This window comes from Ciconia boyciana, chromosome 5 (assembly GCF_034638445.1).
Source record: "Ciconia boyciana chromosome 5, ASM3463844v1, whole genome shotgun sequence".
Classification (NCBI taxonomy): domain Eukaryota; kingdom Metazoa; phylum Chordata; class Aves; order Ciconiiformes; family Ciconiidae; genus Ciconia; species Ciconia boyciana.
The window spans coordinates 73,904,999-74,193,356 of record NC_132938.1 but is presented as its reverse complement, the minus strand read 5'-3'; the positions used below and the strand labels follow the sequence as shown (position 1 = coordinate 74,193,356).

The following is a 288,358-nucleotide window of genomic DNA, read 5'->3' as shown; positions in this document are numbered from 1 at the left end:
TAATTCTCTGACAGGTTATTACTTTTTGTTTGTTTGTTGTTGGGTTTTTTGCCTTTTTTTTTTTTTAATTGAATCCTTTAGTTCAGCATTTAGATAAAATTGGAAGCCTACTTCAGACAGCTGTTTGACTAGTTTCAGCATTTAGGTTACTGTTACAGACGGGCAGAATACTTTCGAAATTTCATAAGGCTTCTTTCATCTACCCTTCTTTAGCTGATGTAGTCAGGATCAAAATGAAATTAAATTCTGCATCACACAGGAAACACATGCATATATGACTAGGTATACTACTATTTGTCTTGGTGGTTTCAGTGGAAATTTAATAGTTCTCTGCCACAGTGAATCTCATACCCAGGGAAGAGGGCCTTCCCTGGGTAGTGGGTGAGAGATAGATACAAAAGCTGCCACTCGGGCTTTCCCTTCTACCTCTCATGAGAGCAGCAAGCAGGGAAACTGGACTGATCGTTAGAGGACTGTCAATGGCTTTGAGCATGTAGACTTCGTAGAAAATAAATAACTGTTCTGTAAGTGCAAATAATTAAATATTTGCCAATGACCAGTTTTCATTTTTTTTTTCTGGAAGTTTAACTTAACATTTGCAATGATCAAATAAGTCTTATGCTAAAATTAATTTTAGTGAATACTTTAGAAAACATTTGAGTTGAATAGGAGAGTAATTCCTCCACCATCCTTCTTGGAACATTATGCAGACTGGCATTCTGTGTGTTACATAAGAACTAGCCAAGCAAAAGTGTTTCCAGGCCAGCTTGAAATCTAAAAAAAGCCCCAAAACAAACCAGACAAAAAAACCCCTGAACCACCTGTAACATTGTAACATGAATAAAAATGATCATTTTACAGGCTGTGTGCATGTTGACTCCTTACAGAATTGGAGACACAATGCATATTGCGTGGATACCGAGTTGTAGATTAAGAATGCAGAAGGGCTGAGGGCTGCTTGCTCTTTCCTTCAATCAATCATTAACAAGGCTGACTAAGAGAAAGACCTGATTGTCTTTCCATTGTGTCTAACCAGTTGCTATACCAGCTCTAACCAAGGATCTTTCTACCCTGTTGCCTCAGAGCTTGCATCATTCACCAAGGAGAGCGCGAGGAGCTGCAAAGTATGCATTGCATGGGCTTTACACTGCTATACTTGACCAGCATCTAGCCATCTGGAAGTTATGTCTGGGCAGTCATGTTGTAATGGTCAGACTAACTCTCTGCAAATAGATCAAATCTCAGATTTGCAGTTCTTTGGCAGTGACTTCCAAAATTTTGATGAAAATTTGTATGAAAAGCAGAATTACTTTTAACTTCATGTTAAATCTCCTCAATAATGACTCTACTGGGGCCTACCTAGTTCTTTCCCCCTGCCCTGCTGTAGAAGAGAGTAATCTCCTTTTCAGTTTCTTTATACAATGCATAATTTTGTAGACTACTGCTCTATCTCTCCCCTAGTTTTCTCTTCAGATGGCAAACTAATCTACTTAATCCCTTTCTAAAGAAGATTTTCCCATACCTTTGATTATCCTCGCAACATTCTGCATCTTTTCTACTTTTTTGATCTCTTTTTTTGAAATGGGATTAATAGAACTGTGTGCAGTATGAATTCATAAATGTGTGTGCGGTCTTTTGGAGGGATATCACGATGCTTTCTGGTTTACTGTTCCTTTCCTAATAATTTCAAACCTTCTATTTTTCTGCTTCTGAATAGTGAGTTAATTCTAGTATCTTTCCTGAGTGGTAACTCCCTCCTTAAGTGTTTGTGAGAGGCAGAGACCGATTTCTTTTTTTTCTCTCCATGTACATCTTTGCATTCATCTTTGTCTTCACTCATCTGCTTAAGTTACTCTCCAGCCTGTCACAGTAATCCTCAGCTCTTAAACTGTAAACTCTATACCCTAGTCTCCTTTCTCTTTATGCGTCATCTTCCTCTCTGCCCTGTCTTGATCACTTGAGTGCATTGAACAGTGCAGAACCATATGTATGTATTTCAAGGACTGTCTTAGCAACTCCTTTGAAAGGACAGTTTACTTTTTCGTTAATTAATAAGTGATCAAAGGATAGGAAATGAAGGGTAGGATCTTCTCTCATCTAATTACTGTTCAGTTTCTTTAGGAGCCTTTAATGAGGATTTGTGACAAAAGCTTCTAGGAAACACGAGTATACTTTATTGACAAGATTATCCATGTGTTCCCTGACCCCTTCAAAAGGCTTCAGCTTGAGCTGAGAAGTGATTTCTTATCCTAACCAAATCACTCCTCTTTCCCTGGTTTGTGTTCATGTCTGCTAATTTTCCTCATTTTATGGGTTCTACTTTTTGTTTTGCACACAAGTGATGGATTAAAATTTACTGTTCTCTTGAAACCATTTTTAAAGATTGTTATGTGGCAAATAGACACAATTCCTCTTCCATATGTGCTCATGCAGGTGACAAGTTATAGGATGCAGTTATTCAGCATCTTTGTATTCAGATTCCCTTAGGACCATTTGGATGAACAGCTGAGTGACTGTCCCAGTCACTTGTGTTTTATGTTCATTTCATGAATTTGTTCTAAGATGTTTTCTACTGATAACTGCGTCAGGTATTCAGATTCAGCCATTAAATAATAGCATTGGCCATGTAGTGAAAATGTGAGTGAATGGCTCTGAGGACCGTGCTGCAATAGCCTGGTTGCTGGTTGTTGTGGGTTAACATAATCTCTTCCTGTGTGTATCTTAAAATACAGAGGAATTTAGTAAAGCTTTGGCTGGATTTAAATGAGGACTGGCACTTCCAGCAAATGATTGAGGTCTCATACACAAGGCAGGGCTTTCTCCTCCTTCTGACTGAAGTGTTTTGTTTGGCTGGACTGTCTCTGGCTGCATTGACCTTGTGAAGTGGTGTGAGCCAACAGGGGTGGATGTGTAGTGTGAGCTGGGAGGAGCTGAGGACTCCACGTGCACAGTTAAAGCATATCAATGCACCTTTTTGTCTTCTTTTTTTACTTTGGATTAATTTTAATCTGATTCCATGGGCTGAGTATCCGTTTGACTAGAGTACAGGGGGTACTGTGATATAGCTTCATCAAAAAGGAACCCAGTGTCCACCTCGCTGTGCAAAATGAAGCATGGTAAATGTGTATGTTCCAAAGCTTCTTAAAAAGTGCACTTCCAATCTGCTAATCCCTAAATGTTGAAGCACCTGGTGTTCTCAAGGATACTGTTGTGAAATCTGCCTCAGTTCTTGGCAAGGCAGAATAGACTGTAAAGGAGCTTTGAGGAAGAGTTCAATAACTGTATTTCCTCTTGGATCTGTTCTTCTGGCGTGTGAAGGGATGGCCCCAGACTCTCTGCTTTCCCATGTCATGGGCAGGTTTGCTGTGTGCAGTCACCTGTGCACCCAAAGTGGGGTGAGGATCTGTCTCAAAGCTGTAACTGAAGTCTTGTTATGGACCTTACCTAAAGGCCGTTAAAAACTGTGGCTCACCATAAGACAACTTGTCCATTACAAGGCTTCTATTAACATGGAGTGATCATAGACTTAATCTTGCAACTGTCTAGGCTGAAATTAAAGGTGGTTTTGCCAGAGTAAGAGGTGCCATACTAGACCTTTATATGTTTTTATTTATAAATTGTGTTGAATGATGTATTCTTTTGATTCTACATACTCATTGCTATTATTTTGGAATATAGTCTGTGTGAGGCCTTTTTTAAGAAGCTTTGGAAATGGAGATTTTGGAGACTCCTTTTACTCTTAGACATTAAAAAATATGGAGAGATTCAACTGATCATATCAGTTCTTTGTTATTAGGCTTTTTTGCTTGGTTAGAAAAGCAATAAGGTTATGAGCTTCTCATCTAATAATGAAAAGGTCTGGAATGATTTACATCAACTGTTCTTCAAAATTAGGAAAGGGGAGATGATCTAAATTGAGGACTGTAATGCCAGGCTTCACATTGATGGAAATCAACTTTGATAAGTCTTTAATTGCTACAAAGCAGGATTTATAATGGAAACATGAATAGACATTTGACTATATAGCATGTTTTTGAGGTGCCACTCATACATATTGTATTATCTTTAAGTGTTACTTGTTTAAATATGACTTCTTTTATAGTTTTAGCCCAATTCTTACCTTTAGTAGTCTTTATGCTTTCTTAATCTCTGTTCTGTATTATCTGTATTTATTTATGGCATAGTATAAATAAAACATTGCTAAACAGCTATGTCTAGTCCATAAAATTGGCTTGACCTCTTTGTAACTATCAAGTCTAGCACAAAAAGGTAGTTAGTGTTTTTAAGTTGATGGTGACTTTTTCTGGAGTGGCAAGCAAAATGAATGGGGTGCATTCTAAAATGCTGAAGTAGAAGATTACATGAAATAAAAGGAACAAAAAAACCCCAAAGGAATGCATGCTGATCTTTGCATATTAAAACCTTGCATAAGTCAGTGTGTGAAAAGTTTTTATAGAATAAAATATTCTGTATTTCATGACTTGTAGAGCTCTGTGCAGCACTTTAAACAGCAGAACTGCAAGCACAGAACCCTTTTTTCTTTAAGATTAAAAAAAGCCTTCTAGTATCTGATGGTCAAAAAGGCCTCTACTGGCATAACCAGGACACCCCTGGAACAAGTGGTTGAGTTCGTTGTGTTACCCGTGTGTTCTGAAAGCACTTTAGAAACCTCAGAACAGGACATGCCATTGCTTACGCAGGTGCAATGTACTTATAGATCCTTAACTAGATATGTGGATGTGAATGCTTACTAATTAGCTGCTATGTTATGTCAGGTAAGGAAGTTATTTTGGAAAACAGCAATTTTGACTGTAAAGGATTGACATAGTACTTGTAATAGTATGCAATGTTTTCCACCCCCTACCACCTATGGTACCTCAAAATTGGATTTAAGCACCTCATCAAAAAGGAGCTTTCTCTAATTATGTTTTTGTGCCACTAGCTTAAGTCACATGCAAAGATTCAAAAAGAGCTTGCTTTAGTAGAAATCTGACAGTGCTGGTCTTACGGATATTTTATTAACGTTGGTCTGAATTAGGAGTGTCTTTAAATAAAACGTCTGCATCTTAATGAACGTTGAGCTGATTTATGCCCTTTATCTATCCTTTGACCTTAATCCTTCTAACTCATCTGCGTGTCCAATTCAGATATTCACATTAAGTCACTTATTCTGTCTTTCCCTTTTCTTTGGAGGTTGAGTGAGGGTAAATAATATATGATACCATTTTTCCTGTGTAGACAGTTCCTCCCCTCTTCCCCTAACTTCCCCAATCATCATTATCAGTTTAACACTTTATTAATAAAAGACACTCTAGTCTTTCTAAAAGAAAAGATATTATGGAGAATAATTGAAAAGTAAGGTAATTGAAACTGTTCCTATTACATCTGGTGGAAATTACATTAATTATGTTGGACTTTGCAGGAGCAAGTAATAGTTGTTTTCATGAAACTTAGTTTGAGTAAAATTATTTTTTAATAAAGGCCATCAAATCTATTACTAAGTTTAACTCTTGAATTGTCACTATTTGCAAAATAGCAGGTGGAATTTATGTTAAAGTGACTTCTAACAAAGAAGCATAATTGTTTATTAAACTGCTTGGAAAAAAAGATTCCCTAAATGTTTTAATTGATAGTTGCGAGGATAAGCTCGACTCAAACATTTTTCTGCACACCGAGAGATACATGAAATACTGCAGAAGAGATCATCAGCTGCCTTGTGACAGCAGTTGCTTCATTAAGGTGTTATCTGGCTGCTGAATCAAGTACCCCCATGAAGTGAAGTACTTCACTCAATGCTGTTATATCTTACGGTGTTTGCTTATTGTCAGATTCTATCTATGAAAGATGTAAGCAATTTGCAAGAGCAAAACTTAATTTAAAATTCTCCCTTGCACAAGGGCTCCGTAAGAGAGACTTTGTGCTTTGAATTCTGACTGCTGTTCCTACCTGAAGATACTGTAGGCCTAAAACCTGCCAGGTCCTGATGTGCACAGCTGTGATGACTGGAAAAAGCTCCATAGAAGAGCAAGTGCATAAATAACTTTGTCAGCCTCCATTGCTGGATCCGTATGTCTGTGAGGATCTCTCTGCAGGAATCTGATTCTGACACTTGAAGCTTGCTTTGCACTTCAAGTGGGGGTGTCAAATGGGAAAGGCAGCCAATGTATTTAACAGTATGATACTACATCTCAGTTGGCGGGCACCTCTTCATGAGCTCGCAGAAGTGATTTAGAAATGGTAAGAGTGATTTGGTGGTTAATTCTAAAAGCATTAATCAAGACCAGTTTTAGTTCTAAAGTTGAAGCCAGCCATTCACAGTCTTGCAAGCTTTTAAAATTTTACCAAAAAAAAAAAAAGACCAAACCCAACTACAAACCCAAAGCAGGGGGACACGAGGGACTGTAATTCCTGAATCTTGAATTTTGTCAATGGCTGCATAGTTTTTATGCTTGAACAAGAACAATTACCAGTAACTTACTATCACGCTTCTCATGTCTTCAAATATTCCCTTAGTTCATAGAAGGAAAGAATGCAGCTGCAGTGTAATCTGAACAAGACAGACGTGTAGCATGCTTTTGCAGAAATTAAATGAAATTCTGAGTCACAAGGAGTAAACCCAAGGTCAGATACATTCCCTTGTAAGTTCTACTTTATGTATCACTCATCCACAACCAGTGCCAATGTTCCTGAAAGGTTAACTCTTTGGTTTTGGAAACTGCACACAGGCAGTCCGTGAAGAAGCTGGAAATGTCTTTTGCTAAGATATCATTAGCTTTTTCTGCATCTCTGAGATCATCTTATAAGACAACAGGAACAGCCTGTATGGTATCTTTTATCTGGCATGGCTGGGTTTTGCCTATGATTTCACAAGCAGGCAGAAACAATTTGTAGTAGGATTTCAAAGGGTTTCCCTCCAGTTCATTGAAACTGATGATAACTCAGTGGTAGGGTGGTAAAATTTCCTGAGAAGAATTTGAATTGAGAGTAGTAGGTTTTTTCCCTTCTCACTCCCCCTTGCTGATCTTGCTTGTCACCTACAAAAGCTATTTCCAGGTCGGTGGAGCCGCACTAGTAAATTCTTTTATTTTTCCAAATCTAATTGTTCCTTTGCTCAGCTGAGCGAAGAGCCTGAGGAGACTCAGGCCATTTAATCTCTATGGTAAATGTGAAGTATAATGCAACATGAAGGTGATCAGAGTAGAGACAGTATATCACCGTAGCATGATACTGCACCTGAATTCATAGGGCCCATGTGTTAGTATGGCTAGGCTGTATCTATGTCTAGTGGTTAAGTCTACCAGATTGCACAGACTTGGCTCTGTTGTAGATAAAACCTAGGAGGGCTTGGATGCCACGTTTCCTAGGCAGATTCCCTTGTGGCAAATGCAAGACCCAGGTATTTTGAATCCTTGGAGAAAAGAAGCCATATGCAGCTGAATTCGAGTTTGGCTGCATAAAATACTTGGATCAAACGCTGGACTGACAGTTTGTACTTCAGCTTCCTCCAGGGATGAGCAGGATAGCATATTGATACCAGAAATTTCCATAAATATTTTTTTTAGTCACTCAAATCCTAGAATCATAGAACCATAGAATCATTTAGGTTGGAAAATACCTTTAAGATCATCAAGTCTAACTGTAAACCTAACACTGCCAAGTCCACCACTAAACCATGTCCCTAAGCACCATGTCTACACATCTTTTCAATACCTCCAGGGATGGTGACTCAACCACTTCCCTGGGCAGCCTGTTCCAATGCTTGGCAACCCTTTCAGTGAGGAAATTTTTCCTGTTATCCAATCTAAACCTCCCCTGGCACAACTTGAGGCTGTTTCCTCTTCTCCTGTCACTTGTTACTTGGGAGAAGAGACTGATACCCACCTCGCTACAACATCCTTTCAGGTAGTTGTAGAGAGCGATAAGGTCTCCCCTCAGCCTCCTTTTCTCCAGGCTAAACAACCCCAGTTCCCTCAGCTGCTCCTCATCAGACTTGTGTTCCAGACCCTTCACCAGCTTCGTTGCCCTTCTCTGGACACGCTCCAGCACCTCAATGTCTCTCTTGTAGTGAAGGGCCCAAAACTGAACACAGGATTCGAGGTGCGGCCTCACTAGTGCCGAGTACAGGGGCACGATCACTCCCCTAGTCCTGCTGGCCACGCTATTTTTGATACAAGCCAGGATGCCATTGGCTTTCTTGGCCACCTGGCCACGCTGCTGGCTCATATTCAGGCAGCTGTCAACCAACACTCCCAGGTCCTTTTCTGCCTGGCAGCTTTCCAGCCACTCTTCCCCAAGCCTGTAGTGCTGCATGGGGTTGTTGTGGCCCAAGTGCAGGACTTGACACTTAGCCTTATTGAACCTCATACAATTGACCTCAGCCCATCGATCCAGCCTGTCCAGGTCCCTCTGCAGAGCCTTCCTGCCCTCAAGCAGATCAACACTCCCGCACAACTTGGTGTCATCTGCAAACTTACTGAGGGTGCACTCAATCCCCTCGTCCAGATCATTGATAATGATATTAAACAGGACTGACCCCAATACTGAGCCCTGGGGAACACCACTTGTGACCGGCCACCAACTGGAGTAAACTGCATTCAGCCCGGCCATCCAGCCCGTTCTTTACCCAGCGAAGAGCACGCCCATCCAAGCCATGAGCAGCCAGTTTCTCCAGAAGAATGCTGTGGGAAACGGTGTCAAAGGCTTTACTAAAGTCTAGGTAGACAACATCCACAGCCTTCCCCTCATGCACTAAGCGGGTCACCTTGTTGTAAAAGGAGATCAGGTTGGTCAAGCAAGACCTGCCTTTCAAAAACCCCTGCTGTGCTGACTGGGCCTGATCACCTGGTTGTCCTGTACATGCCACATGATGGCACTCAAGATGATCTGTTCCATAGCGTTCCCCAGCACCGAGGTCAGACTGACAGGCCTGTAGTTCCCTGGATCCTCCTTCTGGCCCTTCTTGTAGATGGGCATCACATTTGCTAACTTCCAGTCAACTGGGACCTTCCCAGTCAGCCAGGACTCCTGAGAAAGGATTGAGAGTGGCTTGGTGAGCACTTCTTCCAGCTCCCTCGATACCCTTGGGTGGATCCCATCTGGCCCTATAGACTCGTGTGTGTCTAAGTGGCGTAGCAGGTCACTAACCATTTCCCCTTGGATTATGGGGCTTCATTCTGCTCCCCGTCCCTGTCTTCCAGCTCAGGGGGCTGGGTACCTGGAGAACAACGGGTCTTACTATTAAAGACTGAGGGAAAGAAGGCATTAAGTACCTCAGCCTTTTCCTTATCCTTTGCCACTGTATTTCCCCCAGCAACCGATTAAAGGACGGAGATTCTCCTTAGCCCTCCTGTTGTTCCTAATGTATTTATAGGAACATTTTCTATTGTCTTTTACAGCAGCAGCCAGATTAAGTTGTAGTTGGGCTTTGGCCCTTCTCATTTTCTCCCTGCATAACCTCACAACATCCTTGTAGTCCTCCTGAGTTGCCTGCCCCTTCTTCCAAAGGTCATAAACTCTCCTTTTTTTCCTGAGTTCCAGCCAAAGCTCTATGTGCAGCCAGGCCGGTCTTCTTCCCCACCGCTCATCTTTCAGCACATGGGGACAGCCTGCTCCTGGGCCTTTTAGGTTTAGTTCTTGAAGACTGTCCAGGCTTCCTGGACTCCTTTGCCCTTCAGGACTGCCTCCCAAGGGACTCTGTCAACCAGTCCCCTAAACAGGCCAAAGTCTGCCCTCTGGAAGTCCAAGGCAGCAGTTCTGCTGACCCCCTGCCTTACTTCTCCAAGAATCAAAACTCTGCCATTTTGTGATCGCTGATGCCCAAGATGGCCTCCAACCATCACATCACCCACAAGTCCTTCTCTGTTCCCAGACAAGAGGTCCAGCAGGGCACCTTCCCTAGTTGGCTCGCTCACCAGCTGTGTCAGGAAGTGATCTGCCACACACTCCAGGAACCTCCTAGCCTGTTTCCTCTCTGCTGTATTGTATTTCCAGCAGACATTTGGTCAGTTGAAGTCCCCCATGAGAACAAGGCCTAGGGACTGTGAGACTTCTCCCAGTTGCTTACAGAATATTTCGTCTGCCTCTTCATCCTGGTTGGGTGGTCTGACTCCCACCATGTTTTGGTTTGCCATGATCTGGGAAGGGTAGAGAAAATATCCCTTGCTTAAGTTAAGAAGGACATCAAGAGAAGGGAGATGATTTTACCAGCTTGAAAAGTGTCCTTACCAAAGCCTTTCCTGTGTTTCCTTTATAGTCAGCTTTTGGAGTCCAGCTGCACTCAGGTCTCTGGAGATGTGGCTTGCTTTTTTGCATGCCCAACCTTGTTCTTGTTTTGGTTTTTTTGTTTGTTTTGTTTTTTTTTTTTTAAATTTTAAATTAAAACAAAATCAAACCTGACTATTAAAATCCCCCATTAATCACAATAATCTTTCTCCTTTTGGCTGCAATAAGTACTTCTGACTATGGTTGCTAACTGGTGAGCCCTGGAGAATCCTGCTGGAGTGGTTAACATTCGCCTCCCCACTTGATTCCTTTTGTTGATCTACTTTCCAGGGCATAATGAAGAGAAATAATGTATATGCTTCATTACAAAGGATGGAGTATTATATTAAATTATCAATTACGCTGGCTTAATGCGAGGAAGCTGGAGTCTGGAGTGAAGCGTTTCAGTTGTTCTCTTTGGTAGATCGGCAACAGGGGAGTGTGTGGGAATTCAGGTTTGGCAACTGTAAACCACTGGAGTAAGGTTTACCAGAGCTTGTCAGTAAGCACCCTGTTATGTTACAGGATGGCTGCTGAATGCTTCAGCACATGAAATGTTTATTCGCCTGATTAAGCTAACTACTTGGGTGATAATCAGCGAACTTGTGAGTGGCTGTGTGAACTTCTGTAAGAAGGAGTATTTGAATGAATGAGGTTCAGACCTGGGCACAAAGCACTCGTACATGGCAAGAACTCAAAAACTCAGGGTTTTTAAGTGATTGTGCACTGCTGCATGTAAAAGCATGCTTATTTGATGTAATACTAACTTCTGTACGGTAAGATGGCCATAAGTGTCATGAAGGTGTTAAAATTGTCGTCTGTTTAAAAGCTATCTTAGGATTTATTGAAACTTTCTGAGTTAATTTTCCACATCAAACATTTTTGCAGAATCCCAAACAAAACTCGTATTAAACAAGTGAAAAGCCCAGTTAGTGTGTGGGGTTTTTCCACACTCGCCTACCTTAGCATGATTAGAGATATAATCAGAAACATTCAGTGGTCAGAACTGGACAAGCGTGTGGGCAAAAGCTTTTATCTCACCTGTCTTCTCAGTGTATTGCCTCTGATGATGATTTGTTCCCCCCTTCCATTTATGTGGTCAGAGAGGAAAAATGAGATGATTGTGGGCAGGTTTTTTTTGTATGAATAAATACAAGAATTATCTTACATTTCTACGAAGATATCTATTTGTATGTTTGTAGAAATGACTTAATTTCTGGATTATTTGGAGCAAACCCATTTGCATTTATATAGACTTTCCATAGAGCTTTTCAGCTTCCACTAAATGCTGCACCAACCGCTCATATAATGGCTTCGAAAAAAGAGGAGACTAAAAAAGAAAAGTTTATATTGATTATAGCAAAAAGAAAGACCTTACATTTTCACATATTTGCATGTATATATGACGTTAGAGGACTAACTTCCTGAGTAAAGTTCGGGGAATTGCTCAGACAAGTAGCTGCATAAAAGATCTTGTCCTGCAAATTCACGAGTGTGAGTGCCCTGATACTGGAGTTGAGTGCAATGCTAGGCACACATAAGGAACTGTATGCATAGAAGATACCAAACATTTATAGCCTTAGAAATAAGCTAACAATTAAGAAATATGAATACTTGATAAAATAAAGTTTTGAGATAACTGCTCTATTTTTTTCTTCTTGCTTTCCCCAAATGTTTGTCTCCCATGGGACATGTTTTGTCATTGTGGGAATATTTCTTGTGGATATCAAGAAGGCAGGCAGGTATCAGGGCAGATATAGGTGAAGGATCTCAAGTTCTGAATTTAAAGCTTCATTTTTGGTACAGCGGCAGCCCATGTGCAGTATGATGTTGTTCTTGAAAAGCTGGGTCGGTGGGATACAGCAGTGCCCTCCCGACTGGATCAGTAGTTGTGAGGCTGTGTGTTGTTTTTGTATTGGTTGTCACAATCTTGCAACATATTACCCATTACCAAAGGAACTTGAAAAAATAAACAAATAGCTGAGGCAGGGTTTTTATGGGTCATGAAAGGCTTAAATACATCTAAACTCTTATCTCATCCTAACCTATATCTGAGCATGAATGAGCACTGGATACCATCAGGTTTTTGGGACCTGATATTACAGTTTCTCACCCCTCCCCCCTCCATGTGTGCAGGTGGAAAAGACAAACTCTGATTGCATTGCTAACAACTTATTTTGAAACTAGCTTTATTTTGTGGCTCTCCAAATACTGATGTGAGTATTGTGTGGAAAACATCTAAGAAACAAATGCAAATGATTAATTCTTTGCACTATGGAGGTGTCCTTGTTTGATGTCTAATATACCATAAATAGAGAATGCTAAAAGATGGAGCAGTAACTGTATGGGCTCTCCGGTCTTCCAGAAAGCTTGTTTGAGTGGTATAAAAGAGCACTCCTCCTTCACAGACAGTTTCCTAAAGATTTATTTTAAAGTACCTTTGTAGTTCTACAACAGCATAACTCAAGCCCTTTAAAGTCAGGGAATTTCTTATGCATTAACAATACTCTGGGTATTTTTTGTATTCTGTAAGACTGGAACAGGCCATCGGGTCATTTATGAAATGAGTATTTTCAAATTTGAGTTACCTTGTTGTTGTATGATATTTTCTTTTCTAACCCTTAGACTGACGTTATGTCTTCTGATGATGGAAGGGATGGTTAGGTAGAATAAATAACTTGCTGAAAGGTAGACAGTTTCCGGCAATATCTTCTTCAGCCTTGCTAAGCATGTTCCAGAGCCCTAATCTTATCCACCTGAGACTGCTTCAGTCTCTGAAAGACAAAAGCATAACGTCGATTAAACCTAAACCTGGATACAATTCAGTATTAGGTGTTTGGTTATACTGGAAATAGTTTTGTGTGTAGATCTTCATGGCAAATCTTACATGCTTTATTCTTCAGTTGCCACTATACCAAGGTAAGTGCTTGCACTGATTACTCTATATTTGCAGCAGGATTTCTAATAACAATATTTAATGAAATCAAACAAGATTTTAGAGTGACAACAGTTTTGAGAACATAACAGTGGAAAATACTTCTGTACAGAGCAGAACTACAGTGTTTTGTGATGTATGGCATGCCTCTCAAGGGAGTGAAAGTCATGTCACGCTTTGGGTTATTTTTTGGGTTTTTTTGTTTTCTTTTCTACTAAGAGACCTAGGCTAAGGCATGTTGCAGCCAAAGAGCTAGCTTGTGATATGTCTTTCAGCTCGCTGAAAGGCATGCCACGTACCATGAATTGTTGCAGCCTGAACTGCAAAATGCTGCCATCATGTCAGGGGCAGTATATAGAGCAATATTGTGTATAATTTGTGAGTGCAGTTGTCTGGAAGAGACTGTGAAAGAGGAGAGATGGGAACAGGTTTTGGTCAGTTGTCCGGTGTATTTATGAGCTAGACTTCAGAGGGTTTTTAGTTACTCTTTGAGTTATTCACACCAGAGGCTGTGTGCATTGGATCACAGAAAGGGATTTGAGAACAGAAGAAACAATTAATCCTTGTGTGTACTAAACTCTTTCACAAAACAGATAGGACTCAGTGTAAATGTCAAGAGTCAGATCTAGAGAGGGGACATAGATGTTGTGACAAGGTATATTGCAAAGCCTGTGTTTAAATAACTGAGATCCGGTCAGCGCCTGGGAGTGAGGGACCTGAATATCTCATAGTGCTGATGGAGAAGCCTGGTGAAGGGTTTTTAACTGAGCCAATGGGTTGCAATGCAACTCAGTCCTCTAAATTGCAAGGCACTAAGTTAGCTATAGGGAAATACTTCTTCCATGCAAATAAAATCTTTAAGGGGAAGAACTGAATTTTTTAATAACTTTTTGTATATTGTAAAATATAGCTGTAGCAGCCTGTAGTCATAGCTGCAGCAGTTCCTTCTTACTCAGTAACTGATTTGTTAAAGCACATAGTGGAGCTGTGGGGAACACTGGGCTCAGTTCTCTTCACCTGAGGCTAGTCAAGCCATCTCTCAGGAGAATTTTGCCTGTGAGTACTCCGAGGCTCATGCTTCGGAGCTGTTGTGCTCCAAATGAAATCTGGATTCATCTGGGACAGGGGAGGTGAGAATGGTTTGGGGGTTCTCCTGGAGTGTTACTGGACACATCCTATAGCACTTCTCAGTGTGAGACCATTCTGTCTGTAGATGGGGGATTTGACTGTTAAACTAGAAAGTCTTTCTTTATTCCACAGAACAATGTTTAGAAAGGGAAGAGGGGAGTTTGAGATTTAAATTTGGTATTTTCTCTTTTGTATATGGCTTGGTACGTGTGCACGTAGCAGTCTTTTACTATCAATAACAGTTACTATTTGATTTAAGTCCCGTAATTAATGACACTATTTTAGCAAATCTTTTTAATTAAAACTGCTTTCCACTTGGTGTAACAAAACACAAAAGACCTGTTACTATGTTGCAAGGTTTCTACTGACTTTATTATGTGCTCTTTTGTGGATAGATCACAGGCAGCACACAAAATACCACTGGAAAGACATGATCTTGAACAGATGTGTCGTTAATAGAATTCCCTCGAGAGGTGCTTGGCAAGGCTTTGTGATGTGTCCTGTTGTCCAAAAGGGTGCATGAATGTGCCTCAATGGGCAAATATATGTTTATTACGATTTTATGTCTGTACTGACGTAGCAGTTCCAGCTATAATGGGTAACAGAGTGCCTCTGAGGCTATGTCTTAGTGATGTTCCTTCAGTTTTTAGACACATGAGGATTTTTGTTGGTCCTGTTTTGAGGGAACTTAAGGGCCAGTGATGTGTGGGAGTTACTTTATTTTTCTATTTCTTTTCAGAAGATGTAGTTTTAAATTGGACAGCTGAAGTCAAAGGCACTTGAAATTGCTCCCTCAATTTAACAATAACTTTATTCAGTGATTCTTCTAACCAGCACGCTTGGTTTAGATCCTGGCAAAGCTTGGCTATATTTGCTTTTTTGAGGTATAGTGCAATGTAGAAATAACCAAACTAGCTTTTAAACATGCTGTACTTAAAATAGTTTAGTAGTGGAAAAAGGTCCGTGCAGGCTGTTATCATGTTTTATAGGTTTAAAAGAAAAACTGGTCCACTTTTACTACCTGCTTGTAGAAATATGATGATTGTTAATTTGGGAAGTCTAACAACATAAAAATATGCTTTTATTATTTTTATCTTGGATTCAAGGCAAAATTAGGTAGATAGACGCTGTACGTGTACACTTTTAGCACAAATCCAAGTGAGTGTTTACATGGGTTAAAGCCTAACTCTGTAAAGAATGATCTTGGCACCCAAGTGCAGATTTGCCTTTGGTGCCAGATGAGGGGGAGGGAGGAATGAATAATCACCAAAGAGAAGCTGATAGAAGTTCAGCCATTCCTGTCAGGTACGGGCAGTGGCTGATATTTTTGGTCCTGTTGGTTTTAAAAGGGCAGTGTATGAGAAGGGAGGCAAGGAAGCTTTCTATTACTCTAAAAGGTATATTCTGTGAAAGAAACTACAAATGATAACTTAAGGTGGAATGCAAATTTGCAATGTAGATTTTTAGAAATATTTTTCATGACCTAGTACAGAAGAATCATTGCTTTAACATATTTTAATATAATTGTTTATCTGGAAAATGTTTTTAATGCTCTTAAAGGATAATTTACCTGTCAATTTTGCTACGCTTTGGTGTGCTAATTAGTGGCTGTAAGGAAAATATTGAAGTGCAGAAGCAGCGGGGGTATTAGAAAGAGGTATGTGAGCTCCAGAAGTGTAGGAATATGTTGTTTCTGAAAAATTATACTTCAGAAGTCACATATTTTCCTTGTTTGCTTCAGTTTATTAGAGAACTGAATGCAATCAATTCCAAGGATCTCTCTATAAATCTCTAGCCAATACAACTGTGTCAAAGTGCAATTCCTCAGTGTGGGTAGTTGATCAAGGTGGATCTACATGAGAAAGTTGCCTTAGTTCAGCAGAAGTTAGGACTTTTTACAGTGCTGGTTTGTTTGTTTGTTTGTTTAAATACATCAGGTTTTTTTAAATACATCAAATACAATTTAAATACTATAAATTCCTGTGTTTGCATGCTTCATGTAAGACTGTCTTGAATGCTTTAATAGCATTTTAGTGTTACAGTTGCCTAAGACCTTTTTCTGTTAGTCAAAAAGGTCCAGAGTGAGGCATCTGATGTGCTGGTTTGTTCTTCCAAGAGACTGAAGAGTAACCAAGCTCAGATGAACTTGTATTACAGTGGTGATTCAGCTACTTGTCTCCTTGAAGTGATGTCTCAGTTTGTCACTCTGCGTTTGGGCAGAGATTGTTTTGTAAGAAGAGCTAGGAAATGTGGGAATTTTTTTAAAATTTCTCTCTTCCTTCTTTGGCGTCAGTACAACAAGATGCTTGAGCTTAATAAGAGAAAACTGTTGAAAAAGAATTTTTTTTTCTGAGGTTTGGAAGCTTCTTCTTCTTTCAAGCATCCTGATTTTTGTTGTTCTTCAGAGCACATCAGACACCTGCAAGAGGGCTTCAGAAGAGAACTTGGATTTGTTTTCATTTGTCCTGATTGCCCACCAATGTTGGATCCTTGTGTCCTCCTCTTGCTTTGTAAGCTTGGCTATATAAATAACATACTGCTGACCTGATCCTAAAGCCCCTACTTTTTTCATTTGTTATGAGATAGAGGGAAGATTAATTATTGTATTTTTACTTAATATCAGATCATCTTTCATATGCAAATTTATGCTTTGGTTTGTTTTGCTGCTTAAAAACTCACTTTCATTTCACATGCACGTTCTCATTAAAGGATTGTTGGGAAAAATGTAAAACTAGCCCTTGGAAGAGGCTTGAGCCTCCAGTGACTTAGAGAATGTTGCTTCCTCTTGGTTAGCTTTTCTTCTGCTGATATGTGAGTATCTTGCAATATGGTTTCTTTCTGCAATATGGCTCAGCTTCAACAAAAGGAGTATGAAATGTTTAAGCTAGCATATAGCTTATGCATTAGGGGTCCGTCCTTGAATAGGGAGCTCTCACAGGAAACACATCTCAGTGTGGGCCTGCAACCCAAGAGCTGTGCCAAACAACACTCACAAGGCTTAGCTGTACTGGTGTAATGTGCTGTCAGTCCCCACTGTCTACCCTGAATTAAATGTATTCTTGTGCCTCAGTTGCTGTGAATTCCAGTCCAGCCTCCTAGTTCCAGCTACTCGTGACTGGGGGTTTGTGATGAGCTGGATGGTGAGGCATATTGGTTAAGGTACTGATCATACCATGGGGTATGGTATGATCCCCATGGTATGGGGATACCATATGGGGAACCACTGGCAGAGTGGTGTGGCACACTAGTGGGTGAGGTTGAACAAACTCGTAGGTCAGCATTATAGTTTGGTTTGTTGCCTTTGAATCTGGGCCTTAGCACCCCTATTTCATGGCTAACAGCTCTCCTGCTATAGATGCATAGTGCAATCATCTCCTTATCCTACACATTTTTAATTGAAAGCTTTTGAATACTGTGTAATAGAGGGTTTCACTTTTAGCATCAACGTGTTAGGCATAACCTGGCCATGCCTAATTACTTGGACTTCAAAGACTGAAGTAGAGTTAACCATATCTTCTACTCTTGAATCAAAATGAAGTTTAGATAAGAGCTAAAAATCCAGATGTTGCTTGCAGTGTTCCTGAGTGTATGCAAATACACATAGGGGATAAGTACATTGGAATCTCTGGCTATGTCTGTTGGACTGCAACATCTCCTGCCTAGCACTTGCTAATACTAGAGATGTTGCTGACTTACTTTCTGAGATTCAGTTTTACTGAGACTCTTACTTTCTGAGACTCAGATGTGATGTGGGCTAAATGATGCCAAAATCTGCTTTTTGAACCTATCCTTCTAGTGCATCTTCTTTCTAGTAGAGCTGCAAATTTTTCTTGTAACAATGTAATTTATCTTATCTTATATGATAGCTTCCTCGGAATCTTTTAATCATCTCTTCTACCTGGGATTTGGTGATCATTCCTGAAAATGTCCTACTAGACTTAAAGTGTCTTGATCTGTATGTATTTTTATTTTTTTCATCTCCTTTTTCTGGGTGATCAGTGATCCAAAATCAAACTCTACTTTCTTTAAGGTTGAGCTTCGCAAAGCAACTGTCCCACTCCTTATTTTCCTTTTGTCCCCTCAATTCTTCTCCAGCTAGCTATTATCAAGGAATTCAACACTGTTGTCATATGACTTACCTCACCAACAGTGCCAATTATGTCAAATGTATATTATTTCAAACTCTGACAAATACAATGCCTCTTCCTTGACACTCAATGTCTGGCCATAGTGTGGAAAGCTTTTAGGAAAAACTTATTTTCTTACTGAATTTGAACTTAACCAAGACTTAATGACTATACTCATCCTTTACCTTTACACCTTTACCAGTGCTCAACTACTTGCTTTCGTCTTTTTCCTGATCTATTTCTCTCATGGGTGAAGAGTCTTCTCAAAGAAACTCTTTTCCCATTTGAAATAAAAGTGAAGTCAAAATAAGGATCTCCAAATTCTTCTGTCATCTGTGAAGGTTTGTGTGATGTCATCATATATCAACACCAGATACTTGCCAGCTTACTCTGGCAACCACATTTCCATTTTTCTTATTCCAGCAGACTAAACACCATTCTGTTGCCTTTGGCCTTTTGCTGAATATCTTTTAGTCTTCGAATTGAAGTGCAGATAACAGTTGTTTATCTGAAGAAGCTCTAGGATAATATCCTGGTTTGTCCCACAGGGATGCCCCCCAGGTATGCCTTCTGTAGCTTTTCATTTTCTTTTATAGACATACCATTTCCTAAATGCTTAAACAGTTGATATAATAATTAAAATATAATTCTGAGTGTCTTTATATGCCTCTTAATTTATGTCTTCATTTTAAATTTAATTATAAATCATTTGTTTGTTTCTCAGTTTCTGTTTCTTGCATCCCACCTCTTTACAACATCTGCAGACAAGAAAAGGAACAATGTTAAATTCACTGATTTCCCAATGCTTTTTATTTTCTTGGATGCTACTTGATGTTGAAATGTTACTTGGCAGTATTCATATTTTCCCTTTCAAGTCTGCATTTCATGCGCCAAAAAACCCCACCCAACCCACCCACTATTTTACTAGAAAATAAAATCTACTGCTTCCACAGCAGAAATGGGTGACGAGTAAATCATCTCCAAAGATAAAGCCAAAGGATCCATGGTTGTACTCAGCCTTACATCTGCTCCATGTGTTTGTCTGCTCAGCAACCTTGCTTTGCAAATGGCTTTGAGGCAGTAAAGTACTTCGGATGCTCTGAGAGGAAAAGACTAGCAAGTGAAAATCAAAATCCTGGGTCTGAATAGAGACCTAAATTCTCATGCTTAATTCTTTAGAGATGAGCACATCCAACTCCCTCACCTGGGCTTTCAAGAGACTAAAATTCCTGCCATGTGTTTGAGATGGAAACTAACTGACCTTGCTAAGACTCTCTCTACCTCTAAACACAGCATCCTCAGTTTTGCCTTCTGTTGTCATCAGGAGATGATTCTCTTTTCTGTTCTGTTCTGTTCTAATTTTTGTAAGCCTGGTGTATTTTTTTCCTCATCACTGAATATTGTATGAATAGAAATTTGAGTCATATTCTTAGCTGTACTCAAAGTTGGAAACAACTTCTAATTTTATTGATGAAATTCAACTAACCCATGGTAGTGAAAATAATGTACATTGTGTATGGTCTGCGTGCATGATGCTCCTTCATTGCCTATTGCCTGGTGTTGGTAAGTATCTGATAATTTATATTCCTTGTGTTCTGACCCTGGGGACCTCTCTTTCCTCTCTGTGGAACAACTAATGTTTAGACAGTTTAGCAGAAATGCATCCTGTTGTTGGCATTAAGACATCACTGGTACTTGTCAGTGGAACAATTATACAGTACCACAGAGAAATGTGGCAACAGAGATAATCAGACTATCAAGGTTATAATCTGTTCCTTGTATTCATGGTTACAAGTCAGAGTGGCAGGGGCGAACATTAGGGCTAATGTATAGGGCACCTGCAGTTACAAACACACGAAGATACAAAAACACTTCAACATCATTTAGTAAATGGAAAGTGCTGCTATTTCATCAAGTTCATATCTAATTGTTTTAGCCTTTGGCATGAGTAGCCATGTTGCTGAATCAGCGGTAGCAGAGCTGGATCCAGCCTGGCTGAGACTGTTTTAGGGGAAATATTACACAAAATGCATGTGTACCTTTTTAATTAAAGACAAGTGAGTATATGCAAAAAGAACTTCTGCCCAAATATGTTCAATACTTAGCAGAGAACCCTGAGAAGCAATACAACTCTGTTTTACTACTGATGTTTAAAACATGGGTAAATAATTTAAAGGAGGCATATGCCTGTTAGAAGTATTTTGAGAAATACGTGTTTGTGTGAGGGAAGGACAGGAAGATTTTTCTTCTGTTCATAGGCTGGCTATTTAATTTAATGCTGAGTTAAAAATCATGATTCTTTAGAGCTTCTCCTGAGAGCCCTAAAGAATCATGGCTGATATTCAGCTTTCTAAATATGAATGGCTGATACTCAGTTTTCTCTAAAGAATCATGGCTGATATTCAGTTTTCATTAAAAAGTCATCTCTTTATGTGTGTTCTAGCTCTTACAAACAAGTCAATTTGGCAACATTTTTAACAAAATTTCATGGTAGTTCTCATTGTTCACTATGAATAAAATACAAAGTTTACCTTTCATATACAGTAAAGATTTTTTTTCATTTGGTAGGCATATCCTGTAGTTGTCCTAAATGACAATGTATATTTGAAATAAATTAAGAAAGCATAGTTAGGTTCCCTGGGAATGGCATTCCTAAAGCCCTAATACATTATTTGTATTAAAAAGCAGGGAAAAAAAACCCAACTCTTCTTCTCTTTTTGCAACTACTATCAGCTTTAGGGTCTTCTGAGTTTATGCACAACACTATAAATGCGGTTGCACTGAAATTTGCTTTCTCATATTTCATAAGCAGTACGATAAGAAATGGTATTTCTCAATAGGACACGGCAGGTATCCCATTGCTTCATTGTACAAATGAAATCAGAGGACAGGCCAATGTGCAGCCCATAGGGCAAATTAGTAACACCTTTCAGAAGTGAGTAAAGTTTGACTTTTGGTTGAGGTCCAATCGTAAGTGCACTAAGAAGCACAGACCTTGGGTTTTTTTTCAAGCCTATGCAGTCAAATTGTAGAGAAAATGTTAATGTAACAAAACAGTGATTTTTAATATAAAACTTACTTGGAACAAAAGCAAATATTTTACCGCCCCCAGGCTCTTTTGTTTTTAATACATTCAGCTATTTGCATGCATGGATTTAATGATAAAAATGTGGGGTGAATTCTGTGCTCTCCATTTGTGGGTGCTGTTTTCAACTTTTTGCTCTAAATCTAATAGTTGTAAGCTAAGTACAGGCATCCTCATTAGCAACACCACCAGCAGTTCTGTACAAAATGTGATTATCGTGTACCCGTGAAGAAAACGGGGAGTGCTGGGTGTTACCATGCTGAGTGAGAGGCATTATAGGATCTGAACGATTTGTTTGTTCTTGCATTAGGGTGACTGCACACCCACCTGAAGTGGTGATAGTATGAATCCCCATCTGTGCCATTAGATGAAATGGCATTATTTTAACACTTTGGCATTAGTTAACTTCATATGTTGCCCGATCAGTGCATCGATGTCCAAGTATCTCTGAGATGCTTCAGCATGCTCGTTTTTTGTGAAGACCATCTGCATGAATATTTCAGTCTCTATGTAGACAAATGCCAAAAGTGCTAGAGTGTTCTAGTTAGTCATACAAGACTCTTCAAGAGATTTAAAATTGCTGTATGCACACTGATGTCACTTTACTCTGTCAGCAGGCTTGACAAGGCTTGCTGACTGGTAACGCTTTCTGGAAGTTGTAAAGAGTGAAGATCTTTGTGTGCCAAACACTTGCAAAAGGATCATATAGAGCCAGTCCAACTGCTTATTTTTTAAATTGGGTGTGGCTTGAACTTCTAACAGGCTGGGGTTACTACTGTGCATGTTGCTAATGTGTTTTGCCATGTTCTAGATGCTGCGTGCGAATAGTGATTTTCGGAGAATGAAAAAAAAAAAAGAATAAAGTCTTCTTCTGTACTGTACAAATAATATCAGCAACATTTGAATGATATTTTATTGGGCTGTCTTACTTGCATGGGTGTCAGTTTCTCCAGACTTTCCATTTTGGTGATCTCCTATATTTCTTCCTTAAGGAAAGGACAGTGTAACTGCAGGTGGTGATATGATTGCCTTACATGGTTCTGAAATGGGCCAGTTTTAATATGGTAGGCACATACATATGTTGTTGTTACTCCACTGGGCTCTGCATGTGCCGAAATACCCTTTCAAGTGAGGGCTGGTATTGCTCAGTGTTTACAGCATTGAACTGTTTCTCTGATGGATTATAATTCTTGTCTTTTACTCACTTCATCTAACTGTTGCTAATGATGTCTTGAAACAGGGGAGGATAAACTGGCTAGTGTTTGATGTCCTTTCTAGTCTTTTCTACCCTTGTAGAATTGGAGGGAACATGCAACATTTCCAGGGTGAAGAAGAAATTCAGCAGTCTGTCATGTAAGCTCTTTTTTTAGAGGCTGGGCTCAGATTCCTCTGAAGCGTCAGTAACGTTTGCTTGCATCGAAGCACCCAGTTCTGCCCCTCTCAGCTTTGGAGGTCCTCCTGCTGCTATTTAAGTGCTTGTGTTGGCTGGAGTGCTTGGCTGGAGATTGACCAATCTGAAGGAACAGGTCTTTACAAATGCACAAGGAATCTTCATAAGCTGTTGCTGCTTTTTTGTTGCTGTCCTTTTGGCCATGGGTTGAATGTTCAATTCTAATTTGTCCCCATGGGGAAAGTTGACAGTTGCTATTTGTATTTAATAGAACTCATCTGAATTTATCCTGCTGTAGGAATCTGAGAAGATTTGAAAACTAACTATGGTCTCCTCATCCTAAATAACAGAAGGATTCTCTTGAGTATTTATTTGATTAAGACGAGGGACAATGAGTAAACACGTGATTTTGCAAAATCAGAATTTTTGTACACTATAAATGGGGGGGGGGGAATTTCTAAAGTATTTAAGTTAAAGGTTACCATAGTAAGGTAGGTAGAAGTAGAAAGAGAAATCAGTCTGCTAGATTAGATAATGATGGAGTCTAGCTGTTGGACTTCTGTCAGTCTTAATGTCATAGCAGGTGTTTTGGTAACGAAATATTGTTCAACAGCTCTTTGTTCAACAGGACACATACTGTGAAGTAAGAACAAACATGTTGCTGATAATTACCAGTCCCTGCTGGGGAAGGGGAACAGAGCGGGGGAACCTACCAAATCTATGTTGAAAGGACCTGGGGCATTCCCTGCACGGTGATGTTTTATTTAGGTCAGTAGATAATAGAAGAAGAGTTTTTTTCAGTATTGACAAGTACAAAATAATACAGTGCTAGATGCTTGGGGAAAATATTTGGTCTCACAATAAGTAATTCTGTAGGAGTGTTGCTGAATTTCCCAAAGCAAAGATTAGCAAGAGGTGCATGGCACTCCATTAGCCTGAAGGGTAGTGCTGTGGAGAGAGGCCGTTTTGTACTGATCCTGGTGGCTGTTCCTGATCCTTATCTCGTGGCAGTTAGTTCTGCTCCTTCTTAAAATTAAAACCTAATTTAGCCTGACACGAGTCACTGAACAGTCCATTAAAAAAATTCTGTTTTGCTAAGCATTTCTTTGTATAGCGTGCCAAATAAAGGGCCAGTTTCAGTAATGTGCTGTCTGTATGAGACTGGGATAACTCTGTGACTTTTATGGGGATTTTGAAGTACTCTGCACCACAGCTGAGCTGATCCAATGATACTGACCTTTCCAGTCCATATTTGGACTTATATATGTATGTCCAACATGGAAATAGAATTTTGGATAATTAGAATATTAGGAACCTCATTAAAGTCTGGAATGGACTATTTCCCATGAAGTCCTGCCCACAAACGTGCTTTCCCACACCTGCATTCCTAAGGTGTCACTAACGCCTGTATAATTGCCCAGTGATCTAGATAAGGTACTGATACAGTTGAAAACAATTCTGTCCAAAAAAAGCAAGTGGACAGCCTCTGTCACTCAGAAACCAAGCTAAACCAATTCGACCCTCTGATGAAACTGCACTTGAAGACTTAACCAACAAATGATAGTACCAATGCTGCTTAAAAACCAAACCAAAACCAGCAAATCTAGAACTACTAATTACTTTTCTACACATTCTTTGTTTACACTCATGCAGTGCATGTCCTCTAAGAGTGAAATCTGGACCTCGTTGAAATCTGTGGTACTTCTGCCATTAAATTCCACAGGAATTTACCTTTATATGGTTGACACAAGTGCAGTAAATGCTAGTGGGTCTGTAACCTGGTTCCACAGATGCAACAATGTGCAATTGAGAATCCAGAGTTTGTAATAGCATCTTGCAATTCTTGCTAACACATCAAATGATGTAGAAAGAGCCGAAAGAACTAACCCAAAATAACAGATTTTGTTGCTGCTCTCGGCCCTCATTTCCCATTTCTTTCCCATCCACCATCTAAATTGAGACTGCTAGTGAGAAGTTAAGGATAAAACAATGCTTAAAAGTAAGTAGCTTTTGGAAGAGCACTTGTTATGGGGGACTGGGTTGGGAGGCTGGGAGAGCAGAACTGCACCACTTGGTGATTGTCTAACATGACAAATATTTACTGAGCAGGACAGGTACAGTGGATGGATAGTGATTTGTCTCCAGTCCAGTTCAGACTGACACCACAGACCTGGGAGAACAGGACACTTGCTCTGGCAGCTTGATGTTTTAGAGCTGGTGGCTGGTGGCTGTGCCCCAATGTGTAGCAGTTCCACCTAGGGCCCTGCTCTCTGAAGGGTGTCAGAAGTCAGGCTGTGGTGTTACCCCAGGAGGAACTGTTGTTTTAACTACTTACGGCTTTCTAGATTACATTGCTGGCATAAGCTGCCAGTGGCCTTGATGACTGAGTAGCCCCCAGGCTAATCCCGCTGACTATCTCTGTATGTAAGGCCAGTTAGTGGTTGTTCTGGGGTTTCTATTCCCTTCTTGATTCCCATCCCAAGTGTGTTGCGGAAATGTGAAGTTAGCAGCAGTTACTAACAAAGTTGTCTATTCCTCCTTTGTTTTTCCAGCTCATAATGGGTTAATCTAGTCACTTGGAGCCAGGCAGATAGGGTCAAGATCTCATTTATCTGAGCAGTGCTTTTGGCTGGCCTTCAGCCTGTGACAAACCTATACCACTACAAGGTGTATATTTAAATAATGAGAGCATTATGTTATTAGCAGCATACATAAAAACTAGAAGTAAATATTTATTTAGACAAATATTTAACCTTAATCTTGGCCTCTTATTAATGGCACTATTCATTTGGTTGAGACAAGAATGCCTGCTAAACTTAATTTGCTAGTTTTAAATTATACCCGCTATGTCCCTGTTTCTCAAAGAAAACACCACAAAAGAAGAGTCATGTTGGTGTGCAGATAGCTGGTGAATAGGAATCTTGATATAAACAGAGTTTGTTTTGGGATATTTTCTTGCTGTCATCAGGATCTCAATCAGTCTGTACTACAAGCTAGCACTTTTCCTTGAGAAACATGTTCTGAAAAGCAAACAAAATACTTTTCTGTATTAAAGTGTTAGTCAGCATATAGCTCTGAAAAAGGCTGCCATAAAGAGTCATATTGGTTGAGTTTAATAGTTCATGCATTGTAAACGCTGAAATTGGATATGTCACTGAAAGCTGCTCTTGGGCAGTTTTAGCTTGCATGACCGGCATTTACTCAGCAGATCACTATAGGTCCTGCTGATCTTCCCCTGGCAGCACTTAAGCAACATTTTTATAATGGATACATTTTTTTTCTTATTTTTCTTACTATTCCTCCCCCCACCACATATTAGGCATTAACATGCTTTCCTTGGAAACTGGAGCGTGCATTTCATCTCCTACTGCCTATTTCCTTCCTCAGCAAATTTATTTTAGTGACACTGCAAGGGAATGCTATCTTGTGCTGCTCAGTGGTGTAATAGTCCAATGGGTAATACGCTTGAAGTTGCCATATTGTGCATTGGCAAAAACAGCAAAGGATATAAAGGATCTTATGTTTTTGAGAGAGAATTCTGCCTTCAAGGCACTCTGTATTCTGTAGCTGCCCTGGTCTGTCAGGGGGAGCTTAGCAGCACAATGTAATGTTAAAACTCAGATGCCACCAGAGAAGGCAGCAGCTTTCTGATTTTTTAGAACTGGCATATTCTGGGGTGCAGCTCAGGCAGACCGTGCTGGGCAGCTCTTCCTTTGCTTGCCGCTAACACATGCTGTTCAGTTCCAGCCTCTTCCGTGCAGCTGGAAGGGGGTCTCTAGTGATGATGGCATGAAAAGTATGTGCGTGGGCTGTTGTCTGTGTCATAATATGGACTCTTCAGGCGTATGCTTACATTTTAAATTTGCTTTCAAATCATCCAGTACCCCAGTCATACTTAAAAGATTCATTTGTGAAACAGTTTGGCTTGAGAGAGTTTGTTTTTGTTTTTGTTTTTAATGTACCATGAGGTAAGAACAGACTGGTGTTAGAAAAGTGACACCACAACTAATTTATAGGGTCAAGAAAAGAAGAAAACAGTGTGAGGAAGCTTTTTGCTATAGGATTACTCAACAGTGCTAGCACTTAACTGTTTTGAGCACAGTGAAAGCCGTTACGGGCTTTAGATATTACCAGCTTGCTCTTGGCCTTTAATGCCAGTAGCCCTGCTATGATATGCAGTATAGTAGTCAAAAAGCCACAATAGAGCCTTAGTTTTCCTCCTGGTACGACTAACTATGGACATCGTAAGTTTGCTTTACTATTATTTCACAGTGTCTACTGTAGTCTGTCCAATTTAGTTATTAGTGTTAGTGAAATGTTATTTGAGAGAGCATTCTGAGAGCAGCTAGAATTAGAGGTCAAAACCCAAGAAGGATGACCACTGATGAGTTGGTGTCCGATTTGGACAAGTAGTTCTGAAGCTGGATCTCTCCAGAGGGATCACAGCTTGGATTTTTGGGCCTCAGCTTTTTAGGAAACTGTCTATAGTAGTATGTGTTGGGGGGTGGAGGGGACTGCTGCTGTGGTAAAGATACCTTTCTGTAGTTTCAGGCTCATGTGGAAAAGGGAACAGTTTTAGATCATGAGAGGTTTGTTTCCCATCCAGTGTTGTAAACAAGATGCCAATGCATGTATGCCCATGCAAATCAAAGTTTAAGTATTTGTGCTGGGGCTGGAACAGATGATGTTGAAGATGAGACAAAAGAGTCATTCTTTCCCTTTCATATCCTGAAAAAAACAATGCCAAAACATTGTATACGCAAAAAGCCAGACTTGTTGGTTTTCTTCCATAAATTTTAAATGTTCATCAGGTTCTACCAGGTAATATGAATAAAAGTCAGAATTTATCTCATAACTGCATTTGTACAAGCATTATTCTCGTTTAATTTTGTGTTCAGAAAACCTTTATAACTTAATACATAGCAGACTTGATCTTTACACTGTCAGATGTGTTCATGCTTGTGCTTAACCAGCGTCCATTATACTGTGAAGTATTCATCACTAACAGGGGTCTTCTCTAACTTTTCTTTTTTAGGATAAGTAATTGTACTGCCTGAAACATGGCTCTTCCCAGTCAGATCATTATCCTGTCTCTAAAATAGGGGGCTAAATTTTGACATTGGTCACATAATTGCAGATTATGCTACCTGTATGGGCTCATGGTTTGTAGATTGACGTAGCTCTCAAGTGTCAGAATTTTATTTCAACCGTGTCACTTTTGATATGAAAGATGATAGGGGATGCTGAGCTCTGAGCTAGCAACACAGCAAAGCTTTCAATAAGCTATTGGCACGGATCTTCAGCCTTTTTGTAATAACCCCTTCTCTGCCAGCAGTAGGAGATTGATCTCTCAGTTTTAATAGTGAAATGTATATTACATATGGAATATTTTACTCAGAAATATTGCTTTTGAACATTGGGTCCTTCTGTTTAGGTTCTTTCTAGGCTCTGTTTAGACACACTGAACTTGGAAGGATGACATGATTAACCTATTACTGCTACTATTATGGTAGAGATGTCACGTAGCTCTGTCCTCAAAAGCCAAATCTTTGCTACTGGTTAAATATTCAAAGATGTTGCAACAGTTCGTAAAGCCATAAAACAAATTATGTTAAAGAATGTTTATAACTAACATGCAGAAAAAGATCCAGTAACTTGGACTGTTTAAATAAATCATTAGAGAAAGGAAAATGCAATACTGGAAACTTCTTTAACCTTCTCACATTTTAAGTGGAAGTATGATCCTACAAAGCTTCTTGATTTGGAAACAACTTTACAGAAGTAATTGGCATATATGTGCATATAAATAGTAATAAATACATTTAAATTGCTATCTTCCAGCCTATATTTAGCAGCGGAGCAAGCACAGAATACTCTTCCTCTATCCTTTATTGCCTTTGAAATAGTGCTTTGCATGACAAGTTCCTCTCCGTAGATTGTTCTGTTAACTTCCTCCCATCTGTATCTCCCTTTAGCCCTAGGCTGTTGAAAATGAGACAGTTTTTGAATGAATAATGCTTATGTGATTACTTTTTTATATGATTAAAGAAAGTGTGGGATGATATTTTGGTACCCTTCTTTTTATTCCCCTCCACTAATGATGATATATAGACTGTAAGAGTTTCTGGGGAAGAAAGAAGGAATAATACAATTCCTGTTTGACCCTGTTCATTGGTAGGAATCAATTCCTGGTTTGCCTTTGTGCATTTGGGCCCAAGCTTTCTCTTCTTAAGACGATAACTGATACCTGCCTTAATATTGATTCAATCTGAGGAAAAACTACCTGTCCTTCTGCTATATTAAAAGTATCCTATAGCTTCAGCATGTGGGAAGAAATGGAGCAAATGTGGTTAACATAAAAATCTTAAATTTTTAAGAGCTTAATATCCCTTAATTTAGGATCAGATTATGATTAATGGCAGTGCTATTTTGCTGCTGAACTCAAATCTACTATTAATACTGTATGCACATTTTACAGAAGCTATGTTTCAGTAATATAGGCTGTGAAGATCTCTGTTGACAGGGTTTGTGGGTGTCATTTAACATGAAGAAATTAGAAGTTTTTTCAAAACTACCTATAGCTCATATTATGTTTGCCCTTTCAGCTATTCAAGCAACTAATGATATGAAAGTTAGTTGTTTAATGGAACAGGTTTTCTAGGGTTTTAATTATTCAAAGAATAATAAAGGAAAGCATCAGAAAATGTAATGTTAAACAATGGATCAACTTCATACCACTGAAACTCTATGGAGCTATTTTGAAGTTAATGAACTTACTCGGTTGTTTCACCCTTATCTGCCTAAAAGAAAAGTAAACAGGAAAAACCATGAACTTCCCTCAAAGAAATGCTTCCATTGACTCTAATGGAGCTATTGGCATGAGTAAAGCTAATTGTGTGAATTAAAGAATTAACAGTTTGTCCTCTCAATTTGTGTGCTATCCATTTAAATGTTGAGAAAGGGATAGGCACATAGGCAGCCAAAGCTTTAGATTAGTGAATTAAATATTTTGAAGTAGTTGGAAGCATTAGGTGTTTTTAACTTAGAAACAAACAGACAAACAAAACCAACAACAAAAAACCAAACAAAAGAAAAGCCAGAAGATTGCTCTGTTCCCATCTGGGGTGTTCTGTGACTGGGAAATGAATCCTACTGTTTTGTTTAATGAAAGTCCTTATTTGCATTTGATAGATGCAAGGGAGTACAGAATGTAATTTAAGGTATTGATCAAGGCTTAATAAACTAAATCCTAAATGGGAGAAACAAGCTAAGGCTTCAAAATCCTTTAGCTATTGTGATGAAATTCTAGTATTTGTTTCCCCCCTGTGTGAACTACTGGGTTTGAGTTGCAGAAATAAGAGACTCTTCCTGCATCTGGATACCGTGCTGGTTGACAAAGCAGTTGGACAAAGCAGAATAGATGGAGTGCAGTGTGATCTTCACCTTCACTTCAGCAAACCAAAGCAAAACAGATAATTTTATTATTACGCTGGTGACATATCTCAGTGATTGGTCTGAAATTCCTTTGGTAACAGTTGAAATATGTGTGTGTGTGTATAGCTGTTCATCAAGAAGATCCCAAAGTGCCTGCAGACAGCCTGTGCAGTGATGGGATCTGTTGCCAGCAGCTGACCCCGGCCCTGTGCAGTGGCAGGGGAGTACGGCGAGTGCGCTGTGTCACGGGCGCTTTGCACAGTGGGCTTTTTTACAGGAGAGCTCTGGTGACTAAAGCAGCAGCGAAATAAAGTTTGTAACCAAATTAGAATTTATCCAGTGCACTGAGAGAGACTTGGACTTAATTTAGGGACTGAAAAGCAATGGTAAAGAGTCATTAAATTTTTAATGAGCAAAAATGATCAGGCACATCACTTTGTTAATCAGATTTGTGTCTAGTCTTTTTTTATACCTACTTCTTTCCCATTCTTTGTTTAAGATTTGTAGGCATACAAAGACCTTTACAATTATGGCTCCGCTGTGAAATTATTTTCTTACAGCTGTGCTAGGTAACTGGTAAGGTCAGAGAACAGATAGTGAGATACAGCGACTTCAGCCTTTTAAGGAAACTCATTTACAGTGATCTTTAAAAACAAACAGTTTTGTTTGTGTGAAATGAGTAGGTCTTGGTTCAGTTGCTGGTAACGAAATGTAAACATTACATATCAAACAATGTAGTTGGGGTTTTTCACATAAACACAGAGACCGTGAACTAACTTGGGCATTTAACAGAATAGTAAGTGGGATTAGTTTTATTTATTTATTCATTCTCTAAAGACATTTCGTTCACAGTAGGTACAGGTATACTGACAGGGTATCATGAAAAAGCTTTGGTGATATGTCAGCAAAGTTCAGATGTGATTTGCTATATGTATTGGACTTCCTATACTAGAAAAGTCTTGGAGCAAAGTCTCCTTTAGCTATATATTTCTCTTGAGACCTATGGAATACATTTGATGATTGCTGAGAGTAACTGAAGTTTTTAACTCTTTCTCTAACATCTTGTGGTGAAATAATTCAGTGCAAATCCTGAGGGGGAGAGAAATTCTTGCAAAACAAAGTAACAAATGGTGTTAGTTACAGAAGGACTGAAGGATAGCAAGAACAGAAAATAACTTTGATACATCGATAATAAAGTGAATTTCTCTTGCCATGCTTATCAACTTTAGATACAACCTCATAGAAGAGAGTTTTTGATACACTGTGATTAAAAAAAACCCAGGTTTTGATTTTATGCTGTTTTGAAAGAATGTGGGCGTAGGGTCCTGTGCACTCGTACATTAACTGTTTGCTTAGAAATAGCACAAGAGAATAATGAATGCCCGTTAGTTGTGATAGCTTTGTATTTTAAAACCAACTAAGGAATAAGTCGATATTTGTATAAGTGTGTATATAGTCCTGTATTTGTCTCGTGTTATCTGACAATTGATGCAGTTGCAATGTGTACTGTTGGACCTTTTTGCAGCATGTAAAGCAAGCTATTAAAATGCACTTCAGTTTATAAATATCTTGGTTATTATGTTTCTGATTTCCTACTTTTGTGAAATACAATAGGTTAAGACTTTCTTTTTTAAAATATTACACCACATAGTATTATTTGGAAATGAAAGTTGTGATTGAAACAGTATTCTCAATGTCTTTCAATCTGTACTGCATAGCCTTCTTTTATAACTCCCAACTTTCATCTGGCGCATAAATACTGAGCCCATTCTGGGCTTCTCAACGCATTTCCCACTGGTCCTCCACTGCACCTGCTGTGCTGCCATCAGCCATTAATGTTCAGATGAAGCCAACAGCTTGTTAGGATATGCCTGAGACATTCAGTAGTGCAGATGGTGTGTTCTGTCTGCCTCTACCTGTAACATCTGGCAGCAGTCAGATGTGAGAAAGCCCAAATGAGAAGGAGGGAGAGATTTTTTTTTAAGTTGAATTGAACAAATAATTTTCTTGGACAAATTATTGCAGATTGCTTGAGATCATAAAGAAAAAAACATGTGAACTGGGGGCAGAATTAGTTTGCTTGATTGAATTAATTGAATGAATGCATATATTGTGTGGACTTACAGAATTTCTCAAAAATTGAATTGGAAGTTGGTTTAGAGCTTAACGGATTGATGCTGTAGTATCTAGGGAGTTTTCTCCTTAACCATCTCCAAGAATCTATCAAACTACATATCAGGCAGATGGTTGTGCACTTGCTTTTCTACACTGTTATGAGTTTTGCCATTGGTCTTGATGCAATTGTAAATACAGTTTCTAATTGTATTTGGGGTTGTGCAGATAAGATTAGAGTGTCATTTTTTCCTTCTAAATAGCCTTGTTTTTGTTATGAAGAGCCTGACGAAAGGATGACTGACTTTGCCATCTGAACACACCGCCAAGAACAGTCAAACTTCCTTCTTTCTGAATCAAATGCTTTCTTCATACCTTACCTTTTAAAATTCCCTAGTGTGGTAAAATGTGATGTAGTATCCTTCACAAAGTTTGTGCTGTGTAATAACCAGAGCATGGTAAACAATAAGCATTCATATGCCTCAGAGAACCAATAACCTGCATCATTCTGGATCATCTGGGTTTTGACTGGAAACAATTTTGCATTCTTGATTTTTGTCAATTAATTGTTACTATTAGCAATGCAAATGGCTGAACACTGAAGAAAACCCAAAACAAAACAAAAACCAAACCAAAAAACTAGGGTAGAGGAAGAAGGTGAGGGGTTTGGCTTCCAAGGTGGCTGTTGCTCCAAGACTGGCTGGGTGGTGGTGGGAGGTGGTGAGTGATTGCTTTTGTATCGCTTGTTTGCCTTTCCCCCCACCTCTTGCCTTCAGTTATTAAACTGTCTTTATCTCGACCCATGAGTTTTCTTGCTTTTGCTCTTCCTGTTCTCCCCCTGCTTCCCACTGGGAGGAATGGGAGGGGGCAGGGAGCTGCAAGCATGGCGTTGGATGGGGTGGAATGTCCCTTTGGCCAGTTCGGGTCACCTGTCCTAGCTGTGTCCTCTCCCAGCTTCTTTCTCACCCCCAGCCTACTTGCTGGTGGGGGGGGGGGGGGGCGGTGAGAGTGGGAAAAACAGAAAGCCTTGGTGCTGTGTGAGCACCATTCAGCATAGCCACAACACTGTTGTGTTATCAACACTGTTTTAGTCACAAACCCAAAACACAGCACCATATGGGCTCCTGTGAAGAAAGTTAACTCCATTCTAGCCAGATCCAGTATAGATAGGAAAGTCTATCCAAGTTAATTATAAATCTATACAAGATTTGTTTATTTAACAAGCTTTTTTCCTCTTATATGGACAAAATATGCTAGAAAGTGCTGAATCGTGGAGGAGAGATGAATAAGATTACAGTACAATGGAGACGATAAAGCTGTAAAAAATGAATTTTATAAAGCACAAGAGAATTTAATAGATTTGGAAGATGGATCAGTCAATCTTAAGACTTGCTGGCATCCCAAAGGAGGAGGAGCAGAATAATATGGCTTCTCACCTACAACTATTTCTGACAGTGCTAATGAGTGTGAAACAAAAAGTGAGAAGGACTCTCTGATTTCTGCTATCAAAACCAGCTCCTGGGCAAAGACCTCATCTTGTCACTTGCAAAGGCCCTTTGCTTTCAGAATAAATAATACGCACTTTTAAAATCTCATTTTTGTCAGGATCTGTGCAGAAGGATCTTGACAACACTAACATGAATTGTAGCAGCATTAATCACCTTTAAGCTTCGAAGAGCTGTTAGTAGAAAGGCATATTTTGTGTTAGCGTTTATATTATCAAGTTAGGACAAAAACTGCTTGAAACTCCAATGTCTGGTTTTTTTCATGTTTGCAGTTGAGCTGCTAAGACTGTTTCTGAGGATGAAAAGTCAACAGGTAGTTCTTCAGCCCTGTGGTATGAGAGGTACATTTTTAATTAAAGCTTCAGTAATAAAAATGCATCCATATTCTGTGCCTTTTGCATCCTCAAAATTGTTGTTCATTCTCATTTGAGTTGTGAGTTACTGCCTTTTACATGTCCTATTTACTCTAGAGTAAGAACCAGACTACTTTAGAAACAATGGCAGGCTAACACCTAAAGCAAAGCATGCAGATAACTTGAGTTTTGAACCACTGACCTGTTTAGGGGCCTCATTTTTCCTCTGCTCTCTCACTGACAAGCTCTAAAAATGCCTGTTATAACCTTATAGCTGCTAAAAAGGGAAAATGAAAGTATGTAAGGTAGGATACCAAACCTCTTTCCGTCTGTATAGCTGAATAGATTCAACTATTGTCAGTTAAGTAGATGCTAGTGCTATTAAACTCACAAACCTGATGTTCCTCATCAAAGTTGAGTGTTTGCCATTTCTCTGAGTGGAAAAGTTTGACAGACACCAATTCAAACTGATGGAAAGAGTAAGACACCAAGCAGGTTCTCAGAAGGGAGGAACCAAGAAAAAACAAAGAAATGTTCATGGTGGTGATTTTAGTTATTTGTTTGTTTCTATTTCATAAGCCATAAACTCGCTAAGCCTTGAGCAGTGCAGTAACCGAGAAGTGATCCCTTCTGTGTAACAAATCCTTTCCCTGTGTCTTCAGTGCTCTCATAGTAACTGGGATGGGGGTTAGGAGGAAAGGGCACTTGCCCAGATGTGCTGACTGGGTTCAAGCGCCTGCTCATGCTATTTATTGCTTACTGTCATAAAGGCAAGTTGTAGCAAAAGGAATGAAGTCTTGGCATGTCTGCTCAGCAGAGGACAACCTGTAAATGGTTTGTAACAGCACAGGAGGAGAAGGTTAGACGCTACCCCCCAGCAGTTGGGGTATCTGTGTGCTGGAGCAAGTTGGTTGACCTCTCCAGGCAGTCACTGTCCATGGAGGTTTGTCAGGACAGGTCAGTAAGACAAACAGTTCTCAGGACTGGGTTAGGGGTACTTGGTGCTGCTGGGGTGTGACTTTCCAGACCTGATTTGAGTAATCATAGCCAAGTATAGATATCCTCATTGGACTGCAGTCTGATAATGCTTTACCATTTTGTAAGTTTGAGATGCGTTGTTTCAGAATGGCAGCTATAGCCCCTTCAAAGATGAGTCTTCTAGAAATGGCTATCATGTAAAATGTGCATATCTGCCACATGCAGACAAAATGATTAAGTAAAAATCTGCAAGCTTCTTGCAGTTCCCTTCTATATTAGATTTAAAACCAAAGATTTCCTCACTCAGTTCATTTTTTTTCCCCCCATGAACTGTAGTGATTTTTTTTTTTTAAATCAGAAACAGCAATATAATTTGGTTGTGCAGAAAAATACAATGTCTGCCAAATGATTGATCACTTTTGGCCTCTGAATCCTCTGGCAAGTATTTTGCAGTGCATTTAGGAGTATTTTTGAAGATATAAATAGATCATCACAATCTGTGGTAATTAGCAGATAAGAAAAAAAATAACAATCAGCTCTATATACTGGATATGTAGTAAAGCTGGATTTTAAAACCAAAGGGAACACAAGATCTCCCTTTGCAGCACATGATTCAGTCCCACTGTGATGGGACACAGGCAACAGTGAGGCTGATTTAGGGGCTACAGTTTAATGATAACAGAATCACAGAATCACAGAATCTTATAGGTTGGAAAAGACCTTTAAGATCATCGAGTCCGACCATAAACCTAACACTACCAAGACCACCACTACACCATGTCCCTAAGCACCTCATCCAAACGTCTTTTAAATACCTCCAGGGATGGTGACTCAACCACTTCCCTGGGCAGCCCGTTCCAATACTTGATAACCCTTTCAGTGAAGTAAAATTTACCAATATCCAGTCTAAACGCAACTTGGTGCAACTTGAGGCCATTTCTTCTCATCCTATCACTAGTAACCTGGGAGAAGAGACCGACCCCCACCTTGCTACAGCCTCCTTTCAGGTAGTTGTAGAGAGCAATAAGGTCTCTCCTCAGCCTCCTTTTCTCCAGACTAAACAACCCCAGTTCCCTCAGCCGCTCCTCATAAGACTTGTTCTCCAGACCCTTCACCAGCTTCATTGCCCTTCTTTGGACACGCTCCAGCACCTCAACGTCTCTCTTGTAGTGAGGGGCCCTGATACAAGCCAGGATGCCATTGGCTTTCTTGGCCACCTGGGCACACTGCTGGCTCATGTTCAGCCGGCTGTCAACCAACACGCCCAGGTCCTTCTCTGCTGGGCAGCTTTCCAGCCACTCTTCCTCAAGCCTGTAGCGTTGCATGGGGTTGCTGTGGCCCAAGTGCAGGACCTTGCACTTGGCCTTGTTGAACCTCATACAATTGGCCCCAGCCCATCGATCCAGCCTGTCCAGGTCCCTCTGCAGAGCCTTCCTACCCTCAAGCAGATCAACACTCCCGCACAACTTGGTGTCATCTGCAAACTTACTGAGGGTGCACTCGATCCCTTTGTCCAGATCATTGATAAAGATATTAAACAGGACTGGCCCCAACACAGAGCCCTGGGGAACACCACTTGTGACTGGCCACCAACTGAAGTAAACTCCATTCACCACCACTCTTTGAGCCTGGCCATCCAGACAGTTCTTTACCCAGCAAAGAGTACACCCATCCAAGCCATAAGCAGCCAGTTTCTCCAGGAGAATGCTGTGGGAAACCGTGTCAAAGGCTTTACTGAAGTCTAGGTAGACAACATCCACAGCCTTCCCCTCATCCACTAGGCGGGTCACCTTGTCATAGAAGGAGATCAGGTTGGTCAGACAGGACCTGCCTTTTCTAAACCCATGCTGGCTGGGCTTGATCCCTTGATTATCGTCTACATGCCATGTGATGGCACTCAAGATGATCTGCTCCATAATTTTCCCTGGCACTGAGGGCAGGCTGACAGGCCTGTAGTTCCCCAGGTCCTCCTTCCAGCCCTTCTTGTAGATGGGTGTCACATTTGCTAATCTCCAGTCAACTGGGACCTCCCCAGTTAGCCAGGACTGCTGGTATATGATTGAAAGTGGCTTGGTGAGCACTTCTGCCAGTTCCTTCAGTACTCTCAGGTGGATCTCATCAGGCCCCATAGACTTGTGAGTGTCTAAGTGGTGCAGCAGGTCACTAACCATTTCCCCCTGGATTATGGGGGCTCCATTCTGGTCTCCGTCCCTGTCTTCCGAGTTGGGGGGCCGGGTACCCAGAGAACAATTGGCCCTACTATTAAAGACTGAGGCAAAGAAGGCATTAAGTACGTCAGCCTTTTCCTCATCCTTGGTCACTGTGTTCCCTCCCCCATCTACTAGGGGCTGGAGATTCTCCTTAGCTCTCCCTTTGCTGCTAATGTATTTGAAGAAGTATTTTTAGTTGTCTTTTACAGCAGTAGGCAGATTGAGCTCTAGCTCGGCTTTGGCCTGTCTAATTTTCTCCCTGCACAACCTCGCTACACCTTTGTAGTCCTCCGGAGTTGCCTGCCCCTTCTTCCAGAGGTCGTAGACTCTCCTCTTTTTCCTGAGTTCTAGCCAGAGCTCTCTATTCAGCCAGGCTGGTCTTCCTCCCTGCCGGCTCGTCTTTCGGCACCTGGGGACAGCCTGCTCTTGTACCTTTAGGACTTCCTCCTTAAAGAATGTCCAGCCTTCCTGGACTCCTTTGCCCTTCAGGACTGCCTCCCAGGGACTCTGTCGTCCAGTCTCCTAAACAGGCCAAAGTCTGCCCTCTGGAAGTATAAGGTGGCAGTTTTGCTGACCCCCCTCGTCACTTCTCCACGTATCAAAAACTCTATCATTTCATGATCGCTGTGCCCAAGACGGCCTCCAACCATCACATCACCCACAAGTCCTTCTCTGTTCGTGAACAAGAGGTCCAGCAGGGCACCTTCCCTAGTTGGCTCCCTCACCAGCTGTGTCAGGAAGTGATCTGCCACACACTCCAGGAACCTCCTAGCCTGTTTCCTCTCTGCTGTATTGTATTTCCAGCAGACATCCGGTAGGTTGAAGTCCTCCACAAGAAAAAGAGCTAGTGATCGTGAGGCTTCTCCCAGCTGCTTATATGCTGCTTATGATGCAGCATAAGATGTCGACTTCCCCATGGTTATTTATTATGTGAAGAAATGACTTGCTCTAAAGGGAGGGCATAGCTTATTCTTTGTGTTATTATGAAATTGATGTCAATATGGTGCTTTAAAAAAAGCATACTGTTTCTAATAGAGGACCGATTATTGTTTTATGTTTGATCTTGTTTGGTTTACAATGCCACCTGCTGAAGTGAAGGGCTAGGGACATTTATTCACATGCTCTCATTTAAGGACTGTTCTCCCAGAAAAGGACTGCTCTCAGTGAGAGAAGTCTGGGAGTTATGTATACCAGACCCATGCAAGCCTTTCTTCAGGTCTAGAGTAGAAACAGTAACTTCAGCCTCCTGTTTCTGGAGATGAACTTGATTGCCTTTCCTTATCAGGCTCTTTCAGTCTTAGACCCAAAGAAGGGCTTCTGTGCTTGAAGGCCTGTTTATTGAGCTACATTAGCTGATTCTGCTCAATTTTCTCTAAACCTTGCCTTGCTTAGACAATCATGACTCAGTAGAAACAGCATATTTCCCTGCATGTCTCTCTCTTGATTAAAAAGCTTGATTGTATTATAGCTTTTTCTTTACTGTTTTAATCTAGGAAATATATATTTTTATGTATATCAAATGTTTGTATGGTAGAACAGAAGTCTGTTATCCACCTACCTATCTATCTATCTATCTATATTTCGCTTGTATGCATACATAGGAGATAAGTATTTTTGGTAAGGAAGCTTTCCTATAAATGGCTGTCCTGCTGAAGGAAATTTTTGTAGCATGTAGTAAGGTTGCCAATTTCATCTTTTGTAATAATGTGCCCTTCCACAAAGTTGCAAAAAGCAACATCATAAGTCACGAACTGATGACTTAATCATGTGGTACTCTGTTACAGCATCTTATGGGCAAATATCTGGAGGAAAAATACGCCCCATTTAAGGAGTTTCTGGTAGAATATGGTAAAATGCAAGACTGTTTCAGGCAGAGGCTTTCTCCTTGGCGGTAGAGCTATAGCATGCTGGGAATTCAAGAATCGGGTCTGTGCTTCTGCCCAGAGGCTTTGTGAGTGAAAGGGTGGGGTGTGCACGTGTCCTGTGTCCTTTCTTACCACTCTTGTTTTCTTGAGGCGTCACGAGTTTCAGTGTGTAGTTGACGAAGGGTGCACGTCACCTCTGGCACTGGGGAACCGTTGGGCTGTTTGCTACATGAATATCACTGACTTTGTTCTTTTACTTAGAGTATTTTTGTGCAATTTTTAGCAAGTCTTATTTCCTAAATGTGGTAGTGTTCTGAAGTGACATAAGCCAGTACCTTACTTTATCCCAAATTCATCATTCTAATGTGATCATGCAGTGAGAAGAAGATGCAGCAGAATTCAAGCTTTGAGCTTACTGCTTTTTTTCCCCAGTAATGAAATTTGTAATTAGCATGTTCAAGATGCTAAAGAGAATGTGAGCACGTTAACAACTCTCCAAATGTCAAAATGATTTTGCAGTTGTCACTGGTTGTTCACATTAGGGAAGTAAAGATGCTTTTTACTACTCAGTAAGTTTCTTACTGTCACAAAGTAGAGCAGAGAAATATTGATGAAGGACATCATTCAAATCTGCAAACCAGAAGGGGTTTATGCTAAAGGCCATAGCTGTCTACAGCTGTTAAAAGCATAAACTCATGACAGTCAGTGCAAATACTGCTTGCTCCCAAGAAGTTTATCTATAAAAAGTGTCTTAAGCTATGTATTAGAAGATAATAAAATAAGCTTTAAAAGAAACCTCTTAATAGTGTTACTACTTTTCTGAAAGAGGACATACAAAATAGTATAAGTAATTTTACACAAGGAGTATAAATCCTAATTATATTACTGGACTTTCCTTAAAGCAAGAAAATCAAGTATTCAGGATGAGCTCAAGGTAGTTCACATGCTTGACCAAAGTCTTACCAAGCCCTAAAAGTTGTCTTGATCCAGAGAAATGTAATTAGGAAAAACTAAGTCTAAAAAGTTTGTTTCATAGAGGTGAACTTCATTTCTCTGAAGTGTTGTCACGACAAAATGCATCAAACTTTCAAATTCCCCTACTAGTTTTAAGTGGTCCTTGTTCCTAAGGACAAGAGTAATTTTCTATTATTGAACTTTTAATCAATTCCATACAATGTTCGTAAACATGAGTAATTATGACAGTGCTTATAGGTAGATCAGGGAAGGATTTTGTGTAAGAGATTTTATCTATTTCAGTGGAAGCTGGAAATAACCCTCAATTTTTCTACATTGATTTTTACCTGGCTTCTTGAGCCTTATTCAGGGGATGAATCAATGGGATGGCGGTGGCCTGACTTACTGTATTGCAGTGCGTGATGTTGGAAGTTCATAGCTGCCACTTGATATACCCTAATACTTGGGCAGCATAAGATTGATCTGAGGACTAGCTCTGTGTTATCTATTTGCTTGAAGCCAATTTTCAATTGGTTGTCAAAGGTTTGACTGGGCATGTTGCAGCTAGCGGTATGAAGGTAGAAACTGCTGTAAGTAGGACTAGATGAGCCCAATATTCTTTTCATTAAAGGAAGCTGAAATAAACTCCTTTAGAAACAAAGAGAAAAACCCAACCCCTAAACCAACCAACCAAACTACCAAAACACTGCAAGGTCTTCTACCCTGACAATAGGCAAAAAGAGCTCCTGGATGTCCAGGATGCTGCATGTGAGAAGTGCATGCTGTTATTTAATCCCTGATAGCTGAATATCTTATCCTTTGGTGAGCAATTAGATTTTCACTTGGAAATGACCTTTAATTCGAAGTAGATTAGATTAAAATACAAACAAAATTATTTGCAGCATCCAGAATAGATAACATGAGTATTAATGTTTTTAGACTTTAGTGAAGAAATAAGGGAAGCATTTCTACACAGAATTAAAATCGGAAAGATTGCTCTTCCTGTACCTGCATTCCTCTGACCTCCTGAGCAGCTTCCCTGACCCTCTCCCCTGAGGTCTGGAGTGCTGGGGTGCATCTCCCAGAGGCAGCTCCTGTCTGTAAAACCTCCAGGGCTGCTTCAGGAACTCACTTGAAGTCTTCCTTGGGTTCAGCTTACACTCTGTCTTCCTCAGAGGCTTACTGATTTTATGGAAGTGAGAGATGCTTGAAACCCCTGATAAACGAAGGACTAGCGTACTTCTTTGGAGATGCAAATACTGCTATACCAGACCAGAGGCTATGAACAGCAGTCTGATCAGTGAAGCATACCTTTTGGCCTCTCCACCCCCACTTACCACTTAAGTAAATGTCTGTATCCATATTTACATTGATGAACATACAGGAATGACGCAAAGAGTTAGATGACATTAACAAAATGGGATTGTTACTATCTCTTGGCTGAGACCTGATGTAGCTGTGGTCAGTAATCTTGAGGATACCAGGTTTGGAAGGAGGAGAGTCGATCTCCGAGGGACAACACAACTTTCCCCACATAATGTCAACAGCAAGGCAGTTTTGCCTAAGACTTCATTCAAAAACAAGTGAAAGATGTTTGACACTGAGTGTCAATGCTGCAGTGTTAATAACTTTAAAAGGTTGTAGAAGAAAGTCATGCAACGTAGTCTACCTTGCTTGTAATTTAATCAGTGAGTTTTGATAAGGCTTTTTTTCGGTGGGTTAAGAATGTCTCCTAACAAGACTAAATAGAAAAATTGCTAATATCAACAAAGCTGTTCTTTTCTATCACGTCAAAGATAAATTTCCAGTACTTCCTGGCAAGGACATGAAAGCAAGCAATTATCTATATGAACCATGTGTTTCGGAATACAGGTGCTATACTGGAAACACTTTAAAAAAATATTGTTTTCTGTTATAACTGTACCGATTCTAGCAATTGCTAGTAACCTTGTGAGAAATGTCCTTGATCCTCCAGTCCTTAAACAATGCACTTTTCTATCTTAAGTAGAAGTATATGTTGGAAAAGAATAGGGATGCGGAAGAATTTGGAGGAACAAGTAATTTAATGCTAGCATGGAGGCAAGCCAGGGATTAGCAAAGTAGCAACGCTTTGGCTTTGCATTCTATTTTTACTATACATTTCCTTTAATGTAAAGAAGTCTGCAAAAAAGTAAACTGTTCAAAAATTGTTTTAAGATGGAGATGTACATCATATGAACTACTTGCAAATAAACTTGAGCTTAATTTATTCTTCAGTATATTAATTCAGTTCTAATCACCAAATTCCACATGGGTGAGTTCAAAAGAAGATCATGCACCCCTGCTCCTTCCCTAATTTTTAATTTCTTCAAAAACTGAACTGCTTAGAAATACTCTACTTGACCTTTAAAACTACAGTGTCAGGGGAATCATGATAATTAGATGAAGCTATAAAATTATTTGTCTAAAATGTCTGTATAAACATTGGAAGCCACATATGAGCAGTTTGTGAGAATGCTGTATCTTCACAGGCATGGGATGCTTGTAAGCTGCATCTTCATTCATGAATTAATAGTGCTGTCACTGAAGATGTTTGCTGAATATCAATCCCCGTTTTTAGTGGAATTTAATTCTACTTTTACTAATGAAGTCTGAAAATAATTAGCTTTTCTTAGTTGGCTATGCCCTATATTGCTTCTGTATAGTTCAGGAATAAACCTCTACCCAATAACATTTGTTCCAAGTACACGTGGTCAGTTCCTCTTTCCCTCCTCCTTAATATCTAGGAAATATTAGGTGAAAGGTGAGACCATAGTTTTCCTTAATGATACACCACTTCTCAAAGAAGGACCAATGTTCATCATTTGCTGAACAATGTCTTCTGTAAAGATAAATACATTGCATGTTTTATACAGGAGAGCTACACCTACAGAACAATTTCAAATAGCAGCTGTGCTGCATTGTATTTGGCACATAATAGCTACGTTGCAGCCCTCTGAAATGCCAGTAGAAAATAGCAGCTAACCAACAGACTATGTTAATACTTTGGAGCTGGCAGAAAAGTATTAGTGTAGGCTGGCATACTTACTGCGACAACACTATAGTAACTTCTGTAAAGAGCAAAGAACAGTTTTCTTTCTGTCAGTATAGAAGTAAACCAATAGAGAAAAATTAGTGTGCCTAATCCATTAATGCTATGGAAGCCATTTGCTAAGGCTTTTAGAATTTTCTACATATTTGCTAAATCTCAAATGTGTAACTAGAGGGACCTAGGAGGATGACAGGAGCTAAAGAAAATACAGAAGACTGGAAAAAAAAGCTTAAAAACTAAAAGCAGAATAATTAATGACTTAGATAAAATACACGTCAGTGCTCAGCACAGTAGTTCAGTTTAAATACATCAACAGTTTTGTGCATCTCTTCAGATTAAGTGTAAAATGTGTTCCAGGAAGGATTGTCTTCTCCTCCAGTCTTAACCTAATGACTTCTGCTGCTTTGAAGGGGTTACCACAGAAGATATAATATATTGCTGGGCTGCAGTGATAATATTGATTTTGCTTTAAAGAATTTTAACTTTGATAAATTGTACCCTGCAGAATAATTTAAATGAGTAACAAAACAACAAAATATATTGTCTTAAATTGTCAGAGTTGACCAGTAAATTTATGCTTTAGTGTTTGCAGAGCTTCTTCAGATCACTTTCAAGGAAAGAATTCTTCCTTGGGTTGATTCATTTTAAATTGTCTCAAATTAGTTTAAAAAATAGGACCTCTCCAAATCACTAGTCAGCATCAAAAATTTATATCTTCCAGCTACAAAGCTTCCTAATGAGGGACTAGGGAGCAGTCAGTACTTACGGGCTTATTGACAAAGTCTTCAAGTACAGAAAATCCTAACAAGGATGTGTATGGTTCTTTTGGTCTATCAATAGGCAGCTGGATATCTTACTCTAAATTTTTCATTGCATGGATGGAAGAGCCATGGACCCTCTTACCATAAATGTGTGTAGGGAAGGTTGTGGAACAGTGATAAATACTTGTCCTAGAGAGACCTTGGCCTTTGAACACGAATGTGGATGTGAAGGATAGAAATGAGCCAAAAACAGCTTCTGTAACCTTTTGATAATTCACTAGCTACCCACCCTCATTAAAACATTTAGGAAATGTGTATAGATGGACCTGGTTATAATTCTGAGTTGAAACAAGAAGGAAAGACAGAAGAAAATGCAGAAAATGTAGTCTCCTGAACGTGTAATTTAAAAACTGAAGAGTAGTGAGCTACGTTCACCCACATTATACTGCCCAATGAAAGACCTGCTAATCAACTAGTTTCATTGTTGAAGGCAAAGATCCTCTGGAGAAGGCTCAAAAATCTGCTCTCTGGTAGTAATGAAGAGTGGGTAGGGATACAGGAGAACAATTTATACTGGACCGTGTGTGCCAGGAGAGATGCTGTCACTTTTGTGTTCTCTTAGTAACTGAAAAAAACAACAATTCAAGTCTAGGAATGTTATGCACTAGATCTAGGAAAGAGTGGAAATCTTTCCTTCTGTGTTAGTAAAGTTGAATTAAGGAAATTAGTAAAACAGTTTCATCATTTCCCGTGAATTTCTGAGCATACCTTCATGCTAGTCAAGCTCTTAAAAATACTTTATTTAACAGTCTTCCTGAGTCTGAATATTTTATAAAGGAGGGCAGTTGAAACAGGGAAAGCCAAGCAGTGAGTTAAACTAGACATGATGTAAAGACTGTTGCAGAAATAGAGAGTAAAATGAAAGAAATGGCATGTTCTTGTGTGGTTCAGAAATAATTTCTTCTGTCCTCAGTCTACTCAGCTTTAGTTTCATTGCTACGCTATCTGTTGCAGAACATAAATTCTTGGTGTGTTATTCGTGTTAGAAGGGATTTTCCTATCAGTAGAAACAGACCACTGTGTTGAAGGGGAGTCATGGGACAGCTGTTGTCCTGCCGCTCCTCTGGAGATCTTTCCTCCCACCCCCAGAGGGGATGGCAGCTGTTTGCAGAATAAACCTCCACAGAAGGTAACAGAGTCCAATTGTGGCAGTAATTTTGAGATAGTAAAAGTCATTAAATTTCTTTTTAGATCAAATTGTTTAGAAAGAAAATGCTAGCTGCCTTTCTTAGGTAGGTTGCCTTTCACATTTATGGCCTCTTTCCTTATTATGAGCAGCAGGTGGCTTATCAAACATATCCTCCCTGAAATATGAACTGTGTTTGGAGTAGGATTTTGATTGCTTGAGGAAGAACCCTGCCAAACATTCCAGCATTGATCTTTGGGCTAATGTGAAGTTTGCTTGAGCCTGCTTGCCCTTTTTGGTTGAATAGGTGGGGGGAGCACACACAACCTCTCCTACGCTGGGGTTACAGTCTGTGACTTTTGTACAAATAATTACCAATTACTGACAGAAAACAATTAAGCAAAGCAGAAAAAAAAAACCAAACCCAAAAAACGTTATAGCTTCAGAATTATTTAGACTACAGCGTAAGTCATCTTTGACTCATTGCATGACAAATACGATATTGAGACTGCCAAACTGTACAAAGAGTTTTCCCAAGACCGCTTTCAACATTAGCAAGACAGATTGGGGGGACAGTATGAAATCAGTTAGGGATGCATGACTAAGATTTGGTTTTGTAGGGTATGTGAGCAGCATATTGAAGAATGTCAGAAGTTCAAGACTTGCATGTGGTAATTAACTAAATCTTCCTTATTTGAATTACATAAACTGAGGCTTTAGAGTTTTCTCCAAACAAAATTTCGACAGAATAGTTTTTCATAGCTTTTTCACTGTGCTATTCAAAGGCTGTATTTTGAAGTCCTTTACTCAGGTAAATCACTTTCTGTTCACAGATCTGTGTTCGGTAGAATGTGAAACCAGTCCTTACAAAACCAAATCTCCCCTCCCATGCTCATTTATTTAGACTTACTAAAATCTGAATTAAAAGTTCTGTATTTGGCAATTAGATGAAAATGTTCCGATTACAAAAGACATATCATTTTTTATGCATGATATGAGCATTTTTCTTCTGTATGAGTCAGGGGAAAAAAATGTGTTAGATGCTATAAGTGTTGAGAAAATCTGGTTTTAAATATTTAGAAATGAAATATAAATAGATATAATTGAGAGCAAAATGTGCTTATGATTGGGTTCATGTTAATGAATCATCAAATAGCAAAATGTACTGGATCAGGTGTAGCTATATATGTGTGTGTTTATATATATACATACACATTCACACTTTAGTGCATATTTCTAGAACTCATGCTATATATATGAAGCCCAGAAAGACCTCTGAAGTATTAAAATATTCTGTAAGTGGTAGACTTTCCCTTTCTGAAAAAGCCGATTTTAAGTGTAACCTCACAATAACAGAGAGGTCACCACAGTCTGTAAACTCTGTATTGCAATTCCTGAAGACCATGAGTTACTAAGCTGCACTCAGAAAAAGTTACCTTCTGCTGTTCTACACAAGGCCACCAGCAGCAGAACCAGGGTTGTGAAGACACAGCACTACCTACGTGATGAATGCTGCTGGTCTTCTGGCCTGAGCATGCTGCCTGAAGGACTCGGAGAGCTTCCAAGAAGCTGTAAAAAACTATTTGCCACCTCTTCCACAGGGTGCTGACTAGGAGATGAGAAGCCAGCTCATCAAGTGCAAGATGGGTGGAAGGAGCATAGAAGTAGGGTATGAAATCAGTTTGTAACTGCTAGTGGTGTTTTAACCCCAGCTGGCAACCAAGCACCACACAACCTCTTGCTCACCCTTCCCTCCCACCCACCCCCTGGTGGGATGAGGGAGAGAAGCAGAAAAAAAAAGTAAAACCTGTGGGTTGAGATAAAGACAGCTTAATAGGACAGCAGAGGAAAAGAAAATAATAATTATAAAAGAACATACAAAACAAGTGATGCACAATGCCATTGCTCACCACCCGCTGACCGATGCCCAGCCCGTCCCTGAGCAGCGATCGCTGCCCCCCGGCCAACTCCCCCAGTTTCTATACTGAGCATGACGCCATATGGTATGGAACAGCCCTTGGGCCAGTTGGGGTCAGCTGTCCTGGCTGTGCCCCCTCCCAGCTTCTCGTGCACCCGGCAGAGCAGGGGAAGCCGAAAAGTCCTTGACCAGTGCAAGCACTGCTTAGCAACAGCCAAAACATCAGGGTGGGATCCACATTATTCTCATCCTAAATCTAAAACACAGCACTACTCCAGCTACTAGGAAGAAAATTAACTCGATCCCAGCTGAAACCAGGACACTGCTTCATTGGGAGCCTTCAATGATAGTAGTATCGAGTTCAGCTGAGGTAGTCTGAGGCAGCTCTAGCTGGTATATTACCTTTTTAAAGGATACTAGATTCTGGTTGCAGCTTCCCTTTTTCTCAAAAGAGTATGCTGGTTTGCAGATCAGATTCTTCATTAGATCGTTATGGTGATGTTCAATTCATTTAGATTAAAGGCACCAGGTTAAACATTTGAATTAGAGAATTTAGGTGACAAATTAGAAATATTTGTGCCTAAGAGTTGTATTGTGATGTTAACTCTGAATACAGAAGGCTTAATACTATCTTATTCTAAGCATAGTTCCAGGGAAAAATTATTCAGACTTATTTCTGAATCATAATTCCTCTTCCCCCCTCCTCCATCTAATCTTAAAGGGCAAGATAAAACTGTAGCACTTGCAAAATGGATCTTTACAGGAACACTTCTTGCTTCCCCCCCCCCCCCCCTTTTTAAATATCAGAAGTGTTCCACTGAAAATACTTTTCATATTCACACTTGGTTACACAAACATTTTGCTAACTAGTTAACTCATGAAAGTATTTTCAGGTGTGGACAGATCTTGTTCTCATTTATGCCTATTTAGATGTGCTGCTCACCTGTAGCACCACAGTTCTCCTGCACTGATCAGCTGCCAAGAAAGGCCAAAGCACTGCACAGCTCTTGCTCTGTCAGGCTGTTTGGAAACACTGAGACTTTCTGCTCTTTTTATTCACCTAGGTGAGTCTTTATAAGCACAGTATGTCCTGCTTGAGCACTCTCTCTTTGATTCCCTATACCTGTTTCTTATCATCTATGCATGTTTTTTTTGTTTTCTCTAAGATTTGTATCTAGAATGAATCACTGAATGTGCAAGGTGTGTTTCATCTTCTTTGCCTCAGTAGCACCAGCTAAATCAGTCATATTCTGTATAATACTTCTGGATCACTGATGTTTCTCTTGTATGTGTAAAAATAACACAAAGTGATCTTAGAAATGTGACTGTTCTCTCTTCCCTGTCAATTTGTCAGTGCCTGTTAGAAAACACGTTGTTGTTTTGTTTTTTATTATTATTCTGCTTATAAAGTAAAGAGGAAGAAAGAAATGAAAATTATTTTCACCAGAAGCACGTAGACCTTTGAGCTGTTCTGAATGAAGGTTTTTATGCAGTAATGTGTTCTCACTCCTGGGGTGTACAGGCCTCTACATTTACTAAATTTAAGCAGATAGTGTCCAAAATCATGAGAAATCTGACTTGTTAATCCTGTAGTTCCTTTCAGAAGAGCTCTGTGCTGTGCAGGGAAATCGGCGCTACTGCTGCGTCCTGTGTCGGGGCTTTCCAACTGCTGCTTTTAAATGGTCCTCTTCCTTCCAGGGGTGTCAAAAGACTTTCTGCTACGAGCTCATCTCTCTGTGCCTGTTCAAAGGGCAAGGCTGATGTGTTTTAGAAATCCATGGACTTCTTGAAGAGTTCAATCCCTGAGCATCTTCTGAATGAACACGGCACTGTGTGTGCTACCCTAAGCATGTATATTTATTTGACTTTTGTCATTTTGAGAATTTCTAAAATGCTTAGGATTTCCTATGCTTTATAAATAAAACGTGTGATTCTGCATCGGCAAGCTGTACTGGGTATGTCAGTGGTGTGCTTTTGGGAGTACAGTATGGTTTCTGCTTCTGCAATTCAAATATCTCATAAAGGCAAAGGGATGGAGCAGGGAGAAGGGAAACAATACTGGCATTAGCAACCCTTCAAAAAAGGCTAGATTTGTCTCCTGTGTTTAGAACTGTGTGTGAAGCAAATGTATATCAATTTCTAAGCTCTTCTTTATTTCCAGCTCTGATTCCACTCTGTAGAAACTTGGGTATGTATAAGGATTGGGACAATCAACATCTTATTACAGCTAACATACAGTTTTTAGCAGTAGAAATCTCAAATTAAAAACTAACCTCTGCTTTGTGGCTTTCATTAATTTACTCTTGAGAGTAATGCTGCTGTTGTGATTTATTAATCAGAAAAGCATTTGCTTTCTACACATTTTGTTAATAAGTGCATGCTTCCTGCCTTTTATGCCCAGGGTTCACGTTTCAGGAGGATATATTACGGTAGAAAGGTTTTAAAGCAAGTGTTTAATATCTTTCTGATGTTTGTAATGAAACACTGAAGCTTGGTGGCTGAAAGTTGTACAGAAGGGATCAAATTCTCATAGAGGATTACATGACCCGTTGGACTGGCTGCTGAGTAAGGGCCTGACGTAGCCTGCCCCATGCCCCTCACTTGTACAGAACCACAGCTGGTCCTTAAGGCTTCATGCAAGGTGAGAGAATGGCAGTCCATCGAGTTTTGCTATTAGACATCTATATGACAATGCTTAAGTCATTTAATTTATTTCTCTGGCCATGCTATTTCAACATGACTTTTTTCAGGCTAGATGAAGTAGTCACAAAGTGTCTGGAGTGCAAAAGCAACAGGCCGCCTCATCCTCAGGCAGATGTGGCACTAGAGTGTGCTTCCCCGCAGGCTGCGGGAGCTCCAGGAAGGACAGCTAGGTGCCTGCATTCTGGGAGAGGCTGCTGTCCAGATTTTGAGATAAAACAGGAGTAAAGGGGAAAATCAACACTTCTGCCTGCTTGTCTCTCAAAATGAGAAGAGCAACAGCTGTTTTATTGGGGTGGGTAAGTTGGTTTTGTTGTGGTCCTCTGATTAGCCTAATTGCATAACCGCCCAGAAGCATTGCTGTTAACCTTACAAAGTTTGCTCAAATGCTTGAACAAGTACATCTGAAGTGCACTGCCAACTGGCTCCTCTGGGCAGAAATCCTCTGAAATCTTAGGCTAACTTTCACTGCAGTTGTGACAACTGATTCTGTGGACTTGGTCACATAAACTGCTTATCCCTAATCTCAGAAATGTGTATTCTGATGAATTATTTCTAACAGAAGGCAAAAGACAGGAAACAGGAGTGATACACTTGTCATGCAAAGTGTTTGAAAAAAGCAGGGAGACAAAAGAGCTGTCTTGCATTTATTTCACTCCACAGGTTCGCATTAGCGGAGACTTGGGAAAGTAGTTCAAGAAACGTGTTTGTGCAATGAAGACTGTTACCATAGCTGTTCTGGGGGGGACCCAGCTATTGCTGACTTGTTAAGCAGCTTTTACTCTTCAAAAGACAAAGCTGTGTGGAGCCTTTGAGAACAGAATCCTAATGAGGTTGCTACACTTGCGCTTTTTTTTCCTCCTGTCAATCCCAAACATTTGTAACATGTTGTGATCTATTGAGAGATTAATTTGAAATGTGAAAGATGGATGGGGCAAAGGCAGGGTTCTGGTTGCTCTCCCCAGCTCCCTCGTGGCCCTGTTGCACCAGTGGGTCAAGCAGAGGCGTTGCCTGGCCTTCAGCTCCTGTCCATCTCCACCGACTCCATTTCAGAAAAGGAGGTGTCTAGCTAGTGCTGTGCTGTACGTGTGAGGGATGCTGCTGGTGATTTATGGATATAGAAATTCTGGTATTGGTATGACACTGGCAATAAAAATTAATCTGCAAAATGCATCAAATTAGTCTAGAAAACATTGAATATGTACATTTATTGCTTGCAGAAATGAGAAATCCGTCATATTTTTGGCAATGTCAGTGTATCATTCTGATCGTAGAGTTGCTATGATTTTCTGAGTTGCAAATTGTAGTTACAGATTTCTATATGCTTCTCAAGGTAGTTGCGGTACTGTAAAGGCCCTAGTTTTTTGTACATCTGCTAATATCATCAGGATCTATAGTGGCTGCACAACTGAGAAGCATTGATAGTACAGGGAAGGATAGGAAGTAGGACACTTAAAGATGATCTTTTCTAGGGAAGCAGAGAAAGACTTTCTTAATTTCCTGTGTGTAGATTCTTTGCTCTGAAAGACATGAGAAAAATATCGGGCTGTCCTGGAATATGTATGGGCTATGGTATGACTTGCTGGATGGATGCTGTGTTAGAACTGGAAATCTAGGTCTGCCCATCAGCAAGTATCACCATAACTCACACTGCTTAGCTGCAGTGGCCTGCGTGTGGACTGGGGTAGATAACATTCATTTTGTTGACACAAGAATCAGGTAGCTGGTGCTGCAGGTGGTACGTATCCTCCTGCTATGTGAGGGAAATAGATTAATTCTTCCTATAGGTTCAAACACGATAGTTTTTCAAAACAGATTGAGAGATTCTGCAAAATATAAGCAGATGAAGTTTGGGATGGAGTAAACTGTCCAAGAGCTAATACCTGGAAAGACACTCAAGCAAATTGTAACACTAGCTTTCAATATAAGTAAGAAAATCTGATCGTGTTAGTGAAGGAATTTCAGCAATAGGTGTCAATAGCTCACACGCAAATGAAAGTGTTAGTTCTCATTGAAGCCTTATATGAGTAAGCTCATCAATTATTTCATTGCTCTATGGTTACAATAACTAAGGAAGCTTTGGTTTTATTTTGGAAGATCATCTAGTAAAGTATCACAGTTACATGCCAGCCAATATACAGAAACTGTACAGAGGAAAACAGATTGAACTGCTATCTTAAAAGCATTACGTAGACAATATTTTTTAGGTTTCTAGCTAGAGCCTCACATAACCCTACCTTTTATTTAAAAAAAAAAAAATCAATTTAAGAGGATTCCACTATATATCTGAAAAGTAGCCTGCATTGCAGAATTTAATAGGATTATACTATTGATTCCATCTTTACAATGCTAGCTAGTATTTGGTACTTGTGAACTGTAGACTATTACGTGACTGAACACAAGGGAAGAGGGATTAGTTTGTAAAGGAATAAGCAGCTTTCCCTTAAACTGCCCTGAACCAAACATATATACCTGTTTTGGTCTCTTAGTAAATGCCAACTAACAAAACACCAGTGGCAGCACCTTCTAAAACTGGGTATCTTCTTACAATCATGTGCTCAGTCTCCAAGTAGAAGGTAATCAAACTTCTTGTGAGCTGGTATCTGTTACTGTAATGAAGCCCTTTACAGTTTCTCCAGAAAATTCCACCTGTATGTCATTAACCAAACAAAAGCTACTAAAAAATTGTCTGGAAACCCATGTCATGTACTGATACTAATGGTTCTCCTGGCAATAGAAGGCACTTTCTGCTATTTTTAACTTAGTGGAGTAAATTCCCAATTGAAATATCGTTTCCATAAAAATTAAAGGTAACCTATGGAATAGCCCTTTGGCCAGTTGGGGTCAGCTGTCCCGGCTGTGCCCCCTCCCAGCTTCTTGTGCACCTGGCAGAGCATGAGAAGCTGAAAAGTCCTTGAGCACTGTAAGCACTGCTTAGCAACAGCCAAGACATCAGCGTGTTATCAATATTATCCTCATACTAAAATCCAAAATGCAGCACTATACCAGCTACTAGGAAGAAAATTAACTCTATCCCAGCTGAAACCAGGAAACTCTTCCAAACTGAGAAAATAGTTTTATTTGCTAAGTAATTTCCTTACATGCCAGCACTCTTTGTTTATTATTACTATATTAGTGACCGTAGTCACTCCTTCACGTTTGCAAAATCAATTGGCCTCTGAACTCTGGTACCCTTCATGATGACAACTATTTCTATAGAATGGGATTCATAAGATTTTGAGAAAATACATTGGTTTTTTGAAATGGGTTTTATATGTAGGAGTCATCTTTTTCTCCAGTTCCTCTTTTCTCTTTTCTCTACTGAAATCTCTTTATCTCTGTCTTTAGTAGTGAGAGCCTACCAAGCTGTAGCTTCCCTTTAGTTTTAGAAGGCTCTACTTCCAGAAAGCAGATAGCCAGCTGTGAAAACACCAGTGCAGCAGAGCTGCATAGAACTTGTTAAGGATGAGCACCAGCAAAATGCTGAGATCCCAGAAAACAGCGTTTGTCTCTGGGATAAACTTTAAATTTGCAGTCTACCCTGACTCAACAGGTTATGCTGAACTGTATCAGTGAATCTGTTATAACATCGTCTTTACCTCCCCTTACTGGGGCAGGTGGCAACAAGTTACTTTTCTGTGGAACAGTTCTCCTCTATTTGGCTCTTCTGTTTTTGTTAGTAAGTAGGTGAGGATGTGGAGAGAGAGAAACAGACCTTCAGTACCTTACACTTTAATCCTTTGTGCTCAATTGGCTTTACATTTCTGAAGGCTGCAGGTGATGGTGGGTTTTAAATCTCCAAGAAATGAAGAAATAAAGAAAGAAAAAGTTTAGTAAGAACATCAAGAGTACAATGAAATATGTGAAGAGCAAACACCTGTCCCACTAGCTTTGTCTGAATGGTTTTCCCCCTCCCAGCTGGTTCATGCTGTTGTCAGTAGTTAACTACTGTATTGCACGGAGCACAGCTCGCTGACAAGCCATGTGCATTCAACCTGGCTCAGTTTGAATCTAAACCAACTTAATACCAATAGAGATTTCTAGATCTGAGGCATAAAGGTTGTGATCTTTTGTTTAGTTCGGCTTTTTGGTTGAAGTCAAACAATATCAGTTTCTCTTTTTTTCTCTTTGGATCTATCATGTCCTCATGCAGAACAAAACATCGTAATACGAGGTGAAAGTAAAAGCAAGCCAGTGACCTTTGTTGTAGTTGGTAGGGATTAAAGCCATGTGGGATGTGAACGCTTCTGTAAATCTCACTGGATGGATCATTTCTTCTTTGAAATGAAATGAATGTAGATGAGAAATTCCTGTCTTTTGTGCTACTTTACTCAATTAGTATTTGAAATACTTTGAAAATTTGAGACTCTTCACTGAGTAACCCTAGCTGTGGCTGGCTTTTCAGTCCCATTTATTGAATATATGCATTAGAAGAATGCTAGAAAACTCCATCACTTTTGCACAGTAGCAGGGACAGCACTTCTACTATTGTGTTTTGTTTGGGGTTTGTTTTTTTTAAGAAAGAAGTCTATTTGCCCAATGATACATGTGCAATTAATGTTGATGATTGCTGCTAAAGCTAATGTGAATTGTAAGCATAAAGCCTCCTAGCTCTTTTGAGCGAGAGGGATGTAGTGCCAGGCAATGGCATTCAGTCAGTGTTCTCTGTCTCATCAGTCATGGGAGAGGGTAGGAGGGACAGTGTATCACTGCTAACTATAAAATATTTCTGGAAACAATATGCCTGAGTGCATGGGCTTGGGGAGGACACTGGAAAAACATCATGAAGTGTATCCTGTCCTTTATATGTTTCTGGTAATGCAAGTTGAATTTATTAGCAGTTTGTTGCTACAGTAAAAAGCATTCACAAGATTTACAGCTGAAACAATAGCTGTAGATGTTCAGTCCTGTCGTATTTATTGAAGGTTTTGTTGAGCTCATGGCATCCTTTGATTAATTGCCATCTGAGGCATATTTTGTAACAAGGACTGTGTCAGAGTTTTGTGTCCCTGTATTTCATAAAGTTCTACTGGGTCTTTAGGGAGAGGGAGTGCAAAAACATTAACTTAACAACGAATGTGTGGGCAAGTGGTAAAAGTAATAACTAATTGACTGCCAGTCAGGATTTACACATTTAGAGAGCACCTCCTCAAGTAATGATGGGTTTTACATTTTACTTTAACACAGAGTAGCCATTATCTTATTGCTGGGATGAGTTTCCAGAATGTGCATCGTAACAGCCCAGAACTTTCTCAACCATTTAAGAAGAAGGTGGAGGAGTATATTGTAGTCTGTAGTATTTTACTTTCCATTATGGCGGAGTGAAAAGGTAATAATATGTGCAAGTCATGGTAATAGAATAACATCGGGTTTAGCTCACAAGAATTCTTGCAGTATTTGAAGACATGCACATGCAAAATTAAGGATCTTAATGTTTAGATGAGCTCCATAGAACCGTATTGGAGGATTAAGGGTAACTTTGAGTGTATCAAATGTGATCTATTGATACGATTTTTTTTTTTAAAGGCTGCCAACTCCTCTTTTATGGTTTCAGAAACATAATTTAACCTAGAATCTAAAGATTAAGCTAGGTCCTTGCTTTGTGCAAGTTGTCTCCATAAATACCTTTTGTGAGGCCACAACAGTCTGACAGTAGATCAGTTTTATTGCTTTTGCACAAGTGTCATTGATTTTGTATTTAGCAGGGAATAAAAAGTAGAAAATTGATGTAATTTTACCACCAAATATTCGCATAACATGTATTATAGGAATATATTTGCTGTATGGCTAATTCCACAGCTCTTACTATTTCACAGGCACTGGACTTCTATCTTTTTTAATCAAAAAATATCAAATTCAAGTTGGTGGGTTTTTTTGGAGTGCACCCATTTCAAAGTGCTAGCCTTCTGACTTTTATGATTTTCCATGGAGTGAACATGACCCTTAGTGATTTGTATCTTATTAACTCATTTGAATTGTGTGCTTAGCTTCAAGCTCCTTTCCTTCGGTATCTCTAATGGTGTTTGCCTTTATATTCTCTTGATCTGAAAATGTGAATAGTAATCAGTTATCACTTCAGTGTAATATTTCAAAGCTTAAAATATATTGTTGGCTAATTCCCTGGTATTTTTGAGACAGTTAATTTCTGCTGTCATTGTGATAAAACAAATGTGGTAGAATAAATTAAGCCCAAAATGTAAGAAAGGAGGCTAAAATACTTGGTTTTAGTACTGTATATTTCAAGCTAGTTGAATGAATTAAAGCATACGCAGCACTGAATGCTTCAAACAGCAAAGCGGGACACATCTTTCCCCACACATTTGTAGCATCAAGGATTTGGTCGTGCATGACAAACGAAATTGAAACCAGAAGAATGAAACCTGAGACGGTACTGATTTGACTGTACATTTAAAGATGGTATGCCCTTTACAGAATCTAAAAGTTAATATTGGAAGTTAGGTGTTTTCTTCATCTTTGTCTGTTACTGGAGGATTAGATAGGCTTTTTAATAGATATTTCTGTTAATAGCAATAACTCACCCAGCTGAACCCCAGGGGAAAAAAAACCTCAACAGTTCTGGAGGATGTCTGTTCCTTTGGTGCTGCACCTCTCCTCTCCTTCTGTCTGTGATGTTTGTTTGTTTGTTTTAATCTAATGATGGTGGAAGAGAATTAGCACAAAACGAGAATACAAGATTGTTATTAAGAGGGGCTAGAGAATGAAAGGGCCCCAGACTGGGAAATTGCAACTGCTCTTGAGCCCAGTATTGGGTGCCGGTGCCCAGGCGCTGGCAGGGAGGCTGCAGGGCGGCCTCTGTGCAGAGCCGCTGGGGCTGTCCCATGCTGGACTGACCCGCCCCAGGGCACAGCTCAGCCCCTCAGGGGGAGGAGGCAGAAGATTCGGGAGTGAAGCTGAGCCTGGGAAGAAGGAGGGAAGGTGTCTTCAGTTTTGGTTTTGTTCCTTACTATCCGAGTCTGCTCTTAATTGACAATACATTAGTTTTCCCCAAGTCAAGCCTGTTTTGCCTGTGATGGTACCTGGTGAGTGATCTCCCTGTCCTTATCTACACCCTCGAGCTTTTTGCATCTTATTTTCTCCTCTGTCTTGCGGAGGAGGGGGAGTGAGGGAGCAGCTGGGTGGGTGGCTGGCAGGCAGCCAAGCCACGACAAGCCCATCTATAACCTGATTTTTAAAAAAACAGCACCAATTAAGCAAAAAACCCCAAAACGCACAACTCCAAACAAACAAAAAAAGCTACTCCTGCAAATGTAAAGAAATGTAACAAGAACGATGGCAATCATTTGTATTTCTTTTTCAGAGGGAAATGGAAATGGTGTTGTTTAGAATGTCAAATAAAATGCCTCCAGTGTTTTAAATAAGGCTTTAAAATATTACCTTTTTAAAATCAGGATTTTTCACCGGTTTCTTTTAAAAACAACAAAAAACCTCCCGAACAACCCCCCCAAACCAAAACCCACAACAATTATTATAAATAAAATATTAATGAGTAGCAATTTTTATTGCATTGCTTGCATTAGCAATGTAGTAATTTCTTTTGAAGAATGCCATTACGTCTGGTAAATATTTAGTCCCTATGCTTATGCAAATCCAAACTGACTTTATCTGGAATCATCTGGACAGCTAGAGTCAGTAAATTGTTGATGCAACTGATAAATGGCATGTAGTTGTTTAGACATCTTGTTACAAATCTATTTCTAAATAAAGCAAAGGGCTCTCAGTTATGTAGATGCTACAAATTGTCCGTCTCATTTTGGGGCTTGGTGCGAGATTCACAGGAGTCACTAACTTCCATTTTGGACACCAAATGGAGCATAGATACCCAAATGCAGGAGTTTGGTATCCTTCCAGCTGCTGTTAGAACAGAGACAGGACATGAGTAATGCTGTTAGCAGTAGTTTCCTGGTCCTCTTTCTTTCCCCTGTCTGCAGTAGAGTCATTTGCACAGCCCTCCTTGCTCCGCTTCTCACCTCAGGTCCCAGGAAAGCCATAAACACGTGGCTGCTCCTGAATGAGGGGTAGGTACCTGGGAGGCGGCATCCATGTAAGAGTGGGGTGTCTGCCATCCATGACTGTCAATGGACACCTGCCTCATGCTGGTACCTGTATAAGCTTTGCCAGTTAGGCATCCCTGTATTTAAACTGTGTGAAGGCCTCTGTTTATAAGTGCTTGTCCATTATGCAGATGAGTTAAATCATGGAAGAACAATTTAGGAAAGCAGCCAGGTAACCACAGCCCTGCTGATGCTGGTGTACCCTGCTCTTTGCTGAAAATAAATGGAAGGCCTTCCCCTGAGAGTAAAAGTCCTGGGAGTTGTTATTCTGGATAAAGATATATTTAAGTTTTCAACTTAAAAGGAAAAGGCAGAACAGAAAATACATTTCTAGTGCGGAGTAATGGAAGGGTAAGAGAGGACTCTTTCCACCTATGGAAAGGTGCAGACTGCCAGTGGTGGTAGAGGCAGCTTAAGCAGGAACGTGCATCTCTGTTGTAGGAGATGTGAATGTTGTCCCATGTCTGCGGGACCAGTTGTGTGAATCTCGTGGTTCAGTTTTAACTTGTGCCTCTATCTAGGGTCTCTGCTTTTCTATGTTTAAAGGGTCAGCTGAGTAGTTCCATTGTTGTGTTGCTTTTGAAAATGGGGGGACAAAAATTATCTATCTATTACTTTTGTGACAGTCTAAAATTGCTTATCTCAATAATTTCTTCCAGTCCTTTATTCATAATCAAAGCATTTTTAAGAGACGGTTACAAGTTGTCGTAGCCACATGAGTTAGATCTGGTTATGCTCTGCTGGTTTGGAGATTATGTTCAGAGTAGCTTTTGCATGCTTGTTTTTTCACTCTGCCATTCATGAGTGAATATTCATGGATAGTTTCCTTTCAAATATTTACTGGGTTGTCTGTTTTCATATGTGAAGTCTTCATATGAAATAAGGAAGATAATTTTTAGAAAATATTTTAATTAGAGCCTTAGAAGCTATAAATATTTCACTATAATAAAATAGTTCTGCAAGATGCAAATGATTAAATGGAACATGTTTTAGGTACTTTAAATTGTATAATTTAAAATTATGCATGCTTTCACACTTCCAGATGGGTAAAACCTTGATATATTGCAACCCATATTTTTTGTTTCTCGGTGACTGAAACTAATTTTTTTTTTTCCTTTTTTCTCCAGTATGATATTGTAGGAAATGGTCCTCCTTTGCTGAAAGCTAAAATAAAAGGATTAAACTTTTGGGAACAGAGGTAGGTAACTTGTTTTACATTTTTATCTTCAGCTTATGGACTACTGATTTAAAGAACGATGCAGTCTCTTTAAATATCTTAGAGGATCATAAAGAAATCATAAGTAATAAAGAAGCTGATAATATGAAGCATCAGGGTCAGGTAATATGATTTAGGAATATTGTGAATACAAGTCAAGTCTCATTGTACTTCCTCTTACTGAAAAGGTCAAGAGTGATTTTTGTTTAAAATTCGGACTGCTTTCCATTTGAATAATGCAAATGGGAAATGAAAAGTATATAAAAGAAATTTGGTTAATGCAAACCATTTAAAAATGTATGTTTTCCTTCAGTGATGTAAAAAGGTTTGTGTTGCAAGAACAATACTATTTTCAGAGTCTATTTACATCTGCATTCAATTTCTGGTGCTTTCCTTTCTGAACCACAAAGCTCAAGATGCATTACTACGCTGTGAGAATTTCATCAAAATTGAACGCAGCTATACATTTGCATTTTGGCAGTCTGGGAAGGAGGGTCACACGTTTACAGTAAGTACAAAGCGCTTTGATATTCTTCTTCGTCCCTGGGAAGAGGGCAGACTGCATGAATGGTTTTGATAGTTTTTTCATGAAAATCTTATGTGAAACCAAACTGCAGATCCTGCTTTGAAGCAAAGTCAGCAATGAAGGAACATAGATTTCCAGTTAAAAATGAGAAGATTAAATAAGTGACAATAGAAACAAAGGTAGAAGAAAAAAAATGTTGATTATGCAAAGCAGATAAATACAAAAGTAAGAATAATTTGTGACTTGGGATACTGAGCATTGCTTATGGCCTCCTTACGTTCTTGGGAATTTGATTTTACTTTCTGTCTATGCTACTGAAACAGGAGATCCATTGATATTAATTGATTAGTGGTTTTCTGTGGCACTCTTTCTGTTTTGGGATGGTTTTATTTTTTTCTTTTTAAATTTGATGGGCCATTTGCTTGCAAAAAACGCAAACTGAACCCTGATATTATGTTCCCTGCTGGAGGTTCTAAAATAACCTGAGACTATTTCCTCTTGGAATAGAAATGTATAAGTTGCAGTTATGTTTTGATTATACAACCGTACAGCTAATGTTCAGATGTTATTTGCTGCCCTTGCTGTCATCTTGCATACAAGATGACAAAGGGAAAAATTAAACAGTATGGATTCTTTGACATCACATGTGATTTCTCAAGTGGTGTTTTGACATTAACTTCTATAATTACTAGTGGATATTAATTAAGAAATGGCTTTACCACCAGGAATTGTGAAATAGATAATTTTGTCCACTATTCATAACACTAGCTGAGAGCCAACTAAAAAAAAAAAGTAAATTGAGTTTTCTTTTTAAAAGCAAAACAGCCTTTTGCTTAACTCATGTAGTTAATAACTATTAAATACTGTAGCAGTATGACGTTTAAAAATATTGTGAACATGGAAGAAAATGGCATATATATTCCTTGCTTAAATTGTACCTTAATAGACGTTGGCAGTTGGATAGTTGAACAGCAAAGAATAGACTTTTCTGTCGTAATCCACTACATTTGAGTCTGGGGAAAAAAATTGGTAGATTGAGTATTATAAAGAACAGCTGCTAAATACCTGCACTTCATCTCTGGGCAGCTCAGCGTTCTGAGAGAGAGGCAGACTAAATTACACACAGAAGTATAAGGTAATCGTAGGGATATTACAAAGGGAATCATAAGACAGATGGCAGCACTTACCTGCACCTGCCTTGGACAGATGAGCAGCCTTTCTTTTGAATGTTTCTATTTCTTTAGAGAAAGATGTCTGGAAGTTCAATTATGGTTGACTTTTTTTTTTTTAATGCTAGGTGTTGAGAGACACAGAAATTTTAGAATTCCAGTGAGGTCATCAGAACTGCATGCTTGCATCAGCTGAATATGATTTAAATATTTAAACTTCAGAAACTCTTGCTAATCTCTTTTGTAGGTTTTTAATTGCCCAACACATTGTAGTACTTAAACAAATTATTACAGTGCTATTTGGATATGTATAGTGGCATAGGTTTATATTGACTTGGAAGAATTATCAATTTATATTTCATAACCTTAACTCTGTTACGATGAATGGTCTCCAGCAGAAGGAGGAAGAGCCTAGAACAGATCAGAAAATCTTTGCCGTAATGGTAGGATAGATGAAAATAAATAAATAGGATAAAAAGGCAAATATAGGGCTGAAGTCATAATGAGTCATAATCATTCAAGTGAACAGATGCCCTGCAATCAATATAAGAAGAGACGGATATTTAATTAAAAAAATAAAATAAAATAGCTGCAGCTAAAAATAACATCTCTAAAATTTATTTTGTGATATCACAGCAGCAGGTTTTGTTTTGTGGTAGTAACTTAACTCTGTTTTGGTAAACTGTTTTGCAAAAGCCAGATTGTGACAGCACTACTTCAGCTGACAAGTGCCCTGCTCCAAAAGTGGTCCCATTAGCTTCACTTGAACTCACGGTATGTTTCCTGTGAATTCAAAGGGAATACTTGTTGCAGTACGAACTTCAGAAATCCAGTTGAGCATTAGATGTGCCAGCTAGAACTGACAAGACTGAGAGCTTGCAGGTCCTCAGGTATTTTTACTTTAAACGTGGTTATGACTGTCCCACAGAGTGGGTAGAGTGAACTTGAACCTCAAATGAAATGCATCTAACCTATTTTCAGTTTAGGAAAAATAAAACCAGTCAGATTTTCTTCTTAACAATAGTTCCTGTCACTTCAGATTATTCATGTGAAAATTTAAAAATGTAGCCTTTTGTCCCCTGATTAGAAACTTTGGTCCTTTGCTTGTGGGAATAGAATATATCCAAATGACAATGAAGGGCTTGATCTACCATGCTAATGATGTTGGACATACTTCTCTGAAGTCAGTATCCACATCATTGGAAGCTGTAGAAACTCAGTTGCGGTCAACCTTACTAGTGTGGTTTGTTTGCCTTGAGAAACCAGATGATGAAGAATTCTGTCCTTGATTTTTGAAAGAAGGAGAATACAAGTTTAATGAAGTCATTTCCTTCCCTAATCATGTACATGTGATTTCCTTTAAAGCTCTGTAACATTATTAGAAGAGACCATGGTGCATTTGGATTTCAGCTGATGTGAGGCAGATCATAAGCCTCTATTAAATGATGAGATGGTGAAGCATATTGGTAAACTAGTGGGACTGGCTAACAAATTGAGGAGTAGAGAAGTGAGGTGATAAAAGGAGCTTTGAGAGAACGTGTGGCTGTAGCAAACAGGTAAAGCTAGTGTTTTGCCACACTGTTTGCTCCAGAGGAGTTTAGGAATGCACTGAAGCAGGGTTTTGCCTTTTCCAGCAAGAAGCGCTCGGAACAGTCTTAAACTGCAGTACCAATAGGAGGAGTTTGGGACTAAAACAAGAAAATGAACTGTAACAAATCTAAGGTTAGCATAGTATTACCTAAGGGTCCTTGGGAAATTAAGAAATGAAGTGGCTGAGCGAATGGTTGTGTAGCATGACTTTGCACTAAGTCAGCCTTGATATCAGGGGAATAAAAGGTGGTAACTGCAAATACTAATTTTTGTTCTGATCCTACACAGGGTAAGGTTCCTGTTGAAATCTCACAGAGCGTATGCTGGAAACTGGCTGGCAATCTTGGTAAATAATCTGGGGAAAAAAGGGGTAAATAATAACATGACAGTTAAGTACACAGCTGTTCAGCTTTATATTTGACTTTCTGAAGAATGCTCATATGATGTGACTGAAAGGCATGCAGAACTACAGTATTCATAAATGCAAAGTAATGCACTTAAGGACAAGATAAAACAGCTGCATCAACATATATGCAATGTTGGGCTCTAATTTAGTTCTCAGCACTTAGGAAAGACAGCTTGGAATTATATTGAAAAACTAGAATAGGCCCAGAGTGGGAAAGAAGAGAGGTGTGGAAGAGGAGAGAGTCTTAAAAGAAAGATGAAACTAACTCTTCAAATGAGAAAAAAATGTACAGGAGAGGTGAAATATGATGGAGATTTATGAAATCATGAGAGTATAGAAAAGGTGAATAGGGAGTGATTGCTCACTGTTCCTGACAATGCCAGTTCTAAGAAGTGCCCAATGCCATTATTCAAGCAGCAGCTCTAAAGTATAAAATAATATCCCTCTTCCCCCTTTGAGAGCAGTTAGTAATTTAAACTTATGGCTTCTAGGGGTAGGGAGGCCAAGAGAATAAGAAAAAAAATTGGGGAATCCAGTGTCCATTAGTGGCTATAAAACATCTTCCCAAAAAAGTGATTGTCAGATGCTTGTATGGTATTGCAGAGAAAGGTCTTTCTCCTGACACATACTGCGTGTCACACTTCTTGCACTCTTTCCATGGACATGTGTGAAAAGCTTGCTGTTGGTCAGGTAACAGGGTAAGCAGACCTTTGCTCTGATGATATAGAAGGGTTTCTCCATTCATATTTTTTAACTCTCTTAAAATTTTGGCATCCTGAAGAACAAATTCAACAGAGCAATTTCTTACTTAATCATGGGAGCTTTCAGAGTTACAACTGACAGGAAGCTGTTGCTCGACTCCACTATTTGAAGGAAAGTAAGGCCTAGTCTTCAGCAGTAGGCATGGATCTGGTCTTTTTGGCTCTCTGCTGGTATCTTGCTCCATAAGTGCCTGAATTCCATTGATAACTGTATATGCAGTGGAACCTCTGGCACAAAGTGGAGCAGAGGCCGGAATTAAAGCTCTGCAAATTGTCTGGCACAGGTAGGGATCTTGTTTACTGCGTTTGAATGTTTAGACCTGGCAGCACTGAATATCTCCAATCCAGATGAGATTGACTGACAGTGAGCCTGAACCATGCTGCTTATGATAGAGCAACTCACTGGGATCAGCATGGAAGCACATTGGCTTTCAGAAGGTACTGCAGTGTTAGGTATAGGCACCAGCTGAACAAAAGTTTCCAGAACCATGAGAGTGCTCTGTCATCTAAATGGTGGTTCAGTGCCCAATGTCATTTGTGGCTTTATCCCTGTATGCTAAATAAAAATCTTTCTCTAATTCTCTAGCTTTAACCCTGAAAGAAAAATCTCTCAAGGCTATTACTTTTTTTTTCCTTGTCCTCAATGATAATTCAGAATACATGAACAATAATCAATTTGATTGCATCCAAGCCTTAAATTTATTTTCACTTACACTTATGTTATTTCTCTTGTCTGTAGGTGGCTTTCTTGGCTGGTTATAAAACTTCCCCATCCCCCAAAGCTCTCCCCAAATATTCCGTAAATGCTTAACATTGAAGCAATCAAATAGCTTTCAGAATTGTAGTACAGATATAGTAGGCAGACATAAGGCATACATAGGGCTAGGCTATATATAGATCTTTTTCTTCTGTATTGATGCATTTTCAGTGCTGGTGCTTGAGCCAGGTTTAACCTTTTTGTCCCCGGAATCAAGTTCTCCATGCCTGTGAGTTACTTTCCAAGTAAAACTGGAGATCCCTAAATGTGAGCCTGCCTCCGTGAACAGGGGCTTGAAAAGAGACTTGTGATATTTGTTTTGTCTTGGACCATGGTAAAAGTGTAAGAGCTGGGAAAGCTGATAGCTGGAAAAGTTTTTAAAAAATTACCTCTCTGCCACTTCTGTCTTCAGTAAAATGGCTTGTCAGCAAACTTCAAAATAAAAACTCTAAAACATCCAGTGTTCTCTGCTTGTCAAAGACCTGTTTGCATCTGTTGATATATGTCTGCTGTCATTCTCCCCTGCTGTATTTCTGAGAAATGGCTTTTCTGTAGTCTTCCATGCAGCTCTTCCCAAACATCTGTAACAATACTATGAATTCATCTGATGACTGTATTATTAGAGTGGGGAATTGCTTGGAGTAGTCAAAGATAACTTTTAGAATGAAATGGTGTTCTCAGTGTTAAACCAGTAGAAAACTGTAGTGACATCAGGGATATCAAGACTACTAATATAACCTGTATTTATGTTGGAATAAAAGAAAATCCACTTTTTGGTTCTAAAATTTCTTAACTCTGACTGTAAACACAGGAGTGTTTAACCATTTTATTACTTTTTGTAGACCGTTCTCTCTCGGTATACAATTCACATGTGTTTAGATATTGCTTATTGATTTTGTTTTTTAAAACAAGTTTATATTAATAGCCTTGGTTCAGGTAAATCAGAATTTTTTACACAATTTATGTAATATTCTCCTGAACCTTGTGGTTTACTGTTGTAACATTTACAAAGTCTATTTTTCTGACCTTATATGCTAACTCAGGCTTTTGTCTAGAGGCCTATAGAATAAATGTTAAGCACAGGTTTATGCTAATATGCACATTAGTTTGCAAGCTAAATGTTAAGGCAATACTTCAAAAGGAAAAAGTAGAATCAAAGGAAATACCATCATGATGGAAAAACTGAACAAATGTATATAGTGTAATACCTCAGTTTTCTTTTATTTTGCCTAATCATACTAAAGACACGTAACATTTAATATATAGACTCTACTATTCTCTGGCTTCAGTGAGAACGTTACTTTGTAGTATTCTTTCATTTACCAGTCTTCTGATAATAAGATGACTATACTTCTTTATACTTCAGAACTAGATAACTAAAGAATTTTTTCCTGTATACCTTCCATCCATTAAAAAATATTCTTTAAGTGATTGATCACATTATCTACTGATGAAAAGAAAGTAAAATAGTTCAAATACATTTTTTTTCTAAATAAGATTTGTTTTTGTATAATGTTTTTGAAACACATATTGCAAATTTGCTCTGTAAATGCAAACAAAATTTTGTCCTTGATACCCGTTTTATATTTTTTTAGATGTGAATGATTTTTTTTGAATGCTTATTAAATAGAACTTTCAGACAAACACATTTTATTCATGTTAGAAATATTTACATGCTCTTTACATTATTTTTGTCCTCAGGATAAGCAGTCTCATTAATTCTATAATAATATATAATATTACCTCTCATTCATCAGAAAAAATGGATTTAGATATTTTATTTCACTGTATTCACTAATTATGCTGTTTAGTATTGTTTTTATTCAGTTGAGGTGAAGTAACTTCAACAGACCATTTTGAAGCAAACTGTATACTAACTATTGTTTAGGTTTTATTTTTGAATATTTTATGCTTCCTTCTACCTATAGGAGCAGCAAAGCTGCTGTGCAGGAGCACCTAACAGATCAGCAAGTACAAAGCTGATGTAAAATTGCTTTACTTTGTCTTCCAATAGCTCTTTCCTTAGGAAAGAACTATGGAGACATACAGATCAAGCTACAGAGTAGAAGTTGTAGGAAGAAGGTTTTGATTCCTTATTTAGAAGGCTTTGAGTTATTAGTACTGCAGTACTATATAAACCTTAACCTGTCCCATGAAGAACTTTTTTTTTTTTTCTGTCTAAAGAATTTTTAGAAGCCAGGAGTCAATCAGAGAAGTAGCTGGTGGCCCTTGCAATTCAGTCTCACTGTTTGGGTTTTTTTGGAGCTTCCTCCTGTGCCATACGGAAGTCGTGTTCACCCATTCCCTCTGAAGTTAGGCACTTGTTAACACCTGGCCCCGCTTAATGCATCCTCATGTAGCAAAAGGACAAAGTTTGTGCACCCCTTCACTGTGGTCAGTGAAAAAATCAGTTTCCCACTTGTCACACAATGGTCTATAGCTATGATATATAGCTGAAAACATCAACACAGTAGCCAAAAAGGGATGTTTGTGTTCCCTGATGTCATTCTGGTCATTAACAGCAGATGCTAATGTGTGCATTTGCCCCCATGTCTCTTCATCCTTAGCTTGTCCTTTACCATGGCTGATAAAAGCTCCTCAGGGCTTCTCGGAGCCTGGAATACACCCAGCATCCCTGACCCTCAGGGAGAGATCTTCCCATAAGTATTTCATATGCGCTATATGAAGTGTCTGCCTAATGGTACATCCCAACGTATACTGAATTCAAATTTTGCCATTATGTGTTGGCCTGTCTCGTGAGGTATGCAGTAGTTCTCGGGGAAGTGAAGAAATACATCGTACTGTGTCCTTGATAGAAGCAATGTCATGTCTTTTGTGGTCCATATCCTGATGTGCCTGATCAGTGGAGTGATACTAGAAAATACTATGAAATCCTGTTGCCTTTCCTCATTTGTCATTTTCACACACAGGTGTAGTATCTATACAAATACTTATGCCCATGAAAAAGGCAAAGAGAAGGAAGATTATTATATCTGACCAAATTAAATCCACATTGAGGATTGTTCTGCTTTAAATAAAATACTTCTCACATTTGAGGTTGACCTTGGTTATAATCTAGAGTTGTTTGTCCATATGTTATCCTAAACCTGTTTTCTTTCAAGAACTTCTTACTGGTACATTGCTTTCATGGAAGGTATTCAGGCCTTTAATGGAGAGTATACATTTGTTTTCTTCTTTTACTAATGACATAAGAAAAAAATAGTAATATTATATATTTATTAATACGTGCTAAATCCTTGACTTATTTTAGGCCTAAACCTACAAAATGAATCATGTGGCAGATGCTGCTTTTCTGTTACGTGCAGTGGGAGTCAGGCTGAATGACTGGTAGAGGTAAGGAGGGTAGGCTTAAATACAGATTGTACATATCTTTCTTCCTACCCCCCAAGCTATTGTTTGTATGGTCATAGGCCTATAAATTTGTAATAGGATACTGTCCTCAGCTATAGTATTTAATAGAATATGATTACATTACAAGCTAAGAAGAAATTTTAAAAAAATAGAAGATTTAATCACATGTTGCTGAAAGGTATAACTGAAAACACAAGATATATTTGTATTTTGCATTTTAAAACAGGCTGGCCTGTTTATACTATGAGGAATCTTCAAATCAACTGAAATGTGAATATTCAGTGGAAATATAGTGAGAAATGTCAGTATGTTCAGTAACTTGTGAACTGTACCTACTTCTAGAATTCTAATTTCTTCTGAAGAAAGCATCTATTATACAAAAACTACTAAATAGACTTTATATACATTTATTCAAACTTTTTCGTCTTCAGTCTCCTATATATGTTGAACGATGATCATAATGCAGTTAACATAAGCAATGTATTTCTAAACAAACACAAAAATTATGCAAGTTTCAGAATTAGAACTGTTTAGGCAATGGATTTAAGCAAAAGTCTTTAAGCATGTACTTACCTTTTAAGATTGTATTTAGCCAGAGATTATTGCTAGCTGAAACTTTGCTCTGCATTGCATTCTTAAAGCCTGTCATTTCCTGCCTATGAAGTTAGTTGTTAAAATAAAATTCTAAGGTGTTCACAGACAGACTGAAGAGTCCATGAGAAATGTATTTGGTCTGTCAGGATAAATTATTTTCTTTTTTTAATTTTCTATCAAGTAGCTTTGAGGTAGTGTATATGTATAGTGTAGATGTATAGATATACATCTATAACGTAGGAGCTGAATACAACTTGTATGTGTTCTGTATATAGGGATTGTACCCTATACAAGCATATAGGGTAAATACAAGGTTAGTATTTTTATCAGTGCAGAAGTGAGTGTCTGCCATTTCATACAAGCAAATGAGATGTTTTGTGCAGTATGTGAAGCAAGTAATATGCTACAAACCTGAGTACTATTACTGATTGAAAGTAAAATAGTTAACAAAAAGAGAGGTTTAATTGCAATAATCAGTTCTCAGTATCTCAAACGCTTTAAATACAAGCAGCATTTTGCTGCTTAATGTTTGTCTGCCTTTAAGCTTCTTCACAGCTATGTGACTGGACATCTTGCTGATTCACCCAAGAATCTTGTTTTACTTTGATTCTTGGGTACAGTCAGTTATTATCCCAGGATGTTTTGATTTGCATCCAATCTGTGGAAGTCGTTTTACTCAAAAGAATAAAGCAGGTCTAAGAAAGGGGTTGTGCATCTACGAATATGTGAAACAAGTGGAGCTTCACTTCTGTACTGAGAGAACTTGCTGAAAGGAGGAAGGGGAGCCGAACCCTCTGTGTGTCAATGCTATGTACCAGCTAGCTGATGTAAATAAGCCAGAAGCAGAATTTATTCCCAGATAAAAAGGAAAGGTAAAAACATTAAATGAATACTTGCCTGGGACTTCAGGTTCATATTCTTCAGTGTGGTAAACTAAATTGCACATGAATGACAATTCTAAAATAAGAAAGGAAATGCTTTTTTATCTATGCTAAAATGAGATTTAGTTTTTGGTATATTTCCATATTCCAATTACATTTATAACATTCATCATATAATTAAATTTTACTAAATTTATTAAATTTTAGCAATAAATTTTTTACTGGCAAAACTTCTCAATTATTAATGACAACGGGCTTAGGATTATTCAGTGTTGCGTGTTATTTTTAGAAGCTGTTTTCATTCTGCTGATTAATACATTTTTTCATAAAGAGATTAGATTGTGCTTTATCTTGAAACCACGTCATTAGGAAGCATTTTAGTGAGGTCATGCTTGCTTTCTTTAAATGTTATTTATACAACAGTTTGCTTCAAGCTTCTGTTTCCTTCCTACTAGAACACGCGACCTCTCTGTTCTGCATTACGTATATATTGTAGACTTTTCCCATCTGCTCCTCTTACATAGCTTCCTTATTCCTTTCTTGCTAGGCATATTTAGAAACTGCAAGCATTGGAGTCTCATCCCAGGGTGCGCTGGCTGGTGACGTTCTCCTTTCCTTTAAACCTTGAGCTGGCCAGGTTTTGTTTATTTTTCTCCTCTGTCTTTGATTCCCCCAAGAGCTTCAGAGGTCGCACTCCTTGTTCCCTCATGCTAGGAGAGAGACAGGTATTTCTATTTCACAAAAGGAAGATGTATGTGTGAGGATTTTTTTGGAGGGTACTTCTCTTGTGCTAATTTCTATATTGAAACCTGGGGAGGGGAAAGCTAATTACAGATCCCCCTAATGGTTTCTTCTCTTGGAAAAAAAATGCATAGAGATACCGGTTGCCAATGTACATTGATGTTCCTAAGCAAAAATTAGTGGAGGGCAAATCACATCTCCTGCACTAGCCTACGTTAGGAATGTTTTTCAGTCAATGACCTAGCCAACTATTTTCTTACTTAAGTAATTTTGAAGTTTACAAGACAGATGAGACCGGAAAGACGGGCTATCATATTTAATAGAGTAGTTAGAAAGTCTATTTGCAAAGGGCATTACAAAGAGATAACTGTGAAGGCATCCTGCATTAGGCTTTTCCCACTCTTTCTGGGTCTTAAATGTGCTCATCCAGCTCATGACTGAAGTTGGCAATAATAAAACTATTTAGGTGGAATCCCAGTGAAATTAGGAAGAGGAAGGTCTTAGACTTGACCAGGTCAGTGAAATGTTTATAATTCTGTCTGTTGATAATATTACTGAATAAATCTCTGTAGGAAAAATGTAAATTTTCATCTTTTTCTACCTGTCGGGTTTTTTTTTTATTTTTTAAATTTTTTTTAAATCACTGACTTAACGGCTTAATCCTGAAGGAACTCTATGCCTTGTCATGCAATAACTGGTGAAATAAATACACATTAAAAGCATTTGGTGTAACGCTATGAACTGCAATATTTCTGGGGTTTCCATAGGGGTTCTTTTTCTCAGGTTCTTTTTCTCATATAATCCATAGTTGTTGTAGCCTACCTCCACATTCTCTACTGTTCTTATAACATAAAATTGCCGTAGGTTTATATTCTATAGTGGTTTTAATTCCATCTGGGACACCTGAAAAATGACTTGAAAATAATTTTATTCTAGAGTATTTGTTGGCAATTTGAAATGTTATGGCTGTGTAGAGCTTCTAAAGGTTTCTTTGAGCTTGTTTTTGAGTGTTAACATCAAATAAGGAGGAAAAAGTCCTGTGTTTTAGTGGTTATAATAGAGATCCATGATAAAATTAACTTGAATTTAGGAAAAGCATGGAGGAGTTCTTAGTTGTGCACCTGTAGAACACATTCTTTCTACTTTATATAGTATGTTTATACATACAGTAATGCTGTAATAACCCTATGTGAGAATCCCTCCTTTTCTTGATTTGTGTGGGAATGCTGAGGATTTTGTGTTATGAGGCTTCCTGAACATGGTAGTTAAAAGATGTCTTAACAAACAAAATGTTATTTCCAAACTGACTTGACATGCAAAGTACTATTGTAACTTCTGGGTTTTTTTAGAAATCTCTGAATATCCCACTTTTTTCTACTGGAAAGTGTCTAGTGTTTCCCCAGCTGTTCAGGATTTCTTTATCTGAAAGATGCAACTTTTCCAAAGCAGTTTCAATTATCAAATATGAGGTTTTTTTAAAATCTCGTTGGTTCTGAAATGAAAATTATTTTATTTGTCTTAAATGCATTAGTATTCTAGAGAAGATTGATAATTACATTTTTACACTTGTGGCAAATGCTGGGATGGCACAATCTGAAAAAAGGTTACAAAACTATATTCTCCGTGACCCAAATGCGATTATATTTATTTGCAAAAATGAAATCTATTGAATATTTACAAACAGAGAGAACAGAGACTGAAGAACAGCAAGGCAAATTTTTAAAGGATTTTGGTGGTTGATTCCAATTACAACTTCCTAATAAAAATCATACTTTGTATTGTCAATATATGTAAATTAATTGGGATCATTTGCGTAACTACAAATTATATGTCCTTTTTTATTTTGTGAACTGCTTTGGCTCCCTAAAATAAACTTTAATAAGTGTGTTTCTGCAAAATAGAGACATGTTAAAGCAAAACTGTCTTTTTGGATCCATAAATTGTTCTCCCGAGTGCTACCAGGCATACTAGAAAAAGAATACATTTTATTCACAAACAGATCATTAGGAAGGGTTGGCTTGCCTGACTTCCAGATTTAAGGAATGCCCTGTCTTATGTGCTGCATGAGACTGACTTCCCTTATAAGCGACCCTTCTGTGGTGGATCTGGTGAGTGAAAAGAACAAGTAACTTTTTGCTGAAACACTCAAGGATTAGGTACAGAAATAAACTGCATTACTGCAACACTGGGTTGTTGCTTCTCAGATAAAAATTGATGTGTTTGTTTTTTCCTCTAAAATAACATAGTTTTATTCTATCTAAAAGATTAGGGAAAATACCTCAGATTGGTGGAAGTGCCTGTATTTTACATGTTATTGAAGGAAGTTATTGTTCCAGTAATAGCCAAGTTAGAGTATCTCTGAATCAAAGGAGTTCCACAAGAAGCTTTGAGGGAAAAAGTAGAAAATCATGATGTGTGTGATTGAGGAAAATTTTTATGTGAAACGTAGTGAGAAAATAAGCTTTCTTCCCTGAGAATATTTCAGTACAAAAAGAAACGATAGATTTCCTAGAAGCCACTCAGTAAAACTCCCAATGCTTATCTTCAGATTATTTATTATATCCACTATTACTGCATCTTGTAAGTATGGTGAAACAAGTTAAATTTTGGCAGGAGGGATGAAAGAAGCAAGATATATCCAGATTCTGTCACTTTTATTGGTTTTGAGTATCGTGGGAGTCATGGCAATGCACTTAGTGTTGTGGTTAATGAAAAACACAAAATGGAGTGTTAAAAGGGTAATACTTTAAAAAAAAAAAAAGGTGTGATTCTCTAGTTCTCTTCACTTTAAGAGCAGTAACTCCAAGTGGGGAAAATAAACTCATCAAAATGTTCAAGCTGGGGGTGACAGGGGAAGAAGGTTTTGGGTGTGCTCTTCAGGTGAATGTGCTGGCAGCAGGTGGGTTAGCAGAAGCAGTGTGCTACCTGGCACTGCACCTGAATGCTCTACCACTCTTCGAATCTCCTATTTCAAATTCCAGAGAAATCCTTTGGTTTGATAAACATAAAAATAAGAGAGTATGGATTTATATTTCTCTTTGTTAAAATGCTCATAGTATGTTTAGTTTGTCTACAGGAGTGTGATAATATTTGCTAATATTTTCATGTTAAATATCCTACTGTTCATGTTTTTCCTGGGTGTTGCACGTAAGTTAGTTTCCTTCCATTGCTTCTTTCATCACATGAATAGATCGATTGGTACATGTTTTTGCCATTTGATCTGAAGTTGCTTGTCCAGTCAAATTTGAGGATAGTGAGGGTCTTGCTGGCTTAGCAGTGCTTTAGGTTGGTTCATTACAGTAATGATAGTTTAGTTTGTATTTTGCTTGGGGAAAAATAATTTGCAAATAATTAATGCTGAGCATATCTTCAGCTCCAGAAAGCGTGATATTTTCCAGTAATAGCACTGGCAGATAAAGGAATTCTTATGTGTATAGGATATTAGCTTAGGTAGAAGCTTGTTATTTTCACAGATGGTTACAATATTGCTGAAATTTTTCTGATAATTATTCATGCATAAATTTGTTAAGCATATGCCAGGGAGGATAGTTGGTTTTTTTAGTATCTGTATATTTGTCCTCCATTGTTAAGGACAACAGAGGATATATGGTTATGATAGGGAGGCATTTTGCAGTGGAAAAATTCAATTTGCTTGGTATATCTTTGCTTGGTATATACATTATGTGATTTATAACAAATTACATGACAAGTATAGCTACTGGCTTGACTGCTGTTTAAAAAAAAATACAGCTCATTAATCAATATTCATTTTTCATATAAAAGCATTATTATTTTTAGGCATCTAAAGGTCATGAATACCCAAGAGTCAACACATATTATTAAAACTGAGTATCACACTCATTCATTTGTTTCAGTTTAAAGGCTGACAAAAAACTTCCACTGGAATAACTGGATCAGAATTCAGCGTGCCTGTTTGCAACAACAGAACACCCTAATAATAAAGTGCAAGGCTATGTAATAGAAACGAATGAAGTGTAAAATAAAATAATAGAAGAACATGACAAGCTAAATGCTTTCTGCAATGCAGTACTCTTGGAAGTGAGTACATCATAAAAAAAAAGAAAAACCAACACCCTCATGTTTGCTAATTTCACATAGGAAATATTTCTGACTTCTCATCTACCTGTGTGAACAATACTTGGTTGTTTATCTGGTTTAGCAGATCTCTGGATCTAAAGTTCAGGGTTTAGTAGCCATGGTAGCTGCCATGGAATAGCTCTTACTTCAAATATGCAGTGGTTCAGGACTAAATATTTTGAGCTCTATCTTTTAATGTATTCGCTATATAATCTGCAGCGTATTTACAGTTTCAACAGAGAGGCAAAAAATCACTCTGAAATTGCAACTTGCCTGCTTATTTGAAGTACTCCAGAAGTGCAGCACATCTCTTCTACACTGTGCCACGTTCAGGGAGGAGCTCGAGTCTGAAGAGGTGAGACCACGAAAACACAGTAGGCTAAGAAATAATGAAGGAAATGCTATGTAAGTTGGAAACTATCTACAACCCCAGCTTTGCTTTACTAGTTTTGAGGTCACTATTCTCTCTGTATACCCAGTTAAATTCTGGTCAGCCTGCACAATTAGTCTACAATTAAGGAAATGAGGTGATCTTAATAAGCAAACAGAACACACGCCTTGAAGCTCTTCCCACCTCGTTTGTGCTGCTCCGTCCAGGTAAGGCAGTCGGCAGCGCCACTTCCCATTGAAAATTTTGTACTTGCAAACATTTGCAGTCCCAGAATGATGCAGAGCATAGCACACCTGACATTCACAGGGTCACGTTTACCTTTCTTGGCAGCACTGCACATCTGCCTGTTATAGACAGATTAGAGAACTGCCAAAGCAGCGGACTTGCAATCTGGAAGGTGCAGGGGGCAACCAGGAGATTTCAGAATTTTCCCATACTTTGCATTTAAGATCTTCTGTGAATGAACAATGGTTCAGATCAATTCTGATGAAAACTAAATTTCTTTGCCATCCATAGCAATTTTCTCATCCCTCTGCCCTGTCTCTTTGCCCTCTCTGAAATGATGGGCTGTTGGTTATGCAGCATTGTGCCTGGGCCTGAGATACTGGGGATTCCTTTCCTAATAGCCACAGGTGGTCATCTCATAAGCCTGAGATTTGATTGCCCATATCATTGGCTTAGCTTGCATAGCTGCAAATGCTATTAAAGGTAATAAAATTATCCAACCCTTACATCACTGTGCTGTGGGCAAAGGATATTGTTCTCAGCAATCACCATTTACATCTAACCATTTAACACTGGTGAAGCTATGCTAATGGCTTTCTATGACATTTTCAAAAGGACAGCCATTAGATCAAATGAGCAGATATCTACCTAGCAAAATGTAACATTCAAATATTTATGAAGAAATGGAATTACCAAGTTTGTCATCAATGACATTGGTAAACAAGGCTGTTCAGGGCTTAGGTGCAGAAACAGGTGCTCTTTCTTTTCCCAGCCTAATAACTTACTGCTGTGGACTGAAACTTGAGCTGATGTTGTGATTGGATATGAAGGGTGATATAGTTTGTAAGGCTTTACAGAGGTAGAAGACTGAAATGAAATTGCAAATAGGTAGACAAGATAGCGGCAAAATGCCTAACTTTTTTGCCTTTAATTACACAGAGTAGGAAGGAAGAAGAGGGATTTATGATCTGTGTTATGGACCACTCATATCGCCCTGGGATATGTGATAATTCTGCTAGGGGGCACATCACTGCCGGGGAAATGTACAGCAATGATCCTGTCATCTCATTGCCTGGAGTCATGCATTACCTTTTGCTCACTCCCTTTGAATAAAAATTGTTTTCTACAATTTTTTTTTAACTTCCAGAGGACACAATGTCCAAGCCATTACCTTTTAAGTGATACTTCTCCTCTTCCTCCCTACCTAAACAAGGTAAACACAATCTGTTAAATCATAATACTTATGTGAAGCACAGTCTTCATTCTGTTTATTCCATGCTCTCTGCAAAACCTAACATCCAGTGTATGCTTGTCAAATACTAAATAAGTCTTGTATATTACAGAATAATGGTTTAGCTCAACAAAGGTTTGCTATTGTATATTAGTACAAATAATTGAAATATTTAAGAGTAAATAAGTGGCATAAATAGCAATCTTTGACCTTACATAAAAATCTAATTTTACCTATATTAGGCAGTCAGGATAGCTGTTTGATTTGGAGTCTCATCCTACAAACTTTTATTCATTTGACTTCAACAACAAAAACAATAAAAACCTTTCAGTCCTTAATTAATCCTTAGCACTAGTAGTCCTGCTAGGGTCAGTGTGTATTCATAGAAACCAGAGTTAATGCTAGGAGTGAAAGTTTTCAGAAATTACTTTTTAAGTGTTAGTGAAGTAAGTGAGGAAAATAATTCTTTCCAAATCCATTTGTAACTTTTAAAATACTTAGAATATGTAAATATAAAGCCATAAAATATATATGCCTGTTAACACCATGACTTCTAAGTATATATGATAATGTAATTGGAAGGTCAAAGAGAAGATATAATCTTGTAAATACTTTCGTGAATAGTCTTTGCTCATGAATTATTCTTTTTAGGTGAGCAGGAATAGGCATTTCATTAAGTATTGCTCATGGGACTAAGCAATGCAGGATCAGACCTTCAGTGCTGTGTAATGAGTGGGAACTCCATAATGTCACTGTGATCATTTTTTTTTAAAATCTGTTTTTCTTGATGATCTGGTTAGTTCCCAAAACAACTGGGATGGAAATCAGCCCAATTCTAAAAGACAATGCAAATTTGCTTCAATTACAAGGTACATAGCATTAGTCTTGGTTGTAGTATCAAGTTGAACATTGCACACTGAAAAGCAACTGATTCATGATCCATGGGAAATGATTCCGCCCCACCAGCTGTTTTAATGTGGAACTTTACTGGCAATAAAATATAAATCTACTGCCTACAAGGCTGCTCGGTTTTATACCTATTTTTCTAACAATTTGAGTCTTCCTGTTGAGGATTTCATTCATTTCTAATGTTCAAATCTTGGCATTTTAATTTGAGCCTTCCATACACCCAAATGGCTGAAAGAACATGCTATCTCCTACTATTTTCAATCTATGAGTCTGACTTGTTCAGCAACTTTCATCATGTTTGAAGGCAACAAGAATAAGGAAAGTGTGAAGGGGGATTTTTTTTTTCTCCCCCCGAAATCTTGGGATTAAGGAAAAAGCAGAATTACTTGTTCAGTATCCAAATGATAGTTTTGCATTTGCTAAATCCTAATGAAAGGTATCAAAATTCATATGTTGCTCCAGCTGTATAATGCAAAAATAATTTGAAGATTTTGCAGGCTTTATCCTGAGGTAAGCTGTGAATCTGGATTTTGCTTTCACTTGTGTGGATACAGTATCGCAGAAACTCAGTCTAAATCTGCACTTGTAAAATGACTGTGAATGGTCAGATTTATTTTTTAGCTTTGTGGAACAATTAACTCTGGGATTCTTAGGAAAAGCAGTAATCAAACCTTCTCCCCTCAGCCTGGTCCCACCATCTTTATCTTGGCTGAGTTAAAATATTTGAGGGCTAATTATGTAGGTCACCTTCAAATGTGTAAAGGTCTGGTTTCACAGTTGTGCACGTAGTATTTCATTATTTGGTTAACATTTGTGCATAAATCTTTTAGGTTTTAATTACTGTGCTGAAGTTATATCTACATTCAGAGGGTAATGCTGTGTTTCACAGCTTTTATCAGGATGTATTTAGACAGTGCAGTTGCAACATCTGAAACTTTATGCTATCTGTTGACTACTCATATATACAAACAAAATAAATCTTCAGCGAGAACTGGAATTTTCTGTATACATGCACATACTAAACTTGTCCAATAATGTTTTATATATGGATTGCTTTATAGTTTGGTTTTGTTTCTTTCTGGATGACTGCGGCCACAGTAGAGTGGTTCCATTCATTGGTCTGTGATACAGCATTGATAACTTGACTAATAGCATGGTCCTTGCCTGCTGCGTACTGCATACAGCAACATGAGATGCAGTCATGGGCACTTGAATTCTGTGTGTAAAGATTACTGAATATATATAGCAGGTAATTATGATACAAAAAATACTTTTTCTACTTTTCAGCCAGTTTGGGCCTGTTCCCCATAATACCAATTATTTCCCCAGTTTTAATATAATTTAAAACACAATAGGAAAAAATTAGAGGTAATATATCACAGGCTAAGTGGAGTGCATATATATATATATGCATGCTACAAGCCAGTAACTTGTAGTATGCATATATATAACATACATTTGGGGGTGGGGGGAGGAGCTTATTCCAGTGCTGGCTTGTGCTGATTTCCTCTGAGTTGTCATGATGATGGCTCTCAATCCCTTGAGTTCATGTGCCGTAACTTATGGGAAGGTGCAATGACAGCACTCTCTAGATGTGAGAACAGAAGAACTTACAATATATCTCAAAACTGTGGAAAATGAAAATGTCTGGTTGGGATGACTTGTTTGGCATCACTTACTCATAACTTTGTCCATTACCAATATTGTGGCTATCAAAACTTCTAATGATGAAATCTCTCCCTCCTCCTGCAAATGAGATATGATGAGTGTTTTAGTTTCAAACGGTGCAAATGGCCAACTGACTGAATTAAACATTTTCATTGTAGTGATAGTCAACATTTCAGCATGTTTAACACCACTTTTTATTTCACTGATCAGCTGATTAATTAAAACTATGGCATTCTTTTAGCATCAGTCTCATGCGTGGCATTAAAGAGAGCATAATAATTAGACACAGCTCCCTGTACTAAATATGTGTCTATATCACATGCTGGCATCATCTGAGATTTAAAAGGTCACTAACTTTTGGTATGTGTTTCCATTACATATGAGCAGCACCATTCTTTCGTGCATAAATACAAGAGATAGTACATTTATATACCCCAACCCTAAGCTTGAAACGTATGATCTGTGCCAATTACTTAATCAACAGCATTTAACTCCTTCTTTACGTGTCTTGTCTTAATTTTGCTGAGAGAATAGATTGCCTTGGTGCCCTTCTCACTGAAGTGTGCTGAAAGTGTAACACAAGTTGCTTTCTATGGGAGGTAACAGCAGCAAAAACTTGTGTGGGGATGAAGGGAACATGCTTGCTTGTTTGGTTTTTTTTCTTTTTGTTTCCCAAATCTCTGAAAGTTATCTGTGGTTAATTTTTTTTCTTTTCCTAAAGTGTTTGAACGTATTGATTTGAGGCATCCAAGAAAACTCCCTTGTTGGTACTATTGGGATTTCATTTCCAGGCTGGTACTCACTGGGCCACCAAAGAGAAGACCTACTCAGAACAGGGAAGCTTTCTGAGTGCTGCAGCTGCTGGGGGTCTTAGATCAAGTGGGAAACTTGGAGTAAAAAAAAAATATTATAAAATTGGACAGAAGTGGTGTTCAAGAGGTTCAGGAATCACTGTACACGTTCCAGCAGGTCTAGGAAAAATATGGTCAGATATCAGCTTGGCTATAGATGAAACAGCAGGAAAGCTAGAAAGGATGACCTTTTTTCTTTTATTCTAGTGTAACTCATATTAGGAACTGCCTGAAATTACCTGGACAACATTCAAATATCATATATGTGATACATGAAAAGTGTTTAATGAAATTAAAGATATCATGGATTTCTTAAAACATTGCTCCCGGTTTCTTCGGAAGTCCTCCAAGTAGGAGTACTGTGCCAGAAACGAGAATTCAGAATACAGTGTTACTCTGTTTAAAACTGTGATGTGTTCAATAAGCATCTTTTTTAAAAGGCTCCATACTTCTAAGCTCTTAATGATTATTGAATCATTAGTCTAATGTATCCCAAGAGTCTTGTTGTAGAAAATTACAGATAAAATACCCACTTCCCACAACTTTAATAGCTCAGTAAGTAGTACCTTCCTTGCAAAAACTTCTGTAGATTTGTCCTAACTGCACTTGTTATGAATTGTTTCATTGTCAGAATTAATGGTATCCTAATGTAAAAGATGTCATGTAGGGGAAAGTAAAGACTATTAGTCAATTTGTGGCATTTCACTTAAACATCCCTCTAGAAAAATACTGAATTTAATTTCTTCTTTGCTCTGTGTTTAAATATTACCATTTCAAGCACAACTTTCCTTAACTCTTAAAGTAAATCTTAGCTATCTACAATCTTGCTACTTGTTTTAAAGAGTGGTTATTTGCAGATTGCATAGATCTAAATAATGTGAAGCTTCAAACAAGTCTGATGATCACAGTTAACTATATTGGCACTTGAGGGGATAATAATTTACGACGAGTTATTGGTCTTGAAATGAATGAGGCCCTTCACATTTTAAAGTTATTTCAGGTTCTTTGAATGTAGGCAAACAATTCTGCGCCAAACCGCATGTGCTTTCAAGGTTTGCATTTGCATAGAAAAGGAAAGAGGATTGAGGGAGTTGAACCGCATGTTTGCATATATATGGTGTCAGCAGAACAGCAAACTTCATTCCAAATTTTGTTTTCAGACTCTTCTTCTGTGAGGTCTTTAGAATCTTGGTTTTGATGTACTGAAGAAATAAGCATAGCTAAATTGTCAAAATGTGATAAAAAGTGTCTGGTAACCTGGAGAATGCTGAACTATACTTAAATCTGATGTGCAAATTATGGGTTTTTTTTCTATATGGTACAGTGGTTTGCACTTTGACAGTACCCTTTATACAATCCCATAGATACATACACTTTTATCATTACATTAAAAAGGGTTGTGAAGTTGAGTACTTAGATTTTAGGAAGTGCTAGAATTAAGGTGTGCCACTAAAACATATCAATTTTACATAAGTAAAGGCCTGCCACTATATATAATTACAAAGCCGTGTTTATGGAATCTTCCAATGAACAACAAAGAGAAACCAGAATATCAAATATCACTCTGTAGGTAGGTATCAATCTGTTTGGAAAAGTAAAAGTAAAAAAAAGCATTGTTAAAATAAAAGCATTATAGTCTGCCATACTGTTCTGGACAGTCACCCTACAGGAGAACTCTGTACTAAAAAGTGGATGTGATTTGTGCCTGTCTTTCTCTTCCAGAAATACTAGAAGGTTCCATCTTCAAATTAAAGAATTGCCCACAAATCTAGAAAGATATCAGGATATAAGGAAAGAAAAAAAAAAAAAAGACTTGAGTGAAAAAATGGACTGCACTAGGTCTCGATAACCTCCAATCGTTCTTTTCCAGGCATTGCTGTCTTTCCTTTGGGAGCAAAAACTTGCACATAAAAGGTCAGGTTCTTTATCTGTTGAGATCAATGGCAGGCTGTCCACTTATTTCAGTAAACAGTGAATCATGTCTCAGATTTCCACAGCCGAGAATGGCATAAAAATATAGCAACTCTTGAGCAACTCTTGTGGCTAGCTCTCCCAGACTGTGAGAAACAGGGAACACCTTGGTAAAAGCATCACTCTGTGGTGTAAAAAAAAAAAAACAAAAAAAAAAAAAACCCACCCCAAAATTAATTGGAGGAAAGCAGACCAGAAAAGAGGATGAGGTTTCTTGGGGAATAGTTACTATTTATCTTAGAGCAGAAATGAAGAAATCCGCAGTTAATTCTGGTTGGTCGATAACAGGAAAGAACAGCCTCGACATGAACAGTATAGTCTGTGCTCTACATACGAAGAACATGTTTCTTACCAGTCAGCTTGCTGATTATGCTGTTGCTGCTAATGAAACACAGGAGTGCTTTGTTACAGGAATATGCCACAATTTCTATTCTTTCCAGTTGCAGAGGAGAGGATAGTATTTCATATTGGGTCTTAATCCTGGGTCTGGTATGATATGAAGGACTGCAGGGAGGTACAGAACAGCTCTGAGGTAGGGAAACATCTACCCTGATTTAAAGCAAAATGGTATGTGTACGTGCAGACTTCCACCGAACACTGACATTCATATTCCTCAATATCGAGATTTATTTTTCACTCATATAAATATTGACCTACAGCTTAGCCACAGTCAATATTCACCTCTTGAATCAAGAATTTTTTAATGGCCAAAAAAGAAACTGATATTGCTTCTTAAAACACTAGTCAGGGCTGCATATCAAAATAGTATGGCACTGGTACTTGCCAAATTGTAATTTCCAATTAAAGTGCTTCTGATACAGGACTACATATATGCCAAGTAACCAAATTGCAATTTTGTTCTTCTGTCTTATCTTGACATATTTAATTTAACTTTTGTCTCTAATGAATCTGTGGATATTGTAGGAAGGATCCTTTTTTTACAGGGGAGGTATGCAATGTGATCTCAAAAAGGTTTTGGTTTTGTTGTTCCCTTAGCCTAAAAAGAATTCAGAATGAAAATATACAGTTCCTTTTCATAAATGCAAAAACATAACAATTACATACCCAATTATTTAGTAAAGATTAGGCTTTAAAAAAAATCTTTTGTCTTATAGTTTGTCAAAGAAGCTGTAAGATGAAATATGATCAAGAGCATTCATAATTTGAAACCTACTGAATGTTGAATGCTTTGATTTATAATTGATGCTTCAGATACATTATAAGTGTGAAAACTTCAGATAACTATGGTAGTTTACACACAGACATAAAGGACTCTGCACTAAAAGCTCTATTTTAATGGACCTGATCCTGTCAAAATATCAGCATGCAAGAAATATTACTTCTAAATATTGAGTTCTATTTCACCCTACTGATGAAATACTCTGAGGATAACACAGCTTCCTGAAAAAGTGATTTATTCTAAAGAAGGCTTGTTGTGTTTCATAATTAAACAATCAATGCCATACCTTCGAGATCTGCGATAAAGTAGATCCCATTTTGTCACTCAATATACCCCTGCGAACTTACTGACAGTAATTGTTCCATGGGCGTACGACAGAAAAATCTGGGGGGTGAGTATAGTTGGAGTTCTGGTGTTTGTGCTGGCATTTCACTTTTTCTTATATTTAGGGAATTAAAGCTGAAATATGCATATCCTCAAATGGAAGATGAACGATTCCTTTAGAGAGGTAGGTTAATAAATGAGAACAAAGGTCACAAAGAGAGAACGGAATCCTTGACAAAGCGAGGAGACGGGACCACTCATGCACCTATCGAGGGTCAGCTGGGAAGTGAGGCCTCCCAGTAGCAAGGTATTGAAAAGATCTAAGAAGCTGCACATAAAAATGCAGCAGATTCATCAGCACAATGTGTGTTTCGGAGAGGGAACTGCAGGCATAACTAAGGCAGTTCAAGAGGGCAGGCTGGTACTCATTGCTGAAAACTCCAAATTCAGTGCTGAGTACTAATTAGTACTAGGCATGGCTTGGCATTCTGCAGTCTATGTTTTTGAAGATTTCCTCAAAACTTATATTCAAAGGATGGAAAAGCTTCAATTAAAAAAAAAAAAAGCTTTTGATTTCTAGTTTAGTTTAAAACTCAGCCTTTTACAATGTTACTGAAAATGAAGAGCAGATTCTAATGAAGGAGCAAATTATTATTAAAATTCTGGTGTCAGCAGAACACTTCATCCTCACAGACAGAAATGAAATAGTAGTTCACAGATATTTATTCTAAGTTTCCAATAAGTACTTGGCAAAAATTCAATAATGTTCATTAAATACATAAATGGAAATACTAAAAATAAAGATTTTTCCCTTGTGATTTATTATATAGTGTTTTTGAAAAGCAAAGTTGAAGAAAGAAGTCGTTATCTGGCAAAAAAGGTACTACAGAAATGTTAATTAAATTGTATAGTCATAAGTAAGCCAGTGAACAAGAAAAAAAGCTTCCCTGCTTACAATTGGAAGCCATATTTATTCTGCCTGGATGCTTGAAGACATGAGAAGATTATCTTTAAATAAAGCATACGGAGCAATACAGTTAGATACTTTTCTTTTTGCATTATACTAAGTGAGCAAAAAGAATCTTTAGAAAACCCAATTAGGAGGCCTGTCATAATTAAGAAGCTGGAAACAAGCATAGGCAGGTGTTTGCAGACATGTCTGAAGCACAGATTATGTTACGGAGTAATTACAGAAAAGGCGAGGTTGCGCACAAGGCGCTGTTGTCCCTCTGCACTGATAGGAGGGAACACCTGCCAGAAACTCCCTGTGCTCTGCTTGAGTTGCTTTCCCCAGGTGCGGAAGCTTATTCTGTAAGGAATCAAGGAGGGACTGTGGCTGTGGGCATTGCAGCCAGCCCTCTGCTCTGCCTGCCAGCCTTGCGTTGGAAGAGCGTAGTCATGAGATATCGGGTGTTCATTGGGGAACATGTTCCTCAGTGCTTCGGATACATGAGGTTTCTGCACTCTGACCATCTATGGCTGGGCTTGAAGCCAGAATCTTTTGTTGTTTGTGCTTGAAAAATAGTTTAGCTATTTTATTTTGGTTTACATAGCCCTAGATTTTGAGGGCTGTACTTCTTATGTGAGTCTAACACCTTGAATATTAATTTGCATTGTTCAAAAGGGCATGTGGGCATTTTAGGTCTGCTAACAAAAACAAAAAACCCCAACCAAACAAAAAAAACCCCCACAGTTTTGATTTCTGTAGCTCAGGATTAAATTATGTACCTCTTTTAAAAGTGCATTCCATCAGTGTAATGAGTCTACTCTCTTTCTGAATACAACTGCAACACCCCCAGCCCCAAATTGCTTAATTCAGTGCAGTTTCTAAGTAGCACTAAGCTCTACTTTAGGAAAAAAAAAAAAAAAAAGCCTGCTTTATTCTGTACTCCAAAATAATTATTTACTTTTAAACTGTTATATTAAAAGGACCCCTCAGAAGGGTTTTCATGTGCTTCTGGACACCTGGTTAACATTAAGAACAGTTTACCAAAGAGTTTTGCGTAGGAATACAGAACTTACTGTGAGAATTTAGTCAAATATTTTACCAGCCTTGTGTGGATAGTTCAGCTGCACAGATTAATGTTCCTCAGCAGGATTATGGTTGTTCTCTCTAAGAAGGTACACAGCTTTCTTTTTTACATCACAAGGGTTTGTAGCACTTTTTAATAATAAAAATTCCTCTTCTCTGTTGAAAGTGCTGCTTCATACAGCTAGAGCTTTCAGATCAGCATCATTTATTGGCAGTGATTGCTAGTGCTGTGGCTTTAATAAAAACAGTATCAGAGGATTGTGTTCTGAAGCGTATTTTGTAAAGTAAAATTGTATAGGTATATTCTGCACAGGCTCTTGTTTTCTAAAACTTGACATTTGTAGAAGTGATTTGAATAGTTGGAATGAGCTTACTGATCCATTCACAAGGACTTCTTGTCTCCTCTAATGTGAGGGATATGTTTGATAAATCTAATATGAAATAACTTTCGACCTTAGGAAACTAATGCAGTTTTGTTCTTTCTGTGATGAACCGAGGGACTTTGTAACATTGTTCTTGCTCATTTTTGACCACCTGTTAGAAAAAAGATGAAGGGGTCAAATTCCTCCTTTTAGTTGTTTCTGCATAACAAAGTAGACAACATTAGCTTTTAATACATAGAATTGATGCCAATTTTGGCCATTATATTCCCAAAACTGGGGCCGTGGACAAAAAGGGAAATTAGCATCAGAGTATGCAATGGCATACTCCCCTCTGTGGTAGGGATAGCTTGTAAAAGGAAGTTTTGGGGGATATTTTGTTTGGCATTTTTTTGAAAAAATCTGAAAAATCTCAGCTCTTTGAACAACTTAAGAGTTACTTTAATTTGGGTGGTGGGGAGTGTCCTATCAACTGGCGCATACATTGCATGTGTTCTCTAGAATTTGTTTTCTCCTTTCTTCCCATCACACACACACACGTACTGAGGAATGTTTCTTACAAATAACAATTAATAAATAGTAATTTCTAAAGAAGGATGAGGGGGAGGAGAGGAGAGCAAGAGAAGTGTCTGTTTTGTAGGCATTCTGAATGTATTGTAAAGTTGGCTGGTTGGGATTGAACTGTACTATTGCTGTGAAAACTAAAGAAGGTTGTAGGTACTGAACTCAATTGCATGCAAATTCACAGACGTAGATGCATCCAACACTGTGACACAAAGTTGGCACTTAACTTTTTTTTTTATAAATACAAACCAAAATAGAGCTGATGAAGTGTCACAAATGATTCATAGAATGACATAAGAGTATAAAGGTATTTAAAAACAGCTGTAAAAGCCTTCAGAAATTTTCTGACATTTCAAATTCTACTTTGTTTTTTGTTTCTGTAGGTAAAGACAGTAAAATTGTACATGCTTTTAACTATCACTATATAATTAAAAACATAAAAAATGAACTGAACTACAGCTGATTTCTGTGTGGTTAGCTAAAATCAAAATATATACAGCCAAGGTAAATTTTAGATAAGGTGAGCTTGCCTTTCGTTATTTTCGTTTTCTAGTCTAGTTCGATGGCATTGCTGTACTACTTAAACTATTCTTGCTACCTTAAAAGGGCATCATTCTGCAAAACTTGCTCAAGGCTTGACTGTTTCTGATTATTCATGGCTTCCTCAAATATTCTCCATTTTTAAGAGATACTGCTAATGTTTGCTCCTTTACTTCCCAGGGAGTTGAAGGCATTTTCAAAAATTGTCTAGATAAAACCTAAATGTCAGCTTCTCCAAGGCAGTTAAGTACCAAGTTCAGTGGGAGTTAAGTGACATACAGAAGACAGAAACACCTTTGGAGATATGGGCTTAAGTGCCTTCTCATATCTCAAGGAAAAAGAGACAAAAGCTTTACATTATTTGTGTTTCATAAACACAGATGTTCTTTCAGTACGGTGATTACAAGTCTATAGAGCCTGTCAGAATTTTGTTTGCAGTTGTAGCACAAAACTAAATATATCTCTTCCGCAAATAATCATGGTCAAAAAGTCCCTGAATCACGCGTGCCGTACTTCAGGTGGTCTCCGTTGGGTTGCTGCGTTCTTTGCTCGTGTTTGTGGGTGTAGATGTGGTTAGGGGGGGAAGGAACTTTTTTCCCCTTCCTACCCTGCTGTGTTAGCTAGCTGTGATATAGCAGATCTTCTGGGGAAGTGTCCTGTAGCCCCAGAGGGGAAGGCTTGGTTCACTGGCAAATAGTCGTTTGCCTTGTCCCTTCCCCTGGCTACTTTTTGGGGACCTTGTACAGTCAAATACTCTGTCTCTGCCCACGACAAAAAGACCACAGATCCTTTATTCGTAATGAAAGCTTTTCTGGCCTGAGTCACCCCTCGGTTGTCACAGTGTCTAGCACAACAGGGTCTTGATCCTGAGTATGACATTAAGTATTCTCTCCTAAAGAAAGGTAGCAAAGTCTAATGTGGCACAATCCTGAACTATTTCTGCTCAGAGGGGCCTTACAGTTGCAGCACAACAAAGAAGAAATAGCATTTAGCACGGCTGTAGGCTGTCCTGCAGATTCCAGCGATACAGTATTTGGCTTTGACACCATTTTTCTAAATGGGTGAAGTGACAACAAACATCTTCAAAGCGGTTTGCTTTAGCTTCACTTTTTTCTGCTGAGTTTTAGGTGGGTGCCAGGAGGGGATGTAGCAACCTACCTCTTGGGATTACTATGTTATATCACATCTGTCTGCCTAATGCAGAGGAATCTCTGGTAATGTCAAGTGCCTGACACTTCAAAGGAAGCTAGAAATTACCAGCAGAGATATTTATAGAGCCCTTCTATAGGGAAGTGTCTTAATGTCTCCAGATCAGTAGCTTCCTTGGATCTGAAGCAGGACAAATCATTCTGTGTTTATTATCCTTTCCAGCACCTCATTCTTCTTCTTTTTTGGTTCTGATTGTTGGTCACATAAAACACGCAGGAAGGCACTCCTTGTAGGTAAGTTGACTCAAACGGTGTCACGTGTCAGTCACCGTAGAGAAAATCCGAGCGTAAGACAACAAGAGAGACAGATGAGCAGGGAAGAGCAAAGCAGGTACCCTGCAGGGCAGGAGCGAGATGCCTCTGCCTGGCCTCAGTACAGCGGGCCTTGAACTCCCGTCGTGTAATTGAACTGTGCCTGGGTGTCCAGGTCCAGCCCAGGCAGCGCGGAGCTCTCGGCACGCTGCTTTTCCGAAGGTCTCCAGGCGGGCACGGAGTCCTGCGTTGCCTGGAGCGCTGCCAGGCAGGGTTAAGTGAGGAGGGGTAGGAATAAACACGTTTAAAGGTTATGGTTCTCTGCTCCATGCTGGGGAAATGTTTTGGGAGCAGGAGGCATTCACGGGGGCCTGGTGGGTGCTGTCTTGTCAAACTGCCTCAGAGGACCGGGAGAGTGTGTAGAGTTCACGATGGAGAAAAGGCAAGGGATTATTTAAAGGTTTTCTGTTACTTGTGCTGCTCCGGGTGCAGCTGTGCCGTGCAGGGCTGTACCGGGGCGAAGAAGTGCGGGTTAGCGCCGAGGTCTCAAGGGCTGGAGCACTGTAGGTACAGTACTGTGATACTGGTCTCTTATACAGATTTTCTACAGGAGTTTAGTGAAATACGTTGGTCAAATAGCATTTCAGGGAGCTCTCCGCACTGCTGTGAGACCCGTGCAGCTGGCTCTGTACCACCCTCGCTGTTGTGTATGAGTTCCCCATTGAGGCTGGGCTGGAGGTATCCTTTCCAGGACCGGTTTCTCTGCTTAACTGCAGGCTTGCTCTGGGCTTCACGTAAGGCAACAGATAAGCAAGGTGGGAGTCGGTCCGGTTAGTCTGGGACCAAGCCCAATGTGAAGCACCAAACTAACATAACAGAGCAAAAGTGCCCTAAAATCTGTGGGTGAGTTTTACACAGAGGGTGCCTAGTGTTTCCCTCTTGCAGTGGTGCAGCAAGGCCCCTGTGCAGCTGCGAGAAGTCTGTAATTTGGAGCAGTGCCAGTCCTTCCACAGCACAGTCTTAGGGAATTAAAGTCCATGTGCATCCCTCTGTCCAGATGTTCTCTTGCTTTACTTACATCGAAAATGTAGAAGGTGCAGTATAAAATGAGTCTCTCTGCTGATGTAGATTTAGCACAATATAAAAATTTATTCTAGGATTTGAGTGCTTGGCAAGCATTTCTTAATTATTTTTGCAAAAAGACTATGATGCTGAGAATGCCATATCTTGAAAAACTGAGGATAATTCTGGATTTCTGTTTGTATCAATTCAGAATGAGGTCAGCTTCTACCACAGTTTTGCAGTGTGGTGCAGTTGTATGCAGTCTTTGAAAGTCTGCATGTGCCCATGTTACTGCTACAGATCTTCCTGCTTATTTTCTTCTGGATTTGCTGCAGAAGCTGGTATTGTGATAGTAGTAGTAATACTACCCTGTAACCAAAATACCTTGTGCTGCATGATTTTTTTCACTGGATTATGCTACTTTCACAGTGTACAATTTGTCCTTAGTCTAAAGGTTATTATCATCCACCTTTGAATTCCAGAGGAGTTTTTTATCTTGGATTTTTTTTTTAATCCAAGTAAAATAAAAGGCCATCTTAATGAGTTTTTTTCCTCTTTCATATGTAGATATAGTTTTATATATATTTTAGTTTTCTAACAAAAAGAAAACTTCTTATTTCATATTAATAATTCTCCAAAATTGCACTATACAATATTAGTCTTTATGTCTGGTTTTGCTAATGCAGAAAAGTTTGTTTTTTTCTTAGGTAAGACAAAATACAAACAGTTGCAACAAGTGAGTTTAGAACAAAACCAGAGTCTTCCTACTGATGTATTCCCAACTTGGTGCTTGGATTATAGTTCACGTGAAGGAGAAGCAGCTTTGTTTTTTGTACTCGTACGCCAGTGCACAGTAACATGCAGACAGAATCTTTGCCTGCAAGGGAGGTGAGGATTACTGAATCTTTGTTTTAGTGTTTAGGTGTCTTGTATCATATTGTCTTCTCTAAGGAGAAAGGCTTGTAAACTTTATTCTCATCTTTGCCTGCTGTAGTTGTAGCCTTCAGGTTTCAATTATTTTCAATTCTGTAAGCTTACTGTATCATTATGATGGAATTAATTAATTTGTCTTTAAATGAATTTGTATAGCTTCCCTGTTGTCTCATCTGAGGCTCTGTACCATTTTTTATGGCTGAAATGAAAACGTAAGCTTGGCTTGAAGACAACCCTTATTTTAGGAGTGTCATCGTCAATCCGTTTGTCCTTTTTAGCTTTGGTTGCCTAAATGCTGCAATTAGGCATCCCCGCTGGGAAAAAGAAAAAAGTATTTCTGTTTAAAAACAAAACTCCAAAATGAAACTTATCTTCTTGTGACCCATGTTGTCACTCAGAAATAAATTTCCTGCATTTCACCAATACAGATTTTTCCAAATGAATTGGTTGCTGTCATCTTTGTCTTGAGTCAAAATCTGCTGATTCAACCTGAAAGGTTGAAATCTGCTTCAGTTGGAGAAAACGTTTTACAGACTGTTCAGGTGCCCAAAATACAATTAGCTAAATTGTTTAATGTTTCTACACTGAAAACTGTTTCTTCAAACTAAACCATAATGTTGCATTTTAATCTTCCTTAATGCCTTTGCTATCTGTGGTTAATGTATAAGTATTTTATTGAGAAAAAGGCTGTCTTCTGAGATGACTAGACAAAACGCTGACACTTCTGAAGACGCCTTTCAAGCCAAAACATGGGTGTTTCTCTTGTCTTGTGAGACTGTCTTCTCCATTTGAAGATTAACAATCTCACTTCAGATGAAGATCAAGGATATGTTTTGGTTCAATCACTGTAATGCTCCTGAAAGAATTACTCACTTTAGGGTAATCCTGAATAGATGAATACAAATAAGGCAGGACTATGCAACAATTTAAAATCCAGCATGTTTTTTTGAGCTGAACAAAGCAAGAACGTACATAATTGCTTATGGTGGTGGTACACGGCAATGGTTTAGTAATCAGGCTTTCATAAAGGAAGTACTAACGTTCATATTTTCCCGAACCAGAGCCAAAAAATATGTAAACATTAGTGTCTATACACAGCTCTATTACAAAATAGACCAATTTTTCCTCTCTGATCTGCCTTCTGCTGAATTGCTGTTTGTAGGGTCAGCATACAAAAATCCTCATGCATGATACATTCATTTAATATGTCTTTATTGCTAAAATTGGCCTACATTTCTTAATTCTTTTGGGCATCAGAAAGCATCCTGAATAAAATTCTTCTCTCCTTGTGTCTAAAAGAAACAAATTCTGAGGTTCTCTTGTTTAACAACTGTGCAACCTCTTGCATCAAGATTAAACACTTTGTTTTGTCCCCAGGCAGTTGTATATTTATTACTCTTGAGGCAGTGGTATTTGAAATAAATAGAATTGAAAGATCCTGAGAAATGGTTTCTGAAACACATATATTGAGTTATTCTCTCCTATGTGAGCAGAAAATGCTTCTGATGCTTCTCCCTGCACCCTTGCAAAGGAAAATAGCTGATATAAAAATATCACCTGACGGAGTGGTGAATAGGAAAGCATTTTTATCCTTAGTCACTGAGGCTTTTTGCTGCTTATTCTTCTGAAAATAATTAAGTTATCTTTATGGAATGTATTACTATTCACTAAAGATAACATAGGTAAGGGCAAAATAAAGGACAGAAGGAAAAGGTTTTCTCCTTTTCTGCCTCAAAAGGTATGCTATGAAAACAAAAACTAATCCATGGCTGGCAAATAGTCTTAAAAACTTCTCAATTCAGATATATTTTTGGCTGGTGACAGGGCTTATTCCTCCTCCCTGTTCAAAAAACAGATGCTCACCAGGAGAAAAAGTTCTTTTCTGTTATAAGGGAAACAATTTCCATGTAGCTTTTGTGTGTGTGAGTGTGTGTACGCATATTCATAAAATATGGATTAGCAGCAGTAGGTATTCAGCTAAGTAAATATTCATAAAATAAAGGTGGAATTGATATGCATTTCCCAATAGAGAGTAATAAGCATATTTTGATTTCTTAGTAAGAAATCAAACTAAGGGGAGAGAAGGCACTTTCTTTTGTCTGGGCATTTTTTATTTCTCATTCTCACTGTGTTGATCCTGCTGGCAAAGATTTTCTTTACTGACATTTTGAATATACAGTATTGCTTATGTTAAATGTACAAGAGTCAGGAGTTTTGCTTAAAACATGAAATAAAAAAGAATCCAAAATATCTTTTTTTCTTTGCATTCTGGCTTGTGACTTTGGGGTACATTAAAGTTGCATGTTTAAGCTTCTTTATAACTATGAGAGGTAGATATGCTTTTTTTTTTTTTAATAAAATCTGAAATTCTCAGAAGTGTAGGAGCTGGGGCTTCGTTAGCAATACTTGCTAACAAGTATTGGAAGACTCAATAAATAAATGAAGGATGACCCAAAATGTTTGTTTATTGTTGCCTTTGTGACACTGACTGAAAGTTCTAATTAATTTTGCATAGTTATTGTCACCCACCTTATAATAGCTTTTTTGTCACCTCTTACAGATGATTTGCTATTAACCTCTGATTTATGCTGGATTTAAGGAAATAAGATATATATTGCGGAGTCCTGAACTGTGTACTTGTAGGTATGCCTGACAGCTTCCTTTGCAGTACACTTGATCATTTAGAGTAATAAAAAGGAATTGTTTTTGAATAAACTGAAAATTAAGTGGATGTTCTAAAGCTTTAGCTGAGAGATCTCAAGAATGGCTCTATTTCAAGCAGCTGGTTAAATCAGGGAAAAATTACATGTTGGTATCCAAACAGGCAAAGGTTTAATAAAAATCAGCTCTTTGAAGTAAAACAAAATAGAAATAGATTTTTGCTGTTGTTTTTATTTAATGTCTAATTAAAGAGTTGGCTTAGGCTTCTGGGTTTCAGAAACAAAATGTTTAAATCCCAAAATTGAAGAATAGGTGTTCCTAGAATTAATATTTGATATAATAATTTTGAAGGTATCTTGGTCTTTACCTGCTTTACTCTTGATATTGCTTCTTTGTTTCTGTTGGAGCTGTATTTGTTAAACACTATTTCATCCCCTCCTTTTGTTTTACCCCTTTGCTTGGGTCAGTTGTATCTGGCAGTTCTCTTTCCAAGCTGAGGGGAAGGTGGGCTTAATCATGCATGTATGGAGCAGATAGCTCACATCCTCATCCCTCTCTTCTGTTTTGATGTTTCATTCTTTGAACATAAACAGTTCCTTCCAATAGCAGCCGTATTTTGGATAGTCAGGAAATATAAGGTCTTTGTTCTACTTATTTTATGAACTTTATCTGATTTATTAATGCATGGGATACATGCATTCGGTAGTGTAATTTCATTGTGTGTTCATTGCCAATAAGGAAAATAAAAATAAAAACATCTTTGGCAACTGGCACGGAACTGGCGTGAGCCCGTAAGTAAATGTTATGTATTTTAAAAGAGATTTTATTATTTCAGAGCTGTTAGAGGAAAGGAGGCGATGACCATTGTCATGTAGTTTGAAAAATTTGTCCAAATTACATCATCCTACAGCTATCAACTGGATGCCACTGGTCCTTTCCACACACTGAATAAATTAAAACCATCATAAAGTATGGCAGCAATCTCCATTAACACAGCTTGTTGATACCTGCTTGTTGAAGTCTATTATTTAAAATCATTCCTTTGGCTATGTCAATGTTTACACAGGCCAGCATCATTAATGTTGACTTAGGGTTATCTCTATGTTCCATAACTAGAATACAGAACATTTCTATTGATTTCTTAGCCACACTCTTCTACTTTACTATCGCTAAATGAATTTTGATTCATAAAAGAAAAACCCTGGGAGTCAAATGTCAGCTATTATCCAATATATTGCTCTCCCCTGCAACTAAAATAGTCTGCATCTCATCTTGAAAATATAATGTATATGTCTTCTCTGAAAGAATTTCAATAAAATATTGATGTGAAGTACTTTTTTTGTTTTGCATGATAAGGTGTTTTGAAGATATGGATGAGGGCAAAAAACAAAGCCTGGAGTCATCCTGTATCATGTTTTGTATTTTGTGAGCTTTTTCACTGAGCTTTAATAGCCACAAAATGTGGGGTTTTTTCTTTGTGTTTAATAAGAAAATAGTCTGTGGTATTGTCTCAAGCGATCTGTCTTTGTTGATTTTGTGCTGGGAGGTATGATCAAGCCAAACAAAGCCTAACAACAAACGAAACCAGTACTTGTACACGCTACTTTGAATATCACGTTGGTTACTTCCATCACATTCAGGTGCCCTGCTCTTAAAGAATGTGTTTCTACACAATGCATTTCATTTTTTTCTCTTAAGTGTGTGGATAGTAATATGTGTAATTAGAATATTTTGTTTTGTTTAAAGGCAAGTTTTGATTCCATGAACAATCTAATATAATTTCCTTTTCATGATACCCCCCAACCTAAGAACAGATAAGTAAAGGTACCTCATCATAAGAAGGCTGATGCCACCTGCAAAATTTGGACCACCATAGGAGTGAGAAAAATATCAGCTTCCAGGGACATACATGCTTGTGAAGAGATGTATTGGAATTGATGTGTTTTTTTTATTTTAACTCAAATAGAAGAAAAAACATTGTAATCCCAGGGCACTTAGGATTCTCTGGGGACAGGTCATGGTGATGCAGGGTAGTATATTGTACATTTTTACCGGAAGTTAGATGTGCTCATTTCATCTCCCTTAGTGACATTATACTGGCTATTGGCCCACAGGAAAGAGAGACTTCAGAGATGTTAACCAAACAGATACTCACAATGACAATAGATTCCTAATGCAGAAGTGTGACATTCAGTACATCCAGAACAAAACACCTGAAACTGCCTCAAGAGTCAATAACAGATTTGAGAGGTTTATGGCAAGAGGATACAGAATTGAAGTTAGAAGTGGGATAGAAGGATGAAATTCAGGTTTGAACTATAGTAGTGGCTGTGGTGTGGCTGGATATAAGGGAGCAAAGTACTTGATGTGGTGAAGGAGGGCTCCAGGTGGGAATTCCAGACTGTCCTGCCGATTCTCCTGGGCAGCTCCTGCTCTGCCTGGACCAGCGGACAGACCTGCTCTCCCTGTGTGCTGGGTGGGGAACCAGGCTGCTCCAGCAGGTTCTCCAGGTGGCTCCTCCTGCAGAATCAACCAAACTATGCATAGATGAGGCACCTGTAAGTAGTCAGTAGAAACAGTTCCTGCAGATGAAGAACTGGCTACGTAGAACAGTCTCTTTGCATAGTTAAGATAGGATGTGTTTTGTATGTTAAGATGAGCAATAGCGATGGATGATGCCTGTTTTGGAGTGGTTGCACAGGACCAGCAGGCAGCTGAATTATAAGAGATGAAGAGAACAGCGGTTTGTGGAATCTAACCCAATCCAGCTGAAGGTGCTGCTGCAAGGAGGCTCGACATGGAGACTCCTCCTGCCCTCTGGGCAGTTCAAGAGATCTGATTCCCCAAGGGATCATTTACCCTGTGTAAAGTGTTGTGTGTTTTTTTTTTAAACAAAGGCCATGTCCGTGAGTGACTGTGCAACTTCTTGAAACATGAGAATGAAAGAGAAATCAGGTGACTGTACTTCATTCTTTCAATACTTTTGCAGAAAACAAAGGCAAAATGTATTATTTTTATGGAAGAAATGAAAAAAATGGTGATCACTAGCATTACAGTGAGTATCAAATGAATATATAATAACAGAATATTAGGAAACAATTAGAAAAAGTGCCTAGACATTATTAATTCATGTGCTATTCATTGTAGCAACATTGATCTTGTAAAATAAGTGTGGTGTTAGTTACATTTTAATTATTCAGTGTTGGAGAAGGACTAATTATTTTCAAATAGAGATGGGAAGGATCCAGTTTTATTAAAAAATCATGGAATGTCCAATTTAATCCACAGTATTTTCATAGGGAAATGTATGATTGCCAATATTGGTAGGACAGTGAAGAAAATCACAGCAATTGTCTGTGTTTAAACTCTTACAGAGAAAGTAGACATATTGTCGCCCTCGCAAGATCTTGCATCAGCGTGGCCTCATTCCTCACCAGTCCAGGTTAGGGGCTTGGCCAGACTGAGCATTAGGTCCCTTCCAGCCAAACTACTTGGGTCTCTTCTGTACATCAATAAGAATACTGGGGAATGAGAGCAGCAGGTAGTCTCCCCAATGGACTCAGCGTTGGTGAGGGACATGCCTGCCATATATATAAATGGACAATACGAGAAGGAGGACTGGCTGTGTCCACCTCGCTGCCACCCTTATCCTCCACTGCGGAAAGGTTGTAGGGGCTTCCAGTCACCTCTGAAGAAAGAAGTTACACATTTCTCCTTGGAAAGTCATCTCTGATCTTGCACAGGCGTATGCCTGAGAGGAAACCTGAAAGTTTGGTGACTTCTTCATAGGAAAGGTTCTCTTGCTTGGGCTGAGGCTGTATGCAGATAGGGAGCTCAGGGTGTAGAGGCTGGTAGAACAGTTATGAATTAGAGAAGCAGCTATTGACATACTTCATAGTCAAGTTGCCCAACTCCAAGCTTGCTTGGATCTTTTATAAGTGATAGCTGCTTTCTGTTTGTTCTCCCTTCTTCCCTTCTCCAGGCAAAGAACCTCATAAATGCCTCCAAATGGAGAGCTGGATCCCTAGGGGCTTCTCTGCTACCCAGGTGCAGTTCTATGAGCTTTTCTTCTTGAACTGGGACCCTCACAGGTGGTGACTTGGCAGTTGTGCTTTGAAAATGGCATGTGCCCCTTTCCTAGTTCTGCATTTTGCCATGACTTGTAGTTTAGGAGACCTCTGATCAGTTGTAATGATACGGTCAAAACATAGAAAGACAGCTGAAAGGTGAGAATTGGTAAGCTAAATCTGGGATTATTTAAGTGGTAATTTCACTTTAAATTAATAGTGTTTGGGAAAAGCTTAAGAATATGGGTCCAGATGAATGTAAATAAAGCCCACTCTTGCTTTTTGGCTTTGTACTTCTCTGGTTGCTTTATGCATGTTAGAGGAAGGTAAAGACCAACTTGTAAACTATAGTAGCATACGCTTCCTCAGAATTGTATCAGGTTTACTTTGGTATATTGCCTTTTCTGTAACCTCTGAGTCTGGTTTATTTATGTTATTTCAGGACAAGAGTAACCCATATTTTTCTGTGGGTGGATTGGTTGGTTTAAACTCACAGAAGCAGCAACGTGTTCTTGCTTCAGTAGTGTGGACTCCAAATGGATGCTTTTTATTCTATTATCTTCCTTAGTTTTATATAGTATTGATGAAATTGAAAATCAGTGACCTGACAAAAACAAAATAATACGGCATGAAAATTGCTACCATGATTTCATACTGTGTTAATGCAAGGATGTCATTCCCGCTTCAGAATAATAATAGTGTTTTGCTTCTGAACTTATGGCATCTCTCTCTCTCCCTCCCTTCATCCCCCCTCCTCCCCCACCCTTTTCTTTTTTTAAAGGAGAGCTGATGCCACAGTGAAATTCTCTTTAATCACGTCTTTCAGCAGTTTGTTAGAGAATAGCCACTACTAACAGTTAATTTTTTGAAGTAGCCAGTGGAATCTCTGTATTCCATAAGCATATGAGCAAATGCAGGGTGCACAGTGTACATAGTGAACTGGTGTAGTTGACCCAGAAGGGATCAGGCACAACAGTCACCATAACATGGTTAAATGCAGAATCCAGGAATTTTTTTAATCATTCTTCTTCAATGGGGAACCATGGCCCAGGCTGCCCGGCGGCACCCTCTGAAGTCCCATGGGGCACTGATGGTCCTGGAATATGCAGAAGTTATATTTGCTCTCCATTCTCAAATATACTGCTGGGCCCAGAGAAGAGCCCAGAAGCTTAAACCATTTCCTTTTATCCTACAGGTGCCAAAAAAGATTTGAGTAAAGAAGCTAAATTCTGATTAAGGTGCTCCCTGAACTTGCAATGGTGTGATCCAGTTTTGCATTCAGGCAGCTTAATTGATTACAGACCTCTTTATTGAACCTTCCTAACTTGCTAATGACAGTAGAACCCACCAAATTTGCTGCAAAAATTTTAAATTTTATATTAAAGGTAAGAAGGTAATTGGCAAATTTTGCCATATAGGAAGAATGTCTTCCAGATCCGAGATACTTGTTCAGACTCTGCCATCGTAAAGACTTATCTGTTCAGGTAGGGAGGGAGCAAATGCAAAGTCCCAAGTTAAAGGCCAGCATTAGCAACAACTCCACTTTATTTTGGCTGTCTCTCTACTCCTTCATGGCTTGTAGGAGAGGGTGAGCCTGGCTGTTATGTGTGTAGAGAATGAAATAGCCATCTCTGCCATACCTCATGGAGGAGATGGAAAGGGATAGGGAAGAAACAGAACACTACGCCCTCTCCTTGTGCTCTGCCTAACTGGCTTGTCTCAAGAATACTCTATAGAGGTCAATTTTTAAAAAAGCAATAGTTAGTTTCTTGCATTTAAGGCAGTGAGCTGAAGGACTGCTGATATAAAAGTCTCTCTGCATATATACTTGCTTTACTGTTAAAGCATTCACCCACGCTACCCGAGACCTGAACTGATTCAGAATCTTTTCTCATGTACAAGGAGTTTCCTTAACCTCATACGTCTTGGTTATTTTAGGCAGAAAATAATTTATGATTCAGTGGGCCAGAGAGAAAATACGTGGGAGCATGAGGTTTAATGGTTTGTATTCACCTGAGGGCTCCAGTTTCTATGCTAAGGACAGCTTCAGCTCTAATGTCAGGCACAGGGATCTGAAGTTCCCTTTCCAGCTAAGGTGGCTGATACACCACAGAATTCTCCAGTTCAGCATTGTCCTCTATAATTTCATAGCCTCCACAGGGAGAATGGGGAATGCCCTGATAGGCATGGTAATCTACCTCTTAATAGACAGGGTTGAATTCTCCTAGCATAGGAAATAATTCAAGCAGCCTGGAAGGCTGCTCTGACTATTTGTTAATTGTTTCACAGGGTGGGGGAGATAAGAGGTACCTCATCCTGTGACTGTAATTCAAAAAACAAGGACAACCTCTTTTTTATTTTGAAAGAGGTAACATTTGTCACCTCTTGGTTAAGACAGAGTTTTTTGTGAACTCACACTTGTGTCCTGGATGTTTCTTATTAGTAAACTCTAATGATTTTTTACTGAACAGGCCAGGTCTGCTCACCAGCTTGGTTGTCATTCTGTCACGTCGTTGCCTTAGAATAATTTTGAAAAATTTCAATCTCTATCTGATGGTACTAGGACAAATATAAAACAGATTATTAAAAAAAAAAAGTCTCCTTCCAAAAGAAAATTTCTATTTGCTGAATTAATCTTATTTTGTAACCAAGTGTTTGAAATCCATCGCTAACTCCTGCCTGCCTTTTAGGGTGCGGGAAGCTGTCTATGCTTTGTGTTGCTGATAATGTGCTGTCTCCTTCAGTTTAAGGTTTGTTTCTTAAACTGCTCTTGCCTGTTGCCACTTTTTTTCTGGTTGTTTGCAGTTTTAGCATCTTTTGTTTGTTCTCATCCCCTGCTGCTTGTACTTCATTGCAGCTATCTATGGGGTTTTGCTACGAACTGCCCATCGGATGGGTTTCCTGCTGATTTTACTCGATTGCTAGTGCTCTAGCATTAGCTGCAGCGAGCGCTGGAGCGCTGTCCGTGGGCTCCGCACCGTCTGGTGGGAGGCCAGGTGCTCCAGCCATTCAGCTCCGATGCCTGATCTAGTCCATTAGCCTGCAGTGTTGAAGGGATCCTCCAAGACTGGCTGGCCAGACTTCGGGTGAAAGGAATTTCTTGTAGGACTTCATTGTTTGAGTTTTATCTTCTTTTTTTTTTTTTTGGTCTGTTCTTTCATTTCTATGTATGCGTGCCAGAGTATTCTCTAAGTGTGGTTATTTAGTTATTTAGATTTTGCTGTTATAGCAGCATAAGAGGTTGCTGTAACTTCATGAAGATGTCCTAACCTAAGTATAGGAATGTCATGCAAGGACCTTGGTTGCTTTGGTTTTTTCCTAAATGTGATGGTTTGGTTTGGTTTGGATTTTTTTGTAAACAACAGTATTTTTCACTGTAGGTAGAATAAGTTTTCTATGAATATGCTCTGTTTGTAATTACTTGTTATGAAAAACAGATTTTTATTACTGATAGAAGCATGAGGCGAAAAAAGAAGTATAGAGTTTAACATTCGTTATTATAGAATTTAAATTTACCATAAAATTAAACCCTGCAATTGAATTACATAAATTGATTTATATCCTTTGTGGAGTCATCCATTGAGTCTTGCATCTTCTTGAATTTTTTTTTAGTACAAGGATATGTGCAGGATGGGGGTTCACACAGGGATGGAGATAAAAGTCAAAAGATGTGTTTTATATAATATGCTTGCTAGTATATTTCATGAACATAGTTGTGGTGTTTTACGGATATGTAGGGAACAAGAACTGCCCACATACTGTATGAAGACAAAGTAATAGTATCCAACTAAACAGTGTAAGCAGAGTATGAAGAAGGAGACAGGACAAAAAAGAATGATAGATACAGTGATTGCAGGTATTATACCAGTACACTTAGACTTTGTTTTCTGTAGTTCCTGTTTTTCTTCTTTTTATCAAGGGAGATGTCTTTTTCAAGGCTTATGGAGTTTTGAGTTTTAAAAATATTTTCATGGGATTTCTAGGGGAGGATTTTTTAGTTGTCAGGAGGCAAGAAGAGAGACCATAAAGGGAAAAGGCACGGTGAGCAGAGGAAGAGGAAGAACTGGAAGATGGTGCAGGAGGAACACGATGGGTAGGAGTGAGAGTGGGGGTGCCAGGGTCGGGTAGGTTGCCAAATGGAAAAATGGCCCAAGGGAAAACCTGAGAAAGCAGGGTGGTCACAGCACCAGTGCTAGGTTTCAGTTTGTGTTTCCTCTTCCTGGGGAGAGTTTCTTTGTTTGCGGAGACTAGATTCTCTCCAATATTTTTATTATCTAAATGCACAGGACAAATGGCTTTGGGACAGCAGGAGGAAAATATCGTACAGGTCCCGTTCTTTGCAAGAAAGTGCAGAGTCAGGGAGATAAAGGATGGTCTAGATGGTTCCTGTTTTCTTCCTTTTCTGCCAGGGAACTTTTGAGCAGAAATGAGTGAAGCATATTAGCTTTTAAAACTCCCTCTGTATCTCTGCAGGGGACCTAAAATGGAAAGTCATGTTCATACCTCCCTGGTTTCTGAGAAATCAAACCTACACCTAGATGCAGATTTCAGACTCTGTGGCTGGCTCATGTTTGGCTTTCTTGCTGAGGATTCCTGATAATTTACAATTCTTCCACTCTAGGGATGCAAAAAGAATAACTTTTCTAATGCCAGATTAACTGCTAACAAAATTCACATTTAAAAATAGGTGAGGAATGGTGAAGTACTCAGCCGGTTCCAAAGAGGAGAACTGGTGATGTTTTAATTTATTCTGTTTGTTTCTGTATAATTTGTCTTTCCATTCAAATGGAAGAATAGGTTGTATTCAAATGCATTGTGAATGGAACGGGTAAATTTCACATTTGGGAGAAAAAATTCAGATAAAAACAAGATATGTGTTTTTAAATGAGCTTAATTCATTATTGAAACAATATGTCTTGAAATGTGGTGGTTATTTGTCATTGGAACCCTAAATTGTGCCTGGATATCCTCCTAAAAGAAAGAGCAATTGAACCAGAATATTTTGGTTTGATGCAGAAATTCTCAGAATTTAGGGGAATTTTACAGACTTCAGGTCAGGCTAGATGGATGTATTTGTACTTCTTGTCTTTTTAATTGCTGAAGGCACACTGTGCAACTGCTTTCCAAGTCAGCTGTAACAGTTAAATTAGGCCACTGGGTCCCTACATCAAGTGCTCCAGGCCAGAGTGGAGGCAGAGGTTGCCCTCACGCTCCCCCCAAGGCTTCCTCAGCTGCGGGAAGGTGAAAAGCTCGGAGCACTTCCCCTCTGGCGCAGGCATTGCGGTCTGTGACACCATGCATCAGCTCCGAGGCAAACTGTCCGCATAGCCAAGGGTAGATTTTTATCTTGTATACGCTGTGTGTTGCTTTTGGGGCAATATCACGTGGTGCTTTCCAAGAATGTGGGTTGAAGGTTTTCCAAAAACCTTCCTGAGATCTGGACCAATCTGCCACAGTATATACCACCTCCCCATGGTATCCCTATGGATAGGGCCTTCTTTGCATTACTGGTGCTACTTCTCTTCCTTCCTTTTATTAAACATGGGTCGTGGTTTAACCCCAGCCAGCAACCGAGCCCCACCCAGCCGCTTGCTCACTCCCCCCTCAGTGAGATGGGGGAGAGAATCAGAAGAGTAAAAGTGAGAAAACTCATGGGTTGAGATAAAGACAAGTTTAATAAGTAAAGCAAAAGCTGCGCACACAAGCAAAGCAAGGAATTCATTCCCTCCTTCCCATGGGCAGGCAGGTGTTCAGCCATCTCCAGGAACGCAGGGCTCCATCACGCGTAACGGTTACTTGGGAAGACAAACGCCATCACTCCAAACGTCCCCCCTTCCTCCTTCTTCCCCAGTTTCTATACGGAGCATGACGCCATATGGTCTGGAATAGCCCTTTGGCCAGTTGGGGTCGGCTGTCCTGGCTGTGCCCCCTCCCAACTTCTTGTGCACCCGGCAGAGCAGGGGAAGCTGAAAAGTCCTTGACCAGTGCAGCAACAACTAAAACATCTCTGTATTATCAACACTGCTTTCAGCACAAATCCAAAACTTAGCCCCATACCAGCCACTACAAAGAAAATTAACTATCTCAGCTGAAACCAGGACAACATGATGTATTCAGAGAAGCTTAATCCAGAAGCCATCCATGTGCTCCCCACAACCAGGAATTCCAATTTTGGTGGGTCACTGATATGGGATTTAAATAGCAAGCAGAAAATTCTTCCTACTTATGATCAGGGAGTACCTAGCAGTAATTCTTTGTAGGTGCAGACTGGTCACGGTAAATGGCAAAGAAGTAAATCTGCTCCAGGTATTTATGTTTTGCTTTAGGTTGCAGAAAATTGCCACAGTTCTACTTCTTTATTACATTGCTTGCTCTTCTTAATTGTTGTACAATTACTGAATTAAGAATTTAGATGAAATTATAAAAAGCAATATATAATAGATATCAGCATGAATTAGTATAGTGCAAAGTGCTTATCTCGGCAGGTGGTTGTTAATGGATACATCTGCTTTGTTGCTGTTGGAATACATGTGTGGCGATACAGTGCTTTGTGAAACACATACTAATACTTTTATGAAAATAAAAATACAAGATATTTTACTCTGATTTATTCCTTTTTAGGAATTAGAGAAATTAAGCTTCCTTCTCTTTTAATTATATCTTGGAAAGAAACTGTAATCTCTTAATCTCTATAAAGCTTCTCTCTTTTAGCTTACCCATTGGCATTTGCTGACATGGAACCTGCGGAGCCTGCAGTAGGAACCGCACTCCGCAGCTCAGAGGGGTGCGCTCACAAAGCAAAGGCCAGATTTTGCCTACATATGTGCAGCTTGCTTTGACTTCAGGGCAGGCGATCTGCACTTGGGCTACACAATAAATTGATTTGTCAGTTCAGTGACCGACTTAAAAATAAATAAATTAAAATGGTTCCAGTTGACAAGAAACAGATCTCTCTTCCCTCATCCCCCCTTTTTTTCCAGCTAATCAAAGCAACATGCTTTATTTGACCAAAAATGCATTTGCAGGCATTTTAGATAAAAGCAAAAGCTAGATTTACAGGAGAATACAGCTGCTGTCACAGAACAGGTGCTGCAGTTTTCTTATGTGTGTTGGATCAAGAACAGTTTAAATTTCTACTGGTTTTAAGGAGTTATACCTTTTTCCCCCCCTAACTTGGAAGAAAATGTCCTAACTATGGAGCTATATGCTATTACAGAATGTCGTGCTTTTCTGTTGGAACAGCTCCACTATGTATAAAATGCTTAAGCATCTATTTTGGTCTGCAATACAAAAAGTAACTCTATAGCCTGCTGCTTAGAACGCTCTCCAGGGATGCCCAGGTTCCTGTATTAATTAATATTTAAGTGCTTAATAGAAAAAATAAGGGGGCCCAAGACCACAATACTTTATTATTTTGTGTGTAAGGTATTTTCCTAAATGCTTGCTTTGTTTCAGAGAGAGATTAGATTTGAATCTGAGCCTCTGACAGCCCATTCTAATTGGTGGGCTGCAAGGCGAGAAAGCTCCTTTTCGTGCAAAATATTGTGAGACTAAAAATTATAGAAATATTGTGGACAATTAAGAAGTAGCTGCTTTGCAATTAGTAAATCGCTCTCTACAACTACCTGAAAGGAGGTTGTAGCGAGGTGGGTGTCGGTCTCTTCTCCCAAGTAACAAGCGAGAGGACGAGAGGAAATTGGCCTCAGGTTATGCCAGGGGAGGTTTAGGTTGGATATCAAGAAAAATTGCTTCGCTGAAAGGGTTATCAAGCATTGGAAGAGGCTGCCCAGGGAAGTGGTTGAGTCGCCATCCCTGGAGGTATTTAAGACGTTTGGATGTGGCACTTAGGGAGATGGTTTAGTGGTGGGCTTGGCAGTGTTAGGTTTACAGCTGGACTCGATGATCTTAAAGGTCTTTTCCAACCTAAATTATTCTATGATTCTATGAACTAATCATTGGCATGATTGGAGCTTTTGTTTCTTTTTTATTATTTGGCAGAAGTTACTGAGTGTGATTGCTCCATAACTATTTTCGGAGGAAGAAGTATTTGCTTTTAAAGTAATTAATCCAAACCTAGAAGATAAGTTTTACCTTTTATTCCAAAATCTAGTGTGCAAAGATATAAGTGTTGCAGTCAAGCAAGAGAGTTCTTACCAGGCTGAAGTGAGAGCATCACTTCACATGGGTGAAGAAGTAGGCATCTTTCCTGTCATATTTCACCTTATTTCTGTGTGCCCTACAGTGGGGAGTATGATGTAGTTAGGATCCTTCCAGAAGGCACATCAAAACCTGGCAAAAAAGAAAAGGGTCATAGCCAGAACCAGTGGATACTTGGCATTTCTTTCTGTAATTCTGATAGAAATCCGCTCAAGCATTAAGGCAACCCAGAGAAAATGACCGGAGCTTGGGAAAATATCACATTATATGATTCAGCCTGTTATAAATGAAACATGTTTACTTTTGCTGTCATATGAGTCCCATCATACATTATCAATTATGCGGTATCTCTCAGTCTCAGATGCTTACTGCTATTTGCAGCATGTAGTGTGGTACTGTAAACCTGTCACATTTTAAAAGAGGAAGCCTATAGGTTTCCATGAATTAGGTGATGTATGTGAATAGCATTGCTGTTTGACCAAAAATGTAAAGTGTTTTGTAGACTTGCCTTGATTTTTCTTTTCCTTGAGTTTAGAAAGGAAAATAAACGTAGCTTCCAGTCTAAGAGTTTAATATATTTGAAAGGTATGGTGAAACTTTTTTTTGGTCATGAAAATGACATTATTCTGCACTATTGTAAGTTTTTATTGTGCTGAAATTTTAATTTTTGCAGAATTCTGTACTGTGCTTATGCATCCAGAAGCTATTTTCCCTTTTAAATGCAGTAAGTGGACACGTTACATCTCTTAAAGTAATACTCTTGTAAAAATTTGTGAGAATTAGCTCCTGAAAATATTCTTGAAACTAAACTTGGTAACTAGAGAGAATGATATAACCAGTCATACAGAAGCATTAATCTTTTATTCATTCCTTTGCTGAGATAAGTCAGTGCAAAATGTTACCTAGCAAGTGGTCTGCTGCAATGCATTGAATCCAATGGACAAACTCTCTTGATTTCAGTAAGGTAGGGATTTACCATACCAGATATTAGGAGCACCTGAAAAATTGTGAGAGGGATTCTCAAAAGGAGAGGCTGTCAGTTTATCAAGTGGCAGAAGGAACTCGAAGGAAAACCATTCCAGTTGGCTCCTCCAAAGTCGCCACTGGAAAATTTTTATCACCTTCCTATATTATTTTCAGTTTGAATGCAGTATTCAATATAGATTATGTTTAAAAACATGAGTGCAGAGAAGTGCTTAAACTCAGTACTAGAAAAGTAGTAATTTTAAAACTAAATTCTTAAATTCCAGGAAATAAAATCAATTTTACTTTTTTAAATAGCTTCTGAACTATGCTGTTTAACATTGACATTTTACTCAGTTTGGACAGTTTTCCTTTGTGTGACAGTTAATTTAAATCTTGTGCTTCTGATCTAGCATAATTTTCCTAGCTTTTTCACGTCGGTGGCCTCTCATGTGAAGCCACAAGCCACTTGCTTACACTTGCTGAATAAATCTCATGATAACACCCTGAGTAATTTATCTGGTTGCATTTTTTCGGAAGTTGCACAACCAGTATTTGGCCGTGAAAGGCAGTGGTGTAGAGAAAAGCATCATCGTGAATGTTCAGCTCCTCTCAACAGAGGTAGTGCTTCATTGTGTGAGCCTGTGGTGCCAGGCTTTAGTTTTTCGCATGGTGCCCTGGCATGGTTCTATCCACTGGCATTGTAGTCAACCAGGAGCTGGTGGAAGGCCAGGACTTACGTAAAGTTGATAAGGGGGATTCAGACTGGAATGTGGAATCTCTAATCAAATTATTGTCCTTGGGAAGTGAAACACATCCTGGAGAAATATGTAAGCTAATTAAGATGTTTTGGGAACAATCTGAAGCTGCTAGCAGAATTGTGATAAGAAGCACCTCACACGAACTGTCCTCATTATAATACTAAAAGTCACACCCCTTGAGCTGGAGACCCTGGCCCAAGCGGAGACCCCTCACCTTTGGGCATGCGTAGAATATTAAAGTAATACTGTAGCTTTAAGAATAAGATGAGAAAATGTAGACCAGTAGAAAACTGCTTTACATAATTACTTATGCATATGTATAACTAGACTGCATAAATACTGTACCCATATGAGCGAGCGGTGTGCCATCTTTGTGGAGCTACCACCTAGCAGCCAGTCTTGCGCAAAACTTGCAATAAACTGATATCTCGGCTCTGTGTGCATATTGGGTTTTGGACACTGGGTAACAGACTCCGTTTGTGAGACAACAGCATCGGGTGAAAAATGGCTCAAAACAGTTTGAAGATTTTAAGGGCTTCCTCTCTGAGTTGGTTTGGCCCTGTTGGTCCCAACTCCTTTTCCTCCCTTACAAAAAGATCAGAGGGAGGAGGAGCTTAGCAATTCATTTGAGAACAGCACTTCAGGCAGCTCTTGACTGTACCCCAATAATGTGTGTTTAGGAACACATGGGTTAAATTTTTGTCATTCTCTGAGCAGAAAAGTAGAAGAAAGCTGGTTGACTTTTCATAAATATAATAATTTTTAAAGCATACTGTCTATCTCAGAGTCATGCAAAATCTCAGTGATTCCCCACTATGAATAGAGTTATCTAAAAATTACCTTGAATGTTCAAATATATGTTGTTACTTCCAATTTGGTCTCCAATTTTCGAGAAACGTACTTTATTCTGCTAACTATATTTCCTCCCATATTTGGTAGGCCTTCTTTTTTTTTGGTCTTTGTGTATGTACCTATTTGCAAATGCTCAGTCGATTAATCAAGATTTCTGAAGGTTTAACCTCATCTTATAAAGTAGATCCTGAGACTTGCCATGGTGTTAGCTCAGTAGGGTTCAGGGAAGGGTTCCAGAAAAGATTGTGTATTATTGCCAAGCAGGGCTTTGCTGTTGAGATTACTTATCCCATAGAGCTTAGGTCCATGTTAATGGGACAGGGGAGATTTAATCCCCTGGGAAAGTGTTTTTGGCACACAGCATTAAAAGGAATTTATCACCTGAATCTAAAAAGAATTGTGCTGATCATATTTTATTTAAGTGTTCTTTAAATTGTGAAAGGAAACTATATTTTCAATTAATTGCCAAACAAAATCAAATTATTTACTTTGCTTAAAACGGGGCATGTTGTAATGGTTCTGCATCAGCAGAGAACATCTGCCTGTTTTTATGTAAAGGAAACATGTTTCTGAAATAATATGCTAACCAGAATTACAGAAGTATTAGGGGAACCCTCCCACCCCAGTACTTTCAAATGAGATAGGAAGACAGTCGTAGCAGCTGAGTTCAGCCAGATCTTACTCCCCTTGAGTCATGGTGTGATGCCATCAAACAGTGCTAGCTTCTGATGCTGTATCTTTTATTTTATAAAAATGAAAAAAAATTAAAAATGCTACTGATCTTGCCTCACAGAACTATTGCTACTTCTCCTTCTTCAGATTTTGCTCTGCTTTCTAGCTCTTGGATCCATATTATTTTCTTAGAAGAGCTTCTAATTCCCTTCTATTCCTGTTAGCTATTACTTCATATCTTTTGGGACTGTCTCTTCACTGCATTAAATCATCAGTGATTTCTAGTTGTTTTTAAATATTCCTGCGTTCGTGAACACCAGCGTGGTGCCCTTCTGTGCAAGGGTTCCCTTCCCCCTTCCGTCCTCGGGTGAAGGACAAGAAATTCGGCTTCCCTCAGACGAGAGGTGCAGCAGAGGAGGAGGGCTGAGAGCTGGACGACAGCGGTACCAGCTCTCGCTGGGCTTTTGCCAAAGTCGCCGGGTGGCTTGGCCCGGACCTGGCTCACAGCAGAGCTCAAGCTTGCCCACGCTGGCTGGCACTGGGCAGAGACAGAGATCTTTACTGGGTTGCAGTACCCAGAAACGAGAGAGAGGAGCATAGGGTAGATCTGGGGGTTTGTTAGTTGTCCGGATAGCAGATGATGTCATCAGCCTGTGTTTGGGCCAAACACACCGTGTAGACATATCCCAGAGCAAAGACTTGTGCCAAAATTACGCCCTTGCCTATAGCAGTGGCCAGACTTAAAAAGTAAATGTATAAATCAAAATTAAAAACAAAAAGAAAGAAGGAAGGGAAGAAAGAAATTATCTTTTATTGTTTAATAATGAAGAGCTGTATCTCAATACATAAATTAGGCACAACTTTAAAATCACATATAATTTCAATTACAGCCATCTGTTTCTCCTTAGGAAGAATGAAGTGAGGTCAACAACTAAACATTTTACAACCATAAAGATTCTGGGATGCTTTTTAAGCTATATACATATGTGATTTGTAAGAAACCTATTTACATGTAAAATTTCTCATTTGAACAGCCATTCCTTTTATCATGCAAACACCAAGTTTTTTGGAAGCTACAGGCTTCAAAGTGAAGTGAATACACATATTTCAGCCTAATGTTATTGCGCTAATTTTTTTTTCATTTTAACCCTCTGATATTTCTATCATCATGAAGAAAAATATCTGCATACCTTTAACTTTCAAATGCCTAGACAGTAGGCACTTGATGTGGCATAGATTTTCTTCCAGACAAGTATGTAAAAGGTTTCTGAGCCCTTTGACAAAAATAAAAATTAAAACCTTAACAGAGGTTTTTGAGGGAAGATGGGTGAGGAAGGAATGTTATATAATGGGGCTCAAGGTAGAAGATGATTTAAATCTTAGAATTATGTGTAATCATTTATTTGAGTGGCACTTACCTTTCCTTCTCTCACACAGTGCTGTTCACAGCATTGAACAGAGAACAGTACATTCAGCTGTGAATGTCTTGTTGTGACCCTGATGAGGGTTATATCCACGATGTGGCATATGTCATTTTACAAGTGATTTTAATAAAGTTGATGACTTTACTGATAAGATTTTTAGTTGCACAAAATAATGTGGAAATGCATTTTATGTTCATCCTAAATGTATGATATAATTTATTCACCTTCCTTGAGCCTGCAGACTTTTTGAATTCCTCAAATGTGAAAAGGTGAACAAAGATGTAAGTAAGCTTGTCCAACAATAAATCAAACAAGAAAAAGAATGCAGAATCATTTTGAATACTTAACCATAAAGCCTTCATGCACAAAATATAAAGCAAAATACTGACCTAAATGGTTAATAACAGGAAAAGTCTGTTAATACCTGTTTTATAAACCCCTAATCTTTACAGTTGTTAACAGGAACTGGAGTGCATGCATAAAAGACTGCACTTCACAGCAATGCTGTTATCCACATCAATCAAGATAATCCCGCAGTAAAACCTTGCTAAAGAGGAAATGTGGCATGTTCGGATAATGTCAATGATTAGAAAACATGTCCCAGAAAATGCCATGCAAAGCAAGTTTAAATATTAATGCACACTTTCCTAGCCCTTTTCAGTTGAGAGTCTCAGATTATTTACGTGGACCTCAAGGGCTGACCTCTGATTTCAGTTCCAGATGTGAAACAAACAGAAGTTCATGTGTATTTGAAAGCAGAGTGTAATTCTGAGCCATAAAACTTCACAGCTGCTTTTTCAGAAAATGTGAATACTCAGTCTACACAAGGGTAAATTGAGTCACAGAACAGGGGAATGATTTGTTGAACGTGAACATAGTGAACGAGGCCACATAATAAACCTCACTATCTCTTATTACCATTTCCTTCTTCATGGCTCCAGTAAACACACTGCTGGTTCAAATTCACTCTGTCTTAGGCTGACAATGTATTTGATCATAACTCATCAGAGAGGACAATTTTATGCTTTAGACCACACTATAAATTAAGTCCCTGGAAGATTTTCATTGGGTGTATAGTATGTTCTGGAGAAATCATTGAAAAAGACAGAATTACATGCTACACCTCTGTGAACAATCATGCCCTTGTTTTCTACTCTAGATTAATGGTAATTGAATATGCTTCATACTTGCAGGTTGGCAATCTTTGACTGCTGATCACTTGGGAAAATGCAACACATTGCTCTCTCAAGTGCTGTTCCTCTATCATTTCTCAGGACAATCAAAGAATTAGCTCTCCTCATGCACTTATGAGGAAAGTGGTATTAAAAAAATATGTAAGTGAAACAGAATTATCTCAGCTAATTTTAGATGGCTACAGTTTAGAAGTCAGGATCTCAGCTGGTTCTTGTGATTTCACTAGACTGAAGTATATTGTCCTGTGAAATGCCTTTTTCTCTCCACTAACTGGAGTAAGGATCTAGTGATGCAAACTCAAATGACTACATTGCAGCTATCCAAAGTTAGTGAGATGAATCTCACCTGAAGTTAAATTGAACAAGTCATCTTTCTGCAGAGCTTAGCAGAATTGGTGCTTGTTGAACTAGCTGGAGCCGTGCAGCAGTCAAACCCTACCAAAACCAACAGGCATGGAAGAAACACCAAGGGAAGTGTGACCGTAGTAGGAGTAAAGTTCACACTAATACATACAAATTGCATAAAAGCCTGCGTTTCAATAAGAAGGTGATTAAGTTTCCTAAATGGAACCTGGCAAAGTTATAATTATGTTTGATCCGAAGAATCACAATGTCAGATGAGAGTTCATTATTCAATAAGCTCTCAGTTCAATTCACCTGCATGAGATGCTGTGTGACTTTAAGGAAACAACTGAAAACACGGATGATCAGTTAGGTAGTCTTAACAACTAAGCAAGGAAGAGTGAGGAAGCATGCCATGCTAAAACACGTCTTTAATGAAGGGTTGCCTGGAAAGACAATGTGTAGGAAAGGGGGTTGGGTTTTTTTAGGTTTTAATGTTCGAAGTAGAAGAAATAGCTTATCTCTGATGACCTCTTTCCTGGGAAAAAAGACACAAATTAAGAAATTATTGTATAATAATTTAAAATAAAAAATAAGATAAGATACGGTTTGTTACAGAAATAAGCATCCCACCAGTAGAGCTTCTAAACTATGATTAAATAGTTTAATTGTTTTAATTAAAAAAACAAAACCAAAACAGTGACTTAAAATTTGTACAGTGCCTTAAGCACAAAACAGAGGAAAATATGATTCTGGCAGTGGACTGAGATGTAAGAATACTGCTCTCACTTTGTGGTTCACTCTCTTTATGTTAAACATTTATGAATAGCATGTGCTTAGCCTAGATGGCCACAGAAGGATGTAGGAGCCCCCATACCTTCAAGAACATCCAAAATCTGGGGTTTTGTTCGTGTGGGGATATGCTGATCATATATAACCACTTCTAATAAGTGGGAGTGGACATGAAAGGTAAATCATGCCTTGTGCTCTACTTTGGATAGCCTCGCTGATCTGGACTTTATCTATGCTAGCGCACCGAGCAGTGCCAGGGCATGTTTGCCGGCCCTGGGGCCACCAGGCAGCATCTGGCCATACTATTAAATACTGTCAGCATCCAAAGGTGGAGGGCTGCATCCAAACTGCCCCTGGGGAACAGCCTTAACCTAACGCACTGCATCACAGATGGTGCTGTCCAGAGAGTGCCAGCTCGCCTGTGCCAAAGCTGTGGGCAAGGGTGATTTTGGTGGTTTAATAAATTGCAGAGAGAGAAAGTCTTGTGAGTGAGAGTGTTCTTTGGCACCTCAGTTTACCGGAATAGCTGTAGCGCTGGTGAACTAGGATTTCTGACAGTGTCCCTCGTTGAAAGATCCTTTAGGAAACTAAGCTATTATGAAATGAGAGGAAATGTTCTTACTCAAGTGTCACTGTTACTTAGTCACAGTAATTATCAGTTGTGCTGATTAATGAGTGGATTAAAGGTGAGGTAGAGGTTTATGAATAATGGGAGTTTTTACTATAGATGGATGTTACCAAGTAGATGAGGATGTGCCTGTTCTGAGAAACAGAGGACACAAAGGGTACAAGAAATACAGGGATCACAGAGAGATCAATAAAAACATGTCATTACAAAGGTGTCCATGAACAACAATTTACTTAGGAAAGAAGAGAACCCACGTGTCTGTTTTCAAAGAGCAGATCTAAAACAAGCAAAAGGAAATATTTTTTCATAAAATTCATAATTAAATTGTGAAACTTGGTGCCAGATGAATGGATACTTCATGGCGGATAGGCAGTTCAGGAAATCCTTAACCTTCTGACTGCCAGAAGCAGTGATGTTTGCTGAGAAGGATCAGTCTGTCCTGGCGTTGTTTCTCCCATGTCCCCTAAGCGTCAGCTACTGGCTGCAGTTGGAGGCAGGATTTAGCCATTTCAGTCCAACCCAGCATGGCAGTTTCTATTTTTCTGTACCCCGGATCATGCGTGTGGAGAGCGTAAAGGGAACGGGCAACGTTTGTGACAGCATTTTATTCTTTTCCTTTATCGCCCACTTGTCAGCAGCCCTGAGATGGTTTTAGTACTCAACAGAGCAAAGGAAGCGTTGCAAGAGGCACTGGGGGGGACGTTATGACTCTGAAGCATTTGTTTGCCTCATTATGCTAATTCCTCCATTATCTCTGGGGTAGTGCATCATCTTGCTCCAGGTGAATTTAGATAAGTCCTACATTCAGCCTTTAATTCCATTGTTCTTGGGTCCTCAGTTTGTAAAACTGGGATGCTGTCACAAAAGGTAATGATGGCAAATACACCATCTGTGAGATTCTCAGCTTCTATTACAATAAAGGCCATCAAATGAGGTAGAAGAATTCTCCGTAAGATGGGTTTCTAGATGCCGTGCCATAATATGTAATCAGGGGATAAATCACGCAGTCCAACATATTTATACACTCAGGCACCAAAAGCAAAGGACTTCAGGTTCATGCCTTGGAACCTGAGTAAGGGCAGCTGGACCGATGCTGCTGACACAGCGAGGCTTTGTAACTCAACACATACATCACTGCAAACTATGGATGTTTGTCACCTCTGTGGTTTTGGCCACTGTAATTTTTATTCAGGAACATGTGAAATGTCTGAAGGTGGGGAACCTTGTGCTTCGGTTTCCCCAGTTATAAAGTAAAAATAGTTTTCATTTTGCAGGATGTTGTGATTGTTCAAGTTACGTTGAGATTTATAGATCAAAGGCGTCATAAAAGCACAAAATATTTCGGTGTTCAGTAGATACAGCATGAAGGATCTGTAAAATGGTGCACAGATAGTTAAAAGAAAAAATGGAGTTTTGAGCAAGTGCATATGTAATTTTTATAGACAACTGCCATTATCCTGTGAGGCAAAAGTATTGCCAAATTATTAAACTAATTACAGATATTAAAACAAGTATCAGTCTTCAAACCCTCTGTTGCCTTTTTTCTTCCTTTGAAGGCTTTTCATTATTTTTTATTACCGTGGACACCTATAAAAACTTTTAATTTGAATAATTTAGAACTTTGTATTTAATTTTATTATATTTCTTTTCATGTTACTGCAGTGTTGTCTTTGGGCTTTTAATTGTTTTTTTGTTGTTGTTGTCAAACACTTTGAAACTTCTGAAAAGAACTGCATGAAAAGAATAAATAATGACATAGTAATAAGAAAAAAACAGCAATATTTTATTAAAGAGAATCTTTCACAGAATTAAATTCTGTGATTTTAGTATTTTCTGAGCAATTACAATAGCATTAGTACCAGGTTCTTATGAAGGTAACATATCTGTATCTGTAGAGCAGGCATGGAAAATGCTGCAAATACATGCCTTTGATCTAAATGACAGAAATAAATTTGCTAAGGACACGGTAACATTAAGCATGTTTAAACTGACCCGTATTGCTTGAAGTGCAGGTAGAGTATTTCTCCTTTTGATCAGGCCATTTGATTTAAAGTATAGATGAAATTAAGTTGTGTGCATAATATGTCTAATATAATTTGGCACATAAACTCTTAGAGATGTAGGTTAATATTTTATTTGCATATATCCCCTAGTTTTTTTCCTGTTCTGCAGTTAAATTTATCACGAGTCTGCAGGCATGACTTGCTGCTAGACTTGGACATGAACAATTAAGTTTTCAGTCAGAACTACAGTGAGAGATTCCACTCCGGCTGCGTTTGCTAAGCCTTTTGGTAGCTGCATTGATAAGGCAGAAAGAAGTTCATGTGTGAGAAATCTGAAGTGAAGATGCAAATCTCATGCTTGGCTGGTATTTTGTTATCTAAGAATACGTTGATCCTGAGTGGCATCGGAGTAGCTTTACTTTCAGGGTAGAAGAGTGTTTCTGTTTCTTCTCTTTTAAAAGTATCCTAAATCCTTGGTAGAAGTACTACTTTCCTATCACTACGGGCAACTCAAACAAATTTGTTAATGTTGTGATTAGAGTTACCATTTCATAAGGCTTTAAACAATTCTTTTAGAAAGACTTCATTAATATTCAAAGCTTTTTTTTTAGAAAAGTCATAGATTTGTGTCTAACATTCAATCAGACACATTTTAGTTGCTTTTCATAGACTGGGAAGTTTGAGACATGCTTTCTAGTTTGAAGCAGTCATAAATGCCTTCAATCATTATGATAAGTATATAAAAATAACATCAAACTTGCATTCATTTTCTCTCCACATATCTAAAAGCTCTAGGATTCTAAAATAAATCACATATAAAAATAATGGAAGTATGCATTCAGGTTTTTTAGTTAATCATGAAGCTTCTGTAATTGTTTTTGAGCAGGGACTGCTATGTTTACTCCTTGTTTGAATAGTACAAGAGTTGGGCATCTAGATTTCTACAGAGCTCTAATATTTTAAACTCTCTGGAGAAAGGAGGCAGACTAACTCTAAGCAGTACGGGCTGTTGTGTGAAATCTGACGTGTTTGAAGAAGATGCCTCCATCATCTGACCTTTTAGCTGATGTCTTCTGAACTAGTCCTTACCTGCTGAGATGCCCAGCATGTAGAGCTCCCAGTCTAACACCATAAGATTCCAGAGCTTTCCATTTTCCCATTTTGTCAGAGCACTCACAGTACCTTATTGTAGGTTTGAGTTTATAAACCTATGTTAGGAAGTTTGTCTTTTTTAGGCTTTTTATGTAGCCTGCAGAGACTGGGATGCTCCTCCAGGGGATAATTCAGAACAGGAATCTCTTGTGACCGACTGACTAAAGAGCATAGTGAGTCCAACTTCATACTTGACTAAGTGGCTAAGTTGGGTTATGTTCAGAAAATTATTCTTCCAGCAATTCCAGTGCTAAGTACGCTGTAGGGCTGCAGGACTGTTACTTTTCTCCACCTTTTTACCACCCTTTGCTTGTGTGTATGGGGTGCTGTGTCTAGGTGCAATATTAAATTTTGTAGACCTGCCATGTTAGAAATCTGTGCAAACACTTGAGGCTAAGAGGATATAGCCTTTATCGTAACAATTATAAGGACACTCATTAACCTAATGAAGCCATGGCAGCGTATCTATGGGGATGGTGCCGCAGCAGCGTCAATGTGAGTTTGTTGTAGGAATATTTTGAATTATTTTTGATTAACAATACGCAGTCCCCAAGGAAATAAGAGACTAATACTAGAGATAGAAAACTTGCACAAAACTACATTGCTGAGAGAATACCAGAATGATACAGGAAGAGACTCTTCTATAAGACTTGATTTGTAACTGTGGGTCATAAGATATTGTCTGTCCTTGGTTCTTAAATACATAATTCATGAGTAGAGCTTGAGTAAGTTTTTCAACAATAAAAACTACACTGAAATTGGAATTTAGGGGATTATCAGCACAATGAATTTGATGAACAGTTATGGCTTTTCAGTCTTTTTCTCTTTTAATAGAAGAGGCAGGAAGAAGTTCTTATAACCTAAAATATAACGTAGTTGTATTTCCACCTGAGAGCTTTTATGGGAAGGTGCAGTTAGATACAAAGCATAGAGTAAGCAAAATTTAGGTGGAATTTAATTTAATAGACACGATAATCTGAAATGTCATCATGTTTAAACTGAAATAACTTACTTAAAGTTGCCATTCTGTTTAAGCCAAACACACTTCGTGTTCTCTGCTTATGTATATGTACACAAGAAAAGCAAGACAACAGAAACCAAGGAAGCAAAGCTCCCAAATATGCAAGGTCTTTGAAAATTTGAGGCAAAATTTACAGTGCTTTTTTGCAATGAAGTATTTGCTTAATGCTTTTTCACAGGCTGAAAGAACTTTCATACTGGTTTCATCAGTTTTCAGTACACAGTGATATTCAGAAGACCTCCGTTCTTGCTCAAAGTTTGTTGTGCATCGCATGCATGCAACAGAGAGATAAAATTCTAACAATAAATGTGCTCCGACCTTGTTTACTTTTTTAAGCAAAACTGATATAAAGTGTATTGCTTGTTCAGAAAAGCCTCTGAGATTAATGAAAGAGCTATCAGCTGCAGGGTTAATGATTTCCTTAATGATCAACAAACAGTTTACAGTGATCTGGGAAGGAGGATGTGGATAGTGCAGCAGATGAATTAAAAACTTTGAAAAAGTTTTCAAAAAGTTTGTTGAAATTCATAAACTTTTTTTCCCTTGGTATTTTCTGAGAAGCATTGAATGTAAAAAATATTTCATTTCATAAGCTAAAGTACTGTAAATATTAACTGATTACTGTTCAAAAATTAACTGGTTAAAATCATGCTTTACAGTCCCAAATCAATAAGTCACTTGTCAAAAAGAATTTGAAAATGCAAATCTCATTCTAAGTTTTTCTGTAAGAATCGAAAGAAAAGAGAAAAGATGGGGAGAATGGCAGGCAATAGGTGGGCCTCTCTTCATATTTAAGATTGAATGGTTTGAATATTTCCTGAAAGCCTTCAGAAGTCTTCTGAAAAGCTTCAGATGTCAAAATAGAAACACCTGAAGGCCTATTATCAAAATAATAGCCTCTGTAGTCTGTGAACTTGGCGAAAGAGAAATGACTCTTCTCCAGTGACATGGGGCTGAAGGATTCCACTGGCAGCCAGTGACTTGTGTGACGTGACTAGATAATGAGGGCTTTTATAAACTCCTCTGCCTATTTAAGGGCCTAAAAATGAATTTTGGATCACAGGCCAAGATTCAGGGCCAGGCGTCCAGAGATGGATTCTCTGCTATTTTTAAGAACTCTTGAGACTGCCACTACAGATGGTATTTGTGCACACTCTTTGCTTAAGTGGTAAAATCTTCTGTTCTCTTTAGTGAACAAGGGGATGGTTATTCCCTTAATTTTTAATATAAGCTTAGAAAATGTAACTGACAATGATAACCTCAGTGAACCATCCTGGCAACGACAGGTATTCATTAAATAATAACCATTCTTTGTAGAGCATTAGCACGAGGAACCTGGGCAATGGACAATGAAGCCGTTCTGCCAGATAGAAAAAAAACCCCTCCCCTGGCACAAAGACCTTCCAATTTAAATTCTCAACATGACACAACAGTTGGATACAGAAGATGAGAGAGCAGGTAAAATGCTATAGGGGTTCTCTTTGGTAGTATTTCATATTCTTTAACTAGTAACATACAGATCTTCAAGAGTATTCTGCAGATTTTAAAGTATGAGAGTGTGATTAAAAAAAAATCTGGTCATGGATTTCAAAGAGAAACTCAGCCTGTTGGATTCATTGGATTGACGTGAGATCAAGTAAAAAAATCAAGCTCTTATGTATTAACTGAGCAAATATTTCATTCTGACTAATCAGAGTATTGTTTTACAAACATTAAAAAAGCTTGCTAAAGCCATGTCATTCATTATTATCATTAAAAATATTGGTATTATTTCTTTGGAATAATTACAAACATAGCAATTATTCATAAGATAAATGGGTAGGATTAAAAATAAGCACATACAAAGCTATTCATCAATTAAATAAACCAGCCCACGCTATGAAAACTCCATGAAAAGATACCTTAGAGATTTAGTTAATATCAAGGCACTAATTATTACAGGAACGTTGATTGTTTGGACACGGTGAGAAGGAAATCTTAGAAGTATTGTCTAGATAAGACTAGAGGCTTATTTTCTTTTTAAAATACAGGGAAAGTAGTATGCACACCAAGACATTCAGTGATTTAGTTTTTTAGAGTGATTCTAATATATCTCTGCGAAAAGCCAGATTATCCTGTATAACAGCATACAGGCATAGGATGAAATTGTGTCTGTGTCATCTGTGGTGCGTCCCTCTGACACCACCCCCCCTCCCCCCAAAAAAAACCCCCACCACCTTTTAGTCTTTACGTGTTGTATTCTGTGGCTCTGTTTAGGCTGCTTCTTACCTAAAAATCTGGTGTGTTTGGAGAGGAAAGAGATGCAGGTCTTTTCGACTGAGAGCATCAAAGATAAATAGTTATGACTGTAGGCACTGAAGCGATGTTCAGATGTCTCCAAGCTGCCAGAGACCAAGTCATCTTTAAGAAAAGGCTGCAGTATAGCTGAATTAGTATGTTGCGGAGCTTGAGAAAGCAAACTGTTATTATTAGCCTGGGTGACCAGGCAATGCCAGACTGACCAGACAGCATTTAGCACCTTAGGCAGTACTGTGCCTTGCCAGCATATCAGCTCTCTCAGAGATGCTGGGGGTGCTGTGAGTGACACCACACAGCAGAGATGAGCCCCTGCAGCCTGCCTGCGCAGCATGACCTGCGTCCCCGTGGGTGCTGGCAGGGGCCTCTCTGTCCCCCAGCACTTTGCCGCTGCTTTCCGTTCTCCGTGTGTGCCCCAGACCCCAGTTACCTCTGGGCTGCGTGGCTGAGTCTCCCCGAGACCTCCTTGACGCACTGGCTGCTGAGAAACTCCCAGAGACCAAACTTCTTGTGCTGAGCAGCCTACGAACAGAGTTACATATTCACTTAAAATGAAAACCAGCTCGCTTACCTGAGCAAACAGAACACTAAGTTGGAAAGTCAGAGAGCTTACTTTGCTTTGTCAGGTTGTTCTCATTATCATTGCAGGGTTAGTAAATTATAAATATCTACCCATTAGAAGAGGAAAAGTCGTCCTTTAAACACGAGCTCTGTTCTTTCTGCTGGGCTTGCTATTATTTTATTATTTCTAACCCTGTAAACTGTAGTGTTTCAAAGGTAAAATGTGTTCATAGTTCATTTAACTTTACAAAGCAGGATCTCTGCTGCTACATCTGAACAGCAGTACACGAGCAATTTCTGCTTCAGAGGTCTGAGTATGTACTCCACTGCACGCAGCTCTAGACTGAAAGAGCCCGAAATTTAAGACGGAAATGTGTCACTTCCCCTTATCCATTCTCCAGCTCAATTTTCGTGGGAATGAAAGACAGCTGCTTAACCTGGAAGGCCCGTGGTGTGCATGCTGGAGGGAGCAGGGCTGTGGGGACTGCTGACGAGCTTTGCTTCCCTGCAGTCTGTGCATTGGCAAAGTGTCTGCCGTGACGTATGTGTTCTCTGAAAGGTCTGCAAAGTTACCGATATATGTCTAAACAGGGATATAAATAGAAAAGCAGGTCTGGTAGTGTGTGCAAGCTTTATTTGGCAAAAAAACCAAAAGGGGCTGAGAACAAAAAGAGCTTTTCACTGCCTCAAGTCTGATGCTGGCCAGGGTCCAGACAGATCCCTGCTGCTGGCTGAAATTAGAGCTGCGTGAAGTCTATCCTAAGTTGTGTCTGGTTGCCTATAGCCCTGGACCTCTCTTCTGAGAGTTACAAGTCATCTAGATTTGGGAGTGTCCATCTTATTTTGCTTGGACTCATTCCTTACGTTGGTGGCGAAGAGAGAGTATGATGTAAGAGTCATTTTGAGATCCTAGATAATCTGGAACAGTGCCCATGGGTTTAGGTTTTTCAGTGAGAAAATCCTTCAGTTTGCAATTATAAACTTGGCCTTCCTTTTGCATCTTAATAATATTGACTTAAAATACTATGGGGAGGGGAGGAGGGGAGTGGGGAGGAGTTAGCTGTTGTTTTCCATAAATATCTAACCCATTTTAAAATTACATATTTACATAAAGATATTAAAAAACAACTTATTTTTTTATTTAAAGGAGCTTTGTTGATGCCTGATAATCTAAATAACCAGAAAAACAGCAGGTGAAAAATTACCTTATATGATGAAAAGGTATGAAAATAGTATTCTGGGAAATGGAGCTTGATTCTTTGCAAATCTCGAGCTACAAAATCTATCCTAAGAATATACAGATTGCTTCAGAATATACAGAATATACAGATGCTTCAGAATAGATTGAAGCAGCCTCAAGTCTGAGGGGCAAACCAAGACCCTACCTGCTGCAAAGATTGACTTTAGGCTGTGTTTGTCTTCGTGTGTTCTGTAACATACCTAAATTCACTGCTGTATAATCAGAGTGATTTGAGTTTTGAGTGCTGTAAAAAAATGAGTAGAACCTCTGTATCTTGTATTTGGTTACTTTACATTTGCAGTTTTTCTTGTGACAAGAAGACATAACTACATAAAATGTCATAGTAGCAGAACACAAGCATACCGTTGCGTGATGGGATCACAGTCAGCAGTCTTGGCTATACATTTTTGAATCTGAATGTGTACAAAACACAGGTTTATTAGGAATCATCAATCCCAGTTTATGCAAAGAACAGACAGTTCCTTTATGGTGTCTGCTTGCTAGTCTGTTACACAGCTGGGTATAGCTGAAGAACAAGTAGGAGACAAATTAGGAAGTTCGATTCTTGAAATAACTGGAAATATCCAAGCAGAAATATGCTCCAAATCACAGGCTATTAGCAGGAGAACAGGAGGTACAAAGTACATTCTTCTGAGAAGCACAGTTCTTTAAGACAGCTCCTGCGTCTTTTGAAAGGAACATGCCAGTCTCTGAACTTCTCTGGAGATCTGTGTTGCTGCTAACAATGGCGTGCGTTTGTGTGAGGGCAGAAGGATCCTGCCAGGTTCTCAGTTCGGGAGAGCTGGCCACTGTGTTCTGCTTCATCCATTCACCCTACTCCAAAGAAACCACAACATCCTGCCCCCGCGCCCTGGGAACTGAGTGTTTGATGTCCATTTAACTTCATTACATCCTAATGTCTAATTACATCCTAATAACCTTATAATTTGTACACTTGCTTGTACAACTTTTACTTAGTGTTTATCATCTCTGTCTGCGAGCTGTTCTATTGACCTCTTAGGAGCTAGCTCATAAATAAGCTGTTGGCAATATAAAATGATGTGTGCTCTAGGAGTGCTTATCTCTACTGTGTATAAAGGGACACTGTATAGATAGCTCGTATGTAGATGTTTAAATGGTGATAGTCCCACCTTTTTTATATCCGTTAGCTCATTGCAAGATGGCACGGATGGAGTGAGAGTGCACTTCACTCATAAGAGAGAAGCAACAATATACTTTCTTGATATAAAACAGTGAGTTAACAAAGTTCAATGGTAAATGTAACAGTGTTTTAACAAGATTTGATGGGAAAGTACACTTGATTATTTACTGCATAGAGGACAGGGTCAGACAAAACTGTCAGGGAGACCCTCCCGTTGAGTCATGAGGTTCGGAAAAGGATCCCCTTGCTTTCTAAACTCCTTCTCAGAGAGGAGTGTAGGTGCAGCTGGATCCAGTCCTAGTCCCAGACTTGGTCAACGGTTTCTGTCTAAAGGATTATATGTGCGCAATCAATCCTTTATATCACTTAGCTAAGATTTCAAAGTTTAGCATGCTGTTAGTCACTTACCGAGGATCTGTTGCGACAAGGAATCTCTCAGCCTCGAGGAGTAACCTTGAGAGGCGTCCCCACTCAAGGGGAGATCCTGGTGTGCAGCCTGCTGCCGTGCAGGAGAGCTCAATGGGCCCTGGGCTGTCCACTGCTTAAGGAGTGAGATGATTGACTGACTTACAGTCATATTTGCATACCAGCAAGAGGTCTGGGTCCCTCCTACAGACAGCCCTTGGCTACTGTGTTGCCATCTGTCCCCAAAGTCCAAGGTAAGCTGGATGCAGCCATCGTGACCCCCAGTGGTGGTCATTGCTTACATGGGGCGGCGGGGAGCACACCGCCACAGATGTTCCCATAGAAATTGAGAGTTCTTTCACTTAAAATGTGCAATTCACTTACTTTTTACTACCATAGAAAAGGTGACAAAAATATTAGGAATACTTAATGCTGTCAATGGTAAGAGTAAAGACTTATGGAAGAAGAGGAGAAATCCTAACAGCTCTCCCAGCTGCTGTTGTGCCAGTCCATCAGTATTTCCTATATTGCATTTTATAGTGCTTTGTCTAAATTCCAAGAGTTGTGACTTCCATCAAAGATTCTTCCATAACCCAGAAGAACTGGGTTCAGAGAAAATTTCTTCTGTATGTTTTCACTTTACCACTTTTAGCTGTACTTTTAGGGTACCAATCCCAGTCAAATAATAATTACCTTTCTAGCATTCTGCCCTCTACAAAAATCCAGCATTGTGTTGCATTCTTATGATTTCCTTAGGTGTCTACATCTCTGTGGTGCAGATATGAAGACAAATTTTTCAACTGCATTATGGTATTCTGTGATGTTTTGCCACAAAAAGAGTCCCTAAAGTTTTCCATAAGGATGTTCCCAACATAAGGGAATGCCTTATGGAATGCCTAAACAACTGATTATGTTGTATATGGTTGAAATGCATCTTCATCTCTTGCTAGAGCAGCACCTTGTATCCATCACTTACTGAATATAACCTTGATCAGCTGTAAAGCTATTCTGAGTTTCTCATTGAGTTCCCAGGCAACCAGATTGTTATTTTACCCATATATTTTCACTAATTCTTTGGATTATGTCTCTTTCCTGACTGGTGTTCACAGAACATACAAAGCTAATATCTGCTAAGTATGTCATATGCACACAGTTCATTTTCTGTATATTTTTTTGTGAAACGATGTGGATTCTGAAGCTGGTGCTGTGAGAGCTTTTATTATATGCAAAGCCCCTTCATTAAAGACAATATTTAATTTTTATGATAAACCTGTATTTTGCAAAGCGATTTTTCTTGTTTCTTTTCAGAGTCCTCTGTGTGTTGTAAGTGGTAAACTGAATGACTCCTGGGAAATTATTTTTCATTTCTGCAGAATTAGTAATATTGATGAGTCTGAAAGTCCATCAATAGTCTGATGATAATACTACATTTTCTGTCAAACAAAACAATACCCACATCATGAGGCCAGAGAGGAGGCAAGTTTTAGAACAATATAGATTTTCTCTTTAAATAGATTGTATCTCCAGTTCCTTATTTCATTGTCGTGTTTCAAAAAGTAGAGGAGGTTACACAGTAATACATACTGTTGTGTTTTCCTAATAGCATAAATTCCTAAACTTCCTCCTTCAGAGAAGTCAGATATAATGTCTAGGGTAGAAGTTAAAACTAACTCTGTGTGAGAAAACCAAGGCACTTGACCCAAAGGCTATCCCTAACTAATCTCCTGATAATCCCTTAATAAACAGTGGTTCTGCAAAGTATGCTGTATAAAAAGTACAAACCTGTAAGTTACACTATAGCTAGTTTACATGTGTTGTGCACAATGTTTTATTGACATTTTATTCTTGCAGCGTGTCTGGAAACCTTGAAAAAAAGAAAGAAAAATACAATTTAGTTCTGATCATAGTTATCCTAACATCTTAATAGGGTCATGAGATCATTTGCAATCAAACAATAAATCCTTTGAAAAATTTTTTGTCATTGTTATGCACAATAAATAACTTTTCCAGAACCAGCAGGTTGTCAACTGAACTGAGACAAAGGGTTAAGTGTGTGAAATCAAAGAGATAACTTACACTGATGTTTTATGGGATAATGATGATTCTTCAGATCTGATAGAACATTTATGGAATTGCTATGAGCTCACGATAATATTACTACTGTAGTTGATAGTGAAGGAAGAAACAGACTAACAGGGGAACCAACCATTTTCTTAGAGAAACTATGTCTTACTGTCTGAATTCTAGATACCTGGTAAATGATTTATGAAGCTATTCCTAATTATTTTACAAAGTTATCCATAGATTTAATCAGGAAATTAATCAGTGCTATAGCTGTATATTTATGTAATGTAAGAAGATGTCGTTTTCCCTATTAACATATAGAGAGGAGTGATTACAATTATATATGTCTACATCTCTTCAAATGATTTTATAATATTGGAATGATTTACAGTTTATATCAGCTTCCAAGCTATGCTTCTGTGTCTTATCTGCCTCCCCAGATGAAGGGCAATCAATGCCCATGGCGGTTGACTGGAAGGAGATACTACCTCCTTCTTCAGAGACCATGCCGAGGGTCCTTACGGGAAGAATTACATGCAGACTTTAATTTCTGAAAGAAGTGTAAAGCTAAAATGAACTACTGGAAACCTCTGTTAAATTCCATTAATTTTATTAGAGAAGCACTCTACCTAGGTCAGCTTCTCTTGCTGAGACAGATTTGTCATCGAAGGAATTTTATCTCATTTTGTCAAGTGTGCATTTTTCCATTTGCAATCTTTTTGTTAATATATTCTGTACCACTCTTACAGCAGTCGCCTACACACTCATATCAGTGATGAGGATTTTCTCTACTTTTTAAAATGTAACAGATACATTGTCCTGTATATTTTCACTTAATATCCCAAACGCACTCCTGACAAAATAAAAATGCCACCAAAACCAGCAAACAAAACCCCACTTATACAAGACCCCTCCAAACATCTGAAAACAGAACATCTAATAACAGAACATAAAGAACAGAACATTGATTTTCTGTAATCCACCAGTTGGGATATCAGCAGAAAGCAGAAACTTACTTTCTGAATTAATTATCCAATTTTCTTTCCCTTCTTCCTGCCCCATTTCATTATAGATGATTCAATACTGTTTATTTGCATATGCTTGAGCATGAAGTACGCTATTGCCCGGAGAACGTGTACATTAAGATTGAGCAAAATCACTCTTCCAGTAAATGCTCTTCTTGGCAATTTAGAATACTGATACTGGGTAAGTGGAAAAAGTTTGGAATCAAAATTCAACTTAGGTATTTTCTAATGAATTGTCTAATCTTTAGTGATCGAAGTTGTACTGAATCAACAAGATGCCCTTATTCCTGCCCAGAGCTCTTTTGGGACTACTGCCTAACAACCAGTTGTCAACCAGTCAGTTGCTTTTTGATTTTATTGCATGTTAGAAAGTAACCAATTAAGATCTGATTCCCAGAGAGGAAAAGAGGGAAGATAACACCTGCTTAGTAAATGGCATGAAATAACACTAAAGTAAGGATGTATTTACAGTGTGAACATATGAACACAGATGTGCTTTTCTTTATGTGAGTTGGTAATGGTGCTTTTGAGACTTTTGGGAAACTTGCCTTTGTTGATCGGTTCATCAAAGAGTTAAAAGAACAAAATTGTGAGAGAGTTTTGCTTCACATCAATCATTTGCTTCACAATTTGAAGATCACGGTTCCCTTTTAATCAGCGCATGGAATATATTCTGTTTTCTTGGAGAGGGCAATTTGTGGTTTCATTACTAATTGAAGCAGACTAATTATAAATGATTAGCATTTGAAGAAGGCTTTTAACTGCTATATAAGACCAGTTCAGTGTGCCTTTCTTTGCACTTCTCGTGAGTGTGACTTAAAATACATAATTCAGTAAAGACTTCAGTATAAAATAGGATTAATCATACTTATAAGTCTTTATTGGTCATTTCTGCTGGTCTCTAATCCTAAACAAAATGATGCTAAATATGCAGAATCGCAAAAGACAGAAATCAGGTAATTCAGTATAAACATGCTTGCTTTCTACATGAGATATTCCTACTATTTTTCCATGTACCATTTTACTGCAAATACTGTTTCATGAAGAATATTAAAAAATACCTTAAAGCTTTTAGTCCAAAATGGACAGCAACCCAAGAAGTAATACTGATCTTGTTAATACAGCTGAAAAGAATCATAGAAATCTACACTGAGGAGAATTAGACAGATTCTGTAATTGCTTGCAATATCAGGAACAGTATTGATACGAGCATTAGTTTAGAACAAAACCATTAAAATAAACTAATTTACATGCTTACATATGTGTAGAACAGAAATAGGTTTGTTAGCTCCGCGTCTCTCTCCTTGCTGTCTAGTTATAACGGAGAACTCATTCTGTACTACAGAAGGTTCTTCATGTTCATAATTTTCAACCTGTGAGCATGAATGTGACCTCTGCTTCCAGAATGACTCAAGTTTGCAAGCCTGGGACAGGGAGAAGAACAAAGGGAAGAAGAGAAATGTCTTCTTGCTAGAAGCCCTTCTGTGAGGCCAGCTTTTCCCTTGGTGAAAGAAAAAGATTTTTTCACTTGACTTTGCTATTTTTGTCCTGTACAGCTTGCATCAGTTCTCCAGACTGCATATTCTTTGTGAAGGCCTCTATCTCTTTTGCAACTATTTCCCCCTCTCCTTTCCATGAAACATCTTGGGACCAGCCTCGGGTCTTGGACACGGTCTCAAGGGCTTGTAGTTAGTTATGAACAAGGAGCTACAACCACATGAGAACATCCCTAAACAGCATTATAAATGTGGCAATAGTACTGGTTATGCAATTGGCTGTGCACTGTATAAATGCACCAAAGAAGATCCCTGCCCATCAGATCTGAGAGTAAAATGAGATACCAGACATGAAAAAGCACAGAGCACAAGAAAAGCACGGTCAAGATATGCTGTAGTCATAGAGCTTTACAAGCATCACTATCTTAAAGTTTTTTGAGGCTTCATAATAAGGGAATTTTTTTATGAATGGAGGGGAGAAAGACGGGGAGATATTTTCACTCTATCATGTGAGAGGTAGAGCAGTTAAAATATGGAGACTGAACTGAGGGGTCATTTGGAGTTCCTGCTGTTGAACTACCGGAACTTACTAGGATGGGGCTGTGATGAACTGAGTCTTAAAAATAAAGACAAATACACTGTATTTCATACAAAAAGTGACCTAGTAGTGGAAGAATGAAAAGAGAGGGGTGACATGGACAAAACTTTGTAGCAGAAGAGCAGTCTTTGCAGCAGCATTTAGGATAAGTGAGGGGAGAATGAATATGTCTGGTATTTCTAAATATATGTGATAGCGAAATGCTGGTTGATCAGAGCTAGAAAAAAGAGGTTTTGTTGTGAGGATGAAGCAGAAGAGTATACCTAGGAAGTACCAAGTAGAGGAATTTGCAAAACTGGCTTCCAGATTGAGAGAGGCTAGTGAAGTTAAAAAAGTAAAAAAACTGTATCTTTGGATTGTTGCTTGAGTGATAGAATGAGAAAGTTATCCCGAGTGATTAAGAAAATAGTGGGAAAATGTTGCAAGTGAGTATCAAGATACCTGTTTTAATTTTGTTGAACTTGAAAAGTTGATAGCTAATCACTCATAAGAAGATGTCAAAGAGACAAGGAGGCAATGGGTCTGGGATGGTGAGGTAGCGCTGTGAATTGCTTTAAGATAGTAGTTAAATTTAAATTTGCAGGTAAGAGTACCCTGAGATAATTTAGAGGCAGGAGAGAAGGAGACAAAATACAAAGTATTTTGGAGTTCCCACCAAGAACTGCAATAAAATCTGGAGGATTCTGTGGAAGAAATACAGTGAAAAAATGATCATAGTGCACAGTCAGAGAAGCCAAAGGGAGGCTGATTTCAAGAGGAACTTAGTTGTATTGAAGGGAGCTGACAGTTCAAGGCAGGATACGAAGTGCTGTTTCTGAGTGTAAAGAGATTAAAGAGAGAGGAGAAATGGTAGTGAAAGAGGCAAGGGGGGTGGGGCAAGCGTGTTTGTGCTGTGACGTGAGAGGATGTGAAAGAAAGGCAGAGATTAAAAGAGGGAATAAGAACAGACGCTAGCAAAATCTGAAGTTATTGTTCCAGTTTTGTGATAGGGAAAATGAAAGTAAGTAGCAGGGAGGAAAGACAAAAGTTTGCGATGAAAGCAAATGGAGGGGACTGAAATAAGTTCTAAAAATATGTCACGGATCTTTCTGGAATCAGCAGACGGCAATCTTTCTGCCTACTGAGGACGATGAAAGTACTCAGGTCCAGGTATTGCAGGACAGACTGAAACATGGCTTTCCCATGCTCATCTATCTGCTCAGATCCAGACTGCCTTGTTTTCTGGCTAGGGCATTGTAGAGGGAAGCTACGGGTTGAAGTCCTCATAACTGGGCTCAGGTGGATCTGACCATATGTGTTTCTGCATGAGGCTATTATACAAGATGAGTGTCAACTAAACCACTAAGACTGCCTTTTAAAGAGAATTATCAGTGGATTAAACATGCCATGAACAGGTGTATGAACATGCCCTGAGCACACACTGGAACGAGAACCTAAAGATGTAAACACCGTCCTGCTCATTTTCTTTATTCTGCTGGGGTTGAAACAGGGCAAAACTGGGACCAGTAAATGTAGAAATAAAGTTTCAGATCAAAACCAGACACTCGGTGTTTGCAAAGCCGTTGTGTTCAGGAAGACAATGAACAGAAGCTGTTTGGGTCACATAGTTGAAGTCAGGTATCCAAAGTCACACCTATTTTAGAAGTTTGAGTCCTTTTACGGACAGTCTCTAGGCTTTTCTCTTCATCCCTTACTTCAGAATAGATTGTGTTCTCTTATGAATGTTTAGTAACTGTAGGGATGTTGATGTTCCAAACAAGGAGATGGCTGGGGATGTCCTCCCTTTTCTGTCTCTGTTGTAGAAAAGTACCTGGTGTAGCATATCATGAATAACAATATTTTTGTATTGTTATATAGGTAGGAGTACATTTTAGCTATATGTTATTATCTACCAGTATTGCCATATTTTGCATACATATGCTCTACATAAAGGAAAAACAAGTGTAGGGAAATGAGTTATAAAACCTCCCTTTTAAACGTAACAGAGAAAACAACTGAAGTGTACTATGGCAAAGTGAACTGCGAGCAGTTTGCACAGCTTATACTGCATGTATTCTAACAAACACCTCAAAAGAGAATATAACCACTAAGTATTTAAATATCCTTGCTATCATACACAACTAAATAGTCTGTGCAGTTTCTTTATATGTGAGGTGGTTCTTTATATGAGATGTGAGTATTTACCGTGTTTATTATTTGTTTCCCAGTATCTCCTATCTTTTCTCAAGTTTGAGCTCAGAAACTTACCTGTATAAAAATTCCTTACATTCCTCTCCCTCTCTTAATTTCTCTGTTCCTGTTTCCTATCTTGTATCAGAAGCAAAATATAACTGTGTTTGCAGATTTCTCTTTTTTCTCTCCAGCTTTTCTCCACCAGCAGGCCTTTGATTTGAAATTGTAAGGCACTTAATCTTTTGCCAGCATTCTTATAAACAGATTCAGCTTGTCCTTTTGCCGATGCTTCAGCATGTAGCCAATTTCCTCTCTTTTCTTGCAGTTTCGAAGACTTCAGATAATTCTTCCTCTGTTCTCTCACAAATATATGAAATTCTAAGTAGTCATCTAACTTCCATCACATTCATGAGGCAATTCCATCACCACCAAATTGCAGACTTGGCAAAACATTGTCCATCTGCCTTTGAAATGATATAAGAAAGGATTGAATTTCAGAGATGCTGGTACAGACAATCTAATCGACTACATGGCTGCTTGTACTTTTACAGAATAGCCTGTTCTTTTGCATATCCCAGCATGGAATGCTTAAACTATTATTCAGCTTGGTTGAAGTCTCCATTCAATTCACCAGTGCTTCACATTTTATTTGATGAAAGACAAGGTCACTGGGATTCATAGAATTTGGCCTAAAACTGCTGATTTGCAGGAAACAATGCAGTTCTGTATAGATCTTTAGAAAGGACTGCTCTGAAGTCAGTATGCACTCTAATGGTGCTTGGCTGCAATTTTAAAGGCTGCTGAAGTAGAAGTGGTGCATGCTTTTACTTGTGTTACAAACTCCTAGTTAATGCCTTTGGTGATAGGTTATCTAGGAATAGAGGCATGCATTAATCCCGCAGGTTTAGTTAGATAACCCCCACAGAAGCTTTAAGCAGCCGCTGCCTCAGATTCTTCAGGCTGAATCCAGTCAGATCATCTGTAATCCATTTTTTTCCCTCTCCTCTTCATTTTAGGACTTTCAGTCTGCACGCTGGAAGCATACACGAAAGAATGTGAGCAGCTGCGGTTACAGAGACATGTCTAGCAAGCAGCAATGTGTGATTCACAGTGGCACTGCCTCATGTGTGGAGCTCTTTAAAAAAATATTTACCCTATCTCTTTAAGTGTTTAAGATGTGTTTAAAAGTAGGACAAGCAAAAATTCTGACTCTCTGTCCTGTCTCAGCGGTCACTGTCCCTCACACAGTGGTAGTCCAAATATTCCAGTGTTAACTTTCAGGAGCACTAAATCCACCAGTCAGGAAAGATATTAAATACTCAAAAAAGAAATATACTAAGTTGCTGGCTCTCTCAGTCTGAACAAGCTCATACATCTTTCACCCTCTACGGCTTGTAGACTCTGACGTAAGAGAGGCCATGGACTCGGAGGGAAGGCTTTTTCAGTATGTCAAAAATAAATGGCTGAAAGCTGAAGTGTGGCTAGTGCTGAGCGTACTTCCTTGGCAGGACCTGATCTCATTCTGAACAGCAAAGCCTTTGAGATGTTTCAGTGGTCCTACATTATTTATTTTGATCACTTAAATGTTTATTATCTGTCTCTAAAAATAGATGAAGTGAATTTGAGAATGTTGCAATGTGAATAAGTGGCAATTTGATGAAAACTCTATTGGCAACGTACCTAAGCCGCAACCAACCACACACAATTTTCAATTATATAAAGACTTTTTTTTTTTTTTTTTTTGCGGGGGCAGGGGGGGGTGGTTTGTAATGTCTGAATGTCTGTAGGCTTAGTGGCTTTGTGTACATTTGTTGTGACCATTTTGTTAGTGAAATAACCCAGAAAAGAGATAGGAATCAATACAGCACCGTATGCAGTGTAGATGAACTTGTGTATGTTTGGAATATAGTAGTTAAGATCTTATCTGGTCGCGCTTATCCAAATGATAACAGACCCCAAATACATAACTGACTTTGGAGCTGCTCTAAACCACACTATAGACCAGGATAGTTGAGCGATAATCCAAGAATTTGTAGCAACAAACATCGCTTTTTCTTGTTCCAACTGTACCGAACTCTAACTGTTTGCTGCTGCAAGCTGAACTCAAAGATGCTGATGTGTGTAACTGTAGTGATGGGTTTATGGTAAGTATTTGAAACTGGATTTTTGTGAGACTTATGACCTATATTTCAGTTAGTTGTGGAAAAGCCTTGAAGTGGTTATGAGCAAGCCTCATGATTTTTCAGCTATTCTGAAATCTTATTCCTCAATTTGTGTTCTGCGCGTTAGGATAGCACTTATAAATACATATTTTAGTGGGGTTTAAAGTTGTGTAGTCTTTTAAATACTACTGAATGTTTGAATTGTGACTCCTTACTGAATTGTGCCCTTTATTTGATGTGTTGTCAAATACCACTTCGAAGTTCTTTCTAATACTTCATCAGACTGACACTTCTTTTGTCACTTTCTCCATCATCTTTGGAAAAGTGCTTACATAAGAGCATGACAACATTACAGTTAAGAGTAACAAAGTCCCACTTTAAAAATCTGTTTAACATGTTTCATAGGGCAAGTAAAGTCTTTTTCCAAGACAGAACCACTTTTCTGAGATTTTATTAGACACTTGGCACCCTTAAAATAAATATTTCTAAAAAATCTATAACCATGTGGTCTTTTCAGCAAAGTAAAAAAAGAAAAAATCTGTGTGATTAGGAGAATAGTAGCAGTAAGGTTATTCTCTCCTGTCTGTTAAAATCCATTCCTACCAGACGTAACAAGAGCTCAACTTCATGCCAAAATTGATTTGAAGTATATCTTCACTCTTGACTTTCTCTGCGGTGGCTCATTTCCCTTTTCTGTGCTTCTTTGTAATGGCCTTCTTCCAAGCTGTGAGACTGAGAAGTCAGTACAGGCCCAACACTGATTTCAACAGGGAACTGCAGAGACATTTGCCCTTTATTGTAGATGCAGAACATAAATTGAATCCAGGGAGAGCAGCATCCTAAAATTACCCCAGGAGTAATTTTTCGAGACCAGACATTTAGATGATGAGCATTGTTCCCTTTCGCTAAGCTTTTTTAATATCATAGAAAGTCAAGCATGTTCCTACTGTAAATATTGTATATCCCTTTTTTAAACATTATTTTTACAAGAACCCTTTTGGGTGGCAATACAAATGCAAAATACTTAGGATCCAAATTAATTCAGAAGTAGAAGATCCAATTTGGAACTTTGCACAATATATAACTGCTGACTGTGGATTTTGATGAAGCATAATTTATCAAATAAAACTATGGGTCATGATGCATTTAAGGCCTCTACTTCCAATACTGGGGTTTATTGTAAAAACAATTAATTGATTAATTAATTATACTCAGTCCGTTATCACCCTAACGCAGACTTTTTTTCTCTCTTAAAGTCAGAGTATGTCTCTCTGTTAGGAGTCATGCTTTCCAGAGCACTTTTTATTTTATTTTATTAGTTTGGAAAGGGAGCAGGCAAACCTCAAAGCCGCACAGTAAGACAGAACCTATCACTTTCCCTACTTTATAAAGGCAAAAATCACAGATAACACATTCGTTTGCAGGGAAAGAGATATTACGAGCCTAAACTAGAATCCTGAGTGTGGTGTTGTCTTTTCCAAATTGAATATAGGAGTTGTATTCAGAAATAGTTTACGAGACTTTTCACAGGAGTTCAGAGCCCAGCCAGTGTTGCCAGAATATGTTTTTAGTAACAATTGGAAGTTCCTTTTAGCTTCTGTCCATCAAGAAAGACATACCTGCTAACGCTACATACCAATTGCCACACTTACAGAACATAGCTGTTAGATTTGAACACTTTTGTTTTCCTGAAAAGAGTTTGTTAGAGCTAGATTCATAGAAGAGTTTCAGCATCATAATGATTACTGCTGAAGTGCAGCTCCTGTTTGATAGCATGTGTATTGCCAAGGGGCACACACGGGCCCATATCCAAAAGGCATTTAAGCAGCGTGACATTAAACATGGTAGTAACTATGCTCAAAACCAGTCACTATGTCAAAAATCCACACCTCTTCTTTGTTCCCTTATACAAAGAAGAGTTAGGTGCATCTGAATGCGATCCAGAGAACACAGAGCAATTACATCCAGTTAATAGGAAATGCTGAAGATAAGAATATATGTAAACAACTTCAGAAGCTGTTTTATATTCTTACCAGGCTCTTTCCTTTTCTGCTACTACCTATTTAACCTAGGCTTGTCATATGAAGCATAGACAGAGAGGTGGGATCAGGGGAGATTCAAATCTATATAATCTATGTATCTGCTGTATTTGTCCTATGGGCTTTCTGCAATTACATTGCCTCTGTCTCTCCTTTTGAATTTGTTCTGTTTTGCCCAGAGTAATTAAATATTCAAGGGGGCAGAAAGAAAAAAGAGGAGAAATATCTCGTATGGGAATTCACCCGGGATGGGTGCAGCCTTAGTTCATTCACACACTGATATTTGAATCTAGCATCAAACGGTTCTTAGCCGGGGTTTATTTAGGGACCTTCAAGTATCTTTTTATGATGTATCCTTCTATCACAGTTCAGGATTCATCATTTAAGTGTCTGTGATCAAAACGTCTTCTCTGATACCTGGAGGTGCTTTATCCAACAGACGATGGATATAAGCTTTGTGTATAAGGTTTTTTTTTAATTCCTGACCCTTCTGATAACTGCCTCATTTTGATGAGATATATGATTTAATATACTTTAATTATGAATCTTTGTTTTCCTGCTGATGATATTGTATGTTTTACTGAGCAGTTCTTTGACCCTGTGATACATATATTTCAGTTATTTCTTTAATATGAATTTAACTTTTCCACGTGAATCCCAAAAAACAAACAAGCGTGAAACATTTATTAAACGTTAATGCTTCTTTGGAAATCATTGTTAGTGACAGTCTAGTCTGTATTGAAGTAAAGTATTATTCTATACAATTTTCTGCAAAAACAATAAAAAGGAAGAGGAATAAAAATTCACAGGTTGGGTTTTGCCATCTTGAGAGATGGCTATCATCATAAAAGTGCTCTGGTTCCTAGTGCTTATGGCAGATTACATGATTAGAATCACAACAGAGAATATGCTTAATACAAGTTCAAATAGTAATTATCCATGGGACAAGTTCTGGTCTCATCTTACTGTTCTATATTCACAGTAACTCTGATGTAGGGGAAACATTTGCTACTCAGGGAATAAAAAGAACTCCACATCTCTTTAACTTGTAATTTCAGTGTCTGGTTTATATATGACTTTTTTTGCCATGTTCTTCATGTCTTACAAGACACAATAAGAAACTCTACACTGTGAAAGGCTTCCACTAGACAATACCTGTTTTCTGATGCTTCCCATTCTCCTTGCCCCCAGCAGAGCAGAATGATGGGGCATGTTTAGGCCAGGAGACTTATGAATTTCAAGAGACACTGCCTGCTTGGATTTTCCCTACTCAGGTCCTTATTTTAGTACTTTCTCAAGCAATGGACTTTTTTTTTGCTTGAATAAGGTCATTTTTTGTGTGTGCTAGGATTTAAAAAATGCCAGATCACATCTAGCTGTTCTCCAGAATGTTTAACAACGCTGGTTGAGACAGAGATTCGTAGCATCAGTGGATCACTAGTACATTTTTGTCAGTGGTCTGTATTTCTCTCTCATTAGATGTTGCTGTAAAATTTTTTTTATGCTTGGAAATCCAGCATGAGTTCATTGAGACTGAACTGAACTTTAATATGGAAATATATGATGGTTATGTCATGAAGTTCATTCTCTCATGTTGGGGAAAAAAATAGGTGAGATATCTCTAAAAACCTTGATCTCTTTCCATCTTCCATATTGTAAAAAAGTCAGCACAATAGACTGAACCAAGAAGCTCCTGAAATGAAGTTTGAGTTAAACCCTTTCTTCACCTTTTCTAAATTGTATTTGTAGTCTAAATATTTGAAAAGCTCCATTATTGTGTTGGCATACATTGTTGCTAATAACAGCTTCCAAAGGAGAGCTGGGCGTTTAATGTAACTCTCAAATTTTTTAAATAGAAAATGGAGTCACGTGGAAATGCTAAATATATCCTAAATAAATAATTGAAATTTGCATATCATAGGGAAATGTCTGCCATAGAGAAGTCGATTATAATGAGATTTATTACACAGGCAAAACATTTTTATATGCTGATTCAATTAGCTTTGAAAACTTGCAGTAGTGTGCCAGTGTTGCTTATTGCCATTATTTGCTTCCAAGGCAGCAAATTCATTGACTGGGTTCAGGGTAAGTCACAGGACTGGAATGAAAGTATTGTCTCTGCAGAGGCAATGTGGGTACACCCTGGTGCTTAGTTTTCTTGCAGTAAGTCTTCTAGTTTCAGCCGTTTTAGGGCTTGTTCCATCACCGTTACAAAGTTTTGCCATTGAATTTAGTCACACTGGACTAAAAATTGCTTTGGTATCCTACGGAGCTTTCAGAGCTCAATTAAATATTTTCAAATAGCATATTATTGCAGCTAGAGTTATTAATTAATGCCAGATCCAGTGCCCTTTGAAATCAACATGATATTTTTAAGGCTCTGAACTTCAGACCACATAGTCAAAGACAAGGAGGTATGTAAATGTAATGTGATTCCCTGTCCAAGATGAATATGTGCTTCTGATCATATCTGTATGAAATATTTAGATCCTGATTTAAAGCACTTCAGTGCTGTTTTAACATTAAGCACATGAGTTGTCAGTCAGACTGTTTGGTCTTAGAGTTAGCCATGAAGCTGAGAACTTAGTAATCAAGAAAGTTCTAAAAGTAGTGCTTAAGACTTTTCTTTTGGTTAAGAAATATTTTCAAATAAATTTTCCTCTCTAATTCTCAAATTCTGAACTCATGGTTTGCGAGGTCATTGGAAATGCTCTCCTTCAAAATTACTCACTCAGAATAATAAGACTCTTTATATAAAATGGCCTATTATCATAAATGAATAAAGCACAACCTCTTAAGCAAGTGGAGACGATTGTACGAAGAGTAGATTTCAGTCACGTACAATATCTCCTTCAAACATGGGGAATTTTCATGAAAATTATAGTACTTCAAAAATTCTCTTTCCTTAATCTTTGCTAAAATTACTTGACTTATGTCATAAATCACTTCTTCTAACTACCTAAGGTTATCTACTTTAAATGCTAATGAGCTTTATGTTTGAAACTTTACAGGATTGCTGGTAGGTAATTCTAGAAGAACATCTTAAAAGAGAATTTGGGACTCTAAGCATTACAAAACAGAATGAGCTATTTAAATTAACAAGCAAGCTGTTAGTCAGATTAACAATTAGTGTAGTGAAAAAAATCATAGTTAGGCAAACTTCATTAATGTGTTGCAGTAGAAACAGCTATTTCAACAATTTCTCAGTCATTAAAACTCTTTGAATTCTACCCTGTCTCTTAGTCTATAAAATCATGTAAAGTTATACAGGATCAGGGAAGAAGAGAAGAGGAGGGGAAGAATGTAATACTGCACTATTTGTAGCTTGAACTGGATGAAAAAGAAAAAAAAAATAGATACATTTATTTTTTCCATTTTCCCATAGCAAAACACATACAGCTAGTCTTGATTAACCATGTCACAGGATAACAAACAGATGGGAAGAAGCAAGTTTGAATAAAAATATAATCCCAGTAGTTATCTACTTTTCAGGGCAGAGGAGGCAGTGACTATTATAGAAGCCTCCTGGGTAACATCACACTAAAAACTTTCCGTCTGCCTGTACAAAAGTTTGATAATACTCAGCTAGATCTTGAAAAACTGTCACTTACGCTTTACGTGGGTGACAATGCCAAGTATGTAGTTTTAAAAAGCTCATCAATCAATCTAAGGTTATAGACCCTTTCTGGTAAATGTGCAAATTAAAAACAAATTGATGAAAGTATGAAGCAAACTTGCTTGTCTTGAACGAAATGGGATGTAGATTTAATCTAATGACAACACATGTTCTGATGAACCAAAAAGGCCATCCAGGCCTGTATGGTGGTACTCATTGTTTTACAATAATTTGAGCTTTCTGCTTTTCCATTGATCATTATGGAATGATGTTCCCAGACTCTGCGGGGAGAGGAAAAGAAGAGTGTGTGTTCAACTTTTTCTGCTTTTTTCCTTTGAGAACTTCCTATGGATATAGTACTTGTGAAAAGAATTCAGCTTTTCTCTATATCTAGTAGGGTTTTATTCTCCTTCTTTGTTCTCTTACTTAAAATCATACATCTATCAACTGTTCATACATTTTCCTATTCTGGAGCATCCAGAGAGCTGGCTCAAATTCTTTTTTTCCAGTGATTCTAAGACTTTCACCTTTTGCCTTTCCTCATATATTATTTATCCAAGTGTTATCTTGGTTGCCAATATATGTAAGAAAACACAAAAGTCGTGGAATATGTTTCTCATACACTGCTAACCACGCCAGAGAGAGATCAATGTATTTGGTACAACTAGTATCATTGACCCAAATCCATCAACCATAAACTCAGTTTTGCCAACATAAAAAGAGGCAATATTTCATAGAAAAAGTTTCCATTCTCTGAAATTCGCTCCCACAACAGCCCAGCCTGTCCCTACAAACAAACAAACAAACACTATCTAACAAAACAGCAGTTATTGTAAAACTGATAGTTTGGTGGGGTGTGTTACAACCAGATCATTTTTTCCAGGCGATTTTAACAATTGCTTGTTGTTGCAGAGTTTCAAAAGGGATGTTTTCCTGTGTAGAACACAGGAAATTTGTATTAGTGCACTGATTTTGTTTAGTTGAAAGAAGTGGTTTGGTTTTGTAGTCTGAGAGCGCTTGTGCAGATTTCTTTCCTACAAAGTAAAAGCTGTTGGCTTTTGCTTGAGGGGAAAACACAGGCTTTATGGCCTATTATGGAAAATGCTGCAGTTCGTTAAGATGCGGTGAGACAAGAGAAGGTTGTATAACTGAGTATATCAGCTTGCAGTGAATCTCTAATTCTTCATCAGTAGATTATGTTAGGTTAGTTACGTCCCTCTTCTCAGTGAAATCCCAAGGCTCTGCTTAGTCTTTTGTGGCATTGAAAATCCTTGTGATCTATTATCAGATTATCCTTGAAAGAGTACTATATGTTTCACTCCTAGAAATAAGCAATCTGCTCTCTAGCACTCACCATTACAAGGAGTCATTTATTACAGCAGAACTTTGTCATTCAATTATGCTTTTGTATAGAGCGCATGGCCAAAAATCTCAATCACAAGTGTCTAAAGTTGGTTAAAGAAGTTGTTGGTGTTCCAAACTCGAGAGATGCTGATCCGGTGCTGAGGTGCCTGAATGCCAACGCTCGTGGCAGAGAGGAGCCCACCGCAATTACGTGCAGACTTCTGATCCTTCTGCTTTCTCATTTTTCAGGCTATGAGCATTCTCCTATGGCATGTGAAATACTTTTCCTTCTTTTGTAAGTTATTTTTCTCAGCATGCAGTGAACTGATAAAAGTGAAAAATACTTAGCTAAAGCTTTAATTACTTTAGCCTACTTATTATGTTCAACACCTTGCTGTATGCCTCATTTCAACTTCTTTTGATCCACATTTTCATGAGAAAAACTGATTATAGGTATTACAGTTAGAGACCTGACTAGCAGTAAGAGACTTGTGGCATAGCAGAAAACCTGTCAAATTTGTAACCTAGTTGTTTTTATGAGATATGTTTTGTTATGCTATGTAGAAAAGGATTTAAATAACTGATCATTCCTTTCCCCAAATAGGTCACCTTTCTTTTAGAGTTAACTGTTGCTAGCAGTTATAGTTTAACTGCTTAATGCCTGAGACAGGAATTCTTTATGTTTCTGGATGTGGTAAATGATGTTTGTTAGGGATAAATCAACGTATTGACATAGCATGATAGCATGACATAGCATGATATCAGCAAAGCTAAGTGAACTTGTGTAGCTCAGATGGGCCTGGCTTTTGTTGAACCTTGTGAAATCCTCTAGCCAGGAAATATTTGTTCTTGCAGTTAGCCCATTCCTTTCTTAACCCACAGGCAAAGTAAAAGAATATCATAAAGCAATGGGAGGATGATTTAGAAAAGGTAATTGCATCTATTCTGTTCGTTCCCAGAGGCTCAGAAGGCAGGAACAGGAGCTTCTGTGGCAGAAAGTTAGTCTTTGAGAGTATAGAGACCCTGGAAAGAGAGAGCAAAACCTCAAAATGGCATTGCTCAGGAAGGAAGCTTTGGACTTAGCCTCCTTTTGAACCATCTGCTACTGGGTATTCTCTCAGCTTTTACTACTTCCCTCTTCAAGTCACTCCAGAATTTATTGTACACCTTGCCCTTGCCTGCTGACTCTGCTGTGGGGTCAGTGGTTGGCCAACATATGCAAGGGGCTGTTAAACACAGTACAATGGAGACAAATCTCCTCAGACCAGCAGTAAAAATGGTGCACAATCAGGATTTGTATTAAAAAAAGATTCTCACCTTCCTTTTATTTCAGCAACTTGGATCATGATTTATTTGTATTTATGCTAGAAATAATATATATCCAGATGAAGTGTTGATCTTTCAGTGTAACTGCTGGGTCAACTGTATTATTAAGTCTTTTCTCTGAAACATGGTACTATAAACGTGCCCTGATTTTATATAATTGTTCCTCTTTTATAAAACGCAAGTTAATTCTATTTGTCATTGTCTCGTGTAAAACTCCCCTCATTCTAACTATGTGTCATCCCTTTCCTTTTGTACTGAGAAAACATACTCCATGAACTGTCTGATTCATTCAACAGTTACTAGTTCTCAGTGTTTCTATGGTGCTGGTGCAATAGTTTCTTTAGTGACTCCTTCTCTTGAGTCCTAGAATACTATAAGAGGATAGTATTTGAACAGGTAATTCTGGCAAACAATTGTTGATTATTCTTTTCAGAGAAAAGTGAAAAGCCACATGAAGTAGTGAAGCTTTCAAATTTTCATCACTGTACTGTACTGGGAACAGGGCCCTGCAATTCCTTACCAAATATCCTGTTTGAATCTGGCAGCAAAAGACCATCATTAGAGAGGAGCAGTGAAGGTGTGACAGCACCTTGGGCAAGCTACCAAGTGCATGCAAAGGTCAGCTAGTGGATGAGAGAGGAGTGCAAGAATTCAATGAAAGGAGGAAAATGCCAGTGACGTTTTCATTAAGAAAACCACTGAATACATGGAACAAGTCTGACATTTACTTATACAGTGGTAGAAATCACTACACTGTGTGTACTGCATGTTTTCCTGTTCAGTCAGCCTATTGTACAGCTGTGATAAAGGGGACTGTAATCATTTCACAAAAGCGGTGACACAAAATTGTTCATTGGCTCAGCTTTTTCTCCATTATATGAAATATATTATAACTGGCCATGTAAGTCAATTTCTTTCATTATGCCTCTTTCCACCTCTACACATATCATGGCTGTAATCATTCCTTTTAAAATGATTTCTCAGATGCTGCTCCTTTCTGTACAAATCGCCCACCTTTCCTCTATCTTTCTCTTAAACAGGTATGTTCACTAAGTTACTGTAACTGGGCATCATACATTATAAAGTCTGGGTTTAGTTATATAGCTAGAAAATTTCACTGTAATGCTGCTTAATGAGAGGAGTCATTCATTGGGCCTGAGTGCCTGGTAAATCCATCATGGACCACGATGGGGTGCATTTCTGCATATAGCAGTTTAATATGCACATGGAAGAGTTGCCTCTCCATTGGACTTGTCCAAATTACATCACTTTGGCAATATAAAGAGGTCATAAAAGGGTAAAACAGCCTTTGGAAATACTCCTCACTTTGGAGGTGTTCTGGGGTTACAGGCAGGCCCAGAATGGTCAATTATCTGGCTCTTCTGGACAGGTGGATGGCTCATATGGGACGCTCACAGCCAGAATATGAATTAGAGTAGCTTTAAACTTTCTCTAATTGATGCCAGGAGTTCAACAGGTTCCCAGGCAACCTGAAAATACAAGGAATACCAAGATGATTCAGAAAGTTTGGTAGTGAATTTCTCCCTCTGGAACCAAGTAACAAAATTCATACCGAGTTTGAGGGTGGCAGAGTGGGAGGCCAGATTTAATGCTTGGCATTTAATCTTCTTGGAAGATGCTTGTAGCACTGAGCCAACTATCCTGGGGGTATGACACATGGCCTGTTGTCACGAATCCTGATTTAGGATCCTGCCAACTACACCGATTTGTCGTGAATGAGTGGTTTAGATTGCTTAAAAAATCACCATCAAAGGTATTAGCAAAAGCGGTTTTAATATGATGTTGTAAAAGTGCGACTTAACAAAGTTCGATGGCAAGGTTCACTCTATTAATTACTGCATGGAAGAAACATACACAGGAAATTTGGGTTACACTCGAGTTAGAATGATTCATAAAGAGACCGGGGATCCAAAAGGGTACGGAGGACCCTCCCGTTGAGTCACCAGGTTCAGAGTAGACCCCCGTGCTTTGTAAACTCCTGATGGAGCTTAGGTGCGGCTAGGTCCAATCTGAGTCTCAGGCTTGGACAACAGTTTACATCTAAGGGATTATATATGCAAAATTTATCAATTCAGCATGCAATCAAAGTTACCAAGACAAAATCAAAGTTACCATACTACAAGGTTATCCGCTATATCGGTCGCTTACCAAAGATCTGCTGTTGGTAAAAGGTCTCTCTGCCTCAAGGAGCAACCTGGAGAGGTGTCCCAGCTCAAGGGCAGATCACCGCCGTGCAGCCACGCTGCCTGGCAGGGAGAGCTCAAAGAAGGCTCACTTTGGCTGTCATATTTATAGATAAAGTGGTTGGCTCGTAGTCAAATTACATGCGATAGAAAAGGTATGCATGAGGCTCCTTGTACCCGCAACTTTCTTTGTTCCTTGGTAAATGAGTCTTGGAAAAGCCACCCACTGTTCATGCGTTAACTGCATGATGGGTGTTCCAAGCTCATAGGCATCGATGCTCACTGTGTCACTCTGCTCCTTTGTGGCTTCTCAGAGAACAGGTCGGGACCAGAGGAGTTCTTGGCCTGGCCATGGCTCAGGCCTTTACCTCCTTTGGAGCCTGTACCAAACTCCTGCTAGTTTGGTTAAGAGGTTGAGTGCATCCATCACACCTGTTTATTTCAATTTCATATCCTGTAAGTTTCATTCCTTCTGCTGTTTCTTTGTCTGCATTGGAAGGTCCATTTGCACAAAGAATGGTATTAAAATTAATGTCCATCTCAAGACATAAAACGGTGCTTCAAACAGTGATCAGTTATATTTTACCACACACTGATGGAATGCGCTGTAATACTGCCTTTTCACAGACCGCCAAAAAGGGATACAAGAGGAACGTTGGTGCTGCAGCACTAATCTTTGGCTATCGTTGTGAAATTATCACTGCAAAGGGGGAGACAAGTCAAACGGAGATGTTCAGCGAAAGGATAGTTGTGACCACTTAGCATGGTCTGCACTCCTCCTTGCTATCAGTTGTGACCACTTAGCATGGTCTGCACTCCTCCTTGCTATCAACAGTCCACCCCAGCCCCAGCATGCTCCCCACTCAGCCAACGGCCGTGGCAGCGTAGTAGCAGCGGTGCTCCCACAAATCCTCTTTGGCTCTTGGGGCAAGGGAGTGGTAACATGCAGTTGGGGAAAAGTGGTGCCTTAAATTTTTCCAGCTGTTCCTACAGTCATGTGTGTAAGCATGTAAGAAGGTCACGCAAGGAGACACTAGTATTTGAAAATGCTCTGGAAGGGAGAAAAGGGGAATCCTTGTTGATTGCAGGCTCCTTACTCAGACCTTGAAGGAGGGACATGTTTCCATCCGGGATCTTGACTCTTCCCAAAGACTCAGTAGGTTGACCACTTGCAATGTAAAGCCAAGAAGTGTCAGAGCGTTACCTACACTCTTGGTCAAATCAGCTCTCTCAGTGGCCCTTGGGACCCTGTTTGCTGATCATCCATGGTACATACCTGGTAGTTTACTTGCAGGCTTTCTTTTGGAGTACACCAGCCAGTTCCTTTCAAAATAAAACCTAGATGTGGTTTGGTGGGTAGCTCACTCCAGGCACAGCTCATTTTCAAATGTATGTAAGACCTTGGGATCTTTGTTTACACGGTCTTCTCACACTGTCTTGGCAAACCTTGCACCCTAAAATATCTTCATACGTCATGTGCTATACCCACAGCACACAATATAGACTCTTGGCACCATGTTAAAAAAAACCTTTCTGGCAGGTTATGTTAAGGTCATTATTTTGGGTATTTTGAACAGCAAAAACAACCCCCTTTTTTCAGGGTGGATATTGAAGCAGCAAATGGGGCCAGAGAGATTAAGGCCAAGCACAGCACAGTGTGGGCTGCAGTACACTTTGGACATAGTTAATCCTTTACTGATGGAGTTGAACCCCAAGGAAATGTAGATGCAAGCTCGCTGTACCAGGCTGTCTGAAGCCAGAGAATGTTTTTCGTAGTGTAGATGTAGCCTTTATCTTCTTATAAGTGTTACCAAGCAAGGCCAAGGTCATCAAAAAGGTCTGTTTGGGGGCTGACAGTAGATAGAGGAGTTTCTGAGTTCTAGCCACAAAAACTCTTTTTTCTGAGAGTTGTTTCTTTTCATCTTTCCTTTCATGGCATCAGTTTAGTTTACCTCCAAGAAAAAAATAAGAGGGTATACAAAAGGATATGGCCTTATTATTTTATAAATGATAAAAAGACTGAGGAATATGGGAGAAAAGTTCCATATTTCGGACTTTATCCTTCAGATAAAATTCAAGTCCATACTGATAATTTACTGAATCTGATATTTCTGGTAAAAAGATCACAGAATGAAGAAATGAATCATTCTATTCTTCTCAGTGTAGGATGGGCTTAACAGGTGCCACTGGTGGGGCATTTACTAATATTCAATTCCATGAGCTACAGTCTAGCCCAAGCAGGGCTTTCTAACTTACTCCACTGTAGTCCTATGGGCAGAGCCCCCTCCATAGGTACGGGACTATAGTCCATGTAGTCAGAAAGGAAATAGCGTCGTCAATCAGACCCACTGTCAGTATAACAAAAAGGAGATCTGTCAGAAAAAAGTTACTTACTGACATTGTTTCTTTTGTTCTCCTGGGCAATACAACAGTAATAGATTGATAATAATCAAATTATCTGTCTCCTAAGGAACTACATTTGTAAACAAATACATTTCCTGTATTTGCAGATGCAATAAACCAAAACCAAATGATATACTGAGGTAAAAGACATATTCTAGGATGTATTTCTACCAGTCCTACTGCTCCAGAAATTATGTTTTTAGAGTCTGTCTTTTGCTTCTGTTCCTCCATAGTTGAAATGTCTTCTGTTTCATTTACTTTCCTATTTTCAGCAGTTTCTGTGACAATGTCACATAGTCATTTCTGTTAAATGATCATAATTGTTAGCTTGAGCTTGTTAGGTGTTTAACAAATGTATAACCTACCAAAATTAACAATAGATTGTGAAAAACTGAACAATGCATTTATTCTTATTTCTGTATGCTTTGAAAAAATGTGCTGTAACTAACCATTTTCAGTTAAAACATGAACACTTAAAAAAAAAAGGAGAGGGGAGCTGAATTTAATATTCATAATACAACAACTGGGAATGAATGCAATACATATAATATACTTTTAAAAAGCTAGATGCCTGTTACAATATGAGACTTTTGCACTCATGATATTTTTGTTACAAAAGTAGTTTCATTTGTAATAATTGAAGTACATGAGTTGCAGCTAGTATGCATGTATACATTTTTATAGTTTATATTTTTGTTATAAACCTATAATCAGAAAGTCAAAATGCCTGAAGTGTTGAAATAACCATTCTAACTGATTCAGGAAAGTCCTGGTGATGGTGACTAGGTACCATGGTTAGAGTCATATTATAACTAAGAGCAAGACAGGTAATTTGAGGAGGCAGAAGATTTCTCAATGTGACAAAATGCCTACTGCAGGTAGCAAGTGGGCTTTGAAGAAATTCCAGTTGCTGCTGGAAGAGGCTAAGTTGCATCTTGAAAAGATAATAATAAATAATATCCAGTAAGTTTTAATCATGGGCAATTTAAAATAGTTTTTTTAGCCAAGGTCATACTTGTAATATGTGATGAGAAATGTTAAATGGAGAAGCTTTATACCAACAAGCGTGTTTTGTTTCAGAAATATATTTCTTTTCTGAGGCTGTCAAACCTTTCCAAATGGGAAATAATCACCCAATACTAATTACTACAAAAAATGAAATAACCCAGCATTAAAATGCTGTTTTATCTGGTAGAGCTCGTCCCTAAACAGATAAAACAGTTAGGGTGGTGCTTGAAACCGAGTTACTGTCCAGATTGTGCAGCTCGCTGTCTGATTTCCCTGAGCTTTTTAAAGAGATGTATCTCTTTGGTATAGATCCCCGTGGTCTACTTACAGAGAAATTTCATTACCATGCTGTGTGGTCCTCACGGTGCTGAAAGTAAAATATTGGATTGACAGGCACTCTTTGTGGAGGAGGGCTTATTGATGATGGAAAGACTGATTCAATCTCTAATCCTGAAGAACGACCTGCCACCTGGAGTGATAGTATACAGATGGGTGCAATCTAAACTCTCTTTCCGCCTCAAGTTGCATTTGGCTGTAGATTAACAATGTGATTCCATATAATGAAGATGGTTGTTTGGTGCAGTGGCAATTTTCCATTACTGACATGCAATGTCAACAGTTCTGACAAAGCTATAAGGACAATGTTTAAATGTGCTACATCTGGCTGGGACGGTTGCCAGGTTATTAACAGCCCCATTAAAATTACCTGCAGAGATCTGCTTTGGTAGAAGAGAACATAGAGCACTGTTTCCCCTGCAACTATCTATGCAGGCATAATAACAGTCCGGTAGCACACACTTGGAATAATACAGTGTTATAGTAGTGGTAGCAGCTTTTTTACAGTTTTATTTTGGTGAGGGAATATTTTATAGCTTTAGTTGTATTGGATCTAATTCCTGTGGCCTCACTCAGGCAAATATCCCGTTGAAGTCAATGACAATTTCACCTTAGGGTGGAGTTACATCAGTAGGTCTTGATACTATTAATGATATTTCCCATAAAAATACTCTGAAGGTATACACATACATATAAACATTTTTTAAAGCGATATATGAATGTCAGTTTAATTATCCTTTTTTTTTCCTTTCCTCTTGAATGACTGTGTAACACTCCCAGTGAAGCGTATATAATATGAAAGGGTTTTAAGGCATTTTTCTGAAGTAAGACTAAAGGGCCATGCTGTCCCAGAGGACACTGCAGAAGGCACAGCACATTTTCTGATGAGAATCCCCCATTCCTTTCAAATGCAGAGGGAGCACTTGCCAGTATAATGATAAATGGGCTTGTGATCCCAGCTCTCTATAAGCAATTTTTAGTCCAAGTTGAAGCATTCCCTCTAAGTTCAGTACTGGAATGCTGGAGAAGGTTCTCGCACCCTCTCTCTTACCAATCCGTATAGTGTCTGCCATATTTTACTTCCAAGTTGTGTCTCTTCATGTATCTCCAAAGGATCCCTGCATGCTGAATAATCCAGCAGCTGCCTGCTTCTCATCCATATAGCTTGCGAACAAAAGTCCACGGCTTGTGGTGAGGTTACCTGGGAGTGCCTGGCGGTGCGCTGCCTCTCCGGGTGTGCTCGGGAGGGCTATGCTGGGGACAACCTAGAAATACCGACTACACCTCAGCCTGCCTTTGAACGCTTCCTGACCATGTTGGCAGCAAGTGTGATCTTCAGGATGACTTCAGGGTTAGTTCATAATGTGCAATGAGAAAAGGAGCCCAAATGTGGTCATCTTAGCTTATTATGGGTATGTGATCAATGGTGTCAATAAAAAACGGGGGGCATTTCACATCTGATTACAGTTCTTTTCCTTGGGATGCTGTAGTGAGTAAATTCATTTCTTTGCAGCCTGAAGAAAAATACAAGTCTTTGAGTGCTTTTGTGTCAGAGTGCACAGGCTTTAGTCTGTTCAGCTGCCTGAACAAGTGGAAGAATTTTCAAAAATTTGGGGCAGTGCAAAGGGCTCTTGACATTTATTACATGTGGAACTTTCCACATGTGGCAGAAATAGAAGACTAAGTTTAGAACGAGCAATATGACTTAATGTCTGTTATGCCATATGTTTTTCCTGCTGCTGCTGTACCAGAGAAAAGGGATGTGGAATAACCTGACCTCATTCTGACCGTGGCTGTGTTTGTAACTCCTTGGGGCTGTTACAGCCACATGAAGAATTCTCATTCTGCTGCACCACAGAATAGGCAGATAAAATACACATCTATGACAGGACCTGGAGCAAAGGGAGTACAGTTTTGCACCTGAATTCCACATACAAGTCTGCCATGGATACTCTGAAACATATATTACCTCTTATTTAAAATTAAGTATTTTTTTAAGTACCTGTGTAGCTCTTGGACTACCGTGATACGAGTCATAGCAATATACATGTTATGCATATGTTTTGCAGGTCATAAGAATGAGTCATACATGTACAGAGTAGGTGACATGAAGAGTTCTGTGCAAAGACAAAGGGTAATATATATATAAATTTCGATTTGACTTGGAGCTTGGTCTATGTCATGTAATGGATGATCTGTGCTTTAGAAGTAAGAAATGAAAACCCGTGAAGGCTAGTCATTTCATAGTGTTCAGTGACACTCAGATTCACGCTTTCACCCATCTTATTGTCTGGTGGTAGCGCAAAAGTAGAAACACAAGAGTGCGTTCTGAACTATCAGGCTTGGGAGAGGGAAGGTCATTCTCACAACTGAGCTTTCTCAATTTGTCGTATGTTTTATTCATATACTGAGATAGAGGTAGGTCTTGCAATCCAGCTTAGGAGAAGAAAGGGCTAAGAAAAATAACGAAAGAATGTAGTAAAAAATCTAGCTTTCCCACCTGTGGTGAGAAGTTCCAGTGACTGAACATCCAACTGTGCTCTGTGCACAGAGTATTGATTTAAAGAGGCACCATCCAGTTGAAATGATGGGCTAGTTCCATAGCGAGTATGCAAAGATCTGTTTTTACATGACTTCGTGGGACTTGTATCAGTCTATACTAACAATTTAGCCTCATACTTTTAAATATCTTTTACTTAGACTGTGTTGGAACTAACAAATTACATTATTTAAACTGAAAAAGGAAAGAAAAATGTTAGGCTGCTATTTTTGCTATAACTACCACTAATTTGCTCATTTAAAAATTGAAATAGTCAATTATAGTCTATTTCACTTTCAGATCCCACTATTTTGAGTAGGTTTTTTTTTTATCTTTTCTAAAACTAGAAGTAAGTACTTTACCTTCTCATGGAGAAGGAGGAATCATCCATATCCATCTCAAGTATATTTCAATTAACTGTATTTTTATGAAACTCATTTGTATAGAAATTAATATTTGAGACAGATCTGATTAAATGGTGTCTCTAGGGACAGATATATAAACCAGAGTATTGCAAACTCAGTTTGGTTTTTCTTGTAGAGAATCTGAGGTTGTCTTAGAATATTCACCCTAAATGATGTGGTTACATTAGTTGCCTGGTAATACTGTACTGGATAGATAAAATAGTACCTGTGTTTAGATACTACTCATAGTAATGGGTATATAAGATGGATGGTACCGGTCCTATTAGTACACTGGCTATCTACAGGCAGATAATTCCTTTCTTTTAAAATTAATACAGTCTCTATTTTTCATAGTAGGTCAGACATCATTTTCATTTCTTTTTCTATCCCTTCTCAGACGCTGATAACTAATGATGGCTCTCTTACATTTCAGGGTCCTATTGTAGTTTCAGCTGTCTTTTCGATCTTTCTTCTTCAATGAGTTTGACTCTTTGAGCTCTCTTTGCCATTTTCCATCACTTTTTGTTACTTAGCTTTTATTTAGCTTTGCACCTTTCCTCATCTTGCTCCTTTTCATTGACATGACTGTTTTTATTTGTACTTCTGGATCAGTTACCTCACTTACAGTCTTGGTCATTGTCTCTGCTTGATGTGGGACTTACCTGACCCTTCTTTTCTTCATGATCTACTAGCTGCAAATTTCTCTTCTTTAATAATCAGCTTAATTGGCTTACATCACCCTGTCTGTTGAGCTCTGTCTTTTGTCATACTTCTACAACCTCTAATTTATCTACATAAGACCTTTCATTTGATTTTCTTACCTTCTACTCTAGGATTATGTTTATACTCGTGGCTAAGCCAGGTAATGGGCTAAAGCCAAAGCTCATCACAGTCTGGATCCACAGATCAATATGGCCAGTAAGATGCAAGCGTCCCTGTATTTAGTAGTCACACACTGCCTAAAAATCCTTGCTTTCCTTGTAGCAAGTGGTGCCTAAACCCTCTAGAAAAGGTTATCTGAAGTCTCCTCAAGAGCAGACGGGGTATCTAGTCGCAGCCACTCAGGGAGAGCTGTGTTCTTCCAACCTATAGGACTGTCATCTTCTTGGGCTGGCACTACAGCGTTGAGTAAGCCTGACTTTTAGGGTTGCCTAAAGACAATGCCTTGGTATGTGTTTGCAAAATGGGCCAAGACTTCTAGAATACTTTGTCTAAGTATTGTACCATCTGAGGTATCTTCTCTTCCCCTGTATATCGATTGTGACAGCCTTTGAACTACAGAGAATTACAGAAGAAACCCCCTCCCTTCCAGCCCTGAAACGGAGACCAGGTAGAAATCTTGCTCAGCATGTTTTTTTATCACCAGTTTGCCTTATTTCTCCCTGATTCCTCTGCCTGTTTTTCTCAGTAGCTGTTCTGACATCTTCCTTGCTTTGCTCTTGCCTTCTGTTTCCTTCCTCTCTTCCTTTTTTCCCTTCAGATATTTCATGGTCTCTTGTCATCCTTATAAAAAAATCTCATTTCACCTTTCCAGCCACCACATGGCAAGTATCAGGCTTGGATATGTAAAGTCTTTATGATGTTATTACAAGAATAAATGTTCTCAGGACTTGTGTTGTTATGTAATTTCCAGATGTTGATTGGAAGAAAAATACTACACGTAATGATGGGTCCCAGACATATTTTTGCATAGGTTTGCTTACCAGATCATGGCACAACCAGTCCAGTTTGTGAAAGTAATGAGCATGTTGTTGAAGATCAGTCATTGAAAATGCACCGCACAAAGAACTGTCAAACAACTTTGATTGCCTGATTAAGAATTCTATTAAATGGGATGTTAAGAAATGAGTCCATTGCTTCACTTTAAAGACATGCAAAAAAATAGATATTTAGGAAACCAGTTGGTGAAGTAAACTGAAAATACTTGTTTGCATATCCAGAAATTATTTCTATGTAAACAGAAAAGCTAGTAGTATGACCCTCAGGATTCATAGATAAATAATAACTTAAAAGGGACCGTTAGGGCAATATCTGAAAGGGAAAGCTAGACTAACAGGCAAAGACAGCCACATCATGGAGGTTAGCAACTGTAGGGATTAAGTGAGAACTGTTAATGTCTAATCTGTGTTAGACTTAATAAAGGAAATTTAGATCTTAAAGGCCTTGAGGAACTCTAGAGTGGAGATTCAAAGGAGGTTTCTAGCAGTCCAAGATTCTGGAGTAGTCATTCAGTGATAACAGGGAGAAAATTCCTACTGAATTTTAAGATAGGTTTTGATGATCCTCCTTTTATTCTTGTATACAACATCCACTTACCTTCTTTAACACTTTTCCAGATAACCCATATCTGTCTTCTACGTAGCTAGTCTTTGAAATTAAGGCCCCAAACTTGCCTATCACAGTTTATGTTCACTGGACGTCAGGTACTCTTATTTTTCCATTTAACACTTGAGAAAGAGCAAAGCAAAAAGTAAAACTAAACACATGGCAGGCAAGCAATGAATACAAGTTAGGAAGGAATTTATTTTCAACTGAAAGGTACGTATATTGGAACAACAGTTTTCGTGAACTGCTTCCTTCCCCAGTGTGATCTCAACCCTGCTGTGATTCATGTTTCCTGGGATTCCTCCTCCTTTTCTATTGTTTGTCTAGCATTAAGTCCACAGCTGAGCAATTCTCTATCCCCAAGGTTTGTATTTGCAATGAGAGATATGGGCACCGAACTCCATGCTGCTAGAATTCTGTTATTACCATCTATATTTCAGTCACTTTTCAAAACATAATATAGATTCAGCACCTGTCTTTTTTGTTCCAGATGTCCACCATAGTAGGGTTTAGACCTCCCAAGGTCAAACTCAGATTCATCTACCCATGCCTCTGGAGCATCATCTAAGACATCCAAGGTCAATGTCCCTAGATTGCCATCTAGACAGCTTCTCAGTGTTAATATGTTATGATGTGTCAAGTATATTTCTGCATAGGACTTCAGTGTGGGCTACATGATATCTGGCTGTCCCAAGAGTAATTTTGACAAGAATTCAGTACATGATAAAACTACATTCTTTACCAAATGCACTTATCTATAATGGATTTAGCAATTCAGGACAGAAAAATATAACTTCTGCTTTTAGCGCTTTACTTCTCTGAATAGATAGGAAAATTTTGCTCCTACTTCTGAGTCTATTTCTGTTCCTCTCCCATGCTTTCTTGGTCCCTGGAGAAGGCCTTTTTGCCTTAGGTCTTAACACAGTCTTACCTTTCCCATGCCCTTGTTCTGTTTTAGCTGCATTCAGTATGCTGGCTTAGGTCTACCTCTTCTTCACAGGTGCACCTCTCTTTTCCCTGACATCTCCTCTTACATGTCCATCAGCAGTTTCAGCATCTTCCCTGTCATTCAGTCTTACAACTCCTATGTCAATTTTGACACTCTCTTCCCTCTTTCCAGAGCAAGTTGTCGCTCCATCGTGTCACTTTTCTCTGTCTAACTCCATCTTCCCTCTTTTACTTCCATGACTGGAACTGTTGTTCAGGATTTAGTCTTCTTTTTTTGAAGCACTGCAGGTCTAATGCCAGCTTGGATCCCCTGCATTTGTCCCAAGAGTATCCAGGGGACCCCTCTCACCCCTGGCACTGCTTGGCATCCTTACACTGCATGGTTTTTGTCTCCCACAGCTTTCAAATTTCTTGTGTTTCAAGGGAAGTTGTTGCACTATGGGACTGAAAACTGGCAGCACAGGCAGAGGCACTCGACTCTTTACTAAATCTGTTGTGCAGGCACAGTAAACCCAGCAAGCTTTTATTGTCCAAGAAATACATGCAGGTTAAGTGCTCTCACTGAATCATCTGAATCAGTGTGCATCACTGGCTGGGTGTTTTCATCCATTCTGCAGGCAACGGGATACTTTATGGGATCATCTGATCAGCTCCTCTGACTAGGAAGAGTTTTGTGCTGTTCTCTGCTCTTGACTTAGGCAGAGGATTACTTGAGTTTTTTACGTGTTTTGAGGTTTTCATGTCTTCAAAAACCTGTCACACATAAGTAGGATGTTTCATTGGGGGGGTAAACATTGGTTACTGACATAAATGTTATTTCTGATACTCATGATGGAGAGGTTCAGTGTTTGTGGTATACTAGTGTAATGCTGCAATTAGCAATATGGGACAATGTGATACTGTGCTGCAGCTGTGGCCTGAAACAGTGAAGGTATCTGCTCCCCCCTAGTTATTTCTACCATTGTTAGAATATTTGACCAGCAGCTGCTGTTCACTCCAGCTAGTAATTCTCCACGTAATGCATGCATAGTCAACATAAGCCTATTTACAATCAAACTGTCTCTTTATAGTGAGATTTTATACTAGCTCCATGACTGTACTTCCCAAGCGTCACAGTACCTAATGTAACATTAGCTTCTATGACACAGTCCAAAACTCAGAAACACCAAACTTTTGTTTATTAAATTGTTTCAGAAACTTGCCGTTGACGAAAGCTTTCACAAAAAGTGTCTGTTCCAGTTCTGTAAGGTGCAGCCTTCCAAAATTGACTTCTTGTTGGTCTTAGAATATATTAAATTACTGTTCATCCTTATTTGACTGATTTAAAAGGTTGAGAACTACAAGATTATGGATGTTCTATTTTTTCCCATGTCTCTTCTTTATTGCCTTTTTTCTTTGTTATCTTTCCTCTTCTTAAAGTCTTAGTGTAATCCTCACCCCCTTCTACAGGGAACTAAATACAAACAGTTCCCTTGACAGTAGTTAGTATAGGGCTCCATAAAGAGCTGGCACAAAATTAAAGAAGCAGGGAAATTTCCAGTAAAAATATTGCATAAGCTATGCATATACATAGAATATGTTTGCAGCATAATTATGAATGTGTCACTCCCTTGGTACAACTTCAGTAAAGTAGCCTGAGATATTTATTATCAATAACTAAAAGTTAACTTCAGTTAAGACCCCTTTATCTTTTTATGTCCTCTCTTTATTTTTCTGTTTCTCTGTGTGTATAAGTGTTCCACTCTTTCCTGTCATTCATTTCTAGGGAGGGTCACCTCTCTGCTGCTAGTTGAGAGGTGGTGATGCACTGATAAAGACTAAATAGCAATGTTCACAACAGTGAATCACTTGAAAATCAAGGGACTGTCTTCAAGATAAAGCGCATCTGTGAATCCGGTTAGGTATGTTAGGTATGTTGGTTGTTATGAGGATCAGGGTCTAGTGATGGAGGTGTTCCTGGCACCTGTGATACTGAGACTCAACAGTGAAAGAATGCACACATGTATGTCGGGGCACCACTGCCCGCATCTAAGTGTGGGTTTATAGGAATACCGTACAATTTCCTAAGTTAGGAATGAGAACACACATGATGTACAATACTGCTGCATGACAAATGAATATGCAATGCACCTAAAACTCTTGTACCTATTTTTTGCATACTTGGCCTCTTTCCTGGGGTTTACTCTGACATTTCAAATGTAACTGCTCAAGTATCATCTTAAATATGAAGTCTTTGTCAGCTAGGGCTGTCTGGCAAACAGGAAATTTGCTTCCTGGACATTTTAGTTGGAAATTCAGTTTATTTCTCTTCTTTAAATGTTCGTAGTTAAAAAACCATATTCACTGGGGAGAGATGCATATTTAAACTGCCACAGTCCCATTTGCTGTGGCACTTCCTACGTATGTAGGAGACAATAGTGCCAATTCCTTCTCTCCTTGTTTCCAGCCATGGTCTTGGGGCTTATCAGCTGCTGTTCTCGTATAACAACCCCAGCTGAGAACATGTAGAGAGCCACAGCACCGGCTTCACAAGAGGTTTGTAAATTTGAATTTCTCCATTTTCTTCATGAGTTCCTAGGTCACCAAGATTTCAGTCTCGATTTTGGGTCTTCTGAACAAAGGGAATACATTCATTAACATTACACTGCATACATTCCTTCCTTCCTTCCTTTACAAAGATGCAATAAACTAACAATAAAAGTTAAGTACATTTGAAATGTCTTTTAAAATTTTCTTTCAACTCCAGTAGCAACAAATTTTCAGGTACATAAATATAAAATAAAAATTAAATATTCTTAAACTCTCTAGAATAATTTTAATACTGGTGTAACATATATGATAGATAGTATATAAACTTATATCTTTTTATGATTGCAAGGCCAGGTTAAAACAAGTTGTGACAGAATTCATAGCATCAGAAGAAACTTACTTGTTCTGGATGTTATATATCCCACTGTTTTGCATTCAGTATATCACACGATTATGTGTATCAATGTATAGGCATATAAGAAAACAAAGGGAAGCAGAAACTATTAATGATACCATGATATTAATTCCCACTTCTCAATTAGATTCACATCACGTGAGAGAAGATGTGTGGCTATATTTGACTATTTTTCAAGAGAAGCATGGCAAATGATAAATGTACTTCCAGCCTGGGCCTGCTTGTGTACTAGAACTAGTAGAAAACAGGATGGAACAGCAAGGACATACTATGGCTTAATTCTGTATTCCTGCAGAGCCTTGAAATTATTTGGCCATGATTTCTATGTTTCATTTTTTGCTGCTCCAAATGAGAGTGAAGAATTCCTTCCTGTAGTTAAAATGTGTTTTGAATGAGCAGGTGTTGATTCAGTCAAATTTGCAAGCTGATTTAACTTCCTGGGATTTCAACCGTTGAGGCACAAGGGGAGACGTTTAAAAAGTGCTGGCAACAGTAAGCGCCTGTAGATCATTATTTCAGATTGTTGTTGGAGGAAATGTGATGCAGGGTTTGGTTCATCAGCTAAAGTTCCATTTTATGGTATCAGGCAGGCTCGAGGAGGTCAGTCTGTACCCCGAAAGATCTCTTCTGAAACTCTTTTGTTCTCTAACTCCATGAAAGAATAGTTGGAAGCAAAAAATAGACCATGTCAGATGAAAGTTGGTATCTTGGCATAGTTCCATTAATTTAAATGGAGTGATACTGATTTACACAATCTGAGTGTCTGCCCTTAACTCTGTTGTTTAGAAGTCATCCAGGAGTATTTTCATACCCTTCAAGGGGAAGTTCAGATGGACTTTAAAACCTGACTAACTGAAGTGTAAAGCTGCAAAGCAGTAACCAAGGCACTTTCTTTTTAAAAATTGCATTCTTAAGAAAAATCAAATGCTACAAAATAGCTTTATAGCTAAAAATAGTTCTGTCTTGGTGATTTTGAATGTTCAGATGCTGTGAATTTAACTGTTTGTATTCAGGCTGTGGTAGGGGTTCTGTTAGTAACAATGAGAATTTCTTTCCATGCAGGTGATGCAAAATGTATTCTTGACTCCACTTGTGATCAGACAGCTCTAGATAATCCACACTGTTTATCATGGCAGCAATAGAAAACCTTTTATTCTATTTCTAGATCAGCTAGAGTCTGACTTTTTATCTAACACCACTGAGGAGCTTCACTCTTTCTACGAGAGAAAAGAAAGGCTGGAGTAAATAATAGAACATCATACCTATTTCTTTTCACTTATATTAAATAACCTATTTTGGCAGTTTTAGTGCATGAAGCCTTTTTGATACATGAAGTGAAAGCGTGGAAATTGGCTGCAAGTCTAGAAAACATTCTGCACGGGGAGACTTGTACAGATAGATCTTCTATCTGTGTCTGTGTGCAGCCTCTTAGATCCATTTTGAAAAAGAACTTGAAAAGCATTTGTATATGTTAAAAAGTGAGTAGTTTCTATGATGCTAGTAACCTTACTTCTGTCCCTAAACTAAATGTTACTCAGTTTAGTTAAGTCCGTAATTGGGACTGCCTAGGCTTTTCCTATCAAGCTATTTTTGTCAAAGAAAAGCATAATTTTCAACTGTCCATCAGAAAAAAAAGCCGAGAAATGAACATTTTGATTTTAGTCTAGACATTTAACCAAATGAAAATTCATCCTTTCCGTTCAGGCTGATATTAACCTATATATTAGCTACTTACCCAGTACTGTTGAGATATCTCATGGTATCTCATTTTCAATGCCTTTCTTCTCTGTGGAGAGGGCTCTTTGACTAGACTAGATGGCAGATCATGCTCTTCCCTCGACTGAAGTACAGTGGAGACTTGGTGAGTTGGGAGTCAGCACCGTTCCAGCATCTCAGGATCCCCTGAGAGGGCTGGACTGCAAGAAGAAAGGAAACTTTGTAGATATCTTGATATGCTTCCCATGTGATCCCTCCCTTTGGAGGGAAAGTAACTTTGTTCAGAGAGAATTAAAAAGCAGAGTAATTATTCTAGAATGAAATATTTTTTATCCTTGGAATAGAGTATCCACATGGGGGAGTTATATCAGCGTAGCTATGGCACTGTAATTATTCTGCTAAAGCGAGGCCACTCAAATTTTTCTTCTAGCTAAACCCCAACATGACCTGTTACCACAAGTGGGAAGAAAGGGAATAAAGAAGGTTCATCAGGCTCTTCATCACCTCCCACGTAACACCTTCAAATAAAAACTATAATTTTGGTGTGGATAAGAACAGCAATGAATGAAATAAAGTGAAACATAGAAGCTTTTTTTTGTACGTTATTGAAATGTTCTGCTAACAAAATGAGCCAGACAAAAGATAGAATATGATGATATGGCACAGTGCTGTGCTCCATAGAGATATCTAAGCAGTTCTGAACACCTGGACTGGTGTAATCAGTAGCTTATCTTATTAATACATTGAAATGAGTTTTTAAAGACAGTATTTTGCAACTTAATATCCAGAATATTTAATTTTAAAATTAAAAAGACATATGAGGGTTGAGAATAATAGATGAGATTTTTAAAAACACGTAGTTTATTTACTTCGTTAACAGAATTTGGGTGACAGAGAATAAATCAAGACTTCAAATTTGCTCATAAGGAGATTAAATACAGTGCTCTCTCAAAGGTCTGAGTCATAATTCTTGGTCAAATTCTCTCTTAAAATTCACTTCAAGTAATAAGAAATTTAAAATGCCCCTCTAATTGTATCTTATTACAGTAACCCCCCCGTCATTTGTTCTCTAAGGCTTTAACACTGCACATTCTCAGCGTGTATCATATTGCCTCACTGCACTTTAATTTTGGCGAAATCTGGTGTCTATACAAAAGGCTGTTGTTCATAAAGTCAGTTCCTTGGAGGGGTTGTTTCTCTTGTTACTTTACCAAAGTTGCTCTAAGTCAATCTCTTTTTCCTTGTGATACAATAGTTTGTAAAAATATACAAATTGTGTAAAAGAGCTATGCTCCTTAAAACATCAATTATTTGATTGAGGTAAGAGACACTCTCAAGAAGAGTGTTTATTAAAAAGGAATTGTTGATCAGTTTATCAAAGAAAGATTTGATATAAAAATCATGATGGGTGCAATGTAAGGGTTAACAATTCAATATATGTCATTTACAAGTTCCTAAAGTATAGTTTGTAAAGTCTGTTTTAAGAGTAGCTGCCTTCTTGAACTATTTCAATGAGAATGACTTCAAGCTCTTCAGGGAAGGAGCTGTTCTTTTATTCTTCTCTCTTAAGCACCTATCAGGATGTGGATGCTCTGAGATATGAAAGTGATTAAAACAACACTAATTAGTTTGACAAAGTAAGAGACTTAAATGTGGAAAACCTCTAAGAGATCCATTAATGTTGTTAAAATTAAAAAGGGAGTGAATAAGCCCATGCCCGTGGAGTAAAGAACATACTTCAAACAAAGTACTGATGGCAGCATACTCATTGTAGTGGGGAGGCCAAGAAATTACTATCACTTTGGGGGTAGGAAGTACGCAAGAGAAAAAACAGGAATGAGATGGCTTTTATTTCCAAATCTCACCCGTCTCAAAACTGCTTTGATGGCCTTTAGCAGCATCCCACCTGCAGAATACGTGGCCGGCTCCAAAGCCTGTAGCCTCAGCTCAGGGATGACACTGATGGAGAAACAGGGTAGTAGAAGCTTCTTCCCCCAACCCCTTAGAGGTCTTGCCAGCAGCAGTGTGTTCCCTGAGTACCGCTAGCCCGGTAATTCCAGGAACAGCAGCTGGTTTTACAGTAACTGAAGGAAAAAGGTTCAAATGCTTCAGCTGATTCATTATGGGATGTATACAGGCAACAAAGACTATTCCTACCTTTCTCTCTAGCAAGAATCTCATGCTTAGGAGTGTACATGAAGGCTAGGTTAGAAGTAGATTGTGTAGCCTGTAAAATTAGGAAGCATCAGCTTTATGATTGTCTATGCAAGCTTCGTTCTTACCATTTTATAGAACGCAAATAGACTTTCATTAGATATTCAGATCACCACTTTCCTCAGAGGAACCCTTCTTCACAAAGTGCATAAAGTCTGGAGACACAAAGGGACAGACTTAAGTTCCCACCTTCCTTATAACCCTGCTTCCCTAAGCTTTTCCTTTGTGATAAATCTCTTTCAAGAGATTGGTTTTGTCCACTAGGTATCATTTTAATATAACGTGGGTTTTCAAGGTCGTTTCTTTCTTTTTTGGGGTAGCATATCTGAAAATATTTTTTTCAGATAAATATTCCATGTCCTCAAAACACATGGAATTTAGCAAGACTACATACTGCTAGACTATCTGCTTGTAATTTCTAAGGTAAAAAAACCCAAACCATGTTTCATGTCTCACTGTGGATGTGAATTTAATTGATTATGCTACATAAATGCATTATTTTAAGTAAGTCTTAAGAAATTATTCCTAAATTCAAGGCTTAGGTTCTGTTTGGAGTTTTTAAGCTGTTACCTGCTCTGGTAGAACAAAGCTTAGTCCACTGCATTCACAATGACGGTGATGACCTCTCAGATCAGCCACTGCATATAATCACCTGAAGACACATCAATAATAAAAACATATTTTCCAAATAGTCATTCGGCAGCAACTGTGCTTGACTGCATTCCCAGCGAAAAAAGGAAAAGGTTTGGATTGAGCATTTTCAAATGGATGTAAATTTTTATTTATTATAATAAAATTATATTATAATAAAAAAATAAATTAAATTCATTTAAAACAAACATAAACTTCACTGCGAAGTGAACACTAGTTATTAAAAAATAAATAAATCTGGAACAAACATGCTGCAGTAAAAAAGATTGACATGAGAGTAGCAGTTATATTAAGAGATATTAGATTAACATCCTCTAATTTTATAAATCACGCAATTTGACAGCTCCTTCTATGTATATAAGAGCTAATTTATTCAAAGATTTCCTTTTTTAGCATCACAGAAATAGGTTTTACAAACCTTTACATAAGAGTTAAGGTGCAAAATAAATGTGTGGGGAACAATCAGAATTAGATTTACCTAGCCTTAAAGAGCCATCATCAAAAAATGATCATATGAAATTTTAATTCTTACACATTCTACCAATAATCTTTTTTGGAGAGACAGGATGCAGGACCAGTTCTAGATAACAATCCACTCGGTTTCTTCACTGTGGATGGGCATGGTTACTTCTGAAATGCAACCACTGGCACGTGTTTGTATTTTGCATCTAATCAGCAGATTTGAATGTAATTCTGTATTTTGCAGGTGAGGTGTTAATGCGGGTTATATGGCACATCAGCTGTGTGCTGCCACTTGAAATGGTCCACTGGAAAATCTTGAGACAAACAGCATTCAATCAGGCGCACAGCCACGAGCAGCTGTGCTAAGTACCACTGGCATCGCCTCAGACGTACAATGCTCAGTGTGAGCCTACTGCTAGCTGCTTTTAAAATGTGTTTATATTGGTGACAAAAACTTTCCATCATCAATTCTTCTTAAACCTCTATGCCTCTTAGCTGAAAAATTACAGCTGCCTGCAAGGGGAGGGATGCTCAGTCCTATTAATTTTCATTGGATGAAAAGGATCTTTTTTTCCTTCAGGCTAAAGGTTTAACCTTTATGAGTTTCATGAGCAACAAAGGGCAGCCAGATTTTTATTACATGGGGTAGAGCTGTGCATTTGTTGAAAATAATCAGCACTGGGCAATCTACTGCGTATCGATCCAAAACAAACATTATTACCCATGTAAGCTGTTTCCTGCTCAAGTCTCCATTTGGCATAGGAAAACAAACTTGTTTAATCATCAGTTTTCAAATGCTTACCATATATGTCACTACAGTCTGTTATAATGTTTGGGATTCATGACAGCAATGCTATTTGGGGAAACACATCAACAGATTTTGTAGGGTGTTTTTTTCCCCTCAAAAATCCCACGTGTATTTAGAAGTTACCTTTCTGAGTACACAAGCACTTCCACAGGTATGCTGACTTGCTCAGCAGTCACGAGAGGAAAGAGCCAGCAATACCGTTACAACTGTATCTTTGCAGCTCTTATAAAAGTAAAAGCCATGCAGGTTTTTTAGTTTATAGAACAGTGCCGGTTGATTCCTTCTGACTCATTGCGGAGGGTGTGGTTTGCCAACCTTCCTGGTGTTGAAGAGTGGAAGACATGCTATAAGAGCTTTTTGGAAAGAAGCACTTAAGCATGCTGATCATTGAAGGGAGAAGAGGAAAAAGGAGGGGGACAGAAGACAAGGAAGAGCATTTAGGTTTAGTTTTGGAGTCCTCTTTTAGTTGCAGAAACCCAAACAGCATAGAAGCTGTCTTTTGACTTGTTACTTTATTGAGCATGAGAAAACCTTCAGCTTGAGTATAGTTAGACAGACATCATGAAAGTAGGATGGATGAGGGAATAGTGGTTGAAAAATGAAGAAAAAACTCATAAGGTCATTAGCATCACTTGACAATGAGAATATTGTTATGCTGAAGGGACTGATAAGAAGAGCTCACAAGCTGAAGGGCAGGTTGATCATAAACAGCAGTTAAGATATGAGGATTCTATCTCTTTTTTCAGTGTCTGTGTCTGATTCTATCAGCCCTCTCAAGACTTGAGAAGGACTTCATCAGGACTTGATTTGGAACCGTAGTTGCGTACAAGGAGTTGTACCGTACTTGTGAGGTGACTGGAGGTGGAGATATTTATAAGCTGATAAATGGGCAGTAAAGCGTAGCAGCATTGGTAAGACAGCAATGGAGGGAACTGAGGAATACAAGGACCACTACCTTTGCTGTGTAAGGATAATCTATATATGCCAACAATCTATTTCTATGTGCTTTTAACCTCTGGTTGTTAAGGAAGCCTTTCTCTTTTTTTTTTTTTTTTTTTTTTTTTTTTTTTTTTTGTGCACGACTAGCATTCCTCTAAAGGATGAGAATATTTCTTAATATCTGACAGACTTGAACTGTGGGCAATGCAGTATTACCTGTCAAGACTTCAGCAGTATACAAAAGAAGCCAAGTTCTATTAATTCTTTGGTGGTGCAACAGAAGTTGTGAAAGAAGAGAAATCTGCTGACTAACTGCTAGTTATTTAAAAACTACAACAGGAAAAAATTAAGAGTTATGATACACAAAGTTATGGTCTTCCCCAATTATCTGTAATTTAAAAAATCAGAATTAATCACAATTAAAAAACAAATCGTAATTTGTGCTTCTAGGAGACCGAACTGGCATTTGGAAGCAAACCTATCCTACTGATGACGTGCTAGGTGAAGCGGAGAACTCGGAACCGAGAATAGTCTAGTGGTCATACTCTCCTCAAGTGCAATTTTAAAACTGAATTAAACTATTGTTTTCTACACAACATTCTTTAAAAAAAAAACATTGTATGGAATGCATGATTTAGTTTTGGTAAGCAAAAGTTAAATAGAAGAGTCATTCTTCATCACTTGTATTTTAATCCTAACTTACTTATGCTTGAATAGTAGACCAAATAACAAAGTCAGTTGTATAGTAAGGATGCTGGATTTTTCTTGTATTTACCTGCATAATATAAGCTAGTTCCATACAAAATCTTAGTACTTTGTCTGTCATTGCTGGTTTGAGATGTGCAGCAATGTTCCTCAGGCATTTCCTCTTGGAAGAATATGGTACTTCATAGCCCCATATATCTCCTTCTAAGGAAGATGGGAATAAAGTGGATGAGAGCTAATCTAGTCTAGTTCTGTATATTTTCTCAGAGTGCCTTTGCAGACACAGTTTGGAGTGAAAGCAGTCTTTTCTGTATGCTTTTAGCTAATATGATTTTTACGTGGTTTAGAAACAGTCCAATTTTCCTGTAGATATATTAGTTTGTATTTCCCAATGCAAAACTCCTTTTGTTATAGTTTGAATTTTCTATAGTGCTTTGCATTAGTCTTTTTTTTACTGGCTCTCTGAAGTATTTCAAATGTAGATTCACCTATATATTTCATTAGTGATCTCTTCAGGTCAATGTGATCCAAACTTTTTAACCCAAAAGATGAAAGTAGCTTTTAGTAGTTAGTCTTGGGAATTTTGTTTTCTAAATTTCCATCTGTTGGTGTTAAGAATTCCTTTTCAAGTGAAGAGTTGTTCTGAGCCTTTTGAAATATGTTTAAGTCCCTGCTCCTCATCTTCCTCCTCCTTTCTTTTATTGTTAGCCACATAAATCTATGGTATGTGACTTAATTCATATGACATGTTAGGAGATACACCGGAGAATAACAGAAAGCATACAATGCAAAGTCAGTTGTGATGATACTGGAGAAGTTCAGCCTGTGTGCTGCAATGTTTCTTCTGCCACTTTCAGATTGACCCTTAAGAGAGTTAATAAGAGCATATCCTGCATGGAGAGCTGCTCTTTTTTTTTTTAAGATCTGGGGGTTGTATTGTTGTTTTTTGTTTGGTTTGGAGGTTCTGTTGTTACTTTGGTATCTTTTCAGTTGCTTCTACTGTTTCAAGGGATGCCATCAAGGAGAAAGATATGCCTCAAAGAGAAGTAGTAGCCAGCGTAACGCTGATCGAAGCTGTTGGATACTTGGCTGTACAATAACAAAATAAGTCTTACATCACCTCTCTACTTCTACAAGTTCTTTTAAAACTTAGCCTTCCTTTCACAATAACAATATGAAGGTTTCTGTCTGATCTTGTGGCTAAAGGAGCTTATGCAAGACTGTGATGCATAAATGGGGAGCTATTCTTGGGAATGAGGTGGGGGCTTTACCTTGCAATGCAACACTGAGAGACTGATATTACCATTTTGCACATAAGACTATTGTCCCTATTTGAAAGGTTGTTAAAAGACTAGAGGGGTTGTAGAAAACAGTTACAAAAAAAAAGGAAAAACTGGATCAAGTGTCTTTCAACAAAAGATTTTTAAAAGTCAGTCTGTTTAACTTATCAAAAAGATTGAGAGATTACTTAGTTGCAGTATATAAATGGATGTTTTGATACTAAGACAATATTTAAGAGTAGTGGAAAAAGGCATAATAAGAGAAGGGCTAAAATTTAAACCAAACAACCTACAATTAGAATTTGACAAATGTTTTTAATGGAAAGGGTATTCTTTATGACTGGAGGTGGCGGATTCTCTTTTATCTCAGGATGTTTACAAATCCACCTGAGATGACATTTGCTTTAGACAAACACACCTTTCAAGAAGGGTTGATATGGATTTGGCACAGGAGTTACTGGTTGAAGTTAATGATCTACAGAATGTAGCCAGTCACTATTTCTTTCAGTGCTCTGTTTGCCTTCGTGAACTTTAAACTCACTCATGAATTATTATTTGTGGTTTTGTCTTATTATTTGAAATATTTATTTTGCCAGGCTATACTAGGAATGAAGCTATGATAGCCTTCTTATTTCTGTACATTCACATGCTTTTATGTTCTCTGATTTGGCTGGTTTGAAAGCAGGATGCTGGGGAGTACTTTTCTCTCCTTGGTTCATATTGACTGGTAGAAAGCAGGTGTTTACAAAATCTCACTCTACCCAAGACAGTGCTAATGCAAACCCAAATTTGTTAACCCAAGAGGTTTGAGTAAGGCTATTGGAAGAAATGAATTAGATTCTTTTCTGAAGTGAGCCTGTCATGTTATGAGACTCCAATCTCTACAGGACAGTATAGAAAAAAAACAAGAAAAAAAATTTTATTGGGTTTGGCTTTCAGGAACTTTCAAAAAAGCAAATACCTGCAGGACCACCTATACTTACAGTTTTATAGCTGTCCCAGATTAAAAAGACATAGAAAAGACAATTCTAATTATCTTTCCTCTTTCAATTGTGAAGGAAAAAAATTACCTTCCACCATCCATAAATTTACTATAAGGCCTATTAAAAGTTAGCTGTGGTGCTGTTCAAGCTAATGAGTTGCAATGCCAAGAGTGTACCAGAATCTTGGCTGAACAGCCACCATCAGGGTCTGAGGACAGTGAAGCACCTGGGTGCGGCGGGAACAGGAAGATTTGCAGATGGAGGGGTGTCGGTGGGCTCTTCACAGTTTGCCTGCTCAAATAAGATCTGAAACTTTTGAAAAGAGACGGGATTCTCTGGGGAGGAGAAAAATGGCATAATAGAAAATCTTCTTCTGAAAATAATATAATTACTGCTGTGCATCAGGTACACATTTGTGTACTTGAATTGGTTGGGAAAAGGTTGCTTCCTAATGAAAGACGAGACTATTTTATCTCAGCAGAGATGAGAAGCAGTAAGACAATGTAGTTTACAGTAGATAAGGATAAAGTTTTGTTTTCTCTCCCTTCTCTCTCCATGGCTCTATGTTGCTCTCACATAGGCTATGTGTCTGCTAACCTGAGGACATTGATCAGACTATGTTTCAGCAGGAGAAAGTATCACCCTTAACTGCATGATCTTGGTGGGAGTGTGTTTGCAATAGAGATACTTTTGGCAAGAACATTTACTTCCTTAAAGCTGTATGGGAGTTCTCTTGCCCTCATACAGAAAAATGCTTTACAATATTACCATTGGAAATTATCCCCGGGAAGACATGCCATGTAACAGAAGTAGCACAATGAAATGGCTTCTCTGCTACAGTCATTTACAAATTTAAAAACTTTAAGCTATAGTAAGAAGTCTTGTTTTGCTGCTTTTCTTAATATGATGCAGAATATCTTTTAAAAATATTCATGGAAAATGTGCTATGTCCTTTTTCTCTAATCCTCTGTATTACCTGTACAAAGAACAAGGATTTGCACGCCCCCCCCCCCCCTTTTTTTTGCTTATCTATGCTGCAGTCCTACCGTCATTGTTTGATTCTGCTTAAATCCCTCTGTACCTAAAGGTACAGCCTTATCAATTGAAAAGCTAATGCTATATAAGAAGTGAAAAGAACACAGAAAGGTTTCCTAGCAACTACTGTGAATCCTTCTAAAGTAAGTCAGTTAAAACCATGTAGTACGTGCAATGGGTGTAAATGAGGGAGCTAAGCTGATCCACAGATTTACAGATGCCCACTATAAAGTACAATAAAACCTGTAATAGAAGGTGAATTGCTCAAGAAGAAAATCACATCAGAGTCTTGACAGCTTTATCATTATTTAAATGATCCAGCTTAAATTCTACTACGTAGTTAGTAAGACTGAGTGTCAGAGCTACAGCAACGGTGTACAAAAGCACAGTTAATAGCATTGGGTAGTGTCGCTGCTGTGATTAGGTCTTTTACTGCTCTTTCTAAAAAACAACCAGCAAACGTAAACAAACAAACTCCAAGGGGCAGTTGCGGGGGAGCCATTACAAGGTGCAAATATGCAAAATCACGTCCGTGAAACAGGGTCTTTCTTGTTTTGTTCTGCTTTTGCACGCCATGAATTAAATCGGACATTTTTAGGTTAGTAAAATCTGTTCAGTAAAGTGTAGGGAGGCTAACAATTATCTGTCTCCCCACACACTGCCGTACTACTCCATACACTGGTATTTCAGTGTAGGTTTCTTCACTCCTCAACACTTTTTTACTGTAGGTGTTTTTTAAAGAACTCCTTGGACTGGGATTATTTAGGGAATCAGGCTAAAAACCCCACTTTTATAAAGGGAAAACCTTTATTTCTGGAGCATGCGCACTTGACACTCAGCTTTGTTACATGAAATCTGAAAAGTTTTCACCAAAAAAAAAATGTTTCTGGCTCATACAATTAAATTCTTTATTAGGTATTTAAGTTAATTGATGGCTTGATTTTCAGACCAAGTAGTGCAATACGATTTCATTCAACTAAAATATTCCTCATTTTACAGTTATTCAGAAATGACTAATAATATGCATAAGAGAAAATGTAAACCTGCAAAAGCTAACTTAAAGTCTAAAATATTTAAAATTTTACATTACAGGTGAAATTCCCCCCTTGCTCCTGAGTGATCTATAGCACTTAATTAGTTCTTCAGAATCTTTAGAAACAATAAATAATACAGGGATACAGTCAAGTATATTTGCAAGCAAGAGTACAATTAAATCAAGTAAAGTTTCCCTATTGTTCTCTAGTAATCAAATGTACCCTCTAGTAAAGAGAAAAGACAGGATGGGCTTCAAGTGCCACCCATAACCCCATCCTAATGAGACAAATCCATGTCTGAAGAATGCCGCATGTTGGAGAATGCCATTTGGGACCAAGATTTTGTGGTGGTGGTTTTTTGTTTGTGGCTTAAGTCATCACCCCTGAAATGAGACTCATATGTGAAAACAAGACCCAAATCACAGTCGCTCTTCAGGAGTAACATGTGCGTGCATGGGAATGTTCAGGTTTTAATATAACAGTTTTAGTCTTTGGTTTCTTCCATTTCGCAGGTTCTGGTAAGCAAACCTGAAAAGGTCTGAAACATCCACACACTCTGGTACTTACCCAAAGCTTATCCCTCCCTGGCTTCTCTGATCTGAAAATCAGGGTGGAACTGTCAACAGACTGACCTTTCTCACATTATTGTGTTATTTCTGCTTCTCCTTTTGACTTCTCACAGAAAGTGCAAAGATACAAACATATTGAAAAGAAAAAAAACCCAAACAACAACAAAAAAGAAACGGGAACAGCAGCACTCCGAACACCAAGCAAGTTCCGAGCTGTTTTGAAGTTTGGCAATAGTCTGAGCTGGCTCTTGTTTTTGAGGTGCCCATTCATCCATTTTGTACTGTGGAGAGCAGACTGACTTTTGTAACTCTTCTGGAGGGCAGGTGTGAAAATTGTGAAGCAGCAGTTTTTGCCACGTACTTCTTCCTTACCCTCTCCAACCTCACTCGGCAGCCATTGCACTCAGAAGTACTATGGTAGAAGCATTAATTCACTCGGTAGATTTTAGCCTTCATTTACACAAAGGCGCATTTTTAGGAGCATTGGGATACTGATGTCTAGCCAGCATCTCCAAGTATTAGCGGAGATCCTTATTCCAGGCGTAAAGGGAGCTGCCTGCCCCAAGGTCTGTGTTGGTGCTCCCTGTTCACGTTCCCAGGTACAGCTGTACCTGCAGCTTTCTCTTGGGGAAGTATGGGAATTTCTTGTAGCAAATGTAAACCTTGAAGCAGATATTCCCTAATGCTAAGTGCGTGTGTGCGTATTATTTGTTTTGTTCCATTCTTTTTTCCCAGCTATGAAGGGGAAGACTTGAGACAATTTGTTGCCACACAGTCTGCCTTCTCTCTGACCCCTAAGGGAAGGCTGGAGACTTGCAATATCAGGTGTGTAATACACACTCAGATATTATCTCTGGCAACTGTACCTAAGCTTGCCTCATGTGTTGAGGGGTATTTGTTTTCGAAGTTGAAAGAATAAACTCCAGAAACTCCTGTATACAACTCTGAAGGAAAGGCCTATAAGGTGGCTAATGCCAAGCTCCAGTATAACCTTACAGTCAGTGCACGCATGTAGTCATGCACTCTTGCTAATGGCCTGGCTGCACAGGAGCTTTGGAAAGACTTAGTAAGCCATCATCTTTAGCTGTGGCAGCTGAAGGTGTGTACAATTACACCGGGCGCAGGCTGATTGTCAACAGCATGCAAAACTAGCTATATGCTGATTGTGAAACATAACACAGGCTTTTCCTTTCACAGGTAAGCAGCATAGTAGATAGGGGCAATTGCTTGCTTTCATCTTCATGGCATAAGAAATAGTCTCATCAAATATCATCTTCCTACTAAGATTCTCCTCCTGGAGAGGAGGCCTACCACTCGTTTGTGGAATTTAATTTTTACCCTCTGTGTAATTAAATTGCCACTCTTTGAAGATTTGTGCTAAGCATAGGGGAATAATTTAGACACACAATGTAATAATGCTTCCAGATGGTAAATTCATGAGTCTGTTTTATGGTGGTGTAATTAATTATTCTAGTCTTTCATAACATTTGAACCATCATTATGTACCACTGTGTCCTAAACCTGAGCCAAAGTCTGGATACTTGCTCCTTATGTTTCTTGGTTGTATTCTAGTCTTATGCTTGCCCAAATCAAGGAATTATTGTCAAGCAAAAACAATAAATAACCGTGAAAGTCATAGAGTGTAAAAATCTGTTTACTACTACCCAATATGGAAATTATTAGTATGTCATGGGTTTTTTGGGTATATTATCAGGATCTGACTTTCTGATATTCTTTCTGATAGTCTGATACCAGCAGCAACATTGTAGTCATAAGAATAAATGAACTTACTTTATCTTTACCTTCTGGCTTTTATGAAATGGGCTGAAATAAATTACGATATAGGTATTTTCTCCTACTAGTTTCTTTATATGCATGATTTTGTGTTCTCATACTGCATGATTTGCAAAGATTCATCTGAAAAAATAAAGAAGTGCAGTATCTGCAAATCTGTAATTGACATGGGACGTTTATTTCAGCTTATCTAAAATTTGTATATGAGTGTGAATAAATATTGCTTATCTACTCTGCAGGTGTGTATATGCACATACGTAGCATTTAGCTTTCATTGTTTACCAGGTCATTTACTTAGCTTTAGCAGTTGATAATTCTTAGGATAGTACGCATCTAGACTTTCATGAAATTACTTCCTGCAGTAAATCTCTTAAGTATTGAGATGTCCTGAACAGTTTCTCAGAAACATCCCTCACCGTCAACTTCTGAAACCTATACTCATCAAGATCTTGTGCTCACAATTATTAATATGTTCAAGAATCTTGGAACTAGTACAGGACATTTTATTGATATCTAAATATTCACAGGGAAGAAAAACTATAGAACTTAACAGATCATTAAACAGAAAGCTATATATGTAATGAAACTGCTCATCTGGACTTGAAACTATTTGCCTTATGTTTATGGGAATAAATTCGGACAGGTTACTTAAAATTCACTTCACCCAGTTTCCTCTTATATCAGTCTGGAGCATGGTGTTTGGATATCATTCAGGGCCAAGAAATTTGGCAAAAAGTTCGCTTGCTTTGTCTTGAGAGTCGTCCCCAGTCAGCGCTGTGGAACAGAAGCCCTTGCACAACACAGCAATTGGGTTTGGGTAACTCATGATCTCATGCATGAAGCAATTCCCTATACATTCGATTTATAATCTCTTTAATCCTTTCTTCTCAATGCCCCTGTTCTTCAATTAGTGCCTTTTCACACGCATTTCTCTAATCTTATTTCATCTTCTTTTAGCCTGTGCTTTGCAGGCTCTATTCAATTTTCTTTGAAGCTAATGGAAGGACTTCCACCGACTCCACTGTATAGTAGAAAAGAGCTGGTTTGTTTTTCTGAGGAAAAGAACCTAGCCTGGTTTCAAAGCACTATGCCCAGCTATGGTGATAATAAATTTGTGTGCACCAACCATCTTTCAGAATGTTCCTGTACTTGTTCATTTCCTGAAAAATGACTCGATTTTACTACTATCAAGGATGCACAATAGCATGATTAAGGAGGAGTGAAGTTGATTCTCTTCTTTACACATCAGATTGCACCTCACTTCTCATCATGAGATTTGTATTATCAGCGCTAGTGGTAATATAAAGAACAAAAGACTATGTTTTGCTTTAAAATCCCCCCCCCTTTTTTTTCTTTTTTTAAATAGGAAAAATAAGAATAGGAAAAAAATCTCAGAATAAGAATATATATAACTGAGAGGGAGGGAAACATCAAATTTTACAGTATTATTTTAGAAAATACTTACAGTCCTACTGCACAGTTAAAACTATCAAGAGAAAAGAAGTGGGATGCTCCTTACAGGTAAAATTCTGTCTGTACAAGGCTATGCATCACTGAAGTGCTACTTAAACCCTGAAATAAGTGGGCCTCAAGTAGTTTGTAGGCCATCGTGCAACAATGGATTTCACCCGAAGAAATATGAAGTGGTATTTTTCAATCTAAATCAATGGTCTGGGAAGCACAGTAGAGTCAAAACACTGTTCATTTATAAATCTATGTGTGTACAGGGTGTATATAAATATAAATAAATATACGTGTATATAGACAAACACAAAATATGAGCACTAAGATGTACTTGCATTTAGTTAAGTTTTACTGAAATAAAAGTCAAGAGGGAGGTTTACAGTTGCTTTTTCTTCTTTTTGTGGAAAATTTTGCAAATCACGCACTGAAGAGAACTGAGCATTTTGGAAACATGGACAGCATTTTGTTTTACCAACTGTAAAGCAGTAATAATGTTGCTTTTATTTAGTACTGTACCTAAACATTACAATACAGTAAATGCCATGCAACTATTCTGATAGGACGTAGTGATTTGGGCATGAAAAGACTAAAATTATAGGAAAATGGAGCTCAAAATTACATGTCCTCTGAGAATTAAGTCCTTGGTGTGCAAAAAGCCAGAATATCAGATATAAGCCTATTATACTTGTTACCTGCCTTTCAGTTAGAAATTGCTGCAAGCCATAAAAAATAGTGTTGTTCACACTTCTCAAGTTTAATTCAATCAGATTCGTTGAAGCTTGAGTCTTTAATAAAGGACATTTTTTCAAGAAAGTAAACTTATCTCTCTCCCCTTCAGGGTTTTCTCCCTCTTATCCTTTCCTAGTGAAACTGCTAAAGTAAAAAACAGGACCACAAGTGTCTGCTATCATATGGCAGTTTAAAGTTCCAACATGACATTGTTTTTCAGAGATGACAGATACAGATATTAAACAGGATGTCAGCTTTGAAGGATACTCAGAAAGATGTAAGAGGGGCTCTTTAATACTGACTGAATGAATGCATTAACACTTTGACCTTACCTTCCATAAATTCAAAAGGGCAATCCAAAACAAAACAAGCAAAACAAAAATCAACCAGCCAACCAAAAATACTTGCATCTGACCTCAAAGATCAATAAATCAGAATTTCTAGTTCACTAGTTCTGGTTCAAAATTACCGTGTCTCTTCAGGCTAGGAGAAGATATCTTACGTGCTTTATACTGTATGTTATATTTCTTTGTCTTTTGACTGTGTGATTTCTACGTAAATCACCACAGACGTAAACAATGGATGTGGAAATCTTCATCTCTAAGGTTTGAGAAAGAGAAAATGAGTAACTTTCAGGGTATGCTGTGGATTACTGAAGTCAGCAGTGATTAAAACCATGCAAAGTTACTCAAGACTATAAAAAGGTGGCCATTGATTTAAAGCCTACACACTGATTTTATTCTCCATCCTTGAGACTTGGCTTTAAGAGCATGTGTAGAAAAATATATGCATATATGCATCTTTTTCACGTGCACAAGGGGCAGTAGCAAACTGCCTCATGTTTGTGGGTAAATTATGTCAGTGTGAACACACAGACTCCTGACGTACTCATCGTTTTCTGCATTTAGGTTACTTCTCTGTACAGCTAAGAAATGTGTTGGCACTCTTAGCAGCTTTCCCAGATGGTATCAGTCTTCCCTCAAAGAGTGTATTTTTCTCTGTTTCTTGTTTGATATTTTGTTTTTATTAAGCTGGTTAAGAGCTCCTTAAAAGCCCTAGAGTTTGGGTTCTCTTTCTGCTGCCAGGGATTTTTCTCTGGTTACCAAAAGGTACTTCTCCCACATTGTCTTATGTACTCTATACTTTCAAACAGATAGACTGTGCAGCTCGGAAAAAAAAGATGCTCCCCTCTGTACACTGCAGAAATATAGTAGGATGGTGAGTAATGCCATTGCTTCTCCCACCTGACTTGAAGGATCACCAGACCCAAAGGAACAGGATGCTTTCATGTATACCAGTTTCTTTGAAATTGTCCTTAAAAAAAGCTCAAATGATTATTATCTTCCTATTACTTAAATTAACACTTCCATGTTACTTAAATTAACACAGACAACTTCCTATTACTTATATTAACAGGCACTTTTCACTGTGATCCAGCTGTCAGACAATGTTCTTTGGTGGCATTAATGGAAAAGATCTGGATTTAGAGCCCTATGTTCACTTTTATAGGCCAGATTTGGGATTTATTCAGATTTGATTCTCTCCTCAAAAGGTTCTTTAGTCTTTAATCAAGACCATTGACCTACCTACTACCAGATCACTGTCTGTTCCCTCCAGCCAATATCGCTCGGGTGTGATGGTAACAAACCAGGCTAGCTGCTTCTCCATTCCTTGGCTAAGCGCTGTACTGGGAGGCAGGACAGCATGGCACTCCCAGTGAGATTTTCAAGACATCATAAATTTTAAATTCCATTTGAAACTGTAACTTGCTAATCCTCCTTTATACAATCCCATAACTAGGGTCAATGGATTTGGGGGGAATTGACCTGAATCCTGCCTTTGAGAGATGTCGCAACAGAATTGTTGTGCTCCACTGAATATTGTATGTCCGTATCTTCTCCTTCTGCCAAACAGATATAATAATAAGACTAGGAACCATTCTAAAGTTGCCTTCAAATTTTCCTGATTCTTTCTCTGGTATTAATACTTCTAAGAGCAAAAATCTTCAAGTCCTCTGTTCTGTTTTTTTTGTTGTTGTCATTTTAACTTGCATTAAGCATTTCACTTGGTGGTTCTCAGGTGGGGGAAAGATGCACTGCTATTTGCTTAGACAAGTTATGGAATTAAGTAAATGGGGTTCAGCTGCTTTCACAAAACTAAATCAGATGATTGAAATTCCAACCATTATACATTCAGGTAGCAATAAACAAATCTAAAAAAAAAAAATTTCTTCCAATAATTGATAAAGAGGTGAATGGTTTTATACCAGTTCCTTGTACTATCAGCCTGACACAGAAAAATTATTTGTTAGAGCCAGAAAATCTGGACTGCAATGAAGCTGAAATTTATTTTTAGATGAGCCCATTGCTGACATGGCTCTATTAAGAAAAGGTGGATCAGTACAGAGTCAAAACTAAAGAGGAAGTTGAGGTGTCTCCTATTCATCCTTAGGCTGGATTGTTAACTCATAACGACTTCTTCATTGGCACTCCATTGGCATAGATTTTCTTTCTTAATTTGAAAAAGAGCTCTACAGCACGCTTTATAAAATTAATGCCAAGCAATAATCTTTAATTAATGACACATTTTTTTCCTTTAAAATTAGAAACACTTCTCAAACAGTAACTCACTGTCATGATTGTAAAAATTAATACATTATATAGATACTGTCATCGCAACAGAAATAATGGCGTGATCCAAAGCCCATTAAAATCAGTGAGCCCAGAATTGTATTATTCAGATTTTAGACAAACTGTTTTCTCTGTAGCTTTTATGAATGTAAGAAACCTTCAAGATTCTTAATGTGGTCCTGTGTTCATGTAACTTGGCATTTTGTTTTCTCTTTGCAAGGGTTAAAGTATTAGTCTCTAACAAAGTGTAGCAGGACACAAAAAGGCTTCCTGGAAAGTTTCCAACGTCTGTTGTAATCGATGTAATTTTTTGGGGGTGGCAACAAAAGCCATAATCTATTTCCACCTCAAACCTTCTGAATAGGCTGTAATCCATATTTAGTTCATTAATCAATCACTGGGAAAATTTGGTACTTGGTTGGCAATCAGGTACAGTGATTGCCTTTATCACAGAACGTCGTTAGCCAGAGCCAAACCTCTCTTTTGAATATGATGGATAGTTTGTTATCTTAATTTGAGGGAATACTGAAAATCACTTTCAGTGAATACTTCTTCAAAAACTAATGCATTTGGGTTCCCATTTTTAGGCTCTCATGTTGTCAACTATCTTTGTAATAGAAAAGTTATTTTCATAAGTAGCTGTACAAAGAACTTACCGAGTTGGCACTACCATGTGCAGAACTAGATTTTTTACTTTTCCACATACTTTTTGCTTTGTTCGCTCATCTACCAGTCAGAGAACAGACAAGATGCTGTGTGATTTGACTGACCAGTGGCAACTAAACTGTACAGCTTAAATAGTGAATTCTAAATACTCTAAGAAATGATCCAGAGAGATGATAATGAATACACTTAGGAAATCATTATCTTCTTGCTAGTATTCTAAGAGCAGAAAATTAAGATCGAGTAAATTAAGGTAAAATTTGTAGGCTAAATTATCCATTTTGTATTCTTTGTTCAGCTGCATTATTTTCCTTTTTCTAATCAGGAAAATAGAGAAGAAAAAGCTCTCTCATTGAGATCATGCAAGTGACAACTATACTGCAAATCTATGTTATTCGTAGCAGAGTCAATTTTAAAGAGCACAATATGAGCACAATATACACTGGAAACATTAACTAAGCTTCCATAGATGTGTAGGCATAGGGAATACTCTGTGTTGTTGCATCCACTCAAAAGTGCTGAAGTTTTTCAGTAGTGATTGGGAAGGGACTGAACTGGATATTGTGCTTTATTTCGTAACACCAAAAAGGAGTTTCAACTCGTAGGCTGTTAACTTGACAAAATATGAAACTTGCTATTTAATATTAGAGGGAGAGGTATATGCATGTGAATCTTACAATGACATAAAGCATGGTATTTTAAAAATCCTTACAAAAAAAGGTTAGGAATCTGAACTTGCAATTATCCTCCAACATATCACTTACTTGGGCTGTAGGACTAGTGGCTATGCCTTTCGTGCTTCACCACCTGCCTAGCCCCCGTGTTCACCACCGCGTGCTTGAGGCACCGTAGCCTCTTTGGGCATGCCCGTAAATATTTGGCATGTTCAGGAATACAGACCTACCAGGGTTGCAGTCACGATACTGAACAACAGTTAGAAAAAGCTCAAGCTTCCTCCATTGCTGCACTCTGGATACATAGGAGCGCACAGGCTATTTGGAGGTGAGATGCATGTGGACTCACACGTGAAATACAGTACCGATACAGCCTCACAGACTGTCTCCAGAATGGGTGATCTCATCTAAGAAGCAAAGTGAAAACTCTATCAAATGACGTTAGACCCTGGAACCTGATCAAGTCAGGGCAGGTTAATTAAAAGAGCAACTGTCCACAGTGTCTCTGCCCATTTGGGATTTTGCACTCACTATGACAGACATGAAGAAGTATCTCTTGTTTTATACCACAGCTGCATCTTAGGATCACATGAAACCCCTTCTGCCTAAACTGATCAGATTCAGAGTCAGTCTCCTGCCACTGATGCTCTAATCTCCTCTCCTTTTGCATCATCTGTCACGGGGTACCAATGAACCGTACTGACCTGTGAGAATAATGGAGAGAGAGGGGGGCATTTGTAGGTTAATATGTCAGCTGTGCTGGATAACAGATGGTTGTAATGATCTGGTCCATGATGTGATGTTACAGACAATAAGGTAACAACACTGTAGAGGCGAGCTACAGAGAAGCATCATAGATAAAGCATTGGGGGAACAGTGAGGGTAGGGGGGAGAGAAAACAAACAAAAAAATACTTGTTAAATGTACAGGAAAAAGTCTTCAAACAGATCAAGGGAAAGATGAGAGAGCAGCAAAAAGAATTTAAGATTCTAAAGACGAGGAGCTACATAAAAATAATTGTTTCATTCTGCAGCTTAGGGCAGCACTATAGCTCTTTATTAGGCAATTATTTTCTGTCATTTTGAAGACTTTATCTCTTCCAACAACATAAAGGTTCTACCTGAATTCTTTACAGCCATGTTCTTTCCACCCCTGTAATAGTAGTATGCACCTACTCTGTAATTCTTTTCTCTTGTCAAGCACTGGGCTTTTTGTGTTATCACAGCAACCTGTCAATACCTGCAGAGCAAAACTGATAATGAAACTAGCATTTTTGTATAGTGACATGTTTTACCTCAATACTATGTGGGCTAGATTCTGATAACCTTATTTATAATGAACAGTATCTTCCTCTGAGTGGTAGATTCCCTTATGGGATAAAGTGCTATCAATATCTGTCCCTTAAGTTTTAAATTAAAGGATCACGCTTTATCAGTCAGTGAAATACCAGCACCTTTGGGATGAGATGTGACAACAGTTTAACAGTACATACCACTGCTACCTAACAATTTAAGACAGAAAATGAAGAACACCATAGCCACTTGAAGAGGCAGAGGAAATTGAACTGGGTCGGTGGTATTAACAGGATCGGTCATTGCCAAGACAACCGAGTTACAAGTTGCATGCCTACAAAAACTGGCTTGTGAGAATGAATAATAAAAGGTTGCCAGAACACTTGCCATTTCAGATTTTGTGGGAAAGGGCAGTGCTTCTTCAGGTACTACACCAGCCAGCACGGCACATGGAATAGCTCGGGACTGACGATGCCTCCCTAGCACTGTTCCCTGCAGTACTGAATACACCCTGTCCAGATGTTAACTGGGTATTGCTAACTTGGTCAAAACTGGAGCTGCGACACTGGTTTCTTTGACCAAGAGCAACAATTTTTTCTGTCTAGCTGCATCAGGACTTTCAGTCAGTGTTTTAGTGCTTTCCTGCCCTGCAAATCCTGTCTTGAAAGCTGCATGTACTAAGAAGGCTATGCGGAATTGTAGTCGTGCCCTCAGTAAGCAGGCAGACCTGGGAACATCAGCATGTCGGTCCCCACTGCTAGCTAGCAGTGGGGGTTGGATGGCTCTGGTGTCTCTGGACACATCCGCAGTTCCAACTGATGTTCTAGCCCCCGGCTGGTGGTGGGATATGCTAATTTAGCCCTGAGTCTTGGCCTCTTTCAGCTCGGGGTAATTGGTTAAGTGAACCTGCAGTTACTGGAAGGGTGCTGTTCCCCTTCCCTTGCTGCAGGAGCAGCACCTTTCCTTTCCTTTGTCTTTCCTCAGGTTTTTCCTTTTGCTCCCCTTTGGAGTTCCACAGTATTTCGCTTTTGCTTTCCCTCTGTTCCTATCCAGAGGATCCTTTTGCCAACAAGTGACAGGTACCTGTAAATTATTTTATTGTTTATTTTACTGATTTTATATTTTTATCCTCTTCTCTTCTTTGATTTTTTTTTCCTCTTTTCTCTACCCACAAGCTTGCCAGTGGAATATGGTTTCATATTGGTTCATTGTTAAGACTAGAAAAAGGCTACGAAATAAGTAAAGTGGGGTCACAGCTGTACACATCTCCGTTTTTTATCTGCGAGTAGTCTTTGATTGCCATAAAGCACTTGCATGTTTTATCTTTCTGTGATCTATCAGAACTATTAAATGAGATTGTTTTGTTAAGGAAAACCAAACAGACCAATACATTTTTCCACTGTCTCTCACAGAGCCTCTATTGTGAATTTTGCCGTGGAAAACACTACAGTTACTGGGATTTCGATTGTGACTAGGAAATATATTCTCTTTGGCACAATTAGCCACTGAAGATGCTGTCTGCTAAGCTGTATAGCGGGTGGTGCGTACTGGCTGAAGGATGAAGGTTGACAGGGTGAGGGCAGGGAAATATTGAAAGTTAAGTGCGTAGATAGAGTCACAGAGACTGTGAAAGCGAGATGAGGAAAAGGTTAGTGATGGAGTAGGGCTTGAACAGTGAGGGGTAGAATGGGACTGTGGAGCTGCAGGATGGTTTAGGAGAGATGAAAGGCCTCAGAGCAGAGGGAGGGAAGGAAAAGGAAAGAGGAAATAGTCAAGAAGCTGGGAGACAGAATGACAAGACTGAAAAAGAACAGGAAAAGTGAGGGGGAGGGGAATAGAAAAGGAAGTGAGAGATTAAGGAAAAGTTGAAAAATAAAATCCTGAAGTGCAACTGGCACTGTCAGCCCAAACCCCTATAAAGGTTTGTCTTTTGGTTTTTATACATTTCTCTTGATTTACATCAGGTTTCATGAGCTGTTACTGCAGGGGCAGGTTACTGACCTGGGAAGGAAACAGATAAGGGAACAGGTGTCATAGAATACGAATGAATACAGCAGAAGGAAATGAAATGTTAAAGGGAAAGGGGAAAGGGGAAAGGGGGAAGGGAAGGGAAGGGAAGGAAAGGAAAGGAAAGGAAAGGAAAGGGAAGGGAAGGGAAAGGAAAGGGAAAGGAAATGAAGGGGAAGGGGAAGGGGAAAGGAAAGAAAAGAAAAGAAAAGAGAAAAGGAAAGAACAAAAAGAAGGAAAGGAAAGGAAAAGAAAAGAAAAGAAAAGAAAAGAAAAGAAAAGAAAAGAAAAGAAAAGAAAAGAAAAGAAAAGAAAAGAAAAGAAAAGAAAAGAAAAGAAAAGAAAAGAAAAGAAAAGAAAAGAAAAGAAAAGAAAAGAAAAGAAAAGAGGGATAAAATCAAGATAAACATCCTGAAGACTACTTTACACTGACTCCAATGGGACAGTGGAAATGCAGAATCCTGCTAGGCTAGAAGTTTACTGATCCATTTCAGGACACTTGTATGGCTAGGCTACTTGCAGTAATTAATTCCTGCTTACTCCACTGTTGGTAGTAAACCATCTTAAGCCTGAGTTCCATTAACATTAGTTGGCAGGGCTTGGCTGGTAGCAATGAAGTATGATTAGAAGTCCTTAATTAGACTCCCTAAAATATTGCGCCTGGATATTCATTGATTATACTATAGTTTGAAATATTCCATTTTACATAGTTGCTTTATCCAGGAAGTAAAATGTATTGACTATTGGAGAAATGTTATTTGCATAAAGTATATCAAATATGTAAATCCCGTGAACCTTTTGAATGGCGAAAAAGAAAATCACCAATATCCGGTTTTGTTATCTGGAAAATGATATGTTAATGTCAATACAAAAAAGGTGGGAAAAGAGAGAAAAGCATTGTTCTTCCTTGGAGAAATGGTTAGTTTACAATTCATTTTCCCTATTGTTTTTTGTTACGCCCTATCTGTGATTTAGATTTGTTTACAGTTATTATACGGAATACTAGATTGGCAATAGAATATTTTTTTCCTCTCCCTTTTTCTTATTCTCCTTTACAACTTGACAAACGCCATTTCTAGATGTATGTTTATCCTATCTAAGACACAGAGTGTACTTTTCAATAACATGAATAAAAACAAAAAGCAGCAGTGTGTACGTTACAGAAATGAGAGACTTCATTCACAAGTTGTCCCACAGACTGTGTTTTCAAGCAAGTTATTCTTTCAAATATGTATTGCTTAGTATATTCATTATGCTCATAAAGGTAAGTGCCATTTATCTAGTGCATTAATTTAATTGAAGTAACTGTGATTAGTTCAAAGACCTGACATAGTGTAGGACTGTACCGATCAAGGTATTTGCTTAAATACATGACTCAGGGCTATTGAAGACAGTAGGGCTAAACACTAAAACAGGTACTTAAGATTAAAGACTGAAATATCTTTTAGGGCTAAACACATTCTTTAGTAAATGTACTAAGACCCTAATATTATTGCTTATATCCCTCTACCTTTTGAGACTTGTAATGCGTGTGGTTTTTGCCAATGTAAATCTGACAAGCTCTGTCAGATCTTGTCCTGATTCTCTACCAATAAAATCCAGTAAATTCCACTGATCACAGTCAGAGTTATAATCACATATAGAAACAGTCACATGCTGCGGTAGATGAACAGGTAGTATGAATAATGTAAAGCTTCAGGAGAGAAAACAACTGGTGAGTAACAGTAAAAATGTCCGTTCAGTTTGCAGGTTTGTTTCCTGTTACTTTGGTACTTAGCCTTCTTCACACCATGTGCAGAGTTACGTGACAGCACTATAAACCATACCTATAAAGGCTTCACTGGCTTTATTTATTTATGGACTTACTTTACATTTGCATCACCGTTTGTGATGAAAATCTAAATCTCTGGTGACGAGCGTACAAAGACACACAGATAGCACCTTTAATTGGCAGAATCAGAAAGGGAAGACTTGGCTGAGAGAGGATGAATGCTTCTGGTGTCGCTGAAAATCTCTCCGTACCTGTGCTCATAAGCAGTCTGTGTGAAGTCTGTGTACCCTCAATGAGTACTTTGAAAGACCGCTGTGTCACTTCAATCACAGCTCCGCCAGAAGTGATGTGCCAGAAAACCTCAGTGTCAAATTCTGCCTATTTGAACTACCCAGAGCATCAGCATGGGTAACTAAAATAAGCTATCAAAGTGAGAAGCACAATTTTGCATTACAACAATTTGTTTTCTAGAGGAGGCAGAATACCAAAACAAACCAGCTTGATTTATGTGTCAGTTTTTAAGTTCAGCATGCATCTAATACTTAGTCCTGAAAAGTGCTGAGAACCCACAACTCCCATTGAATTGGTATTTGCTTCTAGCCTAAAGAAAATTAGAGAAGGCTATTTCTGAGAGCTGAGGGAGCTGGCACTCAGAGTAAGTGATAGGGATTGGCTTGGCAAGTAAATATCATCATCTTCCAAAATTGTTTCTGATCCAATTCTCGTAATGACAGCTAAGCTTCCAAATCAAGTCAGAGTCAGCAATACGAACAAGTTGGAGCCCTTCCGTTTCACACTCTAAGTGCTTTTCTGCCCTCCTCTATAGTCCTCCGACGGTCCTTTTTTCTGCTTCCCTCTTCCGTGAGGCCTTTCTCAGCCCTCCTCTGCCTCCCCAGAACAGGCTGCCAGACTCCTGGCAGGTTGCAAGCTCTCTCTGCTCCGCTCCCCCAGTTGCAGGGGAAGGAGCGATTCTTTCCAGCCCCCCCAGGCAGACCAGCATGGGCCCCCAGTGCTCTTTGAGGACGTGGACATAGCGCACTTGAGCATCTCATGTGCTTTGGAGCTAGGTTTTAATCTCAAAGCAGCTGGGGAAGCAGCCTGTGAACATGTGCAGCCCTTAGCACTATTGTATACTTCCAGTGGCAGCAGAAGGTACTCGGGGATTAATTCTGTACCAAACCTGCTGCTCCTGGCTTCAGCCTGAGGAACTGCACTTTCCTGGCCCCTGCTGCGGGGTCTTCCCTGCCAGTCCCTCCTCCCCAGATGCTTACTCTTCTTTTGGTGCCTGCCTCTCTCTCGCCTTTAGACTTGCACTTAATAAGAAAGGCAAAGAGGAATTATCACCCACAGAGTCGCAAAGAAAAGAAAAAACCCACCAGATGCTGGCACGTTTTCTCTGTTTTAAGGAGTTCAATGTTTTTGGAGGCTTGGTTTTGAGTACTTGAAGTTGACAGCTGCCAAACTGAAGCACTGAGCAGTTCTATCAAGTCTTAAGAAATTCATGGAGTATTTTAGCAAACAGCCAGACTCCTAGTTTGACTGCTAAGTATCTATCAAATATTGTCTCTCAGAAAGCCCACAATAATAATATCTAGGGCAAAATCTCTGTCCTGGATGCAGCCATGTTTGGTGATGACAGAGGTGGGATGGGGGTGGTGGTGAACCTGACGTGAAACAGACACTGTCTCTAATGAGATTGATAGGGGGGCTGTGGCCTTTTAAGTCCTATCTTCCAAAAAAACTTCTGTATGGAAATGACATTTCTTTGTTTTGATGGAAGATTTTATTGGAAACTCTTACCCATTTAAAAATACAGAGAAGCTTAGTAGAACATGCCTTAAATCATGCTTTCTGTAAAGATTGCTTTCCTTGTTTCTCACGTGAAGAACAGAGTATCATGTGCCTCAGTAAGGCCACCATATGTAAGGGGTTTTTCTCCCCTCATCTAACAGAGCTTTAACTCAAATATTCAGTTACACGGTTTTCAAATTCTGTCTAAAATAGTCTGCTTGCAAGCTGTATTTCCTAATCAGGGAAAAAAATCCTTTCCTTAATTATCTCCCTGTGTAACTCAGAGTAGGATGTGGCCTAGTGCCTTGCTAAGAAAAACAAAAGCAATAAAAGTTTTAAATGGATAGATGATAGATTCCACTTCTACATTTTTTATTAAATATGTTCCTCTGGACTGAAGGGCAGAAGGAGTACATGGTATTCATGAAGTCACCTTAGCTTAGCAAGCAATAGTAGTACAAATACTTTTAGCTGTAATTATGAATTTTGCTGGCACATCACTAAATTAGCCAAGTGACAAAATTAGCTGGTTGTTTGGCTAAAGACCAAAAAGGATTAATCTGAACCACTGATGTTACTATCCCTGGGCAGTGCAAGGCTTTTAATAAACCATAGAATCAGAAAGAGTAAAACAGGAAAATGTAGTTTGCCACAAGCGGCGTTTGGTAGGCGTATATCACTTACAAACCATTTAACAGATGGGTAAAAGAAGTGCAAGCCACGAGTATGAGTAAACAGACCTAATCTTGCTTCCACTGAAATAAACCTAAACAAATTTTATGGACCCCAAAAGGAAAAGGCTTGTAAGAAGTAAATATAAGAATGTAAGTCTTTATAGGTCAGAGACTTTGGGGAAAAGAAGGAGAGATCAGTTCTCTCATAAGACAGTGTTAACTTTTCATCTAAATAGAAATGCTCAGTTGTGTACAGCCTTCTGAACATGTTCAAAACAAAGGAGATCATCCTGCGCATCATATATATAAATATTATTTGAAGCTAGACTTATAAAGACTGGTATGAATATCAAAACTTCAATCAGCATAGATACAGATCTAAGTCCTACCTTAGATGATGGTTGATGCCTTCCACTGGTACAGCAAGTTTGTCATGCAAATGGCCCTTAGAGCTTTAATTATCAAAACTAAAAGACTATATAAGCCTACACAGTTTCCTTGAGGAGGCTTTGAAAGCTTATACATCAAACAGACACACCATTGGCAGCTTTCAACCCAACAGTATCAGTAAACTACTGAACTGAGAAAATCGAATAATACAAAACTTCAGTTAAATTAAAGTTACTTGCATTTAGGAATTGAGAGAGAAATAGAATTAATGGAAAAATGCTTTGTGTATAGTATCAGTAGGAGAGAGGATGAAATCACAGAAGATAAAACAGCAGGATCTTTCTGTGACAGGAGATGGAAATACACGATAATTAAAGTTAAATGTTAATTTTATTTTCATCCAGATATAAAACTAGGAAATCCATTTATCTTGCACTGTTGCTTCTTTTCCTCATGCTAAATACTACCATCATGACCAGTCCTTTAGAAAGGTGGCAGCAGAAATAGTGACTTCCATGGGATGCCATGGGTACAACATTACCATGGCAGCACCTGGATTAAAGTCAAACTTGGAACTGCTGGATGCATGGCCAGCTGCCATGTATGTGTGCATTCAGAAATGAAGGAAGGACAGCAGAAATCATAATAAATAAATGTGAAATAGTTCAACAAAATTATTTTTTTCTGGAGAAAAGAATAGAAGGCGCATTTAAATCTGCAAAGAGAAAAAGATAGTTATCTTTTCGCCTCGCTCACCTTGAGGGCTTCTAGGGCCAGGCACCTCTTGGTGCAATTTTGAGTTGTCTCAGAGCTGCTTCCTGTAATCAAGTCCCCCTCTCACAACTTCAAGAGTGCTCCCAGTGCCAGCGGTGGCCAGGAATAGGTGCCGAAAGCTGCCGATGTGGCTTTCTGGCTGAGAGATCTCAGCTGGTTCTTCAATCCAGCTTTGTAAATTGGCAGAAGAATAAGGTTGCCACCTGGCTAGTAAAAAAAGAAAAAAAAAAATTAATCCTTGCTTACTTCTTTCCGTGATGACTTGCACGTGTGCCGATGCACTCTGCCCAAGGTTTTTGAGGAGCACTGCTGTGCAGGAGCAGGCTGAGCCACACATTTTTTTGGCCTGGCTGCTGCGGTGTATCCCCGTGTCCCCAGCCTTTGCGGGACAGCTCTGCTCCCCCTGCACCCCACGACTTCTTCTCCCTCCGACTGCACCCGCCGCCGCCACGACGGCACCAAGGCGGATCAGTTAGAAACGGCAGGCAGGGGCTGCGTAGCAGAATGTGGACGGACTCCAGTGTTTTAGCTCAAAGCGGTTTTGACAGTAGGCTGTGCAGTGCACCATCTCACAGTGCACCATCTCACAGGCAGGGGAAGGCCCATGGGAAGGCAGAAGAGGTGAAGTGGCTAACCCACTCTCTGCAGACGAGACACAGCGCACTGTGATGAGGAGCTAACGCCACAAACCACTCTCTCTGCGTCTCTTCCCGGAGGGCATTTTAGATATGAACCAGCAGACAGTTGCTTGCAGGTTGTATACGTTGTTCTGCTTGTCTGTGTCATCTTCCTCGTGCCAGGCAACTGGAGATGAGTATGTCACAGCATCTCAAAGTGTTAACCACCACTAGACTGGGCATATACCCAGCACCCATAGGAAGGGCTTTGTTACTCACTCCAGTCACTTTGTTAGCTTGTCCAAACTATAAGCAAACACAAAATACTAACTTACAGAACTACAAAAAACAAACCTCTTTATAAGTGCTTGATAACTTCTATTACACATAGTACTTGCGTCACAAGACTGTTTTAAAAGTTGTAAAAAATTGACATTTTTTCCCATCAAAGACTGAGAATGTATGTTACATACAATTTTTTAAAAAAAATATTGCCCTAAGAGCCAGGTTGGAGACTTGTGCTGAGCATACTTAAAGCACTATTGACTGCTTTTAGAAAATCCACACAGTGTAAGAGCAGGCAAGATGTCCTTAACCCTATGTAAAACTAGAGAAAACATGAGTTTGCCTAATAAGCGAAGGAGATTTTGTTTACCATTTTTAGATTTTTTTTTGGTATTAATTTAAAAAGTTCATTCAAATGTCTGAGAGGATTTCAAGTTCTGGAAATACAATTAACTGCCGAGTAGAGGATTAAGGAAAAAGGATTTTGAACAGCAAAATACAAGGGGGACACAAAACCTGAAATACCAGAGAAGCACCAGATGAAAAAAACTTCCAGAGGAACTATTGATATCCTTCCCACTTACCTTCAAAAGCTTATGAACAATGATTAAAATGAGAGGAATAAGCCTAACATAGAGCTGTATTTCTAAAAACCTTGAAACCTTTCCAGATGCTCTACATAATATTTAAAGCATTTCTAAAGAGCTAGAAATGTTTTTAGATAATAACCTGTTTTGGTTAGCGACAACTCTGTCTGTTTTATACAAATCTTAGTGCAAGATAGAGCTGCAAGGGACGCCACGGGGTCAGCTAATCCATTACCTGAAGAGACACACTACTGGAAGATGGTTGTCTAACTTCCTTTCAAAAATCTTCAGTTTCAGAGATTCCAAAATGTCGCTGGCGTAATGTGCCCTGGAATCCAGCATCTTACTACCTCTTATTAGGGAGATGTATCTGTAATGTCTAGCTCAGCTATCCCTCTGCAATTCAAACTCATTGTATTTGTTGCTTTCAGACAGCACATTCTCTTCTGCATAATAGATAAGCACAACATTACATTACCACCCTCCCTAAAACCTTCTTTTAAATAGCTGTAGGCTGTTATGATGTAGACCAAGCTAATACAATTCTTTTTGTTGTTGTTGTTTCTTCTGTTTTTTCAAAGTTTCAATAATTTTTTTGTTTGGTTCTAGATTCTTTTAGAAGTCCACTCTATATTATCCAAAAGGAAGATGAAAATGTCAAAACATTTTTCCACCTTCAAAATGTGTAATACTAGGATTCTTAATCTAAGGTTATATTTTGCATTGATAATTGAAAAGATAAACATAATTTTAAAGCATTTAAAAGGTTAATGTGCAATCAAAATAAGAGATTTGATCCAGATAGGGCAATTTTTTTTTGCCCCGGGGATGGGTGAGTAATACTTTAGGACAACAGAATTTACAATCTTTTAAAATTTCTGGCAGCCTACTGCAAGATTAATTATTTGAACAACTTCAGTTTAAATATTTCATAGGAAAAAAAGCAAGGTTAAGAAAGAACAAACTGTATTTCAAACAGTACAGTTAGATAACCTTGTATGAAACTCCTCAAGACACAGATGGCAAATATAGATCCTAGAAGACAATAGTAATTACTAGTTCCTTGACTTCTCCCTAGGGTTGAAAAAAAAGAAATCAATAGTAACCACCATTATCCTAACTCTTTGGCATGTGAGCTTTACCTTCCAAAAGGCACTATTAAACAAATTCAGATAAATAGCATAGTACAATCAGTGAAATTCACACAGGGTTGGCTTTTGCGACGTGCTCTTTAAAGACAGACGATCTGTCTGGAAAGAGATCTTTTTATTTAAGCAGATGACAAGAAATACTTGGCCTGATCTTAGCCATAAAACAAAACCACTTCATGCTGTCCTGAGTTAATCAAAGTTTAGCGAGAAGCAGGACTGCCACATGGAAATCTGCAGGCTGCCATTCCAACGTTAGAAAAACGATTCTCCTGTTTGGGATGAGTCATTTGAGTTGCGCTGCAGAAGTTATGTGTTTTCTTATCTTTCAGGAGAACATTCCCCTCATGTTTTCCATCTTGATTCATGAGTCACTCATGATTCACTCTTGATGATCCCAAAAGAACAACGACCTTCTTCTTGAAAGCACGCAGCCAGTACTGGAAGCGTTCGCAGGCCGCATGACAGGAATACCAACTAGGTTAGAAATCTAAACAGGAAATTCAGTAAGGCTGGATTTCGTAACACAGAAGTCAAGGGACAGCCTTCTCACTGACTTGCATAATTGAGCCCTAAGTGAACTCAACAACAGAAAGAGAGAGAATGAAAAAAAAGGGAAACACTACAACATTTCAGTGCATGGTTTTCTAAGTAAGACTCTCCTGTCCTTAAGAAAGTGTTCCTTGTAGTAAATCTGTTTTCAAAACATGATTTTGGCTAAATAAGTTTATCATTAAAATCTTGGCCTGTGGAATAACGCAGTGACTTTTTTAACCAAAATTTTGCTTACTAATAATGAACCACATTCATTGGAAATAGGTACTTGTTGGAAGAAAGAAAATGTCTTTTTAGCAAAGTGTACATCCTCAGAGGTAGGCTGGTTTGTATAGAGACTATAAGAAGAATAACAGTAAATGTAATTGAATTTCTAAGTCTGAAAATTAGATGGTGAATTCTCAGTATAAATTAATATGAAAACGTAACTCAGTTTTTCAGTTACCCAGGATTTTCCTCTGTATTTGTTAAAATGGAGGCTTGTCTGGAGTGAACTGTGATAATTAGCACATTCCTTTTGTATCGTTATAATAATTCATATTTCAAATCAGTTAAGAAAAGAGCATCTGACTGCAAACAAAAATTAGCAGAATTTGTAACATATCTTTATATCCCCAACAGAGCCTGGGACACGGCACACACATTTTCAACATGCCTCAGTCTGTGCCTCCTGAAAAAAACCAGAACCAAAACCAAAAAAACGCCTTTGTAAACTTCCTAATGAAATGTTTTGATTAAACCAACTATTAAATAGGCATAAGAATGTTGCAAAAAGGCACCATTCCATAACAAACCAAAACTGCCCATTTCTTACCATTTTCTGGTAAGATGAGCCACGGAAGCAAACCGACTCTCTTGAAATTGTCCCTCATTTGGGGGGTGAACAGGAGAGGCCCAGTTTCAGGCTTCTGCCCTGGCTGGTGACCGGCAGAGGATCGAAGCGGTCCCGGTGCGGGGTTGATGCTCGGTCCATGGGCAGCCCCAGCGTGCCCTGGGGCCCCGCAGGAACGGCTGCAGCCGCAGCCCTTGCACATCAGTCCTGCGCCCGCTGTGCCCGTGGCAGAGATGGAGTCTGGAGGCCAGTGCTGATGGAGTTTAGGAAAAAGAGGGCTTTCATGTGAAGGAGCACCTTCTGCTGAAAATGACAATTCGCTCCTTACTTGACTAAACTTTTAACCTCGAATACAGTATTTAGCACACTGGGGAGCCATGCAAAGATTTGGGAGGGTTTTAGCTGTGTGGTTCAGGTACTTAAGTAGGCAGCGAGAACCTGCGTTGTTTTCATTTGCGTTCAAAAATAACGTGGTATGTTTTTCCAGTCTGCTGTAGATAAATTCTGTGGTCCCATTCATGTTAATAAAAGTCATGCAATGTCAGCACAGACCAACACAGAAATTATCCCATAGTGATGTTTAAATTAGTAGAGAAAAATGTGCTCACTCCATGTAATACCAGCTCCTTTCTGCCCCTTTCTTTTTAATTTCTATTAATACAAATTATTTGAGCATTAGTATATTGGTTGTAATTAGCTTTCATCTTTCCCCTTTTGATTTAAATATTGCCAAACTCCATTAAAACGGCTGTATGAAAGCCAGAAAATGGTTTACTAGTGAATTCCAAGTGCGTGTCTTTGTTGCAGTGTAAATTGAAAGGTCACAACAAGTCATCTAATTGCTTGGTATGTATTCTATTAATTGCACTTTTAATGTGTCAAGCACACTAAAATTATCAGCTAAACTGTGCTGTGTTCTGGTAAAACATCAAATGTGTCTGAATCATGGTCACAAAACATGACAACATAAGAAAATGGTTCTAACATCTGTTAAAAAACTTTTGATACGGGTCCAGCTCCCTCTTATTTTAATTGGCAGCGACACGCTCGCCTCCACTGCTCCCACCATTGGCCCCTTTGCTTCTTAGAGCAGGGAAGCTTGGAAAATCCAAGAGCAGCAAGCTGTCTTCCCCTTTTATTCATGGGATGCGCTGTGTCCAGGCAAGAATGTAGGAATTCTGTGTTACTTTTAAGTATTTGTCTCTCTTAATTCCTTCAGAAGGTGTGTTTATACTGTATCATTTCTCTAAAGAAACATTGTCAAGATGAAAAATGAAAGGCCTAGGAGGTAGAAAAAAATTAAGACTGTGAGACTCTGATTTAGCTTTATCTAGTATCTGCAAAAATTGATGAAAAACAGCTGCAGAATTGGTATTTGCCTAATCCTGCAAAGTGTTGGCTCCTCTGAGTGGCAAAATGCACCCTAAATTGCTAGGTTGTAAGATAATATGTTTTTCCCCTTTTAATTAATCAGAAAACTTACCGTCTTGAGCCAAAGTCTCATTCAGTCTCCACTCTTTCCTGATATATATGTGGAGCTTATACTCATGCGTTAGTACTTCCAACAATGTTTAACAGGAATTAAGTATGTCGTCTTCCAACCAGGTATCATAAAACAAAGACCGGGGAAAGAAAACTTGTTTTAAAGCAACTCGCTCAGCATCAGATTGAAACATTGATCACTTTTTAGGACTTACTTAGTATTCTATCATCTTTAGTCCTTAAAAGTTGAATGATTTCCTCCTGGTTTCAATATATGAAATTATGACATTTAATCTTTGAAGATGAAGAAGAAAAAATATAGCATCTTACATGAGGATGTTATGAAATGGCAGCTTTCAAATTGCTTAGCCTTTGTAGGAATTATTATGGCTGAAAAAGCTGAGCAACCATTTTGGCTCTAGTAATTCTTATCTACGGTCAGGAAAGCAAGATGGCAGGATAAACAGAAACAAAAGCATTAATTACAATAATATGCTTTTGCAAAAGAATTCCAGTTTTTCTCTAGAAATCTTGGCACAGTTTCAAAATGTCAAAATTGCTTGTATTTGCTACAAGAAATTATGTGTTGACTAAATTGAACTACTTTTTCCCTAAAAATTAATTTTTGTGCAGAAATTTTTGAAACAGCTATTCAGCTCAGCAGCCAAAAAAAGACAGTAGATCAATTGCTCTGTTATTAATGATGATGTAGGAGATACCTGTTAAACACCAAACCTAATTCCCTGTTTTCGTTCATCTTACTTATTTGTTGCATACAACTGAATGTGAAAAAACTGTAAAATATTAGAAATACAGTGGCAGCCTTGACTTACATAAGGGACAGATATTGTAAAGGGACTTCCATATAATATGACTAAAATACAACCCAAGTGGAATTTTGACACTAAATTAACAGGAAAAAAAAAAAAAAGATACAGAAGATCCTTTCCACTGGAATTTTCATTCAATTCCAGGTTCACTTTTACTGGAAAACTTGTGCAGGTACCGAAAAGGTCACAGACATGCAGCAGTTAAGTAACTGCATTCTGCTGTCCAAAATACCCCAAGAAGTGCATTTCCAAACCCCCTGTGAAGATATGCTTGAAACAGAATTTCATCATCTCCTGCATAAATATTTGTGCTGGGAAGACTTTTACGTAAATAAAGCTTGGAACAGAATCAGGCAATAAAAAAGAGGTATGTTACTTTTATAGCTAAGGAGTGTTTCCAGAAAGCTGAAGACCAAAAAAAAAAAAAAAGTTTTTCAGAGTATAGATGGATGGACTGATTATTTAACTGTGGGAGGATGTTACTTCCTAAATTAACAAATTTTATATATTCCTGTGGTAGGTCAAATTTTGGTTCTACAGTATGTATTTAGAGTTAGTGTCCAAAACTTAGGCTGATGTAAATCAACATAGATCATTGAGCACAGTGTTGTCTGCACTGATTTTATAAACTATCAGTCTGCATTGTGAAGTTATTTCTTTTTTCTCTTTTTGAGAAGAGACTGCACCATGAGATGGGTCCCAAAAGGCTTGACACTATCACTTTTGAAACTATTTACATTCCTGACACTGCATAATAAAATTTTTATTCTGTTCATTTGTGACTTTTTTATTGCTCACTTTTGAAACATCGGGTTTTATTATCTTTCAGTCCTGTTATCAATACTGAGCAATAATAAGACTGTAATGACCTATTTTAATAAGCCTATTACAGATTTCTATGTTGATTTGACATACCTAAGTGTAGTAAAATGGTTTATGAGGAATAAACAGCTGAGTAATACCACATTCATATCCTTGGAGATGAAGTGATTGTAGATGAGAAATAAATAATTGAAGAAGACACAGGCTGGTGATTTTAGTTTCTGAACTCCTAAGTAATAATGGTGAGTCCATTAGACGCTACAGGGCTCTACGCTTGAGATTTAGGAACTTTATGGTTGGATGCCACATACAAACTTCCTGTGTACACATGCTTTCACATGAACGTACACATGCATTAATACAGATATAGATATGCTATTGGAGAGATTTATTCTCGAAAGTGTCTGAGTCCTAAAGGCCCTCAAGCCCTAAAGGGCTTCAAAGCAGGCTCGGGCATCTGCTTTCTGGCTCTGGCATGTATATGACCTTTCAGGAGCTTATGGGCTTGACTGGTCTGAGAGCGTACCTGCATATTCCGAAGCGTGCATACCTACAACATCGCCTTCTTAGCATTTTCAGGTACGGTTATATAGGAAAGGCAGAGATCTGTTTCTATATCTGTTTGCACCCCTTCTATATATTCATGTTGTGTGTATACAGAGCTTTGCTGCCAAGGCCTGGAGAGGTTGATGCTTCATGCTGTCTGGTGCCTCAGCCAGGTGCGCTAGGTATACTTTGAAGCCTAGCACAAAGGTTGACTCTACTGTGACAACTGTGTGCATTCATCTGCTTAGTAATACAAGTCCAGACTTCTTTAGGGGCAAACGTGCCTCCGATGCGACTGATCAAACAGCACCGAGCCAGCGTTTAAGGGGGTGTCTTTACCTTTGGGTTCCATTAGTCTGTATTAACAGCTGGCAGCATGAATGGTTATTGGCTGTTTTCTCTCTTGCTCGCTCACATCCTCACTACTCGGCTATTTGGACATCGATATTCTTCTGAGGAATATATTTATTTTCCAAACCAAACTACGCATGACTAAAATAACGCCTTATTCCCCATTTGAACACTCTACTCGGCATTTGCGCTTGGGTGTTTACAGAAAAGATTGCACAATCAGAAAGGAGAAGTGCCGCGATGTGACCAACCATTTAACACAGCTAATGAAGACTGTATTGAGAAGCTTGACTTGTTTTCGGAAAAGTATGAGATAAATATCTCTTAACCCCCCTTAAATTCTCAGAAATCAGTATTTTTTTCACAGATTCAAAGACATCAAACTATCTCCCTCCATGTACAGTCATGCAATGTCAAGTGAATGTTTTCTGTCTCTCCCAATTGTGTCAAAATTAATGGGTAAATTTAGAATTTGATTTTTATTTTGCACAATAATTTACGAGGAAATGAATGATATGAATTATATTGGCAAAAGTATGCTGTCACGCAGGACTTAACTGTATACAGCATTCTGAACAGAGGGAAGCTCCCTTAGCCCTGCACTCCAGCCGACCAAAAATTGTAAAATCATATTAATAAACCACACGTAGTATAATATAGTCACAGTAGTATGATAATATAGTCACGCACCTTTCACTTTTGTAAGAGCAAGTCACATTAGCCATGAAATATATTTAATATTGCTGTTTTCACTACTCCTGTGAGGAGATCATATTTACATATTTGCACTCTTGTCTTTAAATGCTTAAATTCTTTAATAAAAAACCTCATTTTCATTCGCTTACATAGAAGAAAGTGACCATGTTTGGATCATGGAAAAAAATCCTAATTAGGACAAAGATATTTTAAAAAATGAACACCAAGACCCTTGAAACTACAAATAATAAAGCCCCGTAATCTACCAGGGAATAGACCTTTCAGCTCTTTTACAATGTATTTACTCAATTTCAGTAAACAAGAGGCTTGGGATGTGGAGAAGTCGCTTCCCAAAACATAAGGGTAGCTGTTGTATCTTACCCAGGCAAATGGAAACCAGTCAAAGTGATTTTTTTAGCAATTTGATGTACAGTAGCCAGTGCATTATAAACCCATGATGCTAGCTTAATAAGCTAATTTAAGAGTAGCTTAATTTAAGAGTATAGTCAGCCACTAAATTGTTTTGGGGTAAAATGATGACTGCAAGAGATTTTGGAATGTGAGCAGACACTCACTTCTGTTGCTCATTTCTTCCTCAGCTGGGAAGATTTGTGCAGGCTCTGAAAACCCTCCTGCTGCAGAAACAACCTGAAATTTAGCTCAGACCAAAGGGAAAATAAAATATTAGAAATTCCTTTACTAAAAATGCTCATCTATTTTCAGTATGTATTTTTCCATTTTCTTTTTTACCTATCTGTATGTATTTCAGACATCTTTTTGCATCCCATACTATTCTTCAGGAACACTGAAACAAAAATTATCATGAACCTTTCAAAGACAGAAAAATAGTTTGTAATAATCATACACCGTGCATCTCCTTTTTATAAGGTACCATCAGAAATGTTTATGCATTATGCACTTATTCTAAGAAATTACAGTATGGTATGTATTCCAGAGATAACATGTCGGGGAATCTCCCCAGTATGTTTTAGTTTATTTTGTATGTTGGCATATATTCTGAATAATAGACAGAACTTGGGGATTATTTTTTTAATATTAATGTTATCCTATATATGGAAATACACAAGAAGATGTCTTAAGTGGAATAAACCAAACACTTTGACTACTGTATTGACATTTATGCTTGAGAAAGTTCAGGCCTGGAAGCTCTTGCACAGCAAGTTAAAAGGCCAATACCAGCCTCTGACCCAAAAGGGAACATTTCAGTTCGGGCTCAATCAATTGAAAATGCAGGGCAAAATATGCCTTTAGATGACATAGTTTGATTTACAAGATACACAAATATTTTCCATCAAGCTGAGCTAATTCAGGTTTGTATTTTGACTGTGTATGTAGAATAACTATAATTTATTTATGATCTATTAAGCAGATTGTTTCTAATGTGTAAGAAATCCTAATTAGGACCACTGTTTTTAAAAATGAAGCTCACCATTTCTTTTATATCCTGTCATCAAAGGCACAAAAGAGAAGGCTTTCGTTCTTGTTTTTGTTTGGTTTGGTTTGTTTTTCTCCATGCTGTCTATTGAATGTCAAGAGGCCGTACACATACTATTGTACAGTCATGTCTTTGAAGTCTCCAAAGAATTCCAGAATTCTCATAAAGGGTTTATTTCTTGAAATACATATTTCCCTCATGAAATCATGATTCCTGAGGAACCTGTGATGCCAAACCATCTGTAAGGGCTGTTGTCTTACAAGCAAATTTACTGGGGGGATCTGAGCATAGGGGAAACAGCATTAAATAATGTGTGGGAGTTTATTGTATGCCCCAGGGCCTCAGGAGGAGACAATGCCATGAAGAGAAACTCTTCCAGACTCACTCCCATTCACCCTTCTGGCCTACCAAGTCCTAGCTGCCACCCCTAAACGGGGCTTCAGGTGGAAGAACAGAAGGCCATAGACATCTGGGGACACAATGACATACAGATCAGGATCAGTATTAGTAGGTACTGCTGAAAAGTACATAATAAGACAAGTAGGTAAAAGACAAGGAAAATAATATTCAGAAGCACCAGCATACATAATTATGTTAATATAATGAAGACAGTGGTCCAGATACTGTACAGAGTGGCCCAAAGCCAGCACAGCTCACTGATGCAGGGTTACTTGGACTTGTTTAATCAACATAATTATTCCCACGACGCCCACCCTTGGGCAGGAAGGGGTAGCAGGAGTACAGTAAATATGCTATGAATTACATAAGCCTTTCCCATTTTTCTAGCGAGATCATCAATTACAAAATCATCTTTGATTTCATCCTGAGACCAGAACAGACAGCCAGGACTGAGTGATACCAAGGCAGGCTTTGCAGCTTTCCCTGGCCCATTTTGTACATCGTACACACGTGCCTCAGCCACCGCTGGTGGTCTGGGCAGCAGAGCCCTGTCCTGGGATGCGTACACCGTCCAACGCTTCCACTCAACTTCCCTGTGGTTTGCTCTTAAAGCATCAGTTGGTATGAAAACGTATTATGCGATTGAGGCCAATCAGTTTGTATATTGTCTGACAGAAGGCGGCATGTGGTACCTGGATTATGCTTGCTGGATGCCTATTTTCTTCTTTTACCTCATTTGAACATTTATATCTTAGAGTCCTAATGGAAATACATATACAAAACGTGTTTACTTGTAACTCATGACCCCGTTTTTACTGCTTCCTGATCAGAAATTTGCCTTTCTCAGGGACAGGGGCATTAATGAAGGTAAATATACAGTCATATTCTCCTTGTATGGCTGAATAATTTATCCCTTTACATTAGAGAGAATCAGCAGGTTTTTGAATGCTATAGATACCAGGGCAGCGCCCAAGCAACCATTGTGGAAGCCTCTGTTCTTTCCGATAAATTAGTAGAAGTAATGGGGTGGATCCATCTTATTATAGGAAAATGTATTAAGGCAGATTAATGCAGTTAGGCTGAATAACACCATAAAGTTGGGCGACGTGTTTCCCAGGTGCAGGCTAATGGACTGCAAGCCCCAGCGAGGAGTGTGGGGTGCTCCTTTCAGCTCTGAATGTGAAGGGAAATGAAGGCTGCTGCTGAGACTGAAAGGCTTCCTTACATGGGGACTGAAGTCTCTCTCCTGAGCCTGAAAGGCTAAAGTTTATTTTTCCAAGGGAAGCTTTCTTGGGTATCCTCTATTTCAAAAGGAAGAAAATAAAATTGGCTGTATTTACTGGTACAGCTTTTTGGGAAAAACAGGCCTGAAAAGCTACTTTTTACTTATTGAGAGTGCAAACAAAAGAATCCCGGGTCAAAGCTCACTCCTTTCGTAGTCTTTTATTTCTTCAGTATAGATTTGATTTCTGCATAGGTTTGATATTATCTAAACTATTTTGCTTGAATGCTGTCATGTCATTCTCTATATGGGTCCTGCCAAAAGAATATTGACTGTTGACTCTTTTCCTCTAAGGCTTTAAGGTGTGTTTTCAGAAGTGCCTCTAGGGCTTTTTGTTTCTTCTTATAATTCAAAAGAAATCTTGCATGTGCATCCTTTCTTTCTTCCTCTTTACATTCATCAAAAATGAACAAAGGACGATGTGGACAGTGAGTTACAGTCATACATAAACCATACGTCTATCTCAAGTTATTGCTGTGAAAACTCTGCTTTGTTGAAGACAGTATTTATGGAAAGCCTCTTTTGTATATCAATACTGTGGAAGTCACCAGGGGTACAACAAAGTAGTAGCAATTCTTTGTTGTTTTGGCTGTTCGGTTATTGCAGTTGCGCATGCATACCGTGGGCTGGTAGCAGAGATCTCCAGAAGGTCGGTCATGTAAGTGTATCCCTATCGGATCCCTCCGTAAGGCTTCAGAAGGTCTTTCTGCAATGGCAAACAACTTCCACTAACTTCCCGGGCTTCCAGAAATGCTAATCAGCAGTTCTAGTCTGCAGCACATTTATTACACCCTGACGTGCTGGAGACAGCCTATTACAAATAGAACTGCCTCATGAAAAATGCTGTTCCAGTGTTTTATAATAAAGTGCACCAATTAGATGCATTCATTAGGACAAACTGCTTGTCTTTTCTGATATTAGATCTTTTAAAAGGCACAATGCATTTCATAGCTCATTCCGCTCTGTATTATTATTAATTGAACAGAGCACATTACAAAGTTTTAATCCAATAACTGTAAATACATAATGAATAATATTTCCTTGGAGGCTGCCAGGGTTGCAGCAGCCTGCTCTACAGCTTTGCATACTCAGAGTAAGATATATTATTGCAAAGTCCCCTCTTCCCTTGCTGTAGGTTCCCCACAGATATTGCAGGGACATCGGCAGAGCAAGGAATATTGTGTGTGCAGTAAAAGACAAATGTGTCATTTGTTAAAAGGTAAAGTAGGAGCCAAGCCTAAAATGCAGCCTTTCAACTTTTTCTTGTTGAAAAGGGTCACATGCACCAGTTCTTCATGTTGTCTCGCAGATCCCTGGATGCCAAAAGGAAAACAATGTTTTAATTTTAGCAGCATGAGGATTCCTAACTGCAGCATATTATTTATAAAGGGTAAATGGCAAACACTAAATGAAGACAAAAGGAAACATTCTGTTCCTCTCTGGGGGAGCACAACATTATTATACAAGGTTGTGATTGGGCATAGTAAGATGAATTGAGCTGCTGTTCCTACTGACAAGAACATTACTTCTTAGATTCCTACTAATACATGAAGTAGCTGGCACTCCCTGGTTATATTTACGTAACGGATATGATCTACAGCAGAAGGACCCTGAACTCAATGATAAAGATATGGGTTTCTATATAAAAGAAGACTCTAGGGCACATTGAAGCGATTCCTGATTTTATTGTACATACTAATATTTTCATATGGAATAAGGATTTGCAGTAACTTATGCTTGGACAGTACTCAAGGTGCTTAGCAGAGCTAATTAGCTTGAAGAGAAGCAGTGCATTAATACAGTCCTATGACCACTAATGTAGCCCTATAACTTCCAATTCCAAGCTATTTTATGGTCAATCAGCATGAAAAATGGTCAGAGAGGGAGATAAGGTCTCTTTGTACATATCCTTGCAGCCGTATCTGTTAACTTCCTGAAAGTTACAGCAACATGAGTTATTTTCAGAAATTCAGATTTACACTCTTAATCAATGAGATTATATGTTTTTGCAGGATGTAGGCCTTTGGCACCTATGAATACATGGTCCCATAGTATTCTTTTCCCAGGACCTGATCCTGTGACAACTGAAAACACTAGGAGAGAATTTCAAGAGGAGTTTTGCACCTATTGTCCTTTTGGCTTGAAAATATCCCACAGCTGTGAAAATTCTAACACCTTCCGTCAAGCAGGATCAGATCATAGTGAAGTGAAGCACTAAAAATAAGAAAAAGGAAAAAATATCTAAGTATAGTAGCTCCTGAAAAGCTGCAAACCTTGGAGTATAGTAGCTCCTGAAAAGCTGAAAACCTTGGAACTGGTTTTCACAACAGATAGTAAATCTTAAATTTGCCATTCACTGGTTTTGGTGATATCACCAAATGCATGATGTTGCTGAGCATTGTTAGGACTCTGTGGATATCTAGGGTTATTAAAGGTTTCATTCTTTAATTCCCATTGCTTCATCATAATTCTATTAACTGCATGATGATGAGTCTGCAGAAAGGTAGTAGTATAACACACACCTTGAGGCAGGGACAGTGAAGCTACAGCACTATACTTTTTTAAGTAAAGTACTTCTTGAAAGTTCTGAAAGCACAAATTACAGTGACATGTGCTTTTACCTGGCAGAGTAAGATCAAATATTTATCCCATTTGATTGAAATGGTTCTAGCCTTTACCTAAGCCAATCGGGAAAATTCATAAATTTCATGACTTGGAAGGTTTTGTTGCTGAGGGCATATTCCATAAAATTCTTTCTGTTGGTATAAATAGGGCTGGTTAGTCCACATAGTAATTTTTGAAAAGAAGCGACTTCATGCCTGAAGATGAAATTTAGACACCTAAATCCTAAGTGTAATCCTAAAATCCAGCTCAACTACTGCCTAACTCTGGAGGCACCTGACCTCCATAGGTGCCTCCTTTTTAATCAGAAGATTCCCCGGGTATCAATAAATTGACTTTGAAGCATATCTAATTAAAACTTTGTCTGTAGAAGACTGAGCAGATTTACAGCATGTGGCTACAGGATGTTAACTCCTTAAAGATGTCTTATCCAGGACTGAGCTTCACCACAAATGCAGTAGTAGTAACTACTTTCATTTAAGGACATAAGGAAGAACGAGAACATTGACTCTGCTGTATGTGCTTCCACACATTTGTGCAGGCACACTCTTAAAAAAAGTAGTGACTAAAAAAATACCCTCAGGATGCGTGAGCATCAGCTTCAACTCAGTCCTGGGCTTAATCTAGAAAAACAGAGCAGACTTCTTCCTTCAGCTACATTTTATAAGAAAACTATACTCCATATCTTAAGGAGAGAAAACAAGTCCCTCCCTACCTTCAGCAGAGTTTTCTAGGAGCGTCTTCTCTCAATAACCCAGAATGGACATCTGAGTGTTAAGGAGAGAGTAAGAAATATGACCTTTTCCAGGACCATTTTCTGTTGGAAAGCTGACAGTAAAAATACCAGCCAGAATGGCAGCAGGCAGTTTAAAACAATCTCCAGACATTGCATTAATAACCTTGATGCATAGAGAGATTTCAGTATTATGTCGTATCAGCAGATATCAAAAAAATGAAGTGTCTGGACATTATGGACCTTAGGCCTGCTCTTCAGGTCAAACCCACAGGTTTTCTCCTAATGGGAAAAAGAAATGAGTGCTTATGCTTGGGTGCTTAATAATTCAAGCTGGAATGTAGGAAGCCGAACTTTCAGCATCTGCTCCAATTTCAAATGAACGAAATGAAATGAAGTGCTTGAATGAAAAACTCTTAAATAGGGAAAGCAAGGACTAAGGCCTGACTGCCATATTTCAGGTAATAATTTATCCACATTTATTCCTCAGCTAGAAGTAACTCTTAATCCTCCCATCTCCAAAGTCATCTCTCAACACAATTACATGTCTGTGAAACTATTCCAAGGGTTTTGGTTTTTTCACTAATACACAGTAAAAATATATTTTAAAATGTTAAAAAACCTTTTAAATGGAAAAATTCTCTTACAGTAGACCTCAAGTCTGTTTTAGTTAAAACACAATATGGTTCAAGTGTCATAAAACATTAAAAAAAAAATGCCATACCTCAGTTGTTTTTAAAATATTTAAATATTTTAAAACAATCTAAAATAAAGCAATACTGAAAGTCTTCAACAGACAGATTCAGGTATAAGAACTACCAAAAGAATTAATGATGGTGACGAGAGGGTTGGGTGTCTATGGGTAAGAATCAGGGGAAGGCCAACAAGGCAGATATCATGGTGGGAGTCTGTTACAGGCCACCCAACCAGGATGAAGAGGCAGACGAAATATTCTATAAGCAGCTAGGAGAAGTCTCACAGTCGCTAGCTCTTGTTCTTGTGGGGGACTTCAACCTACCAGATGTCTGCTGGAAATACAATACAACGGAGAGGAAACAGGCTAGGAGGTTCCTGGAGCGTGTGGCAGATCACTTCCTGACACAGCTGGTGAGGGAGCCAACTAGGGAAGGTGCCCTGCTGGACCTCTTGTTCACAAACAGAGAAGGACTTGTGAGCCATGTGATGGTTGGAGGCCGTCTTGGGCACAGCGATCACAAAATGGCAGAGTTTTTGATACATGGAGAAGTGGCGAGGGGGGTCAGCAAAACTGCCACCTTAGACTTCTGGAGGGCAGACTTTGGCGTGTTTAGGAGACTGGTCAACAGAGTCCCTTGGGAGGCAGTCCTGAAGGGCAAAGGAGTCCAGGAAGGCTGGACAGTCTTTAAGGAGGAAGTCCTAAAGGCACAAGAGCAGGCTGTCCCCAGGTGCCGAAAGATGAGCTGGCAGGGAAGAAGACCAGCCTGGCTGAATAGAGAGCTCTGGCTGGAACTCAGGATTTCTTTTTACCTACAAATTCCAAATCTTTTTTTTTTTTTTAATCTGAAACATTTCTTAAAGGCTTTCAAGTCTTTTAATAAGAAGGGTTAATTAAAATCCAGGTAGCGTTTATTTCACAGTGTGAGTGTGAACGTGTGTGAGTTTCAAATTCAGTGTGACACACTCTTCTCCCTCTGGCTTTCACAGTGAATTGAACACTTAAGTCCCTTCAGCAATTTTGGAAATCTCAATTTGTAGCAATTAAGATGAGAAGCCATTACTTGATAGAAAGAAAGAAGAGTTAGTTAAGTTGAAGAAATGTATCTAGATTCCTTTTAAAATAATGAGCATACACAAATAAAAGGGGAATTCTTGCCAGAATTCTACAACCCCCTTTTTCAATTTGCATATTAAATTGTACATCTACCAGTTTCTGTTAATTCAGCAAAATAAGAACTTCTTCTAAAAGTAATTGCATTATTAGTCTACCTTGGCAGTAATGATCCTAAGGTGAAGGTAGCAAGTAATCGTATTTCTAGCAGTGTCTTCTTTTTAATAATTAGTTGTAAAATTACGTTGTGCCTTTTCTGCTCTTGAGAACTTTTCTCTCATCTTCTGCACTGAGCCGTATTTAAACTAAAAGCAGATTTATGCTAAAAAGGCAGCCTTCTCAAGATTCTTTTGGTTAATACTTGTTCAGCACGTCCGAAGCCAATATTCTCACACCTTTTTCAGTTGTAAATTTCTTTACCAGGCATTATTTTAATTTTCATTAAACTTTTCCATACTACTTCATCTGCTTTATGCAATATGAAAATAGAAATAATACCCTTGTTTATAAAAGGTTTAACCAATTATGAGAACAGGGACACTGGAAAAGCAGTAACAAAACCCTGGCCAAACAAACAAGGAACGAGCGACCACCTCTCCCTCTACACCTACAGCTCTCACAAAGAGTAGTTTTAAAAATCTAACAAACATTGGTAGCATACTAGTTGCCATATATCTTTATAGAAGTTTTATCTTGCTTTTGCTTTCAGGTTTCTTTTGGCATTTATCTGGGTCAAATGGTATTTATATATATTAAATTCTATTAATATTAAAATATTCCCTGTTCTCTCCTTACTGCCTAGACAAGAAAAAAAAATTCTCTATTCACCATCTCTATCGATTAAAAAATAAGTTACCACAAGTGTGAATTTAAGGGAAATGTTTTCTAGCAAATCCTAGAAACATGGAGCCTACTATAATCTCTCAGAAGACTGTCAGCTGTTGTTTATTGCATACATTGACCAAAGGCTAGAAAAAGCAGTCCTGTATCACAGATCTTTTATGTTTAAACAGAACTAAAATGTTCCCTTTACACATTCGTTTTTCATCAACTAGAAAGATGCTGAACTCATGTGTAAATGTAGAACCCAGAAAAGGAAAAACACCCAACAGAATAAATGGTTGGGGCTGCTCCAGTGAATACAGTGAGACAGTGAAAATGAATTTCTTTTCATCCTGATGGCTTGTTTTCTTACTGTACGTTGTTGCATTTTATGAGTCACTCCACACTATGCAAAGAAAAGGCTTGCCACTATAATTTAGCATGTAAACTCATTTTTTTATTTTAAAACAAAACAAAACAAAAACAAAGGTAGAGAGATCAGTGTCAACAGTGTAGTATTATTTCTGTCTCCCCACCTGTCATTAACATCATTTATTTATTCCAGGTCATGCAGGCATTAAGCAGTAATTACTTGCTTTGTTTAGACAAGTCATTCCATTTAGAACTATAGCAATTAGAGATTCTTAAAGAGGAAATTTAATTGTATCGTTTATAATTTTTCTACTTTTAATTCTAGAAATGTCATAGTCCTAGCTGCATTTTTACCTAACGTATTTTATTTAGTACATATCAGGATGGCATAATTTCTTTTTACACCGAATACTGATTAAAGCCCTGTTCTGCACTACAGTCTTATTTCACATTTTGAATGTTTACAAATACTGAGTTCAGGGAATAATTCCCATTTAATCTCTTTGAAATGGTATTGAGGTTGGAAATATTTTCTGTGTACATGCACAAGCTATCCAGTGTCAAACAGAAAGCAACATAATTAAGTTTTCTATGCTTGTAGTCTTAATTTTTTTTTCCTAAGGAAACTGAAGCAATATACTCTGCTTTTACTACCCAAGGGAATATTAAGCTTAAGGACTGCACTGAAATTTCAGGGGAACAGGGAAGTGGGCAGATCAAAAGAGTTGCCAAAAAGGAAATGGAAGATCACTTGTAAAAACCAAAACTCGTATTCGAGAGGTAACTCAGACTGATTACCTGTTCTTCACTGAGCAGTATGGTGGAGGGAACATTTGTCATCTAAGTAGTCCAAAATGAGCAGCAATGATAAGCAGTAATGTGCATTACTAAGAGTACTTACACGACCTTGACTGGCTACGAGAATTATTTAATATGATCCGTCATTTTTTTTCTCCACAACACCCATAAGTTAAGAGTTTGCAAATGTTATCCTGGCACTGCCAGAAACAGATTCACATTGACCTCAATATGTCATCAGAAAGGTTTTCTGGAAATTCTTTTGATTTCCGTATGGCATCTTAGTATATTGGAAAGACAAGTGTTCTGTTATTTCTTTAGTCAAGCAAAGCACTCTTTTTTATTGTTACAAAATATTTATTCACGTCACATTACTTTACAAAGTAGTATTTATTCTGCACCAAATAGTCCAATGAAACAAACTTTCAGTTTGATGAATGGTGGCTATATTGAAAAGCTGAATTAGGCAAGATCAAATTTATTCTGTCGCATAAAGTAGATGTTAATTGCATTTATTCAGTCCGATCGTTAAAACATTGGAAGATCCTGCAGTCAGGGTTATGAATTAGCACAACTGAGTCCAAAGGATACAGTAATGTACATATGGATGCGTATTTCTGTGTGTCTTGGAGTGTACTTTTGGTTTTTGTAGTTGTGATCTGTGCTGTGACTCTAGGGAAATGTCACAAAAATGGAGATTACCCCACTCTACTTTAGATTATGTACAGTTTACATATTTCACGGTTTTTAAACTCAAACACCAAACAGATTGCTCACATTTTCTCCAGTGCAATTCTTCTCTATTGTGCACTCAGAACCTCTAGCAAGTGGATCAGGATGAGCGTCACAGATATCTCTCTCTAAAAAAAAAAAAGAAGAGTTCCCAAGTAGCACATTAAGGGTCCCTCCTTCTCTAACCTCTGTTCTACTTCTATCTGCAGACATTTTATGATGAGAGATTGAGGTTTCACTTGTGAGGAGAAAAGGCGTCTCATCTGCTCAGATGGAGGGACAGCAGACAAGTACAGAATCGGAGGCAGCGCGCGCAACCCTCCCCGCAGAGCGGCGAGAGCCAGGTGAACGTCTGCAGTGGGTATCCTCGTGCTTCGGATGAAGTCCCCTCTCTCTCTCCCTTCTGCTCCCAGCTTCGGCTGAGACCCAGGCAGTCATAAACTGCTCGGCATTAGCCTGCTGCCATGTTTGCTGATACGGAGTCAGTCTTGTCCCCGACTAATGACAAGCAAATGGTCTGTAGTGGCATGTGCGTGCAGGGACAAGTTTCACAGGTGCCAAAAGCATACCCAGGGTAAGACGGCTACTGTTTTCTGGGCTGCAAGAGTTAAACCTGGCACCTGCTTACTCCTGGTTGGAACAAGCTTGCTGGATAAATGTGAAGGGAAGAGTAGTAGCAAATGTTCAGTTAAGGGAGAATTGTCAATGTGAACAACATTAGAAAAATTTTAAATTCTTAAACCATTTGTTACAGTACTTCAGCTTTTATTTGCACTATAGAAATATCAAAATCTCAATCTGAGATCCTAAAACCAAAACTTTTTTCCCCTAATTTTGTGGTTTTGTTTACAAAACAATTCTTAAGAAAAAAAGAGTAAAGTGATTCTAACTCAAGACTTAATCTTACATATTCATATTTCACCCAAATACTACTTTTGTTCACAAAAGAAAATATCCTCTAGTTCAATCCTAACCGTTTTCACATACTAAATATTATTGGACTAACCACTATAGTTTTCCCTGTACTGCTTCTATACAGGTACTGGACAACAGTCAAGAAGTTCTTCCTGATCTTCTGCTTACTGATGTAAATCAAAAATATCTTCCATGTAGAAAAAGGCATTACTCTAGTTTATATGACATCCGAGTTAGATTTTCAGAGAGCAAATGTTACATGATGGTTTGAGAAACAATTAGCAATATGTGTTTGGGAGAAGCCAGTCTTGATACTACATTTGAACTGAATTTGAAACTGTTACATTTATGTTATTTTTGTATTTTTTGTTTTGTTTTGCAGTCTGGTTGGTTGACAAAGTCTAAAAATTTGTTAAAAATCGGAAGGAGATCTCCAATATTTGAAAATGATACGATAATACTGAAGATTATTCAGAACAAAGATGTGGTGTGTCAATAATCAACAGGTAAATTGCAAAAGTATCAGAAGTTCTTGAATATTTCTATTTAAATGAAACTAGCAAACACCAAACAGTTTGCAGGTAATACAAACTGTATTTTTACAAGTATTGTTCTCGTCTGTCAGCTTTGAAACCCCTCTTACTGTTGACTCCAAGTTTCTTTGTTGCAATATTTATAAACCTGCTCTCATGTGCCTTTTAAGAAAATGTGAATTAACCAAATAATGAAGCTAAAATTATAATCTGTTTGATAGCTGTTTGAATAGAAAATCAAAAACTTGCTGTTATCCAGCAGCACGCTGGAGACTGCCTTCTTTTACCAAAAGGTACTCGTTTTATTACTTGTAAAGATAAAGACTAATTAAATGTTACACAGCCTTTCAGTAATTCAAAAGCTCCACTAACGAGGAGTACCATCCTGTTAAAAAAGTAATAAGGCAAACAGGTCGGAAGAATGAAGAGAGCCCGTGGGAGCACAGCACGTGCACCGAGTGCCACCAAAGCGGCATGCAGCTCCATTTGCTGCTGTGCCCACGCAGAGCAGTGGCTGTGCAGTGGGTCACTGTGACCACCCTCTGCCACTGTGGCAAGAGTATTTGTCGGCGCTTTTAGAAACAGAATCACAGAATCACAGAATTGTATAGGTTGGAAAAGACCTTTAAGATCATCGAGTCCAACCGTAAACCTAACGCTACCAAGCCCACCACTACACCATGTCCCTAAGCACCTCATCCAAACGTCTTTTCAATACCTCCAGGGATGGCGACTGAACCACTTCCCTGGAAACATAGCGATTCAAACCGTACATCTCATACAAGAAATCTGACCATTCAGGAAACTGTGAGAACCCTTTGACTCCAGTGTGGGAAATTACTCAGGACCGGCATGGACAGAGTTCACAGAAAACCCACATACCACAACTCTGCAAACGTATTTGCATGGATAAACCTTGGTGTCTTCTGGTATGTCTTCTGGCTGTGAGCAGGCGGCATATATCAGACCATTCTTCCTGATGGATTTTGAGTTCAAGGCTCACAACATACCAAGGTCGCTATGGGGCAAGGTGGAAAGTAAAGTTACAAATCACTCTGGGTTTCTTACCTTCCTGCCCAGCTGAACATGCTGTATAGCCTTTTTTACCAGAAGCTGCTTTCCATTTCCTTCTGTGGTTTTTACAGAAAGACAGGATTCCAGGCTGGTCAGGTTGCGTGTATAGACACATAGCCACAAATATGTGTGAGTTTGTATATATATGTGTGCATATGTGCGTATATATAGGTCTGTGTGTATGTAGTACATACTCATGTACATGCATTTTATATGCCTATACATGTTTGCAAGTTTTCCAGTGGTCGGTCTGACTGTAGGAAGCCGTGGATTAATATGACTTCCCTGTGCGCTCCCCTTACGCTCAGTTTCCCTTGGACTAGCCGAGTCCCTTGGGACGGCAATGAGTTAGAAAAACGCTGTATTTTGAATACTTTTTTCAGCATCATCTGGAGCGGAGCCCTAAGTGAGTGGAAGAGAGCTTAACCCTCTCCTCCGTTCAGGTGGGTAAGGGGGGAACTAGGAGTGAACCTGAGCCATCTGGCTCCCCAGGTGCAGGGGAACAAACGCTGCTTGAAGGGGGTTAAGTGTCTCATTTCTGAAGACATAATCAATAAAGGCAGGGATTAGGCTATTCCACCCCGGATGAAGTCTAAGGGCACAAGTTTAGCTGCAAACTGTAGGTTTATCCACCTGTTTGTGGTTGGTATTTCTTAGGACTCCAAGTGATTGCAATACAGGGAGGAAGGGTTGGGTTTTTCTTTAATTTTATATTTTGGTGAGTAAGTGCAGTCAAGGTTATTCAAGCTTAGTGCTGGGTTTCTTTAAATAGAGGTGAATGAAGGGTTAATACCTCATCCTAGGAGTTTGGAATGACATTTGAGCATGAAAAGCAAGATTCATTTAAATGTGAACCTTTTCAAATTATATTTTCTGTGAACTGGTGCCAACTCGATTACAGAAACGGCTTTTGTACTGATCTGATTAGTAAACTGCCTGTTTGTTTTAAATCTAATACAAATGCTTAAATTTAGTGACATGCATATATTGTATATATTCATTTGTTTTGAGTATTGGTGATTCTGTCGTTCTTAAACAGTCTGTTCTGGGAAATAATGTTAAGGAAGAAAAAATGACCTTTACTTAAGAACTCTTTAGAAGGGTTACACAGAGAAGGAATATGCAAAACAAAATTCATTTTCTTATATATATTACAGCTACTAAAGGATCTTGCTGTTGGGCCCTACAAGGGACTAAACTTTATTTAGACTCTCCTCCTTCTATCTCTAGAGTAATGCGAAATAGCCTAACTGTTAATGAGAATCAAAGTCACCATAAAAATTCTGATATTTATTCCCCTACATGAAAGATCAGTGATTCTGTGACTTGCTGATTTCCAGTTTGATAAGTTGTGTAGTCCTCGTGATGTTCATCACCGCTGCTATGGGTTACGTTCAGACAGAGACTGGTAGTGGAGCAGCTTGCTGGCATCTGGATGCGATAAGAGGTCATCTAGCAATGCCATGCCAGGTGATGCATCTGTTATGTTCACCACAGAAAAAAATTACTTTCTGCACAGTCTTGTCAGGAAAAAAAAAGGTTCAAAGTATCATTCACATGGAAGAAAAAAAAGGCTTTGTAAAAAAGAAATCATAGGAACTTCAGTCTTGCTTTTAAAGACTTTCTAAAGGGGGCAAAGAAATATTTTTTTATAAAACACAGCCAGACCATAAATTTGGAAAAACTTTGTTGTTTCTCAGTAACAAATACATCAATAACCTAAATTAAGTCAGGCTTAGTTGTCTTATACCCATCCAGAGTATAAAGGTTATTAACAATATTTGAGCTTCTAAAAGCCCTGGGTCCTGAAAATCTTCTGTTTCACTCTTTGGAGCTGGCAGGACTCAGTGATACGGCAGAGATATGGTTATATCTCACGTATGAGTTCCCTGAACAGTGAATTGTTTTTTCCAGACAACGCTAACTACTGAAAGCCTATGATACAAGATGATGATGGTCTTTGAGTAATCATTGCATAGATATGATGGAAAGAGGTACATACATCCTACAGACGTCCTATATTCCTTATTTCAGCATACCACTGCATAGATTGTACCAGTAAATGGGTATAGAAATAGCTTTCCTTGAACTTTGTCAGCGAAATGCAAATATGGCACAAAATCTTTTCTCCAAAGAGTTAGGTTCATATTTATGTGAACTGCTTAACTCCAATTTCCTTGTTCAGTATTTCTTTGCCAGAAATAAAGTGGATTCCATCAACAAGCTGAGATATAAATCTTGAATGACTGAGACCTTTGGGAACTGGTTGGAATAATGGATTGAATGTCATCTGTGTATGCAAAGTTGACAGAATCTGTCAATCTTTAGGAAAGCTTTGATGTGTGTGTGTTTAGATACCTGTGTGTCTAAGGTGACTGTACTGTGAGAGTCCTTAGTTTAAGTGACAGCATATTGGATCATTAATCTGGCCCCTCATTCTTACGGTGCCTACCAGATTTCAAGGCAACTGAGGGAACAGTCACATGTTCCTTTTGGAAAGAGCTGGAGTAGTTTAAATGCCTTAAGAGCCACTACTTCCATGCAGAAAGTGTTTGCTTCCATAAAATAGTCATCTGGGTGTGTCTTCATGCACTGCAATGCCCAAATCTGCATTTTGGCTTACACCTTTTTGACTTAATTTGACTGCACTGGTGCAGATAAGACAATTCTGACTTTCCACTTTGCCAGCTGAGTTCTGCGGTTTGTAAATTCCAGCTCGGGAGTGGTGATGACCAGCTGTAAGTGACAGCACTGTTAGTCACTCTTGTATGCCTGGAAAAAAAGTGTCTATCTGTGTCCTGAGTAAACGTGAGTATCAGAGATACCTGGAGAAGCTGAGAACGTCAGAGAGCTTTGAGAGAAAAGGATTTTCAGAAAAGTGTTCTTTCCATTGAGAAGTTCTCAGCTGAGAATCTCCCCTGCTTCCCAGATGAATGTATCCTGAAACAGAAACGTGTGAATCATGCTGCTCATCTTAACAAGTATCCTCATCACCTCTGCCTAGGGCCAGTGCTTGAGAGACTGTGAAATGCACCGAGAATGGGCATTCTCGGCACATGGCTTCACCGAGGGGTAGAGATACCACTACACGAGCATGCTTGTTGTAAGTGGAGCACACTGAACAGCATGTGGCAGAAACCACCGTAGAGCTTCTCCAGGTACCGCAAAACCACTGGTTTCACTTCTGAGACTGTCAGCAGCCCTCCTGCTCTTCTCTGGGCTTCTGCTCTTATGACCTGGAGGTAGGCCTGTATGTTGCCAAAGGTCACCCTTGATTTTTTGTCTTGAATGGGGAACACAGAAGACAACTTGGTCCTACCCAGCAAAACATGATTATCCCACCTTCCAGCACGCAGCACAGAGACAGAGCAGGTATCTGGCAGCATTCCAGACCTGCGTGTAAAGGGAGCAGAGAAGGAAGAGGGCGAGTGACTCCCCCGCTCTCTATTCTGGCAGGGAACGCTTACCTGATAAAAAGACTTAGTTGCCTCCTTGCATGCTGTAACTCCTTTCCCTCTCTTTAATGCCCAACTGTGCTATCTGACCTGAGCCAGCCAGCTTTCCTTATCCCTGATTTTCTGATGACTATTTGCAATTTGAACTCATCTAATAATTGATTATATTATGTTAAAATGATGGATCGTTCTAGGCAGACCAAAAGCAGTAGATATTTGTTACTGCTTTCATAGTTAGCATTCAAGGACAGCCTACTGCAAGCTTCACTGGAGCCACCTCAAGGGCTTTTCTGAGAACTGGTGAGGGAGCTCCCTCCTTCCAAAGGAGAACATTTGTAGGGGAACTTTCTCATTACCCCCCAAAAAATAAATTTTTTAAAGACTGCAAATAAATAGATTTTATATTATTAACCTTATCTTTTTCTCCAGGTTTATTTTGCTGTAGAATTTCTCTGTAATTGGACCCTCTCAATATCTTGTGGTCTATCACTCTCAAGTGAATTACTTAATTCATTGCAGCTTTTAACATTGAATTTCTTGCACAAAGGAGATGTCGAATGTACTGTCTTTTCTGTGTTATGTTATTTAGCTTTATGAATAAGTTGAAAGGTATAATGATCATCTTTGGTACCCTAGAACAGAAGAAGAGTTCTGGGAGAAAGAAATAGAAAAGTTAAATTAATTTTTTGCATTGCTAACAATTCATAATATATTAATGAAAATCCTCACATGCACCAGTGTCCTTAAACTTCAGGCTTGGAGCTATTTTTTCTGTATTTATAATTCCAGAGCACATAAAACAATTATTATACTGTGGTTTAATATCTGAACATTAGCACAAGCACAGGAAGCTTGCGGATTCTAGAGGAAAATCCTGATGCATGTACTATGTCTCAGTTCAACAACTTATACTATCCCTCAGCCACTGGATAGTTTCCCACAGCTGGTAGACGGCAAACCTAGACAGAACTCCATAAACATCGATCATTTATTTCATTGCAAAGTTAGCTTTTTTAGTTTAAATTGCAAATGAGATTGATTTGAACCAACCTGACAAAATTTGCAATGAAGTAAATTATGGACTTTCATCTCTTGAGCTTCAAAGCTCATCTGTGAGAAGTGGGCAGGTGGAAAAGAATAGTTCTTCTGGAATTAGTCCATTTCAATAAAATGGTTGGGTCTAAACTGTCCTGCAGGAGTGTGCCAAGATCTTGGTCTCCCAGAGGACGACTTAGCTCATGGGCCCTTATGCTCAAGTGTCTTCTCCACAGATGCGGAGTCAGACCGTGCTACATGTCTCTCATTTTAGACCTGCCTCTGAAAATGTAAGACATATACCGGAAGAGAAAGCAAACCAAAATGTTGTGTTATATCGTTTCCAAAAAGGGTTATTTGTACGTTTAAACTTTCATTCTGAATGTACATTTAAAAATTAATTAAGAATACTAAAGTTTTACAAGCATTTCAGATGGCTTTAGTGGTCTAAATTTCCTGTACTCAGGAGTAAGTATTGTACCTAACTGCTTGGGTTTTGCTTTTTATTTCGACCAGAAAATACATTACTGGTTGCTTTCTAACCACCTATTTTTAGTGCTCAGTATCTGACTTGCTAAAGACAATGGCAAAGGTCTTCACGAATTTGCTGAACACCGCAGCCTTTTTAGGCTGTATGGAAACAATGAGGTCTATTAAGAACAAGATATTTTTGTACATCTTTTTAACCATCTTAAGTAAGAAATCTTGGAAGAAAATAATCGGTTTCTAAATTAGAGCAAATATTTGAAACAAGATTCATAACTTGGATTTCACTAGTGCTCAGTTACACAAAGCATCTAAAAATTTAAAGCTAAGGGTTAAAACTGTAAGTTAAAGGAATAAGTTAACAATACAAAACGTTTTACCTGAAGGATATCAAACATCTAAAAAATCGCTATTAGACAAATCAGAGAACTGACTGTTCTCTAACCTAGTCTGTTGGTATTCTCAAAGGAGGTAATCATTATGTAATTATTTTCTTGAGACAGACAGCATCATCAACCACTTTTTTATGAATTTTATGATATGCTAATTTCCCATCTGTCCCAGGTAATATAGACTCTACACTTTAGTTCATTCACCATAACTTAATAGCAAAATTGCAAGAACTAAATGTCTGTTCAGTCCTTCTGAAGGTTAGGTATAGATGAAAATCTTCCTGTTGTTCGTACTGGAGGGAGCGTTCCCTCTCAAACATGTCTCTAGCATCAGTTATCAATGCCTTCATGTTGACAGTCATCAACAAAAACCACTTTCTTGGTATGGAAATCCAGGCCCAGATGCTTACAGGATTTGTAATACTTACCCATAGCAACTTCAGCAGGTGCAAACAGATGGCTGACATTTCTGTTAGGCCATAAAATGCAGAATACTACTGTCCTGCTACGCCTAACTGGAATCAATTAAGTATGAAGCAGGATATCAGGCTATGAATCACAAGTCATTTGTTTCCTGTAAATTGCATAGTTTGTTGGGGGGTTTTTTTAATGCTTCATTTCATGGAAGCCCCAGGGGTGGCAGGAAAAGCAGCAAAAGAGGGAGGTAAGTTCATACTCGAAGCAGTTTGAACTTAAGTTGGAAAGTGAGCTTCCCTGTTAAAATCTCTGAGAATAAAGCTAGTTTTGAAGGTTACTGCCACACCCCACCTCTGGTGTCATGTTCCTTCTCGTACGACCTCCTGAACTCCTTTCTAAAATATGCTGGATCAATTACTTATGCTGTGCTTATATGGCTAAAACAGAACCAAAACAAATAACGATAACCTTTCTTGAAATTATTTTTCTGAGCTTGATTGTTTCACTAATGCTCTAAGAATAGTTGTATCAGGACAACTAATGGATGCAGAAATCTGCAGCAGAAGTAGCTTCAAGGGACGTTTAAGAGCTTTTTAGCCAGCTTTGGGAACTCAGAGTCTAATATTTAGATAGAACAAAATTGCTGTAAACAGAGGCAACTGAGTGGAAAAAGGACAGAGGGCAGAAAAAACTTCAAATGTGAAATGCAAAATTAAAACAAAAAGGAAAACATTATTAAGAATCTAAAAAAACCCCACTATTTTTCTTCCTAGTTCTGATTTGTATAGTGAAATGTAAGAAGAAGGTGTAAATATGATAACAGAAATTTCATTTCACATCATGCTCCTGTTTTATGTCTTCAGTTTTCTCTGAGTCAATCACAGTCCTTTGCTAATTACTGCCACAAAGCTGAATAAATGGCAAAGGGAAATAAGCAACATTTGTGTATAGGGTGAGTGTAGTGACATTATCTCAGAAGAATAAGTTGATGTGACGATGTTTTAAATATGAGCTGGCAACTGCTAGTGAGCTTGCACTGCCTGTTTTTAACCTTTAATTTGTGAGAATGCTGTGAATAAAGATTAACTTCCTTTACTTAATATTTATTTTTGCAGTGCCTTCAAATTGGAGCTGTCATCATTAATGTTTTGAAAAGTTGCCCAGTTTCCCAGTGCTTTCTGTAGGTTCCTGTTTGTCACCTGATTCACTCTTCCGGTGAGGAAGAGCGGAGGACCAGTGGAGGTCTTTTCTTGTGTTACCCAAACAAGGAGGATTTCATAGTCTAGAAGATTCAGAGTAAAATGAAAATTCACAGATGTTCATATTCAAAGACTCGTACACTATTCACATACCTTTCAGGTAGCCTTGAGCTACCTCAGGCTCTGGCCTCCATTAGTTAACCTCCAAAATATGTCATGGAAAGAACACATTGAATCCAGAGGAAGTGATCAAATCCATACAATTTGTTGCTAGGCATAAATGTTCAGATCTAGATTTGCAAAACTTCCTGAAAAGCAAAGAAATTCTAGTAAGTATTCTCCTTTGCTTTCTCCACTCCCACCCTCCCCGTGCCTCAAACCACAGGATTTATGGAGCTTGGGGAGTGTAACTATGATGTGAAGAGCACAGGTTTAGTGGCTGAATAAATCTTTGCATCCTAAAAGAGCAGCTCAGCCCTGTAAGACGTAACAGTTCAGAGCTCTTTAGTTGTCTCAGTATCCCTTTAATAATCCTGCATTAACTTCCATGTATACTTTGACATTCACTGGCGAAGGGTATAGAAGCCTGATCTGCCACCCACCCACTTATTCATTCACCGAAGTATTACGATTTTCAGATTAATTATTAAATCTCATTGTTTTTGCCTAACTGCCATGACTATCCAAGTGAGGAATGTTTTAAAATTTTATATTTGAGACAGAAAATATTAAAAATGAAGAAAAAACAGATTCATTCAAATTATCTTTTTGTTTTGAGCCAAACTGAAAATCAGTTTCTCGCACAACCAAGAAATGTTTGCTTTCCCATGATTTCCTTACAAGACAAATAAAATATGACAAATACAAGTGAGTCTGTATAAGCAACTAGTTCAAATCAATATTCACAGAGAAGAAATCATGTTGTATGGTGTATGTGAATTGATGTCAGTTAAAACCAAGGAATCTTTACATACTCCAAAGTAGAAACATCACATATGGTTTCAGTATATAGCTTCTATTCTGTTAAAAAAAAATCCAACTTTGTGCTATCATCTTTTTTTAGGAGAAGTAAGCTGTTGCAGTTACATTTGTCAAAGCTAAATCCTATGTTGGAAGCACACAATGAAAACATAAAATGAATTGCAAGAAATGCATATAGAGACTGATAGTCTGCCTTTCATGAATACTTTTAAATATGTATTTCCATTTACTTTCTCCAAAGTTACAAAGAGCAATAAAAAGAAAACAATGAATTTCTTGTTACTAGGTGGGCAGCTTTTGCAATGGAATTTGGAAGTAATTTATGTGATGGAACTGGCAAGATGCACACCTGAGATGAGATGGAGACACTGGGGAGCTTTGAAGGAAAGTTATATAAATGTGAAGTAAGGATGAAAGATGGGGAAAGGAAATAAAGATAAAAAGATTTTAAATATCTGAGGGCAAGGTAAAAGCAAAGCAAAGGCCTCAAATTCATTGCTGTGTACTCTATTAGCAATGAAGGACCCAAGTAATATGATCAGAGTGAGTTTTCTTTTCTAAAACCAAAAGAAAATATCAGTCTAAATTTGTTTCTGGCAGAGAAAACACGGTCATAGGATAGAGGCTCTTTCCCATCACTCATTTTTGAATGCCAGTCTTCAAATAGGATATATATCAAATAGGATATATATCCTGATAAATATCCCATAGTTAGGATATTTAATAGGACAGGATGTCTTCTTTGTGAGTTCCTCTAGGGAAGAGCCATATTCTGCAGAGAAAATGCTACTTTCCTTTCACCTGGTGGAGCTAACTTTTCACTCTCCAAAAAGAGACCATGGGGTACGCATGGAAAGCATCCATACAGCGTCCCCAGGCATGTGCCTTTTTCGTATCTGTGCTTCCACCTTCGGGGTTTTTGTTGCTGTTGTTCATGTGCAACCTCAACTTGCTTCTTTGCTATATTAAGGTTGCTGGCATTGTTATACCACCTTCTTGGATATTTGCTGCACCTTTTACTGGCAACAGAGTGAATAGAAATTATAATTCTGACATTAATTAGCTGAGAATCTGTACATCATTGGAGAGGGGAGAGTTATTTCTAGAAAATCCTTCAATGAGAGTGCTTTTGAAAGCTCTGTCACGGCTATTGGATTTAAACACTGAAAGAGAAAACGGTACCTGGGACACCTGAACATTTCAGAGAAAGCCATTATTAATAAAAGACTAGCTAGAGCAGCTAAGCAGCAGCCTGGTGGGTACAGCGGAATGGAGGCAGCTGGGTGAGGGTCGTTTCCTCACTTTGGCAGAGCACTCACTGTGCTCTAGAGATATTGACAGAACCAGAAACCTCCTAGAGCAACTCTGCTACAAATGAGTACATAATAAGCTACGGTCCGTGAGACGTGTTAAAATTCTGATGAAAAGCGCAATGATGTAGTTATTTATACCCTAATTTCGCAAGAGGAAGTGGAGATATTTATGAATGATTACTAAGTCAAATACTCTGATTCTCACAAAAGGCTTCTAATTTGTCGTGACTTGCCACAAAGTAGGGATGAATAAAATCAGGAAATTAAGGAATTCCACGTCCTTTGAGAGTGAGAGAAGGGAAGCAAGCTGAAAGTAGAGTTGGATTGGCCGCAGGTAGTATGCTACCTGCCTTTCACGAGAGTGGAAGGGGACCTCATGGGCATCTGGGTTCTTTGGGAAAGAATCAGCTTGACGATCTGCTGGACACTTATCCAAGTACTACTTTGATTTAGATTACTAAATGCTTGAGACTTCAAGTCTCAAAAAGGAAGTTGCAGAAACCCTGATCTAAACCTACTGACAGAACAATACATTTCTAATGTGAGTAACAGATTTCAATTCTGTCGATACTGAACGAAAAGTGAGATCTAAATGCTACTTGTGAGATTAATAAGAAAACCCTGAGGTGTCAGCAAATGCATTAGGGAGAAAGGAAAGAGCTAAAAAGAAGGAAACAGCTCAGTCTGGATATTGGCGATGATTGAATGTGGAAGGAAAGCAGGACTGAAGGCTAAAACAAAGAGAGTTTAACAATCCAAAACTTAACTAGCCACGAGTGAGTACAGCAGATCGGCTGAATAGAGGAGAAATTAGAAGACAACAACAGAGACTGAAAGAAGACGTTTGATGTCACCGACAGGAAAAAAAGGCTGAGATCCTGACATGCAGAAAAGCGAGTGCCAGACAGATGAAAGAATTTGGTGAAGCACATATGAAAATAAAGAACTGTTAAAAGATACTTGTTCAAAATGTAAAAGCATTCTCCACTAAAACTCAACCATCACCACTCAAAATTAAAAGGGAAAAGCATAGAAAAGCAGCAAGTCCAAGTAATGTACTAGTAACATTTCCTAAGTGGATGAAGAGGTTGTTTCTGGTTCTATTGAAACTTGGCAACGGACAGTTGATTTTTGTGTACAGTCCACAGAAAAATTATCTTACTTGACATGTTCAGCTGAATAGTATAGACCTATGATTTTTCCTCTTCTAGGAAATCTTATTGTATTGCACAGTATAAAATTATGAAAGAAATATCATAAGATTACTTTAAGAAATAAGGTAAGAATGTAGTAACAAAATATTGAAACATTAGTGAGAACTCAAGTTACTGTATATTCGGTTTAGCTTTAGTCACACTAGTGAAAAAGACAGTGAGCAGAGTAACGTTAGACGTGGGAAAGGAGACGTGATCCAAGATCATCACAGGTAGAGATCAGACAGCTAGACCAACCATAAGCAATTCATAGCTGTATTTGTTACCTTAGATAGGATAAAACAACTTTGATTAAAAGTAACTAAATTTACTTTTGTTTTATAGATAGTAAATTAGTAATATATATTAATATGCCAATAAGTATGCTAATATATACTAATATGCTACCATTCAAATAGCAGCTCATTCACCTTGCTATCTTCAGCTGAATCTCATCTCTTGCTTTAATTCATTATTTGCCACATATTACTGTATCAGACACTGTAATTGTACCCAAATGTTCGGTAGATTCTGTATACTGTTAATGCAGAATTTCTGGGTTCTTATCTGCCTCTTTTTTTTCCTTTTTTAATGTACGTTTGCAATGATTAATTCCTCCTAAATCTACTCTAATGCTTTACATTTTTTACATTGACATTAGACTTACAGGCTGTAATTACTGTGATTTCTAGTCCTCTTTCTGATCATAGGCAGTACTGCTGTGATTCTTCAATGACTTGGTAGATTTGCTTGAAATCCTCATCACTGGGCCTGCAATCATATGCACCAGTTCTCTCAGAATTGTTGGCTTGAGATTTTCCCATTCCTTTACCTCAGTGCATTCAACTAACATTATTATTCTTTTTATCATGGTAATTTCCACTTCTATAACTTTGTTCCCACTGTCTCTCATGCTCTCATCCCTAGCTCAGTTGTCCACACTAAAAACCGAGGCAACGTATTCATTAATTTCAAGAGTACACGAACCTCTCTGCAAAGATATTGACAGCAGAAAGTCAAGTTTTATATGTTATCCCTCTTTGCCTCTTACAGTCTTTCATACCATTCGCCTACAATAAATTCTGCACCATCACTTTGTTCTTTAATTTTTCTATGCAGGGCACATAGTTCAATACCTCCACTTCATTGGCACTCGTCCTCCAGCGTGTCGCTGGTAACTCTGTTACTTCCAGCCTGACACCTTTCAACATTAATTCTGTTTCTTCATTTTGCTCCCTAGGTACCTGGAATTTCTATACAAACATTACTAACTTGTTGATATTATGATGGTTTTTCTCTCTGTTTCATTAAGAATATGTTTTCTAGCTTTCAGTGATGACATACACACCATTTTCTGTGGCAAAGGGAAATCACAGAAATCTGGGGAGACACATAGCTTTGCTAGTCAGTTTTGGTTAATCTTCTGTCAGTGTCAACAACAGCCTCCAGTTTCTCTAGCCCACAGTTATGTTGCAAGTTGAATCCACACGAGTTCTGCTGACAAAGTCTTCAGAGCAGGTGATTTGACTTTCTGTATGATTTCTGCCAGGACATTTTAAAAGATTTTTTTCCCCTTTAATGTAAGAAGAATTATCTAATGGTTTCTGTTAGTGCTCATTTTCAAATTATGGACTACATTTTGATTCAGTCTGTGTCAAAATATGTTTATTTGATATGAAATAAGACTTTTCACTTTGGCAGTATCTTCTGCTTGAGCAAGTCAACTTGCTTTGCAAATATTAATTAAGCTTCCCAATGCTCTTTCTGATAGCAAAATGTAATTATTTCAGTTAGCACACGGGTTAAGGCAGACACATAGAGAAGCCACAGAAGAGCTGCGTCTAAAACTCAGTCCTCTGCTTTAGCTGCGAGAAATTATTTGCTCTCTGGTTTAACTTGGCATAGCTGGGTTAACGTTCCTCCAGTCGACGTCGGTGTCGGTGCTTGGGTTGCCTGCTGAGGTGAACTTCATATTAAAGGATTTATGAGTAAATTATTCCTGTAGGGTTTGTTAAGCTTTCTCTTAAGATCAGATTTATTCACTATCCGTATTCAAGCACTACTGTCTTTATTAGATGGTTTTGTCCTCAACCCTAGGAAACAGTACCAGAACCTGGAGGTTTCCAAGGACTCTAGATGTACAGATTTGAGCTAAAACTATATATAGGAAAAATGAGGGCCAGCAATAGGCTCTGCTCCTATGAACTGGCAGATAAACAAGCAAGCAAACCTTCCTGTACCCATAACCCTGTTCTCAGGCATCTTCTAACGATGAAAAGCTTTTACTTGTTAACTGCTTAATTATCCCATTGAAACTCTGTATGAGCCAAAATAATAGATTGCAGCCTTTCATGTGCGGGGGCTTTTTTCTTCTTTTAATTGAGTTTTTGGCAGGTAAAAGTGGTAAAGTTGATATATTCAAAATACACCCATGATGACATACCCTGGAAGGAAAAAAAGTTAAGAGAAAAATAAAAATCCTACCATGCTGATGGTAGTGTACACCAGGTAAAACACATTAATGTACTTTGATGATTATGCTGAGATGAATAAGAGGGACAAATGTCAGTCAAGTCATTTTTAAAAAGATAGATGTAAAGGATTTTGGTCTGTGGAAAACTTAGATGAGAGCACCTAGTGAGCTTCATTACCTTTAGATTTATGCAGATGGTGAGTGGGTTTATCTCAGAGTGAAGTTTTGGACTTACATGCCAAAAGTTCTCATACATCCTGGTTTTGGCACTTAGGAGCTTTTTTAGGATATGGTCCTTATGGCAGGAATATGAAATTCGTACTCATGTTGCATTGCAAACTATTGCACCAGACTTTCACCTTTTTCTACTTTTGACATAATGTGAGCAATTTCACTAATTTAATGGTATATTGCAGTGCTTTCCTATTGTTGGATAGTTACCTTCCACCATCTGTGGACTTAATGAACTTAGATCAAACACTTTGGAGTGAGGTACTGCTCAGTGTGAGTAGGAGCAGTAGAACAAGATGGTTCATACAGTGCATAAGTCATCAGAATATTTTGAAAAAACATGTAAGCAGCTCCAAAGTTATGTAAAAAACAATAGAAATGTTTTGTATCTATGAATTCTTTTTCTTACTAAGGAGTTACCCTTTGCCTATTCATGAATTTTTGTTTTACTCTCAGGCATTTGTTTTTCTCTGTTCTAGTCCAGTTGCTTGGGAAATAACTTCATAAAGGTTTTCTGCAGAAAAATAATTATTAGTAAGAAATGCAGCAAGAGATTACATGTGGAAATATACACACATATTTTCTACCCATGTTTAAGTTTCCCGTGTCTCTGCAGAGAGTGTCACCTACATCTGATTAAGGAGGTTTATTTGCCTCGCATCTTGTCTCGCATACTATACTGACTTCAAGCTTGTAATCAGTGCATAGTTAGTCGGCAATCTACTCTGTTGATAATCAGCGGAGGAAGAAGGCTACATACTGAGAATTAGTTTCCCCTTCAGAATTGTCTTTTAGCTGAAGATGGATTTACCATCAACAGCCTTTTGGTAAGACTAAAATAGTAAAACAGATATCTGTGCTTCATTACTGTGCCTTTAATATCTCTTCAGAATCTCTGTAATTTAATCCAATATTAATCTAGCTTGGTGGTGTAGTTCTTTAAACACCTATTTACATGTTTTTACCCAGCATTATTGACTTCAGTACTTCCATTTTATGGGTGTTGGTAAATAGATACAGAAGAATCTTGTCCTTTCAGTTTGTGTACCCTGAGTGGATCATCAAGAAGTCCGTAGCATCAATAATAGGATCACATCCCCATAAAGCACAGTGATGCTTTCTTCAGTGTTCCATAATTTGGATGCATTTGAATATTGATGTATTTGCTCATCTTGAATTATAAAAATAATAAATACTGTGAAATCTTAAGCCGATAGTCTGTGAACCTGAAAATAAAAAGAGAGGCTTTGTTTTACATATGGTATATTTCTGTTGTTTGGATGGTTTTCCAGATAACCATCTGTAACAGAGAAAGGATGGCAAGAAAACTGATTTCTCATACTTGGTTGCCAAGATTCATGAATATCTGCTTAGTATGGCATGTTGCCTAATCAGAGGCTGGTTGGACTCCCTGTCACAGGTTTCAAACAATAATGTGTTTAGAGCCTGCCTTTCGGTAAGCCCTTAGGCATCAATCTAACAAATTTCTGCACATATGATTAAACTTTGTGTAGAACTGTATCTGCTAAAAAGAAAGAAAGAAAAAAAAATAAAGCAAGGAAGCAGGTGAGGAAAAGAGGAAGGACTAATGAGACAATGTAGAACACAAAGCCAATTCTGACTGCCAGCAAAAGCATACTGCCTCCAGTCACTTGAAATCTAGGGAGATTATTTGGGCCAGAATATAAAAGTGTGAGTAACAGGTGATAATAAACAGTAGCACCAAGAGAGACCAAAATCAATCACCTGAACTTAAGACACATGTTACTCAGTAAACTTAGGAAGTCAATAAGGAACTCCAGAGGCTTGATCCAAACCCTACTGAAATCAGCGTGAAGGTTCCCTAATATCTTCAGCAGACCTCAAGACCCTGCTACCTTCTACACAAAAGGAATCCATCTATATATAGTTGTATCTGATCCAGAAGAACACATATCACAACAGCAGGAGTAAAATCCAAGGGATCTAGCAAAGATCTAATATGGCAAAAAAAAAGTTTCATTAACTGAAGTACAGTGGAAATAGGCAAATGAGCTCTTTATCTCAAAACAAAAGTTTGTTTTAAGCCCAGATAAGTATACTGATCTATTCATAATTGTATATAATTATACTCATATAGTGCTTTCTTAGTTTTTTTACTTAGATTGTGGCCCATTTTAACAAATCTCTCCAGTTGTCTATAGGTAGAGGTCTCTTTGATCTTATTAAGAAGATTAATCAAGTAAAATTGGTATGGCTTATGTGAGAAAGATATTTTATAATAATTACTATTTCTGTAGTTATTATTTTTGCAATATGTAATAGTATGTAATTCCTGTTACGTAATAGCAAATAAAAATAGTGCTATATTAGCACTATTTTGATACTATGATGGGAAAATCATGCTGTGCATCCTTTCAATTAAGGTGATTATTTTGTTTTGCTAAATGGAGAACATTTCCGTAGAAAATACAAAGTGAAGGCTGAATGGGGAAAAAGATATAAAAATTCACATACCAAAAATCTCAACTCTGCATTCTGAAGATGTAAAATCCAAATGCGGAACATGCTATAGTCTGACAGACTTGCTATAACGTTTGCTATGTCTTATTTTCTCTGAATTTATCCCAAACAGCTTTCGGAACTCATGCTAGAACTCACATATTTTCATTTAAGGGGGCTGATTCCTCGTGACTGTGCTGCGACAACTCCTATATTGCTTTTCCAACAATTTCACCCCTGACTTGTGCAAGAATCAGAATTAATATTATACAGTGGATTATCAAAGAGATAAAGAGGCAGTGAGCCACCTCGACTTTCAGGGATGATTCTGTATTTCTGAGAGACCCAAGCCTTCTATCATGCTCAGGATCTCACACCACCAACAAAAAAAAATCAACAAAAACCTAAACGGACCAAGAGCAGAAGGTCAGTTTTTCCTCCTTAGTGCCTTCAAAGCACCACCTTTGACACCTTTTGTCACCTTCTGACATCACTGAAGCAATTAAAAATTGCTATCTGTCAATATTTGATCGTTTACTCCTTTTGATCAGTCCTCAAGTGTGGATGATTGTCTCTGACCTTCAACATCCCTTCCTTTCATCTCCATTCTAGTGCTTAAGAACACTCCTGTACTTAGCCTGTCCTAACACTTAAAACTATACTTCACTTGTAGTAAACAATGATGAAAAATCACTAAAGCAATCCTTTTGTTCACTGTGGTGACATTTCCTCTAATTAAATTTTCATCGCTGAAGGTATTTGGGCCTCTCTAGTCCATCTGGGATATGTTTGCCCTCAGCATTGCCTCAGGCCAAATGTATTTTTGTTGATAGGATGAACAGCATGCTATCCTCAGTGACTGTGGGTATTCCCCACTGGTGGTTTATTTAGAAGATTATTTCACCAGTTTCAAAGTACTTTTTCTGAAGTCTTTTTTTTTTTTCTTTTTTTTGAAAGAGAGAGCACTGAGTGCCCCCCTGATGCCCTCTCTTCTATGAATCAATGTGATTTTATGTTCTTTTCAAGGAGGTTTTTGAACAGGCTATATGTAGACATATGATGTGATAGAGGGGACTGCCTTTCCACAGAGGTCAAGTGCCACTTGAGGGACTTTCTCTTCCTAATACTTTTCTGTGGTTTGAGCATCAACCTCAATTAAACTGATTAGGGAAAACTGATTTGGGAAGGGAATTCTGAGTCACGATACAAAGAACAATAACATATTACGTGTAGCAAGAGGCTTTGCAGGCCTCATTTTATTACTCCGTGGTAGGACATACCTGGCAGTAAAAAATGGTTTGCATCTCTCTTTACAATTCCTATAGCACCTCTCTCAGCACGTGTCTCAGCAGCCAAATGGCAGAAGGTCATTTTTGCACACATGCGCAAACTATTGCAGTGAAAGATATAGTTCATTGACTTAAAAAGAGAAAGGCATGGATCACTGCAAAATATAATGGAAGTGTTTTCTCATTTCCATTCGGATAATAGAGGCCAATGGGACGAATGTCTCCATATTGGCTATGCATCATACATGCTTTTCTAATTCTTTTGAGATAGTAGAGTCTCATCCCAAAGAAAAGACTGTGTGAGTTCTTTTAGTTTAATTGTTGATTTGACCGTACTACAGCTCTGATATAATTTAGGAATATCGTATTTCAGTAAAAGCTGAGGTAACATGTTCAAGGGAATCTGATTATTCAATAATTAACATTCTGAAACAATTTTATCATACTGAGAGACCTGGGCAAAGGTAGCAGCCTTCATTACCAGAAACTATCACTTTGCAAATTACTTCTCAAACTTCTTAAAAACCTATATGGTCTCTCCCTGCCGCCCCCCCCAACTTTTGCACTGAAATAAATGCAAGGGCAGCTTGCTGAAAGAAAGGAAAGGACATGGAGAAAAACAGGAACAAGCCACCTGTGGATTAATGACATTTTTGTGGTTAAAATTCCCTAATTCTAAATAAAATCATGCTGTTTGGAAAGCAATATTATGACTTTCAAAGTTGTATAATTTCAAATTTCCTTGCTTTGTTAAGTCAAAACTGGTAACTTGTAAGGAGTTGCTTTCTTTACTAGATTAAAAATACTGGAATATCACAATGGCAATAATAGGTCATTTAAGAGACTGTGAATGGATTGGCTGTCCCTATTACTTAGATTGCATATATCTTACTGTTGCACACCCCAATGAGGTATACTGGCATTTCCACTTTTGCAAACGGAGTGAAAAATTGGTATGTAGAAGTGACAAATTGCAACAATGACAGTGTTTTATGCTGACTTTGCACAGATGCAAATGAAACAAAGTAAAAAGAAAGAAAGACAGTAGAAAGCAGGACCTGTATTGTTCTGGTTTAAGGTTTCAGTCTTTGCTGTTGGGCTACAATGCTCGCGCCTGTATGAAACCTGTATAAATGCAGAATTCCTCTTAGGGTATCACCTGTATTACTCTGGATCAGCCTCAATATGAAATCAAAGCCTGGCAACGGCAGGCAAACCCCAACGGACCACACCTATGCCAAAAGGCTTGAAGTGCTAGGGGTATTTGGTCCAGAAGAAAAGTAGCTTACTTCTGAGAGAGTGCTGTGAAATTATTGCAATGGTTGCCTTGGTAGTTTGGGATAAATTTTGTTAAGGGTTGAAATATCGTCTTGGTAAGTTCTGGGAAGTTGTATGCTATCCTTTAGACTTTTCTAAAACTTTACATGAATTTCGGATTATACTTTCTATCTCTGAAATGCTCAGTTATGCAAGAGGCAGTGAAAATACACTATAGAATATGTACAGATATTTATTTGGTCCTGGAACTTTTTCCTTTTTAGAGTTTTGTATAGTCCAAGGTACTCCGACTAAACAAGAAAAAGGCATATTCTATTACTGCATTTGTTCATTTTCTTCTTAAAACTGCATTAGCATACGCTTTCATGCCATACTTGGAAACTACTGTTTTACCTACCCTACACGATATAACTAACTCATGAAGGACAAATCTGCAGAGAAACGGGTCCCAGGGCTTCCTTTTTGCAAGTGAAAAAGACAGCAGTTTTTCTTCAGCAAACATGGAAATGTACACAGCACAAATCTAGCATTAGACAGAAAAAGAAGAGTTGCAAGAGCAATATAAACCCAAATTGCATTATGAAGTTATTTGAACTTTAAAGAATAGCAGTAGCTGTATCTCACAAGTAAAAACTATCTGTCAGCCCTATTAGGCTTACTATTTTATCTGGGGAGTTCAACCTACCTTTTAGGTATCAAGGGGCCAGTCTGTACTGACAACAAAAAACCTCCAGTTCCCCAACCAGAGTCCAAGCTCATGTCTCTTTGCTTATAAAATGAGCAAATTTACATGTATTAAAAAAAATATAAAATTCTTAATGCCTTTCTAGCAGTAATTTCTTATGCCATGTAATCTCATCCTGAGGCAAAATATTTGTTCAGATAAAAAATACTAGCAAACCAGAAGAGACTTGCATAAAAAAACAAAGAAAAAGTATTATTTTATGACTTAAAAATTAAATGTTCCATTCAGGCAGTTTCTCCACCTCTTAACAAAGGACTCTTCTAATAAGGATGCCGATTTGATTTTTTAGGAAAGCCTTGAGGAAAGCCAAGCACCTTAGGAATCTACATAAGAAGATGCCTCATCCTTCTGGAAACTTGTTAAAAATGAGTAAGACAAAGGCCTTTTCTACTGGCTCGACGCAGTCCAGGTAGGAATGCACCTGGCACTGGATGCAGACAACAGCTGTCTCACCAGCATCCATAATCTGTACTGGTGGCTTCCTAGCTGTACCTGTGTGCCCTGAATGCAAAAAGCATCTGTTTCACATTTATTCATTTACTCAGATGGCATTATCTACATTACTTGCTACCTTTGGACACAAGACTCTCATTTATAATTCATAGTACACAGATGCTTACAGAGAGTAGAAGCTTTGGCTACATTACCTGTCACTCTCAGTATATTTTGTATTCGTGGTGGGTAAATATACAAGTATAAAGCTGCCATATTGTGTATGACTATCTATAATGCATTAGCAAACAGTTGTTTGATCATTTATACTGTCATTCTTTGTGGTTGAAATGATGTGAGAATGAAAAATGAAACAAACTATGGGTTCACTCTCCATGGCTTTCTTTTCTTCTCTCTCTATCTCTTTTTGTGTGGTGTTGGTCCTTTCTAAGTTTTTTGGAAAAGGAAGGTGATACTGTCTCGTTTTGTTTCTCTTGCTTTTCTCTGTGTACGATTATCATTCAGTACTCGGTCAGCTATTCAATAAGTTCACCAGTGCAGCTGGCTTCAGAAGAAGATGCTTCCTATTCTTTGCTTTCATAGGCTCATAAATCCAGCCTGCTGAGAATATTAAAAGGAGAAAAATACTCAGGCAGGAATAAAGCATATCAAAAAGAGAAAGTGAATGTAACTGGGGAAACATTTACTCAGGATTACATATTAAGCAATTTGCTCTTTAGTACTGAAGGAATATATAGAGAGAATATATTAACTGTACTTACCAAGAGCCCACTGCATCCATCAAATGCTGTTAAAAGCGGCCATTTTTGAACAAGGAGAACATTCTGTATACCTTGTATTGTTTTTAAAAGCTATTTTTAGTGCAGTAAATATTAAAGAATGTCATTGTCCCTTGCATGAGCTCTCACTCATTTTTTAGGAGGGCAACTTTGCCAGAGATGCTTGACTTAAGAACCCATTAAAATGAAAACGTACTCAGGAGCCTTGCAGGAATAGTGCTTGAAGACATGGGCGCCAAGCATGCTTGGCAGCCTGGAAAGCTTACAGAGCTCTCCTAACAGGAATGCCATCACATTAAAGAATTAGCATAGCCCCAGGCAACAGTCTTTTTTTTTTTTTTCAGTAGACGTGAATGACATTTTGTATCTGAGGCACATTTTAAAATATTCCTTATCCACATGTAAGTTTTTTATGACTACATTAAAAAGCAAAAGGTTGGTTTGTTCCTGTTGACATTTGTTCCTATTCCTCTCTCTCGCTGGGCACTACATCTCAAATAAAGCTCTGATGTTCATCTCTCCTTCCACAACTTTCTCACTCTCTCCAAATATTACTATTGCCGCCTCCTCAGGCTCTTTCTCTGCTAGGCAGAACCTGTTCTGTCATTCTTTCTAATCTCTACCAGATGCCACAAATTCAGCAAAACTCCCACAAAAATCGCTGTAAAGTCTTTTACCTTCCCAGCAGTGCCTCCAGATTCACTCTTTGAAAATGCAGATAAAATATATTAATAAATACAGAAAGAATCTGAATATCAGTATCTGAAAACCTAAAATGAACTTCTTTTTTTCACTGACCCTGGTCTATGAGAATTGAAGTCGGGGAAAGTTGGAGAAATAATCACTCAGCAGCCTCATCAATCAAACCAGCAGCTTAGGCTGCTAATTATTCCCTGGTGGGGATACCTGAGAATTGAGAATTACAAATATTTGGCTCTTCTGACCACTCACCAAGGAAACTCGACTTATTGATTCCACTACATGAAAATAATCCACCTAACTCTCAGTTTCTTTCTCTTGGGAAATCTTCTTGCATAAAGTTCTCTGACAAAGAACATATAACCAAAAAATATAGTTGCTGACAGCCAAGCTTCATAATATCCTAATGGACTCCATTTTGCTTTGTGTATTTGCAACGTAGGAAAAAAACGGTCTTTTCTCCACGTTAGTCAAAAACTGTGTAGCATTTGTTCATTAGGCTGCACAAAGCCTGACAATGAGCAGTGGGGAGGCCAACTCAGGAAGCTGCAGTCGTTTCTGGTTTCCTTCATACACGTGGTAGTGTTTGAAATTGCTCCATCCATCCGGCTGGTGCAAATTGTCCTTTCAGTCTCTATTAATCACAGTCAGCGGACTAATCTCACTTCACCGATGGTGTTTGTGTGGGGCAAGAACACAGTCATGACCTGGGTTTGGTGGCTTGTTTCTCAATGACAATCAGGAGCAAGTAGTGCCAGGCACAAGTAGTGCCTTGGAGAAAAGGAGGCTGAGGGGAGACCTTATCGCTCTCTACAACTACCTGAAAGGAGGTTGTAGAGAGGTGGGGGTTGGTCTCTTCTCCCAGGTAACAAGTGATAGGACAAGAGGAAATGGCCTCAAGTTGCGCCAGGGGAGGTTTAGACTGGATATTAGGAAATTTTACTTCCCTGAAAGGGTTATCAAGCATTGGAACGGGCTGCCCAGGGAAGTGGTTGAGTCGCCATCCCTGGAGGTATTGAAAAGACATTTGGATGAGGTGCTTAGGGACATGGTGTAGTGGTGGTCTTGGTAGTGTTAGGTTTACGGTTGGACTTGATGATCTTAAAGGTCTTTTCCAGCCTATACGATTCTGTGATCCTGTAAACTCTCCAGTGCCTGGGGATAGTTACTGTAAGTGTTTTGCAGAGATATGCCAGGAGAAGAACGAGGTATCCTGTCTCCATGCAAGAGCTTCCTACAATTTGTCCCTGACGAACTCCAGATACAGATTCCCGTTTTAGAGACTGTGAACAGCTCAGAACAGAGAGTGAGCGAATTAGGTCAGAGAGCTGCTAAGCCTTTTTGAGCAAGATCTCAAAAAGTTTGATTTTTAGGCTACCTTGGTAATTTCAGGGAGGGGTCAAATAGTCTCTCTCTGACTTTCAATCCACAATTCAAAATTTTATTTGATTGCTATGTTATACTTCAGGATATACTCCCAGTTTTTTACCAAATTTTCAGCAACTGCATCCTAGATATCTGAAGCTGATTGCTGAGTGACTTTGGAAAGTCTGTATCAATGTTATTAGCATTAATTTCTCTTTTAAAGCATGTGGGAAAACTTCACTGCTAGTCCCTAAAAATATCTGTGCAGGAGGTGTTTTTTTCCCTGATCGCAATAGACGCCTGCCGAACACTCAGAATCTGGTAACATAACTTTCATGGCACAGAGCCTGAGAAACCTCATACATCACTGCAGTCTTCAGCTTAAATCCATAAACACTCAGTAAAGACAGTTACAACAGATTTTCACACTTTCATAAAAAACGCACTGCACAATTTTGATATTTTTTTTAAGAAAGCCCTCATTGCCTCACTGTTCTAAGGCCACTTTGGTAGAAGGATTTGTTATCTTGGCTGACAACTGCACTGAAGCCTATAATAAGAATCTCCTTCTTTCGCTCTAACAAGCAAATTCCCTGTTTTCCGAGGATCCTCTCTAGGAAGGCAGCGCTGAATGTGTATCAGACTTTAAAAGAAAGCCTATCTACACTGCCATTTTCGCTCTTTATTTTTCTAATTTGCAACTCAGCTCACGTCCAGCTCGAAGAAGCAATTCTGCGTTGAAAATGCTGCAGCTGGTTTCCTCCAGTGCTCCCCCTATTCATAGCAAGGGAGGCAGTGGTGGGCTTACGCAAGATTGGTTTAAATGGGAAATCAATACTGGTTCCTCAGTTCCTACAAAAGAGCTGAACTGGGCTGGATTGGTTCCAAGGAGAAAAAAGGAGTTGAGTGGAAAAAACTGGCTGCCAGTGGGATAGGTACTCTGCTGCATACGAGGCTGTTTGGGTCTCTGCCACTGAACCCATCACAAGAAGTCTGAGATAACCTGGCTTACCTCCTACCATCTGTTTTTGAATGGATGATAAATACTGGAAAAATAAAAGTTGGAGGCTTTTTTCCCCTAGGCATATATTAACGTATAAATACGTAAATGTTTCTGTTCAGCATCAGTAGGAATTTGTACCTTGTACTGTACTAACCAGTTACAAAAGGGATTGAAAACTTGTTCTGCAGATGAAAAGTGGAATCATTGGTGTGATTCCTTGTTCTACAGCTAAGGAGAAATATGTGATCTAATTAGCAATTCCATCAGACATTGCTCAGCGATTGGAACTTAGTTTCACAGGGTCTCACTTGACAAGACTTTCTATTTAATCTCTTGTATTTAAATTTTCTGTGGAATAAATCTCAATAAAATGCACATTTCTAAAATCTATGCCTGTGTGCCATTTTATTTAAATAAACTTAAAAACCAAAAAACTTAAAACTTAAAAAACAACAGTGATAGTGAAAATATTGTAATAACTTCATTGTTGTATTTTGCTGGATGGTCAGTCCATTAGTTTGGTTATTCCTTAACCTCTACTAGTACTGTGCAGAATGCAGAGACATATGTTATGAACTGCCTTTAGACTTTCTGTCATTATTTAGCAACACACCAAATATGGAAGAAAGATATTTTTACTGAAGGCTCTTCCTGCATTGAATTCAGATTCTTGGAGAACTTGCTGTTCCCCAAGTAGTCCCAGAGCCAGAGCAGCAAAGGGTGAATCTTATGGGGGGAAACAGACAACGTACAAAAATGACTTTTTATTTTTATACCATTGTGATTTGAGATTCACAAAGCTTTATAATACTGTTATAACCAGTAAAAATGACTGATGATTACAGGTGGGGAACGTTGGGAAGACAGTGAAAGAAATCTTTCAACGTCAGGCACAATTGGATGTGTAACTGGAAGGCACCCCTGGTGACTACAAGGAGGAAAGATGGGTTCTAAAACCAGGAAGGTAGCTGCGGAGAAAGAGTATTTCATATTAAGATCACTGACATTTAAAATACTTGATTAAAACACAAGCATCTCTATTGTTTAGACAGATGGAAAATAGTTTTCTCCTAAGGTCTATAGTTAAATCTTGTGAACAGTCAAATACTGCCGGAATGACATACTGCAAACTCTCTTGTTGCACTTTCAAGATCCTACTGTTCTAATCCAGTAAAGATGGTTATTCATGCTATCCATTCTTACTCTTACACAGTTTATACAATTTTAATAGCTCTCCCAGCTTAGAGATCTTAAAGTTTTGTCTGGTATGATAAAGATCTGCTTACAAGACTAACAAAGCTATCAGCAATGAAATCTTGAGGCAAATGTGTATGCTTCATTTATGCAGTTTGGTTTAGCAGTCATTGTGATTACTCGTGATCAAGGTGAATAACAATTATCTTTTTGTGTATTGACAATAGTATGATTATTAATGTCTTTCCAGTATTTCCTGTATGGAAGCATGGGAATGCATACACTGTGAACTTGTTGGGAAATTTGTTGATACTCAGAAAAAGGTAAGGATTGAACAAAGGGGAAGGAGGAGGGGAAAAGAACAGAAAGGAAGGGCTTTAGGTCTTAGAAAGCCATGTTTTGCCACCTTAAATGCACAGGGAAAAGAGAAGAAAACAGCACTTTATCAGATCTGAATTTCTTTATCAGTCGTCATACCTGAGAATTATTTGGTAATTCTACTCCAATTTTATCCTTAAATTCACGATAACCCTTATGTTTTGGGGCAGGCAGGAGAATCTGCCTTAAGTTAGCATTTAATACTTGGAAATTATCCTGAAGTACGTTGTGGCCTGTGTGTCCACACTGTAAATTGAAAAAATGTGTCTTCAGTTTCTAGATGGCAGTTCTCCAGTGATCTTCCTCTGCATAATTCTTCCCAGCTTAAAGTAATGCTTTGCTGCAGTGATTAAAAGTGAGAGGAAAAAAAAAGTGTTGCAGAATTTTCCAAGTTGGGGTTCTATGTTTCTTCTTATCTCTAAATCATAGAATCATAGAATCATTAAGGTCAGAAAAGACCTCTAGGGTCATCTAGTCCAACCGTCAACCCAACCCCTCCATGCCTACTAAACCATGTCCTGAAGTGCCACATTTGCCCATTTCTTTAACTCCTCCAGGGATGGTGACTCCACCACCTATCTGGGCAGCCTGTTCCAATGCTTGGCAACCCTTTCAGTGAGGAAATTTTTCCTGTTATCCAATCTAAACCTCCCCTGGCACAACTTGAGGCTGTTTCCTCTTCTCCTGTCACTTGTTACTTGGGAGAAGAGACTGATACCCACCTCGCTACAACCTCCTTTCAGGTAGTTGTAGGGAGTGAGGTCTCCCCTCAGCCTCCTTTTCTCCAGGCTAAACAACCCCAGTTCCCTCAGCCGCTCCTCATCAGCCTTGTGCTCCAGACCCTTCCCCAGCTTCATTGCCCTTCTCTGGACACGCTCCAGCCCCTCAATGTCTCTCTTGTAGTGAGGGGCCCAAAACTGAACACAAGATTCGAGGTGCGGCCTCACCAGTGCCGAGTACAGGGGCACGATCACTTCCCTAGTCCTGCTGGCCACGCTATTTTTGATACAAGCCAGGATGCCGTTGGCTTTCTTGGCCACCTGGGCACACTGCTGGCTCATATTCAGGCGGCTGTCAACCAATACTCCCAGGTCCTTTTCTGCCTGGCAGCTTTCCAGCCACTCTTCCCCAAGCCTGTAGCGTTGCATGGGGTTGTTGTGGCCCAAGTGCAGGACCTTGCACTTGGCCTTGTTGAACCTCATACAATTGGCCCCAGCCCATCGATCCAGCCTGTCCAGGTCCCTCTGCAGAGCCTTCCTGCCCTCAAGCAGATCAAGACTCCCACACAACTTGGTGTCATCTGCAAACTTACTGAGGGTGCACTCGATCCCCTCGTCCAGATCATTGATAAAGATATTAAACAGGACTGGCCCCAATACTGAGCCCTGGGGGACACCACTTGTGACCGGCCGCCAACTGGAGTAAACTCCGTTCACCACCACTCTTTGGGCCTGGCCATCCAGCCAGTTCTTTACCCAGCGAAGAGTACACCCGTCCAAGCCATGAGCCACCAGATTCTCCAGGAGAATGCTGCGGGAGACAGTGTCAAAGGCTTTACTAAAGTCCAGGTAGACAACATCCACAGCCTTTCCCTCATCCACTAGGTGGGTCACCTGGTCGTAGAAGGAGATCAGGTTGGTCAAGCAGGACCTGCCTTTCATGAACCCATGCTGGCTGGGCCTGATCCCTGGTTGGCCTGCATGTGCCTGTTGAGCGCACTCAGGATGAACCACTCCATGATTTTCCCCGGTACCGAGGTCAGACTGACAGGCCTGTAGTTCCCTGGATCCTCCTTCCAGCCCTTCTTGTAGATGGGCATCACACTGGCAAGCCTCCAGTTGTCTGGGACCTCCCCTGTTAACCAGGACTGCTGGTAAATGGTGGAGAGTGGCTTGGCAAGCTCCTCCGCCAGCTCCCTCAGTACTCTCGGGTGGATCCCACCTGCCCCGTAGACTTGTGAGTGTCCAGGTGGCATAGCAGGTCATTAACTGCTTCCTCCTGGATTATGGGGGTTTATTCTGCTCTCCGTCCCTGCTTCCTGCTCAGGGGGCTGAATTCCCTGGGGATAACTGCTCTGACTGTTAAAGACGGAGGGAAAGAAGGCATTAAGTACCTCAGCCTTTTCCTCATCCTTGGTGGCAATGTTCCCCCCCGCATCCAATAAAGGAGGGAGATCCTCCTTGGCTCTCTTTTTGTTGTTAATGTATTTGTAAAAACATTTTTTATTATCTCTTACAACAGTGGCCAGCTTGATTTCTAGCTGGGCTTTTGCCTTTCTTATCTTCTCTCTGCTTGAGTTGATGAGATCCCTGTACTCTTCTTGAGTTGCCTGCCCCTTCTTCCAAAAGTGGTAAACTCTCCTTTTCTTTCCTGAATGTAAAGTCTGTGTTGTTTCTTTCTGTATATTGATTGACACATGGGTTCACAGATTCCTCATGTATTTTAAAGGCTAAGCCAAAATCTTCTAATGTCTTCGTATTAGCAAAAATACCTTAGTTCCCCTCAACTCCATCTATTCGACTTGCACATAGCTTCTTTTTCCTGACATCTGCTACAGAATTTTCACATTGATAATATGAGCTTGGATGTGCTCCCTAAGGAAACCACTTTGTCCAACAGTGTAAGTATCATTCATAGGCAAATATAAATATCACTATATATTAAAATATGTATACACATATCTACACATGCAGGATTTGTTCCACTGCCTGGTTCAGTCTTCACTAGCTGCACGGTGGAGCTGGGTTGGTACCCACAAAGTCTCAAATACAAGACAGTTTGTTAAATCGTTGGATGGCTTATCTAGCTTAGCATGTCAAAACCCATCACCAACAGTGAATACTTGTGTGCTGGATAGATAACACAGGATATCTCCAGCCACATGTAACGAATACTGCCTTTCTCAAGTAGCTAGTAAGTGGTTTTAGATTGTACTAAGCCTTATTTTTCTTAATGGTCACCACTATTAGAGAGCTAAGCCATTCTGTGATAGCTGCAACAGGTGTACTGATGAATATTCTGTGCAGACTTTGTTTCTTCTTTGATGACTGCTAATAAAACTCTGTGTTCCGTAGTCTTAAGCACTGTAATCACAGAGCTTTTTTCAAACTGTAGTGTGCCATCTGTATGATCTGTCCTTTGAAATATGTTTTTTATTGTTAGAATGTTAATCAGAGATCATGAGAAATTTTTTCTCTCCTCTTCAACGCAGAGAGATCCTTGTGTCTTACCACAGGGAAAAACGTGTTTTGTGCCACTCAGGTGTAGGTGTGCCTTCAAGGATACTGTCCACTAGTCAGAAGCCAAGCATTTTTCTCTTTACTTTCATGTTACTTTCTACTGTATAAGTACTGAACAGTCATGCCAAGTATTTTTTTGGTCCTGTTTCCTGGTTTCACTTATTGATCTGAATCAGTAGCTATCATTACGTTGATCCAGTTCAGCTGTTCTTGCATTTCTTCATGTATTTCTTCATGATTCGAAGAGATGCTTGAAAGAGTAGTATAAAGTGAAATCTCAAGTCTTCATGTGGTCCCATTTCTAATAAGTGAATCTTTAAAATCTCCACAACTATATGTGTTTGCCAGAGTTCCTAGTATAATTCTGTGTGTATCCATTTTGCATATTCTGTGCATTTTTGCATTTATTATTACTAAAATAAGTATTTATAGAGATGCTGTAAATTTGGCTAGTTTTGCATCTGTACAGAAGCCTGCTTTCTGTTGCCTTCTGCAGATAATTTACTCCTGCATTCCTCCACCTGGTTCCATGTAGATTGCTAGGATCTCGGACCCTACCAAAATTCACTATGCTTTAGAAATACTTGAGTTGTTAAAAGTAAGGTCTTAATTGAGGTATTCAGGTTCTAGATTGCTCTGGTGTTTTAATAATGTTACCCTTTTGCTGGCATATCTTAAGATTTCATTTTTATTTACAAATTGTTATCAGAAAACTGTGGCTATTAATGAAATCTCTAAAAATAAAAAAGTCTTGTGGAATATTAATTCAAACCTAATGGATACTGGCTGGTATGCAAGTGGAATTATGTTACACAAGCTTCTATCTGAACCTCACTTGCTTTCCACTGGTTTACCTGGTCCAGATCCACGGCTGCCTACTTAGAGGACTGAGGTACAAGTTTCTGATTTCCTAACTTTATTTGCCTTCTTTACAGTTAGTCTGGTAGGCCAAGAAGGACCCAAATGTTTACTTCACCAGAAACTTCCTACACTTGAAGGCTTGCTTGCTTCCTTCCTTCCTAGTTCTTTTTGTGAACTCAAAGCTTCTAGTATCTGTAGTCAAAGGAAATCAGATTGTCCTTAATTCTGAGAATCCAAGGCTTCCATGGCTCATGGCTGCCAACCAGCTGGGCCTCCTCAGACTTTTCCCTCACAAAGAATTTTAAGGAGATTTATTTTCAAGCAAAAGCAAAGCAAAATGAAACATCAGTTCTAAAAAAAGTGTAATTGCCTGTCAGTTGAACAAATATACCTGGAAGTACAGAAGTATCTTTGTATTTTGGGAAGAGCGGGCAAGTGTTGTCCTCTAAGGTCAAGAATAGAGACATTATCTGAAATGTCATTAGCACAAAATTTACAACATTTCAGGGTACACTCTGCTCAGTTATATTAATTTCACAAGTACGTGCATGCACCTTAAAACTCTAGCATTTCAATGACTGAAAAACAAAGGGGGAGAAAAACATAAAAAAAATTAGTAAGTTTGAAAAGAAATCAACATTTTGAAAAGACCACGAACTATTTTTATATTTTAGACAGCAGAATACTTTCAGTCATCAAAGAGAATAAGAAAAGGCAAAGAAAAAAACCCACACTCTAAATAAAAAATATTCCTACAATAAAGAAAGAGAAACAAAGACACGAATAATGACACAGAATTATAAGGACCTCGTGAAATTTCATACCATACTTATTACTTATACATTGTATTTGCCACTTTCATAATGATGAGAAAAGCCATAGATAAAGAAATAGCTTATAATCAGAGCACAAATGATTGCCATCTACTTTTAGGACAGGAAAAACACAATGATAGAGGAGAAATTTCATATAATATTAAAAGCTGAACTATTGTTACTGCCTTAATATAGTATAAAAAGAAAGACTGTGATCTGACCTGTGTGTTACTGACTGGTAACTTTTGAAGGTGATAATGTGTTAGCAACATGGAGATTAAATTACTAATTTTCATTAAAGACAGATGAACCTGAATTGGAAGTCCAGGGAACGTGGACCCAAACTGTTCTCTGTGAATACGGTCCTAGGTCCTACAGGTCTCCCCAGTGAGCAAGCAGCACAGCACAGGGGCTTTCAAATTTGGACAATATAAAATTTGCCAATTACAAATGTGAGTGACTCATGAGAAAAGACCCAAGCGATGTGTGTGTCAAGGTGTGAAAGACTGCAGTCTTTGTGGGAAGATTTTCCTTTTTCTGTTCTGCAAAGTGCTATAAACATTTTTTCTACTAGAGAACTGCTCTATAAACAATTTTGTCACCACGACTGGATTGTGCAGAACATCCTGGAAGGCACTCTTTGTTTGTCTGTAAAAAATGCCTTCTGTCAGATTGGAAGATTCAGACTGTGGGTATAAAAGGAGCCGCTCTTTATCCCTCAGTTTCTGTCTTACTGCCATTAGTTGTGATTCTGTTGGTAACAGTTGCTGTTTAAGGCTTGCCATGCTTTGTGATATCTTTGCCATTAGGTTTTTTGGAAAGTGAAAGCTATGGAAATGCTTGTTCTGAGTTTCCATGGTTTATATCACAAAGAACTGTGAAACTAAAGATAATGTCTGGTGTGGGGGAGGAGGGAAGGGGCTGAAATATAAAAGTGTTTTTCTTGCTGGCAGTGATGAACTCTACAGACACACAACCCCCCCATGTGTATCAGTACCTACAAAAATCAATCATCTGAGTGGTTTTGACTGATTAGATCTGTGCCGTTTTGACTTTTTCTATGTTTTAAATTGTAAGTGGTTGTACTGTTTACATAAATACTGCAAAATCAGCCCATTAGATGGAAACTTTCATTCCACTTATGAAGGATTCGATTATTTTGCTTTTTAAATGTATAAATCTCTCTCTTAACGCTTTCAAACTAAGAGCTGAGCAACAGATACACAGACCCATCGATGCTCACTTCAGCAAACATCATCTCAACTATAATCCTTAATCAATGCTTTACCTTCTAGCCCTTGCTACTTGCCAGTGTGTGGATCTTGCCCTCAGTGGGCCTGATTACCAATTAGGGAACAAGAAACATATGCTCCAAATCACAGTTCAGTTTACTGAAAATGTTTGAACACTGACAGCAAATACTAGTGTATCTACAAATGTGTGCATAAGCTTTTTCAAATCTCTCAGGACATTAATTACCAGGTCTTCAGTCTACTTCAGAGCTGAATTATCAATGGATTTTGAACCATCTGTGAACCGTACCGCTGAGTTTTGAAACTTTCAAATCAAGTATGAAACTTTATGAAAGACATAAATGCACTACTAAAGGATGACCATTTATTTGCCTGATGTGACATGTATTATATGGGTGGGTATGACAAAAAGCAGAAATTCATTTCACTCCCTTAAAGATAATTCTGTGCAGGAGCAATGCGTCTGATATGTCACTGAATGTATTACGCCCTTCCACTTGGTATTTTTCTTTTCCAAGAAAGCAAAGAAGGACAAACCCAGTATTTCCCTAGAACACGGACACTAGTTTATGTTCGAAGTACTACATGAAATATGGGAGATAGGCTAATAAGGGTGTAATGAGCACTGGCTGTAATATTAAAACATGTATGTTTTAGGAGCACTAAGAAGAGCATCTGTCTGTCTATCTTCATAAAGTAAAACAAAAGTATTATTTCCACTAGAACAGTGAAATCCATTATGGCTAAATAAAAAGGAAAGTAAAACACCATTATCAATGGAAGTGGTAGGAAGCTTACATCTGCCCTTTGCTCTAAACCAGCTGGGGCCATCCCTTTTGCAGTACAGAGGCAACAGGACCATGAAGGTAAGTGATATTTGAGTTACATTTCCTTCAGGAAGACACTGATTCTTGTACTAAAGTCTTGTGACAAGGAATTATCACAGTTCTAGTTATTTTTTCCTAGTGGTTAATTACAGTCACTGATAAAGCACTTGACGGTATTTCTGGTATGAAATTGGCTTGAAGTTCCAGTTGTTTAAGCTTGTTACGTCTGGTTCTACAGAAGAAACAGGCCACTTACAGGTACCTGCTTTTCTTACAAACATGTTGATACTTGGGTTGTTTACCAGCTCTTTTAACACCTAAGTCCACCCTGTGGACGCCAGTAACATTTCAGACAACTCTCCTCAGCTTTTCAAATCTCACTGTTTCTATGCCATATGGCGTGTATGATAAACTCTCCAAATGCTGATACCATTCCACAGCTAATGAGAAATTCAAAAACTAATCTAAAACAGAAGCCGTGAGGGTCTCTCAGAAATATTTCCAAGTGGACATTTCCCTGTCTGTCTCATCAGTATGACCTGACAGAAGACAGCTGACCTCGGAGAGAAAGGAAAAAAAAGCATATATTTGTGTCTTACATCATTTCAGATCCAGGGAATCTTATCACAGACTAAGGTATAGAAGATGGTCAGCCAGGGAATCCAAATTATGGCACTTACAGACCTAGCATTATGTGACTTCACAAATAGTCCCATTGAAATCATTGCTACAATGAAATATTGATAATTTTTTAATCAAAACATTTTTAACCCTTTTATTGCAGGTTTTTTACTTGGCAGGGTACGACTCCATCAGTACCACATTTATTCCTTCGCAAATAGAACTGCTGGTGAGCTCTGAGAACTCGTTACATGCTTCTCAGTTTGGTGCTGAATTCCCAACACAGAAATGCTAGAAAACAAAAGCTATAAAGCCCCCTGTATTCCAAGCCCTAAGCCAATGGACTGACTGATGGTTTTAGCAGTGATAATGGGCACAGAGTGAAGGGCTTAGATGCAAAACTCTGTTTTTTCAAGCTGCTTCAAAATTGTTCAAGGAACATCTGAAAATGAAAACACAGAGTGACAAGTGATATTTGAAAATACAGGTATGAGGGCAGGCAGATTAGATTACATTTTCAAAGCCATATAGTGTCAAAGTTCCTGCTATTTTAAATGTTGGTGGAAATTGATTGTCCAAATGCTTTAATTTTTGGAAATTCCAGCCCTTAGTTGTCAATATAGGATTAAAACCCAGCTCAATCTTCTCTCACGGATAGACCTCTTTCCTTACAATAGCAATTTTTCATGTGCTAGGGGCATGGTTGGGAAATAATTTCAAACAGAAGGAGCTTAAAGATTTCTTCCTTTAAGACAGTTTTACTGTGTCTAGGATATTTCCACAAATTCTAACAGATTCAATATTTACATACAATATAAATTAGTTTTACTTTATCAAATCATGTATAACTCACTGACCAAGCAGTTAGATGTGGACCTTATAGAATCAGATAATGCTCTGGGTTGGAAGGGACCTTTGAAGGTCATCTAGTCCACCCCCCACACCCATTGAGCAGGGACATCTTCAACTAGATCAGGATAGTAAGGCTCAAAAGCAACACTACAGTAAGCAAACCATACAGATTTCATTTTCAGCTCTTCCTTGACCATCAGTTTTACCGCTTATTTTCAACTCCTATGGACGCTTCTCAATAGGAATAGGACTTGTCTCACAGATATGATACACATTCTTTCTACAATAACGCTCTGAATTTTAGATAAAAGCTTTGCATTATAAATGTACAAAGCATTCTGCCAGGGAGTGTAATATATCTGCTTTCAAATATCACTCTGATGTATAATGTATAACAAAAAAGAATAGAACCATTTTAAAAGAAATAGGCACTTTGCCATCTTACTATCTTTAAAATCTTTCCTAACCCTTCAAAATGTGGATGGCCAGTTCCCAATCAGAACTAGAAAAATGGGTAAGCACTGCACTTAACTTCTAACTTTAACAGGGATCTTTAAATAACAAAGATTAGCCATGCTTAAAAAAAAAGGAAAAAAAAATTCTTTTTCTGAGTACAATGACTACACTCATTTCACGGTGAAGTCATCCCTTTATCTGATAGTTCATTCACTGCCATTCCTTTCAAAATGTCAGTTTCAAAATATAAGAAAACAAAAAACCTGAAGTGATCCCATGATGGCTTTCAGATAGTATACTCTTGAGATATCTTTTATCTTTTTTTCATACCATACATGCAGGGCTTTTGTTTCTGAAGGTATTTGCAAGCAGGTTTATTTTTCATGTTAAAAAAGCCATGTAATTAAAAAAATGGATCATAACCATATTTTTTAATGTTGGAGAGCTGCATTTTACATTCAGCTCTGCCCCTCTACAAACAAGAGTTTAGGGAAGTATTGTATTGAAAGGAAGAGGGAAGGTTTTGCTGTCTTAATATAGTATAATTTTGTTTCCAGCAGCAAAATAAGATAGGATTTCAAAGGGAGTTTGAACAGGAACTAAGGGATTGAGGCAAACAAAGCTATTTAATTCCAGAGAAGTTGGAAATCGGCTCTATCAGAATATTTTGTGTTATTATCTACACTGTTCTTATACAGAAATTCTAAAGCCATAAAATGTCACAGCCCATTGCTCCATTTTATGAAACAAAATAATTATTGATAAAAATGCATTTCTATCAAACATCCAGTCTATTGAAAATTGGGCACATTTAATGTGGCCATACTCCTACTACAACAAGAAGCTAGGAAACAATGATACAGAAGAATTATAGGCACAGTTTTGTACCCTTTATGTAAGTAATTCTTATGTGCACAAGCAGCCCTATTAATATTGACGGAATTACTCATGTGAATAACGACCACTGTGTAAGTCAGGGCTGCAGAATCAGATCATATATGACTTGCCCAGATAGGACATCTATTACAAAATCAAAAATAGCAGCAAGTTTACTGCTTACTCCTGTGCTTCACTTCCAGGATTAAAATTCTTGCCACAGTGATAAAATGCAGAAATAGGAAAAGGAAGAAAAGAATGTTAAGGAAATATTCAAACTCAGGTCCTGAGTTCTTATTTGCAGGAGTAGTGCCATTTTGCTTCATTGAAGCACTTTTATTAATAGAGAATAACAGATAATAAAATCTGCAGAAGTTACTGAGATCTTAATGAAATAAATTCTTGACTGCATTTTATTTTGTCACTGTTTTGTTTTGTTTCCCATTTTCCCTGTGAATATAATTAGTCACATGGATTTCCCCTTTTTAACACTGGTAGAGAGGAAAACTGAAAGAATTTGCTATTCTAAGATAATATACAATTCATTGTATGCATTAAAATATGCATGTCCTCTTCTTCAAAAGGCAGTTTTTGAATGATTCATGGAAAAAAGTAATCTACATCAATAAAAAACCAGCTTTGCGAAATTCACAGGAAAACACATTTTGGAATGTGCAGAATGGCCAAAAGAACTGACTTTCTCATTCTCTCCATTCCCTTTTTTTTTGCGTTTTCCTCTCCCCTGCCCCCAACATTTCTGGGAGTGTATACTAAATCTTTTATCTTTTATTTTATATTGTCTATATCTAATGTGATGCAAATTCTGTGTGCATCATAATCCATAAAAATGTTATTTATAAAAATTGCAACACCAGCAACATACATCAAAGGTGGAACAGAAGTGATAAAGTAAATTTGCTATATGAAAATGCGGGATTTCTACAAATATTAATTTGACAATAGAGGATAAACCAAGCAAACTGAAGTCTAACGCCATGGCACTGCTACAGTCAGCTGACTTTGCCAAGTTGTGAAAGAAAAGCATGTGTTGTCCCATGTTGTCCTTCAGTTATTCTGAACAGTCCTAATATCCTTGGCTATTGAGATAATTTGTCAAAGAAAGGTAGTTGCTTCTGAGGAATACAGACTGTCCTATCACTACGGTTATTATTTCACCTTGTGAAAAACAGAAATTAAACCGCTATCATCTACATTGGCTATTATTTAATTTAGCCCTTGATGGCCAGATACTGTCACATTATATACCAGTGTTCTTTTCCTACTTTTTGCTTCTTGTTTCATATGAATTCATCAGTATGAAGCTTTGCTTTTACTGGAGTATCCTCTTACCAGAACAGGAACCATGACTTCCCAAAGAAAATTCAGGTAATTCAGTGGAAACATTTGTATTGAAAGTAGTGGTAACAAAATCACCAGCTTTTCTGTGTGTGCAGAAAGAATCAGTCAGCAGCTAATAAAACAGATTGCAGATTAATATTATGTGTTATCAACCGGCTTATTACTGATCTTCAAAATGTCTCTAATTCATACTGTTTATATTTCCTACACAGAGCACATAAGGTAAACTCCTTAACAGGAGACTCTTAATCATGTACATGTTTGAGGTGCCTAGAATAGTACCCATCTGATTGCATTCTATAGTCTAATTGTAGTCAACGGATGCCTCAATAGCATTTGCTGACTGCTAATTTTGCCTTATAGTACTTTACTTGTAATCTTAGCAAACAAAATCAGTGACTCTTCCTGTTTAATTCTGAATAATGCTCTTTGCATAATACGTTTAGGGAAATTCATAACATGGATATTTCTTTGACTGAATACATTATCCTAAAGAAATTAGGATATATATGTGTATTTACTGTAAAAGTGTAATATACTTAAATAAAATGGGAGACATCTAAAATATAAAAGGAATTTTTCACGTGCACATTTGTTGCATATTCTGTGCAAAAGGTTAGCATATTTACCACATACAAGCTTTGTTCCCTTCACTGATCAGAATGAGAGGTTGTAGAAATAGGGTTTGACCATGTAAACTATTGTCTACATGAATTACTTTTAACACTATACAAGTGAGAAGTCCCAAAGAGTGAAGATTTAAAAGATTTATTTCTTGGACTTGGAAGGTTTTTTACTTTTTTTTTTTTTAATTCAAGTCAGATTTACATCTCTCATACACTACAACACTTTTCATGCTTTTACAGTATAAAACGACCAGTATGTTAAATAAGCAATGTGAAATTACATTTACTCAAATGAAAATTAGAACCAAAATGGCTGATGGGTCTGGTTCTGATCATTTACACCAGTGTTACAGCTCTGCAGCCCAACTTTAATTAGCAGAGTTAATCATGATTGATCAGCCTCATGGAAAGGGGGGGGTGTCACATTCTCTCTTGCTACGAGTAAGTCTTGAAGCCAGTGAGATGGTAGAGATATACGATCAGCTCCCTGATTTTAAGGCCAGGCCTGACTCCAATGAAATTGGAAGCCACTGCCAAGGAGCTTAGTGTTGTCAGGTCCTGGGCATTGCGCCACTGGAAAATAGCCACTTTGGATTTCTGTTCTGCTGTCCCAGCTCACCCCACGTGCTGGAAGGAGGCATGGAAATGCAGAGCCCAGCTGTAGTGCAGATGCATCCAGCTCAGATGCATGCTCTCTGGAATACTTCTTTCTGGGTTATAGTACCAAGGGACCAAAAGCCAGCTTCTGAATCTGTTATTCTAAAGCAAGTAAGCTTATTAATGGAAAAGGAGAAGCAAAATTAGACAAAAGTGGAAATAAAGCTGGTGCTCAGAATACAGAACTGTAGACACCTGAGCAAAAAATTCCCTGTGCAGTAAAATGGAAAGACACAGTCTAATACAAAGGTCGATGCAGAGCTGGAGTCGGACCTAGGTGAACCACTCCCCGTTTCCTCCAGTTTATAATCACCATCAGGATCTTGTAGAAGTGATGGATGCAAGAGACCCATTCTTCCATCATGTGACATTTTTCTTGATATCTGTATTTCTTCATACCTAGTAACTGGTAAAAGAAGTTGATATCCCTTTTTTTATTTGAAATTTCACATTTTTAATCAGATCAACCTAAGTTTGTGTGATTTTTAGAAGTCTTTTAAAAATTCTTACCTTTTATTTCTTTAATTATAGGTTTATTGTGTTTTAATTAAAAATATTAAAAGAGGACTTGACCTGCAAGCAACCCTTTTACTTTAAAATCTTTGGTATTTTAATAGCTTATAAACCCTTTCCAATTCTTTTCTTAGTAGGAGATTGCTTGAATTGAATGAATAATTTTTGTTTTCTACAAACCAACATTTTTCTAATGAAAGAAAATTGAAAATTTCCCAGCCAGTTCTAAATTTAAACAACTTAGCTTTACTGTGCTTGCACTTCTTTTGTGTCTGTCTTCTTCAAACACTGTACCAAATTAGTTTACAGAAAGAAATACTGGAAAAAAATAGCAAATAGTGATATAATGGGGGAAAATAATCATCAAATCAACATTTCAGACTCCAGTGACTAATACACACAGCATAAATCTGAGACTCAGAAGTAAACCCATTTAGCTGTTTTGCATATGCCATATGACCTACACACCTGATTAAACCAACTGTAAAGACTTAATGTTTCACATGAGATTACTTGTGAAGTCAAGCAAGTTACAACTTCAGAATTATTTTGAAAACATTATCTGTTTTACTAGAACACCACCCCCCCGCCCCCCATATTATTTATCTGATCATTTATTTGGGAGAAAATTCAAACAGAAATGAAGTTGTGACTTCATTATATAAATAACATCAGTGTCACAAGGTGTGCTTCCCACCAACAGGTTATTCACATAAGCAGGACAAAACAGGTTAACTTAGATGCCTTTTTTATCATAAGGTTTTACAAGCAGATTTACACACTGTGTACTCTAGTTTGCACACTTACTCATATGTCGCATCCCACAGCCAATCCAAATTAGTATCAAAGGAGAGGAAAGAAGAACACACAGAATGTAAAATTGCCTATAAAACATTATGATATGGTGAGGAAGGTTACTGGCTGCACATCCTGCTTGCTATTTCAAGTAATTAAAAAAATTAGCTTCAGACATGGCCACAGATGTTCCAGGCTCATGATATTCAGACCCATCTTTTTTACTTGAACAATTTGTGCAGGCCAGCGTTTAGCATCACAGCCAAACATACAGCTCCCATCCTTACAAAGAGAAAACAAATGATCTGCATTTACAGTAGGCTTTAAATTTGCCAGAGAGACTCTGCCTGATACAAAAGGTCAGGAAAGGAAGGATATTCTGTGTAGTTACAGAAGCTTTTGACATGGTAGTTTCTCTTCACAGAACAGCAATCCTTTGATGATACTTAGAAACAAAAAGTATGCTACCAGAGCATAGCATTCTTAATATTGAATTTCAGCATTGTATTCCCAGCCATATTTATATAGCCATGAGGTATTTTGAAAAAAAAAAAGGCAAAAAAAGGGCGTTTTTATGGAGCCAAAATAAGAGCCAGTATAGCCTAAGGAGCTTGGCATCTTATATGAACTTATGCATATGCCTCCTAAGGCAAGGTGTGTATCAAAAATTATTGCTAGTGACAATGAACAGCTCCAAAGATGACTAAAGGATGAAGCAGTGTCTACTGAATGAATAAAAGACTCTGGGTGTGCCAGAAAGGAGGGAGAGTGAGTTTTAAAATAAAGTGGCAGAGCCAGCAGTGAGAAGCTGGAGATGGAGAATAAAAAAGCAATTATTTTGTGTTTTCTGTACACACAAAGCTTATCTTTTCAGTTGTAGAAACTTTGGTTACTACCAGAAGGGAGGACATGCCCACTTTCAGGCAAACCCGTCTGCTGTAACACCTCTCAGGGCTGCTCAGATCTGTGCTGGTGAAAGTCTAGTATGATTTTACTGCCAGGATCACAACTTGTACAAAGACAAACTAAGACATTTAGTTCTCAAGGAAGTAAAAAGGCACCTTGTGGAATTTTCAGGAGGACATAATTGTGTGATACTTGCTGATTGTCACTGGAGTTACTGTATATGCCTAAATACGCTTGGAAAACCACATAACCATAAATCCCGAGGCATCTGACTACCTGAAAACATTTGGTTCTCAAACCCCAGAGATATTTGAGAGATTCAGGCAGACTCAGTGAGCAGCTTAGAAATCAGGAAAAAAAAGGTCACTAACTTTCTTAGCAGATTAACTTTTTCCTTATATTACAGTACATCCTACTGCACAGGCGTTTCTGAAATAGCTTACTATAACTGATGCACAAAAAAAAATATGATTGACTCAGAAGAAACATGCTTTAAAAAATTCAGGACAAGATATTTAGGCTAATAACATTTCTGAACAGCTTGTTTGGGAGAAAAGGTACTTACTTGTACACATTTGGCAAGCATGCTATATTGCATCTACATGAAACAAAGAGTAAGAACAAGCAAAGCGTTACATGATATTAAATAAGATCAGATGCTGTTCTTGAATAATGCATTCAGCTACACTTGTTCCAATTCAGAACTGAAAAATAATTATTAACATGCTATATTTAAAATATGAAATATTTAACCAAACTTAAACAAGAAGATGTTAGCAATGAAAGACTGATTTCACAAAGCTGTTGAAAAGAAAACCATCAGAGAAAAAAACCCAAAAAACAAACCTAAGAATAACAATTAAGAACATATCACTGAGAATGCAGACTACAGAGCACAAAACATTGTACACCAAATCGAATGTATTTCAGCCTACAGTGTATACAGACACTTATTTTTATTTAGGACATGGTTCTTTTAAGTATTATTCCAGTAAGTAATCTCTACATTACAAGAGTCCTGAAGCTCTGCTGGGACAATGGTGGTTATTCTGGCAGATAAGGACAACCCAATTTTAGGCTAATATCAGGAATGAGGACTGCCATTGACCAGCCCATGCTGGAGCATGGTGACATGTCATTCCGGTTACTCTGCCAATCAGGGCAGGAAGTGCCGGAGTGCTAAAAAAATATATAAATATTTAAGTTTTAGTCTTCTGATAGGGGAGAAAAAGCCTACTTTCTAGGCCTTTGTGTAATTTCCTACTTCATAAATGCTTTTTGCATAGCAAATAACAAATGTGAAGTACCCCTGAAATTCCATTAAGTTATTTCAACTTCAGGATTAGAGGAATATGCAAATGAAAGACGTTATTTTTCTTTTAAAGCTGAATGTTCCTGCGTAGCCAGCCATGAGGAAGTATCTCTTAACATTATCAGTCATACAGAAAACCCTGACATGCCAGACTGTCTTCTATTCATCACAGCTATACAAACTTCAAACTAGCGTAGAGATTTAGGATTTAGGTCTCCTCTGTGCAGGACTCCACATTTTTCCATTCCAAACTATCATTTATTTTATGCAATATAATTGAGATAAATTTCTGACACTACCATAGCCACCTGGTTATATTCAAGTTGGCTGACCTGTGCAGGCCTTGTAGTCATGACAAGTTGAGGAAGCCTTAAAACCAGCTACATGTTTTAAAAGTTTTCTATATAGATTTGTCTAAGAAAATTCTCAGTAGCTAGTTTTCAAATTAACCTTGAATGTATACTGCAAGGCAGTACCTGTGTATGGTCCAAATCTCCAAACTATTTTTCTTTTTGATATGGAAAAGAAAAAAGTAAGATAGCTTTGCTTGTTTGGGGTAGATGAAATTAAGAATTAATTACTATTTCAGTGATGTAAATCAGATTCTTCATGTCTTTTCAGATACAGGGAGATTTGCATAGCCCTTTAAATTTTTTTTTTTTTAGGAAATTGAGGAAATTCATCAGCTTCTTTCTTTAGAAAAATCTGCATTTTGATTACCTCTTACAAAGAGTTATTTGTAAATCGATACACATATCTAACAGGTTACACACTGTCCCACTGTATCCTATGCAGTGGTTTTCCAGACAGGGTATCGTGATGATCTCCACATTCAGCCATAGTCCAGATTCAGCCACGAGTATGCCTGAGCTGAAGGGCAGGTATACCCGCAGTAGTGTAAAATTTGAAATGGAGCCAAGGAAAGTCAGAGTTCGCATTGATTGAGCTAACTGATGCTTATCCTGTTTTAAGCAGTGAAAACTTTGGATTGACTAGCAGTACATCAACACAAACATAAATACAGTACATCATAAATCAGAAAATACTTGAGATACAGCTGGCACAAGGCCAGTATTCAAACTTCAGCATTCTGAGTTGTCAAATGGAACAGTACATTAACGACATTTTTTCTCTTTTGCACTAGATAAACAGTTAATTTGACAAAACCAAACCTTTAACAGAAAAGAGATTTCTTACCATTTAAATTTTCACAGTGCTCTTGCTTATATTCTTGGTTACACTGTGAGATTTATACTATTTTAATACAGTTATCAATGTTTTTCTTCTAATGTCATTTACTTTTCTCACTATCTTCATGTTGTTTGAAGCCACCCTATTAATACTGAAATGTATTTTTTCTCATCTTCTGAATTCAAAACTGTAATCACAGTGTGTTGTTTCCTTTCTCCCTTTTTCTGTAGCTGCTTTTTATGGGTTTCACTCCCTTACTGCTGCTGCTGCTAGAGAGGGGGATTTAAAGTGACAGATAACACAGCACTGGGATCAGTTATTTCCACTGTGTGCCTACTTTCTGCCCATGTTTCAGACATGCTCTTTTTTTTTCTTCCCTCTTAAATGGTTCAAACCCCTTTTAATTCGTAAGAAAAAGCATTAGGCATAACGTTTTTTTAACCATGATATGTTATGATGTCTTCTTCAAATTGTATTCCTTCCTTGTGTAGCTAGATACTGAAGTGTTGGGAGCAATTAACATAACTCAGAGAACTAATTTCCTGTGGTTCTTTAACTCTGTATTTATGGCTTTCAAAAGAGTGGATCTGTACTCTAAGGATTAGTACAGTCTATAAATTTTAGTTGTCTGACTTTTCTTTTAAGGAATTAAGATAAGAAAAATTCAGTGGTGGCTGGAAATCGCAGGGGAAAAAAAAAACATACTTTGTGCAGGGTTTTCCTTCTTTTCCCTACTTAAAAAAAAATCACGCTTTGAAGTTGTGTTGCAGGACTACTTAGACACCTCCTTTGCAGCTGGGTCTGTCACACACCTTTCTACCTCTTTTTCTGAATTTTTTAAGCCAGACTTACACGACCCAGGCCCCAATCGCAGGCCTGCAGCCACGACCTGTTGCGCTGCCATTGATCGGGGGGCGATTCACTTAACATAGACCAAAAAGGATTCAATTTGTTTCGCCTAACAGCTTTTGCCAACAGGACAGATTTCCCCCCCTCCTTCCCTGGCAGCAGGCAGGTGTCAGCGTTGCCTGTCCCAAAGCGCTAACGGAGGGGGACCACCACAGGCCTCAAAGAGGTTACGGGGGGGGGGGGGTGAGGGTGAAACTGCTGGGCACCTCCATTTGTGCTTGGTCAAATCCGTTTCAGCTAGGATTTTCCACTACAAATAGCCCATTTAGGAACAGTTTAGGTCCCACCTGTTGCCAGGCCCTGGGGCATTAGCGACTCCTTAACAGCCCTGATTGACCACACCTGGACCCTGCCCGCCGCCAGCCGCCATTTCAGCCCAGCTGTGGGCCTTCAGCCCTCGTCTCTGAGCCGCCGTTTGGCTGGACCTCGGACTTGCCTTGTTTCCTCAACTTTGTCGACTGCAGCCGTCGCACTGCCCTGCCCGGCCGGCTGGGCCCGAATGCCGCCGCGGGGGTGAGCTCGTCGCCCGGCCGCTCCCCGAGGAGCCGCCCCGCGCTTGCGGCCCCTGTCAGGTACTTCGTGTGCGGGGCTCTCCGGACGAGAGAAGCGGGGAGGGTTGTGGGTTTTTTTCAAGCAGACGGCTTGGTGGGGAAGGTATCTCTCGGGGACTGTGCCCGCGGCTGGCGGCAGAAGTAAGCCGGGGTTTGAGGTTCTCTAACACCTGGTCACCCTGGTGTACGGGGCGCTCATCGCCACTGCCGTGCGTCTCCGCCAATCTCGCTCTCCGCTTGCTTTATTTTATAGCCAGTGTCTGAGAGCACGCTTCTCCAAGTCTTAAATTTGTTGTGGGGCGAGGTGTTGATTTTGGCCTTAGCTGTTTAGGTAAGAAGGGGCGATTCACAGAGCTAGCCTTTGCGACCTTCGCTAACGCGCGAAAAAGGCCTCGCCTCCGCCTTCCTGCGGAGCGCCCGCGCCGGACCCCGCCGCCCGCCATCTCGGGAGCCTGCCCGCTGCCCTTGAAAGGGAAAGATTTCAACTAGTGGCAGGGATACCTACCAAGCATTTCATCAGGCAACAGGCAAGTGGCCTGCCACCTGAACCCAAGTTTAAGATTTGTGGGGTTTTGTTTGTTTTTAAGTGAATGTTGTGGTATTCTTTCCAAACTCCTTTTGAGCCCCAGTCTAGCACCCACTGAAGATGGTGGGAAGGGTCCTGTTGAGCTGGAAAGGACCTCGAGAACTTAGACTTAAATTTTTTTTTTCCTTTGAAACATCTACCCTTTCTTTAACCTTTTGCACAAAATATGTATAAATCCCTAACTAAACCCAAACCAAAATCCTACTGAAAGCATATATCCTACTGTGAAAATTATTATTTAAAAAAAAAACAAAACCAAAAATCATCCGAACTTCTTTCTTTCAATTCCTTGACTGGATGCATCTTGAGGAGACTTGCTGTTTTGTTTATCATCTCCTAGAGCCAATTTCATTTTAATCTGTTTAATTAGCTTCACCTCTGGCATCTCAAGCTGCCATCAACAGGTAGTTGTACTCTGCTACAAGAATAGATGCAAATGCAAGGAATACGATTACTCCAGTCAGGGTTTTTTGAAAATGTGATGCATAGACCATCTCCTCCCCCTCGTGATCTCTTTACATTCTATAGCAAGTAAAACAATTACTCACAAAGGAGTATAAGGTAAGTTTTAATGCATTTTAGCTGTCTTCTAATGTAACCTGGCAATGAAAATATTAAAAGGTTGCTAATACTAGAGGATTTAAACATGTATTTTGCAAGCGGTGATCAGAGTTTATAGTTGGGACACCTCTTTCCTTATGATTGTAAAATGGGTTACTGATTCATTTTTGTGCTTCTCTGCTGCTGGCTTTACGGGCTAAGAATCTTGTTGATGTTTTAAAGTAAATGTAGCCTATATGAATAGGAAGCATTGGGGACATGTGATATGTTTAAACACAAAAGGGGTGAAGTTGGAGTGAAAGTTGTCAACGTGCATATATTTGTTTTGGAGACTTCTGGTCGAGTGCTGAAATACTCTGTGCAATTGACAAAAAAAAAAGTTTATTGGTTGTCTGCAACAGATACTATACACACTGTATCACTGTGTTTTCCTCCTTGTTGTGGGGAGGGGGCAAACAACAACTCGCTACCACTGAAGTAAAAATAGCTACCTCAGTGAACCTCTGAAGATCTCATCAGGTCATTGGCAAAATAATTTGACGTTCTAACTGTATCTTCTAGTGTACTTGTACTTTTTTATGAATAAGATGGCTCTATGTGTAGAGTTGAAAAATGTTCTGTTATGGAATGAGTATGTTCCATCATTTAGGCCATGTGGAAAAAGGGAAAAAGTGGCTTGGAATAGAAGAAGTCTTTACCCTGTAAACTACTCATGCTGTGCTCGCTGAACCTAGAAGGCATATGCTAGTATAAATCGTGAGAGTCCAGACTGGTTAAAATCCTGTCATATCCAAGGGTAAAAGGGAAAGAGAGAGAGTTGAGGATTTTTACAAGGCTGTATAAAATCTTGTGATTCTCTGCTCTGTATGTAGGTGTGTGGGTGATGTAGATCATAGCAATGACTAAAAGACTGCAGGGGCATACAACGGTGTAAGGGTGTTTGTTTATTTTCATCTGTTATGCCTAGATCCTGCTAGAGAACCACAGCATAGTAGTGGACTCAATAGGTTTGATTCTCTGAAGAATCAGTGGCTAACTGGTCACTTACCGAATGGAGGAAGCTTGGGCCTGTTACACACAGATGCTATGCTGCAGTCGTGTTCTTGGAGTTCTCAGCATGACAGAATTATTTGAATTTCTCAAAGGAATTCTTTCAGGATGTCATTGGACTCTGGCAGACCCCAGGACCTCACTTTTTTCTGTCCTGTTTCTGAGGCTTATCCCATAATTATGGGAACTAGAAACTGCCTGTCTTCTATTTAAAGACAGATGTCATCAGGGAGCTTAAACTCCCTCTTCCTATTTCTCTCATCCTCTTGTATGTATTTATTACTTTGTATGTAGTCAGAAGACATAGGAGTTATGAATTAGACTTAGTAGACTGGCTTGAGGATATGTGATGGTGCCTATAAGCCAGTAGAAAGTATGCTGTGGAAGCTGGATGGTTCCTCAGCCCACAATCCATATGCTGGATGCTATAGCTCAGAGTGTGTCTGATGTGGAGACTTTATATAAGAGCACTGTCAGTGAGACAAATTTGGCAAGAATCTTCTTGAAAGTCAAACAAAGAAGGTGGAGGAAGGTGTGGAAGTACAGGAGGACTTCTGCCAGCAGTTATGTGGCCCAGCAAGAATCAATTACATTTTTCTTACTCTCAAAGGTTTTGAGGCTGGTTAGAGAGCAAAACAGGTAAGGCATGCAAGATTTCAGCTCTTGCTTATTCTGGTAATAATTCCCAGCCCTATGATGCAAACTAGATACTTTAAAATAATGTTAGGGCATGAAGGGGGAGGAGCGGGGGGGAAGGTTTGTGTGTTGTTTTTTTTTTTTTAAGGAATTCTGCTGTCCTAATCACAGCCGAATTTATCAAGGATAGAATGTGAGATGTACTAATGTCATCCTTGTCCTCCTTATGGAGTATTCAGGATGTTTTCTGTGTATGCAGTTGACTCAGTGTCTTCCTGCAGACTCTGTATGCAGGCTCAGAATGGTAAACCAAACAAATACCTCATGGGGTCCTGCATTTTAACTAGAGCGCGAAGGAAAACACTTGTTGTGCCTATAGGACTTGTTGTCTGTCTCTCCTGTTGACAGTGTTCCACTTTATATAGATGAATACACATTCAGTGGAGTGATGAGCTAAATGAATTTGTGAATAGTATCAGTTGACCTGAAACTACAGTTTTAGTGAGCAAACTTTTTTGGAAAAAAGGTTGTTCAGCCTCACTAGAAATCTGGCTGTGATAGACCCAGGCAACTAGAGCTTCCTGTACCTGCTGTTTCCTTTGGAATTTCTCTTGTGATTAATTGCCATAAAATGGGGATTAAAAAGAGGAGAATTGGAGGTATTTTTTTTATTTACCCTGGTGGAAGAATTAACTCAAGCTTAGTCCTGAATCTCATAATTTGCCATGTGTTACAGATAGTTGAGTCTCTGCAGAACCCTGTGGACTTCAGTAAGTCACTCTGCAGGAGAACAGCATCTGCCTTTGCAGGACCTTAGATCTAGGCACTCTTCGTAGGATGCTGCTGTTGTCTCAGAGGGTGAATCATTTCCTTCCCCTGCCTTAACTTCTCTCTTCATGGATCTGAAGAGGGCTCCCATGGAGGTCAGGAATGGTCTCCTATGTGATGCCAGAAATATAAAACCTGGGGAGGGATTGAAGAAATGAGATTCAAATGCAGTTTTTATTACAAGCACTGTAGGAAAACCCTCTGTTTCCTTCTTCCTTTGTGTTCCACAATCTCTCCTTAAAAAGTGCGTAGTATTTGCATACTTGTTGTATAGGACTGTCTACACAGAAGGAACATACCAGCTTGTGCATAATGTCATGCCAATACATCTCTCTGACTTCCAGGCTGGCTTTGACTCATCCAGTCAGCTCAAGCAGCAAAGAACTACCTGGGGTTGATCTGCACCTAGTCTGAGACACCTTTTGAGTATATTTTATTACACAGCTACACATATAATGTCTTACATAGCTTAAGTAATTTTTGGCTTTAAAAATGTCTCGGGGGAGAGGAGGCCAGTGCAAGCCTATTATTTATTATTATTGCCCTTGCAATCCTGTCCTTGCTAGATTCTTTCTGAACTTGCAAACTCTCTAACCTGTCAGGTAAAACAAACCACAAATGAAGAAAGGTTAGAATGTAAAATCCCCAGGTCTGTGTTACAGTGCTATTTTTATCTACTACCAAAATTGTACGTTGCAAAGGTGAAGGGAACCATTAGAGAACAGGTGCCCTGAATGAGAAAAGATTTCAGACCCTGGACCTAGAAGCCTCCTTGTTGATTTATTTGAGAAAACTACAGTAGTTAGTACTTGATTCAGAGCAAAAATGGAGTTTTCTCCACTCTTCATCTTCAAGTAAAGACAAATGAGCTTTCATAATGGACCTTGCCCTGCCAATAGGAATAAATGACTGTGATTTCTGAACACTTTCAAGGAGACCTGGAGACTCAATATGCAAAATCTCTCATTCTATCATTGAAAGTGCAGCCTTGGATTATTACTGACAGCCAAGATGCAGTTAAAGTAAAGGTCATGCAGACTATTGACAATAATAAATTCTAAGATTTGCTATCTTTTTGCTGAGGCCTGCGTTAGGCCATGCATCAAAAACCTGTATAAAGAAGTGGTTTGCCCTCGCCCAATAAAAAATGCAATGTACATTTTTCAAGCTTCCTTTTTGAAAGAGCTAGAATAGTCCTCTCACATCTCATGTTCTTACCTTTTAAATTAACACACTGGGAGAACTGCCCACCAAACAATCAGTTTAATCCTCTGTGCCCACCCATAATGTATAATTGAAGTTGCATAAAATAATCTCTTGCTAGTAGGTGTAGAAATCAGCGTGACAGTATATTTGAATAAAGGCTGAGTGTAAACACTAGCAAGTTAATTCAGTTTTCAGAATGTAAGCCTGAGGTAAAAAAAAAAATCTTTAATATTGCAGGTTAAGTAATTACCTGTTCCTAATTGAGAAACAAATATGTATTGCTTCAAAACTCAGGGCACATAGTAGTTTTTCTTTGCAACCTCTTCATGATTAAATGGGTTAAAAAAAGTACAAAATGAACAAAACCAGTACCTAACAAATAGAGCTGCTGAGGGTTTCAGTTACTGATCCTTAAAAATGCAGGTAAGAGCAACTCTCTGCAATTAAGCAAAACTTGATAAATGAGTTATAATTTTAGCATTGAAATTAAGATATGAAACTTTGCTTTGATTTTTTTGAAATTGATTTTAAACTTTTGACATGGAAGCACCATTTGAGTCTCTTATTTTGAATACAGTGAATGAATTTGCTTCTTGCATAGAGCAGATTGAGAACCCTGGATGTTCAGTGCAGTTCTGTGACTTTTTCAGAGTGCACATAGCCCATAGGGGAGCTGCAGTATAGCTTGCCACATTTAGAATTACAGCCTAACCCTGACATAGGAAAAATAAGCTTTACAATGAGAGCGAGCAGAAAAGTGTAGCTTTCCACCCTTTGTGCTGTGACTAACAAAACCCATGCACGTTAAGTGCCAACTGTCACGGGCAGTTTTGCTGCAGGAGCATTTGCCCAGTGGAGACTGGACAAATACCACCAAGTAACACAGTTTTCAGCAGATGGTAACAACTTAGAGTCACTGGTAACTCAGTCTCACACTGACAACCTAGCAAAGAATTACGCCATCTTCTGTTATCAATCCCATGGGTTATCCCCCACACTTAGTTTGAGAGCAGTGAGATTTACATAACATATGTACATCAGGTTTTAAGATACTGCTCAAGTGTCTCAATTTGCTCATGGACACCTCGCAAAGACTCTTGATGGTTGTATTTAACTGTAGCGCAGAAAGCAGTAGGAAGAGAATGGTATTTTAAAATTTATGGTTCCAATATCGCCTATTAGATAAACAAACACATAATTAAATACTACTTCAAGTGCACAGAACAATAAGAATACATAAGGGACTTCCTATCTCGCATACTATTAACTTAAGTCTCTTTATTGTGTTTGATTGTTGAGACTTCCCCCAATACATCAATTATACTGGCATTTGTTATTACATAAGTAAAAATAGAAAAGCACATACAATTTCAAAAATCTTTTCTGCCCTTGTATTAAAAACATATAAAGCTTCTATTAGACTATCTATTGTGACTGTAAAATCATTGTACTCAGAACTTGTATTGTTTTAATAGTCTGTACAAGAGAAATACATATTTTCAACTGCATTTCTTAAAATTAAGCTTTTAAATTTTCCAGTGACCAGTCAGTTCAATGGGAATCAGTTTGTACTGAGACAGGAGTGTAGGCCTTGGCTTGTAGCTACAACGTATACAGAAATTGCAGGATACTTTCTATGGTTTAAACAATTCCAGTGTTACTTCAGCAGTTACCTAATGAGGTAAGGAGGTGTATTTAGTGTCATTGCTATGGTTTCAGATACCTAAAGTAAATGGGATGTGCACAGTGAACATTTCAAATGGGCGTGGAAATACTGAACAAAATCTGTCTACTTCTACTCAGACCTCATTTCTTCATCTGCATGATGTGTTGACCTAGTATATGTTAAAATGAAAGCTAAAACATAATCAACTTAGTCTTCAAGTCCTTCTAAGTTCTAGACTTGCAATTGAGTTATACTGTGATATTTCTTAAAAATTCCTAATATTTAGTTTAAAAAGTTTGGTTTGCAAATTGCTAAAAAGTTAATATGCATTACTAAGTGATGCAGAATTCAGATCTAAAACTTAAGGAAAGATGGCAGCTGGCATAGCAACAGGCTGCAAAAGAAAGGTCCACCTATGTAGGCAGTATTGGGACAGTCAGGGCATATCTGTCTCCAGCTATTTTAAAGTTCACTTTTTTTACAGAATATTGGAATTTAGGGCTCTGTTTCATTGTATTCTGTGCACCCTCAGTTGTCACTGGTGTTACTGAAAGATGTTCAAAAAAATGCCCCTATTTTTCTGTCATTTAGCTTTCTTAATGATACAAAAAACAATAAGGATTAAAAAAAACCTGCAGAAGTGAACATGGAAGGCAGAGTATACTCTGCCTCTGTATAAACAATCTCAATAGATGTAGTATGCTACATATTGCTTTGACTAATTAGATAAAAATGTTTCATAGCTAAAGAGGGACAAAAGGCAAGTTTTCTTCAAGTAGTAGTTGTTGGTTTGGGTTATGTGGTTAGTATTTTAACCTTTTGGATTGCTTTTGTATCAAGAGAAGAACAATGTGGCTAGTTGTTTGTAGCACTCCAGGTACCAAATACTAACTTTCAGAAATCATGCTAAAGAAGTCAATTCAACTGAAGATTTTTCTTTATAGTCTTATCCTCACTGAGCTCACCTTATGGGGAAGAGAATATTAAGCTATGTTTAGGCAGACTGTCTTTTAGTAGTATGTGAAGACCTGTAGCTGTGACAGAAGAAATGGTTTAAACTCAGCCCTGAAACCTTGCTTATGTATATAGGTGTGGGTGAGTGCAGGAACCAGTCTGAGTATGTGATCATAAGCCATGCTATAAAATATTCATTGCTAAGAATCTGTGGTTTCAAATGCTGATATGAGTTAGGTCGGCATGGCAATAACATTTTTACCATGCCTCATTGTGTTTGTTTATGCTATGTTTTGTTTAGATTCTCCATTTTTTGTCAGTCTCTTGCTAGTATTGCCCCTTCTAAATGAGTGGTTCCTATGGTAACGGTGATGTCATTCTTCTGGGTTGAGCTTAGTGAGTTCCGCAAGTGCGGTAGTAGGGCTATTTCTATGTGTTGAACCGATACCATGTCATTTGGAACCCCAAGTTAATGCATTTCTTTTATTTTGCTTTTAACCAGCTCTTAAACAGTGCAATTCTATGTAGCTGAACTGAGGCCCTATGCAAAGCCCATCTTAACCACCACATCAGATTATAAAAGGAAAAACCTAATATCCCCGGAAGAGCTCACCGAAATATATTTCTATTGCCAAACTCCCTAAGGTAACTGTAAGCGAGCTTGTATCCCCTCGGAGCTCTCCATTTGCATTACTTCCTTTTAATAAATTATACAACTTAACTTACCGTGCTATCATCCAGCTGCTAAAAAACTTGTCTTATGTGTACCCAGAGGTAGGCTATTAGTGCAAAAAAGTCTTTTAACACTTCCCATTACTGCAGCAGAAAATCCTGCCGACCTGAAGGATTGATTACTGATCGTGCTGGTCCTTGTCTCCCCTCTGCTGCCGCAGCAGCGTTTGGAGGTGGCTCAGGATGGTGAGGTTGCTGCGTGGCTGTGCAACAGCTATCTCAACGCATTATTGCCGTTTTCAGGCAATTAGGCTTAGGGAACAATGTGTACTCAAAATGATGTGTGTTGGAACTAAGTCTTGGAACTGTCTTTCGTCTTATTTAATGGGTCTCTTTATTCTGAATGTACCAGGGAGGCCTGTCAGCTGACCTGTGCTTTGAACCTTACCAAATGAGTTCAGAAAGTACTGATATATTGGAGGCTTTGAGTCTAAACATGATAGTTTTATTTTACTTCTGGGACTTGTGTGTGGGGGGGTGGAAATAGAGCTTTGTGTGTGTGTTTTGTTTTTCCTTGAATTTAAATTTTTTACCTTTATGCCAATTACTCAGTGCCCTAAAATGCCTAGCATGAGTCATGCAGGAATTGATTGAAATGTGACTGTGTGTACGTTATTCTATTTAGGCTTCTCTGTGAATTCAAAGTGAATCACAGTAACATTTCTGTTTAAGTTTTTTTTTTAAAGTTTATTACAATGAATCCATTTTTAGGCAGGTTGTATCCTTTTTGTATCATTAAGGATAAATTGCTGCTATTTCTTATCATATCCTTCTACCACAACTATGTATTTTTTTTCCATGAATAAGATGCATGATAGAAACTCATTTGTAACACTTGTTAAGTCTTTAATATTACATGGCTCTTCTAAGCGTGGATAAAGCTCTTGCTTCCTTGTGGTTTTTACGTACAGTTGAAGCGCCTCCCTTTTGGAATATTGTGCCTGTTCTTGTTAAGAGGCGTTTTAGATCTGTTTAGGTAGGAATCCAGAAGCATTGATGTTTGCAGTCCATGATCAAACATACTGAGTACGGCATTTCAGATGATGTAGCTTTTTGCGTGCGTTTGGGTTTTGCAGTGTAGTTCTGCTGTGGCAAGAAAGCTGCCAATTTCATCCTGCCAATGGTTCCAATATCTCTGTACCTGCAGACTGCTGTATGAATTCTTTATTTTATTTGCAAATGCTCTCCCGATATCCAGAAGGCCAGCCTCGGCAAGCAAATCAGGATTGTTCTCAGTAGGGTAAGGCATCTAGTAATGCATCAACAGCTTCCAGTCACCACAATGCTTAACTCTCCACGTGCAAGCCTTTCCCGTGTTGGGCATGCATAAAAAGGTGCAGAAAAACAGAGTGCGAGTGCAGTGGCTCATGATAGCTTTAGAGCAGCTGCTTCTTGAGACCTGTGTAGACTTCTACAATATACTGTTCAGGAATCCAGTATCATGCTTTTCTCTGGGGTGCACGTAAAAAGCAAACAAATGTCCACTTGGGTAAACTAGAATCTAACAGCGAGTGAGTTGTGCCCTACTCCAAATTGCCAGAGTTGCTTGTTGGATTTGCTGTTTGACAGTGAAAAACTGTCTTGTCGTTGGGCTCAATGATGTATATTGATATTTTTCTTACACTTCGAATATAGTACATGAACAAAAGGATTCCATTGCTAAACATTGGCCACTTGTGTGGAAGCTGGGTAGTAAATATAATACATTCACCCGCAGTCTGCTGGTTTTCTGCTGTTGGCTTTTCCCAAGTCAGACACAGAATCAAGTTGCTGGTAGAGGTAGTATCAGTAGCACTATGTGATGATCTCTTGTCAGACAAGATACTGAAGCAAAAGGCTTCCAAGGGATTCTGGGTCAGATACTGCTGAAGATCACTGAACGCAGCACTTCTGACATTACCAGCTTTTTCAATTCCGTTTTCAGTGTTCTGAATGTTGAGCAGCATGTGGCTGGTACCTGGCTTCTCCAGGAAGAATACAGCCTGTTACAAGCCAGAGAGCTAGTCAACAGCTGAAAATATGCACTAAAACCAGGCCTGAGTCTCCTGAGAGATCCTTGCTTTAGAGAATGACACAACTAAAAGTTAGGTGCTGTGTTTTAGTGTCCATATACAGGAAACTGTTTAATATGTTGCCAGCTTCATAGATTACTGGTCTAAAGAGTTATCTGTAAGATATGTCACCAAGATTAGCATCTTGCAAAAAAAAAAAAAAATTCCCAGATTTGAAGAGTTGTATATTGCAGCGGAATGGGCTTACTTGTTTTACACCCCTTTCTGACATTCATCCTGTTCAACAATATTGTGCTGTTGTTTTCTTTGGACCATTAATAAGTTCTGAATTATCCTTTGCTCTTTTGGAGTTGTAAGATTCTGCAGGGTATTTCGTATTTCCGGTGTTGTATTACAACAAAGTTTGCATACAAATGCAGGAGCTTCTCTGCAAGATGTAGATGTAGCTGCTTTGAGGTTTTGTGCCCCTTTGACAGGTAAAGGGAACTTGAATGTTAATATTTGAGACAAACTAAGAGCAAAACTAAAATTCACTTCTACAACAATTGTGTAAGACCAGGTACAAAACTAGATTTACAGTTGGAGAATCTAACTCGTAAGTGAAGCTATATTTCTGCTTAAATTCAGCCATAATAGTGTTTTCCAAGAGAAAGTGTGAAAAAAGGAAGAGGATACATAGAGGGGCTGAAATGACTGTATACTGAAAGTTCTGAGTCTGGAAAGTTAGGAACTATTTTGGTTTGCTACAGAAAAGTTTTTTTCTTTTTTGATCTACACTATAGATTGCAGTATATATTAAATATTACATTATATATTATGACCTGTAATGTGTATGTATTTATATAAATTATCAATATATGGTGCCTATATGTAAAATACTATGTTACTTAGTATATTAAAGTACATAGTAGTTACTGTTTTTTTCCTTGTACTCTAAAGAAAACACCGGGGAGATATGTGACTCCCTAGAAGTGGAATAAATGGAGCTAGTTACATTCTCAGCATAATCAGTTAACTTCTTTATACACATACCTGACTTGAAATGACAGTAAGGTCCAGCCAGAAGCCAGTTGTTATTAGTTAATACTGTAGTAACGTAAGTGTTGAAGAACATCAGGACTGAATTCCACTTGGTGTCTATAGAATATTGTGGAAGAAAGTAATTTTGGTCTCTTTTGTTCTAATCAGCTATGGAAAATGTATGCCTAGATTTAATTTTTAAATGCAACACTTCATACACTTCTACAAGCAGGTGATATGAACAAAGCCAACAATTTGGGATTTACATAAATCAAATGCAAACAACCTTTGTGAAGGGTGTGGCCAAATGCTATCAAAGAAATAGTATGCAGGTGGGAGATAAACTGCTTTTAAGCCTCACAGTAGAGATTAGTTGTGGACTTACTTTACAAAGAAAGTAGAGAAGCTGCAAATTAACTGTTCTATATCCTTTCATGCGTTCAGCTACTAACATTGAAAGCGTGATTGCGGGGTAGTGCTGACTGGCTTCTAAAAACAATTTTTCTGTTGGATACAGCTGCTGCATCTGTATATTCCTGGAGTCAGTTTGGGTTCATTCTGCACTTTTCCTGTACAGGGAGGTCTTTACAGAGGAATCAACTGAACTATTTGTGTGAAGAAGAAATGCAGGTTCAGGCATGGGAATGCTGGAAATCTCTTAAGAACCAGCATATGCTGATGTTATACTGAGTAATTGTTTAGACTTTGCTGGGAAAAGGTTCTTCTGAAAAAGTTTTGCATCTCTCTGGTGGGGTTTGGGCTTGTTCTCATTCCTGCAGGCAAGATGTTGATAGGTGAGACTTTCACTTGCTCTGAGGGATGTTGCCAACTGTTAAGCAATGAGCACTTGGTACTGTAGAAACTGCTGGTCTTCAGCCAGCAATGCAGTATTTGTGAGGCCAAGAGAAACATCAGGTGAAAGATGACTTTCTAGCCTAGCAAAGGGGGGGATCTTGACAAGAAACTGCAGGTCTCGCTTTGAGGAGTAGGCTTCTTCAGAACTGGTTATGCATGTTGTTAAATAGCTGCTGGATAAAAATCAGAAATACTACTGAAATCAGGGCCCAGTACACTGGGCTTCTTCTAGTAACTGGGCTGGGGGGAGAAATTCACCCTGCTCCAGGCTCATACGCTGCACAACCCGAGCACAGCTACATGTTGTACGTTTCCAGGGTCAGGACTTGGAGCACTCCTCAGCTCTCCATCCAGACACACATCCCAGGTGCTTCCCAGATCCATACCGAGGAAAGACCTTGGCAAGAAGGAAAGGAAATCTGGGCAAACAGGCTGATGGGAACTGCAGTGTGCTCCAGCCATGTCCTGGCCTTGCAGGGTCAGAGCTGCAGCCTTGCTGTGGGGAACGCTGCCCAGACAGCTTAGCAGTAGCCAAAGGTATATTGAGGCTTTGGAATTAGCTTTGAGCAGTCATTAAACCACTGGCATTTGGGCTGAGGCACTCTTGAGACGGGCAAAAAGGCAAGTCAAAAAAGGAGAGATGTTCTTGGGTGTTTAGTCATTTCAGAAAGCTGCTGAGTCTGTTCTGCTCTCAGAAGCAGTTCAACCAGCCTTGTTCTTTAGGTGATGTATTGTTTTGTGGACTGCTAATGGTTGTGCATTTTCAAAAAATACTATTCCAGGATGAAAATCATCACATAAACATGCATATAAAAAGGAAGAGCCTCATTAAAAGAGAATAGGCTCCAGAAATTGGAGCCAAAACATCAATCCTTTCTTACCAAAGGACAATTAATTGCCTTTATGGAATTTGGATTCTAACTGATTATAAATGCATTTTATTCTAAGGACTAATTTAGTAACTGGGTCAGTGGCTACAATACCATCCTCATCAGTTATATGATGGATAGAGGCATCTGACACAACCTTCGCTCCTTGAAAGGTTTCCAACACATTCCTCTGTCATTTTGTGACTGCATTCGATCCTTAGCTTTCAAAAACAATAAAACATGTAATGACTTTGTAGTTGCTAATGCTGCATATTTATCAAGAACAAAAAAAGTCTACCCTGAAGCGTAATACTTTCATTTATTGTTATTCAGAAGAGTAATAGTATTTCCTCATAATAATTTATTAAAGTTAGTTTAAATGAAGAATGACCTATATGCAGGAAATCTGGGGTGAGTAGAGCATTGAATTGCTTTTTTGTAATGTGGATAAGAATACTATGTTTCTTACTCTGTTTCTTGAACCATTTTGAAGGCAAGGTATTAGAGTATGCAATTTCAGAAAGAATGCTAAACTGAATCTCTCATGTTGTTAAAGAATAATTTTTGCAGGTTTAATTATTTACAAAAATGAACTTTAATGTCTGAGCAGTGAGAATCTGAATGTGGTTGAGCCAGGTATAAACAGACATTTTACTAGCTTTCTACATGCAGTTGTCAGTGTAGGTTAATCCAGGCCTGACACAATCCTCAGATTCACTCTAGGGGCCCTCAGCACAGACTACACTTGTTATGAGTAGTGTCAGGCAGTATGATGGCTTTGTGTTGGTGATGTGACACTACCACTGCATCTAGCAGAAGCTGACACTTATTTTATTCTAGCTTGTAAACCCAAAGCACATTTAAGATGAAAACATAACCAAACAAAAGATAAACAAAAAGATAAGTATCTTTACCTTTTTTTAATGGGTATGGCATCTATCATTCATCAGTGAAAGCTCACACTGTCCAGGTTCACAGACTTTTTCAGATACAACTGGTTTTGCAAACATTAGTTTCAAGTCATCAGTGAGTTAATGGTATCATGCTGAAGTACAGCCTTTAAATGATGTAACAATATAATGTATTGGAATAATCTAAATATATTTCAAAAAAGCTTTTAAGATTCTTTTTTCTTGCAGGTACTGATTTGTTCTGTGATTCTATTTTTTTTGGGAGACTAGTTCTGTGATTACAACTGTATAATATTTGTGTATAGACAAAATATAGCATAATGTTGTATAATGTATGTATTAGAATGTTGCAATTTCTTTTGCTGCGAAGACTATGCAATAGTAACATCACTGAGTTGACATACTTGACTGAACAAATCTTAAAGTATATGCTTTTCTGGAAAGTGTGGATTTTTTTGTGCACTTTCAAAATGCAGCTTTTTCCATTTGAAAATAATTTTAAGTTCCTGCCCTTGAGCCAAATTATGTAAGTTAAGTTGCTGTTGACAGTGATGCAATGTATAATTTCAACTGTCTAATAATTTTCCATGTACTTTTATTTCATGCCACTTTTTGTAGCAGAATTTGGACAAGGAGAGCATGGGGATTATATAACGCTTATACTGAACCTAAAGGAGACTTCTTCAGTCCATAACCGGGTATGTGGGACTCAAGTGAGCAAAATCATGTCCATTGGTGTTCCTAGCATTGCTGGTTTATCTTCTCCTAGTTTTAATTTTTAACGGACTGAAGAAATTTGGCTCTGTCTTTAAATTTGACTAATTTTTCCTACTTGAATACACAAAAGGGAGTTTTTACATTAGCTGAGATTTTTAGAATGCAACTGGTTGCCCAAAACTCCCCGTAGGACCAATGGAAAAAAATTAGACCCATACCATGGCATGAGTCATCTTCCTTATTTGAGACATTTGTTCTGTGGTTAAATGAACCATGACATAGTCTTTTTTTTCCCTCTTCTTTTGACCATAAAGAGAACATAGGGTGATAAACTAATATGTGTATATCTACAGTCTAAAGTCTGAAGCTAGGTACAGACCTCACCTTCAATACCATCCAAGCTCCTGTCAAGTTGGTGTAAGGCTTGTCATTGACTTTCAGGATCTGTGCATTGTGTTTCTAACGAATCATCTGGATGAATCTTAGATAAAGACTGTTTAGCAAAATGTTTCTTCCTGGGTTAGAAAGAAAAGTCTTAACTATAGGATATAAAAGCTTAATGATGTTAGAAAATATTTTCTCCCAGAGCAAAATATTATTGCAGCTTAGGATGATTAGTAATAACAATATATGACAAATGATAACATGGAGCTTTGATTTCTTTTTATGTATCTGAACTTGCATGTCAGCTATGGAAAATGGCATTTTATGAAAATCTGTTGTGTTCTGTAAGATACAAAGCAAGAACATCACGTTTGATGAGCTGGGCAAATGGATTTTCTTAGGTATCTTATTAAGGGAAGAATTATGCTATATTTCTATGTTCTAGAAGTTATTTTATGTATAAATTCATGAGTGGCCTCAGCACTCTTCTATTGTTTCTTACCACAAGAAACAAAAAATGACGCTATAGAGGCAGACTACTTTTTATTACTCTGAGACAAAATGGGGCAAAGGATATGGCACAATAAAACTGGGTTGGTGAAGACCTCATGGACAAAGCCCTTGGCATCCACAGGGGTACAGCCAGGAGAAAGGTATCAAATGTGAAAAGGGTGCCCCAGAATACAGTTCTGTTCAGATCAATATGGGTTGTTATAACTTCTGAGCTCTTAAAATTAGACTCCGTGCTTTGTCATTTACAGTATGGTGTTACACAGTATAATTTAAAAGGAGAGGGGTTTATATATTTGTTGTTCAAACCTACCTATGAAAAGATAAGCCTCTATTTCAGTGTCTGAAAGTTTCCCTTAAAAAGTTCAGGACTTGCTTGAAATTCTAGCATATGACTTATGAACTGAGTGTGTGTATGTACATATGTTATACAAAACATACATGGTAAAATGTGGAGCAATGTTATAATCTAAATTGACCTTTAACTACCTTGCCTAGTGCCCTGAAGTCACTGGTCCCACTCATTATTGCTATTTGACACTTTAAAAATAGGCTGAGAACTGAATAGTTAAATGTCAATTAGATGACTGATGATATAAAATCAAATCTTGTGATTCGTTATGAGTAGTAAACAAATTTCTAGGATTATTTTTTAAAAGAAAACAACAAGAGGATTCTAAAGATAAAATTGTCACTTATGTATCTGACAAAACCAGAGATCTCTGATTTTAAAACTATATTAAGAAAAGTATTCTGGATAATTCAAGAAGCTCTGAAAATTATGACTTAAATGTTATGTATCACACATCAAGCTGCAGTTATTAGACAATTCCAGTTATCTTATTAAATGTAATTTAATGGCTTGTGATTTAAGAGCATCCACCAGTGTGTGTATGCAGAAATACACATGCATGTATGCATATAAATTCCCTGCAATGCTCTAAAATAGCACTTCTGTATAAAATATCACACTTTGCTTCACCACTTGTAAATGCCTGCAAGTACAATGATTATATTGAAGCACGAGATCATATATACTTCCTCCATAGATAACATAACATGCATACACATACATGTGCGCATGTTAAAAGCACATTCCTGAGGTTGCAAAGTCAACAGTCCTAGATTTATGAGGTGTTAAAATGGAGGCTGGCTGTGCAGCTTTAACGTACTCCACATGTGTATGTATTATGATATGTTTTAATGATGGGAATACAAGCCACTGCTATCTTTTGCCTCAGTAACCCCTTCCGAGAAAGGACTGTATATTCTTTTATTGAAAAATAATTATAATTTTTCTTTGTCATACTGTCTTTAGGAGAATGCTTGGCCTGTACCTTGAAACCTACTTACCTATCATGTCTTATTCTTAAGACAATTTTTAATTTACTTACAGGCTTTTTTGCCAACTTCAATACAGTTTCAGAGTTATTCATGTGCAGTAATTAATTTGGTGTCCCAGTTTAAGTGTGGTATTTTTTCCTCAGTGCTTCTGCAATTCAGACAATAGGTGATCAATCAGGAAGTGAAATGAAATAGAAACAGAGCTGAGAACACACAGTTAATGAACGTCTATGGGAAATTAATCTCAAACAGGTCTTTGGGGCATGGCTAAAATATTGGTAGTATCAGACTGCTGTTTCCATTCTTTTAGTCCACTACAATTTGTCTCCTGTTAGTGAATTTTGATGGTTATTGGTAAGGACATAGTGCAGTCCTGGTATGAAAACCATCTCCTTGAGAAATGGGAAGTGACTGTGAAAAAGAAACGAAGAATCCTAGAGTTCAGTTCTCAACAATTTCAGAAAACAATTCTTGTCTACTCTTGCTGTCACCTGACAGCATTATGGAAGAGTATGGGTCATGTTGTCTTTGCTATCTGTGTCAGACACTTATCCCTGCAGGTATGAAGATAAAGCAGGATCTGTTGGATTGCCTGCCTTACCATGCTGAAGCACTATAGCCTATCATAATGCAGTATGATGCTATAATTTGAACAACGTAGCTACAAAAGGCTAAAAGAATAATCTATGTATTTGCTTATGGACCAATTGGCTAAGATTATACTGTGGCTTGTGATACTGCTATAAAATAAATAAATTATCGCTTAACTACTACTAGAACCACAAGAAATGGAAAAGCAAGGCCAAAAAGTCTCCATTTGCCCATACTATCTATATTTTATATCTAGCGCCAACTGTTATCTGCATGTTAATTACATACTTTTTACATTGCCTGTAAAGAATTCTGCTTTGACATCTTCAAAGTTGTCACTTCTCATTAAGTTCATAAAAATTTAGAATATGAAATATGTTGGCAGATGGGTTGAATGTATGAAGTGAAACCTTACCTAGGTTCATAGCTGGGTAAGGACCAGAGCATTTTTGTGCTCTTGTACAGAATCTGTATCTATATATTCACGTTTATATACATGTGTGTATGCACACAGTCTCATTCATAATCAAGATGGGGAAAACTATGTCAATGATTCAATCAGGCTTTTGTTAACTCTGCTGACATCTGCCAGTTAGATCCAGTTGAAGCAGCACACTTTTGATGTGGACATAGACTCCGGTGCCAGTTGAGTTTTCAGCTGGAAGCCACCAAACAATTTGAGGCCTCAGCTTATGGTGCTTTAATATTAAACATCATATAGATTTGTATTGTTGGTGTGGAAAGCAAAGTGTTTCCATAGCTAAGGCAAGAAAAAGAGCTTTAGTCTGGTATCGAGGTTTAACCCCCGCTGGCAACTAAGCACCACAAAGCTGCTTGCTCACTCCCCCCCCCCCAGTGGAATTGGAGAGAGAATCAGAAGAGTAAAAAGTGAGAAAATTTGTGGGTTGAGATAAAGACAGTTTCGTAGGTAAAGCAAAAGCCGCACACACAAGCAAAGCAAGGAATTAATTCACTCCTTCCCATGGGCAGGCAGGTGTTCAGTCATCTCCAGGAAAGCAGGGCTCTATCACACATAATGGCTACTTGGGCAGACAAACGCCATCCCTCCGAACATCTTCCCTTTCCTTCTTCCCCCAGCTTTATATGCTGAGCATGATGCCCTATGGTATGGAATAGCCCTTTGGCCAGTTGGGGTCAGCTGTCCCGGCTGTGTCCCCTCCCAGCTTCTTGTGCACCTGGCAGAGCATGGGAAGGTGAAAAGTCCTTGATGTAATATAAGCACTGCTCAGCAACAACTAAAACACCTCTGTATTATCAACACTGTTTCCAGCACAAATCCAAAACATAGCCCCATACTAGCTACTATGAAGAAACTTAACTCTATCCCAGACAAAACCAACACATCTGGGCATGGCTCAAATACCACAGGTAATCTAAGGAATTTTGTTGCCATGGGGCCTTACTTCTCAGCCATATTAATGGAGGAAGAATTTTATACTTCGTATAACTAAAATACTTCCACTTGCAGTTACTTTGTTTTTCTTCCACACTTCTACATTTAACATTCTGTATACTTTTCATAATATATTTTACAATTGGTTGACAAAAATGTATCTCCACTAAGGATATAATTATACCATGATTTCAAGGATAGTGCCATTATGTGATCTCTTCTAAAAATCATAGTTCCATTCAGTTAGCCTATGAACAGGTAATATATTGCTTCCAGACATAAAATGCACACACCACACTATACAGTCTTAACCAGGCCGTCACTGCCACTAGTTCAAATGCATTTCTGAGTTAGTTGTGCAATAATACTGAACGTGATCTGTATTAAAACATAGCTGACTTTTGTAACTCAGTATTAAATGGTCTACCAACAGACTGGAGTTTGAAAGCATGTGAAGAAATTTCTTCTCTATGATCACAAAGGAGAGGCTGTTAGCTAGTGTAAGGGAGGTTCTAGAAAAAAAGTAACTTCAGAAGTAACTGTTTGCAGGTGTAACCATGAAACTAAACTGAATCTTCAACAGTGGGCATGGTCTTACTGCAGAGTAGACAGAAGGCTTGTAGAGAAAATGGAATGCTTGTAATTCATTAGGGCTTTAAAGCCTCTTTCATGCAATTTTTCAGGTGTACCTCAGTTATACTGAGTAATCTACAAAAGCTGGTCCCACTCAAATAACTTCTGTTTGCAGTTTTGGCAAGTAGGGAAGAAAATAAACCAACCTAAAACCTATGCAAATTATCCTTTTAGATGGAAGAACACTTCTTTATGATTCTGAGTTTTTTTGGCATCATGCTGAACAAGTAACTCCAATGGAGTGCACAGTAGCTAAGGAAGTGAACGCTGTCCCCTGAAGACTAAACAAGCAAACAGGAGTGGGAAGAAGCACTAATGAGACCAAAGTTAGTGTGTTAAAATATATCGGGGACTACAGTTCATTAAAGTTGTTGAGAATTGGAGGGGATTTGGAAAAAGAAGCTGTAAAAATATTTGAAGGGCTGAAAATGGCCTTCTCATATCTTTTTTTAATGGGAATATGAATACTATTTGGTGTCTTCCCTCTAAAGACACAGTAAGATAAAATGAGAGAAATTTGAAGCCTGAAAAACTGTTTGGTTTTGTTACTGAAGTAGTACACTTCTGACAGGTAAAATTATCCTTGGAACATCTTAGGGAATAATGTGATGTGTTCTGGGTTGCTCTTGTACTTACATAAAGCTAGGAAGCTACTTATTAGGGTCTCCTTAGCTTGTAAAGGCTTGCCAGGGTTGGCACAGTGAAATTCTGGGGCCTGTCTTATATGGTGAGGTGGACAGTTCATAACAGTTCAGTATGGATCTAGGGACCTGTGAGCAGGAGGTGAAGATAAAAGGCTGTATTGAGAGGTGCTGCTGTACCCCTTAAGTACCCAGTTATGGAACTGTAAGGAAAAACAGGTTTCTGGTGCATTGACTTGTGCATTCCAGTAGTAATCAATGTGTATCAAACCCATACACAACTTCTTCATAGAAAAGCTTATGGCTGGATATATCTACTGCTGGCTGTCTCTAGTGAAATGGAATATAAATCTCAATGCTACTATTCACACTTTGATTGTAAATTTGTCTTCCTGAACATGGATGTTTGTAGCATCATCAGTCTGTGTGTGTGTCCTGGTTTTGGCTGGGATACAGTTAATTTTCTTCACAGTAGCTAGTATGGGGCTATGTTTTGGATTTGTGCTGGAAACAGTGTTGATAATGCAGAGGTGTTTTAGTTGTTGCTAAGCAGTGCTTATATTACATCAAGGACTTTTCACCTTCCCATGCTCTGCCAGGTGCACAAGAAGCTGGGAGGGGACACAGCCGGGACAGCTGACCCCAACTGGCCAAAGGGCTATTCCATACCATAGGGCATCATGCTCAGCATATAAAGCTGGGGGAAGAAGGAAAGGGAAGATGTTCGGAGGGATGGCGTTTGTCTGCCCAAGTAGCCATTATGTGTGATTGAGCCCTGCTTTCCTGGTTCTCTTCTGGAGGAGAGTGAGCGAGTGGCTGTGTGGGGCTTAGCTGCCGGCTGGGGTTAAACCACGACAGTGTGGGAAAACTAACAACCCCCCTCCACTCACTTTACATGTGTGTGTGTTTCCATAATGCAAACATTTAGAAAACATTTCTTTGGAGCAGATGTTGAACTTAGTTCTGCTTCATGTTTGGAATATGTGTGTATTTGTTGTTGTTTCTTGATTATGGCATATAAAAATACACTACTAATGACATTTACTGTGCATTCCACCTACTAGCACTTTATTGCTTACTATACTTCTATTATTGCAGTAATTAATTACAAATGAAGTCTTCTAAACTTTTGTTATGCATTATAAGGACACATATACTTTTGTTTTCAGTTTACAATATTCCTTGCTCCATCTGTTTGTGCTCACCCTAGACATAACAAACTATTATTGATGAGCAATTACAGTACAGGTTTACTGGTTACTTATAAAAGTATCTTTCAGGTGACTAATTATCTATAAACAACATTTATCAGAGGGAGCATCAATGGCAGCTCAGAGAAGACAAATATAGTCAGCCTCTTAACTTTCTTTTCTTGATGAAAACTTGTGCTTAATTTAAAATGGCAGTTTCCTCACTCAGAAGGAGAGAAGCTTAACAATTTAGGGATTATCTATCTTCTGTTTCTTTGGATCAGTGGAGGTATAAGAATGTAAAACTGGTGAATAAATCTGAGAAAACCCTGAACTAGGGCAGACTCACTCTTGGCAGAGGTGATCAAATAGCCTTGATGGGGATTGGAGGCAGGGGGCAACGAGGGTGTTGACTCATCCTTAATGATGGCACAGAATCTACATCTTGTCATTATGGTGTATCACTATATGCTGATCATATCCCTGTATGCTGATCATAATCACTGTTCCGCACCAGGGGATAAACAGCCTTTTCTTGGGTTCTTTCTTAAACGTAGAGGAAGATGCAAGAGACCTGTGCTTTTAGAGAGATGTTTGTTGTTGTTTCGCACAACCAATTTCCTGTTGCTTGTTGTGTGAATCGACTCCAGAGCTTTTAACAAAGGAAAGCCTGTTTGAGAAGTGCTGTGAGATAACTGAAGCAAAAGCTGAAAGAAGGAGGCATAAGTGTAGCTGAGGGCAAAGGGATGGGAAGGTGCATTGTAAGTTCACTGCTTCCCTTTCTTTGTATAAGGTGGCTGGGTGATGGAATAGTAGTAGTAAGCCATAGGAAGCAAAGCAAAAAGTGGGGGGAAAAAAGTGAGTGGTGATCAGAGCAACAAAAAGAGGAAAGCAAGCTAGCTGTATGAAATAGTTTCAGTCATTCCATGACTGAAACTCCATAAATAACATTATTTTGACTGTTTTGTTGCTGTGACAAATCTATTGCATTGAAGTATTTCTTTAAATATGCCTACATACGTATGTAACAATTTGCAAATGTCTTAAAAAAATCCAACCTACTTGTGAGGAGTGACACTGCATACAAACACAAATAATTGCATATACATTTTTCGGTAAGACACCTTGAATGGAGAAGGAGTCTTCATGAGTAACTAATTAAACTTGTGTTCCTCCCTTTATGTATGACTACAGTACCAGTCCTGATGACTTTAAAACAAGGCGGGGGGGGGGGGGGGGGGGAACAGAGGAGAACAGATGTCTTAAGATCGAGACTCTTTCCTTACCGTTAAAGTGTAATAAAGTTGTCCCAGTAAGTTGTTCTCTTCAGTTGTACTTATATATATTTATTTACTGGTTTTCTTACTGGTTTTCACAATGCTATTCTTGCTGCCTTTTAGAGTAGCCATCCTCATTTGCCTTCCTTATCCCAGAGTGAGAAAAAGAATTTTGAAAACTCTCTCACCACTGCTAGGGTTCATTTAGCAAATTTTGGATCCCTATTATGATTTGCCTGCTGGCTGTCTCCCTGACATGCAGCACTGTATCATCCAGTTTCTCAGGGAAGAAGTATAATTGACATATTATTGAAAACAGCAACAGAAAACAGCTTAAGGCCTGCATTATGGCTTCAAGTTTTACTAACAGCAGTTGAACATTTTCTTATAGGTTTTTCAAAAACATCTCTAGCAGATATGAGCACTTGTGTATTCTAAACAAAATCAGTAGGAGAGCCATGAGATCTTTACCCTGTCTCATGTAATGTGTGTTTATATGGTTTTAGTATTGCCTTTACAGTTTAAGAATTTTCTTTATGTTGCCTGGTTGAACAATATGAGCTACAGATGTAGATGACAATTCTTCTTGCCTTTATAACTAGGCAAGTGCTGGAGAATATATGTAAGCAGTTATCTATCTATGGCAGCTGATGAATGGCTTCTAATGCAGCCAAATATAATTATGTTTAATATATGGTTCATGCAGCCACTGAAATGAAAGTAAATTTCTAGAGCAACTACTTGAAGCTACAAGTCAATATCGTCGTATTCCTCACTCTTTCTAGTTTAGTTTAAGCATTTGTTTAAAAAAAAAAAAGCCAACTGCTGAGCAAAAATTTTTAACCTGTGTGCCACTGACAAGGAAGCCAAGCAGCTGAAAACATTACCAGCAAGGGAACCTTCAAGCTGTCTGATAATTTGTTGTGTTAAGTGCAGATAAGGAGCCTGGTTTTGATTAGGTACTTTTGATGTTGGCAGTGTTTCTGATCCTAGTAGTACAGATTTTTAATAATTTGAAAGCTGAGACAGTTTATCATTTTAACACTGTGGCTGATAAAGTATACTTGGGTGTCTTGTGAATATTGGACCTCTTATACACCTGATATGTTACAGATTCAGAAGAAAAGACTTTCTCTTCAGCTGAACTTCTGAAAATGTTGAAATATCCGTATTAATTCTACCTTTTACTGCCATTGTTTCTTTTCCCAATATTTACTTAATATTAACCTCCACTTCAATTTCCATCTCCCCTCTTAAAGCAACTATTGATGTGGCAAACAATGAAGTAAGTTCATGTTGTTTGAAAGGCACACTTAGTGGGACATCTTGGCCAATCTTCATTCCAAAACATTTAATTATTTGCAAACTAGTCTCAATAGATGGGTGTCAAGTTAAGCCTAAAACACAGCCTTTCAATAACCCTTTGCTACCCTGCTTATCAGTTCTTAGACCTATTGTTTTTTCCCAAATGTTTAACTTAAAATATCTTTCCTGAAGCTAAGCCCACTACATCCTCTTCTGTTGTCTTTAGCTAATGAGAATAATTGATCCTTTTCTTCTTTATATTGTCCCTTTATGTATCTATAGACAGTTACATCTGCACTCAGTCTTTTTTTTCTAAAATGAACGTGCCTTGTTCTCTTAATCTTTCTTCATATAACCTGGGGGCTTTTTCCCCCACATCCTTGCGGTTTTTTGCTTCTCTTCTAAACTTTCTTGGATTTATTTATTTATTTTGAAATGTGTCAAAGAATGTGCTGCTTTAAATGAGATCAAACTATTGTAGGAAAAAACTCGGGTCACTTACTACCAATATAAGCAATGGAATTTCTTTCATATTTTTCTGTTCTGATGAGTACGATCTTCAGGTTTTATTTTTTAATCAATAGAAAGAAAGTCTTTGTTCTAATAACACTTCTAACACTCACTGTGTGTAGTTTGGCATGTTGATCAGACTCCACATTCACTTACTATATCTTTGTTATCCTTCTAAGGATGATCCACTTCTAGTCAACTGCTTTGAAGAGCGTCGATACCAAGACTACCATCTCTTCTGAAGGCTAAGCTGTATTCATGGACTATAATAGATTGGTCCCCTTGTGGGAGTACAACAATAAATATTAATTTCAAAACCATGTTTAGGCAGTTGAATACTTATTGTTCCGTAAGGCTAAATAGGCAATTAAACTACATGGAAGTTGAACTCCTTTCAACTGAGGCAATTTTCATGGTAGGAACTAGCAACTTTGGTTTCCTCTTCTTGAGTTCCTCAGTGATTTCTAGACTGGAAAGGAAATCCTTGTGCCAAGCACCAAAGAATGAGTCTGTTACAATGCTTATTCTGCAGTAGAGAAAAACTTATTATGCAACATTTTGTGTTTAAACCTGAGCTCTGCACAGTTTTCATTTTGGTGTGATTCTGGTCTACCCAAACAGGTGTATGTAAACCCAAGCTCTCGTTTCCCACGTTTAGTGACATTAGGGTTGTGTTTTTGTGCCAGCGCAACCTTCATTATTTGTAAAGGTGTATAGGGAATAAGCTGTATCGGTAAAAGCATGTTGCAACAGTGATATACTTGACCAAAATGGGGATGAGACACAGGAAATTGTTCACTTAACGTATATAAAGTTAAAGGAATATGGTGTGACTGTTGAAATGAAAGGCAATGATCTTCCTAATTAAGGAACACTTGCTTCCCAGTTTCCCATCCATTTCTGTGACAGCTTACCATTGTTTCAGAGCCTAATTTAGCCAGAACAAACATTCATATGGCTTGTTGCAGATGATACTGTTTAGTAATCCATACAATTAGCAACTATTCGATCTATGTTTCTAAAACTCAGCTGAGCATTGCTGGATTTGTTTGTTTCAAAGCCTCTTCTTCCAATGCTATATTTGGATTATGTGATTGGGTTTGTGGCTTTTTAATGTATTAACATCAAAAAGAATAGGAAAATAGGAGTATGAAAGGTAGGGGGGGGTTAATTTAATTGGAGGGGCGAGGCAAAGAAACAGTAAGCAATTAAATTCAACAAAAGAGGGATAATAGTTTACCATAATGGTTCATCAAAACTCTTCTTACCAGTTTAAAAATGTAAGTTAAAAAGGCACTTGCACAAGCTTTTAGGATGAAGCCATTTAATTGTTAATAAAGTACAATATGTAGTACAAGTCTAAGACAAATGGGGTTTTATTAAGTTGTCCTTAAATCTTAAAGGAACTACAAAATAAATGCAGTGTCTCTACTGTCTCTTGTTAACCGTGCTTAGAGAAGTATGCTGAAAACCACTGAAGATGGGTAACAAACCAGACCTAATCAGCCCCTTGCTGGTGTGTTGGCCTTTTTAATTTATATCCTACCACATTGTAAGCACTGTTAATGTGATATCTGTGATATCTGTTATTTCTTCATTATAGAGTACACTTCTAATTATAAATACTGTGGTTTTATTACTTGAAGAGAAAAATCTCCCAGATCACAGGAAGCTAAGAAGATGAGGCTCTACTTGTTCAATGTGCAAAATGGCTTTAAAAAAAGTTAGAACTAACAGTAGCTTATGTCAGTAAAATCTTGTTCTCATTTCCAATAAATACATTACAATTACTTTCAAGGAAAGAGGTCAGGAGGAAAGCAGAAAGAAAAAGCATGTGAGAACTTTCCAAGATGGTAAAACTAAATATATAAATTTTGTACCTGGCTCTTGGAAGACCTCAAACAAAACCCTAGTCTGCACACATCTCCTGGAGTTGGAGAGGGTTACTAATCTATCAGAAACTGATGTCAGAATCTTGAAAAGCCCTGAACTTTGAGACAGTTCAGACTTGCAAGTTCTACTCCATCTCTAATGTTTAATACATAAAGTTTTATACCCTTTAGAAGTCAAAATACACACTTGAAATACCATCCTCAAATCCTACTGAAGTGTGTGACAAGTGTCTCTCAATATATAATGTTTTAGAAATGCTTTTGGCCTGAATGAGCATATGAATGTGAGGGACTGAGGCAATCCAAGGGAAGAAACATGGGCAATTCTTCATGTGTGATAATCTGTTGATCTCCTTTGGTTGAAGATGAAAACTTCCTAAAACGTCTTAGAACTGGGACACTAAAATTTGGAAGAAATAATTTAAACGTGTGACATGCTGTAGACCAGAAATTGAACTTTTCATGATGACGATAAGAAAACATTTCATACGTATTTCCATTACATTCCCATCATGTTCATATGCAGTAAGTGTGGCATGATTACAAATTACTTTATAATTGCTTGAAGGCTTGAGAAATGCGTTTTAACTCTAGAAATTGACAATGTTTGTTTAAATATGATTTTAATACATTTTATGTATTTACATATTAAGGTTTAAAACTTGATCTAACTTTCAAAATAATTACAAAAAATTCTGAAGGGTGATTACTTTAACTTGACAACTTGTAATCAAGGTGTTAAATCATGGAATAAAAAAAGTTCAAAAGAAAAACCAGGAGATGCTGAGCTATTAAGTGGAAAAATAGACACCTGACCATGTTTCCATTGCACTGCAATAAAAGCTAATTATATCACTGGACTAGAAAGCCAGGAGATTTGAGTGTACATCTGTCTCTGCTAACCTTTCTGTACACATGACCTGTGGGTTAGTCTTTCCGTATTTGTGAAATATTTTTTTCTTTCTGCCCTGCTTTAATCACTTACCTTGTAGAGCCTTCCCAGACAAGGATTGTTGTTTAGTGCATTAGCATGTAACTCAGGTGTGCTGTGATCTCTGGGAGTGACCTGGACCTTACCTAGAGCTCTCAAACCCAGACTGGCCCTAGCTGTGGCTGCCTGAAGTGTGAAAGAAATGTTTCATGTTGTTCATAACTGAACGTCTGTTTGCACTGTAAGATCGGGTCTCAGCCCCACAAATGTAGTTTAAGTACAAGAATGGGCCAATTGTACTCCATAAGTTTTTTCAAATGAAGGATAAGACACTTACAGGATTGGTTGTGTGCTTTCCACGTACTGAGAAGTTATGGAGCTGAGAAGGAAAAGGGTGATAAATCTGATAGAGATTTTACTGTAATAGAAAACATAGAAACAAACATAACTGTCCCCATCTGAAAGTGATGACAGATGTCTGTTTATGGAACTTGAAAATTAGTAAATAGAAGTAAGACTCTCTTCCTTCCTCAGCATGAGGTCAGCTATGCCTTAGTTTCTTCCTTTTTGTGATAGTGGTTTCAATGTAATCATACAGTATATACTGGCTTTTCTAAATGAGATCACTCCATTTTAATTGCACTGCAATAGATAAAATCCCCATACTTGTATATGCATACTTGTGTATATATAATTCCCATATATATTATAAGTAATATACACAATTCCCATGCTTAATAAAATGCAGCTTTCTTTTCACATAATCACTTCATCTCCATAGTCACTAAGTGTTTTTGTGAGGGTTGCTTTGGCTGACTTGCATTCAGTCCTGTGACAAAATATATACCAGCTTAGATCTACATTCTTTTCAAGGGAATTTAAGTCACAGGCTCAATCCATCCTGTTCTAAAGTATTCTTCTCTAAAGACAGTCATGTGCTGCTGCTTCTCCTTCAACCTTTGTAATGTGTTTTTCTTTTCATGTCCTTCCCCAGCTGTGCTCTTTCCATGTGTAGCGAAATTTCTTTTCGTATGGTACCTAGTTCTTACTTGCATGATGTACTTGCTCCAACTGCAAGAACCAAATCTTGGGTTGCCATGTCAAGATGATTCAATAAATTCCTTTATTTCTAATCTTTGTGTTTTCTGGGTTCAGAGTCTTCTGGCTCTGCACATACATTAGACAGGGATGTGCTATATCACGGGTTGATCCATTAGGTGTTCTCAGGATGTGCCTGATGAATAACAGTAGAATGAAAAAGTGGCTGCACCAGTTTTCTCTACAATAAACAAAGAAAAAGAAGCTTTCTTTAAGCTTCTTTGTCCAGTGTACAATGGACGTTATTCCGTAATCAGCCTCCACAATATAGAAAATTTAGATTCAATTCCTGTACTTACTTGAGGAAACTTAAATCTACATCTTTTTGAAGAGTATAATAACTATCAAAAAGATAAATTATTTCTGTGTGGGGAGGGTATTCTTACTACTGGTTCAAAGTTGCACTTTGAAGAAAAAAAAAAAATAATGAGTCACTGGGGTATAAAAAGAGAAAGGAAAAGAAAGCGTAACCATTTACCCTAGAGGTTATAAAATGTATTTGTGAAACCCAGAAGATTGTTCCTTTTAAGAACAATGTGTTTCTGTTTTAAGTTTTGATGGTGCCAAGAGGGTTAATCGCAAAAGTGTCTGTGGAAACAAGACACATACAATTTGGAGAAAACAGACTGCCATTATAACACTGAAATGTAGAATTAAAGTAGCGTGGATGACACCAGCTATAAAAACTGTACCTGCAGGCATATTCTTAAGGCACAACCAACTTTAATAAAAGTGTATTTGGCACACTGTGTAGGAAGCTGATTAGGTGATAAGCCATTGCACTACAGTGGGATCTTTTATTCTTTTAGCATTCAATTATTTAAATAAAAGGACTTTGCTGTTTAACAAGACATTGTTGTCTGGTACACAGAAATATGTAATTTAACACATCTCGTTATCTAACAGCTCTATACTTTTATCAACTCAGTAGGCTCTTCTGTTTTTCTCCTGGTTGCACTGTGATTACATTCTTTTATCAGATATTCATTTAAAAGAACTACAATGAATTTAGGTAATATTTTGAGTTTAAAGTAAGTATCAATTGCATTTTAATAACTTGTGTAACAATGCTTCTTATTTTTAATAAAAGTAATATTCTGGAAATAAGAAGGTATCTTAACACCTGCATAGAAGAGTAGCTCATATTTTTCTCCCACCTGTGTTGAGGCAATTCTACTACTTGGGAATCTGACACAGTAAATTAGCAAAATAAAACTATATACATGGCATATTGTGCTATGACTAAGGGCAAACAATATTAGGTGCTAATTTATATGCTAAGGCATGATCCTGCAAACATTTATGTATGTGACTAAGTTTATAATGTGCATGAATTTACTTGGATCTGTAAGCATTTGCTTTATCAAGGCAAAATAAAGAGCAACTGGATCCTACTCTGTGTGTCTAAAATAGAGGAATAACGCTTTAGTACTGAGGTACAGGTAGGATAGCTGCAAACTATTTCAAATATATAGCACATTTCCTCTTAATCTCATTTGAGAATAAAAAAGAGTTGTAAGATGTGTGTGAGCATCATATTTAATCCTGTTTTAATGTTTCCATTATTTATGAGTAACTAATAACAAAACAATGTTGTTGTTGTTGTTGTTTCCTTAACGTTTTCCCTGGGAAAGAATCAATAGGACAGGGGTAGTGATCTGGGAAAGCTACTATATGACAGGGCAGGGGGAGATGTTCCTCTGGCAAGTGCTGTTTTAAGAAAAATTTGTGTAGGTACAGGGTGATAAATTTAAACATACACCACTAATCAGTCTCAGCTGCTTTCTAGATCTACCAGAACACTTGTTGCAGAAAGCTTTTCTGAAGTGTAACTTTCAAACTATAGTGATTGTGCAATAGTACTTCCCTACTTTTTATTACAGAAACTCCAAAAGGGTCAAGTTTGACTAATAAAACCGTTGAACAAAGTGAGACACCCCCAAAACATAAAAAGAAACATTGTAGGTAGAAGCATACTTGGAACATCCTCGTTAAGTAATAGTGAGTGTCTTCCTTAAGCCACATGCATTGCATGTGACTGAATAATGAAGAGTAGATGTTATCTTTAAATGACCTTAAGAGTAAATCACTATACTGCCAATATTACTTGTAGTTGTCATGATTCATGTTTACAGCTGCCAGCTATCCCCCAAAGATCCAGTTTAAATGTTATGCATGGAGGAGGAATTAGAGGAGTGCTTACTGAAAACCTAATTAACCCCCTAATGCATTTAAGGTGAACTCCTTGTTCCTTAAATGTCTGAATATGCATAATAACAACAGCTGTCCAAGGGGAGGATTCTGTGTCCATTTTTGGAAACACTTCCCTAATATCCACTGCTGGGATCTTTGAAAGATTTATTTAGCTGGTTGTGAGAGTTTTGAAGGACATGAAGAAATTTTTTACTCCACCTTATTGCACATCTTCCCTTGCCCCTTAGACAAAGCTGAAAGGGCCTGATCCATAGTTTGCTTCACTCAATGGTAGAGCATTTTAGTAAATAGATGCTGTTTTAGGATCTCCGAAAGATTATCTTACTGAGGATCTGGAATTTGTACATTGCTTCTCCAATTTCTGGAATACAGTTGTCCATATCTCTTGGGTTCCCACTGCCTGAGAGAAACTGGTCCGGGATGTCTTATGGTGTGACAGAACTAGGATACTTTTTATGATTTGAGACTGAGCTCTGTTAAGTAACAAAGCTATGGTAGCTCCATTACCTTTTTCAGCTGCCGAGAAGATCACAAGGCTGGCAGTAGAGTGAGTTTAAGAGAAATGTCTAAATTATTAGGGTAAAGCAAACTACGTAGGTTATTTCTTAAAATTTAATTCAAATGTAGACTGATAAACAGAGAAGTCAATCTATTTTATCACACAACTATCCTGAATTTGTTTTGACATAATTGTAAGGCCTGATCTGAAACCTGATTTAACCACTGGGGATAGATAACAAATAAACATCAGCTTAAGGAAGAAAAAAGACAAAGTTTAATCTCGTCCAGTTATGCGGTCTCTGATAGTGTCTGATAGTAAATGCTGAGGCAACTTCTTCCTTCTTCCTAGTCCTCAGTGAACTCTGATTCAGGATTTTCCAAACTAGAATGAACTGGTGCCTTTGTCTATAATAATCCTTGATGTCTTTATTTCCCCACCCCACACCCACCTCTCCACCTATGAATCTGTCCAAACATCTTTTGAGCCCAGTAGGCTTCTGACATCCACAGTATGGCCCAGTGAGGTCTACAGCTTACCTATGCCTTGTGCAAGGGTTTGCTGCCTTTTGATTGTTCTGCATGCTGCTTGCTAGTTTCCTGTGATGGTATGGTGCTTGATTTAAGAAAACAGTAAACAGTTCCTTCTTTATTCAGCTTCTCTGTTATGCTCATAATTTTGTAAACTTCTGTCGTATCTTGACTTTTCTTTTAACAGCTATTGAGTCCTAGCTAATTGAACTGGTGGTCTTACAAAAGTATTGGTTACATGTTCTTATCACTGTTCTTTTTTTCATAGACATACTAGATATATTCTTTTGCATTGGGAAACTAGAACTGCACAACAGTATTAAAAAAAAAAATCTGGACTTTAGCTGGTGCTCTTGTGGTGGTTTCTTTTTTTTTTTTTTAAGTACTAGAATTTAGCCCAAAGAGTACAGGGAGGAGTGGTATTGTCTCCCAGTTCTGTTGCTTCAGCTCTGTACAGAAAGCGTATGTATAACTCAACAGCTGTGGAAAGCTCTGCTAAAAACCCCAGTATGGTCTTTGACTGTTACTAATATTTATAAATGGAAAAAATTCAAGGGGTAACAAAACTGATAGAGCACAGCTCTCAAATGTGAAAAATAACATAATCAATAAAGACTAAAGAAAAATGTTCTTATATCAGCTTGAGGTCTCAATCTATGGGTGTTCTTTCTTCAAGTGGCAATATTTTTCCTACTCGAGTTGCTTAAAGTCTTTGATAAGAATTAATATAAATTTGCTTCTATTCAGTCACAAACACAGCCCTAGATGTGGTATCATAAACCAGATACGTTTTCAGTAGAACTGTTAAAGGTAGTACTTGCTGCAATTACCAGCTGCCCTCTGCTATCCTTCTGCCTGGACAGTATCACTTGGTTAAGGAAGAACGTTGTTTAAGGAGTAGGTTTTTGTGTGTTAGTGGGTTTTTTGGTTTGGTGTTTTGTGGTGTGGGGTGTGTGTGTGGTTTGTGTTGTGTGGTTTTTTTGTTTGTTTTTTTTTTTTTTTTTAAATCTTCTTACAGTAGGCTTTGAGTGGAACCAAAGATGCTGTTTACCACCTGAATTGTAACCATGACTTTGCAAACCTTCTGCTATAGGATCAAACCATACCCTCTTCTTTCACAGGCCTCATTAACGCTTACAAAATTAAGTGAAGTTGAGGCAAACCAGTTTGGTAATTTTGGAATAACGAGCATTGGTGGTGCCGTTTTCACATGTGGGGAGCTGAATTTGTACGGTGTTTTTGCTGTTGATTTTTTTTCAAAGTATCAGTGAGTCTGGTTACTTAGAGCCATGCAGTACTTCAGTAGGAATCCTCTACGTAAAAGTTAATTTACTCAACTTGTACCTTTTCAGCTGTTATTTATAGCATTGCTACAGGTCAGGACATTTGAAAATTGAGCTCCCCAAGGTGAACACTGTTGTATTCTTATTTATTATATTTTTGTGTATCCATTTCAGTCCTTCCCCTGTTAATAAAATGTGTGAATGACCATGTACTGTGACTTTCATACTGTGAGAGAAATGAGAGCTTCAGCAGTGAATCAGAGAAATCAAAGGCTGAAGTCTTGTAAGCATGAAATATAAGTTTTGCACCACAGTAGAGAATTTTTATTAGGCCATGTCCCAGGGAAGTACTTCCTTATTCCTGCTTCCTATGCTAACCTTTAAACTCATGGCAAAACACCAGAGAGACCATAACTCGAGTATCTTCTATCATTCCCATTTCAGAATTCTGGTATTTTTAACCTTTCAGTGCAAGAGAGAACAACTGCTGTCCATTGGGCGAGGTAGAAGCTTAATTAACAGAGCAATAGGCTATCAAGGCAACCAATACCCCAATAATCTTAATGATTATCCTATTGCTCATAAGTTCCCTTGGTCAGACAACTTCTCCATTTTAGGACAACCAGTGATATCAAAGCACTTTGAGCATGATTTAGGAGATTCCCAAGATTTACCTAGAGGTGTGTTGTTGTTTTGTGTGTTGTTTTTCTTTTTTAAACACAAAGCACAGTTGTATGAACACATTAATCTACTACCTAATTTTTAGATATCTAATTTTTTACTTTTTCTTGTGTATATAGTTAAATACGTAGTTAGGCACAAACAATTGATAAAACCAAACAGCACGTTAAAAAACCTTGTTATACCTCCCCATATTTCGCAAACCGATGCTTTCATGACTCCTTCATTTTGCATATATGTATATTTTGCAAGCTTTTTTGACACACAAACGTTTATGCTACTAGATTACTGGAACAAGGCAATCAGAATAGATTTGCATTCAACTACTATGCTGCTGGTGGTTTGCTGAGTGGGCTATCGAATTTGCTTTAAAGAAGTAGCACTAGATTTTTGTCAAAAAAAGATAAAATGTGACCACAAAGTTAAAAACAAACAGGCAATTTACAGTAATTGATAGTTATTTAGTAAGGAATAGAAAAGGTATTTTGCACTTTTTCCTATTGCCTTACTTAACCCCATCTTTTCCTTGTTTCATATTATAATTAAATATTAATATATAAAACAAATTGGATAAGTTGTATCTGTAGTTTTAACTAAGGAAGAGGATGTGCAACGTGTGAAATGTAATAGTATCAGTATACATCCTCAAAGGGCATTAAAAAGCATTGGAAACAAATGCATCCTAAATATTTCATTGTTCATTTGCAATCAAAGCATTTCTTCACTTTGCTTCCATGTAGTCATTAAGCACTAATCTGTTTTGTTAAAAAGCTACACCTAAAAATAATAAATGGGTCAAAATATATCAAATGTAAGAAACCATTTTTGAAAGGAAAAAAGAACATGAAAATTAATTGACAGATTTAGTTGCTGTGAGCCAGATTTTAAAAGTTATTTTAAACCCCATCTGACACCTGAATACATCTTTAAATACTTTCAAAATTTGGCAGCTATTCAACTTTCTTAGAATGGGAGCAGCATGGAAGATGAGCAAGTTCTGAGACCTTGTAATAGTGCGAGGAACTACAATTCACTGTATAATGCGCAAAAGTTGAAATCATATTAAAGTATTGTCTGTAAATTCTGATTTCTTCTTCAGAAGAGAATCCTGTAGCTTATAGAACAGGTGAATAACCAGAGTTTATTTTTTCTCTTTTGGGGGCTGTTAGCAGGGGTATAAAGTATTTAAAACTAAAAGGGAACCCTGAGTTCCAGACCTGGCTCACGTTATAGTTGTGTGAACCATGAGACTATGGAGCCACTCACTCTCATTCTGCATCGTGCTGGCTCTGTAACCTGTTGCACGAGTAACTGAAAGGCACACTGCTTGCTGTTTCTCTGCACTCTATCCTAGGTGGCAAAAGCACTCACCTGCAGGATGGGACGTTTCATCCTGCTCATAGGAGAAGGATGGGCAGCCTGAGCCCATGCTTTAACTGCTGCTTTTCTGGATGAAAGGAGACTATAGACTGCTCTTAGTGAGTGTTTGTAAATACATATTTAGACAGGTAAGAAGGCATTTCTGTGGCTGCCTAATGACAGGCCAATGCAAAGTTGCTGTGCTTGGAAACTGCGTGCCAACCTGCTTGGAAGAGGATGCAGCACTGAATTGCAGCAGGGCGATGCCCTGCCTTCAGTAAGGGTTATTTGCATGCATTCAGCACCAGCTTGGTGTATTTGGTAGTTTGTGTTACATTGCATCGGTAGACTTGTTCTTTTTTGTTTTGTTCACAGTATCGCAGAGTTGTTTAGGTTGGAAGGAACCCCCTGCTCAACCAGGGGCAGCTTAGAGCAGGCTGTCCAGGACTCTGTCCAGTTGGGTTTTGAATATATTCACTGATATATAAGTTCTCTGGGTAACTTGTTTCAATGTTTGACCGCCATCACAGTAAAAACCTCTTTTCTTGTGTTCAGATTGAATTTAATGGTTTTAATTTTTTTGCTTGTTTTAAATTTTTTCATGTTTTGTAATCTTTACTTGCTGCCTTTTGCCCATGTCAATGGGTGCTGCTGAGAAGAGCCCGTCTCCCTCTTCTTCGTTCCCTTGCATCAGGTATTTATACACATTGACAAGATCCCCTGAGCCTTCTCTCTTCCAGGCTGAACAGTCCTAGCCTTTCCTCATATGAATGATGCTTCAGTCCCATAATTGTCTTTGTTAATGAAGTCCAAAAGACATCACAAATATTCCACAATGGATGGAGCACCAGACTTAAGATGTTAAGTTTTTAACAAATATAACCCCCGGGGGCTCTAGTTAAGCCACTGGATACATAACAGATGCGTACAGATGAACTAGAGAATACTGAAATGTCTTAGACCTAACTAATGTGACTAACCAGCAGAAGCAGGAAATCTACTAGCTGCTACATCTAGTTAATAATCGGAAGTCCAGCTTTCCTATTTTCAAGAGTAAAATGAACATGCTTGCTATTAGATCTTGGAATAAGTTACCTGTAGCTGCCAAAGATCAGCCACTCAGAGGTAAAATGACATGGCATTTTGTGTCCTGCTAATGACATCAGCGATGAGCTTTCCATAGGGATTGCCTAACACAGGCAAGAGATTTTCTCCAGTTGGCTGACTTTCCACTCCACTGCTGACCATTAAAGAGAAGAAGAAAATAGCCCACAGTGCTGAAGATAATGTTTTTGATTACATACAGAGCTCAGGGGAAAAAGTCACAAAACAAACCGTTTCCCAGGAAAAAAAACCAAACAAACAACCAACCCCCCCCTCCCTCAAACAACAAACCAACCCAAACAAAAAATAGTGATTTATCCAGGCAGAAAATGTGTATGTATTTATTTTGAACTAAAACTGCATATCCAGATTGAATTTGAGAATTAGTTTGGGGAAAGAAAAGAAAAAGTTTTGAAATGTCAGAATAATGCTGTTTGATCATTCTGAACTGAAGCATTTCTGGTTTCTTAAGCCAGTGGCTAGGGAACTGACCTGTAATCTTTTTCTAATTCATAAGATGGACTTGAACTCAGGCATCTTATGCCTCTCAAAAGTAGCCAGAGGCCTTCTGAGACGGACCTTTCTCTGATTCATCAGCTGAAAACCCTTCTACTGTCTAGATCAATCCTAACTATTCAAAAAAGAACAAAAGAGCGACTCAATAGCCTGTCACATTCAGTGTATTTGAAAAGAGAGAATGAGGGGGGGGGACAAAAAAAAACCAAAACGCTTCTATTCTGGGTCAATTGGTCTGAATTTGTTTCTTTGATTTTTCAAGTCACTAACTAAATTGAAAAAATCAATTATTTACACATCTCTAACTACATGTTTCTCTTTTGCCAGCCAATTGTTGGATATGGGCATTTCAACAACTTCCCCTCTTGCCTAAGATACTCAGCCTCCAATCCTTCACCCTGCTTTTATGTAGCAGACTGTGCGATAGCTTAATGGAGAGTGTATCAGTCCTTGTGGAAAACCTGCAGCCCTGTTGTGATCTCATTTCATTACTCAAGGGACAGAAGGAAGTTAGAAGTTAGTCCTTTGATTTTTTCCACACAATCATATAGTATTTATAAACAGTTTATTAATGGAGCTATATGAAAATCTGTGGAGCAACGTCTATGGAAGATTAAGATATCAGAGAGGTTTGGCTAGAAGGTAGGACTCAGGTCATTTGCATATTATTCCAGTGAAATGACAGTCTTAACTGTGTATGTGTGTTAAAGTAGAAGTGTGTATGGGGAAAAAAAAAAAGGAAAATTTTTTTAAGTAGTATTGCTTAAGATTCCTAGCTTTGAGGACAGACACTCAATTGCCTTGTAAATCATGGGGGTGTCAGCAGTAGGGGTGTTCAAGAGGAAACTTGGTGTAACATTTAGGTTGTAGTGTCACATGTGCTTGTGAAGGTGTCTGGGCTAGATGACCTGAGAAATCCCTTCTAACCTAAGATACTGGAATCATACAGTCTAAATGACCAGTGGAGTTTTCTTATACAGGTTCTGCTCAGTCAAACTCTTTAATTAGCACTATCTCCATTCTCAGACCTTGAAAGTGGATACTGATTGAGCGTCATCCTGTATTCTTACTCTTAATAAATTCTTTCCAGCACACAAAGATCAAATATACAAGATTATTCAAACATTTCTTTGCTGTTCTCTGCTTAATAAAACAAGTGAAAGAAAGTGAATAGCAATCGTGCATCTAAAAGACATAGCGCTATTTGTAAAGCATATTACTTCTTTAGACTCCCCAAATTCTAATTAGAACTTTACAAAGCAATAACAAAGATAGCAACTGGATTCTAAACTAATAATTCTAAGCTCAGTGCAAACCAGAAAGCCCCAGTGCCAGTAAAATAATACAAGACACCTGTTTTATATGGTACACATCAAAAGCAAGCCCCAAGGACAATAACTTTTAATATAATCATTATTAAATGTTTATTAGCCAAAGCTCAAAGTATCAAGAAATGTATTGTAGTAGGGAAACAACTATCTCCCAGACACACAAAATCTTTCTGTTTTGATGATTAAAACTTTGGTTGCCAATAATCTTCTGGCCCAAGGTAGCAAGCGTTATTACTGTACTTAGAAAGTAATGAAAGCATATTTCTTATCATTCAATTTTCCTATTTATAATTTAAAGTGCACTCCTGTTCATCTGTTTGAAATTAAATTCTTAAATTAAATACTTTATAGCTTTTTCATTCTCCTGGAGATAACAAAATTACTAATACAAAAAAAGTCTATTCAGAAAATACAGAGAGGGATTCAAATGCAGAAACTCTGGTAAAGTTCATTAATGTTTTGAAGATACACAACTTTAGCTTGAGTAAGTCTGGTTATTTACCTCAGTTCTTACACCAGACAAAACAGAACTGGGT

At 38.4% G+C, this 288,358-nt stretch overlaps 3 long non-coding RNA genes across 3 annotated transcripts; 1 reads left to right on the top strand and 2 right to left on the bottom strand.

Moving 5' to 3' along the window:
* The first annotated feature begins 69,860 nt into the window (after nucleotides 1-69,860).
* On the top strand, nucleotides 69,861-205,387 carry LOC140652066 (uncharacterized). The gene is made up of 3 exons (XR_012042644.1): nucleotides 69,861-69,902; nucleotides 204,212-204,346; nucleotides 205,300-205,387. It is a non-coding gene; the product is annotated as an uncharacterized lncRNA (long non-coding RNA).
* LOC140652493 (uncharacterized) lies at nucleotides 104,805-119,636 on the bottom strand. Its single transcript, XR_012042830.1, has 3 exons — nucleotides 119,472-119,636; nucleotides 119,289-119,380; nucleotides 104,805-104,892 (listed from the first exon to the last, which is right to left on the bottom strand). It is a non-coding gene; the product is annotated as an uncharacterized lncRNA (long non-coding RNA).
* Nucleotides 155,120-184,428, bottom strand: LOC140652071 (uncharacterized). Its single transcript, XR_012042647.1, has 5 exons — nucleotides 184,211-184,428; nucleotides 159,680-159,761; nucleotides 159,178-159,264; nucleotides 156,915-157,095; nucleotides 155,120-156,396 (listed from the first exon to the last, which is right to left on the bottom strand). It is a non-coding gene; the product is annotated as an uncharacterized lncRNA (long non-coding RNA).
* Nucleotides 205,388-288,358: the final 82,971 nt, after the last annotated feature.